The sequence below is a fragment of the Aedes albopictus genome, chromosome 2, assembly GCF_035046485.1.
Source record: "Aedes albopictus strain Foshan chromosome 2, AalbF5, whole genome shotgun sequence".
NCBI lineage: Eukaryota > Metazoa > Arthropoda > Insecta > Diptera > Culicidae > Aedes > Aedes albopictus.
Window position 1 is genome coordinate 281,615,569 of NC_085137.1, and position 288,358 is coordinate 281,903,926.

At 38.0% G+C, this 288,358-nt stretch overlaps 5 protein-coding genes and 1 long non-coding RNA gene across 16 annotated transcripts in view; 2 read left to right on the forward strand and 4 right to left on the reverse strand.

Annotated features, from left to right (window-relative positions):
• LOC109414985 (uncharacterized) overlaps positions 1 to 3,409 on the forward strand; it is a 27,001-nt gene extending 23,592 nt beyond the window's left edge. For both annotated transcript variants that reach the window (XM_062851926.1, XM_062851927.1), the window contains one exon: positions 2,149 to 3,409. In XM_062851926.1, the coding sequence (XP_062707910.1) occupies positions 2,149 to 3,120 (972 nt within the window). In that variant the 3' untranslated portion in view covers positions 3,121 to 3,409. The remainder of the gene's footprint in view (positions 1 to 2,148) is intronic.
• An 11,764-nt stretch (positions 3,410 to 15,173) lies between these two features.
• Positions 15,174 to 236,064, forward strand: LOC109414982 (coiled-coil domain-containing protein AGAP005037). Of its 10 annotated transcripts, XM_062851947.1 has the most exons (22): positions 15,174 to 15,498; positions 18,175 to 18,500; positions 38,264 to 38,314; positions 38,556 to 38,683; positions 38,745 to 38,916; positions 45,870 to 46,068; positions 46,134 to 46,281; positions 46,399 to 46,461; positions 91,458 to 91,536; positions 104,386 to 104,478; positions 114,231 to 114,348; positions 114,407 to 114,502; positions 134,027 to 134,181; positions 140,787 to 140,870; positions 166,970 to 167,032; positions 167,092 to 167,369; positions 171,974 to 172,146; positions 178,470 to 178,652; positions 179,486 to 179,582; positions 195,647 to 195,690; positions 218,418 to 218,540; positions 235,099 to 235,228. In XM_062851947.1, the coding sequence occupies exons 2-21, from the start codon at positions 18,413 to 18,415 to the stop codon at positions 218,494 to 218,496; spliced, it is 2,391 nt and encodes a 796-aa protein (XP_062707931.1). In that variant the 5' UTR covers positions 15,174 to 15,498; positions 18,175 to 18,412; the 3' UTR covers positions 218,497 to 218,540; positions 235,099 to 235,228. The 10 variants fall into 10 exon arrangements, with proteins under 10 accessions (XP_062707931.1, XP_062707924.1, XP_062707923.1 ...); XM_062851940.1 differs by lacking the exon at positions 195,647 to 195,690 and having other exon boundaries at positions 18,082 to 18,500; positions 167,077 to 167,369; positions 235,099 to 236,064; XM_062851939.1 differs by lacking the exon at positions 195,647 to 195,690 and having other exon boundaries at positions 18,136 to 18,500; positions 167,077 to 167,369; positions 235,099 to 236,064.
• On the reverse strand, positions 49,822 to 77,331 carry LOC109414983 (uncharacterized). The gene is made up of 6 exons (XM_062851949.1): positions 76,823 to 77,331; positions 66,616 to 66,763; positions 53,816 to 53,909; positions 53,350 to 53,470; positions 53,067 to 53,291; positions 49,822 to 50,800 (listed from the first exon to the last, which is right to left on the reverse strand). The coding sequence occupies exons 1-6, from the start codon at positions 77,111 to 77,113 to the stop codon at positions 50,033 to 50,035; spliced, it is 1,647 nt and encodes a 548-aa protein (XP_062707933.1). The 5' UTR covers positions 77,114 to 77,331; the 3' UTR covers positions 49,822 to 50,032.
• Positions 114,509 to 133,812, reverse strand: LOC115266619 (uncharacterized). The gene is made up of 3 exons (XR_003897340.2): positions 133,088 to 133,812; positions 114,811 to 114,947; positions 114,509 to 114,734 (listed from the first exon to the last, which is right to left on the reverse strand). It is a non-coding gene; the product is annotated as an uncharacterized LOC115266619 (long non-coding RNA).
• Positions 236,065 to 245,700: 9,636 nt separating the features above from the next.
• LOC109415140 (cilia- and flagella-associated protein 45) lies at positions 245,701 to 274,636 on the reverse strand. The gene is made up of 7 exons (XM_029873134.2): positions 274,299 to 274,636; positions 274,041 to 274,236; positions 260,102 to 260,626; positions 251,694 to 252,125; positions 251,380 to 251,515; positions 246,077 to 246,182; positions 245,701 to 246,013 (listed from the first exon to the last, which is right to left on the reverse strand). The coding sequence occupies exons 1-7, from the start codon at positions 274,406 to 274,408 to the stop codon at positions 245,899 to 245,901; spliced, it is 1,620 nt and encodes a 539-aa protein (XP_029728994.2). The 5' UTR covers positions 274,409 to 274,636; the 3' UTR covers positions 245,701 to 245,898.
• A 1,835-nt stretch (positions 274,637 to 276,471) lies between these two features.
• LOC109415142 (small nuclear ribonucleoprotein Sm D3) lies at positions 276,472 to 284,936 on the reverse strand. Its single transcript, XM_029873135.2, has 3 exons — positions 284,499 to 284,936; positions 277,436 to 277,474; positions 276,472 to 276,634 (listed from the first exon to the last, which is right to left on the reverse strand). The coding sequence occupies exons 1-3, from the start codon at positions 284,809 to 284,811 to the stop codon at positions 276,546 to 276,548; spliced, it is 441 nt and encodes a 146-aa protein (XP_029728995.1). The 5' UTR covers positions 284,812 to 284,936; the 3' UTR covers positions 276,472 to 276,545.
• Positions 284,937 to 288,358: the final 3,422 nt, after the last annotated feature.

Consider the following 288,358-nt stretch of genomic DNA (forward strand, 5'->3'; position numbering starts at 1 on the left):
GAACCGTTGGAGGCGCATTAAAGTGTTAAAGGTGATATTTTCATTACAAGAATTACAATTAACATCCTTCACTTTAATACCGTCAAACCCTGTGATCTTGGCCAGGGAAAGTCAAGTAAGGAAAATGCATTTGATTACTTAAATTGATAGACCCCCGTTAGTTAGAGCCACAACCATATTTTTGCAGACCCCTCGATTTTGGTCAAATGGTGACTCATTTAAACCGTTATAACTCGAAAGCTTCGCGAAAAACCACCTCAAAACGAAATGTTGTTGAAAAGAGGAAAGATACATCTACTATTTACAATTATAAAAAAGTTGGGTCGGCCCTGTCGGCCATATTGATTTTGGCCGCCATCTTGAATTTTTACACCAAAACTTTTTTTTTCACCATGATGGCAACCACCGATTTTCAAATTTTTTGCATCCATGGAAAGCTGAGACATTTATACATAACAAATCAAAAATTTATTTTTTGATATTATTTTTTTCTTTCAAAATTTATCTGCAGTTTTGTAAATCATGCCACTTTTGCGCACTGGGCAAATGCAGAGAAATTTCGCTGTGTTCACGTACATCCCTGCCCTTCGGTTCAGAAAGGGGTATGGGCGCGTTCTGCCAACTTGGTCGAGGCAGATTTCATGTGAGAACAAGTTGCATACGGACATTCAAAAGTGCCTGAACGAAAGATGCTGCTTGTGAGGATCACTTGAAGATCGCATGGAAGATCATTCTTTTTTTTTAGAATATTCGCGTTCGTCTATGTGTTGCTCTTCGTGTTCGTATATTTTAAGTTTCATCTTCAACTGAGTTTCATGAACGCTGCTAGTCAGCAGGGATGATCTTCGCATCTGCATCCGTTGAACCATTCTGAATGGCCGTCGTGAAAATATCACCAAAAGCGCTACTAACTTTTCTTTTATATTTTCATGTATCTGAGTATCATGAGTGATAGCAGTAAGCAGGGATAGCAGTGAAAAATGGAAATAATGCAGTACGACGGTGGTGCGATGCTGGTTAAAAATTTCGCTGGAGATGAGCATTGTTTGTACTCGGCCATGTCTAAGACGTGCTCCGAAGTCTCAGGAAAGGAAGCATGCATAAAGCACTAATCTACAAAATCCCGGGAAAAAGTTGAAAGACCTTATTTCACGTGGAAATCCAGCGGTAGACAAGAGGTAGATATGGACGGATGTTCGTTGGAATTGGAAGGACATTGGTAATGACAGCCGAATATAAGAAAGCGACGAAGCGATTGTAGCAGGAGATGGTGAAGTTGGACTACGAAGACGATTTGCTAGAAACCGCAGGCAGCAAATGACATAGGCTTATCGTATTTCGATGGAGATAGCGATGAGGACGAAGTAGCATTCCAAGAACATAACCAAAATTTAATCACAACTACCTACCATAAAAAACAACACGATCGAACGAAAATAGGAAAGAGCAACCCAGCAAAACCAGTATGTATGTTCAAAAGGCTTACCCCAAACAAGCGACCCAAAGGTAAATTACGTTGACCATTTAACTAACAACACATTCTCTTACAGCTCAATACACCACATCGATTTCCCACCTTTCCCAATCCTTAAGGCCACGCAAAACTTAAAAGCCGCAGAGCTAAAGAGGTTGCTAAGCCTACTCCCAAATTCAAAGGTGTATTATGGACAATGCAAGTTCTCGGACTTGCATTGGAGACTTGGCCCTATGACCCCCTTGTGCATCAATAAAATAAAAAAAAAAAAATAAAATAAAATAAAATAAAATTTCGCTGTGTTCACGTACACGTATTTAAAATCTGAACCAACTAATAGAAAGCTGAAGGTTTAAGCTTTTCAAAACACTAAAAAAGTTATAAAAACAATGCCCGCGTCATTGAGAAACAATAAAAAACGGAAACGAAGCTCCGGTTTACCCAAATTTTGTGCAGGTTGTCACTTATTGTTATGTAAAAAAGCCGTACGCCAAAAAACTGTATGCTAAGATTGAAAAATTAAAATGTAATTTGATTAACCATTTGCCTAAAATGACCAAATGATATTATGCCAAACAGAATAGTCCCAAACAAACCTATTAGTTTGTGGAGATTCCTTGTTTGCTATTATTGTGTTTCAGGAATTACAACATTTTTTTCTTTTTTTTTTACAGGGCTCGGATTATACCAATAATAGTTACATAGCTACCCAAGGTCCAATGGCGAATACCATCTACGAGTTTTGGCTGATGGTACAGCAAAATGTCGAGAAGACAGCGCCACTTAGAAATGGAAACTATCTCCACGTTGAACAGAAACTAATAATGTTGACTGACTTTGTTGAAAACAATAGACAGAAATGTTCTGTATATTTTCCCCAGGAGCTTAACGATTCAGTGGCGTTCTGCAATACACCAAACGTTAACCCACAAGTAGTTCTTGACAGTAGATGCAGCATTATAGCCGACATGCAGAACAGTATAAAAACGCACCAGGTCAAGGCAATCGAATCCAGCAATGATTTTAATTACTTTCTTATCACAAATATTGGTATATGTCGTAAAAATGGGTACACTATGCGTAAACTGTTGGTGGTTTATTCGTATCAAGATACAGCAGAAAAAGTCCAAAAACGCAGTTTTTATACAATCTATCATTATTGGTTCCCAGACTGGCCGGACCATCGCTCTCCGGAGGACATAGATGTATTACTCGATATGAGTCTCGATATACTTGATAATGATTGTTCCAAAGATTTTGACCTTAGTCCTGATGGAGCAGGAAGCGATGAACGGATTTGCTCATTGCCAATTATCCATTGTTCTGCAGGTATAGGAAGGACAGGCTGTTTATTAGCGATTATAAATGGTTTAAGTCAGATGCGTTCATCTTCTAATGCTAATAAAATAACAGAAAAGCCTGTAGAGAAAAATTCGGAAAGCTCAGAATCTGAACCAGCGGAAGCGCCGAATGCTGTTCAACAGCAGTGTTGCTCGTGGATTAGCTCCGGTGGCCATACTTGTGTAGATATACTCGGTATCGTTTGTAACCTTAGGCTACAGCGTGGCGGAATGGTACAGAATTCTGAACAGTACGAGTTAATTCATAGAGCATTGTGTTTGTACATGCAGAAGTTGAGCCTTTAAATAATAAGCATTTATAAACAAAACAACAATCGCTAGTTAATGGAATAGTTAATGTACATGGCTCACATTGTTAAATTATACAAAATGACAACTTACCAAAGAATATACGATTCCTAAGTTTAGGAAAATAAGAATACATTTTCATAATTTAAAATCCGTCATACAGAGAGTAAATTATGCATTGATGCTAAAAATATCAGTATAATTTGTAATTTTCTTCATGTTTCAGAGTATGTGGATTCGATACGATACACATTTGTTGTAATATAACCAGTATTGAGTATATTGATTATAACAGATTCGTTATTTTGAAAGAATACCTCCCAGTCTGTTCGGGGATTTGCACCGGGGATTTGTTGCGCATACCTGTCATAGAGATGGTGCTTCCATATGGACCAGTAGGTCTGTGCCAACAATGGGGAGATAAAAATAAGATGGTGCTTGATTTGTCGCGATAATTCAGAAATGCCGACTGGAAGTTGGCAGCGGGTTTTGTTGTGAAAGTAACATACAAGAGAGTAGTGCAAGAGAAAAAAGAAAAGAAGAAGAATTGTATAACAACTACTTGCAACAGAACGACAGATAAATAGACGATGGGGTCGGAACGTACATAAACGTATTTTTATTTCCTTTCATAGACAGACTTATTTCCAAGTTTACTTATTTGAATAAATTCCTAATCGGCTAAGTTATTATAACAAGTATTATAATCAGTTATCGAATATACTAAAACAGGACTGAAAGTGATCGCGATAAGTGCAGGTAGCTCAAACGGAAGGTACTTCCAGCGTGAGTCAGCGTAAGTAAGTACTTAAGCATTTTCGAGCCTAGCAACTCAAAAAGCTTGTAAAAATGGCATACAGGTTTTACTTGATAATTGTTTTGATAAAAAAAAAGCTGTTAGAGTATCTGTTAAGTTATTTAATAAGCAAAATAAGCTACGAATAATCCAGGTAAATTTGAAAAAAAGCCAGTTGCATTTTATTATAATGTCGTACTTGAATCACCAGTATACTTTTAATTTCTTCTATTTCACAGTGTTCTATTCGGGACAAAGCACTTTGGTCCACGGATCTTCTCTGTATTCCACAGAATCTCGGAGAAAATCAAATTCCGTGTGAGAGGCGAAAACTGCTTGAAAACCTACCAAGGGATAGCGGTGAGCTACTGCTGCTGCTATTGTTGTTGGAGTATTGGTTGCTTAGTTGCTGTTGGTTATGAGAAGAACCAGGCAAGAGGAGTGCAATTGCTGTAGGTCTCGCGGAGTGAAGACCAAACTCACTACTCACATTTCAACCTATCCGTTTTGAGAAGCATATCGCTGTGACTGTGAACCATTTGTGACCTTAGTTTTGGACTGTTCCGAAGTAGACGACTGTCGTGCCTGGTCGTTGAAGCTTTTGTAGAACGTGAGAAGTATTTACGAGCTAAAAGTGCATGCTGCCAGCAAAGTTGTGGAGACGAGCAACAAATTTTCATTATTATTAATTATGAATCTCTTTGTGTATATTTCTTATACCCATCTTTATAAGGAAATAATAATGAGGTACTACAAATGCATATTAAAATAGAACATATTGTAGTGGAACCTTACAAATGCGTAATAATATGGACATCACATTTGGACAAATACATACAACACAGAACAATTTCCGTACCCAGAATGACGAGATTTCATAAATGTTGTTGGTCCATCAGCCAATCCTGTAATCGAATTTTTCCTGGCTGTTTGCTTTTTGTTCGCAGCATTAGTAGCTTTCATAGCTTGAGTATTGTTTACGAATTTATAATCCTAAGGGGGGCATCTGAATCAAATTTTAATATAAGACGTCTACACTTTGATGTCTCTGTTAGGGAAGTCTTCTAGTTAATATCAGTACCGAAATATCAATATCCGAAATATCGAAACATCAATAAGAGACAGATGATATCTCAAGATGCTCTAATGCTCCAGAGCACTATAAATACGCATTTCACTTATATTAACTGGTTAAAATAGAACACGTAACACAAAAATAAAACTTGTAACATCTTTCGAGTATTTAATCAACATGCACTGTAAGGTTCGTCACTTCAAGTTCCGGCCCAAATTATTGGTTCATATTCATACTTTTTTATCAAAATTTCCTTTTTATTATTCTACAATCTGGTACTATGCAGTGCTGGCCACAGAATCTTGTTTTACAATATGTTCAATAATATTTTCCCTTAGCTTGTGCGGTCCGTCACTGTTGGTGTCGGCACAGAGCTTTGCCTAAATAATGATGAACTAGCTGTCCCGGCAAACGTCGCACTTCCTGCTTACTGTGTTTTTTGACATGCAGCTCTGAGGAAAAATGTTCCGCAAAACGGAATTTCAAACTTTCGAATTTCGGAATTTCGTTTTCGATGCGTTCCCGGTCAATTTTCTCAATTATTTTTTCGTACGAACACGTTGGAGCCCTGCATGAATGAAACACTGAAAGAATGGTGTAGATCCATTGGCCCGTTTTCGAGCCAATTCGTGACATACAAACACCATTCCATTTTTATTTATATAGATATCAATTGTCATTTTTCGTAGTCCGGTCACTAGTGGGAGAACTAGCTCAGCTGCTGTCGTTTCCAGTCGATTCAAGGACAGTTCCTGCAATAAGAATTCACGATATAGGTTTCATGACTTAGTTAACAGTTAATTTAATATGGCGAATTAAATATTAATAACTTACAATTACACAGTTAGGGGTAGGCGGGGCAATATGGACACCCTAAGGTTTTTGCCAACTTTACCTGGCAAGATGTCAAAAAAGTTAAGTTTTTTGATACATGTGTCCTTTTAAAGTCTATTTAGCATCTATTGCATAAGAATGCTCACGAAGAAAAATGATTTATCCACTTCAAAAAAATGTTATGAAAAATGTTAGTTTTTCATGACCGTCTTCAAGCATACGGGGTAGAATGGACACCCCCATGGGACAATATGGACACCATGAGACTTTTACGAATTTCGTACATTATTTACACCTATAAGTCTTCATTCATAATAGTTGAATGAATAATACGCCGAAGTAGTTTTTTGTACAGTTAATTCAAATTCAGGCTGTTTTGGATAAAGCTTCGTTTTTGACGGCATGTACAGCTGTGCCTAGAACAACTATTTTCCACTGCTGTCGTTTTTTGACCATTTGTTTCACCCTATGTCTACTATAGTAAACATTTAACCGAAAATATACTGAAATCGAAGAATTTGGTTGGTTTGTGATTTAGGTTATATTTTTCCCTTGCCGCTTCTTTCAAAAAAGTGAGTGTCCATTTTGCCCCGGCAGCAGAAGATATTTCCAAACTTGATTTTTGATATAATAAAGAAGAAAATATAAAGCATGTAGATACAGCAAAACTACTTGCATGTGTTCTAGAAATTTCAGGTTTTAATCGACCTGCAATAAATGAATCACTAAATCTTATTTTAGATGGTGTGAAAATTATAATTTCCAAGCACAAAAAACGGAGGACGCAACTTTTTCGTGTAAAATCAAGTATAATTTTGATTTCGAATGTTTCTTTCCTGAAACTACGTTTTAGATAAATGGACTATATTCTCCATTCATTAAAAGTTCGAAAAAGTTCGCATATTTCAAAATATTGAGGGTGTCCATTCTGCCCCGGGTGTCCATATTGCCCCGCCTACCCCTACTGCCCAAATTGTCCATTTCAATAGTTTACTTTTGAGCAGAACATGAAACACATCATAACGGTTTTCTCAATACAGCTGTGGTTTGACATTCGCATATATATCAATGCTAAGTTGATGAGAAATTAAAAAAATGCATTTCCATACATTGAATGCAAATTAAATGCACATTCAAAGAGCGATCTGCCCCTTGAGTCCGGTAGTCTGTGACATTTACCTTAAATATTCAAAAAACGGTTTCCGTGACTTTCTTGTAGAACAGAACTAGCCGCACAATTTTTCAGTGTACCATATTCTCAGGTTGAGCTTCTAAAAAATAGAAATACACTAGAGCGCCAATGGCGCTGTACTCAGCATTCCTATTTAATTATTTTAACAACTTCAGTCTAATAACACTAGTTTACAAAATACAACGAAAGTCGTGAACTTCTGTCAACGACCAAAATTTTTGAAGCACAATTTAGCACTGATTTCGAAACCGTGCTTCAAAAAAATTTAAGTAGAGCAGTTTTTGAGTTTTGGCTCAATATCGAGTTTTTCTACTTTTAAAAATATGGAATTTACTAAAATTCAAATATCTTGCGTTTTGTTCAATCAATTTCAAATATTTTTCCATAAATTAAAAGCTGAATACAATACCATTCGATCATCTGAATGCAGGGTTTGCGTCAGATTGATGAAATTCAAGATATTGGCGAGTTTTAGGGACGATCTCCTTAAATTTTAGCCAAATTTTTAAAAATATATGAAGAAATGTATTTTTTCGATAAGAAAAAAACAATCTAAAAATTCTTTCTCAACGTTTATTTGACATATCATATGTAGGCGAGTTACAGTAAAAAATTCAACTCAATCGTAGCATTGATTACGGAGAATGAGATGTGTGAAGTGAGCGACGTTGCTTAAAAATAGAACAAAAATCGATTTCAAATCATCAACCTTGTATAAATAGTCGAAAAAATTTCCGCTCCACTGTAATTTTTTTCCTTCGCGCTTTCGAACTCAGAGCATGATTCTACACCAAAAATGATCATCAGCTTACCGAGTTCAAAATGCTGTAAACTAGTGTAATTGATTATGTTTAAGTGCTTATCTTGTAGAGGACCTTTTGTTTTGGTAAACAAAATTATTTGACACTTACAGTACCGCTATTGACGCTGTAAGGGCGAGGCAAACTAGATGTTAGTCACACGAACAGTCGCGACATTGGATTTCTGTAGCTGGTTATTCTAATTTCTAAAATGAGCTGGATGATGTGGTTGAATCACAGAGAACAGACATCCAGGCTAGAACAAATTTCATTCGGGAAGTTGTGTAAGGATTTGAATCTTTACTTGAGTAAGGTTGCAAACCAATACACGATGACAACACTAACGCCACCAAACACCATATTGCCACAGTCAGTGGTGAATTGAAACATTTCAAGTGGTGATTTAAACTTGTATGGGAAATTAACCGATTGCAGCGCCACGCTATTGCCACTTGAGTTGCCGATTTCAAATGGCCGTTAAAATTCTTACACAGTTTCGGAACTGGACTTGGATGTCTGTTCTCTGTGGTTGAATTTAGATATGTCGAAATGCAGCATGCTTGCAAGCTGTGTGGTGTCACAATTCGTGGAGCGTACCTGGTGTGATGGTTAGAACACTTGACTATCACGCCGAGGACCTGGGATCGAATCTCACTCCCGACATACTCACAAAATGTGGGTTCTTCCTTCGGAAGAGAAGTACAGCGTGGGTCTCGAGATGAACTAGCTTCGAGTTAAAAATCTCGTTAATAGAGCCAAAGAAAGGTGTCACAATTATGTGTACCGTGTGTGCACCTAACTTTGCACATTTTTGCAAAGTATCGAAGAAAATCACTAAATGTCAATATTTGTACAGTTTAATCACCAGCACCAGCATTGTATAAACATAAACAATATTTGACGAGTATTTGATTGATATAACAACTTTGTTTAAGTTGATTAATAAACAAAAAACACACAAAAACGTCAAAATTTGCATCGCCTTAGGCTTAAATGAGAATCGCATATTATCCAAAACTAAAAAAAGTACTTTTCTCCAGAATGACGAAAAAGCGAACAAAACCAGCGTGTCAGATTGTCATAATTGACTAAATAAACAATCTGACATTCTTACTTACCTTACCGGTCAGGCTAAGGCCGGGGTGGCCTTTGCTGTACATAGCCGCCTCCATTCCACTCGGTCCATGGCTGTTTGTCTCCAGTTCCGCACTCTGCGTAGGATCCGCAGATCGTCCTCCACTTGGTCGACCCACCTAGCTCGCTGCGCTCCACGTCTTCTTGTACCGGTCGGATGACTCTCGAGAACCATTTTAGTCGGGTTGCTATCCGACATCCTGATGACGTGACCCGCCCACCGTAGCCTCCCGATTTTCGCGGTATGGACGATGGTTTGTTCTCCCAGCAGCTGATGCAGCTCGTGGTTCATTCGCCTTCTCCAAGTCCCGTCTTCCATCTGCACTCCGCCGTAGATGGTACGCAACACCTTCCGTTCGAAAACTCCAAGGGCGCGTTGGTCCTCTGCACGTAGGGTCCATGTTTTGTGCCCATAGAGGACGACCGGTCTAATCAACGTTTTGTAGATGGTTAACTTCGTGTTACGGCGAACTTTATTCGATCGTAGAGTTCTGCGGAGTCCAAAGTAGGCACGATTTCCTGTCACAATGCGCCTCTGAATTACTCTGTCGTGTCGTCGGTCACCAGTGAGCCCAAGTACACGAATTCTTCAACCGCCTCGATTTCATCACCGTCGATATGAATTCGGTTTGGCGGGCGCGGTGATTCCTCCCTGGAGCCCTTTGCCATCATGTACTTTGTCTTCGACACATTAATGACTAATCCGCACATTAATGACAGGCGCAAGTCGACCAACATGAAAATGGTTCAGGCAAACTTACAGCATTCAAGAGGGACATCAGGCGTACTTTTGCAGACGTTTGCCAAAGAAGACCTCGACCTGGCGCTAGTACAGGAACCGTGGGTCAACAATCATAGGGTGATGATGGGCCTTGCAACACCAAAATGTAAGTTACTCTATGATGATAGCCATATCCTTATCACAGGTCAGCTATCTTAGTAAATGGAAGGATTAATTTGACTCCCATTACAGAATTTATCAAACGAGACATTTTAGCCATCAGGATGAAGGTTCCAACAGCCAGGGGTGAGTTTATCGTTAAATACCACCAGCTTGCTTTCCTGGTGATGAAGAAGAAGCTCCGACGTCCTTAGTATGTGAATTTGTTACCAGCTGCAGACAACAAAACTTTATTATCTGCTGCAATGTCAACGCTCATCACACTGTATGGGGAAGCAGTTACATCAACAAACTAGGTGAGTCCCTTATAGAATATATTTCTGCTAATAACATTAATATATGTAACAGATGGAACAAACCAACATATTGTTACGTTTGTAAATTATTGTGATCGTTTCGTCAGTTTATTTTGTATGCTATACTCAGATTTGTACATCTGTCTCTGAAATTTAATGTGCATTTATAGCGCTTCAAACATTTCAGGAGCGATCCAGTACAAAACAAGCAAGCCGTCACCTAACACGGACATCAAATTGTAGACGGTCTTGTGTTGTTGCCCAAATCAGGATGCCCCTTAGGATTAGAAATTCCTAGACCAAAACAAGCTATGAATGCAGCAACAGATGCTGCGAACTAAAAGGCGAACTGCCAAACAAAATACAATTCTAGGATGACTGATGGACCAAGAACAATTATGAAACCTCGTCATCCTGTGTTCGGACTTCGTTATCCATATGGATGACTGGGTACAAATTAATGTTGTGTGTTGCATGTTTGTGTTTTGTGCATTTGTAATGTTCCATTTTATTGTTCGTATCTAGTTCCCAAACGTGGGCCCGATACGGAAAATAAAATAAGCATTCGTAAGGTTCCAATGTTAATCTATTCGTTACTCAAGGCGACATGAAGTACTTTGTAGCCAAATTCTAACAGGTAGACAGACATACCTTTTGGGAAGTATCTGACGAGGAATATCTCTCATATCAGATCATTAGCATATCACCTTCTCAATACACTGAAAGACGGCTTGCGGTTATGACAAGCACAAAGATGTTTTCAAATTTACTATGGCAAAACATAGGGTAAGGGAGGTATTTTGAACCCCTTTAGGAAGTGGATGAACAATTCAGCTAAAAAAGAAGGTTCCCACTTCAAAATATGGATAATTTCAGTAGGCATTACGTAGAGCAACAAGTTTTCTGTCGAAACAGGCCAAACAGAACTCAAAATTGGTGTAGTAAATACAAGAAATATCAAAACTCCTGAAGGTTCTCGGGCTTCTATTTTGGACCACCTGATTTTATTTTGGACCACCAAGTGCACATATTTTGGCCCACCAAATTAAACTTCAATTGATTCATGAAATGAAAGCCACCTCAGCAAAAATTTAAAAATAGTTAAAACTACGTGAAGTTTACATCTTTTCTATTCATTTTTTGAGGCAGGGAACGTTTAAAAATTACGTAACGGTAAAAAAAGATGAAATTTTGTTGCAATTGCCAGTTTTTACGCATTGTAGTATGATGTTTCATAAAAAAAATGTGACGTGAAACGTGTATTTATTAACTATTGCATGACGTCAGTCACTATGTATAAATTACGTAACGCTTAATAGGAAGTGTGGAAGTCTAGTGATTTTGCTAAGTATAAAGATGTTCCACACATATTTTAATGAGTGGAAAGGCCATCAAAAATAAAGTAATTTGAATGATACGTAATTTGTCAAACATACATTAGATAACACATTGTCGCAGTCATCAACTGATTGCCGAGAAGGACAACTTTTCTAAACTGGATGACTAAACACCTGGAAATTTCAACTTGTCGACAAGTTGTTAGGACACAAACCGAATCGAAGTTTTTAACTTGGCGAAAAGTTGTTAGAACAAATCGAACCCACAACAATCTCATTGTAAAATAAACGTATAATAACCCAGATCACGGGAGGTCCCAACTTATTCTATTTATATGTTTTTAGAGTACATTACATTGGCATGAATATTTTGTCCCTTAAGAAGGAACTGGAGAGATGGATCTGACAGGTGGTCCAAAATATGTCCACATCTGATTATGTTGAACATATTTTGGCCATACCTCAAACCACCATTTTAGTGAATATTATCACTCCACCGAGGTTAAGAACAGTTTATTTTGAGTTCTTACAAGGCCCTAACTACATTCACATGAAATAAATATTTACTTGTAAAATTTAATACCTCTTAGAAGCCGACTACAAATTTGTCACCTTCTTTGATTTTGGTGCTTTTCCGTGCGTTTCATTGGAAGTGAAAACATTTTCTCTATTTTTGATACTGAACAGCATATTTAACTGACATCCAAAATAAAGGTCGTCACATAATTGAATACTTTTCGTGTTCCAATAAAAAATTAGCAAGATTTAGTAGAGATTATGTGATAAATATCATAAAACTCCCTAGGTGGGCCAAAATACCTGCCCGGTCCAAAATACCTCCACTACCCTAATCATCAACCCATAAACGCTTCTTGTGTGCATTCTGTTTCCTCTGAATCAACCGGTTCGATAGCCGAGTGGTAGCGTGCGAGCCTGGTGATCTCAAGATTCTTGGTTCTAATCCGGTTGCCAACAGAAACTTTTATTATTTGTAAATCGGGTCTATGGTAAAATTGAAAACATTAATCTGTTGAATAGAAACGAAACTCAGTCTGCACAAATCAAGTGGCGTTGTGTATTTATGTTGACCCTCAGAATAGTAATTTCAACCGCAAACAGTCTCAGTGTAGAGAGGGGGAAACCGTGAGGGAATTCTATCGAGATCCCAGGAACACCAACTGGGATTTCTACAAGCAAATTCTTGTGACCCTGCAACCTCTGCTGGACGAAAAAATAAGAACGACAGAGCAACTAGAAGTAGCTTCTAGGACGATCACTAACAAAATTATACAATCATACCAGGGTTGAAAAAATCTAATTCAATTTAATGAAATTTTGTTGAACTGAATGCTGTTGGCATTCATTTTCAGCTCCGCAGTAAGATACTTGAAAGTGAACACAGAAAAACTCTACTACTTTGTTGTGGTAATGACTGGCACCACCCTATTGGATAACCTTAGAGTGGGTCATCGTTTATATAAAAAAATGAAAAATTCAATGATATCGCATCAGATCAAAGCTTTTTCGATCCCATTTCAGGGCCCAAATAAGTGTGCAAAATTTGGGCATGATCGGTTATGTCTACGTTTTGCGCATCGCGTTTGAAGTTTGTATGGGGTTTTACATGGGAAAACACACTTTTTTGCATTTCTCTCATAAGAAGCTCGAATTTTTCAAAAAAAAACCATGTAACCGATAAAGTGAAAACATAGCCTAGGTTGTCCTGAAAAACTTTGTCGAAGACCGCGAAGTGATCTGATGCTTATAAAAAAGTTATAGCGTTGGCATTGCTTGGCGAAACAGCATGATTTTGTTGCTATTGTTATTCCTTTACATGTTAAAACATAAACACATGCATGCGGTTCGTTGGTTATAACTATTTTCACAAGCATCGGATCGCTTTGCAGTCTTCAAAAAAGTTTTTCAGAACATCCTAGACTATCATTTTATAGTATCGGTTAAAAAGTTTCAGACAAACTTTTTCAACTTATGATAAAAATGCAAAAAAGTATTTCCCATACAAAATCCCATAGAAATTTCAATTGCAATGCGCAAAGTGTAGACGCAACCGATCGTGCTCAAATTTTGCGCAGATACTCATCAGGACCTGAAATGGAATCAAACAAGCTTTGATCTAAGAAAACGGTTCCGATAACCCACACTAATAACCATTTCCAATGACAAAATGACGAGGTTCAATACATGTTGTTGGTCCATCACTCAATCCTGTGATCGTATTTTCTCCGGCAGGTTGTCTTTAGTTCACAGCATTAGTTGCTTACATAGCTTGAGTTTTGTCTTGGATTTCTAATCCTAAGGGGGCATCCTAATTCAGGTTTTAATACGAGACGTTTACATTTTGGTGCCCTGTTAGGGAACAATTCACTTATCTGATAGTTGATTTTGCTCGGAATGACCTGAAAGTAGGCCATTAAGATTGCTGAAACCTCATGGTGCTCTTTTACTCCAGAGCACTATAAATGCGCATTAAATTTGGGAAAACGTTACAAGCTAAAATAGAACATTTAACACAAAAATTGGTCCCACTTTCCCCCTGAAATGGAGTAAATGAAGATCTGCTACACTTTTCATCGTATGGAATGTATCTTGTATTTACAGTCTACTTGTATTCCACCGGTTACTTAACTAGCCGTTACAAAGTAGCCGTTCTCATATTGTGGATTTAGTACCAAATTGGTGTCGGAAGTAACTTCATTGACTTTCACTGCCTTTCCTATGCGTTAAACATAACGTGATGATCTATTCAGTGCACTATTTCCGACGTTATGTTTAACGCATAGGAAAGGCAGCGGAAGTCAATGAAGTTACATCCGACACCAACTTGGTGCTAAATTCACAATATAAAAATCAACTTGATTGTCATAAAATGAATGTCGCTGAGTAGCTAGTGGCAACGAAGAATAGCGCATACAATAAAAATGTTTAAAATCATTTTTAAGTTACTCTTTTAAAAAAAACGGCTACTTTGGAGGCCATACTGAAGCGACCGGTAGAATACAAGTAGCCGGTAAATTCACAATAAATATTTTGAAGCAGTTTTAATGCACGGTAAGATGCAGAAATATATCAACAACAAAATTAATTAATTTAGCTAGACTTTACGAATACTGGCGTGAGTGATAAATGGAAACGTTTTGAGTCGTGAGTTCGAGTCTCACCGAGAAGACGAGTAACTTTTTCGCAAATTCCACTCCAATTTGTCCATTTCCATTTGTAAAGTTTAGCTTTTGGCTACTAACAACGTCTTTTAGAACCATTGGAATTATCAAATGATTTGTGCGACTATAATTCTTTTGGTTTTAATGAGAATGGAAACTTCTCGTAATGTAATATTGTTACATTTTTTTTCTGTAAACATTTTCAAAGCTTATTCGGTGGGTTAAAACATCTTTCTATGTTGTGCATCGACTGCAACTAGAAAAGCGGGGTTCTGAGGTTTCTGGAGTCTGTATGAGTAGCATAATATTCGATAAATAACGGATCATTCTTATTTGAATATTGAATTTTCCATAATATTGCTTTATCTGACAGTTATGTCTGTCATAGGATAGAAGTTTTTCTTCTGAGCGATGAAAATCGTTCGATTGAAATCTCCCCTCTTGTATATGCAATTCTACATTTACAAACAGGCACACCCATGTAGGAAGGGTAAATAGTGATGTATGCGCACGCATGGTTCTATCGACCGACGACAGTAACGGCGGATCTTTACCTAACACTATTAATTTCGCTCGATCTAAAAAGTGTCGAAAAAACGGAATATTCAATCAAATACAGAGTATTTCCAACATAAAAATCAATGGCGATGATTCAGAACGCGAATTTCGGTGAATGTTTCATAGTAGGCTGTGGCGCGCGCGAGTTATCAGCCAACTGAAAATATCGTACGCCATTAGAGGAGTGTTGAGTGCAGAAACGACACCAGACATCGAATTTGAAGTCTACTTTGAGGCAAATAACCGAACCGGAGAAAAGCCGAAAATAAAAACGTAATAAAAAACAGAACAAGTGCTTCTAATTGAAAACTAATCTCCAGAGCTAATGCAAGCATAAAATGGGTGTTGGTACGTCCCCTGGGACTGTTTTATTACAATATAGTGTTACCGAAGCTAGACCAAGTATGCTATTTTTTTCAAGTATTATCTTGCTTGTCTTAAGATGGATTACTATTCTAGTAATCGATAACTCAAGGTAATTGATTTTTAACATTAGAGTTTTCAAACTGTTAAGCAATGGCAACAAATTTATACACGACCTGCAAAATTTCGATTTTTTAGTCATTTTCGGATCCTTCACTCCCACTCACGCATACATGTGTACGATGCCAAGAAGGATAATATGAATTTCAACGAATAAAATTTTCATTTGCTAGTATGTATGTCCAAAGGCTTAGATAAACGTAGCTGGATCATAGGGTTTTGTGATGATAACAGGAAATTGGGAAAGAGGAAGCAATTTTCATATGTCTTCATTGACTTATTGGGTAATTACTTTTTTTTGAAAAGTTCAGACCTGTTTGAAACCTGTATCAAACCGATTTGCAGTGAAGTAGCGTTTTCATTGGCCTACCCTTAATCCTATTTTTAAGAACTTTGGGAACATTGTGTTTTATGTTCTGAAACTGCGTAAAAGCATATACATAATGGAAACTTTGTGTTATTTTTGTAGCTCCATTTTTGAAAGTATAGCTGAATAAGCCGTTGTTCAGCTATCATTATTTGGGTAAGTTTCAAAATAATAAAAAAAACATGACGAAGAGAACCAAGCCGTTCAAAGTACGTAAGTTCCCCCATTTTTTGGACCAATGAAATGTATTAATAACGTTTTCAAATATCTGTGAAATTGTTTTGTTGGAAAAAATATACTTTAAAAATCTGATAGAAGAGTGCGGCAAAATGAGCAACTGGTGAAAACATTATTAAAATGGTAAACATCTATCAGTTTCTTTGTATCTTATGCATACAGTAAGGTTATTATCGGCAGGTTTGTTCTTTTCGTCATGAGGATTTTTTGGCCAAATTGTCTGAAACTTAATCTAATAATTTCGCTTAATTGGGAAAGATTTAAGGCAAATTTTGAGTTCAATTGATTAAAAAAAAACACAACGAAGAAAATAAAACGGCCGAAAATACGTAAGTTCTCCTATACAAAACACAGCTTGCTCATTCTGCCCTAGCACCTTATCATTATACCCATCCTCTAAACGCAATACACGAAAACGTGTAAATTTAATGAACAAGAAATTTTCAATGTTTATTACATGTAACGAATAAGGATTACACGTTAAAGTTACACATTTATTTTGTTTCCTATTGAATTTAATAATTAAATGCTTAAGCTGCTCATTATGCCCTCAATTCCCTTACAGTTCCCTCGTGGTCATAGTCATATAGGTGTTATAGTTGATAAATGCATGTTTCTGTTTCTAATGCCATATTTTTCAAACAAAACTTATTATAATTTACTTTAAACTCGGTTTAATCTTATGTCAATGAATACCTACCTTCCTTTGAAACAACTGCCAAGTGTGGGTAAAACCACTTTTTCAAAGAAAAACCACCACAGGTTGCCCCTTAACCCCTAATAATAAATCGATGAATGATTTCAATTGGAAATTTTACAAGGAACCAAACCCTCCCAAGACCGCAAAGCGATATAAATCGTGTGGAAAAAGTTATTGACTCAAAACCGAATAGCATGGCAACGTTGTTTAATATGTAAAGAATAACAATAAATAATAAAATCTCGTCATATTAATCGATCTGGTAAGGCCTAATAACTTTTTTCATGAACGTCGCATCACTTTGCGGTCTTCGGAGGTCTGATTCCACGTGAAGTTTTTTTTTTACAAACATCATTCATCGACTTAATTTTAGGGATCGAGGGGTGACTGCAAGCGATTTTTCTTCGACGTGGTAAATATTCCCCATAGTTAATCGTATGAAAACCGTATAAGAATGGAAGGCGCTAAAATATAGTTTTCCCGATTGATCTGAAATTTTGCACAGTTGATATGGGACCAAAATGGAACTCAAAAAGTATACAGGAGCTAGAGTTTTTTTTTCATTTTCTATGTTTTCCCATATAAACCGTGTTCCAGGCAGATTGCCTTTGGAGTACAGACAGGCACGCTGAACGTACACTACACCATCGTGGTGCGCAACATCTTAAGAGGGTTAAGCATTTCTTTAATATGTAATTAATTAAACATGCATAAGCTTGAGACCTTACTTCAATATTAATCAGCGGTGCTCATCTTCCGTAATACATATTTAATGTGGGTTTACACGTTAAGCGAGCATGTATGCTGTCGATCTTTTCAGCTATAGCTATTAATTATAAATTTATTAGCTTTACATGGATACATTTTACAGAATTCGATAGTCGAAAGTCATAAGGTACTATTACTGAAATTCAACAGATTGTATATCTGAATACGCCCAGGGTCGACGTACATTCAAAAGATAGAGACACATCTTTGTATGAAGCTTGCATTTAGCTCTGGGGTGGGGAATAATACATACCTACCCGCTACGGTTTTGCGGTGCTGAAAAATGGTGTAATATCAACAGCACTGAAGTTTTATCTACCGCGCATGTGGTGCATACCGGTGTCCCTTCCGCCAGTGTTCAAAGTGTTTCAGGAATAAGGCAAATCTGTTTCAGGATACGAGTGATTGAGCCATCTCATAAGAAATCCTTTGTATGCATTGAGTGAATATTACAACAGCACGGAAAAAATAGTTAAATAGTGATTAAGTGCACAGAAATTCCGACTGTTCGTTCCGGTTATTAGTTATTATTTATCTAATCAAACAAGAAAAAAAAAAGAGAATCATAGAAGTGCAACAACAATAATCATCTCAATTGCAAGTGCAGGGAATTAGAGAGAAAAATTCCCAAAATGCTGATCCGGTGGAAGAGCAAAGATAAGAGCTCTTCTTCAAACTCGTCAGGCAGTACGAAAAAGAAAAGGAAAGGTCGGGAAGGAGGTGAGTATATAATCTAATCACTGAAGATCAACCAGATTATTGTTTGATTTCTGATGCTTGTCGTTCAGTAACTACTCGAACAGCTGAGCTTACACGAACATCCAACGAATACTAGGTACTAGGGTCTTGCACGTATCCAGTATTTTACGTTTGGAAAGTGGAATCCAGTTCGGTTCTGTACATAACTTCAGGGTATGGAGATGGAGCGAATTGGGAGTCGTGGGTACGATTCCCACCGGAGCACGTGGATTTCTTTTCATAATTCAAATCTCAATTTGTTCATCAAACACGTGTTTCTGTTGTGTGTATGAATGTCAGAGCAGTTTGTTCAAGACGTGAAATGAAAAGCCCATTTAAGGGCGGACGGGACGGTCGAGAAAATATCCGCCATTGCTCTGTTGCTACTAAGATGGTAATCTCAGATTCTACTTCATATTTTGCAACAAAAACCTATCATTGTGTATGCTCACTTGCAGTGCATATGCTGATTGGTTTTCAGCATCTTCAGTGCGATAGGTCTCGAGATTACCATCTTCAAAATCGCGAGGCAAATTGTTAGAAAGAGAGGCAAGATAGGAAAAATAACACAGCGTCCCGTTTCACCTTAAACAACGCGAAGCAAAATAAAACGAGTAGGTAACAGTTTCGAAAACACAGCCATTTGCTCGAACACCCTGCTACGATCCAAATAAAATCCACTTCTGACTTGTAGAATATTTGGGTTGTGTATACACTAGACTGGGTCAATAAAGTCGATTTTTCGGAACAAAGCTTTTTCGATTCCTTTTAGCGTCCAAAACAACTGTGCAAAAGTTGGGAGCGATTGGTTGCTTCCCCGTATTCCGCATTGCGATTGAAATTTGTATGGAAGTTAGTATGGGAAAACGTGCTTTTTGCATTTTTCTCATAAATGGAAATTTTTCGTCTAAAACGATCTAACAAATGATGTTGTAGTATAGCCTAGGATATGCCGAAAAACTTTTCCGAAGACCGCAGAGTGATTCGACCCTTGAGAAAAAAGTTATAACGTACAGATTGCCTAGTGGTGCTTAAAATTTAACATGTAAAGGAATAACATCAATAATAAAATCTTAATTTTTGGGCCAAGTTACCAAGCGAATAGCTTTTTTCACAAGCGTCGGATCCACGGGGGTGCTACGATGATCTGATTTGGTTGCCGCTTATCATGCGCAGCTAGAGCTCACTAATACCAACATTCACTCAATACAGCAGCGAGAGAAAATAAGGAAAAACGCACTTTGGCGAACAAAGTTTGCGAAAACAGGTGTTGTGTGTCTTCACAAATAATTTCCACATTCTGTTGGAACTTTACCTCAACATTGACACTCTCAAATTGAAAATGATCAAATAATGCCGCTTTTCCATGATCAACACTTTAATGAGATTTAATGTGATGCAAGCGTTTTGCACCAATATCCCTCGTGAAAAGGTAAACATTCAAATTTCATGAATGTGTTGGTGAATATTTTGGCTGGAGCATAAATTTATACTCCACGTAAGGAGGCACAATCCAACCTGTCAAACTCCATAGTGAAAAAATAAGTTGCCGTCCCCGTGGTCGGATCACTTTGCGGTCTTCGGCAAAGTATTTCGACATATCCTAGGCTATACTTTAACGTCATTAGTTACATGATATTAGATGCAAGAATTCAATTTATGAGTAAAATTCAAAAAAGTACGTTTTCCCATACTAAATTCCTTACAAATTTCAATCGCAATGCGGAATACGGGGACGCAACCAATCGCTTCTAAATTTTGCACAGTTGTTTTGGACGCTAATATACATTGAAAGAGCCTTGTTCCGGGTTGATGCGATGAAATTTAAATTGACGTTACATTGTTACAACGTGTTGACACCTTTTTGGTCAGATTTTTCACTATAACTCGTAAATTCGACCGTGAACCCTCAAATATTTTGCATATTTAGATTCCTTGTAAAATTTCCAATAAGTTTAATCTGTTGAACAGTTAGTTTTCATTGGAAAAGTATGTTCAAAACGGGAATTCGTAGCGTGACGTTACAATGTTGTAACGTCATGCTACTCATTCCCCTTTAAACATACTTTTCCGATGAAAACTAACTGTTGAACAGATAATACTTATTGGAAATTTGACAAGTAATCCGAAATTTGACAAGTAATCCGAATGCACAAGTGGAAAATCTGACCGAAAAGGCGTCAAAACGTTGTAACATCACGGTAGAATGTGTCATACCATTTCACGGATTTTTTTTCGCGGTACAGTCCGGATTCGCTGGTTGGGTCACGACTGTGCCCCGATTAGCGAATCGTGTTCGTTCGTTGGGGCAACTGACATCTGATCAAAACGCTCTAGCGGCTCTAGCACACACGCAACTGACGAGAAATACGTCACGAAACACTCACATACTTGCGCAAACGTTCTGTATACAGGAGCTGTGATGCGACGGCGGTCAGACGTCAAACTCGTTTTGACATCTATTTTGACATCGACAGTGCTTTTTAGTTGGGTTTTGCCCCAACCAGTGAGCATTCAACCACAGACAAACAGACGTAACACTTGCGAAATTTCCATCGACCACGCTTTTAACGATCATTTTAAATTTTCATAGTTGTGGCTTTCACAACTAGAGACGCGCGCATCGTTTTTCTATGCGTTTGACGTTTCACACCAGCGTCTTCTGTTGACGATATTGCACAACACAGTGATTCGTGCAACTTTTCCACCAGGTGATGCTAGTGTGAACTGGGCGATGGATTTCCATGAAAATCGTTCAAGGTGTTACGTCTGTTTGTCTGTGATTCAACCATCGAGACAGCCCATTTAACGAGCTCTCAACGAACGAATCGCCACTGTATAACATTTCGCAGAATTAACCATTTCGCCGAATACCATTTCGCGGAATTATCTTTCACTTTCTGAATAAAAATTTGCCTTTTTATTCGAAGGCTGTTCTCAAGAATTCTGAACGTCAGACCAAAGGCCATTAGGCCAAATGTTATTAGGTCGAATGGAAATAAGACCGATTGGACATTAGGCGTAATTATCAATAAGCAAAAGTCGTAACATAGATTGTACTTTCAAACGCTTATACTGCTAACTCTTGTGCCAAGGGAACTCAGTAAACTTATACTGGGTTCCAGGTCACTGTGGCATTGAAGGGAATGAAATGGCAGACGAGCTTGCTAAAAGTGGTTTTAATTTACAGTTTGCTGGTTTAGAACCATTCTGCGGTATATCAAACAATAAAAATGAACCTGAAATGCTGGGCTGAGCAGAGGGTGATATCCAATTGGATGGATTTCAAAAATTGCAATCAGTCAAAACGATTTATAACACCAAATGATGATACATTTAAAAAGCTCTTAGAGCTCAACAAGAGAGCTCTGTGTACATACACTGGCCTAGTAACTGGACACTGCCCGAGCAGGTATCACTTGAAAAATATTGGCCAGATTCAGAGTGATATCTGTCGTTTCTGCAATACGGAACATGAAACCTCGGAACATCTGCTTTGCAGTTGTGGTGCTTTATACACGCGTAGGCAAAGATTTCTAAATAGTGGTTGCTTTTCAACCCAGTGAGATCTGGTCTGCTGAACCTGGAAAGGTCTTGGGGTTTATTAATTCCATGGCACCTGACTGGGAGACGACGACGCGTCGCGGCGGCAGAAGCTGATTACTTGACACATGGTAATTATCTAGCTAGATGCGAATATCAAAACGGGACATGCCACAAAAGTTTAGCTTTATTGGACGCAGTGGCATAACTTCCCCAACAGGGGAGGAAAAATAATACTGCATCAGAGATTTTACCGTCTTTAAACTAAAGGCTGTTCTTTCCAGTAACATTATAGTTTGGCTACCGAATTGCTAAGTTTTCCACCATTTGCCTTTTTTTCATCAAAGGCCGTTTATGTGTTGTGCAGTTAATGGCGATCAAATTGAACTGTATAGAAAATTTTACTTTCTTTTGATAGTAGGCTGTTCTTTCAGGTCACACTGTTGAAAATTTTGGCTAGCGACCAAAATGTTAACCAAATGAAGATTTTCATTTATATGAGAATGGGCTGTTCTTTAGAGTAACGCTGTTAGGGCTTTTGTTTTGATTGTCAGGCTGCTGACTAGGTCGTCCCTTATTTTGCAAAAATTGGAAATGTTCGTCATTGGAAAATGATCGTTTTTGCTAAGAAATGATCGTGTCAAAATTTGAAGTCCGTATCTCAAGGCTAAGTGGTCCCTCAAGGGGCTTAAAATTATCAAAATTTGTTTGGGACCGTAAAAACATGAAATTTTTGTTGACGAAAAATACGCTATTCTAGTTAGTTAGTATTAAAAAGTATAGTAATTCACAAATTCATCTATAATCTTAGCTACAAATCCATCTTTCTTCACTTCTCGCAAATACGATAAAACTGTAGTATAGCTTAGTCGACGTAATAATAATGTAATACGCGGCGCAGCCGAACATTTTTTAAAGCAAGGTTTTTGAAGAAAATGTGTGCATCAATTTTGGCATTGTTGTTTTTTAAGCTAATTCAACCTACCTAACACAAACGCAGCCAGTATAAGAAAGCATCCTGGAAAATATTTGGGTTAGATTACGCCCAAATATTTTTCGGCAGCCTATTTAATGCACCCATAGATAACGAAAGTGCACCATAGAAAAACAAAAATGCACCATAAATAATTAAGTAATGTACCGATAAAATGCACAGCATTCTCCATAAATAAATATAAATGTTCCATAATAAATTAAAAATGTAGCGGTAAACCAAAAAAATTTCTAGTTAAAAATGAAACATTGTATCAATAAAAAATTAAATAAAACACCATAAACAAATAAGTTTGCTCCATAAAAAATAATAAAAATATCCATAAATAATGAACATTTGCTCCATAATTATACCATATTTGCTCCATAAAAAATTGAAATTGCACCATAAATATAATCAAATTGCACCATAAACAAATTGTAAATTTCACCACAAAGAATGTAAAAGCTACATAAATTTAATCTTATTGTACCATTGCTGCAGTGTCCAACGACATATAGTTTTAGGATGTGGATGGGATAATGTTAATATGAAAAGTAAGAAGAAAATAAACAGAAACCATGTACCGAAGCACGCATCTATGATAGAACGACTTAAAAGATGGAAACACTATGAATGCAATTTACCGAATAATCGCTTGCTGTTCGAACTCGCTAACGCTCACGGGATAACATCTCTGTTTGCATTATACCGGGCAAATTCATGGATTTGTGGATTACCTATAACCGAATCGACACAGTTACAACGCATCCACAGGCTACGCCGCATGTATTAAAAGAATCCGTATATATAACGCCTACAAGTTATGCAACCAAAGCGTGCTGTGCCGCTTGACCTTATTCACCTTATTCACCACACAATCTATCACGAACCCTATAAAAATAACCCCTATTCATGGATCGCATCCGTGCTGGTTGTGGGGATGCAGAGGTGATCCCGGTCTTTAGTAGCAACAACCAGCACACTAGAATGTTAGAACATTCCTTTCCCTTCCTAACTAACTATAAGGACGTGGCCGGCGCCGTTATTGATCAAGAATGTATGAGCTGCTTAAATTGCACTTTTAGAATAAGTGGAGTGTCCCAGCCCTTATTCATTTGGATCCTAGTGCAATTGGTACCAGCTCAGATCAATCACGGAGGAGCAACCATTGACATGTATAGTCAGATTTGATTTTTTTTAATTTAGGCAGAAGGTGCAGAATATAGCCTTTTATATTCCACATATTACTATATACTTACATATTTCCAGTGCTACTAGCCATTGAAATACTGCTAATGATGCAGAATTTGATTATTTTTTGTAGATTTTGCATTCTTTGAGGTAAAATCTATAGTTTGTTAATGGTGCAATTTGATGATATTTATGGTGCAATTTTAATTTTTTATGGAGCAAATATGGTATAGTTATGGAGCAAATGTTCATTATTTATGAATATTTTTATTATTTTTTATGGAGCAAACTTATTTGTTTATGGTGTTTTATTTAATTTTTTATTGATACAATGTTTCATTTTTAACTAGAAAATCTTTTGGTTTACCGCTACATTTTTAATTTATTATGGAACATTTCTATTTATTTATGGAGAAAGCTGTGCATTTTGTCGGTACATTGCTTAATTATTTATGGTGCATTTTGATTTTCCTATGGTGCATTTTGTTATTATTATGGCCGCAATAACCTTTAACCAATATTTTTCTTGTCAGTATTGATCTTGGTATTGATGCTTGTAGCATAACAAAAATATGATCCAAGCATCAAAGCGGCCAGGCCTACTACGTTGTGTTTACCTCGAAAATGATTTTTGTAAATAATCTTAAAAATCGAAGCAATTCTAGAATCAACAGGGATGGAAGGATGCGTGGACATACCGTACCAAACGCTCCGATTTGTTTAGTTTTATATGGTTGAGAAATATATGCGAAATATAGGAATATAGAATTGTACGCCAATATTAATTATGGAAATTTACCTGGAAACCAAAATGCCGTCTTACTTGAAAAGATTGATAAGAAATATTGAATAGATTAATTGGAACTAACTCACCAGTTTCTCAAGTTTTGATTCTGCTTAGTTTCCTCAATCCAATGATAGGAAGGAAAGTCCTTTTGTTTCTTGAAGCTGCGTGGAGAGGTCGTCTGCCGCTGGACATCGCACAAAAACAGATTTTCAGTCCTCAACTGGTCATGGCCTATCGTCTCAGCAGAGGGTGCCGGCCGGTCGCAATCGGAAAATTGGCATTGTGATCCTTGAACTAAAGCGTGGAATTTCCCAAATGGTCGAAAATCGTTTCCGTATCAGCAATGAATACCTTCCATAGATCAGTTTTAATCTTCACATACGGAAACAGCTTCTGGAACATTCCCTCGAAATGGCGTTCATTGGGATTCGGGCGTCCATCGCAAAATCGAGTTGCCGCCGTTGACACCGATCCGCACCAGAATTCCACGGGAGAAAGGGAATCCATTTTCTTCAAATTTAAATTGTTCACTTGCGGTCTTCTCTTCTTACCGCTTGAACTCACCGACGTCGAATCGTTTTTTCTTCGTTGAACAAACCTTAAATACAGGGGTTGGCCAAAATGTTTGGGATAGGCAATTTTTTTTCTCTCACAAAAAAAAAATCAACATTCTGTAACTTTTCATAGAGTGCATCAAAAAATCTCATACTTTGACTGTTTGTGCACATATAATAGCATCATTGGTACAAATTTGGGCTCGACTGAATAATTTTCCGCAAAGTTAGAACCGTTCGGGTAAAAACTAATTTTTGAACTGTCATATCTCGATAACCAGTGAACCGAATTGAATAAATTTTTAACGTCTATCAACAATAGATTGATACTTAATACAACGTTATAAAATGTAATATTTTCTCACGGCGAATTAAGTTATACCGGGTTGAAATTTTTACCCATATAGAGGAAAATAAGTCAAATTTACAATACCACTCAAAAATTACCTCATGTGTTCTTCCTTTAATCTAAATAGGCTCTAATATATCTGATTAAAGATAACTTGCGAACAGAAGTGAAAAATCTTTAGACATCAACACTAATATTTTTTGACATTGACGTAAAAAAATACATTTTTTCGAGAAAAATCCAAAAAGTGTCAATCCATGAGAACTTTTTTCAACATTCAAAAAGTATCTTTGTTTTAATAGTTTGTGAAGCATTTATATATTGTTAGTGTACGTTCAAAATTTCGTTCAATTCGGTTCACTGGTTTCCGCTATACGACAGCTCAAAAATGAGTTATCTAAAAAAAAGTGTTTTACCCGAACGGTTCTAACTTTGCGAAAGATTAATCAATCGAACCCAAATTGCACCAATGATGCACATACAGGGTGTTCCTTTCCTTAATGCTAATCCTTCGGGGGGTGATAGAGGACCATAATAGGAGAAAAAAATTGTTCTACGCATATGGTCAAATCTCAACCGTTCCGGAGTTATTGAACTTTTAATGTTTTTGACTATGCCCACCCTAAACTGGCTGTAACTTCAAAACGGTTCAACTTATCGAAGTTCTTTCGATTGCATTGGAAAGATAATTAAATTTTCTATCTAATAACGTCTTTGAACCTGTTGGTTTTTGTAATTTAGTAAGTTTTGTAGGGCAAAAAAGTTAAAAGTTAGCTTTTTTTGACAAGTTTTTGCTTATTAACTTTGAAAAATGCGTGGTAAATTAAATTTTTCTCTTAGAGAAACTTGTGCGCCTTGACTCGCTTAACATTTCGTTCTTTGACGTCAAACTCCTAAATCTTATCGTTTTCTTACAATTTCGATTTGAACACCCTATTTCGGATCAATAATTTGTCTCAGTAAATGCCACAGATGAAAGCTCACTTAACCCCACTGTGTCATTGGAGCTGGCGTCTTGTTTTGCATCGCGCCACCGCGCGCACAGCACACTTGATCAGTCGTCCAATAGCAACAGCGTAGCGCGTATGAATGACAAGAACGACGCTGTGCGCTGGTTCATGTTGATGTTGAATGATTTGGTGTGATTACCGTGATCCTGAGAGGCTCTTCGTGATGATTAGGGAAGTGGACTAGTGATTCTAGGTGCAGGTTGATTATTATCGGTGAAAAATAGAGGTTTTGATAGAACGGGAAGAGGCATAAACTGATGATTCCGAGAAAGGGGGAGGGGTAAAATTACAGAAGGAATCTTGAAGTCACTGAAGGGAGTCACGTAGTTTCGGGGGAAATTAAATAAATTCTGGTAGAGAATGAGGGTTCAAGAGATAGGGTTTCGGTAAAAAAAAATAAATAAAAAAAAATCTGGGACACGCTATTCTTAAAAGTGCAAAGTTGGAGCTTAGAACTAATGATTTGAGATAGAATCTGGTTTAAGAAACTTTTGCTCTGCAGAATGATAACAGTTTTTCAAATTCATCTAGAAATTTCGTCAACGATTCATCAAAATTCCTACAGAAAATCTATCAAGCATTCTTTTCACGATTCTTTCGGGAATTCCTCCATAGATTCCTCCACGAGCTCCTCCAAGAATTCGCCCAAGAATTTCTCCAGAAAACTACCCAAAACATTTTTAGGCGTTCCTCAAAAAAACATCCCAGAGATTCCTCATAGAATTTCTCCAGAAAGTTTACCATGAATTCCTCTCAAAAGATTTTCCCGGAGATTTCACCAGATTTTTTTTTCAATAAGTCTTTCCGGCATCGTTCTAAGGAATTTGTTTCAAGGATTCCTCCTAAGGAATCTTTCAGTAATTTATGAAAGGATTCCTGTATTAATTTCTCCAAGGATTACTCCACGAATTCTTTCGAGGGTCCCTACACAAAATCATCTAAAGATTTCTATCAGAAATTCTCCAAGGACTCCTCCAAACTTTCTTCCTAGAGTTCCTGCAACGATTCTTTCATGGATTCTGACAGTAATTTCTCCAAACATTTCTTTATGAAATTCTTCAACGATTATCCATGGGTTCCTCCAAAGAATTTTCCAGCAGAAGTTCCCCGGACAATTTATCCCACAATTTCTCTAAAGATTCTTTGATAATTTCTTCAAAAGATTTCTTATGGGAATTAAAACTGCAGGAATTCCAACCACCAGGAATTTCACCAGGAATTCTTCTAGAAATTCCTCCAGGAATTCCACAACGAATTCCACCAGGAACTGCATAAGAAATTTCTACAATAACTGTACCAGAAAATCACTAGTTTCTCTAGGTGAAGTTTCTCTGGGAATGCCTCTAGGAATGCCTCTAGGAATTCCTCCAAAAACTCCATCAGGAATTTACAAAATTGTCAGTCAGTAGTGTCTTCAGGTATGCCACTTGGAGTTTCTCGAGGAATTCCATCAGGAAGTCATCCGCGATATCCACTAGAATTTTTTTAAGGAGATCTACTAGGAATTTCACCAGAATTTGCTTCAGGAATTCCACCAAGAATTTCTCCAGAAATTCCACCAGAAGTTCCTCCAGGAATTCCACCTGGGATTTTACCTAACATTCCACTAAGAATTCCACCATGAATTCTTCCGTTAATTCTAGAAAAAGCTTCTCTAAGCATTCTCCCAGGAGTAACTCTATGAATTCCACTAGGATTTACAATAGAAATTCCTCTAGAAATTTCACCAGGTTTTCGTTAAGAATTACAACCACCAGATATTCACCAGGAATTCTTCCAGAAATTCCTCCAGGAATTCCAGCAGGAATTGCATAAGAAATTTTTCTATTAATGATACCAAAAGTTCCGCCAGGAAAACCACCAGTTTCTCTTGGTGAAATTTCTCTGGGAATACCTCCAGGAATGCTCCTATTAATTTCACCAGAAATTCCTCCAGGATTTTCATAAGGAGTTTTTCCAGGAATTCAATCAGGATTTCTTCCTCGATTCATTAAGCAATTCTACTAGAAATTTCACCAGGAGTTTCTCCAGCAGAAGATTTTCTTTAATTTCTTACAGAAATCACTTTATTAATACCTCCAGGAATTCCATTACGAATTCCTCCAGGCACTCTAATACGAATTTTTCCAGGAATTCTACCACGAATTCCTCCGAGAGTATCACCAGGATTTCCACCAGGTATTCCACATGGGATTCCTCAAGAAATTTTACCAGGATTTCCACCTGGGATTTGATCCGGAGTTCCTTTAGGAATTTCAGCAGGATTTCCACCAGGAATTACACCCGGAATTTCTCCGGGAATTTCATCAGGATTTCCACCGGGGACCCCCTTAGCAATTGCTCCAGTAATTCTACTACTAATTCTACTTGGAATTCTATCAGGAATTCGTTTAGAAATTCTACCAGAAATTCCTCTAGGAAATCTACCATGAAATCCACCAGGAACTAATCCACTCGAAATTCCTTCAGAAATTTCGACAGGAATCTCTCTAGTAATTCTACCAGGAATCCTTCTATTTATTTCTACGAAAATCTTGGATATGCACTAGAAGTTGATGAACTATCTCTTCAGGAAAATCCATAAGCATTTCCTTCAGGAATTCCACCAGGTTTTTTCTCCAGCAGTTCCAGCCAGAATTCCACCAGAAATTCCATCATGAATTCCACAAGGAACTCAGCCAGGAATTGTTCCACAAATTCTACCTAGAACTTCACCTGGAATTCAACCAGGAATTACACTAGGCATTCCACCAGGGTTTGGCCGGAAATTCCTCCAAGAATTCTTTCAGGATTTCCTCCAAGAATTTCACCAAGAATTCCTTCAGGAATTCCACCAAAAACTAAACCAGGAGTTCCACCAGGAATCCTTTTAAGAATTCCTAAAGAGAATCCATCAGGATTTTATCAAGGAAATCCACCATGACGTCTGCCTTAAATTCTACCAGAAATTCTTGCAGGGATTCCACTTGAAACTTTTTCCAAGAATTGCACCAGGAATTCCTGCAAGAATTCCAGAAGGAGTTTCTCCATGAATTCCACCAGAAATTCTTTCCGATTTTTCCCATTGAGTTCCTCCAGGAATTCCACCAGACGTCTATCTGAATTCCACCACGAACCCTTCTAGGAATTCCACCAGCAATTCCTCCATGCATTTTGCCAGATCTCTCAGGAATTCTCTTAAGCTTTTCACCAGAAATTCCTTCAAAAATTCAACCAGTAGTTCTTCCAAGAATTTCTCTTGGAATTTTTATTGGAATTCCACCAGAAATTTCACCGAGGACTTCATCAGGAATTCCTCCACAAATTTCAGCAGGATTTCCACGATGAATTCCAGCCAAAATTACATCATGAATTCCACCAGAAATGGTTCTTTACCTCCATTTATTCTACCAAAGATTCTTTGATTTGTTCTTCAAAGGATTTCTGGAGGGAATGAAAACTGCAGGAATTCCAACCACCAGAAGAGCTTTTTGGTGGATTTCAAAAAGGACTTCATTGAGGAACGCCTGGTAGAATTCCCAGATGAATTCCTGGTGGACACCCAACAAACATTGTTGCTGTATAACAGATGACCACTCTTAAGATTAATTTCAAAAATTTTGGCTGACTAAGCTGTTATTCAGCTATCATTATTTGTTGGGTATCCAGGTGGATTCCAAAGGGAAATTCCTTGAAAAAAATCCAAGTGGAGCTCGTGGAGTAACTTTAGGTGGAATATCTGGAGGAACTTCTGGCGGAATTCCTGGTAATATCTCTGGTGAGGTTTATGGTGCATTTCCAGATGGAAATGCTGGTAAAATATCCAGAGGAATTCCGAGTGGAATGCCTGGTAGAATTTCTGGAAAAATATCGTAGTAGAATACCTAGTGGAATACTTAGAGGGCTTCATGGTAGAATTGCTAGAGGAAACCTGGTGGAAATCCTGGTGAAATTCCTGGAGGAATTCCTATTAGAATACCTGGTGGAATTCCTGGATGAATTCCTTGAAGAATTCGTAGTGAAATACCTGGAGAAATTCCTTGTGGTGAAATTCTCGGAGGAATTTCTGGTAGAATTTATGCAGGAATTCCTGGTAGAATTGTTGAAATTACACGTAGAAGAATACACGGAGGAATTCCTAGAGGGATTTCTATTGGAGCCACTAAAGGTATTCCTGGTGGTATTCCTATAGAGGTTCCTTGTGGAAATCCTGGTAAAATTCCTGGAGGAATTCCGGGTGTAATTTCAGATGAAAATTCTGGTGAAATTTCTGGATGAATTCTGGCTGAAATTCTTGGTGGACACTATGAATTGACAATTTTTGAGGAATTCTAGGCGGAGTTCTTGGAGAAATTTCTAGAGGCATTCCCAGAGAATTTTCACCTAGAGAAACTAGTGGATTTCCTGTTCAACCTACTGGTATAGTTATTGTAGAAATTTCTTATGCAGTTCCTGGTGGAATTTGTTGTGGAATTCCTGGAGGAATTTCTGGAAGAATTCCTAGTGAAATATCTGGTGGTTGGAATTCCTGCAGTTTTCATTCCCTCCAGAAATCCTTTGAAGAACAAATCAAAGAATCTTTGGTAGAATAAATGGAGGTAAAGAACCATTTCTGGTGGAATTCATGATGTAATTTTGGCTGGAATTCATCGTGGAAATCCTGCTGAAATTTGTGGAGGAATTCCTGATGAAGTCCTCGGTGAAATTTCTGGTGGAATTCCAATAAAAATTCCAAGAGAAATTCTTGGAAGAACTACTGGTTGAATTTTTGAAGGAATTTCTGGTGAAAAGCTTAAGAGAATTCCTGAGAGATCTGGCAAAATGCATGGAGGAATTGCTGGTGGAATTCCTAGAAGGGTTCGTGGTGGAATTCAGATAGACGTCTGGTGGAATTCCTGGAGGAACTCAATGGGAAAAATCGGAAAGAATTTCTGGTGGAATTCATGGAGAAACTCCTTCTGGAATTCTTGCAGGAATTCCTGGTGCAATTCTTGGAAAAAGTTTCAAGTGGAATCCCTGCAAGAATTTCTGGTAGAATTTAAGGCAGACGTCATGGTGGATTTCCTTGATAAAATCCTGATGGATTCTCTTTAGGAATTCTTAAAAGGATTCCTGGTGGAACTCCTGGTTTAGTTTTTGGTGGAATTCCTGAAGGAATTCTTGGTGAAATTCTTGGAGGAAATCCTGAAAGAATTCTTGGAGGAATTTCCGGCCAAACCCTGGTGGAATGCCTAGTGTAATTCCTGGTTGAATTCCAGGTGAAGTTCTAGGTAGAATTTGTGGAACAATTCCTGGCTGAGTTCCTTGTGGAATTCATGATGGAATTTCTGGTGGAATTCTGGCTGGAACTGCTGGAGAAAAAACCTGGTGGAATTCCTGAAGGAAATGCTTATGGATTTTCCTGAAGAGATAGTTCATCAACTTCTAGTGCATATCCAAGATTTTCGTAGAAATAAATAGAAGGATTCCTGGTAGAATTACTAGAGAGATTCCTGTCGAAATTTCTGAAGGAATTTCGAGTGGATTAGTTCCTGGTGGATTTCATGGTAGATTTCCTAGAGGAATTTCTGGTAGAATTTCTAAACGAATTCCTGATAGAATTCCAAGTAGAATTAGTAGTAGAATTACTGGAGCAATTGCTAAGGGGGTCCCCGGTGGAAATCCTGATGAAATTCCCGGAGAAATTCCGGGTGTAATTCCTGGTGGAAATCCTGCTGAAATTCCTAAAGGAACTCCGGATCAAATCCCAGGTGGAAATCCTGGTAAAATTTCTTGAGGAATCCCATGTGGAATACCTGGTGGAAATCCTGGTGATACTCTCGGAGGAATTCGTGGTAGAATTCCTGGAAAAATTCGTATTAGAGTGCCTGGAGGAATTCGTAATGGAATTCCTGGAGGTATTAATAAAGTGATTTCTGTAAGAAATTAAAGAAAATCTTCTGCTGGAGAAACTCCTGGTGAAATTTCTAGTAGAATTGCTTAATGAATCGAGGAAGAAATCCTGATTGAATTCCTGGAAAAACTCCTTATGAAAATCCTGGAGGAATTTCTGGTGAAATTAATAGGAGCATTCCTGGAGGTATTCCCAGAGAAATTTCACCAAGAGAAACTGGTGGTTTTCCTGGCGGAACTTTTGGTATCATTAATAGAAAAATTTCTTATGCAATTCCTGCTGGAATTCCTGGAGGAATTTCTGGAAGAATTCCTGGTGAATATCTGGTGGTTGTAATTCTTAACGAAAACCTGGTGAAATTTCTAGAGGAATTTCTATTGTAAATCCTAGTGGAATTCATAGAGTTACTCCTGGGAGAATGCTTAGAGAAGCTTTTTCTAGAATTAACGGAAGAATTCATGGTGGAATTCTTAGTGGAATGTTAGGTAAAATCCCAGGTGGAATTCCTGGAGGAACTTCTGGTGGAATTTCTGGAGAAATTCTTGGTGGAATTCCTGAAGCAAATTCTGGTGAAATTCCTAGTAGATCTCCTTAAAAAAATTCTAGTGGATATCGCGGATGACTTCCTGATGGAATTCCTCGAGAAACTCCAAGTGGCATACCTGAAGACACTACTGACTGACAATTTTGTAAATTCCTGATGGAGTTTTTGGAGGAATTCCTAGAGGCATTCCTAGAGGCATTCCCAGAGAAACTTCACCTAGAGAAACTAGTGATTTTCTGGTACAGTTATTGTAGAAATTTCTTATGCAGTTCCTGGTGGAATTCGTTGTGGAATTCCTGGAGGAATTTCTAGAAGAATTCCTGGTGAAATTCCTGGTGGTTGGAATTCCTGCAGTTTTAATTCCCATAAGAAATCTTTTGAAGAAATTATCAAAGAATCTTTAGAGAAATTGTGGGATAAATTGTCCGGGGAACTTCTGCTGGAAAATTCTTTGGAGGAACCCATGGATAATCGTTGAAGAATTTCATAAAGAAATGTTTGGAGAAATTACTGTCAGAATCCATGAAAGAATCGTTGCAGGAACTCTAGGAAGAAAGTTTGGAGGAGTCCTTGGAGAATTTCTGATAGAAATCTTTAGATGATTTTGTGTAGGGACCCTCGAAAGAATTCGTGGAGTAATCCTTGGAGAAATTAATACAGGAATCCTTTCATAAATTACTGAAAGATTCCTTAGGAGGAATCCTTGAAACAAATTCCTTAGAACGATGCCGGAAAGACTTATTGAAAAAAAAATCTGGTGAAATCTCCGGGAAAATCTTTTGAGAGGAATTCATGGTAAACTTTCTGGAGAAATTCTATGAGGAATCTCTGGGATGTTTTTTTGAGGAACGCCTAAAAATGTTTTGGGTAGTTTTCTGGAGAAATTCTTGGGCGAATTCTTGGAGGAGCTCGTGGAGGAATCTATGGAGGAATTCCCGAAAGAATCGTGAAAAGAATGCTTGATAGATTTTCTGTAGGAATTTTGATGAATCGTTGACGAAATTTCTAGATGAATTTGAAAAACTGTTATCATTCTGCAGAGCAAAAGTTTCTTAAACCAGATTCTATCTCAAATCATTAGTTCTAAGCTCCAACTTTGCACTTTTAAGAATAGCGTGTCCCAGATTTTTTTTTATTTATTTTTTTTTACCGAAACCCTATCTCTTGAACCCTCATTCTCTACCAGAATTTATTTAATTTCCCCCGAAACTACGTGACTCCCTTCAGTGACTTCAAGATTCCTTCTGTAATTTTACCCCTCCCCCTTTCTCGGAATCATCAGTTTATGCCTCTTCCCGTTCTATCAAAACCTCTATTTTTCACCGATAATAATCAACCTGCACCTAGAATCACTAGTCCACTTCCCTAATCATCACGAAGAGCCTCTCAGGATCACGGTAATCACACCAAATCATTCAACATCAACATGAACCAGCGCACAGCGTCGTTCTTGTCATTCATACGCGCTACGCTGTTGCTATTGGACGACTGATCAAGTGTGCTGTGCGCGCGGTGGCGCGATGCAAAACAAGACGCCAGCTCCAATGACACAGTGGGGTTAAGTGAGCTTTCATCTGTGGCATTTACTGAGACAAATTATTGATCCGAAATAGGGTGTTCAAATCGAAATTGTAAGAAAACGATAAGATTTAGGAGTTTGACGTCAAAGAACGAAATGTTAAGCGAGTCAAGGCGCACAAGTTTCTCTAAGAGAAAAATTTAATTTACCACGCATTTTTCAAAGTTAATAAGCAAAAACTTGTCAAAAAAAGCTAACTTTTAACTTTTTTGCCCTACAAAACTTACTAAATTACAAAAACCAACAGGTTCAAAGACGTTATTAGATAGAAAATTTAATTATCTTTCCAATGCAATCGAAAGAACTTCGATAAGTTGAACCGTTTTGAAGTTACAGCCAGTTTAGGGTGGGCATAGTCAAAAACATTAAAAGTTCAATAACTCCGGAACGGTTGAGATTTGACCATATGCGTAGAACAATTTTTTTCTCCTATTATGGTCCTCTATCACCCCCCGAAGGATTAGCATTAAGGAAAGGAACACCCTGTATAATAGCACAGCGCAACATTTTTTTGTCTCAAGAGCAAACTTGTGTGTCTCTGACGGATTTTGGGCCGCTGAATCCGAATCTGGGCTCAGTTTTGCTACAGCACGTCACAATTTTGAGCTATACCTCAATTTATAGGGCAAAATCTGCGATTTTGGGCTTTTTTGACTGCAAACCATTAAGCGTGAAATTTTTTTTACGCAATCAAAAGATAAAGTGGTCAATTAGCATCTAAATTAACGGCTCATGCAAAATATTTCGTTTTACCAAATCAAAATTGATAGCTTTAAACATTTTTTGTTAGTATTTAAACTTGCGTGCAACTTTTGGAGGGAGACTTGTATGGAAAATATCGTACCTAACATAAATCGCTTAAAACTATCAAATTCGATTTGTTAAAACGAAATATTTTGCATGAGTCGTTAATTTATATGTGATTTAACCAATTTACCTTTTGATTGCTTAAAAAATATATTTCCATGCTTAATGACTTGCAATCAAAAATGCCCAAAATTGCATATTTTGCCCTATAAATGGAGGTATAGCTCGAAATTGTGACGTGCTGGAGCTAGACGTGTGCGCCGAATATTCGGCGTAAAATCGGCGTGCATCGGCGTGGGGCTTCTCAAACATTTATGAACAAAGTAAACTACTTTCTAATGATTGGATTGCAACAAACGGACATCTAGCTATGTGCTGCTGCAGAATTTTTTTGGTTTTGATGATGGTAGCCTTTCTGAGAAGGGATACGCCGATCGGCGTGCGGTTTTCACGCCGATGCTTCCTGAATCGGCTTTAAACAACATAACCATAAACTTTTTCCACCAGTGCATGGGTATAACCCCCCTTTACCTATCCCCGTTTAAAAAATATAGTATTTTTGATTCTTGTTGGCTTGGGGAGCCGCACGCCGATTCACGCCGATTTTTCATCGGCGCGGCGGCGCACACCTCTAGCTGGAGCAAATCTGAGCACGGTTTCGGATTCAGTGACCCAAGATCTGTCAAAGACACATAAGTTTGCTCTTGAGACAGACCATGAGTTAATTTTTGTTACGCTGTGTAGTTTGAAAAACAGTCAAAGTTTTAGATTAGATTGTTTGATGCATTCTATGAAAAGTTATAGCATGTTGAACTTTTTTGTGTAAGAAAAAAAAAATGCCTATCCCAAACATTTTGGCCACCCCTTGTAAATGCACTGTTTTGTGGCGAACTTTAAATGTCTTCCAAATGGCTTAGGCAGGATATTATGTAACAAACTGAACAAACTTAGCTAAATCTGGTATCCATAAGCCAACGAAGCAAAAAAACTCGCGTCAATTTTGGCATTTTTGTTATGCCAAAATTCTTACATGATCTTCTAAATGCTGTCAGATTTATGAAAATAGTGACTTTAGTGACCATTTTTCTGAAAAAAAAAACTACTACCCAGGCCTGCACTAGCCAACATGTTCAACAATGTAACTAGTAAGAACAGCCTATTATCAAAAGAAGGCCAAATAGACTTAATAATTTGATCGCCACAAACTGCACAACACATAACCAGCCTAGTAACCAGCCTTAAGCCCAGTTTCGTGTTCGAAAGGAATCGCTCAAGAAACTTCTTGAACGATTCCTGGCAGAAACTTTTCACGGTGACTGCCATTTGAACTGTCATTCCTTCGCAACTGCGTACTGCGATTGAAGAAAAAACGGTTTCTTGAGCGAATCAGGCAAGGAATTTCCCATGCTTCAAGATAGGCTGAGAAATTCCTTCTGAACTGCAAACAGCCCTTTAGATAAAAAAGGCAAATGATGAAAAATTTAGCAACACGGTAACCAAATCATAATGTTACTGGAATGAACAGCCTTAGTTTAAAGAAGGATAACTCGCTGATGGAGTTAGTAATATAAGCGCTTGAAAGTACAATCTGTTAGACAACGATTGATAATTACGCTTTATGTCCATTCGACCTAATGGCATTTGGCCGGACGTTCAGAATTCTTTAGAACAGCCTACGAATCAAAGAAGGAAAATTTTTATTCAGAAAAGCATAATACCCCGGACAGACATGTGATACGAGTGTGATTCCTGTACAATGGTACGCAGTGTCAAGAAAATTCTAACAAGACTGACTTGAACTGAGAGAATTTCCAGTATGGCACTCATTTCCAAAGCAATTGTACAGTGATTCTTGTATCACATGTGTGTCATAAGTATAAGACATCAATTAGTACAATCGCAGTGATGCTTTTGTGCAAAACATATGCAAATACCGTCTACCCCCGTTGGTTTGAACGACACCTCATGCGAACCAACTTTCTGGCCAAAGTCAACGCTCCATACAAATTTTAAAACGTCGACGAAAGTCTACGAGGGGGAAGGGGGGAGTCTGAGATGGGCAAAATTTGGTCTACGTCAAGTCTACGTGGTTTATAAACGTCCCCATAGTTTTCTGGGGATTTACGACATTAAAAGGTTCCAAATTGATTGCACTCATTCGGAGAGGGTATTCTGCTTAGAGGGCTCAAAAAGTTGGTACAAGAAGATATTTCTGTCTAGTGAAGACGTCGGGTTAGGAGGAAATTCCGATTTGCATCTATGAAGACAACAGATTGTCGAAGATGCACGTGGAGTGGAGATGTATTATTTCCTTCGGACTAAACCAAGTAGGTCACCCGAGAAAAAACGTATCCTAGCAATCATTGATGTTTATTCTATAAGATTTTACTGCAAGTGCCAGATGGGTTTGAAGTTTTCTGCGTGTTTCATGCTTCGAAGATCCTAGGGTAGAAGATCGAACAATATTTCAAGATTTTCATTTGTAGCCGAGCTGAGTGGAACTCATCGATTTTATTTCTGCTTGTTTCCCCAGATGAAGATTGGCAGAATGAAAAGGGCAACCGCAATCAACAAAATGAGCCGGGTAAGTATCCTTAGGGTGACCGAAGTCACATCTCAAGTTGTCAAAAGAGCACAAGTTTGAAGAACCAAACTTCGGTTCGAACTGAAAATTTCACATGATCAATCAAACAGTTTTTTAGCATGATGTGATGTTTGGTACTCATTTTTGCTCTTGAAATTTCAAATCCTCGCTTTCTTATGTATTCTCAAAGTCAGACCTGATCTATTACTTGATTTTTGTATTCCCCGCTTTTTTACGACAGCGACTGACGACAGAAGACGAGTTCCCAGAAGTAGAGAAGATCCCAGAAGACATACATTGGGTGGAGACATGCTACACTATCAAGGTCAAGGCGAACTCTCAGTTCTTCAGCGATCACTGGATTTGGATGTAAGTAATTAGTCCTTATTGAGGGTTTTGTCTTGTGGTTTTGATATTTCATCACTTGTAGACTCGTCAGATGAGGGCATACCCACCCGTTAACCAAGGGGCACTCTTCGATGATGACCCGGGGATTATGTCCGAGGTGGAAACCGCCAGCACCGGATTCAGACGAGGTGGAAAACAACGTTCCTCGTTACCGGTTGTTCGAACACCGTCTAAAACCCTCGAAAGGCCTCTAGGTATGTATATCAGTCTTAGATCAAAAGATAACAATCAATTTTATTTTTTTTTTGGCAATCAGTCGAAAATTTTGTACATAATTTGCGCACATGCTTGGCAATTACCAATACTGACAAAGGCTAGTGTTTGCATTTTTTCAAGACATGAAGACATTCTAGTTTCCTTAATTGTATTCTCGAAAGGCACTAGACTTCTAAGATTTGTCATAATTTTGCAAATCAATGCTTCAATTTTTTAGCGCAATAATGTAAGCGTGGCAAAAAATGAAATGAATTGAGCATCCTCTAAAAGGTTTCCAGGAACAATCCTCGCTGCAAAAATTTCTAGGGTTGATGTACACCGTGTCCAATAAGTTCTCATACAAAATCAAATTGAATTTGAAGGAAAAGGCCTAATTTCCCGCACGAAATAAACATTGCTGTAATGGTTCATTACAGCACTGATTTGCGTTACGTAATGAACCATTACAGCACTGTTTTCAGGTTTCATCAACTTCTTGATGCTTTCTGGACGCAGTTTTGAAAATTGTGACAACTACACAGTATAACCTGCCATGATCAGATTTTCTTAAACAAGGCTATGAAAATCAATGTGCAATTTTATGGGAATGTTTTGTTAAAACTAACCACAAGCGGTAATTTATGAAATTTTAAACTCTGGCTGGCATGCACGCCATACAGAGGTTTAATTTTGAGAAAAGCTGGTAGAAACTCAATTTTTGAACATGACTTATATGGGATACAGCATATTGAGCATTCATCCATAATACCAGGAGCACTAACTGGCATTTAAAAAAAATTGGAAATATTGATTTTGTATCTTGTTACAGCACTGAATAGCTGCTAATGGAAAAAGTACTGAATTTTTAAAAGAGAACACAAACAAGTTGAACCACTACAAAAGTCTATTGATATGAGTAATATAATTGCTTTCAAAAGTTTATTTGTAAGTTCTTGTGCATATCAGACATATGCAATGGAGCAAGAGATCAAAATAACACTTTCGGCTTCAAAATTGACATTACATGCCATTAGTACGAAAAAATCTTACAGATCGACTTCAAAGTGTCTTACAAATCGCTCCCCGCTACTCCCCGTGCGGAGATTCCGTTCAAATGCTCGTTTATGTATGCAGAATCGGTTAAAGAAAAATGCAACTGCCAAGAGCTGCCAAAACAATAGCGCCCTGATGATATATTCATACTAAATTTGTATGAAAAACATCAATTTTGTTCAGATTTTGTTCGAAGAAATCGACAAAAAATGAAACTGCCGTTAAAATGAAATTGAGCGCTAAATCATATTCCAATACACTCATATAGACTAAAGCTAGCTGGCTACTATGATTTGGGAATTTTTGCCAGGTATTTTCAAATCTGGACCACTGTGCGCCATTTCTTTGATATTTTATCTCATTTTAACAAGTCATGGTTTTAAGTTGAAACAAAATAGGTGCCTGTCCTCATTATTGCTAGTAGCAACTATGCCCACTAGAGAAAAAATATGAGACTATGTATTGGTGATGTACGAAGCCGTTTTATTTTGTACATAAATAAAACATAAATAAAGCAAAAATGTTCATTCACCTGTTTTAATGAGATTTGGTGTGTTAAGGGATTATATATGTTAAGGACGGTACGGTGTTTGGTAAAGTTAGGCTTGAATTGTCATGCGTGCCGGAGCAAACGGATTTCAGACAACGGAAGTGTACTGCTAGGCTTATAAAAACAAATAGAAAATAACGTTATTCTAAACCGTATGCTTTAATTATTCAGCATTATGTGGCTCTTCAATATTTGCATTAGTTTTGAAAATATGAATCACAGATGTGAAATAAAATTATACTTTCTTAATTTGTGTTTTGTATGAGAACTCAATGGACACCGTGTACAATAAAGAGGGTCAACGTTGTATGGGAAAATATAAATTTGATCGTATCAACTCGGCCTAATAGCTTTTAAGCGTCCAATTGGTTGTGCACAATTTGGGAGCGACTGATTTTTTTTTTTTATTTCGTCAACCGTTTGTAGACTACATACATACATAATTTGTTCTATATTCTACTAGCTGTCCCCGGCAAACTTTGTCTTGCCTACTGCGTTTTTTGACGTTTCAAGTCCATAGCCAAGCGCTCAAGCCCTAGTTCAAAATGGATGAAAACCCCATTTCCGGAAACTCTCAATTTTCCCATGTTTTTGGCCTCATAAACCTTCCTTGGGCGAAAACTAACAGAACAAAACTTAGACGACCCTAATCGGACCATCCGTTCGCAAGTTATGCGCGGTCTCACGTATGCCACTGCATTTTTATATATATATATGTATATATATATATATATATATATATATATATATATATATATATATATATATATATATATATATATATATATATATATATATATATATATATATATATATATATATATATATATATATATATATATATATATATATATATATATATATATATATATATATATATATATATATATATATATATAGATTGTATCGTACAGAGTTGAAATATTGTTTTAACTTTACGCATAATTTGTAGGATGATGACTGACCGCAAATATGTTTCGATTTCTTAATTGTCGAGTCGGAGTATAAAAATTTAAACAGAATAGCAGATTGCTGCAATCTACACGTTGCGAAACAATGTTGTTTATAAATGATTGCGTCCCCATATTCCGCATTGTGAATGAAATTTGTATTGGATTTAGTGTAGGAAAACTTTTTTTTTTCATTTTTCTCATAAGGGGCCCAAATCATTCTTCGACTGTATAACAGATGATGTTAAGGTATTACCTTGGATGTGCCGAAAAACTTTGTCGAAGCGCGGGTAGAGATCAAGTATTAATGATCAAAATATGATATTGGTTTGATTGAGATAAGACGTAAAAGTACTGAAAATAATAGCAAAAAAACAATAGCAAAATTTGATATATAAAGATCAATCAAATAGCTCACTGCTATTGGTTTGATCTTACCAAGAGCTAAATGTGCTATGATGACGATGTCCCAGGAGTTAATTTGAGATGTTATATTCAGTACTTTTACTTCTTATATCAAACAAACAAATATGACTTTTTGATCTCCGTATCAAAATATGCTATTATTGAGCTTTTTTCCTCTGCTCGGAAGAGCGCTAAGCAATCCCTTCTTCTTCTTCTTCTTTTTCTTCTTGCATGAAATTGTAAATTGTCAGGCGATACACTATGCCCAGGGAGTCGATAAAATTTTCCCGACCGGAACGGGAATCGAACCCGCCGTCTCCGGATTGGCGATCCGTTGCCACGTTACAACGTACCGGCTTTCCGGTGGTGTTCGACATGTAACATGTAAAGGAATAACATCAATGATAAAATCTCAATTTTTGGCCTATATTGCCAAGCGAATGACTTTTTGCACAAGCCTCTACAAATACCCATACCAATTTCAATCACAATGCGGATTACGGGGATGCAATTACTTTTTCTCAGGTAATTTAATTCAGATTTTTTGGATGTGGATGTAAGTCTGAAAAACTCAGTTAATAATTGTTATTATATGCGTTAGAGACGAATGCCCCTTCAGGGTAAAGTCTCTCTAAACAAAAAAAAAAATGTTAATCAATAAGTTATATCAAAATTTTCAGTTCTGTTTTTTGGTCTTTTACTATTAAAACGGAAGCAAAACAAAAACATGACGTGCTTTAGTACTTATTATTGCTTAATAATAATAATTGTTGCCAATCAGTCCGTAAAGTTATACAGTTACAAAACAAGTTTTTATAGCTAAGCTATTGCAAGGATTCAAGGACAAACGTCTTGAAATCCCGCTTCAACAGTGCATCAGAACTTCAAACGCACAAGCAAGAAGCAAGCGTCAAACAACAGTGCATTTTACTATTCTATTCTTGCTCACTTGTAATAAGCTTTAAATAAGAAAATCAGTTGCGCTGGTTTTGTTTACGAAGAGATTTGTGCGCTTGAAATCGTTAGTAGGTGCCAAAGTCGACCATTTTGGCGGCCATTTTGGGATTCTAACAAGTCTGTTCTTAAAAAAGAACAATGCAAATTAATACAAATACAGCTGTAATTTTGCAAAGTGACGTACCGTCAGAAGGGAAGTCATTGGGCCAAAATTTCATAGTCCATCCCTACGTAGGTCGTTACAACAATATTAACAATAGCTCTGAATCAATGTTGAACTTGGTAGACACGTTCATTTATATACTATGCAGGATTGTTCAAAGTGTAAATTCGGACAAATCAGTTTAATGTGAGAAAATATCACTTCCAAATCAAACCTGTTGAATGTATAGGTACTTGCGCTCAACCTATCATTGCCTAATCACTTAAAAATAACGTCACAGATAAAAAACGTGAAAGTTTGACCATATTCATTGTAAACGATCAATGATCCTATTCAATACATCCGCTATCCCTTGAATACAATTCCAACTAGCATTCTCAAAAGACGAAAGTAATATTTCTCTATCATTCACCTAGGAACTGATATGCGTACATTTTAAATTTTGCATGAATGTTACATTTTTTTCCAAGACATTCATATTATTTTATTATGCATAAAATTATGTGAATATTCTCAGTAGTTTTAGTTCACATTCGTAGGGCTTTCGAACTGATTGCATTGCTTTTATATGGCCCAAAGTCACCTCCAAAATTAATTATTTGTACTACAGCTTGAATAAATCATTGTTAATGCCAAATTCCATACAAAACCAAGAAAACTCATATACTTTACAAAACTATATATATACTTTACAAAACAACTGCTCAATACACATACAAAACAGTAATCCATTACATGTTCGGTGTTCAGTCGTTTTCAAGTGGACAACTGTATTGTACAGTACGCCTAACCATAAAATTTATAAAAGTTACCACAATAGATCAACATATTGGTCGCAGTGGTTATGTCCCGAACAAAGAAAAAAAAAACCATAAAATTCACATCACCTTTTCTTAATGGAAATCAACAAAATGTGACTTTTTCTACACTGGATGGTCAGCGCAATTTATATTTACGATATCCATTTTTTTATATTTATATTTATATAATATTTATATTTATATTTATATTATTATTTATTTTATATTTATTTTATTATACTAGCTGTCCCGGCAAACTTTGTCTTGCCAAAATGTGGTGGTTTGACAACTGTAGAGGTCGTCGCTGCTCCGCACTCTAGATTTATTTCATTTCGGTCGTGTTGATTTCTTTCCCAGCTCATGGAAAATCAGTACTCTATTATTTGTTTTACTTTTCTAGTTGATTTTCGTAACTTTTTGTAAATATAAACACAGCCACCACGAATACGAATCTAACCGTGAAAGAGTCCGTTCTTGAGTTTTGTTGCCTCTTTCAACTCATTTTTTTATATATTTTATATATATATATATATATATAGATTTACGATATCCATATTTTTATAATCACTTTAATAAATGTTACTATTTAGAGCGAAACATCTTTCTTGATTTATGGCCCAAAGTTACCCCTCAGGCCCAATGTCACCCCGACTGACGGTAAGCGACATTGACAATTTTAACTATATATATTATCTACGCCTGACTTACGTTTTACCCCGTTTTCCCTCATGTGGCACTTCTCGATGGTCGACTCATTGGGGCCCTTGCTGCACCGTGTAGTGGTGGCCGCTCTACTCCCGCACGCTGTGTGCGGAGCATCCTTTTTATTCTCGCCCTTCTTCGCTTCTTGGGCACTTTAAAACAAATTAAAACCACTAACAAATTAAAATTTTACAAAACACAGTGGTGTACACAAATTGAAGTCACCCCCAAGGATGGAAATCTAGTGATCATGATCAGATTTGAAATGTGTGGCGGTTGAACGGCATCGCGCGATCATAGCAACAACGATAACATTTTGTCGTCAAGGGGCTGTCCATAAACCACGTGGTCATTTTTTTGGGACTTTTCAAACCCCCCCCCCCCCCCCGCGTGGTCATTTGTCCATACAAAATTTTTAATTTGTCCATACAAAATGACCCCCCCCCCCCCCCGAGGTTTATCGACAGCCCCCAAGCGTCCTAACAAACTACGGTCCGAGAAGAATGATTCGCTCGGCATGTGCGGGCGTGATGCGATCATTATCATGAAGTCGAAATGATGAATTCATGATTTCCTTCACTTTTTGAGCATTCTTGCTGCTTTAACTTCCAGATATGCTTATGAGTGTACTATTTCGAATCATGAATGCGGTTTACGGGTGCATAAGTGGCATACATTGTGATGAATAAAATTTATCATTACTTGTAACATGATCCGATAACGGCTCATCACGCGATAAAGCATGCATCAGACGCTTTGATTATCTCAGGGATTCGAGCACGGGGTGAGGCGTCGACATCATGCTACTGTGAGAACAAGGCTATCTTGGATTATTCGTATCCTGTATCATTTTTCGCTTGAAGTGATTTTCTTCCATCCTTCCATCCTTGGTGACTCACCCCCTTGAATTTAATCTTCTTCGTGCATCAGCTTGCGCTCACCTCGCCTACCTAGTGCACGTATAGGGGTCATAATGACCCCAATGCACGATCAGGGTTAATACTATGAAATGTGTTTTTACCGATTCCACAGTCATTCTTTATGGTGTTTTTTTTTTTCGATTCGAATGATTGATTCTATTTTCAACTAGCTGTCCCGGCAAACGTCGTACTGCCTGCCTACTATGTTTCTTGACATTCAGTTCTGGAAGAAAATGGCCCACAAAATGGATTTTAAAATTTTCCCGTTTTTATTGCTTTCCCGGTCGATTTTGGCATTTTTTTCGTACGAACACGTCGGAGCCTTACACGAATGCAACAGTGAAAGAATTATGTTGATCTGTTGCCCCGTTCCCGAGCCTATTCGTGACATACAAACACCAATCCATTTTTACTCATATTTTCAATTAACATAATCTATCATATTTTTCTAGGACTAGTGTTTTTGCAATACAGATCTGAGACTAAAAGAGCGTTGCTTCCGAACGAAATTACTTCCATCGATACTGTACGAGCCTTGTTTGTGCGATCATTTCCCAGGCAACTAACCATGCAATATTTGGAAGGTCCTAATGTGAAAATATATATTCACGATTCCAGTAAGGATATGTTCTACGAGTTGGAGGATGTGCGGTAAGCAGAAGTTAAAATAATACAAATTATTATAAAACTGACTATAACCTCTTGTGTAACTTAAGATCGCATTTACGAGAAATTCGAGATCGCTCTGTGCTAAGATTATTCGAATCAAATGAAGTAAGCGCTCCTCAGGTTCTACCTGGAGGTCCCGGCATTCCACAACCGTTAGCGACGCCTGGTGCACCTGGACTATGGGATTCAGAACAAGTAAGAATCGAAAACTTTGTATTAGAATACGAAATCAAAACAAAATCTATGAGAAATTTCTAGGATTATTTTTTTAAATTAAATTGCGTTAAAACTGATATCATTATCATTTTACAGAGTTACTTCAGTGAACCGGAGTTCGATTCAGACTATAGGCATCAACATATTCATAAGAGTAAGGTAAGTGTGTTTGATACTACGGCACTGATTTCTTTTTTTTATATGTCATCACAACTCCATTGAGAGCAGACGATTCGCAGTGTTTGTATAATTTGTAACGGCTGTGTAAATCTCAGATAAAATGTATGTGTTGAAATATCAGCTGGACATTTGACGATTTATTTTCGATGTCAGCTATGCTCATGTGTCTCGTTTTTAATAAGAGATTATTTCCTTTGCCATTTTGGAACTGTACACTGGATAATGTACATTCCTGGCAGATTTGCACGAGGTAAAACAGCCTGTTACGATGAGAAATTGCAAAAAGTTGTTTTTATACTTTGTTGATCATTATCCCTAAAGTAATCTCACAGGTGTAATTATTTTTATCAACACGTGATAAAAACGCTCCGCTAGTTGTACATTAGCTGTATCGTGATGATGCTGATTGTGGTCGACCACGCAATAGTCGGTAGATTGTTTTTTTTTTCTTAGATAGTTCATCGTAATGTTTTGAACTTTTTTACAACTTTTCCGTAGACTTTACGAGAGTTATAATAATTGTATGTATTTTATTGTGCACTAAAATCGTGGAAGGGATCATCATTTTTTTCTCGTTAAAGTGAGCGAGTAATGGCGCTTAAGTCTAGACTTCTGAGCCTGGACATGAGGGTTGAATTCCTACGTCTCATCCCAGGAAGAAATACTTTAACGAAGTGACAATAACTTCCTTAGCAACGTCACTCCCAATGTATTTGTTTCGCATTTATACTGCATACTGTAAGGAACGGCTGACGAAATGTTGCGTTTCTTTGATTTATTTCAAATGTATTCAATGACGGTGCACAGTAGACCTGGCCGCTTTAATACTTGTAATGCATCTCCGATGTACATATTGCAATTATTGATAATAACAAAAAAAATGATAAAGTAGTCGATTTTACCATTTTCCAAGACTTTTCCAAGTGATAGCTATGCATGTGCAGACTAGACTAAGCACCGTTCGTGGAATAATCTGCAGTGCAATTCCAACGGCAAGATTTTATTTGATGAGTGCTCCTCAGGATATACAGTCGAGTATCCTATTAGACGCTGCCACCCACTTTACGCCCACCGCAATTTCTCAGCTGCCTTGCATCCAATCCATCTGATTTTTTGAGCGCAGTTAGTGTTAACTATAGACTCATCACTTACAAAAAATGAACTAAACTAGCTGTCCCCGGCAAACTTTGTCTTGCCTACTGCGTTTTTTTGAAGTTTCAAGTCCCTAGCCAAGCCAAAGTCTCCGTTCAAAATGTATGAAAACCCGTTTTTTTAAACTCTCAATTTTCCCATGTTTTTTGCCTCATAAACCTTCCTTGGGTGAAAACTAACAGAACAAAACTTAGACGACTCAAATCGGACCATCCGTTCGAAAGTTATGCGTTTTCCCACGTATGCCACTGCATCTTCTATATATATAAAAATGCAGTGGCATACGTGGGACCGCGCATAACTTGCGAACGGATGGTCCGATTTGGGTCGTCTAAGTTTTGTTCGGTTAGTTTTCACCCAAGGAAGGTTTATGAGGCCTAAAACATGGGAAAATTGAGAGTTTTTGAAAATCGGGTTTTCATACATTTTGAACGGGGACTTGGCCGCTTGGCTAGGGACTTGAAACGTCAAAAAACGCAGTAGGCAAGACAAAGTTTGCCGGGTACAGCTAGTTTTAATATAGATTGGTTGGAAGACAGCCTGGAAAACACGGTGGGCATAAAGTGAGTGGCAGCGTCTTATAGGAGACCCGACTGTATTTCTATTCAATATTCAGATAGCCCTACTAGTTTTTCGCACAGGACTGTGCGACATCCCTCAATATTTGATTTGGTCTTAACCGACTTAAGCCTGCATTGTAGTCAATTGATAACTCATGTTGACTTCGGTTCTGACCATCTCCCTTTAACATTTTAATTTTCCCATGAAGCGATTTTTAATCTCATCAGCTCCACTTTCAATTATCATAGAGCTGACTGGGATACATCTCTTCTTCTTCTTTATGGCTCTACCACTGGAACTTGGCCTACCTCTCTTCAACTTAGTGTTCTTTGAGCATTTCCACTGTTATTAATTAAAGGGCTTTCTTTGTCTGCCATTGCATGAATTTGTATACTGTGAGGCAAGGACAATGCCTACAGGAAATCGAGAAAACTTTCTCGACTGGAACGGGAATCGAACCCGCCGTCTCCGGATTGGCGATCCATAGCCCTAACCACTAGGGGTACATATAAAACATAAATCGAAAGCCATTTAGATGTCAATAAGACATTTTATGAGACGTTTCAAATCAGCTGTTTTTTCAATGTTTACCAGCTTTGAAGCCCAACCGGTGGGCCGATTTATTTACATTTTCTCTAGCATAACATGTGATACTGGCCCATCCAATAAACAGGGTCCATTCATCTGCAAAAATGCGTCAATCCACCCACTAGAACTAATATCCGTAGATCGTGGGGATGCTTTTCCATCTGCTAGTGACATCATGCAGCTCGGGGGTTTGATACATGCCACATTAGACACCGAAACATCTCTGCCAGCAAAAATCTGATTGGCGCTCATCACATGTTATGCTACTTTTCGCGAAAACAAATACATCAAATGTAAACAATAACAATGAGCGGCCCACCGGTAGAACGTCTCGTAAAATAGCTTATGTTGTTAGAAACACATTTTGATATTGACAATGCCCTCGAAACTTTGACTACACTGCAAATTGTGTTTGCTGGTACATATTCAGCAAACTATGTTGATTTTTTTTTTGTGCTGATTACATTCAGCAATATGAATTTACTGAGTATCAGCAATTTTTTTTCAACTTCCTGAATCATCCAGCAATTTTGACAGTTGTTCAGCAACGTTGTCTGAAATTCAGCAAAAATGTTGCTGAAATTCAGCAATTTATTTTGCTGATTTTTTTTTGTGCTGGAAGCATTTCAAAAAAATTGGTGTGTAAGTACTATATTCGAAGTTAGAGGAACGTAAATACCAACGTGATGAGTCAAATTCGACTCAGTTATTACTGACGACGATTTGAAACTTCAAATCCGCCTCAAAAATGTGAGAAGAAGACGGTTTCAACGAACTTAATCATAAGAACATTTTCGACAATTCATTGGGTGCTGATTTGGACGAAGTGAGATCTACTATTGGGAAGTTTAAGAACATGATAGCTCCGGGTGATAACGGTTTTTTATATTCTCATCAAAAAACTTCCAGTATGTTGCTTATTAGTTTTGGTTAATATATTCAACAAATGTTTTCAGTTAGAATACTTTCCTGAAAAATGAAGAAATGCTAAAGTGCTAACATGGATTTTGTGGAATTCTTTCAAAAATACATATAATATTCTTGTTTCTTGTTTTATTGTGTAACAGAAATGTCATTTACAACTAAAGCTTGTTATTCGTAATATATACACAACATGACAAAATTTGTGATTTGCCGCATATTAAGGGGAATCTTTTATCACGTAGGGTGTTTTATACATAAAAATGCATTGTTAGTACATATTGTTTAATGAGTATTCCTGTTTATCGTGATTATTACCTACATTAAATTAAAACTGTCCACACACCAAAGATGCCTTTGCTTTCAATGCGTGATCCAATTGCGCTCGTAGATTCTTCCATGCAAATACTATGGCTCCAGCAAACGGTTCTTCGTCGCATTTTGAACACATGTTCATCACGGCTTTCACTTCACCCTCTGCAGGTTCTCGATCATGCTCTCGAATTTCACTCTCAATGTCAGTTTCCTTTCCTAATTTATTTTTGAAGTCGGGTAAACCGAACTCGGCCAGTCCATCAAAGATGTATTCACTGCCTTTTCCTTCTTCGTCCACAATGGTACCATCCTTTAGTAATACTAATCCACGCTTTCGTAGCTTTTTCTCGTCACTGGTAGTGATTTCTCGTTTAAAAATATTCTTTGTACGACTTTCATCTATAATTTGCACATTTGCCGGGCTGTTAAGATCGATGTAGGAAGTGGAAGTTTGTTTACCTAAATCGTCGGGGAATACCACTGTGCTGTGGGTTGGTTGCGCACTGGCAATGTTAGTTTTCAGTTTGCCAAGAATGTTTCCGATTGCTAGTTGTTGTTGCAAATTTCGTCCTCCGATGTGGAATTGACCACTCTTGAATTGAGTTGTAATAGTTGCTGCATCTGATGGAACAAACCCGCCAATTAGTTGCGAAGGTAATCCTTTCACCGGGATGCCCAAATTTCCTGGAGTTTGTTGGTTTTGAGCATTTGCTAAATTTATCTTCACACTTGTCGGAATTTGGCCATTGGCCAGCAGTGGGTTCGCCGGCGGAGTTACGGGCTTAGTAGAGAGAGAGAGAGAGAGAGAGAAAAAAAGATTACTGGTTATTTTTTTTATCTAACATATCCCCTCAGTGTGCTGCCTATAATTAAGTTTGTAATAGGATTTGGGTAATAGATACCAAATTATTTTGTCTCATTGGGTAATTCTCGCTGAAACCAGGCCACCATTCACATAAAGTATGGGATTTCAAAGTTGTCTTGGCTTTTTCGTTAGAATATGATAAAAGAGGATAAAAACCACTTTGGTTGGGTTGAATTAATGAACCTCTCGCTTGCCAAGGTGACAAAAATGACGATTTTTTTTATCAATTCGTACTGCGCAATAATAATATCTCTAAAATTTATGGTGTAACAATTACAAATCTTCACATATCTATGATAGGAAAGTATATACTTTTCATTTTAAGCTGAGAAAATGGCAGCCTTGGATTTGGCCGCCATTTTGATTTTTATCATTGAATCGAGATTTTTGCGCTGTGTTTGCAATCACCGATTCCAAATCAAAACTGAACATTAGAAAGCTGGAAGTCTAAGTTTTTCAAAACATTAAAACATTTAGGTGAGCATTAGGCCGTCCCTTATTTTGCAAAATTTAGAAATGTTATAAGTTCGTTAGTGGAAAATGATCGTTTTAGCTAAAAAATGATCGTGTCAAAATTTGAAGTCCGTATCTCAAGGCTAAGTGGTCCCTCAAGGGGCCTAAAGTTGTCAAAAATTGTATGGGACCAAAAAAACATGAAATTTTTTTCGACAAAAAAATACGCTATTCTACTAAAACCGGTGATTTTAGGACCCTTAAGGGCCAAAAATGTACTTAGATTTGCGATATCTCTACTCGTTTCCAAGATATTGACAAAAATCAACTGAAAAATCAGCATTTTTGACCATTTTTTTAAATTCCGAAGCAAACTCACCTTATTTTGTTCAATAACTCTAAAACGAGCAGAGATATCGCAAATCTAAGCACATTTTTGGCCCTTAAGGGTCCTAAAATCACCGGTTTTAGTAGAATAGCGTATTTTTTTTGTCGAAAAAAATTTCATGTTTTTTTGGTCCCATACAATTTTTGACAACTTTAGGCCCCTTGAGGGACCACTTAGCCTTGAGATACGGACTTCAAATTTTGACACGATCATTTTTTAGCTAAAACGATCATTTTCCACTAACGAACTTATAGGGTGGGGCGGGGCAAGATGGGTCGCATAAGGATGGATCACCATAACTTTGTAAATACAAATCGTATTGGTTTGTATTCGTCCGCTACTCTTTAATACACTAGTTAGCTATGCTAAAAGTCGATAAAAAGTTCATTAAATACAAAATATGATGTTAAACAAGCAGTTTTAAAAAGTGATCGATTTTGCACCGTGAAAAAAGTACGGGGCAAGATGGGTCACCTTTTAAGTAATTCACATTTTCTCGACGAAAAACGTCAAAATATAAGATTTGTTCCGCATCCATATATGCTCCATATCCATACTGAATAAACAAGAGCTACTAGTAAACATTTTATAGATTTATTTGGAATATAAAAAACTTTACGATTTGAGTGGTCCTAAGGGGTCTTGAAAATCGATGTTTTCACTAAAAAATTATCATAATTTTATGTTATAATTTTGAGTGTTCATTCTGCTTGATTAAAGTCATTTATGAGATAGTCTTGTAATAAAAAATAAATAACTTTTGAATGCTCCAAAAATACGTTCAAAATTGGAGGTGACCCATCTTGCCCCGCGGCCGTTTATATGGAGATTATATGGAATGTGTCGCATAAGAAAAATGGCTAAAAACCATTTTATTTTTTATTTCCAATGAGAGTGAATAATTTTTCAATCAATGCCCCAAACTTATGTATATTCATGCTGGTCATCTAACAAAATTATTAATCTAAACAAAACATGAGTAATGCGCCCAAAAATGGCACTGACCCATCTTGCCCCGTGACCCATCTTGCCCCGCCCCACCCTAACATTTCTAAATTTTGCAAAATAAGGGACGGCCTAGTGAGCATTCACCGAAACACTGAGATATCGATGAAAACGTGATGCGACCTCCCATTTTAGAGAAAATAGGCTGGCTTTAAACCATAAATCGCAAGTAAAAATTACTTCAATTATTGTCTATTCGGTTAGAATCAAGACAGACATTCGATAAAAAATTGCACTTTGGGTCACGTCGCGACTCAGTTTTGCGACGCACGGCTTGGTGGCAAAGCGAAAATACTACTGATGGTAAAATCTGTATGGTATGTTCAAAATACTCACCGGTTGAGTTGCCACCGGTGGTGCTGGAGTAATTTCCCCGCCGTGGTGATCGAAGTGGTGAACGTGATGATGTTTGTGATCGCGATGTGCTTTTCCGGCACTCAAGGCGACCTTGTAAAGTTGGACCATTGTCAACTCGAAATGCAAGTCAGTATCAGTTGGACCGGTTATCGATTGGCCACCAGAATATAATTTTCCATTCGGTTTGATTTCATAGTCTACCAGCTAGAAATTAAAGATTTAGTCATAGGACAGTGTTGTATCACAAAATTTTCTTGCTTACCCTGTTATGGAAACCTCGTCCAACTCGCTCTGATTTAACCCAGAGTTGCCACTCGCCAGTTTTTCCGTTCCATGACGCACATGCGTGGTGCCACTGTCGCATTCGGAATGGATAATTGAGTCTGAAAATAGTTAATGTTGAAAATGGCTTAAACTCTGAATTGCACAGTCATAGAAAAGTTTTTCATTTAAGATACTAAACAAACACACAAATAGGGTCTGGGACCATTTGGGCAGGAGCACCTATTTTGAGCACTTACTGCTATAACTCAGTCAATTTCAAACCGATTGATTTGAATTTTTGTACATGGCTAGATACTGTGCCAAGCTGATCGTGTCTCAAAAATGAAGTCAATCGGTTGAAAATTGACTGAGTTATAGCAGCAAGTGCCCAAAATAGGTGCTCCTGCCCAAATGGTCCCAGACCCTATACAAACATAATAAGATTACAAATTTATTTTTCTTACCTGAAAAGTGATTGTCCATGAACTGCCAAACTGATGAAGCTCATACCACGAGCGTTGGCTATCCACAGTTGAATTTCTCGTGGCTCTTCTGGAACTGTAATGAATTCAAGTTTTCAGTATAGGTTGACTAAATTACTAAATACATGACAAATATTTGGCCAAACAAGCCCAACAAATAACCAATAACGTGAATCATAGGATGAATGTCGGGCTTCAATGGCAAATATTTGACATAATGTCAAAAAGTGTAATGATACCTTAATCCTTCAAGTACACAGGGCTAAATATTTGACTGAAGAAACAACATCTGTCTGACATTAACGAGAATTCGATCGAGTTAAACAAGATGTTTGAGCATTGGTTTCTTTTTGGACAAATATTTGATCCTGTGCACTAGGATCTTTAAGATAAATGTGATAATTACTTATGTTCCTTTAATATTATTGGCATACTTTGTTCGGAGAACAAATTTGTGTCGGAAGAATTAAGTTTTGACAAATCCTAGTGTAGTTATGATTTTTTGAGGTTCGAAAATAGATGGAAAACACAAAAATGGGCTTCTTTTCCACTTTTAAGACGGTGGAATTACAACCTCGCAGCATATTTTGTTTCAAAGTAAGATGGTACAGCTCTGGAGCTTCCTTGGAGTGTGCACAATTTTTTCACTCATTTTTACTTTGATCACTTCCATCTTGACCGCAACTAGCCACATGACTACAAGATGTAAACAAAATACTTCAAAGAGTAGCTGTATAAAATTTGATTAATTTTTGTACACAGTGAAAAAAGTTACAGCCAGTTGTAAATGTTGCAATATTTTCGTGTTCGCCCTTTATCACAACGATGGGCGGGCACACTTAGGGTAATTGTTCCCATCGTTGTGGTAGTACCTAATGTTGCGGTAACGGCAATTGAGCACTTTTTCGACTGAAATTTTACCAGAAGGTATTTTTAATAGATGTATGGTGCTTAAATTATGAGATTGCACCATTTGTTTACTTAAGATTTGCCCAAAACCCTATTTTTAAAAAATATTTTCCTTAATTTGTTTGCTGCTGTGTACCTATTGTTGCGGTAAGTGTTCCTAATGTTGCGGTATCCCATATGATTTCAATGGGATACCGCAACAATAGGAACAAATACTGCAACATTAGGAACACAATGTTCTTTCAGATAAAAACGAATAAAATGCTCATAACAATATCAAAGTGGCAATACATTTCGTTAATTTCCCGTAGATTAAGGATGGATTTTACCATTTTTAATTCAATCCATGTAAAAAGTTTGCTTGGGGCGATACAATTGTGGTTTCAACATGAACCCAGTGCTTAACTCCTCCATGATCGGAACAATTACCCTACCCTATTAATGAATTTAAACGATATTCGTTGTTGCATTACGCATGATTTAGTCTTATTCTATCATACAATTTTGAATTAGTTGATTAATGAATTAACTACATCGGCTGTTTTCCTACTCTCCGCATCGACCAATGTGGCGCTAGCTTCTATGCGCGAAAAATCGCTAAAAGTAAATCGCAAAAATATTGTATGGCGTATACCATCTAAAGGCATATTATTCAAGGTGGAACACATTATTCGAAAAAATATTTGGTAGTAGTTGTGCACAATGGTGACCACTATTAAGCCTACCAAATATTTTTTCGGGAAAAGCTTTGTATTTCAAGTAATTCAAGTTTAGATGCATTTCGCCATACAAAATTAAATTGATTTACTCCTGCTGATCAACTGTGGCTGCGCGCAAAGCGGGTAGTCCATTGATTAATCCTAAAAACATCGATGTAAATAATAAGAACACCATGAAATAAAGCAATGAATAAAATTACGAATCAACTCATGCATGATTTTTTTTTTGCTATAGTTTGGCGTTTGTTTCGTGAAGTTGTGAATGCAATAATCAAAGGTGCGATGTTTACGAGGGATAATATTTACAAAGCTATTCAATCTGCTTAGTGAATCCTCCTAATAATTCCACTATTTAAGCAATATATCAAATTTAAGGGATTCGAAATTGAAAATCACTAAAGAAACCCATTGGTACTATAAAGACACCAATGAGCAGACAGAAGGTTAAATGAAAGATCGAAAGCATGTATTGTTGTGGATTGTCTGCATGTATATCGGACCACGCGTAGAGGGAAAAAAATGCACAGTGCACAGCGATGTTGAAGTTCAGAGTGAACAGCTAATAAAAAAAACATCGATCCAAGATCAAAGCGAGAAAAGCGTTGAGATGCATACACGGTCAGGTATCTAGAATGATTGGAACGGTTTAGCAAATGTGAGGTAATATGATTTCTGACCATCAGCTATAGCTTCATTGAGAGTGAATGGAATGCCAACAAATTAATGGTTTCAATCGAAAATAGTAGGAGCAAAACCAGATTATATTATGTCCTACATTTTGCCTCAAACCACATCGATGTCCATTTCAGAAAACCTTGAAAAACTATAAATGCTACGAAGAAAAGTAAGTTGTCTGTGGGGGCTGTGATTGAACGTTGCTTTTAGGAGATTGATCGTACCTAAAAGATTTCAATGACGACTGTTCAGCAAACTGGTTATTATTCCTAATTTTCTTGTATGGACATGAACACGAATAGTTTAAACTATGGCGTTAAGTATACATATCTCTTCATTTGCTGACTTAGTTTTCTGTGGAGTGGTATGACGATATCGTGAGAATCGTTATCTGAATTTCATTGCATAACGTCGTGGTCACCAAAGTGCGATCCATGGGCCGCACGTGATATCCCGTTCTCTATGTGATATCACGTTCTCTATGTTACCGTTCAATTCCTTGCATGTTTCTTATTAAAATTGTTTCTACTCTCAAAATATTCAAGAATAACGTGTAGAATGTTTCACAAATCGCTCCAGGTGTTGCAATATCAGCAGTTAAAAAATGGGCCTGAGGATCTCTGGAACGCATATTTCATCCTTGCATGTTCGTGGCTATGATCAGAGCTTGAGATTAAACTTTAATCCAATTTTGATATTGTGATGTTGCAAATTATGACGTTTCAACAGTCAAAATTTATCTTAAAACATAAAAAACTACAGCAGAGAAATGCTCCTCTGAAAACAGGCGATGAAACTTTTCGCGAGAATATTTTCTTCTCCGTATCCACTGATGCATGATCCGTGTGTCCGTTGTCTAGTGTTAAGTTTCTTTCAGTCTGTTCCCTTCTAAGCATATCTGTCCCATGTTGTTTTGCATTCTTGCCGGGCTTTTCTCAGTAACAGACCCATTTGAAGTTAATTTGATATCCCCACCTCCCACACCTCCCCCCCCCCCGCCCCCTAAAAGCGTGACTTAATTTGTGCATGACCCCTTAGTAGCAATTTTCAAATATTTTCAAAAGAATTTATGCAAAATCAGTACCGGGTGAATCTACTATGTGACTGTGTGGCAGAATGTTGCTCAACAAATGTAAATCTAAACTTTCCTCAAAAAACAAATAAAAATGCCATTTTAGGGCGAAATTGATCAGTATACAATTAAATACTGGGAAGAGTAGAAAGTTTTTTTTATCTGTATTAACGAAATTTTTAGCCCTTGGCTAGTTCATCTCGAGACCCACGCTTTACTTCCCTTCCGAAGGAAGAACTCACATTTTCATTGTGAGTTTGTCGGGAGTGGGATTCACGTGCTTTAAACATCACACCAGGTCCGCTCCCCAGTAGAAAGTTGCCCTCTCCGCTTAATTGTGTTTTAAAGCCAAATAATCCGTCATAATTCTCACAAATAGCGAGTTCTACTGTTGACAGGCAAAATTCAATTTTGAAGTTGCCCATACACGCCTGAAAGTAGGCAATTTACTTTGAAATTATCGAGTTTTACCACGATAATATTTTTCCACTATTCTATTGGAAAAAAATGAAGTTTTTTTTAACTGGTTCATGATCAGAATAGCTACATTACTTTACAATCAAGGATCCAGAAAAATGTAAACACTGTAGGTTTACAGCAACTCCTAGTTGCAACCGATTGTTTAGTACCAGCGTTGTCAGTTATGTTAGAAAAAAATAGACTAACTTTTTTCTATAAACTACGGACTTTTAAGTTTATAGAAAAAAGTTTATTTTATTTTATTTCATCAATAAAATAAAATAAAATAAGTCCATACTCATTTTCAGACATCTATGAACTAGATCAGGTAAAATGCTCGGTAAAATGTTTATGCTCATACCGACGTTAGAATTTCCTAGTATTACAGTTAGTATTACAATTTATTACTTAAGTGATCAATTTGATCCCTCCAGTTTACGGAATACTAAGCCTCGAATTGTGGGTAAGGTTCTCGCTCTAGGAAACGTTCTAGTCTGGAACTTTTCGTCAAACGGGTAGTTCTTTACTAGACCACTTTTATGTATTGTCCATTGTCCAATATTGTGTAATATTCAGTAGGTGAATTGCCTTTCTTCGCATAGTTGTCCTATGTTAGCATAGCATAGCATAGCATAGCATAGCCGACCGTACACATCCTGGGGTGGCTGTCGATAGAGACGTTTAATACGCCAGAAAAGTTGCCTGGGATTTGACAACCCTTTCATTTAACGAACTCTCGACACCTGGCCAGGTCCTTACGATCAGCGGGGACGGGGAGGAAATGTTGATTAGATATCTACTCAGAATATGTCCAAGAACTTGGCCCACTTCATAAGGACTGTCCAATTTATAAAACGGACAACTTTACAAGACTGTAAAAATAAGACGCGTGGTTCAAATTTAACCACCCTTGTTTCGTTGTTCAGTACGTCCTCTTCCATTATGTTAATCATTTTTGAATCTAATAAAAATAGTTTTATTCTATAGAAAATCGGCCAAGTGTTAAATGAGGTGAATTTTTCGATTGCTGAAAATTGAAAATATATATAAAACTAGCTGACCCCGGCAAACTTTGTCTTGCCAAGATTATGGTGGTTTGACAGCTTTTGAGCTTATTTAAGCACCGCACTCTAGATTGGTTTCATTTCGATCATGTTGATTTCTTTCCCAACTCATAAAAATCAGAACTTTTTCAATTTTCTTACTTTTTAAATTTATTTTCGTTACTTTTTGTACATATAAACACAGCCACCACGAATACGAATCGAACCATGCAGGGGTCATGCTGATCGGTTCATCCGTTCGGAAGTTTTGTTGCCTCAAAAAGACTTCAAACTCATTTTTATATATATATAGATATAGATGTTCCATAACTATAGATCCAAACAATATTTTTGGATACTCGGATATGTAGAATGAATTCGAATTATATTGTTCTCCTGTTTAATCCATAATTTAGAGTATACATGAGAAAAATATTAATTTGATATTACATTTGTTCTCTGAATCTGATAATAGTTATTTATACAACGAGTTGCAAAATGATGATTTTTACAGCACGAGTCGTACATTTATCCAACGAGGCTTGCCGAGTTGGATAAATACGTCGAGTGCTGTAAAAATCGAGTTTTGCAACGAGTTGAATACAACATTTTTTGCAACGACCAAAATTATTCACTAGAATGTGATAATTTCTGATAGTACCATCCTGTTTCGCGGTAGTTCAATGGAAACGACCACGTGCTTCAGCGTACTTGACCTGAAGTTTGGATCAAGCAAGCTGTGCGATAATCATCTATAACCGTCACAGTTTTTCAAGCTCTTACCGTGGAAACGGTGGCAACCAAGGTGGAAACTTAGATTGTTGATCAAACAATTGCATTATGGTTCATAATGCAACCGAAATGAGTTGCATTATGAACCATAATGCAACTGTTTGATTTAGTGCAAAAAAGTAGGCCGTTTCGGTGCCAAAGCGGCAAGTGTAAAATGAGAATTTATAGTGCCGAGTTGCAAAAATAATCTTATATAAGTTCCCTTGTTTCATAACAATAGATCCAAGCGAGAATTCATTCTAGTTAATTTAAGCTATACAAAACATTCAACATATCAATAATGAGTAGTCTCTCTTTTGTTCTTAATAAGCTCAAACAGCCTATTCAGGATATTTTTAATTAACTTTTTTGCAATTTCTCATCGTAATAGGCTGTTTTACCTCACGCAAATCTGACAGGAAAAGGCCTATTTTCCCACATCAAATTAACAGTGCTGTAATGGTTCATTACAGCACTGATTTGCGTTGCGTAATGAACCATTACAGCACTGTTTTCAGTTTTGGTCGACTTCGTGATGCTTTCTGGAAGCAGTTTTGAAAAATGGTGACAACTGCACAGTATAACCTGTTATGATCAGATTTTCTTAGACATTGGTTATGAGCATCTGTGTGCAAGTTGATTAAAAACTTTTGTTAAAAACTATTCTCAAGGGTAATTTATGAAATTGCAAAAAACGTTGTACGCAACTCGGTGCAGAACTCGATTTTTCTAGCACTCGTCGTAATTATCCAACTCGGCAAGCCTCGTTGGATAAATGTACGACTCGTGCTGTAAAAATCGTCATTCTGCACCTTGTGGCGTAAACTACTATTAATGGATTTTATTCCACGTTCAAACAACTAAACGGTTTAGATTTGGAAAAAATCCGTACGGCTTATTTTATTTACACACTGCTTTTATAATCAACCCTACAAGTTCTCAATTGGGTTCTGATCAGGGTAAGAAGCTGACCATTCTTTAATTTGAATAGATCTGAATAAGCTTTTAACAAAACTAAGCCATATTTGCTTGAACCGCGTGGACAAGTGTATTCATGATCTTGATAAAACGTTGTCTATTTTGTTTGACGGCGTTGCTGCAAGAAACGATAGTATATATTTTTCAGGTTCAGAAGCTCGGCACATCCCTGAATGCCCGTCCATTCAAGTCGACAGAACCCTCTCCATACCATCATGCTGCCACCCTCGAGAGATTCCTTGAGAAGTAACTTGGTTATTTTCGTAAATCTCTCCAGTACGAAAAAAAAAACCATTCGGTTGATACAAGCTGAACTTCTTTTCGACCTAAAAGGTCTCCCAAAGTTTCAAATATGTCTTGAGAAACCTATCAAATAAATATTGAAACAATAACAGTTGATTCGCCGCATGCTGAAGAACCAACCTATATCGATATATCGAGATGAGCAGAATGAACTGTAATTTGTTGAACAATTTAGAGATCTTAATAAAGAACCATTTTTTAAACGTTCGTAACTAGGAAAAACCTTCACCAAACAGATATAATTTCATCTTCTCAGAATAATTTGCACCTTTGGAACCAGGTACAGTATTAACCTGTAAAAATAGTATATTGACAAATCGTGAGAAAATCTAGAACAAAAAACATCGTGATCGAATAAAGACAGGGAGATAAAGTGATATTTACCTTCAAAGAACTGTAATCAGTTTTGTACCTTTCAATGCCGCTCTCTATGCCGCCCTATAGAGGGCAGAATTAAAAAGTACAAAACTGAATACACTCATTCAAAGAGGGTATTTTGCAGAGGGTTCGAAAAGTCGGTACAAGATAATATTTACCTGTAGAACATCAAGATGTGGTATCAACTGTAGTATCTCCTTTACTCCAATCTCAACGCATGTTATTGAAATCAAATTTCAAACACGAATCCTTATGATGGCTCAAAAGTTGTGGAGCTCATTCCATTTTTTTTTTAACTTTGATCGAGTGGACATTCTTTCAGGACTCTATAAATTGCCAACCCAGACGTCTAGTGCTACCTAGTTCTTTCTTGAACTGGTTCAAACTTTTTAGCGAGTTGATTGCGATCCTTATTCCGTTTTGTACGATTAGACAGCTTCCTCGTGTTTTCTTTCTGCCGTGTTGAATTGGATCTTACAAGAAAATTACAACGGCACGATGAAATCTGCTTATACGACGAGAAATTTCACGAACTGTTAAACACCTGTCTTGATGTGTCAAAATCTTTCTTATTTCAACTTCAGATATATATTTTGCACACGGCATATTATAAATTGAAGTTAACACGTAACAATTCGTCCAACGCCGAAATAAACCTGAGCACAGAACCTAAAACAATGCGTTGATTAGGCACAACAAATGACTTACTACATGTATTGGCTCTATAGTCATGAAACAAAGGGATTTCAGTTTTTTTTATTTATCTGTATATACACATGTGCATGAATTTAATTACATGATAGTATGTGTAAGGCACATGAGTAATCATAATGGCGTAGTGCATAAAATAATCAGTTGCACTTTGAATAAATAGCAAATAAATATTAGTTGGATCTATAGTTATGGAACAGAGTGTATGTAGATTACTGTTCACATACGGTACATATATCGTTTTTAATTCCAGAAAAGTAAGTGCCATGCTGCAGCAGCATAAGTTATAAACATTATGGCAAAATTTAAACTTAATTGGAGAATTAAATGTTGAGATATTAAAGTCTCAAGTGAGATTCGATTTTTTGAATAAAATTCAATTGTAAAGCAAAAAGGGCATGAAATTATAAAATAATCCATTTTTTTATGCATCCAGTCGAAAGTGGGAATAATGCGGTTTTAAATGCAGAAAACTGCGTCTTAATAGCATTGCTGGTTTAATTACTGTGCGCCATTACAGACACAATAATCGAAACTGTTTCGTTCTCTGAAGGTTCTTCCAAATAACCGTGCAACCAAATGCAAATTTTGCATAACAATGCTGTTGGAAATAAAAACTTTGCACCCGATTATTATTAAATAAGGTGTACAATAACATAGGACCAACTTTGTTGAAAATAAATAATAAAAAGATTCGCTAGAGCCGAAAATCTGCATCAATGAAGCAAAAAGTATGGAATTTTTCAATATGACCATCTTTAAGAAATAAATTTTTGATGAAAAATGCAATAAAAAGTAAATTTCTCTTTTGTATCATTCAGAGAGCAATATTCTACTACTCTGGACAAATTTTTAGCCGAATCCGTGATGCTATTGCAACACAGGACCTAAATGAACATTTTTTAATAATTTCTATGAAAACAAGGCAACTCGCTATATCAAGCTGGATAATGCTTGGTGCATTATTACTGACCAACTATTGAACTTTACCTTTAGTAGAATAGTATAAGATTCCAATACATTAAACACTTCATGAAAATGTGCATGTTAAGTATGTGGAAAGTTATGTCGAATTTTGAGAAATGGGTTTTTATTGATGTTTTACGAAAATCGCTTTAGTTACACAATAAAGAACATTTTGCTTAATGTTATATTTTTCCTAAATTTGAGAATAGCTATAGAAAGTTATGCAAAAAACTGATAATGATTTTATTGAAAAATAAAAAAGATATCGCACAAGCAAGTTGTCCGTTTTATAAATTGAACAGTCCTTAGATATCTGGAGTTGGAAATTGGATAGGGTTTAATGGGGTGCTTTCCTTGGCGAGAAAGCGTACAAGAAATTGTCATGTTGACACATGTTAACCAAAAAATTTTACTTACAAGTGTGTAATATGAATCAAAGCAAATCAGAAAGATCTCACCGGTTTGTCTGATGATCGTCAAAAAGATGCTGCAACGGTTGCATGTCAATCTTGATCCCCAACAATCCATCGTCAACATCATGACGAGCCAGAGTTTCCAGAATCCACTTGATCTTCCACAATAAATCTTCAATCAATCCTACAGTCAACTCGCGCACTGTAACTGTAAGCTTCTTGCGGGGATACAGCTCAACAAAATAGGATTCCCAAACTCGCTTCTAATTTTCCGATATATTCTCCTTTAGAGTATTCAGCCGAATTGAAGTTTCGTCGTACAAAATAAATCTTCGCATAGTTGTCCTATGTTGTATAGAAATTCCTATGTATATGGGACAAGTATGCGTAGAATGGCAGAGTAGGCTTTGGTTGGTTTTTAGTTGTACATAATAAATTATATGACATGTTGTATGGATTTCGGCAAACTATTATGGACCGGTCACATATCACGATCGCCTAGAAACGTATAACATTTCAATATGAAGACAATTTCATATGTTTGCCAATAAGAGTTTTGAAATGTATTCTCAAGCTGATTTGTTAAACAGAAGTACATGTGTTCATCAGTTTTTGTGCAATACTACACTGCCCATAACTGCATAATTGTAACATTCCCATTTTTTGCTGGTTTTGAGTTAATATCGGAGATCATCATCAAATCACAAGTACTTTCGATTACCTGAATAAAAATTTCAAATTTGTTCTAGGATTTATGAAAAAAAATACCAAGTCATTTTGTCTCATTGACCAATGTAACCGCATAACAGTCACACTGAAAAAATAGACTGGCTTTGAAGCGTGTTATCAATAATAATCAGGTCCATTTTTTTTCGTCTAGCATATAAGATGTGCTGTAGAAAAATTTATTACAAAACGATTGATTACGAATTTATGAGAAATTTTTAAAATTTAGGTTCATTTTCATATTATTAAAATTTGAATCTTTGGGCACCATTTTCTCCAATGCCTACTTTTGTCGAATGTTACTCTTATGCGATTATGGGCAGTACATTACACCCGATTCTTTTTTTTGCACGGGTCGTTATTTTGATATAACTCAGCAAATTTTGAACCGCTTCTCATGAAATTTTGTACACCGATAGTACTAATCGTGCCTACACTGCCGTGAATCGCAAGTCAGTCCCATATGTAAAAAGTAGGCATTGAGAAAATGGACCCTGAAGTTTTCAAATTCGATTAATATGAAAAATTTCAAAAAATTTTCGTGACTTGAAAACTTCTGCGATCATCGTGAAACTTTCACAAATTGTTTCAAACGTAAAGAAGTAACTGTAGAAAATTTCAAAGTAACAAAAACATTGATCAATTTTGTATTGGAAGGTACAAAAGTTCGTGATGGGACTGACTTGCGATTACTTTTCATTATGGGACAATCTGACTTGGTGTTGTTTTTCGATTTTACTGAACAAATTATATATTTTTATTTACGTAGCTGATAGATCATTGGAAGATAGGTCGAAAACGGGTATTAACTCAATTTTGCCCAAAATGCAGATGGGACTGACTTGCGATTCACGGCAGTACATGTGCACAAAATTTCATAAGAATCGGTTGAAAATTGACTGAGTTATAGCAAAAACCAGACCCGTGTAAGAAAAGAATCGGGTGTACCGTAAAACGGGATATCATTGATCAGCGGGATAGCATTGATCGGCTTGACCGATCTCATGAAATGTTGAAACAAGCATTTTACATTGAATCACACTCAATCCTGAATTGCCTGTTCAGCACTTTTTTGACGAAAATAGAACAGCAGAACTATTTCGGTAGCTTCGGTAATCGATTTTACTGAGGCTCAGTACACCAACTGTCAAAACCGGGTGCAAAAGGTAAACAATGCAGTATAGCTGTATTCAGCTGTTCTATTTTCGTCAAAAATTTACCGAACACGGTATTCCAAATTAAGTGTGGCAGTTTCTGCTATCGAATGGTATATTGTAATCTGCTGTTATTTAGCTATTAAATGACATGTAATTCTTGAAAATTGAATTTCATAAACATAGTTATTAATTGATTTTTCCATAACTGTGTTTCGTAACGCAATGAGATACATTGTCAAACAATCATGCATGGCATGAATACTAGATACAATATGAGGTTCAAATTCACTGTACTGCCCATAATCGCATAAGAGTAACATTCGACAAAAGTAGGCATTGGAGAAAATGGTGCCCAAAGATTCAAATTTTAATAATATGAAAATGAACCTAAATTTTAAAAATTTCTCATAAATTCGTAATCAATCGTTTTGCAATAAATTTTTCTACAGCACATCTTATATGCTAGACGAAAAAAAAATGGACCTGATTATTATTGATAACACGCTTCAAAGCCAGTCTATTTTTTCAGTGTGACTGTTATGCGGTTACATTGGTCAATGAGACAAAATGACTTGGTATTTTTTTCATAAATCCTAGAACAAATTTGAAATTTTTATTCAGGTAATCGAAAGTACTTGTGATTTGATGATGATCTCCGATATTAACTCAAGACCAGCAATGGGAATGTTACAATTATGCAGTTATGGGCAGTGTATTACTTCAATATGATATCCTAGAGTTGGATTTTATAAACGAAACATTTATGAAAATGCTCTTTTTCAATAAAAAATACGGTTTATTAAAAGTAGGCTATCACTTCCTTAAGCCATTGCCTACCTTCCAACCGTTGGCCATATGCCATTCGCGTATTATACAGATATATCAATATCATTTTTAAAATAGCTCCCGTCTCCAGAGGAGGGAGAGTCTCACACAATCATAGAAACATGTCTTGCCTTTATGAACCTTAAGATAAATTTAAAACGTAAATGTAAAATTTATATTTACATGCCAAAATTAGCTTTATTTGCTTGATCAGTTATGGATGGAGTTATGCATAAATTTCTGATCCATTTGTATGGAAGCCTTTCTTTCCATATCATCCCCTATTTTAAAAACAGGCGAATTAGTCACCAATTGTTTTAGTTCCTTTTGTGTTTACCAATGTTGCGTTGAATCTTCCTAGCGAGCATTCATTTTTGTATCTTCGCGATTCATTATTTGCAATCATTCGTTTTTTTTTCGCAATGCGGAATACGGGGACGCAACCAATCGCTCTCAAATGTTGTCCAGTTGTTTTGAACGCTAAAAGGAGTCAAAAAGCTTTGCTCCAAAAAATAGACCTTGTTGACCCAGTCTAATACTTATGTTTCAACAGTACAGTATACACAGTATTTTTTTTAGATTTCAAACTCAACGTCGGATTGGGTATCAATATTTTTTTCAACTTCAATGTCTTACTAGATTGAATTTCAACAATATTTCAAAATTTACCTACTCACCTGCATATGTAATGATGGTATGGTCGCCGGTGTGATTTGTAAAACGCATCCATGCGCAAAGGGTGAACTGCTGCAACGCCGGTAAGTCGTGTTCATAGGTTACCCGGCCCTCATGGTTGAAGGCAAATTTATCAACGCTGCACTTACTCTGTACGGGAGGAAGAGAAAAGCGAAGACTTACAATGCGGCACAGTTTGCAATGTTCATTATTTCGAGACCATTATACAATTTGCACAAACAACAATCAGGCGGCAATAACATGGTTCCTCTTTGGATCATTTTCTCATTTATTTCGGTGGTGCTATGTCATAATTGGCAAATCGTTTAGGCACGCTTTTTATTTAGGTTTATAGACCGGGGGAATTGAGGGGTAGTGACGGAATGAGCGTATTAAATTCTTTTATACTTGAATCTCTACTGAATGACGGTTGATGATGCATGCATGCACTGAACGGCGGCTTGCGGTGAAAATTACTATTCTAAGGGTCAATTTAAATGCACAACGCCACTAAATTTGTGCAGACTGAGTTTCGTTTTAATTCAACAGAATTATGTTTTCAATTTTACCATGGACTCGATTTTCAATTAAAAAAAGTGTCTGTTGGCAACCGGATTCGAACCAAGAACCTTGACATCACCAGGCTCGCACGCTACCACTCAGCTATCGAACCAGTTGATGTGAGAAGAAACAAAACGCACACAAGAAGCGTTGGTGGGTCGATGATCATGTTTTGCCATGGTAAATTTAAAAACATTTGTATGCTTGTTATTACTGCAAGGCTCCTTTCAGTGTGGGCCGTGGGTTTCAAATAGGCACGAATGACGGTTGCTTATTTCGATGATCAACATGAGCTTCTGCAATATACCAAAAGACAGACATTGTTTCATTGTCCCAAAAACAGAAACATTGAACTTTTTTTGTCGGTTAAATATCAACTGCAATAACAAAATCTGAGAGGATTAGTGGTAGCATTTTGTATATGGGACATGATGTCAAGTTTTTTTTTTATTTGGAGCTGCTAGATATAACTGTTTTAGTTAGGCTCCAATTCAGTTGAAAATGTAACTGCAGACTTTTTCAAACTCTGTCAAGTAGTTTATGGTATAAGAATATTATTTATAAAAAACTAGCTGGCCTCAGTAAACTTTGTCTTGCCTACTGAAATGTTTACGCCTGAAACCAAGCCAAAATGTATGAAAAATTCGATTCCCAAAAAATCGCAATTTCTCTATGATTTTTTCCTTATAAACCATCTCTGGGTGACAAATAATAAAAGAAAACAAAGAGGACCCAAGTTGGACCCTCTGTTTGCAAGTTAAGCGTGCCACGTATGCCATTGAATTTTTATGTGATTTTATATGATATGATTAGGGTGGTACTAATTTCGAAAAATCTCTCGGATATATGATTTACCAAGTGGAAAGCGATCTACTAGTTGAAATAAGTGAGCTGTACAAAAATGAGCGATTTCGGTTGATATTTAGGGGTGGCGCAAAGGGTTCAAGTGAAATTTCTGCTAGAACAAACTTTCAAATTGAAATTTCAAACTTAATTTTTCTAGACTAACTCGGTGATTCTAGAACCCAAGTGGGCCAAATTTGTGCTCAAAATTGCGATATATTTACTGGTTTCTGAGATATTTGATAAAAAATGTCGTTTTTCAGTATTTTTGAGTTGGATACAAAAATATGACATTTTTTTCAAATATCTCGGAAACCTGTGGAGATATCGCAATTTTGAGCATAACTAGAATCACCGATTTAGTCTAGAAAAAATAAGTTTGAAAATTAAATTTGAAATGTTTTTTGAAAGATAGTTCTAGCAAAAATTTCACTTGAACCCTTTGTGCCACCCCTAAATATCAACCGAAATCGCTCATTTTTGTACAGCTCACTTATTTCGACTAGTAGATCGCTTTCCACTTGTGAAATCGTATATCAGAGAGATTTTTTGAAATTAGCCCCACCCTAATGCTATATCCCTTTCGTGACGAACCAACACAATTTTGCTGTTGATCAATTACCAGTTTTGCATATTTTTTTCATCTGCTTAGTCTTTGTTTTATGTGAAGTAAACTGTTTGTGCGCAAATTAGTTATTTATGTAACGAGTTGCAAAAAGTTGATTTTTTCAGGACGAGTCGTACATTTATCCAACGAGGCTTGCCGAGTTGGATAAATACGAAGAGTGCTGAAAAAACAAGTTCCATACAAAATTTTATGCAATGATTTTTTCCATTATACAACTCATTTGAGTTGCATAATAGTATTTTTCATTATGCAAATCATTTAAGTTGCATAATGAACCGGTACGGAAAAGTAGGCCATTATGATATTGAAATGAGTAGTATAATATTGAAATTATGATACTTTTATTTTTATTGCATTTGAGAATTACCACAGCAAGTTAAAAGTGAACAAAAATCGTTTAACATGAAAAAGTTTTATCTGTTTTATTTCCCATTTATCTAGGTAGTCAAAGATACAAAACGAAAGATAAAGAATAGTTCTTCCAAACAAGGGGCAACTAAGAGTTCTGGAAATTCAAAGTTGAACAAGTTGCATGGAGATTTCAGGCAGTATCGCTAAGTTGACCACCAATTGAAACTTAATGTTTCCCTTTTTGATTATCCTACCCATATTGCTGTTGGTCAACCGAAAATTTTGATCATTATAAAAAGGTGAATATGTATGTAGCAAAGGCCGACCTTAAATTTTCAAGAGCACAAATCTGAAGAACCAAATAATGCTTTCCACTGAAAAGTTGATCGGTTGCTAACCTGTTGGTCATAACAAATCGATAAACTTTTGAGTGGAAATCATCATTCGTTTATTTACATTTGTGCTCTTCAAAATTTGTATCAGTCGGTAACTCAAGTGAGTTGCATTATGAACATTATGCAACTTTTTTTCATTGTGCAACTTATTTCAGTTGCATAATGAAGCAGTTCGGAAAAATTGGTAATTATCATACGAAAATATACAAATGAATTTCTGTCTGTCTGTCTGTCTGTCCGCTATGGATTCGGAAATTACTGAACCGATCGGTGTGAAATTTTGTATGTGGGGATTTTTGGGGCCGGGAAGGTTCTTAGCTTGGTGCTTAACCTCTCCTGTCTCTGGAACAGGGGGCTCCCATACAAATGACTTTGCCGGGGACGTCCCTATGGAACTGCATGTCAAAAACACAGTAGGCAGGCAGTACGACGTTTGCCGGGGCAGCTAGTCTATATCTATCAATCTTCTTCTTCTTCTTCTTCTTATATAAAAAAATTAGTTTGAAGTTCCATTTAGGCAACAAAACTCACAAACGGATGAACCAATCGACATGACTCTTGCACGGTTTGATTTGTATTCATGGTGGCTGTGTTTATATGCAGAAAAAGTTACGAATGTCATTCAAAAAAGTATAAAAATTGTGAAAATACTGATTTTTAATGAGCCGGGAAGAAAATCAGCGTGATTGAAATGTAATCAACCTAGAGTGCGTTGCTGCGATTACTTTAACAGTTGTCAAATCACAACAGATTGGCAAGACAAAGTTTGCCGGGACAGCTAGTATAAATTAGAAATTATGATACTGGATTGCACAAAACAAGTTTTATAGTGCGGCAGACACCCATAAAATCATCTTAATCTTAGTCATGTGATTACGTTTACTTTAGGAGGGTGCATATTACCCCACCTTCCCTAATAGAAATCTAAGATGATAAGCAAGGTCTGTTGCAAGTTACGCTTCATTCAAGGAAAATTTACTCATAAATTAAGATTTTTCTGATGAAATGTGTCATCTTATAAAACTGGTTCCTAATCACGCGTTCAGCATGGTCCATGCATTGTAATGGTTGAAATTAATGGTGATCAGTATAACCAATCGGTTACGTAAAACAGTTTAAGTAAAAGCTGTCACCCGATGGCGATTCCAGACGCTATTATGCAATTTTTCTTTGGCAAGGCCACGTACAAGAAGCGGCAAGAGCAGACATCAGTCTCTAGCTGTATAGGAGAACAGCAACAGCAAACATAGTGCACTACGGTGCGTAATTGCAAGCGCTTGTTTTACTCTCTTAGCATCCTTGACTTCAATGTACGAACGCGAATTGCATACCTACCAAGAACAAGATTACATTTTTGGAGTTATTGTGTCATTACTTGTAATTATTTGAGTGGGTATAAAGCGCCCTAAAGGGGCAAAACACCCCTTGGCTCAGGCTTCATTGCTGTAGGTGCTCTTTTGCAATTTTCGTACAGTTAAACAATAGTGAAATCTTATTATACGTTGCAAGAAAATCAAGAGCGATAATGGTGAAACATCATTAAAAGACCTCCGCTCGTACGTTTAATCGTTCTGGTGTTTTCTGATGAGTTTTATCATTGAATCGAAATTCACCGAACCACTCATCAGCGGCCAAAGCGCACAAGGTCGGAGCTGCCCTGCTACTGCAGCTGAAAGGCCAAATGTAGTGAATACGCCTGGTGATGGTTCGACTTAAGTCATTCTTCAACCAAACCATCGAATAAACGACAGTTTGCTATATATGCTTATTACATTTCGCACCACACGGCAAAGTATCTAGGCAAGGTAAGAGATTCCCGCCAATATTCATGTAGTGAGAAAAGGAAAAAAGCAAAAAATAGTTATGAAGTTTGCGCTGATTTGTATGGGCGCATCACTATTTAGCTAACTTTCTTAAGAAATTAAGCACTCCCATCTTAGAAGCAATTATTTAATTGCATGATGCATTGCATTTGCATCTCACTGGATAAAAAGTGACTTCCATGCAATAAAACAGGAAATATCGCCATTTGAAAATCGGTGACATTTTTTTTTAAATGGTTCTAAACATGTTTTTTCAGCATTTAAAAACATCCAAACCAATAAACTTTACAAACTTTGCTGAAATAATGATATCCCAAGTAACAAAATTATTTTTTTGCAATTTTCATCGTAATAGGCTGTTTTACCTCACCCAAATCTGACAGGAAAAGGCCTACTTTTTCACACCAAATTAACAGTGCGGTAATGGTTCATTACAGCACTGATTTGCGTTACGTAATGAACCATTACAGCACGCTTTTCAGTTTAGATCAACTTCTTGATACTTTCTGGACACAGTTTTGAAAAATTGTGACAACTGCACAGCATAACCTGTTATGATCAGATTTTCTTGAACATCGCTATGAACATCAGTGTGCAGTTTGATGAAAAAGTTTTGTTTAAAACTATCCTCAAGGGTAATTTATGAAATTGCTAAAAACGTTGTACGCAACTCGGCGCAGAACTCGATTTTTACAGCACGAGTCGTACATTTATCCAACGAGGCTTGCCGAGTTTGCTTGTTGCGTAAACTACTATTATAATGCTTTTGAAGTATTCTTCAACACCTATTTTTTAAAACCATGCATAAACCAAATTACTCTTCCAAACGACATCAACTCAACCATAAACCCGCCATAAGACCAAAGGGGCCCATCCTAAGATGCTCTTGGAGAGTTGTTTTTAAATTTCTCTTAAAACTTGTTGTACTTCCCAAGTTGTCCTCATGGCGAATTGCTCTCTCCTTGTAGAATTCTTCAAGTGCAAGATAAAACTATAATAAATTTGTCAGTCATAAATCGAGTATGCCAAGTTGTAAACAAACGATAAATTATCGCACCGCGGTGGATTTTGGGGATTATGTGAACCGCCCGTTCAATTTTATCATCCCCGGTACCGTTTCTAACTAGGTAGACCTTCTCCGAGAACCGGCCTCATGGCGGCGCAGCGCCTCATTCCTCCGGTCAGCATTTCCAACAGGTAAGTAGTTTGTTGATTTTGCAGGTCGATAATTTGACCCCCGATTGCACGGGAATCAACGTCCTGGATGACCGAACAACCTCATTTCGGATGCTTCAAACGGAGGAATTTGGTACTGCACCGAGTCGAGGTTGGTTTTCCGGATAGGTGTTCTTGATTGATAATCGCTGCCAATGGAACGATGAAAAAAAAACGGATGTTTGAGTTTTTTTTAATATTTTTCATGCATCAAACTGTTCTTATGCGAGAACAGTTGCACTTGCTCAAGATTGGTTGATTGGAGATAATTATGAGAGCCTTATAAAACTGAAAATAACAAAATAACAAAATAACAGTTCTTGTAGTGTTTATGGTTTTATGGCTTGAATCTCAAGTATTCTTGGAGGTGTTCTTAAAACCACAAATTGATGAAGAATAGTTATGCTCAGCTGAAACTTCGATAAGATCAACTAGAATTTGTAATGATCCGATAAAACTGTCATAAAAACAAATAAAACCAAATAGAATCAAAATTGTTACTTGGGATGTTAGAGTAAAAACACCAACTTTGAACTATAGATGACGAAGATATCACCAAACCACTTTTCCATGCTTTACGAAAATGACCCCAAACTTTTGGCCGATACTTCATATTGAGGGGTGACCCCAAACTTTTGGTCGATGACATCAAGGATTAATTTACTTAATAACTTTTTTTTCTAGATTTTTTAGCTAAGTTCTGTAAAAAGCAGTTGAAAGCTAATAGAAAATGGGTAATATTACCGCTCTCATCTTAAAATTTGGTCGACCCAATTTCCAGCGACACTGCCGTAAGTTTATATTCATTTTTTAGAAAAATTGGCAACTTTGGGTTAAGTTTACATACAAATTTTTTTGAAAAAGTTTCTTTTAAATCATGTTCAAAGTTTCTTTGACTTATTATCTTTTGAATGAAACCTAGGGTTTCGAAATCGGACGCAAATTGGCGGAGATATGGGCCTAAAAAAATGACATGTTTTTGAGGGGGTGACCCCAAACTTTTGAAATGGAGTGTATAACGGTTCTGGGTCATTTGGCCGAATGCCATTTGGCTGAAAGCCGTTTGGCCGAAAGCCATTTGGCCGAACGCCGTTTGGCCGAACGCCGTTTGGCCGAACGCCGTTTGGCCGAACGCCGTTTGGCCGAATGCCGTTTGGCCGAAAAAGGAATGATTAACTTAAGTGACCATGCCACTGTTTCCTATATCAGTATAACTCGAAAGAACAGCCTACTATTCAAAGAAGGAAAAATCTCTGACAAAAATAGTCACAGTTTCAACGCCAACTAATCCTTTCATGGTATAAGTAGAAAGAATAGCATATGATTAAAAGAAGGAAATATATCTGATGATCATTTTGGCGGCTAGAATTATTTCGATCATAATTCGGCCAAACGGCATTAGGCCAAACGGCATTAGGCCAAACGACGCTTTCGGTCAAATGGCATTCGGCTAAACGACATTCGGTCAAATGGTCGGACACCATATATAACTATTTCCAAGAGTTTTTTTTTCTTTGGCACAAATTTCCCAAATGGAGGAGAACGTGCCTCTTGAGCCGACCTACTGATGCCTGAACATTTCAAAAGAGCGTAACTGCTTTTGCAACTAAAGCCTTCTCACAGAGCTGCGGATCGTATTTCATTCACTAATCACACCCATTAAACGAAAGATGTGGATTTTTTCTTTGCTAGTGGGTTGCTCGGGAGGAATAAGATACGATTCACAGATTTGTGAAAAGTAACGGTTTGCAAAAGCAGCTACGTGCTTTTGAAATTTTGGTACCGATATTATGCGTCTCATGAAAAATTAGATTATGGCGATTATCTGCCTCTGGCTTCTGATATAAGCGCGACAGTCACTAATCATAACAGCGTCACCAGATTTAAAAGTATTTAATTCTATTATATGGGGTTTGACAGCAAGCACACTCATTTTTTTTTATTCCTTGTTGGGTATATAAGTCACTGCGACCAGTTTTTAGATCTATTGTTCTCATTCCAGTGAGCCACTCTTACCGTTTATCACAAATACACTCATAAACATCTGTCACTTCGCGAAACCCACGTGCTTTTGTTTTTGGCGGGAACATATTTTGTTTTGTTTTGCCTTGCGACTGTCACTGCGGCGGTATGCCTTGCGAGCGTACGACCGCCGCCAAACTCTAATAAAAGATAAGCGCGACAATATGTAAAGTAGAAGGATGTCGGGCGCTAATAAAATTACAAATTATATTTTTTAGACCTGAAACAAACAAAATCTACATTCATATTTTTTCCGATTTACTAGGATGCAAGTAGGGGATCTTACGTATTTTTGGCAGTTTTGTTCTCTTCGTCATGGGGGTTTTCTGAAACCTGTTGGAAGAGACGAACCAGCCAAGGGCTGAAAGTCTCTCTAATAAAGACAAATCAATCAATCAATGAAACCTGTTGAATTCAGAGTTGGCCCTAAATTCCTCCCAACCAAGCTGAGTTATATGTCCAAATTTGGTTCACAAAAACCCCCTATGACGAAGAGAACAAACCTGCCGATAATACCCTTGGTCACCCTATCTCTTAAAATGCGTTTGCAATAATTTTTCATTTTCTATTTTCACAGTTTACATTAAGGACAAGGTATTTGGAGTACATTGCTCAAAATTTCTAGAGCACCGTTTTTTAGAACCGTTGAACGGATTTGGATTAAAATGCATCACGCTGTTGACAACCACTGAATAATTAGCGTGATGCATTTTCATCCAAATCCATTCAACGGTTCTAAAAAACGGTGCTCTAGAAATTTTGAGCTATGTACTCCAAATACCTTGTCCTTAAACCCATACTACATAGAATTGTTAACAAACCATTATTTTCTGGGATACCGTCAGTGGAGGTGTCATTGGGCCAAAATTGTATAGTCCAATCCCTCTGTAGGTCAATGTTGAACTCGGTAGACGCGTTCATTTTTATATAATTTAGAATTGTATAAAGTATAAATGCTTCAACTTTAATTTTAGCAATGTTATAGCTTAGGGGTGGTGGGGGTAAAGTGGACAGGTGGGGTAAAATGGACAAGGCACAGTTTCATGGCTTTTATTGTTTTTCAAAATGTTTCAACGATTGAAGCTTATGCCTAAGCATGAATCATTATACTTTTGCTGATCTTGAACATTAAAATCAAATAAACCTCTTCAAGATGACAAAAACTTTAAAAATCACGTGAAAAATCGGAAATGATGTAAAATCTGCTTATAATTGCTAAGGTTTTCACGTAAGCTATTTTCATATTATAACAAGTTTTATACCCTAAGCCAATAAAGTCCACGTAGAAGAATATATTTGACCGAAAAAAAATAAGTTTTGTAAAAAAAAAGTTTTGGAAATAATTTTAACAAAATCAGACCGTGAGGGTAAAATGGACAATCGGTTTAAATTTCACTAAAATTTTATATTTGTTTTTGCAAACTTCAGAATCATCAACCGTCATAGCTATCGTGAGATAGTTGAAGCAAAAAGTTATAAAAAAATATTTTATATCCACAAAATATAATTTTCATCCAAAACAGTGCTTGTTTTTTACACTATTTTTACAATAATTATTTAAGTGTGTTTCAAAGTTTGTATTAAAAGTTTGAATACAACAAAATAATGGTATCGTATGAAATTTGATAGTTTGTATTTAAAACCATAGAAACAATATGCTGTAATATAACTTTTAACGACTTGTTCAACTTACCCCATCGATTGTCCATTTTACCCCCACCAATTTTTTTCACGCTATTTTGATGCTCGATTTGGTGAGGAAAATAATCAAAGAAAACAATATTTTTTAAAGGCATCCCCTTACAAGATTTTTAGAGTATATCATTACCTTCCATGTTAATCGGAAAAGCAGATGGATTTTGCCGCATTTCCTCGGGAACCGACCAAAATGCTTAGGTTGTCCACTTTACCCCCACCACCCCTAATAGAAATTGGCCTAATTTCACCCCTTCTAAGTGATTTTCAAAACAACTGCTCAATACACCTAGTAAACAGCACTTCATTACATGTCCGGTGTTCAGCTGTTTCCTACTGGGCATTTCAAAACAACGTTATTATACAGTACGCCTATACCATAAAATTTACATCACTTTTTCTCAATTAATAATCAACGAATTGTAACTTTTTTCTACACCAGTTGGCCAACGCAAGTTATATTTTCCATATACTATCCACTTTTTGATATTTTCTTGTATAAATGTTATTGTTTATGCTAAACATCTTTCTTGATTTTTGGGCCAAAGATACCCCCAGGTCCAATGTCACCCCTACTGATGGTAGCACGTATGTTCATGACATGTTTTTAAGTATCCTTTGCGATTCACTTATTTAGTTAGTAAGCACCGCGTGGTTCGTTACCATACACACTTACATCTGTATCGTGAATGTCGGTGTAGTATTGCGAATTCAACAAATCGCCGGTATCCAAAAACTTATCTTCACCGAGAGCGGGAAAATCATCATCACTCGATGACACACCTAAGGATGCTGATTTCGCATTCGATGAGAATAGATTCCCATGAAACACTGATGATCTTTTGTTAGCAGCATGCTCCTTCAGATCAGATTGCGCCAATTCTAGCGCTGCATGTGACCGCCATACGAGTGCACTTTGTAGCACAACAACAAGCGCGATTACTGTTTTCCGATGGTACGACGACATTATGTAAATCGCGGCTGTTATTATTTCATCAAAAAGAGAACTGGTTTCACTCACTGAGCACACGCGGTGCACTTTTGACTACACTTTTGTTGTATTTCGATAGCCTATCCGCGGGCGCATAATACTCGCGATCCGTTGTCCGCGCTGAGCGGTTTTAAGTATGTCTGTAAGGAGCGAAACGTCGTGTGAGACTGATTCACCAAACGGAGTCGAGTTTATTTCAACAGCGTTAAAGAAATGGTAAAAGGTATTTTATGCCCAGGTCTCAAAGAGTAGTGGAACATTAAAGCCGACCACACATCGCATCGGTTCGGTAACGATGAGATGAAATAAAACAGTGGTCCTCAATTTTCATCCGATATTCTAAAGACTGTTATTGATCCCTAACAGTGAGTGCAATCATAAGGTTGAAACTAAAATGTCTCAGGATGCTTTCGATACATCCACTATGTAATATGTATTTATTTATTTAATTTCGGCAACCGATGTAGATTAGTATATTTACATATACATGTTTGTCCTTAATGCTAATGTAAATCTATCTATCTACAGGGGATAGACAAAATGATCGGGACAAGCAAAATTTTCAGTTTTCAATAAATGTTCAGCTAGCTGTAACTTTTCGAAAAGTGCATCAAATATTCTCAAATTTTTACTGTAAGTTCATCAACTAGTTGCATCAGTGGTCCAAATTTGGAAAAGATCGGGCCATTCTGCACGAAGTTATAAAGATTTTTGGGAAAGGTAAAATTATCCGATAGCCAACTTTCAGCTGTTATATCTCCGGATTCAATGAACCGAATGAAATGGAATTTTGACCATTTATGACTTACATTATAACCTATGAAAAACCGTTGACTTAACTTAAAATTCTTAACACGGAAGAAAATTATAACGATTAGATTATTTTTCTAATAAAAGACCAAATTATCCAAAACTTCAACATCGTTTCAAAATTCAAGATGCAAATTATAGTTCATTTATTTCCCTCTAATTGACACAAATAGGGCCCATATAGCCGAGGCGGTAAACGCACGGGTATTCAGCATGACCATGCTGAGGGTGACGGGTTCGATTCCCGGTCGGTCCAGGATCTTTTCGTAAAGGAAATTTCCTTGACTTCCTTGGGCATAGAGTATCTTCGTGCCTGCCACACGATATACACATGCAAAATGGTCATTGGCAGAGGAAAGCTCTCAGTTAATAACTGTGGAAGTGCTCATAGAACACTAAGCTGAGAAGCAGGCTTTGTCCCAATGAGGACGTAACGCCAAGAAGAGAGAGAATTGACACAAATATAAATGTGTTTTGAAGGAAAAATCATCTAACCCGGTGTGAAATTTTGTAAGTGGGTGCTGTTGGGGCCGGGGAAGGTTCTTAATTTGGTGTGAGACCTCTCCGGTCTCTGGAACGGGGGGCTCCCATAGGGGAACTGCGGGCATAACGCCTCCCGGGGCCAAAACGCCTTCTCGCGATTTCATCATATTATGGAGGTTTTCGTTAGATGCAAGCAAACTTGAACTAAAACTGAGCAGGTTAAGCCGAAGAACTGCTGCTATTGTCGAATGAAAAGCTTGAAAAACGATGATTTTCCACATTTGGAAAGATTCCCTAATTTGCAGCGCACAGAATTTAAGACATTGTACGCTGATTATATGGAATCAACCCATTCTACTACCACGCACCTCCTACTCCTTCATTTTCTGCTGGGAAGAGTTCGATGGAGCCCCTTGGTATTTCACAACAAGTCAAAGCGGAAAATTCCAGCGGGCGTTTTGCCTCACCCAAAAAGGCGTTTTGCCTCCTGTAGTTTTCCGGCACCTAAAAAGTAACACTTTTTTGAATTGTTTATTTGAATGGGAAAATTTGTGGGCACGTGGGCCAAAAGTTGAAGTCTCTAGGTAAGGGAGGAAACCTCTCTCCAAGGCAGAATACGATCTTAAAATAAGCACCATTTGAGGTTTATGACCACATATGCTTAGCCGGGGCGTTATGCCCTTCTTTCCCCTACAGTTGATTTTGCGGGGGACGTCCCTTTGGAACTGTATGTCAAAAAACACAGTAGGCAGGTAGTACTACGTTTGTCGGGACAGCTAGTCTATCTATCTATTTATCTATCTATCTATAGGGCACTGCACTGTTTTGATATTGTATGGGATTTTGACGTTTCTTGGCCTTGTTGTTTACAAAATTTCTGTAAGAGGGAAAGAGAGGGAGAGAATTTCGTGCAGTGCGCTATATCTATAGATAATATAAATCAATTTCTGTCTGTCTGACCCTTATGGATTCGAAAACTACTGAACCTATTGGTGCTGGACTGATACTGGACTGATTGCGATGGCGGGTGGATATCACTGATAGGTCATCTTCAAAATTCGCTTGAAAATCAAAATAAACACTTAAAGTGGTGAAATTTGAGTATGTGGAACAACAAGTTTTGTATGTTGGTCATTAAACATTTTGAGTTTTGGCTAAAATCGCCAAAATATCAGTTCAGTTGCTATGATAGTGCTCTGGAGTGCGGGTCAGCATCAAGTCGTTGCCGGTCACTATCGTTTTCATATTGATCGGCCTACAGTGATAGTGACGGTGATGCAAAATCAGTAGTCAACTGACTTGACTGACATTTCGCAGCTCTGCTCAGAATTGGCCTCAAACCCTTCTTAACCAAGCTGAGTTATATGCCCAAATTTCAGGCAATTCGGTCCACAAAAACCCCCCATGACGAGGAGAACAAACCTGCCGATAATACCCTTGGTCACCCTATATAAAAATGAATTTCTGTCTGTCTGTCTGTCGTACTTTCTATTATTATTTCTTGATATGCAGGTCTTTAGAGAAAAAGCCCACTTAACTAAATTTCGAATGTTCCCGTTTTTTGGTACTTTTTGGTCGATTTCCCAATTATCCATATTTATTCACTGGATTGCCATATTTTTCTGTGTATGTTGGAACCCAATTTACAATATGATAATATGACAGCTATAAGTGGCAAGTTTTCATCTAATCCCTGAGTAATTCTCGCTGAGAGCGCCGCATTATTTACACCTCGTCTTTAAAAATGTTTTAGGTAGAGGTCTCCAGTTAGCCTTATGGATAAGGCTCTTAGCGATTTTCTGAAAGTCTGCGCCAATAATCTATGGAATATACATTCGGTTATTCAAATTGATGGGCCCCTCGTTATTTAGAGTCATACTTATTTTTGCGAGCCCCTCGATTTTGATCAAATGTTGGCTCGTTTAAAGTTTTTTTAAATCCCCTCAAGACTTGTTGAAAAGAGGAAAGATAGAACTACTATTAAAAGTTATAAAAAATTGGGCTGGTTATACGGCTTTCGTGCGGCATCTTGAGTTTATATGTTATGCTTTTGATTGAAATCCAAAGTGACCAGCGGTGCGAAAATAGATTACAAAAAATTGAATACAAAAAATCAAGCCAATTGGTTTAAAATTGACAGTTACAGCAGCAAGTTTCCAAAATAGGTCTCCCTGTCCAATGCTCAATTTTGGTTCAATAGCAAATTCGAATGGCCCATACAGACACAGATGTAAGGGCGGGATCTAGGGCGGTATTGTTCAGCATGACCATGCTGAGGGTGATGGGTTCGATTCCCGGTCTGTCCAGGAACTTTTCGTCATGGAAATTTCCTTGACTTCCTTGGGCATAGTGTATCTTCTCGCCTGCCACATGATATACACATGCAAAAATGGTCATTGGCAGAGGAAGCACTCAATTAATAACTGTGGATGTGCTCCTAGAACACTAAACGAAAAGCATGCTTTGTCCTATTCGAAACTACGCCAAGAAAAAGATGAAGTACATTGGAAAATCAAAACAAAAACAAAATAGATCTCCCAAACTAATGCGCAAGGTAGTGCACGGGAACCAGTCGATTTAAAACCTTAACCCGGAATTTCGACAACAGTGTTTGTCGTATGACCAGGGTATCCCTAGTAGCACATATGTTTTATAAAAGTCAATATAACTCCTATATGACCAAATTTGGTCATATAAGAGTCACACAAACTGATGTACAACAAGTGTGCTACTGGGGATGGCGGTAGCACAGTTCGTAATGGACTACCCGCTTTGCGCGCAGCCACAGTTGATCAGCAGGAGTAAATCAATTTAATTTTGTATGGCGAAATGCATCTAATTTCGAATTACTTGATATAGAAAGCTTTTCCCGAAAAAATATTTGGTAGCCTTAATAGTGGTCAACGTTGTGCACAACCACTACCAAAATTTTTTCGAATAATGTGTTCCACTTCGAGAAATTTGCCTTTAGATTGTATTCGCCATACAATATTTTTGCGATTTACTTTTAGCGATTTTTCGCGCATAGAAGCTACCCAAGTAACCACAAGCATTATATCATTGCACGAATTAGACTGAATATCAACCTTTGCAATGCGAAATTCAGTAATTCCACACTTCTCATGCAATATACCTTTAGATTGGCATTATCAATGTATTGATGCATTACATTTTTTCTTTACATTAGGGTGCATTAAAAGGTGATATACGATAATTCAATAATTCAACACTGCAAAAACTGTATAAATGCAATGTACAAACTAGCAAAGGTTGCTCTAACAATACAATTATAAAAGCTTGACTCTAATGGTAAACAAATGAAATCAATAAAAGTTAACAACTTCATGGTCAACTATAGCGGTCTTCAACACTTCTGGTTCGACTCCCGACAAACAACTTAATCCTCGTTTGAATCACCGATCGACGACTTTCTTCAGAAAACCCTTTTTAGAGATGACCTTTTCTCTTTTCTGTTGACTGCTATCGCATGCCAATTATGATGGAAACCACAATTAGCATAATATTATGAGCATTGTACGAAAGGTGTTTTAATTTTCTTAAATTGATTAAATATCTTCTAGAATGCATTATGTATTTATCAGCGATTTATTAGAATGTGATTACGAATCCCTGTAATTACATATGCCATAGTCGTTTTGACCTCTACTGAAATGGTTGAGGCAGAAGAACAGTTTCCTTTTAGTTAATGAAATATCGGCTGTTATCACTGCAGCAGAAACGGTCCACAGCACCAGCGCGTATGGAACTCATCAAGCGGTCTTCAACACTTCTAGTTCGACTCCCGACCTGGCAACAAAAAAAAATGGTTAAAACATTCATGTGGGGGGCATTAGTACCGTCGATAACGAAACGGTGCTAAAATAGTAGTTTACGCAACAAGGTGCAGAATGACGATTTTTACAGCACGAGTCGTACATTTATCCAACGAGGCTTGCCGAGTTGGATAATTACGACGAGTGCTGGAAAAATCGAGTTCTGCACCGAGTTGCGTACAACGTTTTTTGCAATTTCATAAATTACCCTTGAGGATAGTTTTTAACAAAACTTTTTCATCAAACTGCACTACTGATGTTCATAGCCATGTTTAAGAAAATCTGAACATAACAGGTTATACTGTGCAGTTGTCACAATTTTTCATAACTGCGTCCAGAAAGCATCAAGAAGTTGACCAAAACTAAAAACAGTGCTGTAATGGTTCATTACACAACGCAAATCAGTGCTGTAATGAACCATTACAGCACTGTTAATTTGGTGTGGGAAAGTAGGCCTTTTCCTGTCAGATTTGCGTAAGGTAAAACAGCCTATTACGATGAGAAATTGCAAAAATAGATTTTTGTTTTGGTTTTTCGTGTTGCACGTATTAAGCATGTGCAAATGCAAATGTACAGCACATGCATTTATGTCACTTTAGCAATGGCTGTCAACGTGCAGCAATATGTGGCACTAATTTAATTTTAGTGGGGCCCTTTTCGACTTTAATATTGCTTCAATGAGGTATTTAAAGTAATGCAGCATTATTTACACAATTTTAAATATAAATATATGGCAAAATTGATGCACTTATATACGGCTTCGTGGTTACTTGGGTAGCGCCACATTGGTCGATGCGGAGAGTAGGAAAACAGCCGATGCAGTTAATTCATTGAATGAGGCTTGTATCTTTCTTGCTTGATGCCAAATCCCTATGTTTTAGGCATGGTTGGCACATCATTACTACTATCGATAGGTGATCTGGCTACATGCTTATGACGACTGAGGATGGACAAGGATGATAAGTTGAACATTCAACTTCAACAGTGATACAAACAGCTCTACATCAAAGGCTTCGCGATCGAGAAAAATGATCTTGTTAGAAAGAAATGTATATCGCCCATTTTTCACAAATTGAGAAACGCTGTAGCAGGTGATGGCGGGAATTCAAAGCATGATTTAAGCCAGTATCAAATGCACAGAGTGACATGGCATGAATTTTATACAATCTATTAACAAGGACTATTTATTATTTCTTCTGTTATGCCCGTTTTGTTCAATTTGTTATATTAAGTGTTAACCGTGATATACAAGATTTAGGATATGATAAATCTATTGCAATTGTTTATATATAGAAAAAAAGGTTCCATATTGACGCTAAAGAAAAATCTCATGGTTGACTTAAGTAATATTATAATATATGCGTTGTATGTTTGTTATTTTTCGGCATCAACAGCCATCATGATTTACGAATTCAACTAATATGACGGAATACTGTCAATGAATAACTTTTGAAAACCTCGCAGATCATTAAGCTGTGTCGCAGCACCTGTCTCAGGAGAGACGTAATACAAATAAAAGATTGCAACAGATCTGTTGCTTCAATAGCTCCTACATGATGGAAGCATGATTTTGATTGTCTGGAAAACGAAAGAGGTCATTTTTTGCGCGTGTGCACTTCACTCTGCGAATAGAAGTTTGCCTTAAATAATCGTCATATTGCTACCAATTCTGAAGCGTGAATGTCGCGGTAGCTGTCTTTCAGACGAACAGAAAAAATAAACCGGATAAAAAGTGGATGGCCGTCACTAATCCAAGAAGTTTGAAGGATAAAGAATGCCTACAGGATTATTATTGATTTTTTTGTTGATTCACGTAAAATAACAGTAGGATACAAACTGATATAACATTTTTGTTATCTATCTATCTATTGAGTGGACCTTTTTTTTTGGAAACGAATGTAAAAAAAAACTCAGTATGCAGGCAGTACGACGTTTTCCGGGAAAGCTATCCGACGGTTTTTGGGGCTGGGGAAGGTTCCTAACATAGAAATTATTTTTTTTTTGCTTTTCAATTAGGGGATCCACTAAACAGCGAACTGAACGTCGACATCACCAAGGCAAACTTCGATTTTTTCTTTCGCGATTTCATTAAACATTTCAATAATCAGGGCTTAGGTACGCAGTTATTTAATCTGTTTAGTGAATACCCCTAATGATTTTTTTACCTAGGCAATAAAACATTAGGGGGATTCACTTAACAGCGTAAACTGATTAAACTGATTAAACGTCGTGATCACCAAGGCAATCTTTGATTATTTCATTCGCAAAATTATGAAACATTTCAAATAAGCAGAAATCATGGCTTACGCAGCAATTTAATCTATTTAGTGAGTACCCCTATTGCCTAATAATTCTGCAGCCACACAGCTGAAAAAGTATCATCAATCACATTTGAGCATACATATTGATATTTTTCATACCAATGTTAGTTTTGGTGGCTGATATTAATCACTTTAAAATTTTGAGCGACATATCCACGACATGGCGACATGGCTGCAGATACTTATGATAGACTACTTAGCATTAACGGATGCCGGAATTTATAAGCAACGCAATTTTTTCCGATATTATCCGCTTTTAACGATTATTTAAAATCTTCATAGTTGTGCCACAGACAAATAGTCGTCTCACTTTTGTCACTCTCCACCGTCCACATTTTTAACGATCGATTCACATCAGGTATCAGAAGGCCGGCTCCAGAGGCACGTTATCCTCCATTTGGGACATTTGTGCCATCGCCATACATATGAGCCTATTTCATCATTTACCTGAGGGAGAATGGGACAAGGGATGGGAATTGGGAAAGGGAAAGGTGATGAAATAGGAAGGGGTGCCCTAGAAGAGGGAATGAACGCATAAGCGCAACGAGAGCTCATAGCTCATACCACAACGGGGTTAATCAGTGCCCTAAAAAGGACACTGTAAAACGCATAAGCGTAAAAAGAGCCTATAGCTCATTGGAGGTAGCTTGTGACGTCATGCGATTTTCAATATGACATAGAAAGGCACGTCATCAAAAGCATCCTCAATATTCAAGAAATCACCCAAGCAAAAACTACGTTTGAGCGAGTGCTTTCTTGAAAACGTATACAACTTTGTGTAAAAGAGTCACTGTGGACATCCCAAAATTGGGAGACATGTGAGTTCACATGAACAGGCATGTTAGCCAGACGAACATCACAGATGTGATAATCGACAATGCGTTTCGAGCATTTCAGAAAGAACGACGTAACCAGATAAATCTGGAATTTATTCCTTCTTTTTACAACGCACGCACCCTTTCGGGATAAAACTACAGAGCAATTTCACGCCATGAAAATACCCAATAGAAAACTACAAGAGTTCAAAACATGTTTGAAAAACTCAAATCCCTCTGGAGAAAAATAGGACAGAGCCCCATTTGTTCCAGGAGATTTGAAGTAAGCAGAGCTTTTAAGTGCCCACTAAATCGATTCTATAGCTACAATCCTCGGGGTAGAAACTAAAGATTCATAGCTATACAAAAGACTGGTTTATCCGAAGATATTTAGAACTTGAACAAGTCCGAGTTCCATTCAGGAATACCTCTTTCGGTCCGCACAGACCGCAGAGGACAAGCTGCTTTCAAAGCAGTAGCTATGGTATACCACAATGAAAGGCGTTGTAATAACAAAACCATAATGAAACTCTCTTGGAGTAGCAATGGAAGCGAGTTATCCATAAAATGTGTTCGCAACCAATTATTACAGGTTACCTAGCTTGTTGAGCAGGGACACCTGAATACGCAAAGTTTGCGAAGGAACACTCCAAAGTCCAAAAAGGTCAAATGGAGAGTCCTCATCTGACACATGCCAATCAGTCAACTCATGACAAATTCTGCTCATGCAGATTTGGGTTAGGTGCAATTCTATGTTAAGTTAACCATGAACTGTACTACCTAAGTATTCCATCAAAGTAAAGCATCTCAAACCAATGTTTGAGCTACTTCAGATGCCAATATCAGCGAAAAAATGCTGAAAACAAGAGCTTGCTTGAAGGCATCCATAAGGAAAGGTTGAAACATACTGTTAACGTTATTCTAAAATATAGCATGCTCAAGGCACGACAGTTCATCTATAATGAAAAAAGCAAAGCTGGGTTCACAAGGTAACCTATACAGAAGTTACCCTACGAAATTGAACTTTTTGAAGTAGATCCACTTGGGCTACATACGCTTTTTACGCTGAAAATTGATCTGAGGTTTCCTTGTCGTAGCCACTACCCAAACTAGACAGGATTACACTCTTCACAATCACAGCACAAAAAGGAAACATCAACGACGAACCAAATCGGTGTCAATTGAAAAACGCCAATGGCGAAAACGCATTAAGCGAAACCATATAGGCAGTAATGTAAGCTAATTAACAACATTTGAATAACCCCGCCCTTATTTAGCCTCAAATTCGAGACTTAAGAAGGGCAACTGATTATCTCGGAGAAACGCAAGGTCCACTGCACCATTGCTCCGGTTAGCGCAGTAAGGGCGTAATACTGTGGAGGACGCCCTAATTCTCCACAGGCTCCGTTTGTGGTTAGGTTTTTATTAGACCCCCCTAACCATTCATTCTTTGGCACGGTAAGCATAAAGCCGCATAACACCATGAATTAGGGGTCACCTGTTTAGTGGACTCTTACCACTGGATCAGGCGGTCCGTAGTGTTATTCTTAGCCAATTGAGACAACCGCTACCGACACTACACAGCTATCTAGGCTGATCGGGAAAAGAAGTTAACATTGATGGTCAACTTCCAAACGAACCCGAACAGCCGGTAATTATAAGCAACGCAATTTTTTCCGATATTATCCGCTTTTAACGATTATTTAAAATCTTCATAGTTGTGCCACAGACAAATAGTCGTCTCACTTTTGTCACTCTCCACCGTCCACATTTTTAACGATCGATTCACATAATCGTAGTACACAAATTCAGCACCGGCGGCGATCACATCGTTCACCGACGAAGGGAACGTTCAAAAATTACGTCCAACATTTGGGGGAGGGGGGGGGTCTAGAAAAGTGTGACAGTACGTGTATTGGGTATAGGAAAAGTGCGTGACAGAGGGGGGAGGGGGGGTCTAGAAATCCAGAAAAACGATGGACGTAATATTTGAATCTTCCCGAACCGACGTGTTTCAAAACTGTCCCCCCTCAATTTAACGGTCGACCAGCCAAGCTAGCGAACCCTTCTGTCAAATCAGCGCAGACGCGAACCTCTTCCTATATGAACACATGGGGGTTTGGATTCAAGCTAGCAAATCAACGCGAACCGTTATAGAGGTGGCGGTAGTGTTCGGCTATTTTTCATCATGGCGTCGCGGACAATGAATTTGAATTTGTTTGTTCTAGCTGTCACGTAAGTTCGTCGGCGATCTAAGGCCATGCTTTTGGCACAGAGAAACAGACGTCACACTCTGATCGCTTCCTATCGATCACCTTTTCAACGGTTGATTTAAATATTCAATAGTCGGTCGAATGACCACTCGCGGCGCTGACATCGTTTTCGATCTTGTTTGACGTTTGCTCACTACCGGCACCTAGTGGTGGCCCGGCCAAATACAATACGTTTTGCATTGGGCGATTAGGTTTTCGTGACGATGTCTTTTAATGCAATTAGTTGTAAGTGTTACGTGTGTTTCTCTGTGTTTTAAGCATTGGGTGATAAGGTGTTAATGCATCCGTGACTACGATTTCGATCGTAATAGGAGAAAATCAAAGCTTGTTTTTTTTTCAGAGATGGCGCCACCACATTTGAAGTAAAATCATTTTTCTTGTATGAACAAATCGCTGGCTTTCACTCGTATCGCAGCGATTTGTACCCTGGGGCAAAAAGTTGCAAATTAGAAACAAAATCATTATCCCTATGTGCAGTAATAGAGAACTTATTGCACCACCATACAAATTTCAAGTTGTTTACTTCATTTTTCCTGACTGGCATTTTCCACCCTTGTTGCGCATGATATTTCGGGTGGAAAGGTGGCAGGCGGTGCCGCTGTATATGTAAAAAGCACGTGGAATACGAGCGCCGTCTACGATCGCATAGCGTAACCTTCGCTGTTACTTTGCACTTATCACGTTTACCGCATTTATCAGAAAAGCGCCTCTATCGGCACTCTAGCATAAACGCGGCTGATTGCCCATTGATTCTAAGTGCTACGTCTGTTTGTCTATGGTTCCTTTCACAACCAGAGGCGCGCGCATCGTTTTTCTTTGCATTTGACGTTTCACACTAGCGCCTTGTGTTGACGATATTGCACAACGTACTGTTTCGTGTAACATTTCCACCAGGTGAAGGTAGTGTGAAGTGGGCGATGGATTTTCACGAAAATTATTCTAGATGACTGTTAACCCTCTAATACCCAATCCCGCCTTTAGACGGGGTATAGTTTGAGCATTTTTGTAATTTTTGTTTCGTGGAAAATCATTTTTTTTATATTTTTGGCTGAAATTTAGGACTGTTTTGTATGTCTCAAAATATTTTTTGGTGTATTTTAAAGCGTATTTACAGTTCATAAAAATCATTGAAAAAATGATGTTTTAGTCACCTTTTAGAAGTCATTGTTTATTTAATATTGAATCGCTACAATTAACATATTTTAAAATTTTCCCAAATCATTCTATCCTTGTTTAATGGTTTAAACGAATTGAATACACTCTAAAATTATTTTCCTTAAAATTACACGGAAAACAAAATTTTCTGTGAAAAAAAATTAAAATAATAATATTTCAACAATAATCATAAAATCTCAAAATGTTTTCATCTCAAAAAATCCGTACTCCAAATTGGCTTCCAGGAAAAATATAAAAGTGAGAGGATGTTCAACAATAAAAATTAGAAAAATCAAAAACTGAAATTCACGAAATCGAGAATTAAAAAGAATCATCTTCCAAAACATGTTTAAATCGATTTTAGATGGCGAAAAATGATATTTAGATCAAAATCAAAAATTTGGGTATTAGAGGGTTAAGGTCCTGGTATCGAATCTGGGTGTGGGTATACTTTTTTTTTAATTCTTGTTTTGAAATCAAAACATTCTTAACAACGAATTCAAGTGAAGTTCCATTTATATTGACGAGGCAATGGATGTTCTTTACCAACTGATATTCAATGAATTAAATGCTTTGGCTGTTTTCCTACTCTCCGCATCGACCAATGTGGCGCCAGCTTCTATGCGCGAAAAATCGCTAAAAGTAAATCGCAAAAATATTGTATGGCGAATAGCATCTAAAGGCGTATTTCTCGAAGTGGAACACAATATTTGAAAAAATATTTGGTAGCGGGGTTGTGCACAATGATGACCGGTTCGTTGCCTACCAAATATTTTTTCGGTAAAAGCTTTTCATTTCGCTTGACCTTTCATATTCACTACACAATCTATCAACTTACGAATACTATCAATGGATCGCATGAACGGTGACTCCCAGATCTTCCATGCTTTTCAAACACAGAGAACATACATCCAATTCTAGTTTCAAAACTGTGAAATGGCAACACAAGTGGCAACATCATGGTGGCGCTGCAATCGCAAAGTTCCCACGCTGTTGTCGGTGGTGAATATAAAACTTATCTAGATATGCGAACTCACCACTGACTGTAGCAATTTGCCGCATAGGTGACGGTAGTGTTGTCAACGCTAAAACAATTGAGCTGATTGTTGCAAGAGTGAAATACAATTTCAAATGTACGATCTTGTTCGACTACTGCGATTGTTGTCTTCTGTTTCCATGGCAACATGTAGGCTGAAAAACAAGAGAATGACATAAAAGCGAAAATTTAAGTCGTTCGTTTATAAAATTCAATGTAACTTTGTTAGTTTAAGAGCTACAGTTTTAGTGTCTTCGATAACTTTTCATATTTTTGCCTGTTCTACAACTTTGCCGAAGACGCCAAAGCTCTAGGATATGAAATAAAAAAGTTAGCACCGCAGCGCCACCTATACGGCGGTTTTACGAACTAAATTCCAAGCACAATTTGAGGCGCAGATAAAACCCAACAACTTTGCCGAAGACACCAACTTGATAGGACATAACCCCAATGTTCTAGAGGTTTTGTCTTGCTAATCTCTGTTTCTGGCCCAGTGATTGACAATGGTGGTTACGTCAACTATGCGATTATGGGCAGATTAACGAAAGAGAGGGAAACCAAAGAGAGCTTCTCTTCTGCAGATAGGACCTTTAGACATGTTTGGCCTGAACTAACTGAATCAGTCTCGCTTGGCTGATAGCTGGTGAACAGAAGCTTAGAGCTCTGAAACCATAAACCAGGATCGGTTCAGATCTGAGATTTCGGATAAGTGGATGAAAAGTACTAGAGGAATAATTTCTCTTGACTATTCCATTTATTGCGATCGTTAGCCGGATCGATTTACACTTGCTGGATCGATCCGATGGTATAGTACTTTCAAAAGTACAATCGAAACAAAAAAGGTTGCTGACTAATTGCTGTCTAAAAGGGGCTAAAATCACGTTCAGTCCCAATACATGTTTCGACTATGAAATTTTAGATTTCATTTTAGATTTTAGATTTTTAGAAATTTTGCCTATGCAACAAATGTAGATTGAGAGATTTCAAAATTTCAGCTATTTCTTTTACCAAATTCAAAATTTTCAGCTGGGTAGAAGTTGTTGAGAGTCGACCCCGCTGTGGTGTCAAAATTCGCTGACCGAGTGAACTTTCAGCGGGCGGTGCACTCGTCTATAGGCAATTCCCATGTCTCCAGTAGTAATGTATGTCTTACTAACAACATTCCTTAACTTGAAAGATGATCGTAACGACGTGACCGACACTGTTATTATATAACTTACTAGCTGTACCCGGCAAACTTTGTCTTGCCTACTGCGTTTTTTGACGTTCCAAGTTTCTAGCCAAGCCCAAGCCCCCGGTCAAAATGTATGAAAGATCGATTTTCAAAAACTCTCATTTTTTCCATTTGTTTTCGCCTCATAAACCTTCCTTGGGTGAAAAATAACAGAACAAAACTTAGACGACCAAAATAAGACCTTCCGTTCGCAAGTTATGCGCGGTCCCACGTATGCCACTGCATTTATATATATATATATATATATATATATATATATATATAGATTATTATTACTTTCGAAATGTTCTGCTCTTCAGTTGTGCATATTGTAATGATTGATTGATTATCTAATTCTCTTTTTTTTGCATTGTTTTGCAGACTGGAAAAGCGCCGTACTACTTAGGAGCACAGACGCTACCTAGAGGAATGTATTCAGATAGAAGCAAAAGCACAACCGGTAAGCAATTCAATTAATAACTAATAGAAAGCAATTTAACCATCTAGCTAAAATTTGACACAGATTGCGTAATACTAAATTCTGTTTTCACGCGATATATCCGCGCAAAAAAAGATTGTGTGAAAAAGTTCGCGTTATTTTCGAGAAATCAAAAAAATCCGCATAACTTCGAGAAAAAAGCGTAAAAAATCGTGAAAAATAATATCGCGTATAAAAGTTGTATAAAAAAAATTTAGTGTATGGTGTATAGTAAACTCCTCATAACCCAATACACTAGGGATCATCGAGTTAAAGAACACTACAGTCGACTCTCCACATGTCGATGTTCTACATATAGAAATCTCTCCCTATCTCGATGATACACGGAGAAAAATAATTAGTAAATACAAACAAATTTCAGTTTGATTCAACCGGATTCTTATGTTGAATTAGGCACAAACAAAACATTGGTTTGATTTCACTACCTTGGGCAATTGTTTCTAACTAACATTTTGGGTTGTTTATCTGGAAATCCAGCCGTTAAATTCTACAAACATCCGTTTGAAAATACCATTCCGTCGGTTGTTTCATTTTGACAGTCGAAAAAACAAACGTTTTGTTTGTTGTTTTCAACTGCCACTTACAGTTTGTTTTGAATAAACTTTGGTTTGATTTAACTCGTCATGTCCGTTTAGAACAACCCAAATACTAAGTTGAAATTACAATCATTCACCCCCTCCCTCTTCACCTCTCCCCCTTTCCTCTTTGGTGTTCCTGAAATTTTCCTTAAAACAATTATTGCGAAATATTAATAAACTAATTTGCAACTTTTTGAAACATCTTTTATTTTTGCAAGTCACACAACTGCGCTGCGGTGTCGTTCAGGAAGGCTAATCAAATGAATCATGTGGTCTTTGATTTGCCGGCGAACTTTTTCGAGGTTCTTCTAGCGCTGCTGGTGTCGTGGTGGCGGTGGGTTCCTGGGCAGCGCTGTTATTGGTCGTGAGCTTCCCATGACGATGAACAAGTAGGCCCTTTCATCGTCACAAGACAAAACGAATATTCACGCACTTCGTCATGTCATTTTGCAATGATCAAGCGTCATGACGGAAACTTTCATATTGTTTTGAAATTAAATTTTTCACCTGGTCCAAGCAAATTTAGGCTAGGCGTTGAATTTAGCAGATAGAGAGGACATACATTCATGCTTTGACGGATTTAAACAATGACAAAGTCCATGAATGTTGTAGTAATTGCCTTGTTTACAACCATGTCACGCTTCGTCATGACCGAAAAATGAGCGAATATTGTTAGACTCTCTTGGTCATTGTCTCCCGATTCGATGACATTGAGAGAGGCACTTCTGTAAAATTCGCGTGACGACCCGTGTTGACGCTGACGCTTTCCAAGCCTGTTCCTGGGTTTAGTGGTATGGAGGACCGCAAAAAAAAATCATGGCCCTTTAGTTTCGTGTGCACAGCACCAGTTCTTCTGTGAAGAGCAGCGTCGTTGGTGATTTTTCATTCGGCTCTGTGGGTGAATCCTGAAATCCTCCAAGACAGTGAGTCCGCCGAAAATAGGTGTTTACGGGATAGCAATGAATATCTGAAAAATATATAGGAATAATCATCTTTGACCCTTGTAGCATGATCTATAGCATGCAAAATATATTCCACTTACCTTGATTTAATAGTTTAGGCACATTTTGAACTTTTAAGTTACTGAAAGTACTTCCAACACACGGAGCAAATCTGTTCCGTCCCACCAGAAATGTTTTGAATACCGGAGAATGGTAGACTTTGTGATGGTGAAGCATAAAATGGAACAAACTAAAATAGCAGTTTGTTTTCAAACCAATTTGGTTGTAGTTTTTTCTCCAAATAATATATTAGTTTTAATCTACTACCGAGTTTGTTGAATCAAACTAGTATTTTGATTTGTTTTCGACATCGAAACAACCCGAACTTTAGTAGATGTATACTGAAGTGTTAGTGCAAAATAACAAGTTTTGGGTTGAAATCAACCGGCTAAGTTTGTTGTTTTGTGGTAGTTTCTGAACTCGCCTATTTGTTACAAATGACATTTTCTGGTTTATTGCAACAAAATTTCATTTCAAAACAACTAATTATTTAGTTTGAAATTCAACAGGCGTGTTTGTTGTTTCAAACTACACCAATTCTTCTCCGTTCTATATGATCAATCCCTTCAATCTGCATACATTTTAACCCTGTGGTAGTCGATAACACAGACAAACAGACGTAACACTTGCGAAATTTCCATCGACCACGTTTTTAACGATCATTTAAAATTTTCATAGTTGTGGCTTTCACAACCAGAGGCGCGCGCATCGTTTTTCTATGCGTTTGACGTTTTGTTTCACACTAGCGCCTTTAGTCGACGATATTGCACCACACAGTGATTCATGCAACTTTTCCACCAGGTGATGGTAGTATAGACTGAGCGATGGATTTCCATGAAAATCGTTCAAGCTGTTACGTCTGTTTGTCTGTGTCGATACCTTCTTATCTCGATATTTCCCTATCTCGATGCGATTTAGTTCGCTTTTGGTCGAGATTATCTCTCCATATGTCGATATGGCTATTTTCCCAGGTTGCTAGACCAAGTTTTCCAGGTGCAAAACATCATGTATAGGCAGGGTGACATCTGTTTGTTGACGGTTTTGCCTAGTAACGGAGGATTTTTTAATCTAGTGTGCATTGCAAATAGATCCTTCAATTCGATCTCTCCCTATCCCTATGGTCCCTTCAATATCGAGATGTAGAGAGTCAACTGTAGCTTCAACTGTAGAACCTTCAACACCACATACAATGTTTCCACCGATCGGTTCAGTAGTTTCCGACTGCATAAGGGTGATATAGACAGACAGGAATTCATTTAGAGTGCTGAAAAAATCGAGTTTTGCAACGAGTTCCATACTAGTTATTTATGTGACGAGTTGAAAAAAGTTGATATTTTCAGCACGAGTCGTACATTGCCGAGTTGGATATATACGAAGAGTACTCAAATAATCGAATTTTGCTACGAATTACACACACAATTCGGCACCAACATTTCAAAAGGGCATAACTGCATTTACAACCAATGCCTTCTCACAAAGCTGTGGAGCGTATCCCATCCCTCTCGAGCAATCCACTAGCACAAATAGAAAAATAAAATCCTCCTCTTTCGATTAATGGATGTGAATTGCGTGAGATGAATGAAATACGACCCACAGCTCTGTGAGAAGGCATTGGTTGCAAAAGCAGTTACGCCCTTTTGAAATGTTGGTGCCGAATTAAGAACGGACGAAAACTATAACGGAGTCCCAAGTAACCATGACGCTGTATATAGAGCATTAATTTCGCTTCATAGTGTATTATATGACATGCGATATAAAGTTGTTTTGTCATATAGGCACCATTAAAGTAGGTTTAAAGTCAAAAGTGACGCTACTATTGTTGATTTAAAGCAAGCTTTACTGTGGTGATTGCTAAAGCATATAAAATGCTTGTACCTTATAGCTAATGCAATCAAATCGTATGGAATGCATACTTGATGCATCATGTCAAAAAAGAAAAAAAAAGTATGTTTTTCATTTTTCTATATATTTTTGTCTTCCGATACTTTCACTTTGATGTTTTTTATTGTATTTCGGGAATTGAACCTAGACTGCTGAAATGGACCACGATGAAACTCGGACGCGCTAACGCTGTGTGCTACGATACCGTGTATTTTGCACCTGGAAAAATGTGCAACATAAAGTAACGTATACTTATAGCTCGTGCCTTATTGAGTTGTGTTTTCAGCAACTCTAAAAAATGTGCTGGGGTCTGAATGCCATCATTTATGTTACTCTCGAATATAAATTCGTCTGTGTTGATTCTGCTTTTTTTGTTTTCATACTTGCTCACTTCTACCTAAAATACAATAAATAAGAAACAATACAAACAGCGCTTCAATCCTTCCTTTTATGAATTCGGAGCGTTATGTTAAATAAGGGAACCGATACCCCACATAATTTTTGTTCCCTCAGCATCTGATTGTTTTCATGTCCCAACCAGAAACCCAAAAAACCATACATAATATAAATTTTCAAACAGCAACATCTGAGCATGATAAGTGATCCGCAGAAATCCATGAAAATTTTGGTTTGTTTTTCTTTTGTTTTGAATGATTCTGTTTCTAAGAGTGTTTTACAGTTTTTTTTTCGAGCAGAGCGATATTTTTCTGTTTACAACGATGGAAGCTTTAGTAAAGGCATATATAAAGTAATAAATGCTTGCATTATAGTTTGCTATAAAGCTTTTAAAATGGTAATACATAGAACTATACAGAACTGTCAAAATCTCGTAATGCTTCAATGCTTTCATAATGTAGATTAAACGCTTCATTACTTGACAGATGCAAAATAAAAGTTATGTTGCATTAGCTAAACTATAATACGATTGAATTAATGTTATGATATAATGCTTGTGGTTATTTGGGGTGTGCATTAACCTTCTTAGAGCAGCACCACCCAACGATTTTATATTCAAACATCATTCCCCTTAACCGAAACGGTTGGTACGGTTGTCCCCGTTTCTTCTTTCAATCAATTCAAAAAGGTTTCCACCTTTTCCGTACTGGTTCATAATGCAACTGAAATGAGTTGCATAATGAAAAAAAGTTAAATAATGTTCATAATGCAACTCATTTGAGTTGCATAACCTAAATGAGATGCATTATGAAAACAGTCTTCATATTTATCCAACTCGGCAAGTCTCGTTAGATAAATGTACGACTCGTGCTAAAAAAATGAACTTTTTGCAACTCGTCACATAAATAACTAGGGTAAAAAATCAAAATTTGAACTAGTCAAAATGTAATCTTAATTTGAACTATTTTGAAATTCATTGAAATGACGTACTTTTTGGGCAAATATTGTCCCGAAAAAGATGTTAAACAGCTTTCCGTAATATAATCTGATAACATAAGCTTTAAGAGCATTGTAAAAAGCGTTTTTGCCATCGAAAATGAGGAGTTGAAAAATCACTGTGATTTTCAGCTATTTCCCCCAAGAGAAAGCACATTTTCGGTGCTCCCATACAGGTACAGCAATAAGTTAACACGTCAAATGAAAGCTTATTTATCGTAGAATCGTCCAACCGAATAATATTCCGTATTATTTGTCATAAAATTATCAAATTTAAGTGATTCTTATTCGGAGAATGTTATCTTAAGTTTAATCATTTATAATTTAAATTTGAAGTAGTAAACGGGGACGAGCTTCCAGTGCAGACTGCGCTACTGGTTGCTTTGTTTACTCCTGGGGGATGAAAAATTCCATATTTAGTTTCCAAATTATTAGTAAATTATTTCCATGTAGGAGAAAAAATCACCTTAAATTTGCACTGCTTCAGAAAGCCGCAAAGGGGCTGTCCATTAATTACGTAAGGGTTTTCGGGGGGAGGGGGGGTTTGAGAAATCTTACGCGCCATACAAAAATATTTGAGCTCTCATACAAAAAATCTTACAAGGGGGGGAGGGGGTGTCGAAAAATCGTGAAAATCCCCTTACGTAATAAATGGACAGCCCCAAATTGGTTCAAATTTTGATTACCTACCCTATTATGCAATGATTTTTTCATAATGCAACTTATTTGAGTTGCATAATATTCATAGTGTAACTGAACATTATATAACCTGCAAACGTTATTTTGCAATGCAGTAGCCCGGTTGTTATTGCTGAGATTTTCCCGTTTAAGGTGAAACTGGAAGCATTTTCTCATTTTTCGGTTTTTGATTTTTTATTAAATAACGAAGCAATATTTTCAAAATCGGTTTACGTACACATGTAGAGTATGGATCAAGGTATCTCCTGAATTTTTTTTGAGGTTGAAAATGTTTTCCATTTTTGCAGAAACCATTTTTTTGTGAAATTTTGTTCAAAAATGGTTTCCGCAAAAACGAATGGGTGTGGCCGACAATGTTCATGTCTTCTTTACTTCAACCTCTGATTGGATAGCTGTTCCTTCCCAAATAGCATTCCATAAGCAATTAGAATAGGAGTATTAAAGTTTTAACATGACAACTTTCAGTTGCAATCTACGAATTACTCCGTTACCACGCAACGCAACGCAATGCAAAATGGTTTCCGCAAAAACGAAAAACATTTTCCACTAGAAAAAAAAAGGAGCCACCTTGATCCATACGCTACATGTGCACGAAAACCGATTTTGAAAATATTGCTTCGTTATTTAATAAAAAATCAAAAACCAAAAAGTGAGGAATTGCTTCCAGTTTCGCCTTAAGTGACTTTTCGGGGTCTCACAATCTACCGGCCTTACGGGTAGATTTCTTGAAGCTTTTCACCGTACGAACACGTTGGACCCCTGGGCGAGTGCAGTAGTGAAGAAACCAGATTAATCCAGTTGTCCGTTTTTTATGCCAAATCGTGACATACAAACACAATTCCATTTTTATTTATACAGGGTGTAAGGTTCGTGAGTGAATACTTTTTAAAGGGTGTTAGACGACCATAAATGGTGAAAAAAATTGTTCTACGCATATGGTAAAATCTCAATCGTTACGTAGTTATTGACCTTCCCATGTTTTTGATTACTATTACCTTAACTGGTTAGACCTTTAAAACGGTCAAACATATCGCTGTTTTTTTTACCCTTATTTGAAAGATTATTGAATTTTCTATCAAATGACTTCTCTGAATCGATTGGTTTAGTTAAATAAGTAAGTTTTCTAGAGCAAATAGCTCAACAGTAGTGTGTTTTAATTTGTTTTTGTCAATTATCTTTGAAACATGCGTAATAAATTAAAATTCTTTCTTCGGAAAAGTTGTGGCCCCTGTTCCACTCTACAATTCGTTTTTTGACACTAAACTTCTAGCTCTTATCGTTTTCTGGCTCCTTCTCATAAAAAGAAACTATCTGATGGATATCTTCCAGTGTTACAGATTTATAAAATGCTGAATATTCTTAAAACTAAAATTTCAGCCTAAAGACGGCTAAACAAATGGCTAGGCAATTTTCCCATTTTTCCTCTTTTTTACAAAAAAAAAAAAATAAATTTTAAATTGTTTAATTCCACTATTTCATTCAAATTTATTTGAGGATTTTATCAAAGCTAAAAAACAACACAAAAATATTACGTGTGTGAAAAAATCAGAATAAGCAGGGCTCGGTCATACGAATGTCTACCATTGTAGAGGCGTGAGTAAACAAGCATTTTGTCGATCATTTTTATTGTTGGCAATTGTCTTAACTATCAGAAAGATAACAAAAAAATGCGTTGACTTTTTTCTCATCGAATATAATTTGCGCAGCGAAACACGTGTGCGCATCTTTATACACGACGCATATACCTAACAAGATTGACTAATAGCTTTTAATGTGTGTAGGCAGACAGTTGTCGAAGTCTTTCCGAGGCGTGCATTCGAGCTCTGCATCCAATTGGTTGGATGCTAATCGCATGCTGGTCAGCAAAGTGAAAAAACGAGCATTTTGAAATAACCCACCTATACCTACTAGCTACTAATGATCGTAGATGGTTGATCTGATTTTGTTATTAAAAGTTATCGAGCTTATTGAGCTTAGAGGGAACACATAACGTAGTGCAGTGCACACTTTTCCATCATCTGCGTCGATTGCAAATTGTTTGCTCTAAAAAACATTGATGAAATCAATCTTCAATTGGACACGTGCCAGTATAACGAGACAACAGGCAGCCCAGGTGTAATGATGTTGCTAAGGTTCAAACACAGACAATGTATGTGGTTCAAACATAGCGTTCCTTCTCTAATGGATCATTTTGGATACCTACCTAGCTTTGTTGGATCGACACGAATAATTTTTAATTGAGTTGTGCTCTTGACTATGCGACATGTGGCGTGGTTATATTTTAACCTTAAGAAGGGCGAACGAGCTTTTATAAACAAAGCCTTCTGTTGGTGATTTCTAGTAATCTAGCATCAGTTAGGGTAGTGGACGTATTTTGGCCCAGGCAGGTATTTTGGTCCACCTTAGGAGTTTTATTACATCTGTATATAATTGAAAATGGAATAGTGTTTGTATGTCACGAATAGGCTCGGGATCGGACCAACGGATCTACACTATTCTTTCAGTGTTTCATTCGTGCAGGGCTCCGACGTGTTCGTACGAAACCATAATTGGGAAAATTGACCGGGAAAGCATCATGAGAAAGTTTGAAATTCCATTTTACAGAGCATTTTTTTACTGATCAACATGCCAAAAACGTTTGCCGGGACAGCTAGTTTATCATATGGTCGGCGTTAAGTCAGAGTGGACTACGCGATTTTTTGGGCAGGTTTAAGCGAAGGAATTCAATAACTCTGAACAATAGAGGTAATAAACTATAGAGGGAGAATGTCGCTGGCGTCGCCCCCGCAACATCTCTTGCTGGCGAAGATAGGGAGGGATATAAGTGTCAAAGCGAAAAAGTATGCAGTTTGACAGATAGATACCCGGGATGTTTGCGAACGAGAACAAAGAGAACAGCAGCGACATTCGTCCTCTATAGTTTATTAACTCTATTCTCTGAACTTATCGATATTATTTTGATGCAGCTGCTTCATTGATTAACAGTTGGTTGTCTGGTTTCTTCTACCTCTATTTCACATGCGACACATTCGACATCCACAACGACATCACTTTTTTCTGTATTGTTCTTATGGTTCTCATCTTTTACTAGAACTAAATTACCCTTGACTATCACGCTGAGGACCTGAGATCGAATCCCACTCCCGACAAACTCACAAAATGTGAATTCTTCCTTCGTAAGGGAAGTAAAGCGTGGGTCCCGAGATGAACTAGCCTAGGGCTAAAAATCTCGTTAATACAGATAAAAAAAATAATTCAAAGTGCTCTTGTGTGTACAGCTGTTATTGGGAATATAGCGATGATCAATTCACAAATCCAACATGTATGTATTATTCCTCAAAACGCATAATTGTTGCAAGAGTGAAATACCTATAATTTCAAATGTACGATCTTGCTAGACTATTGCGATTATTGGTTTTTGTTGCTATGACAACTTGTAGGGTGATAAACAAGAGAATGACATAAAAGCGCAAATTTAAGTCGTTCGTTTATAATATTCGATGTAACTTTGTTATTTTAAGAGCAAGATTTATGGTGTCTTCGATAACTTTTCAAATTTTTGTCTGCTCTACAACTTTGCCGAAGATGCCAAAGCTCTAGGATGTGAAATAAAGAAGTTAGCACCACAGCGCCACCTATGAGGCGGTTTTACGAACTAAATTCCAAGCGCAATTTGAGGCGCAGAAAAAAAACCCATCAACTTTGCCGAAGACACCAACTTAATAGGACGTAACCCCAATGCGCTAGAGGTTTTGTCTTGCTAATTTCTGTTCCTGGCCCAGTGTGCAATAAAACGCACAATTGTGTTTCAATAGCTTATTATCATTTTCTTTATTATTTTTCTTTATTAATTAGGCTCATTATTATTTTTCTTCATTAATTAGACTTGTTTTGTACTTATCCATTTAGAGTTCATCTAATTGTTCTAATTGTGAAATTTCTAAAGTGACTAATTTCCTGAGAAAAACACTATAGACTCAACTGAACTTGTTTACTACCTACTTCAACAGTCCAAATCACGCTGTCTGTAGCTGGAAAACCAGACTGGTTGGTGCGATTAAAAGACGAAGGTCAATGTTGATTGATTGATTAGGTGGTGGAGAGCTAATGAAAGGGCTGAGTTCCTCAAATGTTACGCCGTCTTTTGTCGCGCTTTTCGTGTCTGCTATTTGGGTAAATATATACGTCTTCTATAAGATAGCTGAGAAACACGGTGGGCGTAAGTTGTAGCCTTTTTAGTAGACTCGTGTGTTGAATGTACATTTAAAATAGTTACGCATAGCTGCGTCAACAAGAATCATAAAACGGGAAGTTTTCTCTAAATTCGCAAATGCCAAAAAACGACTCGTGCAAAAAAAGAATCGGGTAGGATATTGGGATGCTTCGTGGTCGTTGGCATAGTCCTTTCGCTCTGCCTGTTCAAAATACAATCAAATACGCATAACTGGAGAAAAATTTTAACATTTCATTTCTATATTAGCACTAGTTTTCACGAGTACGAGAACGTAAATAAAAGTTGATTGCATCAAATCAACTCGGTGTCTTCAGAGCACTTATTCAGCATAAATCAAAGAAATAGTGCGCTAGACACCAAATCAATTTGATGCCATCGCGCACTTAGATTTTCGCACTTATGGAGACTGAGTGCGCAGTCAAGTGGTGAACTAAATGAGAAATAAATCGCTTGCGCAAACTTTAGGCACACTGTTTCTATTATGGAGGTAAAAATTAATTTTGTTTCCTATTGTTGCGGTATCCCATTGACTTCATATGAGATTTTGGCTGAACACAGCAGCAAAATATTAAGTATTTTTTTTAAATAGATTTTTAAACAAATCTTAAGCATAATCTCATGATTGAAGCACAGATAAACATACGTAACATTGGCAAAATTTCCATCTACCACGAAATGTAGGCCTTTTCCTGTCAGATTTGCGTGAGGTAAAACAGCCTATGACGATTAGAAATTGCAAAAAATATAGTGTGCAGTTTGTTGCAAAAGTTTTGTTAAAAACTATCCCCAAACGGTAATTTATGAACTTGCAAAAAACGTTGTACGCAACTCGGTGCAGAACTCGATTTTTACAGCACTCGTCGTAATTATCCAACTCGGCAAGCCTCGTTGGATAAATGTACGACTCGTGCTGTAAAAATCGTCATTCTGCACCTTGTTGCGTAAACTACTATTTTCACACACACATTCTTAAGGTCCCATTAGACGTGATAAATCGACAATGATTTTTCATAAGGGCCTAACTGATTTGATCGATTTCTCTTCGTCGACTCTCTCTTTCGCTAATAACTTGATCAAAACAAACAATATCATTATTCTTTTTGTTTCTATAGCATCATGTAGTCGTGTTCTTCGCATTTTAACCAAAAAATCTTTGGAAAACTCAAAACACATTCTGTGATAACACAAAGAGAGGATCGATGAAGAGAACTCAAAAATGTCAGTTGTGCCCAAATGAAAAATCAGTGTCGAAATATTTGGCCAAACAATCCCAACAAATGACCAACACAGCCTGAATCATAGCAACCTTGAAAAAATGTCAGACATCAATGGCAAATATTTGTCATAATGACAAACAGCCTAATGGCACCTTTACAGTTCCTTACGAGGGTTTTCATTAGAGCGACAAAGAGTTGGAATCTCGAATCTCTTTCAACTTCGAAGTCGCGAATTATCGCAAATTAGTTAGTTATTATTTTTTACACATTATTTTTATTTTTATTTAGGTTCATAGTCCTTCTTAATCTCTGTGACCGAACTGTCTGCCTGTCCGCAATAGTGTTTTAGATATAAGTTTGACTGTTAAAGTAAAAAGTAGTTTAAGTTGCCTAGTGTCGTGCTTCCTTCAAAAAGCGAAAATCAAAACTGAATTACTTTGTTAAGCTTTTTATTCTTGGTTCTTTGCGTGAGCGAGTTTTTGCAAACGTAATGCATTAGAAAGTTTAACTGAGAACGTCCTCTACCAACGGCCATTTTGCACGCGTATTAGTTAGTGTGTGGGAATGAAAGTTTGTAATATTCTCCGAGGCTTTCGGGACAGGGCGCGTCCCCAGGTTGCGGATAGGGGGAGAAGGGAGATTTTTCGCATTTGTACTGTAATCAACCAATGTGATATTATCTCCTACTAGCTGTCCCGGCAAACTTTGTCTTGCCAAGTATTTGTGGTGGTTTGACAATTGTTAAGCACGGCACTCTAGATTGGTTTCATTCCGATCGTGTTGAATTTCTTCCCAGTCCATGAAAAATCAGGTTTTTATCTGTTTTTATCAATTTTCTTACTTTTTTAAATGATTTTCACAGCTTTTACTACTTATAAACACAGCCACCGTGAATACGAATCGTACCGTGCAAGAGTCATCCTGATCGGTTCAGCCGTTCGTGAGTTTTGTTGCCTCGAATAGATAGTGTTGTAGTGCGAATGAATGATCTCATTCTATGGAAACTCGATCCTTGTGATGTATTGTTTATAAACTTTAATTTTGTAAGATTGACAAGGTTTTGAAGACAAACATGAGATGAGAGATTTGCCTAATAGGAAAGTCACATCAGCAAAACTTTTAAATATGCAAATGCTATCCATGGGGTCATGTCTAGCATTTAATATGTATGGTAATGACTATCTCTTACTTAGTAGGGGTACTACAAGACCACGCGGACAATTCGATTAGGGGCCTAATTGGGAATAATATATTTTCCAGAACTGAAAAGACTTTTTTTTCCAGGGTTACTGGCTAGTCGTAGAGGGTAGGAGTGTCCGTTTGTTATAATTGGCAAAATAAACAATCGGGCGCTTTTGATTTCTGTGACTTGCTTGGCATTTTGTGAATTATTGTTTTTTTTTTTTGGTTTTGGAAGGTATGCGATTCCCTATTGAGCCTTCAAATTATTTTGCATCTGAATAGCATTGACATCGTCAAGTCTGTACCAACACCCTAATCCCACACCAAAATACACTTTTCCTATCCCATGGCGTTTATGTGGTCAGCAAACACTATTCGCCATTACCCCTCCTTATTATCGACTTTGGACTGGTATCAGTAGGTCGGCTCCAAAGGCACGTTCTCCTCCATTTGGGAAGTTTGTGCCATGCTTTGAATTAACTTGCTCTCTCATTGCCCCACCAAATGCTGCAAAATGAAAATGAAAAATGGAATAATCATTACGAAAATGATCTAATAACAAATAAATATATGTAAATGTGAAAGTTAATTGAATTTTTAAGATCTTACACTGTTTTACATTCTAGGACTACCCTCAAAGCCAATAAGATCGTATGGATCAAAAGGCAGTATTGGACCGTCGTTTCCTTACTCTCCAGATCAGCTGTATAGCATTCCAGGTAAAGTTATGATTTTTTTTTTCTAAATAAGTATTTTTTTTTGGAAAACTGATTTCTCGCAATGCAAAACATTAAGGTGAAACATTAAGAAATCCAATTTCAAATTTGCATTATGAACTTTTGACGAATGAAACATCAAACCAAACTGCTGGCTTTGCTCACTTGCAAAAAGAGGCAGATAAAATCAAAATCATGCGCATTTGTTGGTGAATTTTCTAGACCATTTTGGCAACCATACCTGTATTTTCTGATGTTTCACCTAAATTCATTTTTATTGTATCCTTCTCAAAGTTCTGACATATTTACGCGACTATATTTTTGCGGGCTTTATTGATTAAAGTCCTTTTTTGGCTATGAATGACAAGCCGACCAACAGCAAGTTGAGAGGGCTTCTCCTCATCCGGGAGCATTAATTCAAGCCAGGACCCAGAGAGGACAACTCAACACGGTCAGAAAATTCACTCATTTTGGAGCTAAAGTGGGACAACTCAAAAATGAGTAAATTTTATTTCCAGCGATAGCGCTGGCCCAAGTGCGAAAATCTCATCAGTTTAAGTTGTATAATATTCTTGCTGATGTGAAGAATATTATACGGCTTAAACTGTTTGGGTTTTTGCACTTGGGCCAGCGCTATCGCTGGAAATGCAATTTACTCATTTTTTGAGCTGTTCCAGTTTAGCTCAGTTTTGTGTGAATCTTACTCATTTTAGGGTAACTTTTTCTTAGCGTGAAGGCGATAGCTGGTGGAAGGCTTACCGAATAGAGAGTACATATATTTACAAATTTTTGGACGATAACTTTTTTTTTATTTCTTTGTATTCATAAATTTTAACTTAGAGCTAATTCCTCACGCTGGACGCATAACCATAAACAAACAAACGACCCAGCCAACACACGATCTCATATGATGTTGTATAGGATGCTAAAGTGGAGGCGATATGCGTACACTTTAAACGCGGTTTTTCGCCAAGTGTTACTTCTGTTTGTCTATGTTTGTCTAACTTTGTCTACAAAAGAATTGAAATTCATCACGCAGGGTAAAAACACTCCTAGAAATCGGCTCTAATCTTCGCCACTTCATACATAAAAAATGGAATTTGTACACAGGGGGCGAAGACTAGAGCAGTGGCGAAGTCTAGTGCTTTTACCCCATTTATCAAACACTAGCTGTCCCGGCAAACTTTGTCTTGCCAAGCTGTAGTGGTTCGACAACTGTAGGGGTCATTGCATCATGGCAATCTAGATTGATTACGTTTCGATCGTGTTGATTTTCTTTCCGCACCATAAAAAACAGCATTTTGTCTATTTTCTTACATTTTTAGTTCATCTTTCTAACTTTTTTTTACATATAAACACAGCCACCATGAATACGAATCTAACCATGCAAGAGTCATCCTGATCGGATCAGCCGCTCGTGAGTTTTGTTGCCTCAAAGGGATTTCATACTCATTTTTATAGTCGAACCACCATGAGTCGATGTTCCATGAGTCGATATTTTACACGAGCCAATGGATTATAATTAACAAACACAAGTAAAAAGAAACTACTTTTAAGCTTCATCGTACCAGAAACCTAAGTAGCTTAACTAAACAAAAAGGATTCAAAGATCTTATTTGATAGAAAATTTAATAATCTTCTAAATGGGGTAAAAAACTGCGATAAGTTAGACCATTTTCAAATTTCATTTTATTTATTTTTTTTGCGCATTAAAATGTGAAGGAAAGTGTTGATTTTTAAAATGGTTATTTACCTTTGCATATTTTCATAAAAATGGACATGTTCGACAATATGATGCCTGATTTCCAGTGAACCGTTCATGCTAGTGCTTCTTGTGATTCTTGTTCTTGTGTCTTCAATACTAGGAAACTTGGTTAATGATGAAGTCAAAAAAAATCAAGGGAAAATTGTGCATCAACTTCTTTCCTGCAAATAGAAATCAAATAAATCAAAACAACAAAAAGGACCGGACTTCTTCGTTTGATCACGGTTCTTGGTGGCACCACGAGTATCTATCTCTAGCCCCGAGGTTTGACAGGAATCAAGCTGATAACAAGGTTGTGGCTTTTAAGCTTCAGCCAGTTTAAGGTCAACATAGTAAAAAAAACATGGAAAGTTCAATAACTTCGAAACGGTTGAAAAATTTTTCAAATATTAATGATTCTCTTTCATCGGTAAAAAAGTTTGCACTCACAAACCTAACAGCGTAAACCACTGATTAAATATTATCCTGATTAAACGTCGCTTTCACCAAGGCTATCTTTGATTCTGTCATTAACAAATTGATGATACAGTTCAATAGGGCACTGCACTGTTTTGATTTTGTATGGGATTTTGACGTTTCGTGGCCTTGTTGTTTACAAAATTTCTGTAAGAGTGAAAGAGAAAGAGATAATTTCATGCACTGCCCTATATCCTAGATTTCAATAATCAGATAATCATGGCATACGCAGTTATTTGATACTGTTACTTGGCGGGTCGGAAGGACCACGCCTAGCGAGCGAGACTCTTAGGGTCGGCACGTTTCGCTGGTCAAGAACCCAAGTAAAACACTTTTTTTGATTTTTAACTATTTCTTTAATTTTTTCAAACTTACTGTGTGTGTGGAGTGTCGGTGTGTGGTGTGGAACGTTGCGGCCGGCCGGAAGTGGAGCACTGGGGGGGGGGGGGGTTTCCTGCTGGTTTCCTGGGCGTTCGGTGGACCACCGGGACTTGGACGGGGTGCGCGGCACAACCTTCGCGCTTGATCTGACCACCGGGGTGGCGTGGTGGCTGATGTCCAGGGGTCTCAACGGGGAATGCCGAGGACTTCGGGCGTTCACGGGGCTTTCTGGGCGTCGGAGGGTCCTCAACGCCAGACGGAACTTCGGGCTGTCCGGGAGGGCCACTAACCGAACGGAAGGGCGTTGTTCGGGCCTCCTAGATGGCGGACGGGATGCCTCACAGGCGGTCACGGACCACGGGTGGCCACTACTAGGCTGAATAGGCCTATAATAATGGGTCCTATGGAAAGTAGGGTTATAGGCGAGGTTTTAACAGGACTACTGGGCGTATCGTTGATGGCACTCGTTGGATCATACCTGATTCCAGAATAACTCCTCACGGATCAAACTTAAACTTTCCGATTCACTGGATAGCTTCCAACGGTTAATTTAACTTTTACCGAATTTTGGCTCTTAGACGAACTACTTGCCTCGAGAGGTCAGAACGGAAAGAGTTTGCTCTTAGCTCAATTCGACCCAGTAGCCTGTCCCTCTTGCCTTTTCCCCCTTTCCCCTTTATATTTCTCTTTTTGGCATGGATGTTGTCATGGCAACCCTTTTCCCCTTTTTGGCTCATTTGGTGTATGTGTTGTGTTAGGTCTGTTCAGTGTAAGGTGATTGTGTGTTAACAAATTTTGTTCTGATTTTATTCATTATCCTTCTATAACATTTACTAACATACAATATAATTTACTAACAAAAAGCACATAATAGAATATGAATTTACTAACAATCTACACTAACTATACCAACAAATACTAACAAATTTATTCTTAAGAACTAATAAACAAAGTTAGCGTTTCTCAACGGTAACAATACTTTAGTGAATCTACTTTAGCCAGAGTTGCTCTCTGTCACTATCAATGGTAGGCAAACTGGCAATTTTGAAAGGCTGACTGCGATCCAAGTCAGCGTGTGCTCTGTCGAGTCACCGCGTCACCGTCACTTTTCTTTTCCCATCACAACTGAACTGATTGCGATGGCGGGTAGATATCACTGATAGACCATCTTTAAAATTCGTTTAAAAATCAAAATAAACACTCAAAGTGATGAAATTTAAATATGTGGTACAGAATAAAAATTTTCGTATGATGGTCACAAAACATTTTGAGTTTTGGCTAATATCGCAAAAATCGGCACCAACATTTCAAAAGGGCGTAACTGCGTTTTGAAACAAACCACTCTTTCACATCTGTGGGTCATATTTTAAGTTTCCCACGAAATTCACAAACATTACTAGACAGAGAAATTGCTCTTCTTTCCTATACTGGCGGTGATTTGCATGGCGGCATTGAAATACGATCCACAGATGTGAAAGAGGGGTTTGTTTCAAAATGCAGTTACGCCCTTTTGAAATGTTGGTGCCGAAATATCATTTCAGTTGCTATGATAGTGCTCTGGAGTATGGGTCAGTATCAAGTCGTTGCCGGTCACTATCGTTTTGATATTGATCGGCCTACAGTGATAGTGACGATGGTACAAAATCAGTAGTCAACTGACATGACTGATATTTGGCAGCTCTGACTTTAGCACACAGTATTTGCATTTCATAGTTCTTTTATTTTAGAACGCAATTTTAAAGAATCGTTCAACGAATATGGCTGAGGCTGAGAATAATGGTTGATCGGTAAGTGTCAGAATCGGGATGCATTTTCAGTTAAATCCGTTTAACGATTCCTTAAAACGGTGCTCCAAATGATTTGTCCTAATGTCAACATCCACCTCTATGCAGAAGAAAAGGCACATGTTTAAATGACGAAAAATGCAGTTATTCTTATGTATTGTCGGCATACGTAATTACAATCTTGACTGCTTTGCTGCAAACGTTTGGTGTCTTGAAAATAATTTCGGGAATGTTTAATTATTTTACAGTAAAAGGATTTATTTTTAGGTTTCAGCCTAAGGGAGCGTTCATAAATTACGTCACTCAAAAATTGCTCATTTTCAACTCCTCACCCACCCCCTTTCCCACAATGTGACACTTTTGGTATGAGACCTCCTGAATGCCTGACGTAATTTATGGACGTTCCCTAATGCTAGCATCCCAATTGGGTTGTAGTGAATAAAATATTGCTATTTTCTATAGCCTAATCGGACGAGCAAATTTCTCTGAGTACATATAATGTAATTTTATTGCGTTCCAATACCTTTGTTTTGGTTAAATAAACAAAACAGTTATTACTTATGTGGATAGAATGACAGTTCATTCGATAAAATGACAGTTCGCCCCGAACAAAAAAAAACATAAAAACTTTAAATGTACACGGAGAGACCAAATTACCCAAAAGTGAGTTCTTTCCACCCAACTTCGGGGTTGCGTGCGTCAAGCCAATTTTGAGTTGATGGAATCGATGTTTTTGTTGGGTTGTTCCCGCTTACTTCCATGTGAAAAAAATACCTAATTTTAAGTTTTTTTCACCCAACCGAAATTTTGACTAGGTTGTATTCACTCAAATTTGAGTACTGTGCTAGAAACTCAGTGTTGGCTTGACGCACGGAACTGCAAAAGTTGGGTTGTTTCTCTCTTCACTCTCTGACAACAATAGAAAGAGCGCATGAAAAGGGAGATGAACAAGAACTCAAAATTGAGTTTGAGTACCTAATTTTGAGTTTTTCAGTTTCTCCGTGTAGTTTAACAATAGTTCCCGCGTACTAAAATTTTGGATTTCGACTTATTTGAGGGTGGAAATTCCAATCAGAGTGTAAAAAATCCGAAGATCCAAAGTGAAGATTGACATGCTCATTTTTTCATTCGTGCTTGATCATATTCATTGTCAGCTGAATGCCTCTTTTTCATCCAATTCTCTGTTATGAATATTTTCTTGCGCGTCGCACGCTATGTCTGAACCAGCAGATTATAAAAATTGAATGTACATCGGGTTTCTTTCCATAAAACATCAGTATTCAAGCTATATTTTCATTTGCAGAAGGTTTCAAAATATTCTATTGGGGAAATTTTGATTTTCCCATCTTTTTGACCGTTTTTCATACATTTAGTAATTTTTGTTTGGTATTGTAAATTTGACTTATTTTCCTCTATATGGGTAAAAATTTCAACCCGGTATAACTTAATTCGCCGTGAGAAAATATTTCATTTTATAACGGTGTATTAAGTATCAATATATTGTTGATAAACGTTAAAAAATTCATTCAATTCGGTTCACTGGTTTCCGAGATATGACAGCTCAAAAATGAGTTGCCTAAAAAATAGTGTTTTACCCGAACGTTTCTAACTTCGCAAAAAATTATTCAATCGAGCCCAAATTTATACCAATGATGCACATATAACAGGTTGATAAACAGTCAAAATTTGAGATTTTTTATGCACTCTATGAAAAGTTACAGCATGTTGAAATAGTTATTTATGTAACGAGTTGCAAAATGATGATTTTTACAGCACGAGTCGTACATTTATCCAACGAGGCTTGCCGATGCCCCCTTAGGATTAAAAATTCCTAGACCAAAACTAGCTATGAATGCAACAACAGATGCTGCGAACTAAAAGGCGAACTGCCAAACAAAATATAATTCTAGGATGACTGATAGACCAAGAATAATTATGAAACCTCGTCATCCTGACATTGGACTTCGTTATCTGTTTAGATAACTGGGCACAATTTATGTTATGTGTTGCGTGTTTGTGTTTTGTTCATTTGTAATCTTCTATTTTATTTTTCGTATCTAGCTTCCAAACGTGGGGCCCGATATGAAAAATTAAATATGCATTTGTAGGGTTCTGTTAGCAGTTGTCTACATTGTGGAACCCATCGGGAGCACAATGCATTAAATGTTTGTTAAATTTTGTAGTGTTGCGCACATTTTTTTTTCTGTTACATTGGCAACATCCCAGCGACATTTCACACTTATCAAACTTATTTTGTTTACCTGTTGTGCATCCGACGACCCTGAAATGAACTCAAGCAAACTTGCCTAACGTACAGGCGCTGCGAAGTCGTGTGCGAAATTCGACTGTGATAATAATGAATTTGGGCCGAGTCTAAATGGGTGCAAATGTCGCAATACATAGTGCCAAATTGCAAAAAAAAAAATTAACAAAAAAAAGTTGCCTACCCCAAACATTTTGGCCACCCCCTGTATCTTTACTCTACAGAGAAAGATGCACACTCGTGGTGCCAACAAGAACCGATACTTTTCGTGATCAAATCAAGAAGCGTTACGGTCCTTTTTTGTTGTTTTTGATATATTTGATTTCTATTTGGTTGGCGTTAAGTCAGACCGGACCATCTGTTTTTCAATGATTTAGGGCAAATGTCCTGCAAGCACTTGGGATATCAAATTTATCGGATTATTTTCTGAAATACTGTAGTTCTTTTGTAATGAGACATTTGCATAAAAAAAACGTCGAAAAGTTCAGAGTTGCCCTGGGCTTGGATTATATCTTCCAGGAAGCTTTGAATTCAGGCATGTGGCCGATGTGCTTCGCAGTAATGATTGGAATAACTGAATGTATACTTAACCCTCTAATACCCAAATTTTTGATTTTGATCTAAATATCATTTTTCGTCATCTAAAATCGATTTAAACATGTTTCTTTTTAATTCTCGATTTCGTGAATTTCAGTTTTTGATTTTTCTAATTTTTATTTTTGAACATCCTCACACTTTTATATTTTTCCTGGAAGCCCATTTGGGGTACGGATTTTTTTAGATGAAAACATTTTGAGATTTTATGATTATTGTTGAAATATTATTATTTTAAATTTTTTTCATAGAAAATTTTATTTTCCGTGTAATTTTAAGGAAAATAATTTCAGAGTGTATTCGATTCCCTTAAACTATTAAACAAGGATAGAATGATTTGGGAAAAATTTGAAACATGTTAATTGTAGCGATTCAATACAAAATAAATAATGACTTTTAAGAGGTGACTAAAACATCAATTTTTCAATGATTTTTAAAAAATATAAATACGCTTTAAAATACACCTAAAACCATTTTGAGATATACAGGACAGTCCTAAATATCAGCCAAAAATATAAAAATTTTGATTTTCCACGAAACAAAAATTACAAAAATGCTCAAACTATACCCCGTCTAAAGGCGGGGTTGGGTATTAGAGGGTTAATCAATGGCAAACAATTCTGTAAAAATCAGATCTTCAAGTCATCTGATATAGTTATACTGATCATGCTGCTGCATAGTATATCGAACATTTGTCGAAGTCATTTATGTGCCGGGAAAATATAATTCCAAGTTGGTGAGAATATTACAAACTGAGGGAGGGTAATAGGCCCAGTCAGACCCCTGAATGGGCAATGTGGGTTAGTGTATGGGAATGCCATTGAAGGTTTGTAATATTATCCGAGGCTTTCAAAATCCAACAGGGCGCGTCCCCGGGTTGCGGATAGGGGGAAAAGGGAGATTTTTCGCAGTTGTACTTTAATCAGCAATGTGATATTATCTCCTATGGTGTTGTAGTGCGAATAAATGATCTCATTCTACGGGAATTCGAACCTTGTAATGTATTGTTTATTAATTTTTATTTTCCATGCTTGACAAGGTTTTGAAGACAATCATGAGATGAGAGAATTGCCTAATAGGAAAGTCACATCAGGAAAGCTTTTACATATGCAAATGCTATCCATGGGGTCATGTCTAGCATGATGTAATATGTATGGCAATGACTGGTTCTTACCTAGTAGGGGTACTACAAGACCACGCGGACAATTCGATTAAAGGCTTAACAGGGGATAATATTTTAATAATAATATTTTCCAGAACTGAAGGGACATTTTTTCCGGGGTGACTGGCGAGTCGGAGAGGGTAGAAGTTTCCGTTTGTTACAATTGACAAAATAAATAATCGGGCGCTTTTTCTTTCTATGACTTGCTTGGCATTTTGTGGATTATTGTTTTTTTGGTTTTGGAAGGTATGCGATTCACTATTGAGCCTTAACATTATTTTGCATCTGAATAGCATTGATATTGTCAAGTCTTTACCAACACCCTAACCCCACACCAAAATACCCTTTTCCTATCCCATGGCGTTTATGTGGTCAGCAAAGAGTCTTTGCCAAAGACTATTCAGCCATTACCCCTCCTTATCTTCGGCTTTGGTCTGACTTGCGCTCTCATTGCCCCACCAAATGCTGCAAAATGAAAATGAAAAGTTCAGAGCTGCCGAGTTTGTACGCTTATCTTCACCTGCTCAAAAAATCACGTAGTCCACTCTGATTTAACGCCGACCATTTGCAGGAAGGAAGTTTATACACAATATGTTCTTCTATTTTGTGACATTGTTAACCAAGCTCCCTAGCTTTGAGGGCACAAGAACAAGAAGAACTAGCATAAACGGTTCACTGAAAATCAAGCACCGTATCGTCAAACTTGTTCATTTTTGTGAGAATACGCAAAGGTAAATAACGTTGACCATTTAATTAACAATACATTCTTTCACAGCTCAACACGCAAAATCAATCTCTCACCTTTCCTCATTCTTAAGGCCACGCAAAACTTAAAAGCCGCATGGCTAAAGAGGTTGCAATGCTTTTTCCCAAATTCCACGGTGTATTATGGACGATGTGAGTCCTTGGACTTGGTTGCAATAGTCTCTTCTAGTCTATTTGATCAAAAAATATTACTTGAGATGCAATTCTTATACGTCGGCGTTAGTAAATCGACGCCGGTAATTTAAATGTTATTTTTGCATTACGTTGTGAGAACGTGAACCTTTCACCTAGCAAAAGAAGGATAAAACAGAAGTTCCGTAAGTGCTAAAAAGTTGAACTTTGGTAGCATAAATATTGCTTCTTGTTTATTTTCATATGTGTTAACAAGTACAGGATGAACTACAACTACATCGGCAAGCCTCGTTGGATAAATGTACCATTCGTGCTAAAAAATCATTTTTTTTGCAACTCGTTCCATAAATAAAAATTTTGAACATGAAATTGTGTTCTATATTGTTAGATACATTACCGTAGTTGTACTTTCCTCTTGTATTAACCAGCAGTCATATATTTTTGTTTCCATAGACGGATACATGAGTTCTCCAGAACGAAGTGGTGCCAGCAGAGCATATGAGGAGCCCTATTACAGCCAGTATAGTGGGCGTGGTAATGCAGTTACGTCAATTATAGATGAGGAACAAGGGTACGGTATAATTGAATGTAAGCGAACTACGATAATTAACATTTTTTTTTCTTGGTAGTGATGCCAGTTTAGCCGACGATCAATATGCAATGTATGGTGTTAAAGGACTTGGAAGGATTCCACATGCTGCAAATCAAATGTATGATCCGACAAGGTAAAAAATTACTACTATTTATCAATTGCATTAAATTTTACATAAGCATTAGACATTATTAATAGATATGAATAGATTTCCTCCGGGTCCGGTCCAGCATGTAGGTTGCCCTCGATTGTTGTTATATTTCCATTTGCTACATTACGTCTTTTCCTGCCTAATGGTCTTCGTTTTTTTACAGCATTTGATAACGTTGCACTTGATGTTATTGTTGGATGAAAATAAGTAGTCCCTAAAATGAACATCATTATTATTATTATAGAGCTCGTTGAAAATGCTATGCAATACTTTATACTATTTATACTCACCTTTACTTTTGATTGCTTGAACAATCATACATAATAGATAACTAGCAAAAGCCAAAAATGCCAAGGCGGTAACACTAATTTGAAATATAGATTGAATTTTACTTGGCCTCGAGTCCCATGGTTCTATAGAGCTTCTCCTGAAATAGAAAAAAAATACACATTTTTATTATATTACCTATAACCAGGGAAGTCAGATCTTTGCGACTCTTTAAACAAATTTGTATCCCACACAAAATAGAACTCCGCTAGCCAAAAAACTGTCTATCCAATATCTAGGAAAAAGTTGTTCACGTATGGACGTAGACTTCAGCTAAACCTCCAAGAAACCAGGAAGCCTCTTGAAAATCTTACGTGGTTTAGGGACGATTTCTTCACCCCCACTCAGGTGTTAAACCAGGTTAAACCTTGTGAAGAATTTGGTCCTCTCAGGATCCCTAATGGTTATGGAAACGGTAGTCCACCAACTTTCTAAGTTTCGTTGTGCAACTACTATTTTTGAATATGCATCAATTTGATTTGCTCAAAACATCAAGAAATCCCATTGCAATTTCGCATACAAACTTTAGAGGCACAAATCTGACGAACAAAGCATCGAACCAAGTCGCACTTGTTTATCCTGGCTTTGCTCACTTGCAAAAAGAAGCAGCTTTTCCAAATCGAGAGCATTTGTTAACGAATTTTCAAGATTGGTGCTCTTGAAAACGTGAGTAGGGGACCAAGTCGGCCATTGTGGCAGCCATGTTTGTAGTCTCTGAAGTTTCTCCTTAAGCAGTACCTACCGCTACCAGTTTTGTTTCCCCAAGAATGTGAAAATTAAAACTATTCAATTGCATCCACTGATTGTGCATGTTGATGTTGGTCACATTCATTGATCATTGTTCTGCAGAATAGAACCGGAAAATCAACTAGAAAGCGCCGGTACAACGTCCCAATGAGCTTGAAATTCACTGTTTCGTGCTGAAGGACCTACAGTACCTACGTACTTGATCAAACATCTTTCGATGGTAGGCTTGGACGTCCGAATATTCTTCCTCCTGGAAGGTTCTTGTGTAACAAGAAAATATCGAACTTAACGATAGTTTTCAGTAATGGGGCACGTTCGGTGTAGTAAGTACTAGATTTGTAGTAATGAGCTGAATGTTTGTATGATGAGATAGTTATTTATGTAACGAGTTGCAAAAAGTTGATTTTTTCAGCACGAGTCGTACATTTATCCAACGAGGCTTGCCGAGTTGGATAAATACGAAGAGTGCTGAAAAAACGAATTTTGAAACGAGTTCCATACAAAGTTTTATGCAATGATTTTTTCATAATGCAACTCATTTGGGTTGCATAATGTTCATAATGCAACTCAAATGAGTTGCATTATGAACATTATACAACTATTTTTCATTATGCAACTCATTTCAGTTGCATAATGAACCAGTTCGGAAAAATTGGCCATTATGAGACCAAAATGAGTTAGATTAAATATAAATTATGATACTGAATTGCATAATAGTTATTCATGCAACAAGTTGCAAAATTATGATTTTTTCAGCACGAGTCGTACATTTATCCAACGAGGCTTGTCGTACATTTAATCGATTTGGTTGACGGTCGACACCACCATCATATAAACCAATTCTCTTCTGCGGCCGAGTACGAACATCGTACGACAGCGTAACCAGTCGGACATTGTCCCGAAGATGGGCAACATCACGCCCGAAACCGGTCGACAGAAAATTAAAAGACAGAAATAACCTTAAGGTATTTTTTTAAATCCTTGACGATTGTAAGAACGATAAGTGTTATGTCTTGTCTCGCATCGCGTCTTGTGAAGGAATTATGATACCCACGCTTATTTCATTGCAGAAACGTAAAATTTACCTTTATGCAATTCAGTATCATAATTTATATTTAATCTAACTCATTTTGGTCTCATAATGGCCAATTTTTCCGAACTGGTTCATTATGCAACTGAAATGAGTTGCATAATGAAAAATAGTTGTATAATGTTCATAATGCAACTCATTTGAGTTGCATTATGAACATTATGCAACCCAAATGAGTTGCATTATGAAAAAATCATTGCATAAAACTTTGTATGGAACTCGTTTCAAAATTCGTTTTTTCAGCACTCTTCGTATTTATCCAACTCGGCAAACCTCGTTGGATACATGTACGACTCGTGCTGAAAAAATCAACTTTTTGCAACTCGTTACATAAATAACCATTTTAAGTTACTCTTTTTATAAAACGGCTGCTTTGGAGGCCATGCTGAAGCAACCGGTTGAATACAAGTAGCCGGATAATCCACAATGTAAAGGAAAGTGAGTTTCTCCATTTATTATTGTGGATTTACCGGCTATTTGTTTTCACCGGTTACTTAAGTAGCTGTTTTCATATTGAAGTCTATTTTATTGTCAAAAAAGAATGTCATTGAGTAGCTGGTGGCAACGATGAATCACGCATTTACTAAAAATGTTAAAGCTCATTTTCATGTTCCCCTTTTTATAAAACGGCTACTTTGGAAGACTACTTGAGTGAGCGGTGGTATACAAGTAGCCGGTAAATCCACAATATATTTCTTATATAACCGCATCCCATGCTTATACACAACAGTGACGCTTTTATACAACTTTAATGGTTTATACTGCCGTGTGCAGTAAAGTTGTCCCTTGTTAATATGGATTCTCATAGAACATGGAACAACTAGGGGTAGGCGGGGCATAATGAGCAGCCTAAGCATTTTGCCACTAAATCCAGTAAATTAAGTGCAACCAATGTGTAATTTTAACGTTCAATCCTCATTTGTACCTTAACTGACAAAAGCTAATCGTTGAAATTCCGAATAAAGTTATATATGTTGTAAAATTTTACGTTTTTAAAAACGTATAAAATCGCGAGTTGCGTTTTGAGGGTGGGGCATAATGAGCACCCTAGGTGGGGCAGGATGATCAATACCAGTTCTGCACACAATCAAATGCTTATTGACTATTCTTGCTAATGATAAAGCATACCGTCAACAATCAATCAAATTTTGAAGGGATTACGGGGTTTAATTTGTAGGGAACTGTGGGGCTTCAAGGAGTCTTCTATTGAAGAATTTTTAAACGGTGATAATATACAGATACTGAAATTTTCAAGCTAATAAATTGAAAGTTACAGACAAAACCTTACTATATGCATCAAAACAGAGAAAACCATAATTAAAATTCGTTTGTTGAAGATGTTTACCATTTTCATTATTTTTTCACCAGTTGCTCATTTTGCCCCACCCTACTACCAACTCTTTGAAGCATATTTTTACAACAAAATAATTATACAAATAGTTGAAAAGTGTTACAAATACATTTCATTGGCGTATGGAATATCAAGAAAATCGATAGATGCACAGTAAGTTGTGATTTCGATTCCCAAAACCTTATTTTAGGTCACCTGATTCTTATAATTATTTCCCAGTACATGACCACTTTACGCATTTTGATTAATTTTTCTAGGTAAACAGATTTTTTGACTAATATTTTGTCATCAACTCATTGGATTTTAGATAATTGGGCTACAATCAAGCAATTTGTTTTGTTAATTTGAAGATTTACAGTGAAAATACAAGGTGCTCATTATGCCCCACCTGCTCATTATGTCCCGCCTACCCCTATGCAGACACGGCAATACATAAGACAATGAATGTCAATACTTGTACTATATACGTGCAATACATACAGCTTCAATAGAGCACCTATGATTTAAAAAGAACGAAATCAATATTAAAAATAAACTTTTTCTCTGCTAGCTCTGAAGTGCAACCAGCTCTCAAAGAAAAAACCTTGACCTAATTTCATTACGCGAATACCAAATGAACCGTTGTTGCTTAGATTATGAATGGTTGTGCGCACCAAAAAGAGTTCGAGTAAAACTTTACAGCCAACGCAATTAGCACAACCATGACTTGATTTCAATCCATTTGCTCTGAATATGTGAACAAGTTTAATACCCAAGACGGTACGCCAGCTGTGCTGCAAAGTTGTGATGTCAACGTGCGGTCCTGTCTGTAAGCTATGTGAGGTGGTGCCGTGAATATTTAATATAATTACATAGCATTCACGCTATTTTACAAAAAGAGCTTCCGCATATAAAATACTATTATATACTATATCGATATAGTGCAACTCTGAATATTGTGATACTTGATGGTCTTGTACTGCCGTGAATCGCACGATATTTCCATCTGTAAAAAGTAGGCATTGAGAAAATGAAATCTGAGATTTACAAATTCGATTCCTACGTAAAACTATGATAATTTTCTATGACTTGAAAACTTCTGCGATCATTATGAAACTTTCACATGTTTTTTTATTCTCAACGTGAAAACACAGACAAACAGGCGTAACACTCTTCAAAACAGCTAGGCACATGCATTTAACGATCAATTCAAACTCCATTTGATTTTCGCGATCCTTCCACCAGAGGCGCTAGTGTTCGATAGCTTTGACGTTTGCCAGTGTACACGTTGCTGAATGATGCAAACGAGCTGATATAGCTGAAATAGTTGACCGATTTTAAACTTTGTTTTTTTTTGAAGTGAGGTGACACAGAGCTGATCAAACATATTTATCCAAATTAAGTTGTTATAATAATTATAAATGCAACAACTTGCAAAATAATGATTTTCCAGCACGAGTCGTACATTTATCCTACGAGGCTTGCCAATTCGGATAAATACGACGAGTGATGAAAAAATCGAGTTTTGCTACGAGTTGCATGTACATTTTTTGCAATTATAAAAATACACGAGAATGATATTTTCTAGCTGCACAAGTACATGCTTCAAGGGAACCCACGTGTGAGCATGCACTCGTATAAACCAACTTTGTTGTTTGATCAGGTAGGTATGGCACAGCGTAAATACGAAACTGACACAAGTTCTCGGGCTATCGTCGCGTAAGCAGAAGTAATTTCTGCCGCTGCTTCAAAACCTATTTTCACATCAAATCAGAATTGAGCTTTAAAGCCAGGGCACATTGAGAAATACCTGTGCCCCATCCCAGGAGAACGGACGCCAACTATAACGGAGTGTGCATTAACCTTCTTAGCAGCACCACTCCCAACGATTTTATGTTCATACACCATTCCCCTAAAACAAAACGATTGTTACAATTGCCCCCGTTTCTTCCTTGATTCTATTCAAAAAGGGTTGTCAATCGTGTTATTCATTAGTGAATAACCTGATTGCCTTAAGTTTTTTGAATTATCTTCCAACCCATTAGTCAGGCCTGGCCGTTCTAATATTTGTGGCAATTGGGAGTTGGCAATGGCAAAAAATATTCACCAAAATGTGACAATTTTCATCAGTATCATCTTGCTTCCGGTTAAGAATTCCCAGGTGTTTTAGATACGTAATTTGGACCAAGCAAACCGTACAGTTTTTCAAGTTCTTAACGTAGAAGCTCGAGTTGTTGATCAAGTTAAATTCGGTATCGCCGCCCTAACCATCATCGTTTTTGGTACGTCGAGTTTTGGTACCAACTTTCTGGTCAGTTTACCCTAGCTTGCTCCTGATTTTCTGGTGTGTGGCTTGTGTGTTGCTACCCAAGTAACCACAAGCATTATATCATTGCACGAATTAGACTGAATATCAACCTTTGCAATGCGATATGCAGTAATTCCACACTTGTCATGCAATAATCCTTTAGATTGGCATTATCAATGTAATGATGCATTGCATTTTTCTTTACATTAGGGTTCATTAAATGGTGATATAAGATACTTCAATAATTCAACACTGCAAAAACTGAACAAATGCAATGCACAAACTAGCAAAGTTTGCTCTAACAATACAATTATAAAAGCTTGACTCTAATGGTAAACAAATGAAATCAAGAAGATTGAACAACTTTACGATCAACTCAAGCGGTCTTCAACGTTTCTGGTTCGACTCTCGGCCAACTGATTCCCCGTTTGAGCCACCGATCGACGACAGTAAAACCTTTTTAGAGATGACCTTTTCTCTTTTCTGTAGGCTGCTATCACATGCCAATAATGATGGAAACCACAATTAGCATATGAGCAGTATGCGAAGCGAAGGGTGTTTTAATCGTGCTTTTAATTTAATTTTAATTGATTAAATGTCTTCGAAAATGCATTATGTATTTATCAGTAACTAGCTGTCCCAGCAAACTTTGTCTTGCCATTTTGTGGTGGTTGGACAACTGTTGAGCTCAAAATATCACCGCACTCTAGATCGGTTTCATCTCGATCGTGTTGATTTCCTTCCCAGCTCATGAAAAATCAGTACCTTTTCAATTTTCTTACTTTTCTAGTTGATTTTCGTAACTTTTTCTGTATATAAACACAACCGCCATGAATACGAATCGAACCATGCAAGGGTCATTCTGATCGGTTGATCCATTCTTGAGTTTTGTTGCCTCAAAGGGACTTCAAACTCATTTTTATACATATAGATTTATCAGATTGTGATAAATTACTGTATTCTATAACATATGACATAGTCGTTTTGCCCTCTACTGCAATGATTGAGACAGAAGAACAGTTTCCTTTAACCCTTTGGAGCCGAAGGGGTAAATATGACCCCAGCGATGAAACCGAGCATAAAAAACGTGTTCCATACCAGCGCGGTTGCGGCAGCACTGGCAAAAAAATCCGGATCCAAAGGGTTAAGTTAATGAAATATCTGTTGTTATCACTGCAGCAGAAACGGTCCAAAGCACCAGCGCGTATGGAACTCATCTAGCGGTCTTCAACACTTCTGGTTCGACTCCCGACCCGGCGACAAAAAAATGATGGTCAAAACATTCATGTGGGCATCAGTACCGTTGATAACGAAACCGGTGCTAAAAATAGATTTTTGTTTTGGTTTTTCTAGTTGCACGTATCAAGCATGTGCAAATGCAAATGTACAGCACATGCATTTATGTTACTTTAGCAATGGCTGTCAGCGTGCTGCAATATGTGGCACTAATTGGATTTTAGTGGGGCCCTTTTCGACTTTAATATTGCTTCAATGAGGTGTTTAAAGTAATGCAGCATTATATTCACAATTTTAATTATCAATATATGGCAAAATTGGTGCACTTATATACGGCTTCGTGGTTACTTGGGTAGTGTCTACCCAAGTAACAATTTCATTGCTGATTGGTTTTGTTTGATTTTTATTAGGGTTTTATTACAGAAATAATTAAAACTCGCAGTTTTATGACTAATTTTATGAAAACCATTGATAAAATGTTTTATAGTATACTTGAAGATATCATTAAAGACAGATTTAAAGAGTAAACAAAACTTTCCGATTTGTAAACCTTCTGGTATTACCACAATAAAACTGTTAAAACTCTCAACAGATGGCGATCCGTTCGATTAGTAACGACATCTGTTGGTGGAAAAGCAGAACTACGACATTTCTGGGTTTATTGCGGTCATCATAAAAGTAAACTTGCTTTCGTTTTATTTTTGCTGATTATGGTTGTCGCCATATTGAAGAATTAGCTAACGTGAATGGAAAATAGTTAATTTTGCTCAAAATAGCAATGAATTGATAGTTTGCCACCATTTCCATAACATGCTCACATAAATAAACTCTCTCTGCTGAGTTTTCTTGTGATTCGCGATAGTTTTACTAAATAAACAAATTGATTTATTTCATTCTAAGATGATAATATTCACTATTTTTAAAGCGCATTAATTTTATGCTTCTGCAACCCCAATATTCACGGTAAAATTGAATGCGCATAACCCTACCAACACAATAACAACTAAAATATTACTTTGAAATGACCGCTTCTACTTACGAATGATGTATCGTCCTGAACTTTACGTGCCATCGAAGAAGCTACTCTGCATCTTGAGCTGTCATACTTTTTGTTGAAAAAAAAAAACAACAATCGAGAATGGGAAATTTTTCTACTAGGTTTTAAAACGGTTTTATTGCTACTCTTAAGGTGAATATATAACGAAGCCACACTTCGAATTTTCAAAAGCACAAATCTAAAGAACCGAGGGTTGGTTTGCGCTGAAAAGTTGATCGATTGGTCACCACCAGTGGGTCACCAATCGATCAACTTTTCAGCGCAATCCGTCTTTTGGTTCCTCAGATGTGTGCTCTTGAAAATTCAAGGTGTGGCTTCGTTGTGGTTTGCAAAACCTCTCCGAGAGTGGTCCACTTAGCCGGAAGATGCTCTTAAAGAGGTTATCAAGAGGTTTTGATGTATAAATCAGTTTTATTGCGAGTTTTATAAAATTGGTCATGAAGATCTCTTGTAGAGCCGAACAAAACTTAAAATGTTACTTGGGTATAGACCAGTTTCGTGTTCGAAAGGAATCGCTCAAGAAATTTCTTGAGCGATAAGGCAATCCATGACGACTTTTCGCGATGGGGTGACAGCCAAAAATGTAATCACAGTGTGAGTAGTACTTAACAAAGTTTCGTCAAGTGTCGTCGGTGCTTAACAAATTCCTTTGTGTTCAACCGTCACCACGATCATCGGATGTCAAAAATACATGGCAAACAAAAAAAATCCACTGATCGCATCTGTCTCATGGATTGCCTTATTCCTGGTAGAAACTTTCTACGCAGAGTTGATGTACACGTGCTGTAGTCCCATGTGCGGGAGCCACATTGCAAGCGAGCTCCCAGGAGCACTGTACATTTTGAGACTGAAAGTTGTGCGCCTCATTTTTCTCAAGATGTGTCTCATGAGCTTCGTCTCATGCGCTGATTAAATTAGAAAATTTCATGACAAAAACTTCCTAAACGAACGAGAATTGAAGCCTTAACCTTTGCATTGGGAGTCCCTAGTCGTATCGCATAGACCAACCAGACATAGACACTTGTGTTGTGTACGGAAAAAAGTTGTTGAGGTTCTTCGTTACCAAGAAGTTGTTTTTCACCTTAGATACCAACAGCTCACGCAGCGCATGAGACGAGCTCCCCGGGAGCTATGTGCCTAGCTCGCACCCACCCAGCCACTTGTCATCCGAATACTACCCCACAGTAAAAAAGCGAGCCAACATCTCTGAACCCCATTGTGCGTTGAACCCCATTTTGACAGCAAAAGTTTGTAAACAGTACACTTTTCTGGACCAACTCTTGAAAAGCGCGTAATATTTTCCACAACAAAAAAGAAATTTTTCGAAAATACTAGGAGAATCATGAAAAAATCTAATTCTCTTAGCTGAAATATGTTACAATAAATAAAAACGTGTTCAAATTAGGCCGCAATTGGGGATGCAAAGAACTTTTTTGTTAAAGAAAAAATATCATTCGTAAACTACGCCTAAATCAAATGTTTGACCTAAAACAGATGATGACTTCAAAAACATGGCCGCATCGCAGCCGGTTGCACCCACCAGATTTTCGTGTGCCTCCTAGCAGCGCTGCACACTGCGATTTTGAAGAGCTGGGAGACAATTTGGTGGGAGGCTCGCTGTCACATTTATGTACACATGAGCAACAGGAAACTCTGTTTCTACGATGACTGCAATTTGAATTGTCATTTCTTCGCAACTGCATACTGCGATTGAAAAAAAAACACGGTTTCTTGGGCGATTCAGGCAAGGAATTTCCCATTCATCAAGATAGGCTGAAAATTCCTTCTGAACTGCACTGCCCATAACTGCATAACAGTCACATTCGACAAAAGTAGGCATTGTACAAAATGGAGTTCAAAGTTTGCAACATGCGCTAGTATGGAGACGATACGAAATTTCAAAAATTTGTCAATAATTTAAAATTCATCCTTTTGCAATGAAATTTTGTACAGCTCTTCTTGTATGCTGGACGAATAGTTAAAAAAATAATCAGACCAAAATATGATTGATATTACGCTTTGACACCAGTTTGTATTTCCAGTGTGACTGTTATGCGGTTACATTCATAAATTTTAGCCAAAGAGACAAAACGACAAACGGTATTTGTTTCACATTTTGCAGAACAAACATAAAAAGTTCATTTGGGTGGATGAAAGTACTGATTTTTTTTTTATCTGTATTAACGAGATTTTTAGCCCTAGGCTAGTTCATCTCGGGACCCACGCTTTACTTCCCTTCCGAAGGAAGAACTCACATTTTGCGAGTTTGTCGGGAGTGGGATTCGATCCCAGGTCCTCGGCATGATAGTCAAGTGTTCTAACCACCACACCAGGTCCGCTCCACTACTGATGATTGGGAGATGATCCCCGGTATTAACTCAATATTGGCAAAAAATGCAAATGTTACAATCACAGACGAACAGACGTAACACTCTGATAATTCACATCGTACACCGATTTAACGGTCTTTTTCAAAATTTGATAGTTGGCCAACTGCCCAACCGTGGCACTCGCATCGTTTTTGTTCGAGTTTGACGTTTGCTCACTACCGCCACCTAGTTGGTGGTCGACCAAACATAGGCCTTTTAGCATTGGGCGAATATGTTTCCGTGACTATGATTTGAATCTAAAAATGTTCGAAGTGTTACGTCTGTTTGTCTGTGGATGTAGCATCGGAGAAGCCGTTTAAGGCCATCGTTCGCGGTCTGCCGCAAATGGAAACGGATTTTATCCTGCGCGAGTTGAAGGACGACTACAAACTGCAGCCGCTGGCAGTCTTCAACATCAAACGGAGAAATCCAAACCGTATGTACCATGACTCTCTCTACCTGGTACATTTTGCGAAGGGTAGTGCCACTTCAACAGTGCATCAAAACTTCAGACGCATAAATCTCAAGAAGCAAGCTTCAAACAATAGTGCATTACATTAGTCTGTTCTTGCTCACTTGTAATAAGCTTAAAAAAAACTCAGGTGCGCTGGTTTTGTTTACGAAGAGATTTGTGCGCTCGAAATCGTGAGTAGGTGCCGAAGTCTGCAATTGTGGCGGCCATTTTGGGATTCCAACAAGTCTGTCCTTAACGACTGCATCGTCCACTGGGAGCGGGACCCAACCGTAGTGTCACGCAGTGCATGAGGTGCCTAAACTTTGGTCATGGCCAGGGCCGGATTTACAACTGTGGGGGCCCGGGCCACTGAGTTGTGGGGGCCCTTTATATAAAAAATATATTTTTGCCGATTTAACATGTATATAATTTAAAAAAAAATGTTCATTTTACAAATTTATTAATGAAGCTATTAATGTGTATGTATATAAGCTAGGAATATTGTTGAAATTTACTAAATTTATGGATTTTATATTCTGACGTAAAAACAATGATAAATGAAGTTTATATATATAAAGCAAAAAAAAATGCATTTCACGAGCTTATTCACGGCATTAGATCCTAAATTTAGTAGAAATTCGTGTTAGACTTCATAGCAAAACCACAAGAGTTTATAGCTGAAATTAAAAAAAAAATGTCGCTTTTGTGAAATTCAATGAAAATTCCCTGGATCCCTGCTGCAATCTCTGAAGAAGATGCTGGACGATCACCATATAGAATAAACACTTAACAAAAAATGTTTTTGCGCGATTTCTAGGGGAGGTTCACAAAACTCTAAAATCAAAAATTCAGAGATAGAATTTTGGAGTTCATCTAGAATTCAGTCAAAGATTTACTTCTGGATTTCCGGTAATTTTTCTTTTGAGTTTTGGAGACAAAATTTAAAATTTCATAAATAGCTGGACAGACTTCCTCAGAATAATCACACCACGTCGCACACATCTTGCCAGTAGACAGTAATTTGAAATCAACTCAAAAAATTTCTTCGTACTACTTTTTCTTTTTCTTGCTTCACTTTTTTTTCTAAAGTTTGAAGTGAGAGTTTTTTGTGAAGTGAAGTGAGAGTTTTTGTGGGGGCCCGGGGCCCTGGCCCCCCCTTAAATCCGGCACTGGCCATGGCACCCGCAATTGCAACATGAAGCCAAGATGCAACTACTGTTCACTAAACCACCGAACAGAAAACTGCGTCCTAGAGGGCGCCTGTGAGTTCCGATGTGCCAACTTCACATGTCGACGGACAAGCGGTGCCCCAAGCTTGAAGAGTACCAGCGAATCCGAAAGCAGGCAACAGCAAGGAATCAGCTAAACCAGCAGAAGAAAAAGAAGGAGAACATCATCGACCTCGACGAATTTCCAGAGCTGCCACTATCAGCATCTGGAATGAAACCGGCTCATGCGCAGCCTCCATCCGCGGGTTAGCATCGAACGAATTCCCCACCAAGGGCTCCGTCTGTTGATATTCCGCCCGGTTTCCGGTGGAATAACCCGAAAGACGGCCCAGAATCAACCAACCACGGCTACCACCACAATCCGGAGGCTTTTCCAGCATCAATTTCCAGTACGATCGCGCACCTGGCTGCTCTCGTTGCTGAAATGCAAAAGATGATGATGCAGATGATGTAAATGTTCCTCGGCAGCAGCATTCACCGTCAACATCCTTAACTGGAATGCCCGCTCTCTGGCGGCCAAAAAGTTAGAACTTATCGATTTTCTACAAACAAACCGAATAGATGTCACAATCCTAACGGAAACCCAACTAAAGCCTTCCGTGAATTTCTACTTGTCGGAACATTCCATCTGCAAGCTGGATCGTCCTGGAGATCAAAAAGGTGGTGGTGTAGCAATGAATTAACCACAGAGAACAGACATCCAAGTCCAGTTCCGAAACTGTGTAAGGAATTTAACGGCCATTTGAAATCGGCAACACAAGTGGCAATAGCGTGGCGCTGCAATTGGTTAATTTCCCATACTAATTCAATTCACCACTTGAAATGTTTCAATTCACCACTGACTGTGGCAATATGGTGTTTGGTGGCGTTAGTGTTGTCATCGTGTATTGGTTTGCAACCTTACTCAAGTAAAGATTCAAATCCTTACACAACTTTCCGAATGAAATTTGTTCTAGCCTGGATGTCTGTTCTCTGTGAATTAACTACATCGTCTGTTTTCCTACTCTCCGCATCGACCAATGTGGCGCAAGCTTCTATGCGCGAAAAATCGCTAAAAGTAAATCGCAAAAATATTGTATGGCGAATACCATCTAAAGGCAAATTCTTCAAAGTGGAACACATTATTCAAAAAAATAGTTGGTAGTGGTTGTGCACAATGGTGACCACTATTAAGCCTACCAAATATTTTTTCGGTAAAAGCTTTGTATTTTAAGTAATTCAAGTTTAGATGCATTTCGCCATACAAAATTAAGTTGATTTACTTCTGCTGATCAACTGTGGCTGCGCGCAAAGCGGGTAGTCCATTGCTATACGTAGGGGACTCGAATTTCGTGCGCTGCCGCATTACCACCTGACTGTCATCGAGGCGATAGGCATCGAACTGCAAACACCTGACGGACCCATCGAAGTTATCGCTGCCTACTGTCCACTACAAACAAAGTACTCGGATGGCTCAACAAATCGATTGAAGAACGAACTCCAAAAACTAACCCGTCGTCAAGGTAGGTTCATCCTGGCTGGCGACTTGAATGCCCGGCACTCGCTGTGGGACAACGCGAGGAACAATAGGTACGGTGTGGTTCTGGCCGAGGATCTACCGGCAGGACACTACGTCGTTCTCCATCCGGATTCTCCCACCTACTACTCACCTGCTGGGGTGGGTTCCACTTTGGACATCGTCATCACCAATATGGCAGACAACCTCTCCAATCCAAACGCCATCACCGATCTGTCGTCTGACCACATCCCGGTGGTTCTCACGGTGGAACAAGAAATCAACCGAAGACCAGTGCACCGTAGGAAGAACTATCATCGTGCGAAATGGAATCAACTGCAACGTTTCGTTGAGAATCGGACTTGCGAAAATCCGGTTCTGGAGACAACGGACGATGTCGACAGCGTTCTACGAGAGCTCACCAACGTCATCGGGGAGGCGGAATCCCGGTTCATCCCGAAAGCAGCAGTAGCAAGTAAGTTCACGAATATTGATAGCATGACAAAACGTATCATATCCTTGAGAAACTGCATAAGAAGGCAATTCCAGAGAACGCAAAATCCATCTCGCAAAATACTGTACAAAAAACTTAACAAAATCATAGCCAATAGACTAGATAAACATAAAAACAAACAGTTCAATCAAGATATCTAAAACTTGCCAAATTACTCCAGACCCTTCTGGCGACTTGCTAAAGTACTTAAAACTAAACCAAAACCAATGCCTCCACTTAGGGAACCAAAGAGAAAGCAAATACTATTGCAAAACAGTTTCTAGCGTCTCATAATCTGGGTCGGGACATGGCTAGTCCGATGGAACCGTCAGTAACGGCCAGCGTCAACCACCTCTCCAACCAGCCCATCAATCTGCCGGAGGACAAGAAGGTTACTGAAGCGGAATTGAAGAATCACATCAAGTTCACGCGAAACATGAAGCCCCAGGCTTCGATGGATTGTTCAACATTGTTCTCAAGAATCTCGGGCCCAAGGTGTTCGACGTTCTGGCACCAATCTTCAACCGGTGTCTGGAACTAGGATATTTCCCAAGCGCATGGAAGCTATCGAAGGTGGTACCCATCCTGAAGCCGGGGAAGGATCCCACGAGCCCGGCTAGTTACCGGTCATCAGCCTACTCTCGTCAATCAGTAAGCTGTTTGAGAGGGTCATATACCGTAGACACCTGGACCATGCTGAGGAGAACAACGTGTTTCTGGACGTTCAGTTCGGTTTCCGGCGTGGTCATTCAACGGTCCACCAGCTGCAAAGAGTGACAAAACAGGTCAAACGATCGAAAGCACTATCAAAAACAACGGTCATGGCGCTGCTAGACATCGAAAAAGCTTTCGATAATGTCTGGCATGACGGGTTGACGCACAAACTCCTGCAACAAAACTGCCCAATCTACCTCGCCAAGATTATCTCCAACTATCTTTGCGGTAGAACGTCCCAAGTCAGCGTTTCCGGAACTCTTTCGGACTCCTATCCAATCCCTGCCGGAGTGCCTCAGGGTAGCATACTGGGCCCAATCTTATACAATTTGTATACCTCGGATATACCACTGCTTCCTTTCGAAGGCACGCTATCTCTATTTGCTGATGATTCGGCGTTAAGCTACGCCAGACTGGTTATACGAACACTATTAAACAAACTCCAGATAGGACTTGATGCCTACGTAAACTACCTCAGCACATGGAAGATCCGAGTAAATCCCGCTAAAACACAAGTTATCGTCTTCCCGCATAGGAACACTGATCGCCTCAAGCCGACCACGAACATCAAAGTGCTTGGCAACGAAGTGGACTGGGTCGAAGATGTTCGCTACCATGGTCTACTGATGGACAAGAAGCTCCTATACCGTTCGCACATCGATGACCGGGTCATAAAAAGCACCATCATGCTAAAGAAGCTTACCATGAGCTGTACCCAATACTCAATCGTCGCTCGAAGGTCTCCGTAACGAACAAGCTCACCGTATACAAACAGGTGGTATTCCCGATGCTGATATATGGTTCACCAGTGTGGATGGGCTGTGCCAGAACACACATCAAGAAGCTACAGGTGATACAAAATAAGTAGGGGAGACTGAGGAGACTTGATCCCTGGGGAGACTTGTTCCCCCCATATTTTCTCGGAATCAAAAACAGTTTTCTTCTAGCATATTTTTTTCCAAAACTACATCTTGACAGACGACAATGTTTTGGTAACAATTGATTTTGATTGTGAATTGCATTATTTTTTAATGACTGATGGTTTGTTTTTAGTCCTTCAGAAATCTTTTAGGCGATTCCGAAAAATCTCAATAACTTTGTAAAAATTGAACCAAATCGTGTCAAAATTTTACAACACATAGTGTAAATAAAATACTATCAAACGTATTTATTCAAATAAGTCTGTTATATAAATATTTTAAATAATGCAGCTTGGTATATACAACAGTAACATGGGGAGACTTGATCCCTCGAGGATTACACGCACATTATACATGTGAAAAATAAAATTCTTTTTGGAAGCCTCTATTTACTCGGAATTCTAGTATATTCAATGATAAAACGTGTTAGATAATTATTATTTTAGTACACACCATAAAAATAGGGATCAAGTCTCCCCATTTTCAAAATACAGCATAACCTTAACAATTTAAGGAAATCTTATAATTTCAAATTCATCATATTCATCAAAAATACAAGAAAACTTAAAATGAAAATGAATAGGAAGCTTCTGGAGTTATTTTACTTTTAAATTAACCATGTGCTCAAAAGGGGATCAATTGGGTTCTTTAGGGGTATCCAGATTATTTCATAATCGGAATCTTCGTCCAAAAATTAGTCGAAATCCAAAATTTCATTATTTTTGGTGCCTGGGAACTATTTTTAAAATGCATTTAAAGTTTGTATGGGAATTTTTTTTTTGTTCGGGATGAACTGTCATTTTATCGATTGAACTGTCATTCTATCCACAAAAATAAAAACTGTTTTGTTTGTTTAACCATCAAAACAAAGGTATTGGAATGCAATAAAATCACGTTATACTCAGAAAAATGAGCGCTTTCTATTAGGATATAGATAGTAGCAATATTTTGTTCATTAAACAACCCAATTGTGACCCATTTTTGAAAAATACATTATTAGACATGCCTCCACAAAACACAGTTTTGAATACTTTAACAATAAAGTCTTTCTGTTGTGTATAAACTTGCAATAGATGTTTACTTTCCATTCTGTAAGAAAAACGGATCAAGTTTTGTGTTTTTCTTGAAGTTACAGGCAAATTAAGAAAAAGGGATCAAGTCTCCCCAGTCTCCCCTACCTAAAAATGATCCTCAGGCTCCCAACACACACAAGAACAACTGAGGTCCATCGGCTGGCTGGTCTCGATCCAATTACTAGTAGGCTAGAAAACATAGCATCAAAACATCAAGTCAGGTCTATTCATTCAGAATGTGGGCTTCGTGGCCGTGCGGTTAGCGGCGTCAGTCGTCTAGGCGTTTCGTAAGCCTCAGAGTGCGGGTTCGATTCCCGCTCCAGTCGGGGAAAACTTTTCGTCAAACGGAAAATTCTCCATTGGGCCACTGGGTGTTAAGTGTGTTGTCCGTTGTCTCGTGTATGTAATGTTCAGTCTGTGAAGCCTCTGGCTGAAGACGGTGTAGTGTCTTTTTTTAGAATGGCAAATCATTAGAAACATCTACCAGTAAGATGGGATTCCTTTGTAAATAATGTATATTGTTTGATAAGGTTTAGGATAGATTAGGTTAAGGCAACAAATTAAAACATTATATTGTTCACACAGCACAAACATTTCTTAAAAATAATCGAAACAAACAAGTTAGCAATAACTAAGATAAAAGTACTAAAGTCTGAATAGCTTCTACAGCGGTATCACTTACAATGTATATATAAAATGATTGTTAAACCAAATGAACAAATAAACATAAATAAGTTGATTGAAAAAAAAAACGGTTGTTTCGTTGTGAATTTAGATAATGCACAATTTTGTTTACCTGGAGTGCCGAGAATGGGGTCAAAAACCCTATCTATACAATGCTCAAGAGGTGTTTATTTAGAATTGTAAAAAAAATTTGTTTCCACCTCGTTGCAAATCATGATTTTTTCTGCTCTCGTGAATCTCGTGAATACAAAGAGTGTTAGAAAAATAGAGTATTGCAACGAGTTCCATACTAGTTATTTATGTAACGAGTTGCAAAAAGTTGATTTTTTCAGCACGAGTCGTACATTTATCCAACGAGGCTTGCCGAGTTGGATAAATACGAAGAGTGCTGAAAAAATCGAGTTTTGCAACGAGTTCCATACAAAATTTTATGCGATGATTTTTTTTCATAATACAACCCATTTGAGTTGCATAATATTCATAATGCAACTCAAATGAGTTGCATTATGAACATTATACAACTATTTTTCATTATGCAACTCATTTCAGTTGCATAATGAACCAGTTCGGAAAAAATGGCCATTATTACACCAAAATGAATTATATAAAATTTAAATTATGACACTGAATTGCATAAAAAATTTTATTTTCATCATGAATGTCATTTGGGTTGCATAATGCCCATAATGCAACTCAAATGAGTTGAATAATGAACATTATGCAATTGTTTTTCAATCTGCAATTTATTGTTAAGCCCAGTTTCGTGTTCAAAAGGAATAGTTCAAGAAACTTATTGACCGATTCCTGGCAGAAACTTTCTACAGTGACTGTCATTTGAATTGTCATGCCTTCGCAACTGCGTACCTCGATCGAAGTAAAACGGTTTCTTGAGCGATTCAGGCAAGGAATTTCCAATGCATCAAGATAGGCCAAAGAATTCCTTCTGAACTACAAACAGCCCTTCAAGCATTATAATCCAAGAAATGTGTGTAATTAATCTAAAAAAGTGACGTTTTAGGTTGTTTAATTTAAATAAATTACCTGCTAAATCTTTCCGTAAGTGGTAGTGCTGTTATCGTTTCGTAACTCTCGTGGTTTAATGTTCCTGCGATCTCATTTCGTTTTTCTAATGATAACAAAGTAGTGTTCCGTGAACTGCACTGAGATAAGTCACAAACTGATTTTTGTAGTTTTAACAATTGGGACAGGGGTAGATCTCTCAAATATGTATATCCATTGTTTGCTGTCAATTGTGACTCACTGGCTTGACCACTTTTAGCAAAGTTGAAATGCGCTATAATAACGATAGTTGTAAACAAACCCAATCGGTAGATATTACGTTTCATTTTAAATGCTCAAACAATAGATACATGATTTTTCGACTCGACAGCTGAACACGTTATGATAAACTGAGTAAGATGGGCACTAGGAGCAAATGTGGCTCTCAGCTTCGAGTATCAAACAGGCATATATGAAGCCACAACAAGAGTTTTAGTTGCTGTGGTGCTTTATCGTACGCGTAATATATGGATATACCCATTGAGAAAACGTATGATGAGGAATGTCGAAGAATAGATGACAAACTTAGTAGAACATGACGCTTTTCATGGGAGGGTGTGCACATAAACCTAAGTCATCTCAGTTTGTCTGGCAAACCCACCATCACTACCTTGCGTGAAATGCAGTTGATGTTAAGCTTTGCATTAACTCTCCACTGTTTCTAATTAAAAGGCTATTAAGACATAAACAGTGTGATTTAAAATAGAAAGTGTATATGAGTAAAACTTTTAATTTCCAGAGCAGGTACCTACCTACGATGATTTATGTGTTTGCAGCTGAAACTTTCGCTTTCAAGAACAAAATAATAGCAATCGCAGGTGTATACTGAGTGCATACCTCCACGTTTTATTTCGATATGCTTTGGTTAATGGATGTGTTTACAATGATACGATCTGGATATGTGTGGTTCTTATTTTCCAGGCCCGAGGATCTACACCGCATTCGAGTTGAGCACATGGAAAGACAGTTAGCCAATCTGACCGGCTTGGTACAGAAAGCATTGACACAGAAACCAGCACAGCCAGTAGTTAGTAATAATCAAAGCACCCTTGGGTTGCCAGCACAATATCGTTCAGGTTAGTTTCAATATTTGTCATAAATAAGTTTTAAATTCAATTTGCCATATAAGTTACAGGAGATAGACAAAATGATCGGGACAGTCAAAATTTTCACTTTCTAAAAAATGTTCAACTAGCTGTAACTTTTCGAAAGAAGCATCAAATATTCTCAAATATTCACTGTAAGTAGATCAACTAGTTGTGTATCAGTGGTCAAAATTTGGAAAAGATCGTATTCTGCATGAAGTTATAAAGAGTCTAGAAAAAGGTATAATTAGCCGATAGCATACTTTGAGCTGTTATATCTCTGGATTCAATGAACCGAATGCAATGAAATTTTCACCATTTATGACTTATAAAATAAGCTATGGAAAACTTTTGACTTAGCTTAAAATTCTTAACACGGAAGATAATTATAACGATTAGATAATTTTTCTGATATAACACCAAGTTATTTAAAACTTCAACATCGCTTCAAAATTCAAGATGCTAATTATAGTTCATATTAATACCCTCTAATGGACTACCCGCTTGGCGCGCAGCCACAGTTGATCAGCAGGAGTAAATCAATTTAATTTTGTATGGCGAAATGCATCTAAACTTGAATTACTATAAATACAAAGCTTTTCCCGAAAAAATATTTGGTAGGCTTAATAGTGGTCACCATTGTGCACAACCACTACCAAATATTTTTTCGAATAATGTATTCCACTTCGATAAATTTGCCTTTAGATGCTATTCGCCATACAATATTTTTGCGATTTACTTTTAGCGATTTTTCGCGCATAGAAGCTAGCGCCACATTGGTCGATGCGGAGAGTAGGAAAACAGCCGATGTAGTTAATTCATTGACTTGAATATAAATCAAGCCTAACTTTACCAAACACCGTATCAAAAATAATCCACGAACGGAGAAACTCTAAGGGGAAGTTCGCTGTTCCAATAGCAACTCATACATTGAGCATTTCAGAAACGTGAAAAAGCCGGGTATTTTTCACAAATCATCCCCAAAGGTAAGTGATACAAGTAGTCCTTAACAAAATTCAGCGCTCCATGTGAAAATAGGGTAACGGTTGAATTATGGACCCCTAGAGGACATTGGTTTGAATTTAATTCAAAATGAAACAGATGCAGAGGGTATTCACACATAATGGTGATGTTAGTATGTTCGTAAAAGCCTCCACTGTCCGTTAAAAATACCCACAAGGTCATTTATGGCTGAAAATTTGATGAAAATAACAGATTTTTGAAGCATCAGTTTTCACTGTTTTGGACACCCCAATATATGTTGGACCCTCTTCAGTATATATTTTGGACATCCGGTGTTTAAACTCGTTTGAAACTGTTTTGGAAGAATTTGCCGCTTGAATATGTTGGATCACATCCTAATTACTTGATTAACAAAGGCTGATTAGACGAACTTTGCGAAATTAATGCGCTAGAATGATAAACGTTTTTGTTTACATCTGCAAGTTTCCTCAGCACCGCAATTTCTTTTTGTAAACATGATGCGACACTCCTACGGATGACGAGATTGGCAAAAATAATTTCAAGGCAAATAAGGATATTTCCAGTGAGGAAATGATTGCCAAGATGATTGCTGCCCGTGCAGAGCGATCTTATTTAGCGAATGATTCTAAAAATTTCCGTCATCTCATCATTAAACCTGTGTAAGTTGTGATAATAGGACAAAGGGGGTCCAATATATATGAGGGTCCAAATTATATTGGTTACCCTATCTTTTTTGTTTTTAAATGTTACATACGGTGTTTGGTAAAGTTAGGCTTGAAATATGTTTTGAAGGAAAGTTACTAAATTGTCGTCAATAAATTGAAAAAGTAATGGGATGCATATTAAAAATAGACCAATTTCCTTAAAAATAATAAAATAAATGAAATCGCTATATTGCGCGCAAACCCCAAAATTTTATTCCCACCTTTGGGGTTCCGCGCCGAAGACCCAGCGCCAGATTCGGCGACACAGAGACATGACAGCAGTCGCCGGACAGTTGGTAATACTGATATTTGACGACGGTCATCCGTTAGTTGTGAGAGTGGATTGTTTTCATGCAAATAGAGCATTTCGCTAAAAACTCACGTGTATGAGGTGAATATTGACAGATTTCTTGCTGTGTTAGTGTGGTACTTAGCGGTTTGCTGTATCGCGGAAGCCATCGCTGGAAGAAAACGTCATGAAATTCAACGAAGCATCGAAAATTTTAAGTGAAAAAAGCAATAACTTTTTCTCTTGTTAATAATTTCAAGTTAAGTCCAACGTTTTTCAGAGCTCGTTATATAAGTCATAAATGATCAAAATTTCATTGCATTCGGTGCAGGGAATCCGAAGATATAACAGCTCAAATTTGGCTATCGGATAATTAAAGCCTTTTCTGGACATGCACAATAGCCTGATATTTTCCAAATTTTGACCACTGATACACAACTAGTTGATCTACTTACAGTGTAAATTTGAGAATATTTGATGCTTCTCGTTTATGAAATTCAAATGTGAGATTTCATATTGAGTGTTAATATTGTGCCTATTATTCATGCCAAGTTGAGGAAAAATGGATTAATTTATATAATTATAAACCTCAATTTCCATGACCTTCATGTCACTTAGTAGCTAAACAATATATATTGCTAAATACTTATTATGAACAAAACTGATCCAATGAAAAAAGTTTGTGTTTGTTTCAATAATAGATACCCCGGTTTACGGTACTTGTTTCAAATGATTGATTCATAATGATGTGATGCCTACACCAGGCATTTGTTTCGTTTAAATTAACATCTTTGAATATCAAATGCTAAAATCAAACATGCAAGCTGTGTTCATACAAATAGCAGTGACATCCAATTTTCATACAAAACTAGCTTACCCCGGCAAACTTTGTCTTGCCTACTGCGTTTTTTGACGTTTCAAGTCTTAAGCCAAGTCGAAGTCCCCGTTCAAAATGTAGGTATGAGGAATGGATTTTCAAAAACTCTCGATTTGTCCATATTTTGTGGCTCATAAACCTTCCTTGGGTGAAAACTAACAGAACATAACTAAGACGACTCAAATCGGACCTTCCGTTTATTATTTTTTCATAGCATTCTTATTTATAACCTTGACGGATGCTGTTCGAATAGCGTGCGAAATTTTTTTTTTCTTATTCATGGCAGAGCAAAAATTCAATTTGTTCACACTGCTATTATTTTGAACAATTTCCCATAGTGTTTAACTTTTTTGTAGGGAGAGGCCAGAGTCCTCGGGTTTCTATAGACCATCGCATGTGTCGGTTCTTCTCTTTTCGTTTTTGACAACATTCGTGTGGGGCGAGGGGGAAAACAATCCAATGCTGAGTAAAAACTAAAAGACTGTTTAGCTAAATTTGAGTTTTTTAAACTTCTTCCCTGGGTTAAAATATTTTTCAGTGTACGTATTTAGAGCAATCATTACTTTGCATGGACACCTAAGGTTGATTTAAAGTGGAAATGGTCGATTATGCGACTTCACCAAGATTATACCAGTATAATCTTTATTTAATTCTATAATTGCCCATTTCTACTTTAAATCAACATTAAATTTGCATGTAATGTAATGATTGCTCTACACCGTATATCTGCATGCCATAAGGCTTCACAACCGTGGTTACTTGGGTTTTGCACTTAATGGCACTTTTTTCTTTCTCGGAACAAATCAAACACATGAGTTAACTCGTGCAGCCTTGTGCCTTATGGTCTTTGCCGTCGCATCGCCTGCACAGCTTTCTCCTATCAGGGCCTTTTCAGTCCCATTACTTGTGTCCTGGTTCAAGACAACGGTACTACAACGGACTTATTTGCGTTCGCCACAGGTAGCTGTACCAAGGCTATATGTGTCCCTGCCGAGCCCTTTCGTAGCCGAACGGCTGCGGTGGTCACTTAAATCTCGCACTGTTGCCGCAGTGCCGTGACGAGCTCTTCCGCTTCGGTGTTCTCGTCTAGATTAGAGCCCTCACCTGGACCCCTTCGTCAAGAACCTCTTCCCCCTGACTTTTGTAGGGTGCGCCCTGGCACTCCTTGTCGTGCTTGAGCTCCTTGCCGCGCTTGAGGTCGAAGATCATTTCTCCCGTACAAGTGCAGTGCCGATTCGTTCGCAGGAGGGTCGTTAGATGGACTGTCTCGCTGATTGGATGTTCACTGATTGGGGCAAAACCCAACAAAAAGCACTGTCAGTGTCAAAATCGATGTCAGAATGAATTTGGCGTCTGACCACCGTTGCTTCGCAGCTCCTATATACATAACGTTTATGCAAGTATGTTAGTGTTCCGTGACGTATTTCTCATCACTTTCGTGTGTCTAGAGCATCAGTTGTCAGTTGCTCCAACCAGCGAACACGGTTCGGTAATTGGGGCGCAGTCGTGACCCAACCAGCGAATCCAGGCTGTACGTCTAATGCTGCACACGTCGGCTCCCAGATGCACGAGCTTGACTTCGCTTCGCATCGCCTTCAAGATGTCCGAGTACTTAGACTGTTTGGTCTTGATAACGAGCGCGTCCTTCTTCTCGCGATTGGCACCTCTCCTACGTCTCCTTGGCTTCGTGTCCATACGCTCCTGCCCATCTAGCGGTTTTTTCTTCTTTCTCTTCCGCTCTGTAGTCCAAGGGGGTCATCCCCTTGGTCCGTCCTACTTTGTGGTTGCAAAGGGCCTAACAATGGTCGCAACTCCCTGTTTCATTCCCGCATCCTTCCCAGCTTTCCGGACACCTGGCTGGGATCCGACTAACCGGCATTAATGCCGGTCTCCGGGGTTAGTCACCACTTAGCCTTGTAGGCACCGCCTGGCAGCTCCTCACTAGGCCGTCCCTTATTTTGCAAAATTTAGAAATGTTATAAGTTCGTTAGTGGAAAATGATCGTTTTAGCTAAAAAATGATCGTGTCAAAATTTGAAGTCCGTATCTCAAGGCTAAGTGGTCCCTCAAGGGACCTAAAGTTGTCAAAAATTGTATGGGACCAAAAAAACATGAAATTTTTTTCGACAAAACAAATACGCTATTCCACTAAAACCGGTGATTTTAAGACCCTATAGGGCCAAAAATGTGCTTAGATTTGCGATATCTTCACTCGTTTCCAAGATATTGACAAAAAACGACTGAAAAATCAGCATTTTTGACCATTTTTTTCAGATTCCGAAGGAAACTTACCCTATTTTGTTCAACAACTCAAAAACGAGTAGAGATATCGCAAATCTAAGCACATTTTTGGCCCTTTAGGGTCTTAAATCACCGGTTTTAGTAGAATAGCGTATTTTTTTTGTCGAAAAAAATTTCATGTTTTTTTGGTCCCATACAATTTTTGACAACTTTAGGCCCCTTGAGGGACCACTTAGCCTTGAGATACGGACTTCAAATTTTGACACGATCATTTCTTAGCTAAAACGATCATTTTCCACTTACGAACTTATAACATTTCCAATTTTTGCAAAATAAGGGACGGCCTACTCCTCACCTGAAGTGGCTGTCTCACCCACTTATGCGAGTGCTTATCAAAAACAGGTGCATCCACCGCACCCTTTGGGCTACCTGCGAAAGCGAAGGCATCCGTCTGGGTAGACGTCGTAACCTTTGCTTTCGCAGGTTCTGCCGCTACTGCAGTTCCCACGAGTTTCTCATGGTCTTGCTTGGCTTCGTTCATTGACTTTCGATGTCCCAAAAGGGCCTGCTTGAGGTCCTTTCCTTACTTATGTTGAACTTCGAGGACGCAGTGTCAATGATGGAGCCAATCTGCTGCATAGTCATCTCCATCGCAGAGAGCCCATCTCGCTTTTGGATGTGGGCCCTCACCAATCACGCTCCATCCACTATCTTCCCCGAAAGGCTAGCCGGAGAGAAGATCGGACCTCCGATGCTTTCTCTAAGGACTCACGGGAATTCTTATTGCAGAACACATTCTCTTATTTGACAGAGTTTTGCATCTAGCCTAAAGCCGTGGGTTTTTTCTTGGTTGTTCTGAAATTAAACTAGAAGCAGTACATGGATATGGGGATAGAGTTACGATGCATGGACAAATATTAGAACTACTGTTTTGTTTTCTGAGATATCAAATCGGTTATGTTTGATTAGGGGCGCAATTTCGTTGGGATTTAAATGCCTCTGAAAACGGGACCTTTTCATTGCATTCGATTTCATAAATCTTTGAAGTAGCAAAACAAGAACTGTACAGAAATTTATTCTTCTTTGCCTCTGAATGCCAAATGGAGGAGAACGACATGCACTAAATACTAAGGGTACGGGTATTGCCACAAAAATGCAGGTCGCCGTGGCTCATCCGAACAGAAAAATAAATTTAAAAAATCAGCTTAATAGAAAGTGTAGAATTAGCGTGATGTTAAAATACACATAAATAAAAGCAAAAAAAGCCTAGTAAAAATGCAAATGTTATTTACATAACAGAAATAATTGAAAGGGTCACTGATTGAAAGTTACTCGTGCATTAGTATAAAGGTGAACTATGTTATGGTTTATCTATCAACAATTCATTATCACATCATTTCATCTAACATTAACAGAAGCAAAAGCAAATTGGATTTAAAACTTTGAAATATCTTATAATATAATTAAATATAATTCGTATTATAATTTCTCATTGCCAACAGACAAATCAGTGTCGTTTGAAAAATCCGTGTCGTTTAGTGATGATGTTCAGGGAACCCCCAAGCCTTATTCTCCACATCACCTAGGTAAGTAATTTTCAGCATTATATATATGTAAATTCTAGCATCAACATGATTGTGAGTCGATGTTCAGCAAAGAACACAAGAAATTAAGGCAGAATCACTGGACTTCATGTTGGCTATGGCACGGTAGAAAGAGAACGAGAATAGTCCATTTTACGAGTCGATTTTATGAATGTAAATTTGATAGGAGATGGCGTCCTAACCCGTGAAAATCAAATCATCAACATCATTGTTGTCACTTCGTAAAATGGGTCATTTCCGACCGGGAGGGTTAAGGACAAACGTTTTTAAATTCCGCTGCAACAGTGCATCAAAACTTCAGGCGCACAAATCGCAAGAAGCAAGCTTCAAACAACAGTGTATTTTTATTTCGTTCTTGCTCACTTGTAATATATTACACAGCTTATATAAGCTTAAAATAAAAAGATCATCTAGCGTGGTTTTGTTTATGAAGAGATTTGTGCTCTAAAAATTGTGAGTACATATGTTTCAAACGCACATGTTGTGATGTTGTGATGGCACAAACTTCCCAAATGGAGGAGAACGTGCCTCTGGAGCCGACCTACTGATGCGTCAAAGATGGCCATTGTGGTGACCATTTTGGAATTCTAACAAGTGTGTCCTTAACCCTTCAGCGCGCGCGCTGTTGTAAAAAGTACAACACTACCAAATGAAATGCATCTAAACTTGAATTACTTGAAATACAAAGCTTTTCCCGAAAAAATGTTTGGTAGGCTTAATAGTGGTCACCATTGTGCACAACCACTATTAAATATTTTTTTCGAATAATGTGTTCCATTTTGAATAAATAATATGCCTTTAGATGGTATTCGCCATACAATATTTTCGCGATTTACTTTTAGCGATTTTTCGCGCATAGAAGCTAGCGCCACATTGGTCGATGCGGAGAGTAGGAAAACAGCCGATGTAGTTAATTCATTCATTGGTAGGCTTAATAGTGGTCACCATTGTGCACAACCACTACCAAATATTTTTTCGAATAATGTATTCCACTTCGATAAATTTGCCTTTAGATGCTATTCGCCATACAATATTTTTGCGATTTACTTTTAGCGATTTTTCGCGCATAGAAGCTAGCGCCACATTGAATGAATTAACTACATCGGCTGTTTTCCTACTCTCCGCATCGACCAATGTGGCGCTAGCTTCTATGCGCGAAAAATCGCTAAAAGTAAATCGCAAAAATATTGTATGGCGAATACAATCTAAAGGTAAATTCTTCAAAGTGGAACACATTATTCGAAAAAATATTTGGTAGTGGTTGTGCACAATGGTGACCACTATTAAGCCTACAAATTATTTTTTCGGGAAAAGCTTTGTATTTCAAGTAATTCAAGTTTAGATGCATTTCGCCATACAAAATTAAATTGATTTACTCCTGCTGATCAACTGTGGCTGCGCGCAAAGCGGGTAGTCCATTCAAAATTTATCGAGGTGGAACACATTATTCGAAAAAATATTTGGTAGTGGTTGTGCACAATGGTGACTACTATTAAGCCTACCAAATATTTTTTCAGTTAAAGCTTTCTATTTCAAGTAATTCAAGTTTAGATGCTTTTCACCATACAAAATAAAATGGATTTACTCCTGCTGATCAACTGTGGGTGTGCGCCAAGCGGGTAGTCCATTGACTGAGTTACAGCGATGAGTGCCCAAAATACCGGCCGCTGCCCAAGTGGTTCGCTACCCTATGTAGCTTCACTCAAGGTGGTTGACTGTGCAAGCACTCATACATACATGTTGAACAAAGTTTCCATAGAATGTAAAAAAAACTGAGTAGGCAGGAAAGTTTTCCAGAAAGCAAAGAAATACTGCTTATTGGATTTTTTTCATTTATCGATATGCCTAGTAACGACATCTATTGAGAATTATTCGTGAAAGTTTTTTCTCTAATCAATGTTCATTTTTCCTATCATTAATTATGTGTACTAAAAATCTAGACTTTCCACGCAAATATACATGTATAAATGCGTGATCAAAAAGTATAGTTAAAAAGAAGCTATCTGACGCTTGATCACCTTTCTCTTTTCCCCTCCTCGGATAGGTTTGTTTTCATACGGAAACGTTTCTGTATGAAAATTTTAAACAAAAAATTGCTATCTTCTGTGACTGCCTGAGAGAGAAGGGTGATGAGCGCCAGATAGCCTTTATATATCCTTGGAATGTAAAAAAAACTGAGTAGGCGGGACAAAGTTTTCCAGAAAGCAAAGAAACACTGCTTATTGGATTTATTTTCGTTCATCGATATACCCAGTAACGACATCTATTTAGTTCATTTTTTTTCCAACAATTAATTTTGTGTACTAAAACATCTAGTTAGACATCGCGCAAATAATTGCATCTTAATTTTGCACAGTGTATGAGGATAACGGAGTATCCAATTTACAATAGTCCATTTTACGAGCCGATTTTATGAATGAAAATTTGACAGGAGCTCGCGTCGAAACACGTGAAAATCAATATCATCATCAACAATGTTGTCACTTCGTAAAATGGCTCATAATGCATGTAGCTTCACCAAAGGATGATTTACAATGCAAGTTGAACAAAGAATCCTTGGAATGTCAAAAAAAAATCTGAGTAGGCGCTACAAAGTTTTCCAGAAAGCTAGGAAACACTATTGCCGTTTTTCTTTTTTAACCTGGGTTGGAACTGGATTGGCGGAAAATGTGTAAACAAACAACGTCAAACAAACTTTAGTTCGAGCGAAACCAAAATCGGGTTGGGGAACTGTGATCTCATCCAGTTCCAACCCAGGTTGGAACTGGATCAAAAAGAAAAACGGCATATGCTTATTGGATTGTTTTCATTCTTCGATATACCTAGTAACGACATCTATTGAGAATTAATCATGAAAGTTTTATCTCTCATCAATGTTTATTTTTCCTATCATTAATTCTGTGTACTAAAAATCTAGATTTTCCACACAAATATACATGTATAAATGCGTGATCAAAAAATATAGTTAAAAAGAAGCTATATGACGCTTGATCACCTTTCTATTCGTGACTACGAAGGTAAAACAGATTCCAACTCTTTGTCGCTCTAATGTAAAACCTCGTAAGGAACTGTCATAATGTGCGTGAAAAAACATTTTCCTCTCGTTTTTTCTCACGTAAACCTTCACGCACATTCGACAACTTCGTAGTCGCGAATTTTCCTCTCCCGAGGAGTATCATATCTGTTTGTTTTCATACGGAAACGTTTCCGTAATGAAAATTGCTATCTTCTGTGACTGCCTGATGGGGTGATGCGCGCCAGATGGCCTATATATATCCTTGGAATGTAAAAAAAAAACTGAGTAGGCGGGACAAAGTTTTCCAGAAGGCAAAGAAAAACTGTGCTTATTGATTTTTTTTCGTTCATCGATATACCTAGTAACGACATCTATTGAGAATTAATCGTGAAAGTTGTTTTTTTCTCTCATTAATTTTATTTTTTTTCAAACCATTAATTTGTGTACTAAAACATCTATGTAAGACCTGAGACGAGACTCGCGAAGACGGTCTTCTTTTTCTTCATCCTATCTGTGTTAACATTATGTTTTGAACTGGTGGTTCAAACACGTACATGACCGCATCACCTCACATGTAGTGTGACTGAATCCCATTCACCCACAAAATCATGTTGAGGTGAAATTTTGCATCGCCAACAATCGCCAAGCAAAGTAATCATTAGAATATTTTGTTTTCAATTTATTTTTGACAGTACAGGAGAAGAAAATGCTGCTCGGAGTGAATTTTGGCTTCAGAATTTATCTCGGATAGCAATACTTTACTCGTTTTAGGTAACGTAATCAAACGGGCTACAACTGACAGCTCAGTTGGGCTGCACTTGACGTTGCTTTTTTTCCTCTTCGCGAGTCTCGTCTCAGTGTAAGACTTATCGCGCAAATAATTGCATCTTAATTTTGCACAGATTTAGGAGGAGTACGGAGCATCGAACTTACGATAATGTATTCTCCGTGCAGTTGAAACCCGGAATTTTCGACTAGCGAAGTTGGATTTTTCTCCAAATTCGTGCGTCGGACCTAACTTCGGAAGTGGTGCGCTGTATAGCGGACCAGGTTTACTATACAGCGCACCACTTCCGAAGGTAGGTCCGACGCATGGATTTGGAGAAAAGTCCAACTTCGCTAGTCAAAAACTCCGATTTTCAACTAAATTGAGAATATGTAGCTTCACTAAAGGTGGCTGACTCAAGGAATTGGCATCCCTATCCCACCAATGCAATGTTTTCGTAGCCAACATAACTGCGGCTCAAGCGTGAGGCTCAAGCTGACAACCTGTCGTTTAACACAGGAGCATAGTTTTAATGCTGGGTAAGAAAACAAGAAGACCATAACAGTCCCCTGGTGGTTGACTGTGCAAGCACTCATACATACATGTTGAACAAAAAATCCTTGGAATGTAAAAAAAACGAAGTAGGCAGGATTTCCCAGAAAGCAAAGTAGCACTGTGCTTATCAAATATTTGCATTTTAATTTTGTACAGTATAAGATGGATAACGGAGCATCCAATTTACGATAATGTATTGTGCATCCTAGCTTAATCACTCAGATGCTGCTGATCTGAGTCAGCCGCCATAAGATTGCGCCCGTTTGATTTGTACACGGCGGCTGACAGCTCCACCCGGCGGCTGAAAAACAGTTTTAGCCAAGGTGCACACCGTGTACAAATCATACGTGCGCGGTCTGGCGCGATCTGAGGCTGCGCGTTTCGAACGCAGCTTGCTGAGAATCTAAGATAAGCGCGGCAATATGTAGCTTCACTAAAGGTAGTTGACTGTGCAAGCACTAATACATACATGTAGAATAAAGAATCCACAGAATGTAAAAAAAATACTGAGTTGGCAGGAAAGTTTTCCAGAAAGCAAAGAAATACTGTGCTTATTGGATTTTTTTTTCGTTCATCGATATACCTAGTAACGACATCTATTGAGAATTAATCGTGAAAGTTTTTTTTTCTCTCATCAAATTTCATTTTTTCAACCATTAATTTTGTGTACTAGAACATCTATGCGTAAGACTTATCGTGCAAATAATAATTATTGCATCTTAATTTTGCATTAGGAGGATAACGGAGCATCCAATTTACTATAATGTCTGTAGCTTCACCAAAGCGTGGTTTACTATGCAAGCGCTCATTCATACATGTTGAACAAAGAATCCTTGGAATGTTGAAAAACTGAGTAGGCACTACAAAGTTTTCTAGAAAGCTAGGAAACACTGTGCTTATTGGATTTTTTCATTCATCGATATACCTAGTAACGACATCTATTGAGAATTATTCGTGAAAGTTTTTTCTCTCATCAATGTTCATTTTTTCCAATCATTATTTTTGTGTACTAAAAATCTAGTCTTTTCATGCAAATATACATGTATAAATGCATACATAAGTGTGACCAAAAATATAGTTAAAAAAGAAGCTATCTGACGCTTGAACACCTTTTCCTCTCCCGAGGAGGATAGGTTTGTTTTCATACGGAAACTTTTCCGTATGCAAATTTTAAACAAAAAAAAAAATGCTATCTTCTGCGACTGCCTGAGAGAGAAGGGTGATGAGCGTCAGATAACCTTATAGAGAATTTACTACAATCCTAGCCTCATGAATCCTCATACAAAATGGGAACATTCACCTCATTTTTTGAGGACACGGGCGGCTGTAAAACAATTTATTTATTTATTTATTTATTTCGTCAACCGACGTAGACTAGTACATTTACATATACATATTTTTTGTTTCTTAATGCTATAGTTTAGTCTAAGAAATACATAAAAAATATTAAAAAATTAAATTAGGATAGGTAGTGTATTTATAATAGGGGTACTCACTAAACAGATTATATTGCTGCGTAAGCCATGATTTTCTGCTTATCTGAAATGTTTCATGATTTTGCGAATGAAATAATCAAAGATTGCCTTGGTGATCGCGACGTTTAATCAGTTTAATCAGTTTACGCTGTTAAGTTAATCCCCCTAATGTTTTTAGGTGTTGGGACTTCGCAGACTGTAAAAGTATTTTCTAAGGTTATGCCGAGACATTGTAAAGTCAATGGTTTCGCAGTGTTGATTATAAATGTCCATCATTCGATTAAGAGGCCCAAATTTGGCGTAGTTTGTTCTACGGTGGTTTGTTATGAATATGTTTCGATTTCGTAGTTGCCGAGAAGGTATGTAAAAATTTAATGAGGATAAGATTTTTGTTGAATCAATACGTTGTGAAACGATATCGTTAACAAAAGAAACCATTGCAATTTCACGCCGCTCTTTCATTGTTTGTATGTCGATAAGTTTGCAGCGTGCTTCATATGCTGGAAGTGGAAATGAAGTCCAACCTAATTTACAAAGAGCATATAATAGAAATTGCTTTTGTACTGATTCTAATCTTTCTTCGTGCGTGATTGAAAAAGCTGCAATGCTGCAATATTCCAGTATTGATCTTACATATGCAATATACAGAGTTTTGATTGTGTATGGGTCATTAAAGTTGTAGCAGAAACGCTTAATAAACCCTAGCATGTTATTAGCCCTGTGAGTTATTGTGTTGTAGTGGTCTACGAAAGTAAGCTTAGAGTCTAAGATTACTCCTAAGTCTCTTACTCTTTCACATTTTTCCACATTTAGATTTCCTAATGCAACTGAAATGTTTGGTGTTGTTCTTTTTCTGCTAATTGATATTAAGTTGCATTTTTTTTACATTTAATTCTAAAAGCCTTTTTTTGCACCATACGTAGAATATGTGAATTTTATTGTGGAATACATTGATGTCTTCTTCATTTCGTATTTCCAGAAAGAGCTTCATGTCATCGGCATAAATTAGAACTTTTAGTTTGTTTAAAATGAAGGAAATGTCGTTTACATACATAATCAAGAGAAGAGGTCCTAAATGAAAGCCTTGGGGGACACCTGAAGTGACTTGAATTGGGTTTGACTTGTTTCCATTGAATTTAATTATTTGTTGACGGTCAGTTAGGTATGATTCAAGCCATTTCAGGAGAATTGGCTCAATTGGGTTTTTAAATTAAGAAAAATATATTGATTTTTCGATTTTATACGAAAGAGCACCTTTTTCTGAGCCACTATGATTTTTTTCAGATTTTTAGAACCTTATTTTGGTACCTAAAATCAATTTCAAAGATTTTTTTTTGAATTCACCTTTTGACAGCTGGGCAACTGTTTGACAGCTCTGCCCAGTACAAACTGCGACGAGGGGTGATTCGACAAATCGCTCCCATACAAACTTCAAATTGATTTTTAAATAGGTTCCCGGGCTCCGAAATTCATGAAAATTTGGATTTCGGCTCAGTTTGACATGCAGTTTCAGAATATCGAATTATCTCAACACCGTTAAAGAAGCCAAGTCCGATTTTTTGTAGTTTGAAAAGTAGCATTGGTATGTCAATGCGATCAAATGCCTTACTAAAGTCCGTGTAGAGAGCTTCCACGTGGTTTCCATTATCCATTGCGTTTAATGAATAGTCTATGAATTGCAATAAATTTGTTGAGGTCGACCGACCTTTGAAGAAGCCGTGTTGCATATCAGTAATTCTGTTTTTGGTTTGGAGAAATAGCTTTTCGTTGACAATTGCCTCGAAAAGTTTCGGAATGCAAGAGATAATGGCTATACCACGATAATTACGTACGTCTGATTTTCGGCCAGATTTGAAAATAGGTTCTAGAAAAGAGCTTTTCCATAGTTTTGGGAAATTACCAGATTCCAGCGACATATTAAAAAGCCAAAACAAAGGAGCAGTCAGTTCCTGTGCTAAAGTTTTCATGAATACTGGGGGGATCCCGTCAGTACCAGGACCTTTTGAGGCGTCTAGATTCTTAAGAGCATGTAAAATATCCTGCACTTGGAGTTGGTTTACGCCAATGTCCCTAGGGAATTCTGGGTAAAATGCAAAATAATCGCGGTCACGATCTTCTTCAGAAAATGTTGTATAGATTTCTTGGAAGAAATTTGCAAAAAGATTGCAAATTTTTTTCCGAGTTATCACCAACAGATTCATTAAGATGCATAACGGATGGAAAATTGTCAGATTTTAATTTGGATTTTACGTAGTTGAAGAAGTTCTTTGGACAGGACTTTATTTCGCTTTCAGTTTCTGAATTATATTCTTCAAATGCATTACTGATGGCTAAGTTCAGTTGCTCGCATATATCCAAATAATTTGCTAGATTTTCATTGGTATTGTGTGTCTTGTATTTTTTATGGGCTTTTTGTTTGCGGTTCTTCAAATTTTTTATCTGTCTATTATACCAGATTGGGTTTTTTAAATTTCTGCTACGACGTTTTTTCCTTGAAGGAATTTCTTGGATAATTATTCCAGATAAAATTTTGTAAAATTTGTCTACAGCAGTATCGACATTTCCTTCGTTTCTTAAAACTACTTGCCAATTCACACTACTTAACCTACGTTTAATATTTTTATAGTTCGCCAATTGGTATTCAAAGATTACCTCGTATTCACAGTCATTGGGTCTTTGGTTTTAATGTATGAATAAAGATGACGTCACTGTGTAAGCTCCCATGTCCATGTCGTTTTCAACAATGTGCATCATGTGTTGCAAGCTTACTGACCAAACCTGTGCACAGGGTAAAATATGTGTCCAAAAAGAAACCAATGCTCTAATATCTTGTTAAATTTGATGTGTTGTTTCTTGAGTTTTTTCCTTGTCAAATATTTGACCCTGTATACTTCAGGCCTTAAGCTGTTAGTACACAGGGTCAAATATTTGTCCGAAAAGAAACCAATGCTCAAATATCTTGTTTGACTCGATCGAATTTTCATTAGTGTCAAACTGATGTTGTTTCTTGAGTGCTTTCCTTGTTAAATATTGGACCCTGTGTATTAACAGCTTTAAGTTGTTAGTACACAGGGTAAAATATTTGTCCAAAAAGAAACCAATGCTCAAGCATCCTGTTTGACTCGATCGAATTTTCATTAGTGTCAAACTGATGTTGTTTCTTGAGTTCTTTCCTTGTCAAATAAATAATTACGTATCAGGGGTCGACACAATATTGCTAATTTAGAGAAAACTTTCCGTTTTACGGTAGAACGAAAAGCTACCGCAGCTGTCAGACTACTGATTTTCACTGAGGTATCATCGATCTACCTTAGCGAGCCCTAGCGATGCCTTGGATAGCCTTGGATACGACGCCGATGATCATTGTTTGTTGTTGGTTTTCAGTTCAATTCACCTTGCAAGCATGCTTTGATTTGGCCTTCAGTTTCAATGATAGGATGATTTTCAAGCCTGCGGTAGGACTTTGACAGCTGCGGTAGAACTCGGCGGCTACCGCAGAGTGGAATTTTTTCTAAAAATCCGCAATACCATGGCTTGAAGATTTTGAATTGATGATTTCCAAACTTTTCACCATCACCAACATTAACCGTCCAGTCCAACCGTCACTAACACCAAATTCGTTGTACTAAACGTTATATTTATTTAAATTTTACCTGCGGAATTTATATTTCACGGGAGCTGCGTGGCATTAAAAATGCACTTCCTAAATTTGATTACTAGAAAAAAAATTGAATTCAATTCAATCGTCCGAATTTATTATTATCAAAGCCGAGCGAAAAGGTGTCAGAAATTTGAACCAAAACTCATTTTACAGATGCTTTCTATCATAAAAACAATAGGGGGATTCACTAAACAGTGTAAACTGATTAAACTGATTAAATGTCGCGATCACCAAGGCAATCTTTGATTATTTCATTCGCAATATCATGAAACATTTCAAATAAACAGAAAATCATGGCTTGCGCAGCAATTTAATCTGTTTTATGAGTACCCCTAATATGTTTTAATGCTCAGGTTTTAATCATTTGTATTAAAGTTTCTAGAACTGAGAACGACGAAGATGCTAGGACGAGCCAGCGCCTATCCCTAAAAAATCTTGGTTGGTTCTGATGATGATGATGATTTTGTTCTGCCTATAGCACTGGAATAATGTGAAAAGCGATTTGATCAAAACTGTGCTGTTTGGCATCGTACACAAATTACGTAACGCTATAGGGGGAGGGGGAAGTCTAGCTTAGCGCTACGAGCCATACAAAATATTTTTAGTTTTCATACAAAAAGCGTTACAAGGGGGGAGTTCGAAATCGCCGATTTTAGCGTTGCGTAATTTGTGTACCATGCCTTAGTGATCAGTCATTCTCCTGTATGAAGAGACAAAAAGGATTAATCACAAATGTGCGGCCCGCAAGCAGCGACACTTGCGCGAAACCCGCGTCAGGGGAAAATAATCTCCTTCCAAAAGAAAGTTGTCATGATCAACTGCGAAATCAAGCCCTCGATTGACAGAATACTCCCAATAGATGGGGTCGAAGAGCCCGCCCTCAATCCACGAAATGTTAACAACAAGGAGGAAGCAGTTCCAGGCTCCTGTCCAAATCGTTTCAAACCTTCCTTCCCCAATATATGATATAATATGTGGGATTGTTTTTTATATGATACATTGATACATAGAACATTCTTACCTTTTTGTTGTCTGAAAATTATGATTTTACATATTTGGTTAGCATTTGTTTTCCTTCTCAGTTTAACTAAAATTGGGAAAACTCATTTCCAATTAGTTGTCTCACTTTTAACGAAAACTGAGTAGAAAACAAGTTTTTCGATTGCTGAGTACAACTAACATAATGACTGAGTAGCATTTTTTCTCGGTGGCAGCTCTTAAACATGTTTCGCCACGACATCTATTGAGAAAACAAACTTTAACCGTTAGTACCAGGGTCAAATCGATCGAATTTTCATTAGCGTCAAACACACACATTGGTCAAACAGATGCACCGAGAAAAAAATCTACTCATTGGGGACTTCGAAGGTGATGGTTTTGTTTGCGGTTTTCTGTGGGAAAGTGAAGAAGGGAAGATTTTTTGCTTTTTTTCACTCATACTCCCATAAGAAACATCGTAGGAAGAAAGAGCGTTTCCCGGCTCATCAACCGAAATCGCGAATAGAGGTTGCTGATGATTAAAATCTGTCTCTTTCTAGCTCATCAGGAAACTGTTTCCGAATCGGCACCTAGAAAATTTTCTACTCATTGACTGAGTTGGTCTTACTCAAGAAATCGAAAAATCCTTTGTATTCTTACTCAGTTTCCGTTAAAAGTGGGACAACTCATTGGCAATGGGTTGTTAGCTGTAAGACACCAAAGGATTTTACGTTTTCTGAGTAAGACCAACTCAGTCAATGAGTAGAAAATTTTCTCTGTGTGGTTACTTGAGGAAGATTTACAAGACCGCCGCGACTGTCTATCGTATATTCTGATAATAATCTTTGACGTCAGTGCTTCAGCGTACCCGTGAAAAAGTGGTTCGATTGCAAAACTTATTTCACCGAGAAAAATTTCTACTCAGTGACTGAGTTGGTCTTACTCAGAAATTGAAAAATCCTTTGGTTTCTTTCTCATGCCGTGTTTCTTTTTTAACCTGGGTTGGAACTTGATTGGCGGAAAATGTGTAAACAAACAACGTCAAACAAACTTTAGTACAAGCGAAATCGAAGTCGGGTTGGGGTTTAAACTGTGATCTCATCCAGTTTCAACCCAAGTTGGAACTGGATCAAAAACAAACGGCATTAGTTTCAGCTAAAAGTAGGACAATGAGTTGTCCCACTTTTATTTATTGAGCTTTGCAAGGATTTCGCGACGATCGTGCAAATGTTCAATCTTTGACAGCACAATGTTCACACATCCAACAACAAAGCATAAACAAACCGATTAGTCGAAACACCACCCAAAAATAACGCTCCGTTACTGGAAAACTGTAGCGGTGACATCAACCAATGTATGCTGAAACCGGTGTGCATATTTTGTGGTGCACCACGGTCAGAAAATTTACTCATTTTGGAGCTAAAGTGGGACAACTCAAAATTGAGTAAATTTTTTTTCCAGCGATAGCGCTGGCCCAAGTGCGAAAATCTCAAATCTCTTGCTGATGTGAAGAATATTATACGGCTTAAACTGTTTGGATTTTTGCACTTGGGCCAGCGCTATCGCTGGAAATGCAATTTACTCATTTTTTGAGCTGTCCCAGTTTAGCTCAGTTTTGTGTGAATCTTACTCATTTTAGAGTAACATTTTCTTAGCGTGTGAGACAATTTTGTTTGCCTGTGCATCGTATTTGGCGCAAGATCGTCAATAACGGAAATTTCTGAAGTAGAAATTTTTCTCGGTGTACACCGAGAAAAATTTCTACTCAATGACTGAGTTGGCCTTACTCAGAAATCTAGAAATCCTTTGTTTTCTTACTCAGTTTCGGCTAAAAGTGGGACAACCCATTGGCAATGGGTTGTCCCACTTTTAACGAAAACTGAGTAAGAAAACAAAGGATTTTTCGATTTCTGAGTAAGACCAACTCAGCCACTGAGTAGAAATTTTTCCCTGTGTAACGATGACCAGTCACTGAGTAGAAATTTTTCTCGGTGTTATAATTTTCTTGTTGGAATTTTCATACACCCTATGAACGCTATGAACGTGTTTCGAAATGTTGCAACCAATTCTGACAGCATAAGACTAGCTCCATCTGTTTTCTATTTGTTTTACAGACGACCCAACACTGACATCTATTGAGGAAATGAAGACACAGCATTTTTTGTATTTTGCATCAGAGACATCTGGATGAGTTATATGTTATGTTGGTTATGAATGTGTGGGAAAGTTTAAGGGGAATTATTTTGATTGTGTGGAATCTGGATTTTGATCGTGATGGTGTGCGGGCTTGGAACGCCGTAAATCGTACATAAAAAAAAATATGCATTCAGCTTCCACCCCTTCCACCAGGTTTATTTACAAATGACTGTTATCCATTGGTAATTTCGAAAGATATTACACTGAAATAAATTTTGTTGTGGAAACTACCGATTCCATAGTAAAATTATGTACTAACCGTATCTATGATTTTCAACCGACAACAAATATGTTTGAAATATGTTTGAAATTACAATGCATTGTAGTAAATTTAACTAAACGCGTAGTCGTCTCAACAACAAAACATTGTTATTTTTTCCTGGACACGCATTTTACAACACAGTATGGTCAAAAATACAATGCTCATCTGTTAAATTAAGATTATTTTTAGTAATGTTAACTGCACTGCTAGTTGAGTTGACAGTGTTTTAGTGGAATTAACTGGAAATCGTTGTCGGTTGAGAATCATAGGTACGGCTAATAATTTTACTATGGAATCGGTAGTTTCCACAACAAAATTTATTTCAGTGATTTCAAAAACAAGCGTTTTGAAATCCCGCTTCAGTAGTGCATTACAACTTCAGACGCACAAATCTCAAGAAGCAAGCTTCAAACAACAGTGCATTTTATTATTCTGTTCTTGCTCACTTGTAAAAAGCTTAAAATAAGAAGCTCAGGTGCGCTGGTTTTATTTACGAAGAGATTTGTGCTTTCGAAATCGTGAGTAGGTGCCAAAGTCGGTCATTGTGGCGGCCATTTTGGGATTCTAACAAGTCTGTCCTGCACTGAAATAAATTTTGTTGTGAAAACTACCGATTCCATAGTAAAATTACTAACCGTACCTATGATTCTCAACCGACAACAAAATCTGTTAAGGTAACTGAAATATGCTTGAAAATACAATGCATTGTAGTAAATTCAACTAAAAGCGTAGTCGTCTCAACAACAAAACATTGTTAATTTTTCCCGGACACGCATTTTACAACACAGTGTGGTTAAAAATACAATGCTCATTTGTTAAATTAAGATTATTTTTAGTAATGTTAACTGCACTGCTAGTTAAGTTGACAGTGTTTTAGTAGAATTAACTGGAAATTGTTGTCGGTTGAGAATCATAGGTACGGTTAGTAATTTTACTATGGAATCGGTAGTTTCCACAACAAAATTTATTTCAGTGTGTAAACGTAACAGATATGTTCATAATTTTTTATGTAGTTTTTGAGGAGTTTTCATCAGAAAATTCAATAGCACAATAGCCTATTATGGGTATTTGCTGCATGACGTTTCATGGTGTTTGAGAATAGACCACCACACGACGAAATTCTATCTCTTTCGCTCGTGAGAATTTTTTTTGGACACTCAATGGACTTCGGTCAGCAGTATTTTGTTTGTGGACCTATGCACTTATAGCCTTGTCACATCGAAGTCTCGCGCTTACTATCATATAGGCGTATCTGCAATGATCGATTTCTCTTCATCGATTTTCTCTTTTCTCAATAACTATTGGCACTGAAATAAATTTTGTTGTGGAAACTACCGATTCCACAGTAAAATTACTAATCGTACCTATGATTCTCAACCGACAACAATTTTCAGTTAATAGGGTCCTAAAATTAAAGACGAAATCTCGCTTATATTGGCTAATACGATCAAGCATGGTATTCTAATCGGAATTGTACTTTACTCGAACTTGAAAAACAAAGGAATAATGAGAAAATTCGTAATAAGTAAAATGGTAAGGGCTTGTTCACAAATGTCATAACGCTGGAGGGGGTGGGTGGGTGTCCTTCATGGTGTTACAGCTCGAACAAAATAAAATTCTCCCCATATAAACAGTGTTACGAAGGGGTGGGTGGGTGTTGAAAACGACCAATTTTAGCGTTATGACATTTGTGAATGAACCCTTAAATAATTCTACTTTGACATTTGAGGTCAACCTTGTGTGACTGAGCTCGACATTTTTCGCACTGGGATTTCAAAAATGTTATCCTATCTGACATACACGGTGAAAAAAAAATCACTCAAACTATGTGTTATAAGCTAGGGACGAGACAAAAGGCTAAAAAAATAAAAATTATATATTTTCAACTATGGTTAATAAAAACGTCAAAAAATGAGTAAATATGTACTCTTGAACCATATATTGTGGTTTAAAACAAGAATCCCGATAGGACTTTAGGAGCCTATTCTACTAAAACACTGTCAACTTAACTAGCAGTGCAGTTAACATTACTAAACATAATTTTAATTTAACAAATGAGCATTGTATTTTTAACCACACTTTGTTGTAAAATGTGTGTCCTGGAAAAATTAACAATGTTTTGTTGTTGAGACGACTATGCTTTTAGTTGCATTTACTACAATGCATTGTAATTTCAAGCATATTTCAGTTACCTTAACAGATTTTGTTGTCGGTTGAGAATGAATTAACCACCAGGGTGCGAGGCCGCCATGTTTAAGAATCCAACATCTTGTATGTAAACATTTGTGTATCCACAAAGGATTCTATTGTGGATACACGATAGATGTTGGCTCCTGTCAGATGCATTAGGTGGGATCAGGGTTGCCACATACGTGGAATTAACTACATCGGCTGTTTTCCTACTCTCCGCATCGACCAATGTGGCGCTAGCTTCTATGCGCGAAAAATCGCTAAAAGTAAATCGCAAAAATATTGTATGGCGAATAGCATCTAAAGGCAAATTCTTCAAAGTGGTACACATTATTCGAAAAAAATATTTGGTAGTGGTTGTGCACAATGGTGACCACTATTAAGCCTACCAAATATTTTTTCGGGAAAAGCTTTGTATTTCAAGTAATTCAAGTTTAGATGCATTTCGCCATACAAAATTAAATTGATTTACTCTTGATGATCAACTGTGGCTGCGCGCAAAGCGGGTAGTCCATTATAGGTACGGTTAGTAATTTTACTATGGAATCGGTAGTTTCCACAACAAAATTTATTTCAGTGGGTGATTAATTTCCACACTGAAAATAATCGGCACGGCTCATTTATGTACTTTTACACGTTAATTTATCGTTTTAAACGGCAAGCTATATTAACGTGTAATTCTTTTGAATCAGATGTTAAATAGTTTAGGTTCTAAACCACTGTCTTTTACACATGATTTGATCGTGTTTGGCGGTGTGTTTATGTATCGATAATGGAAATGGTTCGCCTATGACTATAAGCGATTCGCCCGCGTAAAGTGTGTTTTAACATACTTTATTTTTTGAAGAACAGGGACCCGTAACTGGGTGCCTGGTACTGATATATCAAGAAAATTTACATTTATGATGCCAAACTAACGTGTTTTACACATGATTTCGAAAAGTATGTCTATGACTGGTTTGACACGTTAAATTCAGATGTTTTCCAAGTAGTGAAAATTTATGTTTGAAATATGCACACTAAGATTCAGATGTTCCAGCTCAGTAATTTTTTCACTGAGTTCAGTGAGTTTTTTCCATCTTTTTACTGAGTTTTCAACAGCAGATTTATCTCGGTACACTCGGTTATCGTATTTACCGTTCACCAGTAACGATGTTTACAGTGTATCAGTAACTTCTGACAGTTTATTATCTGAGCTCGGTAACTCAATTTACAGAATATTCGCAAAAGAAACAACCGAGCGTACCGAGTTAAATCTGCTGTTGAGAACTCAGTAAAAAGATGGGAAAAATACCGAGCTGATCTTAGTGTGTGTGGCTCGAACGTGTAGAATATTTTCAGTGCAGTGGTTTTTGTTGTTCTAGCCCTAGTCGTCCTTTATCGAAACAAACCAAGAGATCATCCTAGCAGTGAACATATTGAATTATTGTAAAAGATTGAAGCTGACGACATTTTTTATGTTAATGGACTAAAATATATCCACCAAATTCTCACAATCACATCTTTAGTTTCATTTAATCCTTAGAAAAAAGGGAAAATTTATATTTGCCCGACAGTACCATTTGCCAGATGGTACATTCTGGCAAATGGTACTTTCGGGCAAATAGTATTCTGGCAAATGGTACATTCAGGCAAATGGTTTTCTGGCGTTTGTCATTCTGGCGAATGGTTTTCTGGCAAATATCGCACAATCATACCACCCGATCGGCGAGCTCATACTGCAAACAACGCCACAGAAACAGTCGAACAACTTACCGGGTTTCTCTCAAAGGCACAAAAAAGTTACACTTATGTTATGGCGTTATGCACGCACTTCCCCTAATAACGAATCACTGATAAAAAAAAAGTTTTTTTTTAATTTTTTTTAGGCTCATGCGCCAACAGGCATAACGGAGCCGAATTCAATTAAAAACTTTTTACAATTTCATGTTTTGAATTATATACTACGTTAGTTTTGGGGAACCGAAAAACTCGCGGTTTGGTCGAGGTTAGGGGGAACAAAAATATTTGTGGAAAGGATAGGGTGATGGGGCTTTTCGTTGACACGTAACAGCATGGTGTGGCGTACTGCTGCTGGTCAAACGTAGAGTGGCAAACAACCTGTAACGATACATACAGACGATTTTCGAAGGGACACAAGGTGGACAAGTGGAGTAACACGACTGGGATATCAAACAAAGACACGAGGTGGACAAGTGGAACAACAAGACGGGGATATCAAACGAAGACTCCAGCTTGCTTCAAGAAAAGGTACACAAGCTTCATATACTCAAGTTCAACTTTACACACTCAGTTGAGCTCGGCTAATTTTCATTCTTTTGCCGAGATCTGCAATCGCAATTTAACTGAGATATCAGCAAAAAGTCAAGTTTGTTCATAGCAGTACCCATGGGTGCCGCTATCATCAAACATTAAACGTCAAGCGTTTAACCGAGATCTCAGCAAATGAACTTTAACCGAGATCCGCACAGCCGATCTCGGCATTCTGTTTTAAGTGTGTACCCAACATATCTCTAATGTCTTCCTTTTCTGGTTTCCCTCGGGCCCTGAGGGATGCACATAAATCGGATCTGGCAATACCGTATTCGGGGCATTCCCACACAACATGGTTGATATCTTGATAGCCTGCACCACAGCTACAACGATTGCTATCTGTGAGCCCTATTCGATAGAAAGGCGAGCCCAGAGAGTAGTGATTGGACATAAGTCGACACACTATCTTGATAAAATCTCGACCCATATCCAAACCCTTGAACCACGTCGTCTTCTATACCTGTGGGAGAATTGAATGTAACCACCTGCCCAACTCTCCTGCATCCCATTTTTGTTGTCAACTGACCCAGGCATGCAGACGAGCAATCGAAAAAAAAAAAATCATTGAAGACGATATGACGGTCATAAATATCGCTTTCCATAGCGCCCACCTTGGCGAGTGAGTCCGCTTTCTCATTGCCCGGAATCAAGCAATGCGAAGGGACTCAAACCAAGGTAATGCTATATGCTTGATTCGATAGAGCACTCAAAAATGATCGTATTTCGCTTAGGAAATACGTGGAGTGCTTTACCGGCCTCATTGAGCGAATAGATTCAATGGACTACCCGCTTTGCGCGCAGCCACAGTTGATCAGCAGGAGTAAATCAATTTAATTTTGTATGGCGAAATGCATCTAAACTTGAATTACTTGAAATACAAAGCTTTTCCCAAAAAAATATTTGGTAGGCTTAATAGTGGTCACCATTGTGCACAACCACTACCAAATATTTTTTCGAATAATGTGTTCCACTTTGAAGAATTTGCCTTTAGATTGTATTCGCCATACAATATTTTTGCGATTTACTTTTAGCGATTTTTCGCACATAGAAGCTAGCGCCACATTGGTCGATGCGGAGAGTAGGAAAACAGCCGATGTAGTTAATTCATTGAACTGAGGCTATCCGTGAAAATGAAATATTGATCAGGGGGAAGAGAGGTGATTCGCTCTAATGTGTAGTGTATAGACGCCAATTCTGCGACATATGTATACTGAGCAAGGGCTTTGGGCAGCGCTATGAAGCTCATTAAATACGCCAAATCCAGTTGGAATCATTTGTTTTTGACCCGTCAGTGAAAAACCTTCTGTCGCTATTGATATGACCAAACTTGCTTGCAAAAATTTTTGAAATGTACTCCGATCGGAGCGGATCTAGGATTCCACGGATTTCTTGCATCATGGTCAGATCAAAACCTATAGTGGAATTGGAGAAGTCTGGGAAGCGATCGCGGTTGGGAACATTCAATGAAGGGTGAACCTCCAGACTTGCCTCCAGAGTCATATACGAGTAATACACTGTCATAAGTTTTTTTTTATGAATTCGTTCGATCAGCTTCTCAAAGTTTTCAATTACCAATTTATTTAGCACTTCACAGCGGATGAGGAACCTTAACGGCAGTTCCACGAAACGATCTGATAAAGGGAGTACTGCTGCTGGTACCTCCAAACTCATTGTGTGCGTCGAGTTCATGGAGCCTAACGCGATCCAAAGACAACGATACTGGATACGCTCTAGCTTCAGGATGTGTGTTTTCGCGGCGGACTGGAAGCAAAAGCTACCGTATTCGAGAACCGACAGTATAGTTGTACGATAAAGCTTTATCAGATCTTCCGGGTGAGTGTACGAGTTGTGATCCGATGCGGGCTTCCCGGGCTTTTGAATGGCGATAACCCTCACTCGTCTCCAGTCATCCGGAACAGTATTGCTTTCCAAGAATAGATTGAACAAATTCAATAAGCGCCTCTTCGCGACGTCTGGGAGGCTAGCATCGAAAAGGGTGAATCTATCGCATTTCTTTCGGGTGGCTAACGACGAATATTCGCTTGTACTTGGACCGAATCCGGACAGACTTTCTTTGCGAAATCGAAAATGCATCGAGGCGAGCTTTCTCGATCCTCATTTACCGATACCGCGTTGCGCATTCTCCTTCCCACCGTCCAGAGAGTCCGCATTGACGTCTCCCTCGATAAACCGTTGACGAAATTCCTCCAACAACCACGTTTCTTCGCCTTCACGAGATTCGTGAATTTGTTGTGAAGAGAGGAATACCACTCGTAATTCTCCCATGAACCGCGCTTCCGGTAGGTTTTAAACGCGGCGGATCTTTCGCGATAGGCGCTCCGGTACCTTTTTCATCCCACCACAGTGTGGGGGGTCTTCGCCGTATCGAAGTTCCCGGAACCGGCCTACGCTACGCTATAGAAGAGCACTTTCGACGATTAACCCGGACAAGAATTGGTATTCTTCCTGCGGTGGAAGAACGTCAACCGACTGCTCGCCCTCTGAGCCCAATTCAGCATATTTACCCCAGTCGATATGCTTCGTGAGGTCATACGCGACGTCGACCTGGCCGGCCTGACACGAATCATTGGTAACTGAAATTTTGATTGGCAGATGATCACTATCATGGGGATCCTGAATTGAATTCCACGAGTAATCCAATGATCACAACGTGTTCTGTGAACTAAAAATTTAAAAGCATCCATGTTTTTAATTAAGCTTCTACAATTCCACTATAGGACTTCTATCATATCTCCGACCTCTCTGGACAAATTAGCCATCGAAAGATATGAAAGATTCAAGAATCGGCCATTTTGAAGACAGTTGCTTCAAAAGAGGTTTCACAAAAGGAAGTGCCAAGTTAATTAAGCTTCTTATAGCGGGTGAGATATTCAAAGTTTCAAAGATGATATTCACTATCCCAGAAAGAGTCAATTTTCCGGAAAGGTCGACTGGATTCTGTCGGCGTTCCTGTTGACTAGCTGTTTTGATTATCGGCAACGCAGTCTTTTTAACTGTAAAACGAGTTTATTATTTAACCCGACGTTTCAGCGCAGGTATGGCGCCTTCTTCCGGGGAAAAATAAAGTTTTCGTTTTTGGTTTGGGGTTATGGCGAACTGTAACTGTCGGGGTATTATAGTGTTGGTACATGACTAACTGCGGTGAGAAACTAAAATTTAAAATTGGTTTCTTTACTGAGGTCCAGCCAACAGAAGACTAAAAGCGCGCAAAAATACGCGGGAAAGTTGAAAAACCCGTGTTAATTCGCGAATCCGTGTAAAAAACGGTGTTAATTCGAGAAACCGTGTAAAAAAAGTGTAAAAAAACGTGTAAAAAAGACCTTAGTGTATGGGTACCCAAGTAACCACGAAGCCGTATATAAGTGCATCAATTTTGCCATATATTGATAATTAAAATTGTGAATATAATGCTGCATTGCTTTAAACCCCTCATTGAAGCAATATTAAAGTCGAAAAGGGCCCCATTAAAATCAAATTAGTGCCACATATTGCAGCACGCTGACAGCCATTACTAAAGTAACATAAATGCATGTGCTGTACATTTGCATTTGCAGATGCTTAATACGTGCAACACGAAAAACCAAAACAAAAATCTATTTTTAGCACCGTTTCGTTATCGACGGTATGATGCCCCCCCCCCCCCACACATGACTGTTTTAACTATTATTTTTTTGTCGCCGGGTCGCGAGTCGAACCACAAGTGTTGAAGACCGCTAGATGAGTTCCATCGCGCTGGCGCCTTGGACCGTTCCTGCTGCAGTGATAACAACAGATTTTTCATTAACTAAAAGGAAACTGATCTTTGATTGATTGAGACATCATTGCAGTAGAAGCCAAAACGACTATGTCATATGTAATAGAATACAGAAATTTATCACATTCTGATAAATTACTGATAAATACATAATGCATTTTAAAAGATATTCAATCAGTAAGAAAATTAAAACACCCTTCGCACACTGCTCATATGCTAATTGTGATTTCCATCATTAATGGCATGTGATAGCAGCCTACAGAAAAGAGAAAAGGTCATCTACAGAATGGTTTTGCTGTTGTCGATCGGTGGCTCAAATGGGGATTAAGTTGGTCGGGAGTCGAACCAGAAATGTTGAATACTGATGGAGTTGACCGTAAAGTTGTTGAATCTTCTTGATTTGATTTGTTTATTATTAGATTCAAGCTTTTATAATTGTATTGTTAGAGCAAACTTTGCTAGTTTGTGCATTTCATTTATTCAGTTTTTGCAGTGTTGAATTATTGAATTATCTTATATCACCTTTTAATGAACCCTAATGTAAAGAAAAATGCAATGCATCATTACATTGATAATGCCAATCTAAAGGATTATTGCATGAGAAGTGTGGAATTACTGCATTTCGCATTGCAGATGTTGATATTCAGTCTAATTCGTGCAATGATATAATGCTTGTGGTTACTTGGGTAGCGAGTGAAAAATCTCGTTCAGTCCACCAACGCACTGCAGGGGCAATGTGGGTTAGTGTGTGCACTGGAATAAATTTTGTTGTCGTTTCCACCGAATCCATGGTAGAATTAAGAACTGTACCAACAATTTTCAACCGAATGCAAAATTCTGTTAATGGATTACCTGCAGAGAGTGCGTTCAATGTTGCTCAACAGGAGTGAAATCATTTTATTTTGTATGGCGAAAAGCATCTAAACTCGAATTTCTCGAAATGAAAAGCTTTTACCGAAAAAATATTTGGTAAGCACCAAACCGGTCATCATTGTGCACAACCGCTACCAAATATTTTTTCGAATAATGTGTTTCACTTCGAGAAATACGCCATTAGGTGCTATTCGCCATACAATATTTTTGCGATTTACTTTTAGCGATCTTTCGCGCATAGAAGCTAGCGCCACATTGGTCGATGCGGAGAGTAGGAAAACAGTCAAAGCATTTAATTCATTGTACTGAAACATTGTCAATATTACCATGCGTGTATTACTGATGACTAAAACATTCTTGGTTCTACTATTTGGGCATTGTAATTTCGACCATGTAGACTTGAATGTTGCGCGTCTTAGATAAACATGGTCAAAAATACAATGTCAAAATAGTAACATCAAGAATGTTTTTAGTCAATGGTACTTCACGCATGGTGACAATGTTTCAGTACAATTAACAGAATTTTGCATTCGGTTGAAAATTGTTGGAACAGTTCCTAATTTTACCATGGATTCGGTGGAAACAACAACAAAATTTATTTCAGTGTGGGAATGCCATTGAAGGTTTGTAATATTCTCCCAGGCTTTCGTAATCTAACAGGGCTCGTCCCGGGTTGCGGGAAGGGGGGGAAATGGAGGTTTCTTGCATTTGTACTGTAATCAGCCAATATGATATTATCTCCTATGGTGTTTTAGTGCGATCAAATGATCTCCTCTAGCGGGAATTCGAGCTTTCTAATGCATTAATTAACTTTAAAATTAAAGAGATGCGAGAATTACCTAATAGAAAGGTCACATCAGCAAAGCTTTTACATATGCAAATGTTATCCATGGCGTCATGTCTAGCATTCGGTATGTATGGCAAAATTGGCAATGACTGAGTCTTACCTATTAGGGCTACTACAAGACCACGTGGACAATTCGATTTAAGGCTTATTTAGGAATGATCTATTTACCGGAACCGAAGGGACATTTTTCCGGGATGGCTGGCGACCATTTTTCGAATGTTGAGTACAGGTACCTTTTTCGCGGTGTTGCTTCACCGTAAACAACACCGCGAGGAAGGTGCCTACACCCTCCACTATTCGTAAGATGTTGGCGCGTCGATCGTTGCAGTTTGAGCGCTTGCACGCTGACGTCATCACTGTCTCCTTCTCTTTCTTTCCTTCGGCGTCGGTCCATAAAGCCGTCCTTGCCCTCAAAAAAAAAAAATTGAGGGCAATGTTTACAAATCGTATGGGATTTCTTTTAGGTTAGGTTTTCGCTGCAAGCCTCTTCATCGTTTGACAGTCAATCCATTACCGTGTATTTTTTTTCCGTGTAAATTATATTTAACCTGTTATCAACGGCGTCATGGTTGCGATTTTTTCCGCAGTCAAGTTCGCAGATTGTGAACAGTCCTCGGGTGACCACTTTACTTAATTTATGTTTAGTCCCTTACTGTCAGAGCTGTCAGATCAGTGTAACACGCTAAATATAATTTACACAAAAGGCAATTTACACAGAAAAAAATACACGGTTATGAATATTATTGGGTACCGGACTGGACACACAAAATTTGATCGTTTTCTTTGGTATATCGAGGTCTTGAAATTAGTCTATGCTGTTATACCGATCTGACAGTAAAGGACTAAAAATAAATTACGTAATTGGGTACCGAGGATTATTCACAATCTGCGAACTTGACTGCGGAAAAAATCGCGACCATGACACCGCAGGTAGGAGTGTCCGTTTGTAATATCTGACAAATTAAATAATCTTTTTTTTTCTATGACTTGCTTATCATTTTGTGGATTATTGTGTTTTTTTTTTGGTTTTGGGAGGTATGCGATTTATTTACTACTAGCTGTCCCGGCAAACTTTGTCTTGCCAAGATGTTGTGATTTGACAACTGTTGAGGTCATTGTTGCACCGCACTCTAGATTGATTTTATTTCGATCGTGTTGATTTTCTTCCCAGCTCATGAAAAATCCGCATTTTATCAATTTTTTTACTTTATCAGTTGATTTTCGTAACTTTTTGTACATATAAACACAGCCACCATGAATACGAATCGAACCATGCAAGAGTCATCCAGATCGGTTCAGCCGTTCGTGAGTTTTGTTGCCTCAAAGGGACTTCAAACTCATTTTTATATATATAGATTGAGCCTTACGCTTGCTTAAGCCTAGGCTTGAGAGCCAAGGCATATGGGGGAAATACCGTTGCCCCATCCCAGGATTCCAGAGGATATAGAGTGGCATTAACATTCTTAGCAAAATCACTCCCAACGAAGCGATATATTGAGGTCTTGTACCATTTGGGCAGGTGTACCTATTTTGAGCACTTGCCGCGATAACTAAGTCAATTTCAAACCGATTGATTTGAATTTTTGTACAGAGTTAGATGCTGTACGTGACTAACTCTGGACAAAATTTCAAATCAATCGGTTTGAAATTGACTTAGTTATAGCGGCAAGTGCCCAAAATAGGTACGCCTGCGCAAATGGTACAACACTCTATTTTCCCTTTTACAGAACGGTTGGTAAGAGATGTCCCCGTTTACTGATTCTAAAACAATAAAAAAGCTGCACAGTAGGCCTGGCCGCTTTGATGCTTGTAATGCATCTCTGATGCACTGCAACCATTAATAATGACTAGAAAAATAATAGGAGTAGTCGATCCTATCATTTTCCAGAAATCTTTCAATGAATGGCTGTGTATGTGTAGACTAGACTAGACTACTGCGATTCACTATTGAACCTTAAAATTATCTTGCATCCGAATAGCACTGAAATTGCCAAGTCTCTACCAACACCCTACTCCCACACCAAACTACCCTTTTCCTATGCCATGGCGTTTGCGTGGTCAGTAAAGACTATTCAGCCATCACCCCTCCTTATCATCCGCTTTGACCGGACTTGCACTCTCATTGCCCCACCAAATGCTGCAAAATAAAAAAAAAGGCACTTGAATACTTTCTGATTACATCAAAGCATTTTAAATCACTTAAATACTTATTGAGCTTCTCAGAAATTATTAGACTTTTGTGCAATTAATTTTTGTACAGTGATTATTAGCACACCTCACTGAACACCTACACTTTCTCACGGTTACCCCGACAACAACTTTTTTTTCTCATTGTTATTATTTTGATAGAGAATTTGATTAGCAATATCAACACAGTTTAGTGAAAAAATCAGAAATGCAGAATAAGCCTCATGTTTTCAGGCATACCTAAGAGGAGATTTATGGAGTCGGAACTAATCTGGGTGTATTATGAGTGTTAAGTTGTGATACGGAGGATAGTGTGTACCGAGGTGTGTACTGCATGTCGCACTTCTTAAACCCCGGCCACAGTCAGATAGCTGGCAAATCATCGATAAAGGTGGGGAATCACTCAGTCCGTACGGACAGGGCAAGTCAGGGATGAAACAGGGACTCCACGTTTACAAGATGACTCGAAGAACTAGAACTAGAAACTATCCCTAAAGCACTTTCAAATACCCGCCTTACATCGATCAGGCTCGATGCCAAATCAAAATCCCAGTCCACACCAACCACGAACCTAGCAGCCCCCAACGACTATCCACCCGCTGCGACCGGAGGCCATAAAAACCCAACAAACAACACACTATCCATTACTGTATCTTATAACCCGGTCTAAAACGAATTATCAGCGCATATCAATATTCCTTAGAGTTTTTCAACCATCCCTTAACACCTGTTGTGGCCGAACCGTTCTCGTAAATTGCGGAACACGAAACCTGCCCGGAAAAAATCTAGTTCGGTGAAGGTCATATTATGCTAGATATTTGATGAGTTCGTCTCCCTTGTTTTGGTAAAATGTCAAACATTTTTGTGCAAACGCCTACTAATATTAGTGAGTGTGCAAATTGTATCTCACTAAATCAAAATTGCACTAGAGTCTAGAAATTCATGAAATCATCAATATACTGTTTTTTTTATCATTTTTCTTTCAAGCTGATTCTAAACCATCAAAACCTGCAATTAAATCATCAACGTTGCCACGGACGTCATCCCAAGGTAACTTTCTGAAAACAAACTTTACAATGTTATATTCCTTAAAGAAAATTCCGTTCCAGAGCGTGATCGCTTGAAGCCTGCCCCGCCACCAAAACCATTGGTGTTAGCGGCGAATCAATACAATGCTGACCTCTCGCTCGCACCGGAAGTGTACAACAATTTACGGGGATTGCAAAAGAAGGCCAAAGATCTGAGAACGGAAGTACGGGCGATGAGACGCCTAACCCAAACACAAGCAGTTGCCATACGAGAGGATATTAAGGATACTTTTATGCGAATACGGGCAACACTGCTGTCCAGTAGTGGAGCCCTCTGGGGACAATCGGATCAAGAGCGAGTAAGACATTACTGTTTCTCTTTTTTGTTTGGTTTTGCAATGAATTAACTACATCGGCTGTTTTCCTACTCTCCGCATCGACCAATGTGGCGCTAGCTTCTATGCGCGAAAAATCGCTAAAAGTAAATCGCGAAAATATTGTATGGCGAATACCATCTAAAGGCAAATTCTTCAAAGCGGAACACATTATTCGAAAAAATATTTGGTAGTGGTTGTGCACAATGGTGACCACTATTAAGCCTACCAAATATTTTTTCGGGAAAAGCTTTGTATTTCAAGTAATTCAAGTTTAGATGCATTTCGCCATACAAAATTAAATTGATTTACTCCTGCTGATCAACTGTGGCTGCCCGCAAAGCGGGTAATCCATTGCCAAATGGTAATAGGGTAATTGATCCGATCATGGAGGAGTTAAGCACTGGGTTCATATTTAAACCACAATGAATTAACTACATCGGCTGTTTTCCTACTCTCCGCATCGACCAATGTGGCGCTAGATTCTATGCGCGAAAAATCGCTAAAAGTAAATCGCAAAAATATTGTATGGCGAATACCATCTAAAGGCAAATTCTTCAAAGTGGAACACATTATTCGAAAAAATATTTGGTAGTGGTTGTGCACAATGGTGACCACTATTAAGGACAGACTTGTTAGAAGCCCAATATGGCCGCCACAATGGCCGACTTTGGGACCTACTCACGATTTCGAGGGCACAAATCTCTTCGTAAATGAAACCAACGCACCTGATCTTCTTATTTCAAGCTTATTACAAGTGAGCAAGAACAGAATAATAAAATGCACTGTTGTTTTAAGCTTGCTTCTTGAGATTTGTGCGTCTGAAGTTCTGATGCACTGTTGATGCGGGATTTCAAGACGTTTGTCCTTAAGCCTACCAAATATTTTTTCAGTAAAAGCTTTCTATTTCAAGTAATTCAAGTTTAGATGCATTTCGCCATACAAGATTAAATTGATTTACTTCTGCTGATCAACTGTGGCTGCGCGCAAAGCGGGTAGTCCATTGTATTGCCCCAAGCAAACTTTTTACATGGATTGAATCTATTTATATATAAATAAAAATGGAATGGTTTTTGTATGTCACGAATAGGCTCGGGAACGGGTCATCAGATCGACATGATTCTTTCACTGTTACACTCCGCCAGGGCTCCGACGTGTTCGTACGATAAAATAATTGGGAAAATCGACCGGGAACGCACCGAAAACGGGAAAGTTTTAAATTTCATTTTGCGGGGCATTTTTCTACAGAGCTGCATGTCAAAAAACACAGTAGGCATGCAGAACAACGTTTGCCGGGACAACTAGTTGAAAATAATAACACAGCGTAACAAAAATTAATTTTTTGTCTGTCTCAAGAGCAAACTTATGTGTCTCCGAAGGATTTTGGGCCGCTGAATCCGAATCCGGGCTCAGATTTGCTCTAACACGTCACAATTTTGAGCTATACCTAAATTTATAGGGCAAAATATGCGATTTTGGGCTGTTTTGACTGGAAGCCATTAAGCAAGGAAATATTTTTTTAAGCAATCAAAAGGTTAATTGGTCAATTAACATCTAAATTAACGACCCATGCAAAATATTTCGTTTTACCAAATCGAATTTGATAGTTTTAAGCGATTTATGTTAGGTACGATATTTCCCATACAAGTCATCCTCCAAAAGTTGCATGCAAGTTTTCATTCTTACATAAAATGCTTAAATCTATCAAATTTGATATTTATAAACTCACCGGCATACAGATAATTATTTCGCTGAAGGCTTCTCACTATTTTTCTGTAATTATTTTATTGCAATTAATAATTTAGAACATAAATATTACCACCGGCGGCAGAACACTTGATACACTTTTATCAAAATGGCAATCGTCGAAGAGAAACCACAAAATTACCATAGCTGTGGTAAAATCGAACGCAAAACATAGTCAGCTGAAAATTGTCGGTGCAACACGCTTGAGTTAACCACGGACATGGTAAAATATTTCCCAATCCTTCAACGGTACTATTAATCACACATGGTAAACGTTACTGCAAAACCAGTACATTTGGTTGACAAGATGTATGGTATATTTAACTATAATATGCAGTCTTCATAACTATTAGGATTTATCTAAGGGCATAGTATTTCTAACCATAATTCAATTCAGTTGACGGATTTGTTGGTTATTCTCAACATAAAGAGTCATAAAAAATTTAAAAACAGCTTTGTTGTATTATTTACCGTACATTTTTTTTCCGTGTACACCCCAAAAATCGATTGAGGGTTTCAGCAAAATTTTGCTGAATTTTGCAGAGCTGAAGGTTTCAGCAAAACATTTGCTGAAATTCAGCAAAATTTGTTAATTTGTTCAGTAAACTCTGCTGATCACCAGTAACGATTTGCTGAAATTCAGCAAACTTTGCTAAAAGTTCAGCACAAATTTTTGCTGGAACCTTCAGCTCGACAAAATTCGACAAATTATTGCTGGAAGCGTTTGGCGTGTAGGGTCTGAGTGCCATAAGTAATCTCACGATCCCTAATTCATCATATTCGAGAACCAGCGATTACGGCACCGATTGATTTCGTTCTTTTTGTTTACATGCGTGCTCCTTTTACCTCTAACAATAAATGCAAAAATTAAGCTGCTAGTACACAGGGTCAAATATTTGTCCGAAAAGAAACCAATGCTCAAACATCTTGTTTGACTCGATCAAATTTTCATTAGTGTCAAACTGATGTTGTTTCTTGAGTTCTTTCCTTGTCAAATATTTGACCCTGTGTACTACTGGCCTTAGGAGCAAAATAAACCGCGCTTCAATTCTTTGTTTTTCGTAGGATGAAAATGGTAGCCACATGCTTAATAAGGGAACCAATATCCTAGAAGAGAAATTAAATGTTTGAGGTTGTCGTCCATTAACCTTCACATACCCGACCTCCGACAACTCATTTTCAAAATGCTGACATTTCGTCAATTTTCATCCATTTTTTTTTAAGTCGCCCTCAATCGATCATAAATTGGTGTAAGTTTATTACACCCAAATGATCAGGTAATATCCGGAACCATTCCGGAGATATTTCGGATTGTACTGGGGTCAGAGGGTGGGGGAGGGTTTCTGTTTTGCCAAATGGCTAAAAGTGATTATTTCGTGTGTTATTGTGTTTGCGAGGCTCCGCGGAACCTGTTTCTGGTGTTCCGGAGCGGCCGTATCAGTTGCTACAAACTACATTTTTTCTGCCCCATTTTCTCAAAATCAATAAGTTTGATACGTCGCACGGCATGTTTTGGTTGCAAACCAGAAATGTCCCCGATGTCAGCCCCGTGGAACCTATGCTAGATATTCCGGGTTAACCATATTAGTTGGTACATACTTCAGGGGGTGTCCGGCCATTTGGCCGAATGCCGTTTGGCCGAATGTCGTTTGGCCGAACGCCATTTGGCCGAATGCCATCTGGCCGAAAGGGTCGTTTGGCCGAATGCCGTTTGGCCGAATCATGATCAAAAGAATTCAGAGGAAGTTTAGAGCCAATATAGTCATCAGAAGTATTTCCTTCTTTTAATCATAGGCTATTCTTTCTAGTTTTGATATGTAGGGATTAGTTGGCGTTGACATTGCCAATACTTTGTTAAAGATTTTTCCTTCTTTGAATCATATGCTGTTCTTTCGAGTAATATACTGAGACGGGGAACAGTGGTATGGTCACTTAAGTTAATCATTCATGTTTCGGCCAAACGGCATTCGGCCAAATGGCATTCGGCCAAACGACCCTTTCGGCCAAATGGCATTCGGCCAAACGGCATTCGGCCAAATGGCGTTCGGCCAAATGACCCGGAACCACTTCAGGGTATCGTTTCCGACTCAGTCATTCGAAATCATGAAGTTTGATATGTCACACGAAATGTTTTGGATGAAACCAGAAGTGTCCCAAATAAGGCCCCCACGGAAATGAACCTGTCACAGTGATCCGAATAGGTCAACTTATTCAAATCTGATTATCGCAGTTGTGTTTTATTGTTCGCGATGAAAATTCCGCTGAAAATCGATGGTTCAAACACAATAACACACGAAATAATCATTTTTAGTCATTTCGGCACCCTCCTTGACCCCAGTACAATCCGGAATATCTCCGGGATGGTCCCGCATATTACATGGCCACTTCGCTGTAATAAACTTGCACTAATTTATGATCGATAAAGGGCGACTTAAAAAAAAATGGATGAAAATTGACGAAATGTCAGCATTTTGAAAATGAGATGTTGGGGGTCGGATACGTGAAGGTTAATCATGTGTAACCATTTCCATTGGGTTTAAACTCTTTCAAGATTTTTTTTTATTTGCATGAAACTGAATATTTTTATGCAATGCAGTAACACAATTAAAAAATAATAATTCAAAATGTGATTTGTTTTAATATTCGAATAGCTCTGAATCGGATTCCCTGGGCTTAGATTATATCTTCTAGGAAGCGTTGATTTTAGGCATGTGACCGATTTGCTGAGAGAGAGAGAAATGCATGTATTTCGGCTTGCTCAGCGTGGTCACTGGAAAATTGCTGTGTAAATTTACAATTGTTATCATTTCTATTCTAACCAAAGTAACATTCTCTATTTGCAGGCCAAAATGACTAGAGAGGAGGAAATTTACAAACAAGAAGTCATACGATTAGAGAAAGATTTAAGTGACTTAGAATCATCGGTTGAAGGTCTACGGGGAGAAGTCATTAATCGCCGGACGCGAGTTAACATGACTGCAGTAGAAGACATGGCCCTTGTTCTAAGTCGAGCGAGGTGAGCTTAAGATACTAATACACAGGATCAAATATTAAATTTTGACCAAAAACAAATCAATACTCAAACATCTGGTTTGACTCGATTGAAATTTAGTTTGTCAAATAGGGTGTGGGTGCTAGTAAAGGAGCCTCTAAGTTATCGCTAAATTATCCTTCCTTTTGCACCACTTTGGGAGCAGCTCGCTGCGTAGTGTATGGTTTGGGTAAAAAATGACCCTAATGCCAAAAGAGGGTTAACTGCTGCGGCTTACTATCAATGTTACCTCAATGGATTGTCCCAAAGTGAAATTTTATAACAAGTTTCATTTCACCTCTTTAAGATCGGTTAACATACAACATCAATGAATTATTTCAGTGCACAATGAGTCCAGAGCCGTATTTACCAAGACAAAAATGTTTGTGCCTAAACCTTAAGTTTTAGATACATGATGTCTTTAGGAAAGTTTCTTCGTATTTTTTGACCTTTTTTCTCATCATTGTGAAATTAGGGTGGCCCCTTTAGTTTAGCTGATCCAAACATCTGCTTTTGAATAGTTTTATGTACGCTTACAAAATGTTCTACAAAGTTGTAAAAGAACTTATGTGGAGCAAGTTTGCCGGAGAAATCATTATTCTCTCTCTTATGGTTCCTAACTTATTTTTTTAAAAGAATCATGTTAAGGTGATCCATGAAGTTCAATTTTCTTGCAATAACTTTTAATCCATTCGTTTCTCGTAAAAACTTTGTTCGGAGCACTTTTAGAACTATCAATGACGCATATTTTTTCCAAAGAGCTCAATGTTCTATCTCTTATAGTTAAAAAGATATTGGCTTTTTTCTTCAAAAAATCACTTTTTTTAAGAAAGTCATATCTCAAAAAGGAGCAAATGAATTTTCAATCGCTGAATTGCATTGGAAAGATCGTTCTATTGATGATTAAAAAATTGTGAGTACCTTTTTGTTTGAAGCTTTTTATTGAATTTTAAAAATACGGTTTTTTGGTGGTATCACATTTCCCGGAATGCTACTTCCCGGTATGCCATTTCCCGGAGTGACATTTCCCGGAATGACATTTGCCGGAATCACTAATTTTGCGAAATTGGGTTTTAAGTCATTAGGGAGCTAAGGTGCTAGATCATTTAATTGAATGACTTAAATTCTAAGGACTGACATTGGGCAGCCTAGTCGAATAGTTTGATTTCGATATGTGCTCGAGGTATGTGCACCTTGGAAGAACAGCCTATTTTCAAAAGAAGGAAAAATCTCTGATGGGAGAGTTTGTGATATGGTCAATATTACAGCATAATAGCATCCTAATTAAATGAATTGCTAATGTTGTATACATATACCTCGAAAGAACAGCCTATCTTTAAAAGAAGGAAAAATTCTGATGAGAGAGTTAGTAGTATGTATATGCATTTATGATAATCAAACAATTCAACTCGGCTGCTATACTGTACTATTGGCGGCCACTCTACTAACTCTCCCATCAGAGATTTTTCCTTCTTATGAAAAATATGCTGTTCTTTCGAGGTGTATACAGTTTCATAATAATACCATTCCATTAGGCTGCCCAGTGGCCGTCCTTGTAAAGCTGTGGTAGTTTGCTTCAAAATGAAGTACATGATGATGGGATAGTTGCATTTATTGTTTTTTGTATGTACTTGCCATGGTGGATGAGGAGGTCTAAGGGCTTTCGACTAAAACATCTTCGATTTATCACGGACAACCGGCTGGTTGGTCCGATGAGGACATGCCAATCAAATTCCCTCACGGACAACCATGACGGCACGATAGAATTAAAATCCACCATTTTATATATTAAAAGCTTGATTAAAAGCTCTTTTCAATTATAAAGAAAAGGATAGGTATGTGGTATTTTTGTGCTAATCAAGTTGGATGAGAATAGAACAGATCGGTGAAGTACTAGATTCGTAGTAATGAGCTGAATTTGTATATGGTGAGAAGGCCAATTCTCCGTTTCTGCAATGAAATGGTGCAAAAAGCATGGTTATTATGAAGTACTAGGGGTAATGAGCTGAATTTTAGTATGGTGAAAAGGTCAATTCTCCGTTTCTGCAATAAAATGGTGCAAAAAGCGTGGGTATTATGATTCCTTGTCTAATTTGATGCTGTTTGAGCAGAACTTTGGGCAACAGTATTGTTGTTTTATACATTTCTTGCAACATAAACAACATAGTTATCATAATACCTACGCTTTTTGCACCATTTCATTGCAGAAACGGAGAACTGACCTCCTCACCATACTAAAATTCAGCTCATTACTACAAATCTAGTACTACTCCGAACGTCCCCCATTATGATTGAATTCATTACCAGTTCAACTGCCAAGAAGATAACACGGAACTCACCACAAAAGTCATAAGACCTATTATTATTTATTTATTTAGTTAACATCAAATTCATGATAATACTGAATCAACAATTTGCCGCCATACTCGATTTGCAGCTGCAGCTCTCCAACGTCGGTCACGCCCAACGCTCGCCTGATCACGCTCCACCTGGTCCGCCCATCGTGCTCTCTGCGCTCCACGCCTTCTTGTACCAACCGGATGGTTAGCAAACACCAACTTTGCAGGGTTCTTGTCCGGCATTCTTGCAACATGCCCTGCCCACCGTATCCGTCCAGCTTTAGCCACTTTCTGGATGCTGGGTTCGCCGTAGAGTGCAGAGAGCTCGTGGTTCATCCTTCTCCGCCACACACCGTTCTCCTGCACGCCGCCGAAGATCGTCCTTAGCACCCGTCGCTCGAAAACTCCGACTGCTTGCAGGTCCTCCTCGAGCATCGTCCATGTCTCGTGTCCGTAGAGAACCACCGGTCTTATTAACGTCTTGTACATGGTACATTTGGTGCGGGGGTGAATCTTTTTTGACCGCAGTTTCTTCTGGAGCCCATAGTAGGCACGACTTCCACTGATGATGCGCCTTCGTATTTCACGGCTCACGTTATTGTCAGCCGTTAGCAAGGATCCGAGGTAGACGAATTCTTCTACCACCTCGAAAATATCCCCGTCTATCGTAACATTGCTGCCAAGGCTTGTCCTGTCTCGCTCAGTCCCACCTACCAGCATGTACTTTGTCTTAGCCGCATTCACCACCAGTCCGACCTTTGCTGCTTCACGTTTCAGGCGGGTGTACTGTTCTGCCACCGTTCCAAATGTTCTAGCAATAATATCCATGTCATCCGCAAAACAGACAAATTGGCTGGATTTCGTGAAGATCGTACCCCGGCTGTTGAACCTGGCTCGTCGCATAACACCTTCCAGGGCGATGTTGAATAGTAGGCAGGAAAGACCATCGATTGTATAACATTTCGCCGAAAACCATTCCGCGGAATTCCTTTTCGCGGTGTAACATTTCGCGGAATGACATTTGGCGGAATGAACTATTTCGCGGAATGCACCGTTTCGCCGAAAACCATTTGGCGGAATGTAACATTTCGCGGAAAATCGTTAATAAGAGAGAGAAAAATAACTGAACGGGAAAAAAATAACTGAATGTTTCATATAAATTTTTCTGTTTTGTTTTGTAACAGTAAACTTTGAAAGAACAGCCTATTAATAAAAGAAGGGGTATTCTCTGATATTAATCATTTAGTAGTTGTTATACCAAAAAAAATCATAACATGTATTAAAGAGCAGTATTTGATCAGAAGAATGAAAAGTTTTTGATTCAAAATAACAGCATATTTGTAAAAAACAGCGAATGTTTGAAAGATGGATAAACCTGTGATACAAAAATGTGCGTTGTTCTTATATTTATTATATAAGTATAAGTTAGTTAGATATACCAAAATATAGGAAGCTAGTAAAGCTATCGCTAAGGAGTGTTACTTGGCTTAAGAGTTACGCGGTTACCCGGTTTATAAATAGCAACATTTTGATATATAATGCTTTCTATCAATCAATCTACCCTTATTGAATGTGTGAATCAAATCCAGAATTATGATGCTGGTAATGACCCAATGATATTAGGCTAAATGGACATTAGGTCGAATAATCATTTTGACGAATAGATGTTAGACCAATTGGATAATAGGCCTTGAAAGATCTGCCTATTATTAGAAGGTGGATCAGTTAGTAACTGAGTCACCAAACATTGGGCACTACAACTTAAAAATAAACAACCTATTCTTAAAAGAAGGAAAAATTTCAGTTGTAGGTATCAGTTTGATCACCAACAAGTTTTATTAGAATGAACAGCCTATTAAAAGACGAAGAATAAATCTCCTACGGAGTTAGCAGTAAGACCGCCAATGAACAACATAACATTGCAACTCGAAAGAACAGTCCTTGATTTAAAGAAGGATAAATTTCTAACAGTAGGGTCAGCTCAGCAGCCTAGCTACCAAAAAACTCACTCACAGAAGATAGCTACGAAGAAAATTTCTAAGAAGAAGTTAGCAGATTGATCGCCAGCCAAAATTTTCAACAGTGTAACTTGAAAGAACAGCCTATAATCAAAAGAAGGTCAGATATTATAAAATGTTATCAATTTGATCGCCTTAAACTGTACAACACATTAACAGCCTTTGATAAAAGGAGGTAAATGATAAAAATAGCAATCCGATCGCCAAACAACAATGATACTGGAAGGAACAGTTCTATTTTAAAGAAGGAAATATCTCTGATGTTGCTAGTGCTTGAAGGTACGATCTATGTGACAACGATGGCTTGTTGATCATTACGCCCACTATCCATTCGCTCTTATTTCTAGTTAATCTTATGACATTTGTCCTAATGTCTTTGGGCATGACGTTCAGAATTATTAAAATTAACCTATGAATTAAAGAAGATAAACATTTCTTCAGAAAGATATCAGATTTAGCAACATTTAATACAATCGCAGAGCTATGGCGATTATGATTGCGCATGAATCGGTGATGGGGCTAGTAAAGTTTAGCAGAGAAAATAATGTGTTGTTCTATAATTATATGCAAAATATTAAATTCCGCGAAATGATATTCCGCGAAACAGTACATTCCGCGAAAAGTCATTCCGCGAAATGGTATTCGGCGAAATGGTTCATTCCGCGAAATGTTACACCGCGAAAAAAAATTCCGCGAAATGGTTTTCGGTGAAATGGTATACAACCAAGACCATCACCTTGTCGTAGTCCCCGTCGAGATTCAAATGAACTGGATAGTTCACCCGAAATCCTTACGCTGTTCTGCACACCGTCCATCGTTGCTCTTATCAGTCTAGTCAGCTTCCCGGGAAAGCTGTTCTCGTCCATAATTTTCCATAGCTCTGTGCGGCCGATACTGCCGTATGCCGCTTTGAAGTCGATGAACAGGTGATGCGTTGGGACCTGGTATTCACGGCATTTCTGGAGGATTTGCCGTACGGTGAAGATCTGGTCCGTTGTCGACCGACCGTCGATGAAACCGGCTTGGTAATTTCCCACGAACTTATTTACTATAGGTGAAAGACGACGGAAGATGATCTGGGATAGCACTTTGTAGGCGGCATTCAAAATGGTGATCGCTCGAAAGTTCTCACACATTAACTTGTCGCCTTTCTTGTGGATGGGACAGATAATCCCTTCCTTCCACTCCTCCGGTAGCTGTTCGGTTTCCCAGATCTTGACTACTAACTGGTGCAGACAGGTGGCCAACTTTTCCGGGCCCATCTTGATGAGTTCTGCTGCGATATCGTCCTTACCAGCCGCTTTATTGGTTTTGAGCTGGTGGATGGCATCCTTTACTTCCCTCAGCGTGGAAGTCATAAGACCTATAATGACCTATTCGGCCTATTGACACTTTCGTTCTGATGTACCTCGGCTTAACATACTTCAGCCCTAATGATCGAGCATCATCCCGGGAAATGTCACTCCGGGAAATGGCATTCCGCGAAATGTGTCATTCCGGTAAATGGCATTCCGGGAAATGTGTCATTCCGGGAAATGTGTCATTCCGGGAAATGTCACTCCGGAAAATGGCATTCCGGGAAATGCGTTATTCCGGCAAATGTCACTCCGGGAAACGACATTCCGGGAGATGGTATTCCAGGAAATGAGATACCACACGGTTTTTTACATAGAAAATCAGTTGTAACTCTTAAAATCTATGAGATACAAGCTTGGTGTCTTCGACAATATTGTGAGTTTTTGGATGCTCTGAAAATGCTCAGAACAAAGTATAGCGAAAAATTCAACGCATAAAATTATATTGAATAAAAACGGATTTTCATATGGAATAAGAAACAATTTATGCAAATTTAGCTCTATATTAGGTTTTATAAGAGTGAAGAGGTGTATGAATTGATTTATTGATTGATATCAATAGAACTAATCGTGTTTACATTTCTGTTCCATTTTAGTAAAACTGTTGCAGAATTAAAGTTACGGTTTCCCAGGTTGCAGCAAGATTTACGTACATTCCTTTCAATCGACATGGAAAGAATTTGTCGAGAAGAAAATTTTCTCAAGGAAGAACCGGAAAGACTGGAATCTGCCTTGCGGAGATGTAAGAAGTTAACAGGAACGTTAGTTACCCTAAAAAGGTTTGTATTGTTGATTGTTTATGATCATTGTTGTGTTTTTATTTGTGATCGTTCTTTAATCGACATTATTGCTAGACAGTAAAACACGAAATCTTTCATTCACGTTTTCTTTATAATAAACATACAAAAAAAAACATCGCAACCCTGATTGCAACAGTAAAACTGATGGTATTGATTGATAAACCAGCGAAAAAAAAAGAAGTTTTGACATCCAAGCGGTGTGCCGACCAATGAGCGACGAGGATCTCATCGACGGCACACCGCTTGGATGGCAAAACTTCTTTTTCTTTTCGTTTGGTGCATCAATCAACTCTGACGAACTAGTATCGAATCATAGGTGGATTATTTAAAAATAATTCGTGATTTGTAACATATAGTCAAATAGTTGAGTGTTAACTATAGGATAATTTGGGCGAGATTTCAAAGAGTGTGAGGAATTAGCTTTAGTAAAAATTCACGAATAAAAAGAAACAAAAAAAATATTTCAAAGGATTCTTTTATGTGAAGTAAAGTGTGTGATAATGTGAATTATATGTGAAACTAAAAACATACATCTTATTGTAAAACAGGCCAATTGGTTCAAATGCTAAGACTCTTTTGAAATTTTTTTGAAAAAAGAATTCCGCAATTTTGATTTTTAGTAAATACTCTAGAACCAGCAGCGTCATGGTCGCGATTTTTTCAGCAGTCTAGTTCACAGATTGCGAACGGTCCTCCGTATGCGATAGTCATGTTTATTATTATTCAAGTAGTCTTGAGCAACGTTCTTATTGGTTTTCTTTGCATTATTATGCTTTGTGTTGTTTTCGTAATAATTTATTTAAATTTTACAGACTTGCTAGTGTGCAAGAACAACGATTACCTATTCCTGAGCCATCCTTATTAGAAGAACCAGTGAGGTCATCAGAAGGGCCACCGAATCCTAATAAGGTAAGTTTGTTTAATTTTTCCTCCTCCTGTTCTGCTATGGATGTTTTTTTTTAATTTTATAAATTAGTGCTCTTGGAAAATTTTGAGTAAACTTTAAGGACAGACTTATTAGAATCCCAAAATGGCCGACTTTGGCACCTACTCACGATTTTGAGCGCACAAATCTCTTCGTAAACAAAACCAGCGCACTTGAGCTTATTATTTTAATCTTATTACAAGTGCACTCGGAAATAAAAGTATACACGGAATTACTATTATTTATGCATTTTGTATCCGCATCTCTCTCATTCTCTTTCTGTTTTCATGCTATCTGCCGTTAAGCCTGGGTTGAAGCGAAGTGATTTGTCAACCCAGACGAAGCAGCGGATAGCATGAAAACAGAAAGAGAGTGAGAGAGATGCGGATACAAAATGCATAAATAATAGTAATTCCGTGTATACTTTTATTACTGAGTGTGAGCAAGAACAGAATAATGATATGCACTATTGTTTGAAGCTTGCTTATTGAGATTTGTGCGTCTGAAGTTTTGATGCACTGTTGAAGCGGGATTTCAAGACGTTTGTCCTTAATGATTCACATTTGAATTCGTTAGTAATAACAAAATTTTCCAGACGAGATAACACATTTCTTAAAGCTGTAATTAAACTGCTGTTTTTGAAAAAAAATAAAAATAAACACCAAAGGGCTATTCCTATTATCATTAGAAATTCACTGTTTTTGTTTAACTAGCATTTAACTGCATACCGTCAATTTTCAATTAAGAGAACAATAGTTTTCAACGGACAAGATGACATTTGTCAAATAAAAATTAACAAGCTTGCAGCTAGACACTCATGAGTTGAAAGCGGGAAATGTTTCATCTTGTGTCAAATAGTAAAACGATATTTCACGGACACAAGCTTTACCCACACTGGTTGAAGAAAACATTCATCGGGAGACATGTGCAGAATATCAAAACATTTATTCGGAAACAAAAGTGTATTTTTTTCGACAAAATAGTTCAAATCACATTTTCTGAAACAACAGATCAAAAAGTTGGATTGTACGGAATAATTTTTTGCAACTCGGTACAATGAAATCCACTTTATTCTTGTCGTTACAGTATAACTATGGCCTATTTTAAGCACTATAACAAACAGTAGTAATATGATTTAAAGCCAATTTATTTCAGTTGCATTATGAATCATAATGCAATGTATTATCGTCGCACCACCAAATCGAAGTCATCGCTTGAGGCACATGCGAAGTTGCAGCTTCGAAGTAAATTTGAATCATTTTTTCTGTTGCGCATCATTAAGCTAATTAAGAGCCACAATATGCACTAATCCAAATTGAGTTGCGACATTTCTGAGTAGGTTTTCGTGGCTGCATGGCCTGCATGGCCTTGCGTCTAGTGCAGGGATCCGCAAGCAGCAAAGTAGTCCTACTGCTAGGGTAACCTGGGGTAATATGCACACCCGGGGCAAAACGCCCTCACACTATTTCATTACATAGATGAAGTTCCGTCAGATGCAATAAAACTAGACGTGAAACTGAGCTGGACAAGCCCAAGAATGCCAAGAATATTGGAAAGAATAGCGTGGAAAACGATGATTTTCCACATTTGGAAAGACACATTTTAAGCGATTGCGCGCTGATTATATGGAATCAACCTATCAACAATTCTATCCGCCTCCTACACATTCCATTTGCTGCCGTAAGTAGTAAGATGGAGCCGCCTGGTATTTCATTAGAATTCAAAGCGGGAGATGCCAGAGTTTTTCAGCACCCAAAGGGTAAAACTTTCTTAAATTGTTAATTTAATTCGGTAATAGTAGTTTACGCAACAAGGTGCAGAATGAAGATTTTTACAGCACGAGCCGTACATTTATCCAACGAGGCTTGCCGAGTTGGATAATTGCGATGAGTGCTGTAAAAATCGAGTTCTGCACCGAGTTGCGTACAACGTTTTTTGCAACTTCATAAATTACCACTTGGGGATAGTTTTTAACAAAACTTTTTCATCAGACTGCACACTGATGTTCATAGTCATGATTAAGGAAGTCTGATCATAGCAGGTTACACTGTGCAGTTGTGACAATTTTTAAACCTGCGTCCAGAAAGCATCAATAAGTTGATCAAAACTGAAAACAGTGCTGTAATGGTTCATTACGCAACGCAAATCAGTGCTGTAATGAACCATTACAGCACTGTTAATTTGGTGTGGGAAAGTAGGCCTTTTCCTGTCAGATTTGCTTGAGGTAAAATGGCCTATTACGATGAGAAGTTGCAAAAAATTGATATTACGCAGACCAAAAGTTGGAGTCTCTTAGTAAATAAGTAAATTAACTTTCAAAACGCAAGACACCCATAAAATCATCTTAAACTTGGCTGTAGGGCCACGTATGCTTGGGAGGTGCATGTTACCTCACATTCCCCTAATATTTTGCGAGTGTGTTAGTGTCGACTGGCATCGCGACCTGGACCTGGTTGAATCCTGCTTGGAAATTGGTTTGTGTTGCCGATGGGACTGGCCCGCGAAATCGCATGTTTGGACATACTTTTTTAAAAAATCCGTATTTCAGTGAAAAATTTAAGTAGCTTCATGAAAACTTCACTGCAGTGTCAGAAAATATAGGGAATTTTGTGGTCAAAATTTGAAACGTTATCACCCAGTGGTTTGGGCCACAGAAATCTTCAAAGTTGAAGTACCAATGTGGGTGCTTACAGTTATCACTCCATATTGACCATGCATAAAAAAGCCATTTTCTACCTTAAGAGTGTAACTTAGTCAAGAAATTAATTTATAAACATTCCATAACGATTTATGTGTCTTGCCTTCCTACTACCAAGGGAAGAAATTGGAGTTGTACAAAAAAATGACGATTTGAATAAAAATCCGACTCAGATTTTATTTGGAAGGTGACCCCAAACTTTTGCACGATGCAGCATCCTAAGGGGCGACCCCAAACTTTTGCACGGTGACGTGTAAGCCTAACTCCTTAATTTAAATTATGTTTTGAAATTTTCCACTAAAATCTAATGAATGTCTCTTAAAGAGGATAGAAATAGGGTTCTAATGCAACTTTCATTTTAAAATTTGGTCGACCCAATTATGAGTTACGCGGAAAACCATTTTTCGTACAGAATTAGGAAAAACATGCAAGTTTAGGTAAAGTTTTTATACTAAAAATTTCATATAAAATTTGTGAAAAGTACCTACGAATCAAATCTAACTCTTTATCTTTCGAGAGAGTCTAATCAAGAGTGGATTAAGTGAAAGATGACTGAGATATGTTCGAAAAACATTTTCATGTTTTTGAGGGGGTGACACCAAACTTTTGCACGGGAGTGTATAGTACATTAAAATGCACGGATCTATGAAACATTTCACAAAAAATTGATGGTATGCAGCTTTTGTTCATAAATATTATTTAGCCACTTTATGTTTTCCTTGTAATTATATTAGCATCCCATAAAATCATGAAATAATTATTTACATCCTGTTAGTATCATTCATTGAATTGTAGTTGATTGAATATTACTTATTGAACTGCACTATTATTAACAAAATTCGATGACTTTGATGATTTTGATTAATTGTTACATGAGTTTAGTTCCAAACAACTTACAGCGTGTTGATTTCTTCTGCAGTAGTGTATTATACTTTTTGCTAGTTTTGTTGTGTTATAATGTATTACCTTCCTGTTTTGTTTGTTTGGTTGTTCACGTGGTTCTGATGACTATTGTTTCATTACCCATTCTATTGCGTTTGGGTACACTGATGAGTAGAATAAATATTCGATTGATTTGACGATTTTGGATTCAACCTGTAACTTGTATTAAAAGCAATGTATTATGTAAAGTTTGTGTAACCCTCAAACCATCGTCCAACGTTGTTAAACTCATCAGGATGCCCCATTCGTTGATATCGTTGAACTTGTTAATGTCATGCATAATTAAGTCTAGTCGTCAAAATATTTCATCAAACAGTTATAACTTTGAGCACACCACTGAATAAACATTATTGTACAAAAATATTGCTTATTTTGAGCATTTTACAACTTGTTTATTAGTATGTATGGTGGAAAATGTAATGTAAATATACGCTATGTACATTAGTAATTATGTTAAATATAATTAAGTAAAACATGATTCTATACTTAGCCTTAAACCTAAGTATAGCATCATGTAAATTGCTTTTTTTAACAAAAATTCCTGTGGTCTCTTTGCTGATTAGAAAAAAATATATTGTATCGGTAAACGGGAATTACTTCGGTAGCTATGAGCCAATTTACGAAGAGACAACAATATTGATGATTATATTGATTTTCACGGGTTAGGACGCTACACTGAACGACGGCTTGCGGTAATGACCAGCATAAAAATATTTAAATTTTCCATGGCAATACATTAACATCGACCAACAAACGCTTCTTGTGCGCGTTTTGTTTCCCCTCATATCAACTGGTTCGATAGCCGAGTGGTGCCGTGCGAGCTAAGTGATCTCAAGGTTCTTGGTTCGAATCTGCTTGCCAACAAAAACTTTTTTAAATTATATTTAAATTTAAATGTATTATGTATTTAAATTGACCCTCAGAAAAGTAATTTCAACCGCTAGCCGACTTTCAGTGTACTTCCTGTCAAATTTTTATTCAGAAAAGCAGCCGGTAAAATAGACTATTCTGTCTCTATTGATTTGACATCCAAGCGGTGTGCTGTTTACATAAACTGGTATAGTATTTTTCATCGTCAATATGACCGACGATGAAAAATAACATACCTTTTTGTAAACGGCACACCACTCAATCAATAAGGCAATCTAGCGCTCATCACCCTTCTCTCTCAAGCAGACACAGAAGATAGCAATTTTTTGTTTAATATTTTCATACGGAAACGTTTCCGTATGAAAACAAACCTATCCTCCTCGGGAGCGAAACAGAGAAAGGAGATCAAACGTCAGTCAGCCTTATAGGATGCTGCAAGATGACGTCACGAAGCTGTGAACTTATTATTGTGATGATGCACATGTACAATAAAATTGGTTTGACGCTGCTCAGGTCAATATATTCCATGTGAATGTAAATAACATTTCAATAGCATGTTTTGTTGTAGCACAAGTTCAGTTATTATTGTGTTATTAAGACTGTACACATATTTGATCATTAATAGCACAACAATAACATGTTTTGCAATCAAAACTACACCATTCGAGATTTACGTTGTTCACAGCATTCCGTGAATAACTGATGAGAAAACAGTATTTTCTCATTAGTTTCTATTTCTCTTCTTTCTGACATTACATTTTAACTGCGACAGAATCAACATATCAGCTTTTCGGTTATACTTATGTAGGGAATCGCGCCACTTGGGCGGTGGCTTCTATATTCGTCTGTTTTCCACTATAACTCAGTCAAATTGGAATCAATTGACACAACTTTTGGAATGTGATGAGATAGGTATAGTATCTACCCGTGTACAACATTTCAAGTCAATTGGTTCAAAATTGACTGAGTTATAGTGGAAAACAGACGAATATAGAAGCCACCGCCCAAGTGGCGCGATACCCTATCAGCCGACCAGAAATTTTCTGCTGCTTGATTGACCGCCCGCAGTTGCTACTCCAGTATCGCCAGATCAGCTACACTCACACAAGGAACCAATGAGATAGCTGCTCGGGACTAACAGGCATCTTCAGTGTGTGAGCGTTGGTGGTCTTGTATTTTTAGGCGATATTGGCGCCTGCTGCGTCAGGTTGTAGGTCAATGGGGAAGGGGAGGGAAGTGATGATTACAATCGCTTGCCCGCATCAGGCCGTTGAATCCTCTGCGCCTGCACAAGGTCATGCGGATGTTGGTGTGTTGGTGGGAAATGTTTATTTTTGGCACATGGATCATGCATTGGTGCAAGGGTGCCAGGCGTAAAGCGATAGATTGTGTGAAGAGTACTGTGAAGCGGCACAGTCCGCTTGGTTGCATAACATGTAGGCGTTATATGATAGATTGACACTGTGCTGTGATGAAAGTTGGAAGGAAGGGAAACGGCTTTTTTTCAATCCGTTTCTGGTTCTAGCGATCGCTACGAACATACGAATATACATGAGATGTATACTGCGGTAAAATAGAAAAAATCCAACGGGGTTGCGGTGGTTTCGACCGCCGCAGTCGTTCCGCAAACGTCAAAAGTGCTCGGTTCACGCTAAAAAGCTCTCACTCACTTGGTTGCCATAAAATTCAAAAATAATGAAAATTGTTTCATTTATGGTTTATGTAATCGCAATTACTGCCACAACATGTTACTTATTTCTAAACTATATTATGTGTAGTTTTAGCACTTTAGTATGCAGCTGTACGCCATTAAACATAATTTAGATTCTCAACTATTTATTTTTGTTTCAAGGTTGTGTGCATACTTTTTGAAGTGTGCAGCAGTTTGACGTTTGCGGAACAGGTCTTCTTTGTCTTCTTCACTCCGCCAGGTTGGAAGATTTCTCTGGATAAGCAATATGAAGGAGAGAGAGTGAGAGAGAAAGCAGATAGAAAGATACAAAGTAGGAGGAAAGGGACGAGCCAGGGATTGAACCCAGGACCTTCTGCATATTAATCAGAAGCGGTAGCCACTAGACCACCAAGCTCGTCGTATCAGCCGACCAGAAATTTTCTGGCGTCAAAGTGATTGTATTAACTTGGTTATATTTTCTGGAACATTCGTATCCAGTGAAATTGTCTTGCGATGAAGGAATTTTTTTTTGAAATCGTTTGTTGAATTCTGGTTGAACAGCAATTTGGTTAGGAGGGGCAATATTTCCCCTTTGCCGCTTCTTATCTCCGCCAATATATATCAGCCTATTGGTTAAACTCGAAATAAAAATCATTAAGCATGAGCATTGGTGACCGTACACTTCGTAGTTGCTACTCCGTGATTGACCTGAGCTAGCGAAATTGCACAGAGAACCAATAGGCTTGGGGCTTGGGATTTGGCACCATTCTCAATGAACACGTTTCGAAAGCTCAAACTTGATTGGGTCAATAACGGCGCTGGCCACGTCCTTACGGTCTACCGGAGAAGAGACCCAAGTAACACAAAAAAAATATTTGAAAATAATATTTGAAAAAGATGTTGTAGAACAGTACTATAATCGTACCATTGCACATCTTATGTTGAAACCGTGTTTTATCTATGTTATGCAATAAAAAGCCACTGAAAAATCCTATCATCCTCACCACTTGTTATAGTAACGTAAATTTAACGTTGATTACACAAGAAAGTTGAGTGATTGTCTTTTCTTCATTAAAGATGGTTTAAAAACATCAGCAGCACATAGTTATAACATATGGATTCAAGTATGTTACAACTATGTTATTCTTACGTATTAAATACGTCGGCGCGTAGATACTGTCTCTCCTCACTCACTTGAACATTATTTATGAAATATAGCACTTAAAAGTATCAACTAATCACTGAACACTATCCAACACTAATATTGAATGTTTTTCGATTGTTATAACATACATGGTCAGAAGTTGATATCCAGAAGTTGATCGGATGGTGGATAAGCATGAGCAAATGCACAAATGGTATTGAATGTTCTCAAAAATGATTGACGACTGCGAAAGCAATTTCAGGCTTAATAGCCCGGAAGAAGAAATCCACCATTGAACTCCACTTAAATTTTAGGCCTCCTGTCATCGAAATATCAGTTTGGGTACTTACTTGTCGGCTAAATTCCACAGAGAAACACTATTTTTGATTCAACGAATTATCAGAAATCACTTTTTTTCAGGATATCAGAAACTGCAGTGCTCTTTGTTATTGTTATACTAATGTTCAAACTAGGTATCCAAAACCAACAACCACATCGTTGAAAAAAAGATGTTCTAAAAAAGTTATTATGATGTTACTCCAACGTATTTCTATCGATTCAAGTAGAAGTCGACAAACATGTTATTGAGATGTACAACCAATGTTATTTAAACGTAAATCTCATATCCTGGATTCTTTCCTTTCCGGTTCGATAAATTACAGTGCCTGCTAAAAAGTTTCAAACTATTACTTGTATGTATATAACCATTTGTTCATCTGTCGATTTTTTTTTCGAAATCATTATTTATCCGGAACAGTTTAAATATTTAATGAAATAATAATGTCCTTATTATCCAACGGACACACATTCTACAGTAGTGGAAATGTATATCATTAGTGCAACATAATTGAAAATGGCATTCCAAAACTTCCTGACGGTGCTGTTTCAAGGAGCCACCATGTTGAATGCCTGAAAATATGTTCCAAATTCTCTCAAAAACCAGAGAGATGACCAAAACCTCCCTTGTTGTTTTCAACCTGATGGAAAGCGAATAAATTATTGAAGAGTGAATGTGTTTATTTCACCATAAATTTTGAATGGCATAAGAAATTAGGCCATAGTGACCTAACACTGAGATCGTAAATTACAAATGAAATGTAAGGCTTGAACATTATTTTCTGCCATTTCCAATAGCACATAAAAAGTCTCACATTTATTTGCACATCGTTCCTCTGATAAATCATGTTTTTTTTTTCTGTTGGCAACAACAAAGTATTGATAATGTTACAGAGAACATATTCGATACGAAATATTATGTTATAAGAATGTATTGAAAATAGTTATTTATGCAACGAGTTGCAAAATGATGATTTTTACAGCACGAGTCGTACATTTATCCAACGAGGCTTGCCGAGTTGGATAAATACGAAGAGTGCAGTAAAAATCGAGTTTTGCAACGAGTTGTATACAACATTTTTTGCAATGACCAAAACTATTCACTTGAATATGATCATTTTCGTCAGTACCATCATGTTTCGCGGTAGTTCAATGGGAACGACCACGTGCTCCTACATACTGGACCCGAAGTATGGGTCAAGCAAGCTGTGCTATAACCGTCACAGTTTTGCAAGCTCTTACCGTGGAAACGGTGGCAACCAAGGTGGAAAGTCAGATTGTTGATCAAACAATTGCATTATGATTCATAATGCAACCGAAATGAGTTGCATTATGAACCATAATGCAACTGCTTGATATAGTGTGAAAAGATAGGCCGTTTCGGTGCCAAAACGGCAAGTGCAAAATAAGAATTTATAGTGCCGAGTTGCAAAACATCTTCAGTAACATCAAAGATGTTCTATAAGCCGCCATTTTTTGCGCTTTTTCGGTGATATAAGCGTACAAAAATATGTTTTTACAATTTCTCATCGTAATAGGCTGTTTTACCTCATGCAAAACTGTCAGGAAAAGGCCTACTTTCCCACACCAAATTATCAGTGCTGTAATGGTTCATTACAGCACTGATTTGCGTTGCGTAATGAACCATTACAGCACTGTTTTCAGTTTTGATCAACTTGTTGATGCTTTCTGGATGCAGGTTTGGAAAATTGTGACAACTGCATAGTATAACCTGCTATGATCAGACTTTCTTAAACATGGCTATGAACATCAGTGTGCAGTTTGATGAAAAAGTTTTGATAAAAACTATCCTAAAATGGTAATATATGAAATTGCAAAAAACGTTGTACGCATCTCGGTGCAGAACTCAATTTTTACAGCACTCGTCGTACTTATCCAACGAGGCTTGCCGAGGGGTACTCACGAAACAAATTAAATTGCTGCGTAAGCCATGATTTTCGGCTTATTTGAAATGTTTCACGATTTTGCGAATGAAATAATCAAAGATTGCCTTGGTGATCGCGACGTTTAATCAGTTTAATCAGTTTATGCTGTTTAGTGAATCCCCCTAATCTGTTTAGTGAGTACCCCTATTGAAAGTGTCGCTATAAAGTATTCCATGCGTTTATGACGTAAAATGAGATTGAGATGTATATTGCTGACTGCACCCCAAATTGGACTGACACAATAGTGTGCACACACCTTCAAAGTGTGATTGCAGCGCAGGGCCACGTCGGATCGAGTTGAGGTCTTCGGTGCACTTACTTACCTTACCGATCAGACTAAGGCCTGGGTGGCCTCTGCAGTACATAGTAGCCGTCTCTATTCCACTCGGTCCATGGCAGTTTGTCTCCAGTCCGCACTTGGTCGACCCACCTAGCTCGCTGCGCACCACATCTTCTTGTACCGGTCGGATGACTCTCGAGAACCATTTTAGTCGGGTTGCTATCCGACATCCTGATGACGTGACCCGTCCAACGTAGCCTCCTGATTTTCGCGGTGTGGACGAAGGTTGGTTCCCTCAGCAGCTGATGCAGCTCGTGGTTCATTCACCTTCTCCAAGTTCTGTCTTCCATCTGCCGCCGTAGATGGTACGCAACACCTTCCGTTCTAAGACCCCAAGAGCTCGTTGGTCCTCTGCACGTGGGGTCCATGTTTCGTGCCCATAGAGAACTACCGGTCTTATCAGCGTTTTGTAGATAGTTAACTTCGTGTGACGGCGAACTTTGTTCGATCGTAGAGTTCTGCGGAGTTCAAAGTAAGCTCGATTTCCTGCCACAATGCGTCTCTGAATTTCTCTGCTGGTGTCGTTGTCGGCGGTCACCAGTGAGCCCAAGTACACGAATTCTTCAACCGCCTCGATTTCATCACCGTCGACAGAAATTCGGGGTGGCGGCCGCGGTGATTCCTCTCTGGAGCCCTTTGACGTCATGTACTTTGTCTTCGACACATTAGTGACTAATCCGATTCGCCTGGCTGCACTCTTTAGTCGGATGTACGTTTCCGCCATCGTCTCCAATTTACGAGTTATAATATCAATATCATCAGCGAAACCAAGCAGCTGAACGGACTTCGTGAAAATCGTCCCACTCCACTCGTGTTTATCCCCGCTCTCCTTATTACACCCCTTAACGCAATGTTGAACAGCAAGTACGAAAGACCATCACCTTGCCGTAACCCTCTGCGGGATTCGAAGTGACTCAGAGTGTCCCTGATACTCGAACTACGCACATCACATCACTCGATCCATCGACGCCTTGATCAATCGTATCAGTTTATCCGGGAGTCCGTATTCGTGCTTAATCTTTTCGTGTCATCACGTCATTTTTATCACTTCTTTTTCGCTTCACTAATCAAGAAGTACGTACTACTTTTTCTATATTGGAGAACGCGTGCGGTCCTGTCACAGTCGCTAACTCGTGTTATCACGTTGTGTAGACTCGCGTTCGTGCCGTCATCAGAGAAAAAGTGGCCTCAAACAGTGGGCTCACAATGTTTGGAATAACCATAGTTGAAAGTGGAGCGGACCTGGTGTGGTGGTTAGAACACTTGACTATCACGCTGAGGACCTGGGATCGAATCCCACTCCCGACATACTCACAAAATGTGGGTTCTTCCTTCGGAAGGGAAGTAAAACGTGGGTCCCGAGATGAACTAGCCTAGGGTTAAAAATCTCGTTAATACAGACAAAAAAAAAACATAGTTGAAACAAAACGAGCGACACCTATCTAGGGACCACCAGGTAAACAACGTGGACCATCGTGTAGTGAATGACATCCTCACATCGTAACGGTCTCCGTAACTCTGCGTGCAGGTAAAGGTCATAAACAAATAACATCTTTATTATCGGTTTTATGACCGTGGGAACGGTTTGCATAGCTTACGTAATTATCACCAATTTAGACAATCTTGAGAAGGATGAATTATGGGGAATTACCGTTGGGTAGTGCGTAGTCTTGAGCCACTTCTACGTTACGCAGCTGCTCGAAGTTGAGCCGCGGCGTTCGACTTCGACTCTTCAAATGTGCACTTTTATCACATTTTTTAGGCGTACCAAAAAAAGTGTGATAGTCCAATTTGGGATGCAGTCTGCAATATCGTCTTACCCAGCTAATTGAGCTAATTCGACACGTTTTATTGTCCATTGCGATTTCCCGGATAAAAAAATAGTAGGGGGATTCACTAAACAGATTAAATTGCTGCGTAAGCCATGATTTTCTGCTTATTTGAAATGTTTCAAGATTTTGCAAATGAAATAATCAAAGATTGCCTTGGTGATCGCGACGTTTAATCAGTTTAATCAGTTTACACTGTTTAGTGAATCCCCTTATTATACATGGCAAATATTATTAACAAATGATAAGTTTCATTGTTCAGAATAAACACACAGTTGAAATATTGTAAATTTTTACAATAGAAATCAAGCCCACATAGTTCGTACGATAAGCGAACATTAGGGGGATTCACTAAACAGCGTAAACCGATTAAACTGATTAAACGTCGCGATCACCAAGGCAGTCTTTGATTATTTCATTCGCAAAATCATGAAACATTTCCAATAAGCAGAAAATCATGGCTTACGCAGCAATTTAATCTGTTTAGTGAGTACCCTTATTAGCTTTATTAGTGACTAATTGATTCAATTGTTTTTCAGTAGTTTTTTTTTAATAATTTAAAGTTATGTACTTTAAGTAAAAATCAGTTTGATTTTTTTATACAGTTGGAAAAGTGCCTGTAAAATTCTCATGGACTTTCAACTAAAAAAAGTTTATTTCTCAATTACACTTTAAAACAGAGAAGTCATTGTAAGAATAATAAAAAAAAAACATTAAGATGTATTGTTTAATACAATCTATTGTTTTTCGCGAAAAAATGTATGAAAATTTTCTCTAAATTTTGTGGTTAAGATACATAACGACCACCATTTTTTATTGTGAAAGTGCCGTTTAATGATGAATAATTTTCGTAAAAATGGTGTTGTAACAATAAAATTTATCGTAATTTTTATAATATTTTTTATCAGGATTGGCTTGTTTAGGGCGTATACGCTTTGATGCACTATAAACATTTGTTTACAATGCCAGATTATCACCAAAATAGTAGGGGGATTCACTAAACAGCGTAAACCAATTAAACTGATTTTACGTCGCGATCAGCAAGGCAATCTTTGATTATTTCATTCGCAAAATCATGAAACATTTCAAATAAGCAGAAAATCATGGCTTACGCAGCAATTTAATCTGTTTAGTGAGTACCCCTAGTATTAAGGATGTTTAATTCCATTTCGGGTCCTGAATGGCTGGGCAAAGTTTAAGCACGATTCAGTCATGCCTACAATTTGCGCATCGCGTGTGAAGTTTGTATAGTATTTTAAATAGAAAAACTTACTTTTTTACATTTTCCTTATGAAAAATATTTTTTTTCTGGAAGTATGTAACCGATGATGTAAAAATATAGCCTAGGATGTCCTGTAAAACTTTGTGGAAAACTGGGGTACTATCGGACACTAGTTTTCCCAAGCCGAAATAAAAAAAGGCCAGAAAGGAAAAAAAAAAAAACCTGTAAACCCCGCTAAACGTTTTACCATTTTTTTCGTTTTTTTCTGCCTTTTTTTGGAATATTTCGGCTTGGGAAAACTAGTGTCGCTCCCCTGACTTTCAAGTTCATTCCTTGTCAATGGACTACCCGCTTGGCATTCACCCACAGTTGATCAGCAGGAGTAAATCAATTTTATTTTGTATGGTGAAAAGCATCTAAACTTGAATTACTTGAAATATAAAGCTTTTACTGAAAAAATATTTGGTAGGCTTAATAGTAATCACCATTGTGCACAACCACTACCAAATATTTTTTCGAATAATATATTCCACTTCGATAAATTTGCCTTTAGATGCTATTCGCCATACAATATTTTTTGATTTACTTTTAGCGATTTTTCGCGCATAGAAGCTAGCGCCACATTGGCCGATGCGGAGAGTAGGAAAACAGCCGATGTAGTTAATTCATTATTTGACACTGTGTACTCGAGGCCTAAGGCACACAGAGTCGAATATTTGACAAGGAATGAACTAAAGAGCAAACATTTGTTTGAAACCAATGGAAATTCGATCTAGTAAACCCAGCCCAGTCAACACACGATCGCATATGCGCACATTTTATACGCGGTTAAATGGCAGCAGGTACGCATATGGCCTTCACTTTAGCATCCTATTCAACATCATATGAGGGGGTTAGAAGCAAAGGGGTATAAGTAACAAAAACCCACTTTCGAGTAAATGAGGTTTAAAGTTTTTCACCAATTTTTCATCCCATACAAAATGTATGGAGTTTCAAAATCGACACAATTTTCTACGATTTATTGTAATTTTTCTAATCATCGTAAAAATAATCTTAAAAAAATTCCTGAAAGCTTGAAACCTGAAGAATGTTTTGATATGCTCAACTCAAAATCGACAAAATGGTCACTTACACCTTTTTGATTCTGGGCCTCTCATATAAGACTTTGTGTTTGCTGGGAGATGTTTAAGCATTGGTTTGTTTTTGGTGCTCGTGTGTACTAGTGGCTCAAGAATTGAAACATCTTTTTGACATTAATAAAAATCTGATCGAGTCAAACTACATGTTTGAGCATTAATTTGTGTTTGGACAAATATCTAAACCTGTATATGTACCAGATTTTTAGTGAAAGTGAAGACCATAATACAGGTACACTTCGATATAACGTACAATTTTTTTCTCTTTGCACGTTATATCGAAATGTACGTTATATCGAAGCAGAGAAAATTTTATTATTTTTTATGCTAGTGTTGATGAACTCGACGTAGAATTAACCCTAAATAATGATTCCGATGAAATTTACAAAACCAATAATGAAAATCATGAGTTTTCACAAAAAAAAAGTCATTTCGTTTTTTGTACATCGATATAACGTACATTTTGCTTCGATATAACGTAATTTTTTTCCCAAGTTGCATTAATTCTGGGTAACAAGGCTGATGCTGCAAAAAACATTGATTTGAGTGATTTCGTAGTTTATGTGAGGGTTATTCCTGGGAAATATTAAAATTATCAAAGTTGTACGGTATATCGAAGCAAAATGTACGTTAGGGTAGAAGCTTCAGTTTTGGCCAGTCCGGAGTTTTGGCCATAGTGCGGTATTGAGCCTGTTACGATCTAAATCGGCGTAAATTTATTTTTTACTAGTAGATCCTAATACAATATGATGATTACAGCTGTGAAAACCACACATTTTGATTAAAAACTGGAAGAAAAAAATATATTCCCTTAAAAAATCTGCTCCCATATATCTATTTTGGCCAGGGTGCTTCTAATTTGGCCACTCCCATAAGAAATACACGTGATTGGCCAAAATAGAAACCAAACTTAAGAATATGGCCAAAACTGCGGCAGAGCTTCTATTTTGGCCAGTGCCACTTTTAATACAAAAATCAAGTATTGGCATGATTTCTGCATTTTTCCTTCAAAATATAGATTGAAACCTTTCTTTTGACGCATTGATTGTTTTCATAGGATTATTGGCTATTTTTATAAAAATGATTTCCCTTAGACTGGCCAAAACCGGTGCCCGCACCCTATATCGAATTTGTTATTTTGAAAATACGCTATATCGAGGGTACGTTATATCGAATATTTGAGATTTTTTATCACATACTCTACTACTGGGAGACATGCGGTATAAGCATTGCGCGTTAGTGCTTAAATTGTCAGGATTAATGCCTATCACGCCGATAGCGAGTTTCTTGCTTAACCAATGCGTGATGTTAATCCCTTAAATTATTTTTAAAGGTAATATTCAACTTTTTTTTTTTAACCTATATTATATTGAGTTAATCAATCTGATTTGTTTGTTCAGTTCATGTCTGTTTTGTTTCGATATAATTTTATTGTACTAATCGCATGAATAAAATTAAAAGAACTGGAAGTGTTTTTTTTTTTTAAATTTATATTGTGTTCAATATTCCTATAGATGAAAATTCAGTCCGAATGCAAAAAAAAACATCAAAGTCAGAACTGTGGAAAATCTGATTGAAAATATGAAGTATATGTATTTAATGTATTTTCTGGGATGTTACTTTAGGATCAAAATCGGTTTAAATCCTATTCCAATATATACATAATTCCCAATGTTGTCCTTTCCCTAAAATGTTATTTTATGTTCGTTGTTTGAAAAAAAAAACAATGAGTTGAAAAAATAACGAGCCTACCATATCCAGAAAATATAGCTCCTTAAAACTGCAGCCCAATAAATTAAATTATTAAAATATAATAAACTGAAGATATAATTAACTTCCGTATAATAGCTAAAGAAGTCCTGCATTATTGAATTCAATCACAAAATAGCTGTTTATTATTGTTTCCTTCATAGTTCAACTGGCGGTGGAGCTCAAACTTCAAAGAGGCTATCAATGAGTAATTTGTTTGTCAATTTGTTGTTTAATTGCTATATTTATGAATTTGCACTAGGAACTTATTATAACATTCTCCTATTATTTATATTTATTTTATGTTTTTGTTTCAAAAAGGCAAATAGTATACTAACTGTAAGCAAAAGCACGAAAAATATATTTTTAGATACGAACTACATACCTTGAGTGATTTAATGAATCTTTGGATATGCACTTTTATTCACATTGAGAACATGTTAAAAACGCAATATTCAAAATATGAACACAAATGATGCTCTGACATACACTCAATAGTTGCATTTTCATTCATATTTTTTTATAATAACTTCGATTTGAGAATTAAATTCGAAAAGAATTTGACAACTCATACTTTTCTGAGGAAAGTGCATTGGAGATTTATTGTTTATAAGCAACTAAGGCAACTGTCATAAAGCTGGGCAAATCTGTTGAATGCATCTAGCCAGAGCAGTGATTTCAAATATGCTTCGTATACATTTATAATATTGTATCAGCACATGCTACATAAAGGTAAACCACTTTTTGATGATTTTTTATGAATTTCAATTATAATGTTAAAAAAATATTTTGGTACTCTTAATATTTAAATCATAACTAACTCCGTCAACTTTTTGCACAATTCAAAGCATGATGGTTTGGCACAAACTTTTGCACAAAAAATCTGACTTCTTATTTATGTTTTATTGTCAGAGCACAATTTTCTCATTTGAAATCTGCATATTTAATCACATTCTGTGATGCTGAAAACAATGACTAATGTTTTTTTTTTCTGTATTTAAAATCCTCAAATTGTGTCCACATGAAAACTATCTGTGTTTAGAATTAAAATTTAAGAATTTTTGTGCACTTACGTGAGCCATTTATCTATGTTGTAAATTTCAATTTAACGATTAAGCTTAAATCATTAAAAAAATCTATTCATTTACTTATCGGTGATTTTCCTGGTCTTGTGATTTCAAAATAAAATGATGATTCCGGAAAAATCGAGCCAATTCATCAAATCGTTTATTAAATTCTCGAACAGGATTACGCCAATCTTGTCTTAGAGTCAATAATCAGCCCAAAATCTGTGTGCTTTGGTAAGGGAACGTCCATTAATTACGTCACGCAAAAATTGGCTATTTTATTCTATTCGACTCCCTTAAACTATTTAATAGGCCTGTCCATTTTTCCAAAAATATTCTCTGATACACCCGTACATTTTAAATGGCGTCATAAAAGAAGGAACTGGTCATAATTTCAGCCAAATCTATTGAAATTAAGGACAAGGTATTTGGAGTACGTTGCTCAAAATTTCTAGAGCACCGTTTTTTAGAACCGTTGAACGGATTTGGATTAAAATGCATCACGCTATTGACAACCAGTGAACAATTAGCGTGATGCATTTTCATCCAAATCCGTTCAACGGTTCTAAAAAACGGTGCTCTAGAAATTTTGAGCTATGTACTCCAAATACCTTGTCCTTAAAAGGTGCATCATACCAATTTTGTGTGTTTCGACTGTTTTTGAACTTCAAAAATCACTTAAACTTAACAAAAAATAATTCTTTTGGCAGAAATTGGAAGATATACTTGTTTGCTACAAGTTCTTCAAACAACGTATCTCAAAAACATCAAAGGAAATATGTGTAATTATTACATATGTAATCAGAAAAACCTTAAAAAGTTGATTTCTTGATAGATTTTGCTCCAGAACATCCTAATATACGTGATAAATTGAAAATTTTAAAAGGGCATCATATTCTCCAATGTTTTGTGGTTATTTGTTTCTTTGACAGTAATGTTGTAGGAATCAAGCAAAAACTACTAAAATTCGCGAAGGCTAAAACGTCCCAAAAACTAGATTTTCGGGAGCAACCAAGCTTTGGCGCGCAGAAAGTTGAATCGCGTCTGCACTGATATTGATGGCCAACACGCTTGTTTGTTTACACCCGAGAGCCAAGGCAAACTACAAGGAAGCAAAGCTACTACGTTCAGTATAATTTCGCGCCACAGCGTGATTGTCCCCGAAAGGCCAGTTTTTGGGACGTTTTTGGCTTTCCCAAATTATAATCATTGTTACAGGTAAGGCCCTTTACCCTATAAGAGAGGCTCTAGCTGATAGAGAAAGTAAGCGCGCCATCTCAATACAGCGACACGACAAAATCCTGCAAACTGCTGTTCATTATAAACAGACAGACAAGCATGAGCAATAGGTCCAATAAGATTACATCCTGTTGTTATTAATCTATGAAAAACTATGTTTTCATAGATTCATTCATAAAAATGTATTTCAAGGACAGTCATAAGGATTCCATTAGAACGTTAAAGGATAATGACCTTTGAATGAACCAATACTCCAGATCATGAAACGGTCATATTGAATGCAATAAAAATGAGCGGTAGGGGAGATCGGGGCATAACGCGCACCCTAAGGTGTGACTCGATTTTAGCCATGAAACGCACAATAATGTCCATTCTAGTTCTGGCATCCTAAAGTTCAATGTGTTGTCTTCCAATTATTGAAAACGTTAAATCAAATAACGTTGTAGAAGCTTAACTAAGATTTTTTGAAAAAATGTTGGTCTAATATGTGTTTTTCATTTTTTCGGGGTAAATCGCGCCGCCCGTACGGGAAAAATGCGCCGTTGAATGTAACACACCAAGAAATAACGTGATTTCAATGTTGCATGCATCACGGTGTTTACTCGACGTTAGTGCGGCAGCTAATAACGCAATCAATGCACATTTGAAAAGTTCTGATTTTCATCTCTGTGGTACTGCAGCCATACGGTGGCCATACTTCAAACGCCAACAGCTGTTTTGGAGTTACAGCGAATGCCGGCGCATTTTGCCCTAAGAGTACTCGCGATTGTGGACCTTAAAATACGCGTTTTTACACTTAAAATGGCACTTTTTTCGCGCAAATCATAAATTATGCGAGTGAGCAAAGAGAGTCTCATATCAAGTTTTGCAACTTTGCTTCATTTTGACCTCCAAATCTGCGAAAAAAGTTTTCGCATGTTTACAACAGAAATGGCTAAATTTGTTTTTTTTTCAATTTTAATATTTTATTAGTTTGGTAAACTCCAAGTTTTAATGATTGAGAAGATAGAAAATTAAAAATGCTATCGATGAGTGTAAACATGTCATATGAAAAATTATATTATCAGGGAGATGTCGTTTTACCCAGTCGAAAAAAATAGCCACAGAATGTGAATGTCGCGAGTGTTTGTGTGACCAACATCTAGTTTGCCACGCCCGGCACCGGTCCTACAAGTGTCAAACCAATTTTTATAACTAAAACAAAACATCCACAACAACATGTGTATTTAAAAATAATGGATAAATACATCTTAGGTATGAAATAAAATAAATTAATTTATTGGCTACAGCGCCATTAGCGATTTAATTTCTCATACATCTACTTTTTACCCCGGTGGTGCGTATTAAACCGATTCCCCCTACACCCACTTCACATACAATTCAGCTACACTGCACACACATTCTGGATCGGGTAATAAACGGAAAATAGGATATTCTGGAATAAAAAGGGAAATGAATAGTTATTTATGTAACGAGTTGCAGAAAGTTGATTTTTTCAGCACGAGTCGTACATTTATCCAAAGAGGCTTGCCGAGTTGAATAAATACGAAGAGTGCTGAAAAAATCGTGTTTTGCAACGAGTTCCATACAAAATTTTATAGAAAATGTAAATTATAATACTGAAATTTGTATAAAATGTAAATTATAATACTGAAGTGCATAAAATGATGTTTTGGGAAGAATGGGAAGAGATGAGGTTTGCTACCGGTCTGAGGCCAACAGAGCGGCCTTTTCCACACAAACCGCCAAGGAGAACACATCGGTTCGAAAGTGTTATACCATACACTACAGTGGTTTTAAAATAGTTTCAAGTGCCTAGTAAAGTCAAGTAGGCCATAGTTCTAAAAGTGGCCAGTGTCCATTATAAGGAGCCCGAAAGACATTTTAGAATCAGGTATGGACATAATTTCCCGGACCCGGTAGCCAATAACCCACCACGGACCTCTTCCTGACTCCCACGTTTAGGACCCATTGGGATTTTTTCTGAACTCCCCACCAGCCACGCTTGGGGATCGCTTGGTTTGGCAACTGAGACCCCTCCCCGCTCAGCCCCGTAGCACGTGGTGGCCGCGTGCGTCCCAGGAGGACAGGACAGCAGCATGAGTGATCGAGGGACCATCCGACCACATCGCGCTTAACTGCTTGTGAGTGATCCGAGCTCATCTCGCAGCCTCGTTCTTGCGAAGCTCTGCGTCCGTCGTCCGACCGGTACCTCGAGTACCTCGAGAGAGAGTCTGAAGGATAACATACAGGGGATACTCAAAATAACTGGGACAGGTAAAATTTATAATTTTCAAAAAAATGTTCAACCAGCTGTAACTTTTCGAAAAGGTCATCAAATATTTTCAAATTTTTACTGTAAGTTCATCAACTAGTTGTGTATCAGTGGTCCAATTTTGGAAAAGATTGGGCTATTCTACACGAAGTTAGAAATATTCTAGGAAAAGGTATAATTATGCGATAGCCAACTTTGAGATGTTATATCTCCGGATTCAACAAACCGAATGCAATGAAATTTTGATCATTTATGACTAATATAATAAGCTATTAAAAACTTTTGACTAAACTTAAAATTCTCTACACGAAAGAATATTATAGCGATTAGATTATGTTTCTAATATAACACCAATTAATCCAAAATTCCATCATTCTTTCAAAATTCGAAATAGTAATTATAGTACATTTAAATTCCCTCTAATTGACTTGAATATATTTATGTTTCGAAGTAAAGCAACCAAATGGCCGACTTTAAATTGGATTGTTAATGGGATGCATATGAAAAATAGATAAATTTACTAAAAAGCATAGAATAAGTGAAATCGCTATGCATAACTTTTTTTCCTAATAATAATTTGAAATTAAGTCAAATGTTTTTCAAAGTTCATTATAATCGTCAGAAATGATCATAATTTCATTGCATTCGGTTCATTGAATCCGGAGATATAACAGTTCAAAGTTGGATATCGGATAATTACACCCTTTTTCTAGAATCTTTCTAACTTCGCGTAAAATAGCCCAATCTTTTCCAAAATTTGACCACTGATACACAACTAATTGATGAACTTACAGTAAAAAATTGAGAATATTTGATGCCTTTTCGAAAAGTTACAGCTAGGGTAATTGTTCCCATCGTTGTGGTAGTACCTAATGTTGCGGTAATGGCAATTGAGCACTTTTTCGACTGAAATGTTACCAAAAGGTATTTTTAATAGATGTATGGTGCTTAAGTTATAAAATTGCACCATTTGATTGCTTAAGATTTGCCCAAAAACCTATTTAAAAAAATATTTTCCTTAATGCGTTTGCTGCTGTGTTCCTATTGTTGTGGTAGGGTAACGGTCGAATTTTGGACCCCTAGAGGACATTAGTTTGAATTTAAACTAAAATCAAACAGATTCAGAGGGTGTTACACATAATGATGATGTTGGTATGACCGTAAAAGCCTCTACTGTCCGTCAAAAATACCCACAAGTTCATTTCTGGCTGAAAATTTGATGAAAATAACTGATTTTTGAAGCATCAGTTTTCACTATTTTGGGCACTTCAATTTATGTTGGACCCTCTTAAGTATATATTTTGGACACCCGTTGTTTAAACCCACTTGAAACTGTTTTCGAAGAATCTGCCACTTGGATATGCTGGAGCACATCCTATTTACTTGATTGACAAAGGATGATTAGACGAACTTTGTGAATTTAATGCGCTAGAATGATAAAAGTTTTTGTTTACATCTGCAAGTTTCCCCAGCACCACTTTCTCTTTTCGTAAACATGCCGCGACACTCGCACGGATGGCGAAATTAACAAAAATAATTTCAAGGCAAAGAATGATATTTCCAGTGAGGAAATGATTGCTGCTCTTGCAGAACAATCTTATTAAGCGAATGATTCTAAAAACTTTTGTCATCTTCTCATTAAAGCTGTGAAAATTATGATAATACGATCCAGGGGGTCCAAAATACATGGGGGTCCAAATAATATTGGATACCCTAGTGTTCCTAATGTTGGCGTAGCCCATATGATTTCAATGGGATACCGCAATAATAGGAACAAATACCGCAACATTAGGAACAAATGCCGCAACATTAGGAACACAATGTTCTTTCAGATAAAAACGAATAAAATGCTCATTCGTTATTTTCCCGTAGATTAAGGATGGATTTTATTATTTTCAATTCAACCCATGTAAAAAGTTTGCTTGGGGCGATACATTAGTGGTTTACACATGAACCCAGTGCTTAACTCCCCCATAATCGGATCAATTACTCTAGTTGAACATTTTTTGAAAAGTGAAAATTTTACCTGTCCTAGTTATTTTGAGTATCCCCTGTAACTGTTGCTCATTTCCTACAACATTGATATCAAAGAAGCAAATAACCACAAAACATTGGAGAATATGATATCGTTTTAGAATTTTCAACTTATTACATATATTAGGCATTAGCGTGTTCCAGAACAAAATCTATCAAAAAATCCACTTTTGAAGGTATTTCTGATTACAAATGTGGTAATTACATATATTTCATTTAAATTTAGTGAGATACGTTGTTTGAAGAACCTGTAGCAAACAAGTATAACTTCCAATTTCTGCCGAAAGAATTAATGTTTGACAAGTTTTAGTGTAGTTACGATTTTTTGAAGTTCAAAAATAGTCGAAAAACACAAAATTGATTAGATGCACTCCTTAATTTCAATGGATTAAACTGAAGTTTTGACCAGTTACTTCTTTCAGGATGCCAATTAAAATATGCGGGTGGACTTGCGAATCAGAGAACATTTATGAAAAAGTGGACAGGCGTACTATTATTTTTTCAATGATTTAAAAAATGTAAATACGCTTCAGAAGACACCAAAAACCATTTTGACCTATACAGAACAATACTAAAAATCAGCCAAAAATATAAAAATCTGGATTGTCCACGAAACAAAAATTACAAAAATGCTAAAACTATACCCCAAGCAGATCGGAGTTTTTTTGACGTAGGACTACGTCTCTGTTTTCTATACCTGGTGTCATTTCAAAATTTATGAAACCGACAGCGTTACGTTTTAGTGAAAGATTTTAAACGCTCACAGTGTCTTTCCTACTAAACGAATTGATATAAAAATCCCGTTATCCAAGAAATGAAACTCACACGCTTCATTTGTAACATTCAGTGAACCTGAAAATCATTGATAAATAGTTGAAAAATTGTTTTAAAGTTAAACATTGAAATCGCTGAAATCTATAAATATGGGTTGCGAACAAAATTTCTCGTTCAGTCTACCAACGCTCTCTGATTGGTGCGCATCGTGCGCAGTCTTTACGACGCAGGATGCGCAGCAATGCGATCATGCGAGAGCTGTTTGTCAGTTCCATTTCGACCACCGTCGAGGAGTGAGCAGTTCTCTCTCGTCAATTTCGGAGGATCAGTCAAGAAAGGTGGATGGCAGCTTCAGCTCTCGTGCTGATAGCACCAGAAATCGCATCCAGGGCAGTAAGCGGCAAACTAGTTCTCGACACGGAGTGTGATAAATTCATTGCATTTCCTTCCTAAAATCGTCCATTATTCAAACGGTTCTTTTCAGAACCACCGACAATGATTCTTAGAGAGTTAATTAGAAAAATTTCCTCCATTGATCGAGGAAAGTGTAGTGAAAGCAAATAGTGATAGATTGAATGCCTGGTGGTTGTTCAGAAACAGTGAAGCCGATAATTAATCTCATCCACGGCAGCAAGCGGCGAGCCAATTTTCGACGGTGTCCAGCATTCAGCACGGACAAATCCGACAAGAATTGCGTGGCGGGGTGAAATAATGCAAATTAATTGCCCAACTTTCGTCCCGGTCCTTTTCAGGACCATCGAAATTAGTTCCACAAGAGTTATGTATCGGATAATTTTCCTCCATCGATCAAGAAAAGTGTGGTGCAACAAAAAAGTGAAAGATTGAAAGCCAAAAAGTGCAACCAAAACGTGAAAGTTTGAAATTTACTCATTTTTGAGTTGATTAATCGTTTGGAGCGTCAGGGTGCGTGGGGGCGGGGCATGGCATCGAAATAAACTGGAGAGCCCGCCAAATGGGAGGAGCTTCATTTGCTAATCTAAGGGTATAAAAGCATTGTCCTCTGTTTTCTTTCGTCATTTTCGTTGGATCAGTCAAGGAGGTTGGTGTCACCTCCAGCTCCAGCCCGGCAACAACACACAAACCAACCCAGCGACGACTCTTGGAACGGCTAGAATTCTCATCCAAGGCAGCAAGCGGCGGGCCAGTTTATGATAGCGTCCAGTATTCAGCGTGGAGAGAACCAACAAGCATTGGTGGAATGGTGAATTCATCGAAATCGTCCGTAAATTAAACGGTCCTTTTCAGGACCACAGAAAATTTTTCTTTGAGAGTTATGAATAATTGGACTTTCTTCGATCGAGAATCGCGATGCAACCAACAAGTGAAAGGCAGCTCCGTTTATCAGCAAGAGTGAAGTCGACTATTAATTTTATCCACGGCAGTAAGCAGCAGGTCAGATTTCGGTTACCCAACATTAAGCGCGGAGAAAACCAACAAGCATTGCGTGGCATGGTGAATTTTCATAAGCAAACGATCCTTATCAGGGCCACCGCAAATGATGCCCCAAGAGCTATCGGATAACTTTCATCACTCGATCGAGAAAAGTGTAGTGGAACGAAATAGTAAAAGATTGAATACTCGTGGCCAGCAACAGTGAAACCGGTCACTAAATCTTATCCACTGTAGCAAGCGACGGGGCAATTTTCGACGGTATCCGGTATTCAGCGAAAACCCACACGCATTGCGTGAAATTATGAATTCTTGTAATTTTCTTTCTTGAATCGTCAAGATCCCTTAAGCGTTTCATTCCATCATCGGTCGGGAAAAGAGTGGGGCAACCAAAAACTGATAGATTGAATGCTTGGTGCTCTGTTCAATGAAAATTTACTCATTGCTGGGTTGGTTCATCGTTTGAAGCGTTTGGGTGCTTGCGGGCGGGGCATGCAAACGAAATAAACTGGAAGCCAGCCGAATGGGAGGAGCTTCATCTGCTAATCTAGGGGTATAAAAGCTGTGCCCTCTGTTTTCTTTCGGCATTTTCGTTGGATCAATCAAGGATGATGGAGGTGGGTGTCACAGCAGCACATTAACTGCTTCGACTCTCGGCTGATAGTAATATGAATTTCATGCACTGACCATGGAAGCAAGCGGCGGAGCAGTTTTCGACGGTGCCTAGCATTGAGCGCGGAGAAAACCAACATGCATTGCGTGACATGGAGAAATCATTAAAATCGTCCAATATTCAAACGGTCCTTTTCAGGACCACAGAAAATGTTTCCGCAACAGTTATGAATCGGATAATTTTAATTGGATGGAATAGATCAGAAAAAGTGTAGTGCAAACGCAAAGTGAAATATTGAATGCTTGGTGGCGAAGCTACAGCTACATTAAGCGTTCTACTCAGAATTTAACAACGCATTATTTTATCGGTACAGTTTTGTGAGAAACATTGATTCATTCTAACACGTATCAATTTAAACTAATTGTCACCATTACCATACTTCTATTACTTTCTTCGACTGATAAAATTTTCTTAATAAATGGTTGATTAGTCGTATGACGCATCTGAAACATACGGACGGGTCATGCAAACGAAATAAAGAGGAAAGCCTGCCAAATGGGAGGAGCTTCACCAGCTATTTTAGGGGCACAAAATCTGTATCTTCTGTTCTCTTTCGTCATTTTAGTTGGATCAGTCAAGGGGAGTTGATGTCACCTCCTCAGCTGTGCACCAATCCAGCGACGACTCTCGTCTATCTATCTGATGGAACAAGGAATCTCATCCACACCAGCACGCGGCGGGCCAGTTAACGGTGGCATTCTGCATTTAGCGCGAAGAAAATCAACACGTCAACGGTCCTTTTTCAGGACCACCGAAAATTATTCTTAAAGAGTTATGAGTCGGATAATTTTCGGATAATGAAATACGACAGACTGAAAGCTTAGAAACAGTAAAGCCGGCCTGGCCACTAATTGTTCTTCCCAGAAGCATACAACGTATTGCCGAATCCAGAACATTTCACGAGAAACTTCAAAATGATCTAACGTTTCATTTTCCAAACATTTCTTTTGCGACTCCTCAGTCTGCCGTCACCCGACTTCGCGTGGAACAATTGACGTGTGCCTGCAAGCAGTTGGGGTTACAGCGCAAAACGTATTTAGGAAGCTATGATCTATAATGCCATTCAATATTGTAATAGTTTAATCTGTTCTATAAAAAGCTTTCGAAGAACGGTTGAATGAAGATTTACCTTTAAAATTAAAAAATTCTTGAACTTGTCTGCAGATACTTATGAATGCGTCCATCGAAAGTGATTACATAACTTTACTCAACATCAACACATTAATCCGCCCATTTGAATTTGCCAGCGTCTGTAACAAAATAAATTGTATAATTAAGATCTATTAATGTGACAGGTCCGTTGATTGATGACCCGAAAGATCAGCTGGTTTAAGACGTTAAATAAAAAGGCCCATTTTGAAATCAGAATTTCGTTCCAGCCTTTGTCCTACGACAACTTTGCGGTTATGTCCTAGACATTACCCACCCCTAGTTTTTTTTTCTCACAACACCGTTCAACACACAATTTGGTTATGGGATGAGAAAAAAAAACAGGGGTTTAGGACCCTAGAAGTGTCATAGTGAAAGAATTTTTGAAAAATATTGGACCGGGCCTTCACAGTTTATGACCGAAGTTTGTATGGAGATCTTAGGGTGTCCGATAGAATGATTGCTGATTACTTTTCTACTGAATGCTCTCAGTTGGTACCAGCAGCGAAAAGTGTAGACAAGAACCTTTATAGCATCTAGTTTCCAGCACTGACAGCCCGACGGCGACACCATCACTTGTATACAATCCATCGTCCGTGCTACTCTTGGTTGTCAACCAGAGTTGATGTACACGTGCTGTAGTGTCATGTACGGGAGCCACATGGCAAGCGAGCTCCCAGGAGCTCTGTACATTTTGAGACTGAAAGTTGTGTGCCTTATTTTTCTCAGGATGTGTCTCATGAGCTTCGTCTCATGCGCTGATTAAATTAGAAAATTTCACGACAAAAACTTCCTAAACGAACGAGAATTGATACCTTAACCTTTGCATTGAGAGTCCCTAGTCGTATCGTATAGACCAACCAGACACTTGAGTTGTGTACGGAAAAAAGTTGTTGAGGTTCGAAGTTGTTTTTCACCTTAGATACCAACAGCTCACGCAGCGCATGAGACGAGCTCCCCGGAAGCTAGGCGCTTAGCTCGCACCCACCAGATTTTCGTGAGCCTCCTAGCAGCGCAGCACACTGCGATTTTGAAGAGCTGGGAGACAATTTGGTAGGAGGCTCGCTGTCACATTTATGTACACATGAGCAATGGGAAACTCTGTTGTCAACTTTCTCAAATTCTCACCTCAAGCTCACGGAAGAATGGTAGTTAAAGCACAGACAAACAGACGTAACACTTGCGAAATTTCCATCGACTACGCTTTCAACGAACATTTTAAATTTTCATAGTTGTGGCTTTCACAACCAGAGGCGCGCGCATAGTTTTTCTATGCGTTTGACGTTTCACACTAGCGCCTTCTATTGGCGATATTGCACAACACAGTGATTCGTGCAACTTTTCCACCAGGTGGTGGTAGTGTGAACTGGGCGATGGATTTCCATGAAAATCGTTCAAGGTGTTACGTCTGTTTGTCTGTGGTTAAAGGTAGTTAAGAACTGACAAATCGTATGGGAAAATCGCTAAAAACGTTAATTTGTGGAAAACGGGTAAATTTTGTGAACAATTAGTGAACTGAAATCAAGAATGGTTTGGATTGGCAACTGTGTGTTTTAGAGGGTCTTGTTTCCCGGACCGAAAAAATCCCGGGATTCGGGATTTTTTTTTCTAATCACGGGATTTCCCGGGATCCCGGGAAAAAATGAAATTTTCCCAAAACTGTTAGAAAATGAATGGAACAAATTCCAAAACATGCTTAATTAAATTCGAACAACTAATGGAAATGTTCAATTCACTGATATTCGTAACTACACCATCAAATAGCACCAGTGTAAAACAAATTTGACAAAATTTGGTTTTATTATTACGTAAAGAAATTCATAAAGAAAAGGACAATCAGTATTTTGGCGTTTAGAGATAATTATCGAAAAAATCAATTCATATAAAATTACTGAATTTTAGATAAGATTAGATTAGAAACACATTAAGGAATTTACAAGGCAGATGACATGAAAATTCAGGGTTATTCTAGGGGTTATTTAAGGTGAGTCCTGTGAAATTGCTTGGAACATCTTTAAAAAATAGTTTAAATAATCTTACAGGAGTTCTTTAGAATTTTTTCATGGAATTCATAAGAGATTCTTTTAAAACTTCTATAGTTTCATCTTGCTAAAGGCGATGTCGAGAAACCCAACTCGAAATTTCACTTTTTTACATATATGGTAAAATTACATCGTTCAGCAATCTCCTTCAAATGTTTTCTTGTTTTTAGATTTTTTTTAGAAAAAACCTATTCGGCTGGGAAAAAAAATCAAAAAATCTCTTGAAAATTCCACTTTAATATTATCCGATGATCCTTGCCCAAACTATTTCCATGAGTTCCGCAAAATATTTCACCTCGACTTTTAAAATAAAAAAGCTTCACGACATCGTCAAAAATATTCCAGAGATCCTGCATATCTCCATAAGGAACGATTAACATTTTTCCTCTATTATATGCCTCTTAAAAATTCTGCGAATGATTTCACCACGATTTAGATGAGTGAATTTTCGCCATAGTTTTGCTGGAAATGCGTCAAGCAAATGCTCTGATCATGAAAATATCAAACCAACATTATTCTTAACCTTTCAGCACGCACGCCATCAAGCAACCGAAACTGCACTGCGCTCGCGTTGTATTTGTATATGACGAGTGAGGTTTTTTGATAGTGTTGTACTTTTTACAACACTGAAGGGTTAAGGAATTTCTTCAGAAACATATGAAAAGATACAAATATTCCAGGATCTGGCTGCCATTATTAATAGATTTTCTAAAGAAGTCTGTCAGAAAATGCTACAAGGATTTCAGATATTCCCAGAAAATTCTGTAGAAGTTCCACCTGAAAATATTTTACATGTTTCTAAAACAAATTCTCAGATAATTCTGCTGCCATTTTCTCTCTCAAGGAATATGCTCATAACGTTCCAGGATAATGTCGTAACGAAGGATGATTTCAAAAACACATCCGATCGGTACAACATTGGTTACTAGAATGTCTTTCATCTGTATTCCTTGCAACACGCGAACCTCTTTGTCTATACCACTACATTCACAGTCCGTGCCTCGATCTTGACTCGTTCCATTGTCTCGTTTCAGGCCGAAGCGAACTTTCGTTAAGTTTTGCGTGTTCACCACGTTTCCACGCTGATTCGCTAGGGATGTCCAAATCAGCACGCTATTTTCAATACACACATAATTAAATCACAATGTTTAATTTACAATTCTAACTGCATCCACCACATTATCCCTCTTCTCTACTCTCCTAACGTGTACGTTTTATTTGTTTTGTAATTTTCAACTGATGATGTTGTCAAATTATATCAAAATCCTTGTGTCATGCAAATTCCATTCGATTATTTTATTTTTACACGTATTTTTAATATCATTTTAGTATTATGCGTTGCGCGAAAATTTGTACGCGCAAGCGCCCATACATCTCCGCCTGTAAGAAAAATCATTTCGGTGTTTTCGGCGCAGTATTCCTTGGCCAATTCGCGCACTTATTGTAGAAGACACCATAACGATTAAACATACCAGCGGAGGTCTATTAGCGATTTTGCACCTTTTTCGCTCTCTATTTTCTTGCAACGGGTAATATAAATTTATGCAAAAAATATCCTAATTCAATCAAAATTCAATTGAAATACAATTCAAAACCAATTAATATCAAATCTAAGTCCCATCAAAATTCAATACAAATTAGCCCAAAGATCCTATCCATCCTAAATTATTTACTTCGCCAATCCCACTGCAATCCAAATCTCACTTCAAATTGAATCCAAATCCACTCAAAAATCAATTTGAAAACCTCATCCTAATCCAGTACAATCCATCCAAATACAATCCAGATCCAATCCCAATCTCAATCAAAATCCAATTCAAATCCAATCAAAATTCGATTCACTCCTATTCTAATCCAAATGTAAGTCCAAAAAGGATTACAAATCCTATTCATATTAAGTCCAAATCCAACCAAGATCCGATCCATATCTAATCCAGGTTCAATCCAAATCGGATTCAAATCCAATCCCAAATCCTTCAAAATCCAGTAAAAATTGAATTCCATATCTAATCAAATTTAAATTCAATCCAGATGTCATCCAAAAAAAAAATCCAAATCCAAATTCAATCAAATATAAACCCAATCCAAATCTAATCAAAATCCAATCTAAGTTTAGCCCAAATCCAATCAAAATCCATTCCAAATCTAATCAAAATTCAATCCGAATCCAACCAAAATTCAATTCAAAAGCAATCCAAATCCAATCCGTATTCAATCTATATCTAATTCAAATCCAAATCTGATTCAACTCCAATCCGAAATCAATCCAAATCAAATCAAAATCCATTCCAAATTCAATTCATATCCCACCCAAATCCAATTTAAAGACATTTGAAATCCAATTCAAATCCAATGAAAATCCAAATTCAATTCAGTCTAAATCACATCCAAATGTGATTCCAAACGCCATTCCAAATCCTATCCATACTGAGTCCATATTAAACCAAAATCCAATCCATATCCAAGCCAGATCCAATCCGAATCAGATTCAAATCCAATCCAATTTCAAATCAAATCAAAATCCTTTCCAAATCCAATCAAAATCTAATTCACATCCCATCCAAATCCAATGCTAATCCTATCCAAATCCAATCCAAATCCAATGGAAACTCTATCCAAATTAAATTCAGTCTAAATCACATCCAAATGTAATTCCAAACACAATTCCAAATCCTATCCATATTCAGTCCAAATCCAACCAAAATTTAGTCCATATCCAAGCCAGGTCCAATCCAAATCAGATGTCATCCAAATCCATTCAATTCCCAATTCCATTCAAATCAAATCTAAATCCAATTCAAATCCAATGCATATCCACTCTAAATTCCATTTAAATCCAATCCGAATCCATTTCAAATCCAATCCATATCCATTTCACATCTAATTCCAACCCAAATCTGATCCAAAACCATCCGAAATCTAATTCATATTAAACACGAATTCAATTTTTGTTACATGCAAATCGAAACCATTTCAAACCCTAATGCAATCCAAATCCGAATCAGTTTAAATCCTGTTTTCGTATCAAAACTCGTTTCTCACTTCCCGTTCATTCGTTTGCTTCTTCTAGGCGTTTCCAACATTTCTCTCATGTTTCGTTTGTTTTTTCATTTCTTTCCAGTCTTTTTTTTTCGCTTTCCCCCTTTTTGTTTGTTTGTTTTTTTAGCAAGCACCGTCTTCGTTTAACATCTTTCTATTTTTTTCCAACGCATCTCAATACCCTTCTCTTTCCTTTGGCTCATCTATTTTTTTGCCTTATCTTTTTGGCTTATCTATTTTTTGCCAATCTATCTCAATACTCTTCATTACTTTTCTTAGGCTTATCTATTTTTTTTGCCTCATCTTTTTGGCTTATCTATTTTTTTGCCAATCCATCTCACTGCTCTTCTTTATTTATTATCGGCTCATCTATTTTTTTGCCTCATCTTTTTGGCTTATCTTTTTTTTTGCCAGTGGATCTCGTTACTCTTTTCTTGTTTTCCGTTCATCGTTCTTTCCATTTCTCCATACCCTTTTTTTTGCTTTTTTTTACCAAGCAGCGACTCGCCTTCCGTTCATCTGTTTTTCGGTTCCACTTTTCAAAGCATTTTCCTCGCTCAAACTCAAACCTATTCACCGGAGCCTCCATCCTGCCATCAGTTCACCATTCCTTTCTTCTGAATCCTGCACTACAACTTTTTACAACTCCACATTAACCAAACTTTCACTCTGAACACCGATACAAATTACTCCTTTTCTTATTTGCCTGCTCACAATTGCCACTAAATTGGACAATCTGTAGGAAATCGCCTACCGGCTGCACCATTGTCGTAACGAAGGATGATTTCAAAAACACATCCGATCGGTACAACATTTGTTACTAGAATGTCTTTCATCTGTATTCCTTGCAACACGCGAACCTCTTTGTCTATACCACTACATTCACAGTCCGTGCCTCGATCTTGACTCGTTCCATTGTCTCGTTTCAGGCCGAAGCGAACTTTCGTTAAGTTTTGCGTGTTCACCACGTTTCCACGCTGATTCGCTAGGGATGTCCAAATCAGCACGCTATTTTCAATACACACATAATTAAATCACAATGTTTAATTTACAATTCTAACTGCATCCACCACAGATAACAACAGGAATAATCAAAATAAATTCTCAAAATGCACATTCTGATGTTCTCCAAAAATTTACAGGCAGTTTGCAGGGATTTTCATCAAAAACTTGATAACCATAAAAAAGGCTCCGGACCTTCCAATTAGTGTGCAATCGAATGCAAAAAATATTAAAAGTGAATACAGTAAGGACCCGATATTGTCAGCTCCATTCTGCGACAAACTTTTCGCTCTCATTATCTTACGGTAAAATTTTAACCATTTTTTATGGTTGTTCGTCAAACTGAGATACAGAACATAGACGAATGAAAAAAGTTTGAAAAACTGCTTGAGTTTTTGAAGAGAGCAACAAATGTGTTCCGAGAAAGGTCTGACAAAATCGGGTCACTTGTGTAGTTAGTCATGTTCTAAAATAACACACATTTTGGAAATTTTCGGGAAATCCCGGGAATTTCGGAAAAATATCCCGGGATTCGGGATTTTCTGGATCCCGGGATTTCCCGGGATTTTTGTCCCGGAAAATCCCGGGCAAGACCCCTCTAGTGTGTTTACTTCATGTCCCGAAATAGCTTCTTCACCGAGACAGCGTTACCAGATCTACGGAAATTTCCGTAGATCTACGGAATTGCGCTTATTTTACGGAACTACGGATCCGTAGAATAAATCTACAGAAAACCCGGTTTTTATACGGAAACCTACGGAAAGCTACGGGAAATCTACGGATTTTCAACCTGAATCTACGGAATAAAAATTCTGAAATTCTCCCCCCGCTCATCAATTTTCATCTACGGAAGCACTTGTGAAAAAATCTGACATCACTGCACCGAGAAAGTTCGATTCTACTACCACACAAAAAAAGAGCCATCTGTTTTATTTTGAGTTTGGAATATCGATCTATTGATATGTGCATTAGAACACACTGTACATATGTTTAGGCCTTAGACAATATTGAGCATTGCAAGGATTTCGCGACAAATCTGCAAAAATGTTCAATCTTTGAAAGCACAATGTCCACACATCCAACCGATTAGTCGAAACACCACCCCAAAATTCGCACCCGCTGCTAAAAACTGTAGCGGCGACTTCAACCAACATTGCAATGTACACGCTAAGAAAATGTTACTCTAAAATGAGTAAGATTCACACAAAACTGAGCTAAACTGGAACAGCTCAAAAAATGAGTAAATTGCATTTCCAGCGATAGCGCTGGACCAAGTGCAAAAATCCAACTGGTGTAAGCCGTATAATATTCTTCACATCATCAAGAATATTATACGGCTTAAACTGATGAGATTTTCGCACTTGGGCCAGCGCTAGCGCTGGACAAAAAATTTACTCAATTTTGAGTTGTCCCACTTTAGCTCAGTTTTGTGTGAATTTCCTGACCGTGTACACGCTAAGAAAATGTTACTCTAAAATGAGTAAGATTCACACAAAACTGAGCTAAACTGGAACAGCTCAAAAAATAAGTAAATTGCATTTCCAGCGATAGCGCTGGACCAAGTGCAAAAATCCAACTGGTGTAAGCCGTATAATATTCTTCACATCATCAAGAATATTATACGGCTTAAACTGATGAGATTTTCGCACTTGGGCCAGCGCTAGCGCTGGACAAAAAATTTACTCAATTTTGAGTTGTCCCACTTTAGCTCAGTTTTGTGTGAATTTCCTGACCGTGTGTGAATATTTGTGGTGGGACAATTTTATTTGCCTGCACGGTAAAAATTCTGCACGCTCGAAGTAAGGGAAAAATCCATTAACTCTTCAACATCCCAATCAACATGATCAGCAATGTTTTTCCTTTGGATTCACAATGCTGTCAGCAGTGCTGAAAATTTCATTTCGTCATATCTAAATTCAACCACCTACAGATCATTATAGAAGCTGAATCTGTGAATATGGTATAGGAAAAACTTGTGCGGCTAGACCAGTTCTGCAAGAAAGTCACGGAAAAATCGCTATATTTCGAATATTTAAAGTAAATGTCACGGACTACCTTTTAAAAATGCCAAATGATATTCACCGTGAATATCATTGGCATTTCTCGAAGGAAGTCCGTGACATTTACCTTAAATATTCAAAAAATAGCGGTTTTTTCGTGACTTTCTTGCAGAACTGGTCTAGCCACACAAGTTCTTCATATACCATACTCTCAGGTTCAGCTTCTAAAATGAGCTGTAGGTGGTTTAATTTAGATATGACGGGATGAAATTTCCAGCACTGGCTGTCAGTGTTGATTTCAGAACCAAAACAAACCCACCGGAGAAATTAACTGAAAATCACTTCGATTTGCACTACTGTATAAAGCAGTACGATCCAAAGTGAAAAACTATTGGTTTGGTAATGACTGTTTTGGACATGAAGGTAAATATAGATGCCAGGTGGTAGAAAGTGTTTCGCTTCGATACGCACCTCTCTAACAGAAGAGATGTAGTGTACACGCTAAGAAAAAGTTACTCTAAAATGAGTAAGATTCACACAAAACTGAGCTAAACTGGAACAGCTCAAAAATTGAGTAAATTGCATTTCCAGCGATAGCGATGGCCCAAGTGCAAAAATTCAACTGGTTTAAGCCGTATAATATTCTTCACATCTTCAAGAATATTATACGGCTTAAACTGATGAGATTTTCGCACTTGGGCCAGCGCTATCGCTGGAAAAAAATTTACTCATTTTTTGAGCTGTTCCAGTTTAGCTCAATTTTGTGTGAATTTTCTGACCGTGTAGTGGGAAAACTGATGACCATGAATCTCAAGGTCCTGGTATCGAATCTGGGTGTGGTGAACACTTTTTTTTAATTCTAGTTTTGAAATCAAAACATTGTCAACAACGAATTGAAGTGAATTTCCATTTATATTGAAGAGGCATGGAATGTTCTTTTTCGAATGTTATTGAATTGATAACAAACTGATTAGACAGTAGTGCGAATTCAAGTGCCAATCAGTTCATATCAGAGTGTAGATTTTTTACCGTGAAGGTAAATATAGATGCCAGGTGGTAGAAAGTGTTTCGCTTCGATACGCACCTCTCTAACAGAAGAGATGTAGTGTAGTGGGAAAACTGATGACCATGAATCTCAAGGTCCTGGTATCGAATCTGGGTGTGGTGAACACTTTTTTTTAATTCTAGTTTTGAAATCAAAACATTGTCAACAACGAATTGAAGTGAATTTCCATTTATATTGAAGAGGCATGGAATGTTCTTTTTCGAATGTTATTGAATTGATAACAAACTGATTAGACAGTAGTGCGAATTCAAGTGCCAATCAGTTCATATCAGAGTGCAGATTTTTTACCGTGTGCGCGTCGCATTTGGCGCAAGATCGTCAATAATGAAACAAATTACAATGAGCCATTTTACGAAGTGACAACAATGTTGATGATGATATTGGTTTTCACGGGTTATTGGACGCAACCTCCTGTCAAAATTCATTCATAAAATCGGCTCGTAAAATGGACTATAGGCCTTTTCAGTTGACAGGTTCACGTATGCCACTGTTTACAACTGCCGAACAAAGGCGCAAACGCTGAACCACAGACAAACAGACGTAACACTTGTGAAATTTTCATCGACCACGCTTTTAACGATCATTTTAAATTTTCATAGTTGTGGCTTTCACAACCAGAGGCGCGCGCATCCTTCTTCTATGCGTTTGACGTTTCACACTAGCGCCTTCTGTTGACGATATTGCACAACACAGCGATTCGTGTAACTTTTCCATCAGATGATGGTAGTGTGAACAGGGCGATGGATTTCCATGAAAATCGTTGAAGGTGTTACGTCTATGTCTGTGGCTGAACTGTCAGTTTCATAGAAGAACTGTCAACGGTCCCCAAAATCATCTAATTTTAGATGTCAAATGAAAAGTCCCATTCGTCTCCAAACGTCATCACCTCACTGCAAAATCGCTAGCGTAGAACGATCGACGCTAGAAATTTCTATGTTATTCAACTTTGAAAAATTGAAAATTGACCCATTCTCACCCCTTCGGGGGGTGATAATAGATCGAGGGAACCGAATTTGTTCCGCATTGACAACAAAGCAAGTTACAATTTCTGGCCAAGGTTGATACTTATCAATAATACATTAGGGGTACTCACTAAACAGTTTAAATTGCTGCGTAAGCCATGATTTTCTACTTATTTGAAATGTTTCATGATTTTGCGAATGAAATAATCAAAGATTGCCTTGGTGATCGCAACGTTTAATCAGTTTAATCAGTTTACGCTGTTAAGTGAATCCCCCTATTATATGATGGATAAGAGTTTGAGATTCTAAAAACTATCAGTCCACCTAAAAGTGTGATGTTTCATCGAGCCTTAAAAGTGCATTCTAAAAAGGCCTCATTTTCAAGCTTTTATTCGATTATTTATCAAAAATTAACTGATTACTCTAGAAGCCTAATTTATCGACAAAAACTGCTGACAACTAAGAGGATGACGCCATAAAATTTTTGATTTAATATTCGAGTATGTTTTCTTTTGTTTTGCCTTGCGACTGTCACTGCGGCCGTATGCCTTGCTGGCGAACGACCGCCGCTGGACTCTAATAAAATATAAGCACGACAATAAAATACTCTGAAATTTTTGTTTGGAGGTGATACGAACCAGGAAACGGCTGAAAGTCTCATAAATAAAGTGAATTGAATTGTTAGGAAATACGGAATACGACATTTTGTGTTTGGTATTTGAGAGGCTTATATGCAAATAAGTGTAAATGACAATTTTGTCGATGTTGAGCTGAGCATATCAACATTCTTCAGATTTCAAGCTTTCAGGATTCTTTTCAAGTTTATTTTTAAGGTGGTTAGAAAAACTAAAATACATCTGAGAAAAATGGGTCGTTTTTAAACTCCATACATTTTGAATGGGATGAAAAATTGGTGAACAAATTTTAAACCCCATTTACTCGAATGTGGGTTTTCGTCACTTGCACCCCTTTCCTTTGAACGCCCTCATTTGTTTTAAACATTTTGCTTATAAAAAACATTTATTTAGCAGACCTAACTTAGGCGATCATTATTGTATGCATAATGATTAAGGTGCCTTCTGTTATTAAAAGGCAATTTGAATGATGACGTTTTACTATAAAAACATAAGAACACATGTTTGGCCTAATGTTTACTCAAAATTTACAATTAAAGCTGATATATACATTACCCCGTGTAACGTAACGTGTAATAGTAACGGTGGCAAAAAATAGTCGTTTATTACGCATTTAGTTTAGGACTATCGCACGAGTTTTCAAAAGTGCGAAAACGTAAATATAAGTACACGATTGCATCAAATACTCTCGATGTCTTCAGAGTATACTTATAAGTATACTTATTCAGCATAGATCAAAGAGCACTATTTCTGCTGCAGATACCAATTTCATTTGATGCGATCGCGCACTTTTATATAGATTTTCGTACTTATGAAAACTGAGTGAGCAGTCCAATACCGTCTACCCCCGTTGGTTTGAACGACACCTCATGCAAACCAACGAGGTTCATTTTATAATTTGAACTTCTAGTAACCCTGTGGCCATCGAAAAACACACTGATGGTAACCCTTTTTGCTGTTTTGTGTCGATTCTGCGTTCCGTTTCACCCCGTTCCATGAGCAGATTGGCGTTTGAACCATTTTTAGTTTGAACGAGGTGCACACTAAAAAGTGTTCAGATTAGATGAAGTCAAACCAACGGGGGTAGACGGTAGTGAACTAAATGCGCAATATTAAAATGTGTTTTTTAACAAACTGCATAGGGCACTGCATGAAATTCTCTCTTTCTCTTTCACTGTTACAGAAATTTTGTGAACAACAAGGCTACGAAACGTCAAAATCAAAATCCCATACACAATCAAAATAATGCAGTGCCCTATTGCTTCACTTGAACTAATCATCGATTGTTTCTGGTTTTATACTCACAAACATATAAGAAATTTTCTACACATTTTGTTATTCAGTGTTGCATGCTCATAACAGATCATATACTTCTTTTATTATATTTGAATTTTTTTGCCAACAACTGCCAAGATTATGCAACCATAGATCCGGTGTAATCAATAAACAAATTGGCCAAGAAAGATCACGTTGGTTGTGTGTATTTTGGTTAAAATATTATGTGTGTAGCAAATATTATGAAAGAGTAGCTTTAAGTGTTAATTGTGTTTGACGTTTCATTCTTACAGCCAGTCCCAAGTCCCAGGTTGGGGTCGGTCTCTGTCAACGGGGGAATTGCGCCAGAAAACGCCCTCGACGCTCTACTAGACGAATTGCAAACATTTGCCAAACCACCAAACGGATCAAATGAGGTAACTTGATTATGCATATTGGAATTCGAGATACATTTTGGAAACACTTTTGGGGAAAATATCATGTGTTCAATCAAATAATTACTCTGTTTTTTTTTGGGTAGCACTATATTTTGCCGTTTGGGGTCAATAGGGCTATTATTCGACCAATAAAAAGCATTTCAACATCAACCAGCATTATATTAGGGGTACTCACTAAACAGATTAAATTGCTGCGTAAGCCATGATTTTCTGCTTTTTTGAAATGTTTCATGATTTTGCGAATGAAATAATCAAAGATTGCCTTGGTGATCGCGACGTTTAATCAGTTTAATCAGTTTACGCTGTTAAGTGAATCCCCCTATTAGCACGTAAGGCAAATAATACTGCCAACTAATTTATTATTAATTGGCTATATCAAGTAAAAGAGATTGATTAGTTTGAATATCATCTGAGGTAGCGCAATGACAATGATACATAAAACGCATTGATTTAATTTAAAACAATAAAACATTAAAGGAAAGGCCAAAAATTACGTAACGCAAAAAAAAAATCACTCCTCTGGCCCTATAGGAGATGGCCAAAATGTTTGGGATAGGCAACTTTTTTTTCTCTCGCAAAAAAGTTCAACGTGCTATAACTTTTCATAGAGTGCATCAAAAAATCTCAAATTGTGACTGTTTGACAATCTATTATATGTGCATCATTGGTACAAATTTGGGCTCAATTGAATCATTTTTCGCAAAGTTAGAACCGTTCGGATAAAACACTAGTTTTTAGACAACTCATTTTTGAGTTGTCATATCTCGGAAACCAGTGAACCGAATTGAATTCAATTTTAAACGTACATTAACAATATACAAATGCTTCACAAACTATTAAAACATCAATACTTTTTGAACGTTGACAAAATTTATCATGGATTGACACTTTTTGGATTTTTCTCGAAAAATGTATTTTTTTTTTACGTCAATGTCAATAAATTTCAGTGTTGATGCCCAAAGATTTTCCACTTCTGTTCTCAAGTTATCTCCAATCAAATATATTAGAGCCAATTTAGATTAAAGGAAGAACACATGTAGTAATTTTTGTGTGGTATTGTAATTTTCCTCTATATGGGTAAAAATTTCAACCCCGTATAACTTAATTCGCCGTGAGAAAATATTACATTTTATAACGTTGTATTAAGTATCAATATATTGTTGATAAACGTTAAAAAAATCATTCAATTCGGTTCACTGGTTTCCGAGATATGACAGCTCAAAAATGAGTTGTCTAAAAAATAGTGTTTTACCCGAACGGTTCTAACTTCGCACATATAATAGGTTGATAAACAGTCAAAATTTGAGATTTTTCGATGCACTCTATGAAAAGTTACAGCATGTAGATTTTTTTATGGGAGAAAAAAAAGTTGCCTATCCCAAACATTTTGGCCACCCCCTGTATGTATGAGAGCTTGGAAAGTATGGGCACAGACAAACAGACGTAACAACTTGAACGATTTTCATGGAAATCCATCGCCCAGTGCACACTACCATCACCTGGTGGAAAAGTTGCGCGAATCACTGTGTTGTGCAATATCGTCAACAGAAGGTGCTAGTGTGAAACGTCAAACGCAAAGAAAAACGATGCGCGCGCCTCTGTGAAAGCCACAACTATGAAAATTTAAAATGATCGTTAAAAGCATGGTCGATGGAAATTTCGCAAGTGTTACGTCTGTTTGTCTGCGGTATGGGTTGTCACGTCAATTGCTGGGAGGATAGTCACTGCTCTATAGTGATGAATTCTCTAAGTAAGGCAAAAACAAAGAGGATAACAGCAAAAAAACAATAATATCAAGAATGCCTACTCCACTGACGCTTGGGAGGACACTACCGTAGCGCTATCTACGGATGAAAGTTAAACCTGCTTGTGGTTAGTGTGTATTACTGATTGTATGCGGATACCAAAACATACGCACACCTCCTTCTCTCATGACAAATCACGAGCACTGATACAGAGAGCTTCCACCTAGATAGCGCCACTTGTCTTGTCACTTGACGTTTGCATAGAAAAAGACAAGAGAGGGCATTCTTCATATTTTTATCCTTTGATAACAGTCACAGTATAAAAAAATCCGTGTAAATTTACGCTTGATCTAATGCACATAACGGGGATGCTAGAACTGGCACAAAATTCTGCGAGCATTTCAATTTACATGTCCTTTTTGAATTGCAGCCGTTAATTTTAATCATCGTGTAATTTTCCTTTATAGCGTTTTTGGTTTGGTGGCTTGTTTTCAACTGGAGAATTATCAACCAGAAAATGAACTGAGGCGGAAGTGCCGATGAGTTCGCCAGTTAGCCTAGTGATTAAGGCTATGGATTGCCGATTCGGAGACGGCGGGTTCGATTCCCGTTCAGTCGGGAAACTTTTCTCGATTCTCTGGGCATAGTGTATCATTGTACTTGCCTCACAATATACAAATTCATGCAATGACTGACAAAGAAAGCCCTTCAATTAATAACTGTGTTAGCGTTCAATGAACACTAAGTTGAAGTGAGGCAGGCCAAGTCCCAGTGGGGACGTAGAGCCATAAAGAAGAAGAAGAAAAAGAAGGAAGTGTCGAAATTACTGAAACCTTAAAGACCATCATGGGGCAAATTCATTCACCGTTTAAAGAAGTAAACACAAATCGTATTTAACCTTTTTATTTATCTCATTTTATGCAAATTGCAAAATTCACTTCAATCGTCCCGTCCTGAAACATGTTGCTGCTGCTGTCAAGAAATCCGCACCGTCGAAACTCTTGCACACTTTTTCTTTACTATCTCAGACAATCGAATCACTACCCAGGTAACCACTAAGCACTGTTCTTTTTTTTTTCTAATAGATTTATTTGGGTGGCTCAAATGTTTAATAAAAAACTCTACAGAGCCGAGATTCTTGATGAACAATTTTAAAATTCTTCTAAGTATAACTAAAACAAGATCAATAATTTGTCCTCCGGGCACACAACTTCTTCGGACGGGAATGCTCCCTGGAACCTGATCCTTGTCCTGATCCTGTAGATGCGAACTGGGCTCGCCGCTGACTTGCATTATGTTTGTTCAATGCTTCCCCAAACGCTTTCGCTACTTCGGTCAGTTTTTCGATTGCTACTTTCCGTCGTACTTCCTTTTCTGTTTCCGTACTGGCCTCGCGTGTAGCAAGCTGCAATTCTTCTCCTTCACTTACTATTTCCGTTGATGTTTCCAGTATGTCTTCTTCCAGGACCTCGATTACTTCTTCCGCCACTTCCGCCGATTCCTGGGCATCGAAACGGCTTCCTGTCCGGAAACGAGCGTCGCATATGTAACTGACTGTTTGCCTTCCTTATTTCCTCCAGTTTTGCTCCGGTTCGTACGTTGAGGACAGCAGTTCTTTCGATGCCCCACACCGTGGCACAAAAAGCACACATCTTTCAACCCATCGTAGAACACTCTACCCTTCCGATTGCCGACATTGATTGTCGGGGGGATTTCTTTATCGATGTCCACATATACACCTCTCACTCCTGTGTACACATGGTCTAGTCCAAGATTTGCAGGAAATTTTTCTCGGATCATCCATTCCACAGTGCCGTAATCTTTGAGAACCAAGGACAGGCATTCGTCGCTCGATTCCGGTGGCAGATCGAAGATGCGAACGTAGTGAACATTTCTGCCTGCCATTGTCATTCGCACTTCTACTGAAGCTCCAGAGACATACTCGAACATTTTTGGTTCCACATTTTTCTGCAGTGCCGCTATCATCGCATCCCGAGAAGTAAACTTCACGAACAGCGAACGATCGTTGGATGTTTTGTAAGCTGTTTCCATTGTTCGCAAATCCACGTCCAGCCGCTTTAGAAACGTAGCGATTTCAGTCCACGAGGGCCGTGGACTAGACGCCGCGAATCGGAATTGAACGGTATTGACTACCGTATCGTCCATACCGACAATTGAATAAGTTTCAATTATAATCTCCAATATGCCACCGGCAACGGCGCGGTGTCGTCGATCAGGCAAACAAAGCACACTTTTGGCTACCTACACAGCGGGGGCTGATAGGAACGCTTTATCTATGACGGAGAGCACATTTGCACTCGACTGCGCTTGTCGGTGGCAGAAGCAAAACGCTAAGCACTGTTCTAAGCATTATAATGGTCATTTAACTGATTTTCAGAGCTAAAATGCTCTGTATAAGCATTCCTAATGCTTATAAGCACTATAACCAGTAAGAACTAAAATAAGCGCTGTATGCTTATATAGAGCCTATCTACAAGCTGTAAAGAAGTTTGTCAGTGCTGTCACAGGGCTTGGAGTACATCATTGGCGAATCTAGCTTTTTCTTTTTTCTTGCTCACTCTCCTAAACAAACATGAGAAAGAGCGGGATGCAAAGGGGTGCCGCGGCGGAGGAAGGAGCGGCGGAGGAAGGAGCGGCGGAAGAGGAGCTGCAACGTTTTCCGACCATACATGTTGCTTCTCCTGCATCTCTTCTCTTCCTGCATTCGTCACCACCAAATTGACCACTAAATCATCACCCTTCGTTATCATTTTGAGCCGTCGAGATACCCAAACTATTATGTTTTGCATGGTTCAAATAGGAGAACTTACGTATTTTCGGCAGTTTTGTTGTTGGGTTTTTTGAAACCTGTTAAACTCAGAGTTGGCCTCAAATCCTTCCCAACTAAGCTGAGTTATATGCCCAAGTTTCAGGCAATGTGGCCAGAAAGACGAAGAGAACAAACCTGCCGATAATACCCTTTGTCACCCTACTATAGTTTGATCACACTGATTCCATGGTGCATCGGTGGAACAGATGGAAAACGCAAATGGAATTGGACTTTCGATCAGGAACCCGGAGGACAACAGCTGGAATATGGGTCAAGCAGCAAAAAGCAACTTCAGTGGAAGCAAAGAAACTGAGAGAAGAACAGGAGAAAACTTATTTTTTCTTTGTCTCACTTTTGACAATTCTCGCTCCAGACACTTGGTACGGAATTTTGAAGTTGGCCGTATATCAGCCGAATAGTGCGCCAAAAGTGGCTTTTGAGCAGTTCTATTAGAGAATATAGAACCAATTAGCTCTGTTCGACTATAGAACCGATTTAAGGCTCAAGCATTCGTCATCATTTTTCGGTAATAGAAAAGCAGTTTTTTCGCAAAATCAAAACAATGACCACGAAAATGTATTCACTGTATTACATTCCTCATGTAGAATGCAATGAATCTATTTTCGTTGCAAAAATGTTTGATTTGTACGAAAAAACTGCTTCCAAATGTTTGATGATGACGATGATTTCAATGACGAATGGTTCAACGTTAATGTCATTTTTACGGCCTAAAGGTTACTTCGGTATCTCATCATCAGAAATAAAAGCTTCTTCTAAATGCTAACAACTTGATGAAATTTGAGAAAATAAATCGAAACTTACATCCCCAACACGAAAAAATGGGCTGTCAAAAGTTGCAAAAAGTTGATTTTTTCAGCACGAGTCGTACATTTATTCAACGAGGCTTGCCGAGTTTGGAGAATATAATAATAATAGAATAGTTGCTATGCATTCAAATGCGTTTTGAAAAATAGAAAACGTTTGGCACATATAATTGGTGTTAATTCAGACAGGATCCTATTTTTCAATGATTTTAGGAAAATGTCGTGCAAGCACTTGGAATATTAAATCAAGCGCACTATTTTATGAAATATTATAATTATTTTATGTAATAAAATATCTGCATCAAAATAACGTTGAGTTCAGAGTTATTGAATTCCTTCGTTTATCTTTAGGTGCCCAAAAAATCACTTAGTCCACTCTGACTTCACGCCGACCATATAATCTGTGCAAAATATGGTAAACTTATGAAAATTGTCAATTACATATGCAGATAATTCATATTTTGTTGTAGTGAAAACAAAAAATATTCAAACAAGATCGCATTTTAAATGTTCAATTATTAGTCTTCCCTTTTTCAAAAATCTGTATTCACAAGATGTTTAGCCCTAGGCTAGTTCATCTCGGGGCCCACGCTTTACTTCCCTTCCGAAAGAAGAACTCACATTTCTTGGGAATTTGTCGGGATTCGATCCCAAGTCCTCAGCGTGATAGCCACGTGTTTTAACCATCACACCAGGTCCGCTCCACTTTAGTCTTCCCTCTAAAAAGTTTGAAGATGCTTCACTTACTATTCTTTAAAATAGGGAGTATTGTTTTTTATAATAAATGGCCAAGTTTTACTAAAAGTTCTATAACTTTTAGAATAATTATTCGATCTCACTAAAAATTTCGTCTTTAGTATATTGTTCATTATTAATCAAAATTTCACTTTTGATTCACGTATTAAAAAGTTGAACATGAACATTTGAATGAAAAATGTTGAAAAAAAAAATCGCTGTGCGTACAATTTTTTGATACACACTGTAGATAAAAGTGAACTAATTTTCAATAGCGACTTTGTGATTTTGAATCTAATCTATCTAATCTCAAACTAACGCAGCCATCACTTGAGTGCATCCTGGAAAATGAAGACTTTTTAATTCTATCATTTTTCTTGTCTAAAGGCCAAGCTAACTGCGCAGCATTGCGACTCATGCTTCAAGATTTCAAGGGATAGAACGTTTTTAACATAGTCATTATTTTAAAACATTCTACCTACACCTTGAAATTTAGGAGAAAGGTGGAAACGCTTCCAGATATTTTAACATGTTCGCATATACAGGGGGTGGCCAAAATGTTTGGGATAGACAACTTTTTTTCTCTCACAAAAATATTCAACATGCTGTAACTTTTCATACAGTGCATAAAAGAATTTCAAATTTTGACTGTTTGCCAACCTATTATATGCGCATTATTGGTACAAATTAGAGCTCGATTGATTAATTTATCGCCAAGTTAGAACAGTTCGGGCAAAACACTATTATTTAGACAACTAATTTTTGAACTGTCATATCTCGGAAACCAGTGAACCGAATTGAATGAAATTTTTAACGTTTATCAACAATATATAGATACTCAATACGACGTTATAAAATGTAATATTTTCTCACGGTGAATTAGGTTATACCGGGTTGATATTTTTACCCACATAGACGAAAATAAGTAAAATTTACAATACCACACAAAAATTACTAAATGTGTGCTCCCTCTAATCTAAATAGGCTCTAATATATCTGATTAGAGATAACTTGAGAACAGAAGTGGACAATCTTTGGATATCAACACAAAATTATTTTGCCATTGATGTAAAAAAATTACATTTTTTTCGAGAAAGATTCAAAAAGTGTCAATCCATGATAACTTTTTTCAACGTTCAAAAAATACCTATGTTTTAAAAATTTGTGAAGCATTTATATACTGTTAGTGTGCGTTCAAAATTTCATTCAATTCGGTATGACAGCTCAAAAATAAGTTGTCTAAAAATAGTGTTTTACCCGAACGATTCTAACTTTGAGAAGAATTAATCAATCGAGCCCAAATTTGTACCAATGATGCACAGCACATACTATAGGTTGACAAATAGTCAAAATTCGAGATTTTTTTTATGCACTCTGAAAAGTTATAGCATGTTGAACTTTTTTTGTGAGAGAAAAAAAGTTGCCTATCCCAAGCATTTTGGCCACCCCCTGTATGTTAACTTCCAGGAAACTCCCCAAGTAACCACGAAGCCGTATATAAGTGCACCAATTTTACCATATATTGATAATTAAAATTGTGAATATAATGCTGCATTACTTTATACACCTCATTAAAGTAATATTAAAGTCGAAAAGGGCCCCACTAAAATCCAATTAGTGCCACATATTGCAGCACGCTGACAGCCATTGCTAAAGTAACATAAATGCATGTGCTGTACATTTGCATTTGCACATGCTTGATACGTGCGAATGGCAGCAGGGACGAAAGTCCTGGGGCCTGACGCACCCCCCCGCTTGCGAGTCAGCCGCGTAGTCGCCGGCTAAGAATAGGACTACTAACCCCAATTCAAGGTGTCAAGCGACCCGTGCTGAGGAATGAGTGATCGAGGGGGTGAAAAAGATGCTCGATCTTTAACGGAGCCTGTGGGGTACCTGGGCACCCCCCACAGTAAGCTGTCCCTTACCGCGTTAATGCAGGGCTCTGGCGTGGTGGACATTCTTTCCCGTGCGACTCGTGGGATTAATCATGAAATCAAACAAATCAAGCAATCAAAATTCAGGTGGAAGTAGTGGTGGGATCAACCCCTTCGCAAGAAGCGGGTTGATGAGATCTCCGACAAGGAGAAGTGAGGAGATAGGCGCTGGGAGTTGCGTACGCAGCTCAAGCGTGGGTGCTCCAGTCCACTTCCCGGCAAGCCAGCCGGTGGAGGTTATGGACGGAGCGTGGTTGTTGAGGGTCGTCAACCGAGGATCCAAAGGACGGTCCGCAATAGAGGTGGCTGAGCAGCAGCTTGGCAAAATCATCGACTTTGCGTCCACTAAGTCGAACATAAGCAAGGACCTGAAAACGGCCTTGCTTCGACTTAGGGCGTCGATCGACGATGCTAAGCAGGAGCACGCGGCACTCGCGTTGCTGACTGCTGCAGCAGCGGAGCCTGCAAATGAGAAAGTGCCGAAGTTTACCCAAACGGAGGCCTTCTCCTTCGCAGGAAGTCCAAATAAGGCGGAAGCGACTGCTCGCGACAAACGGGGCAAGCAATCGCAGAAGCGGGCGAGGCAACCGTCAGGCGAGGAGCTGTCTGGCGGTGCCCGCAAGGCCAGGCGAATCATTACCCCGAAAGTCGGTAATAATGCCGGAAGGTCGGACCCCAGCCAGGGTTCCCGGAAAGCTGGGAAGGGTGGGCCTGAAAAGGCTGGCCCGTCCCGGAACGATGGGAACAAGGGGTTGCGACCGCTAGTGGGCCCTCAACAGCCACAGAGTAGGGCGATCCAAGGGGAGGACCCCCCTTGGACGAAGGTAGAGCGGAAGAAGAAGAAGGCGAATCCGCAGGTAGTAGCGCAGGACGCCAAGCCAAGGCGTAGGAGGGCAGGTGCCAAGCGCGAGAAAGGCGACGCTATCGTCATCAAGACGGAACAGTCCAAGTACTCGGACGTCTTGAAGATGATGCGAAGCGACGCCAAGCTTGAGGGTCTTGGAGCCGACGTACGCAGTATTAGACGTACTCGTACGGGCGAGATGATCCTGGAGCTGAAGCGCCAGAAGGAGCACAAGGGCGCCGCCTATAAGAGGCTGGCAGAAGAGGTCCTTGGTGAGGGTGTGCAGGTGAGGGCTTTGACATATGAGGCGACTCTGAAGGTCAAGGACATCGATGAGATCACCGAAGTGGAAGAGCTCGTCACGGCACTGCGGCAACAGTGCGATGTGCAGGTGGCCGCCGCAGCCGTTAAGCTACGGAAAGGGCCAGCAGGGACACAGGTAGCTTTGGTTCAGCTACCTGTGGCGGACGTCAAAAAGTCCGTTAAAGTAGGGAGCATAAAGGTGGGTTGGTGTGTATGTCACCTGACATTCCACGAGCCACCAGAGGTTTGCTTCAGGTGTCTGGAACCAGGACACAAGTCGTGGGACTGCAAAGGCCCCGACAGGCGCAAACTGTGCAGGCGATGCGGCGCTGAAGGTCATAAGGCCCAAAGCTGCACGAGTCCGCCCATCTGCATGATCTGTACCGGGAAATCCTCGAACAACAGACATCCGATGGGTGGTCCAAGGTGCCCGGCCTTCAAGAAAGCCGCAGTGAACAACAAATCACAGTGCAGGTAACGCAGCTGAACCTGAACCACTGTGATGCGGCTCAGCAACTGCTTTGTCAGGCAGTTTCTGAGTGGGAGACGGATATCGCCATCATATCGGACCCATACCGAGTACCCGCCGGCAACGGCAACTGGGTCGCGGATGGGACCAGAAAAATGGCGGCGATATGGACGACGGGTAAATACCCCGTTCAGGAGTTGGTGTCTACTACCTATGAGGGCTTCGTGGTCGCCAAAGTAAACGGGGTCTTCTTCTGTAGCTGTTATGCGCCTCCGCGGTGGCCGATCGAGCAGTTCACGCAAATGCTGGACCGCTTAACGACCGTGCTAACAGGGCGAAGGCCGGTGGTAATAGCGGGCGACTTTAATGCCTGGGCCGTGGAATGGGGAAGCCGTTTCACGAACCAGCGGGGTCAGATCCTGCTAGAAACACTGGCCATCTTAGATGTCGACTTGGCTAATGTCGGTACCAAGAGTACCTTTAGTCGGAATGGAGCGGAGTCAATTATTGACGTGACCTTTTGCAGTCCTGGCCTAACAAGTAGTTCGAACTGGAGAGTAGATGATGGCTACACTCACAGCGACCACCTGGCGGTTCGCTACAGTATCGACTACAATAACAGCAGACAGCGGATAGAAGAAGAGGCGGCTAGGTCAAGGCCAAGCCCTCGCAGGTGGAAGACATCATACTTCGACGAAGGGGTATTTAGGGAGGCGCTCCGCCGTGAGCGAAACTTAATCGGTTTAGACGGCGACGAGCTGGTAGCGGTGCTCTCACGTGCGTGTGATGCGACCATGCCTAGGCGAGTCCACCCTAGAAATGGGAGGCCACCGGCTTACTGGTGGACCGACGCGATTGCGGACCTGCGCCGCGCCTGCCTAAGGGCTAGGCGGCGGATGCAGCGAGCACGATCAGAGGAAGAGCGAAACGAACGGCGGGTGGTGTTCGCCGCTGCAAAAGCCGCGCTTAAGACCGAGATAAGAGCAAGCAAAAAGGCCTGCTTTGAGGGTCTCTGTCAGAGTGCCAATACGAACCCGTGGGGTGACGCCTACAGGATCGTTATGGCCAAGACGAGAGGTGTGATGGCTCCTACAGAGCAATCTCCAGAGATGTTGGAGGGGATCATTGGAGGACTTTTTCCGCGTCATGATCCTAGTCCTTGGCCTCCTTTCGTAGGACAGCCGGGGACTGGGGCTGGCGATGAGGAGAGGGTCACCGATGTGGAACTTGCGGGGATAGCTAAGTCCCTTAGCGTAGGTAAGGCCCCAGGTCCGGACGGAGTTCCGAACCTGGCCTTAAAAGTAGCTATTGCAGAGGCTCCCGAGATGTTCAGGTCTGCTATGCAGAAATGCCTGGACGAGGGAGTTTTCCCAGAAGCTTGGAAGAGGCAGAGCCTGGTACTATTGCCAAAGGCGGGGAAACCACCCGGAGACCCGTCGGCATATAGACCAATATGCTTGATTGACACGGCGGGGAAGGTGCTCGAAAAGATCATCCTCAATAGAATGTTGCGGTTCACCGAGGGCGAAAATGGTCTTTCGAGTAACCAGTACGGCTTCCGGAAGGGGAGGTCCACCGTAGACGCTATCTTGTCGGTTACAAAAACCGCCGAGAAAGCACTCGAGCCTAAGAGGAGGGGAATTCGCTTTTGCGCGGTAGTGACTCTGGATGTAAGGAATGCGTTTAATAGCGCCAGCTGGTCTGCTATTGCCGATGCGCTCTTGCGTCTGGGGATACCGGAGTACCTGTACAAGATTCTCGGAAGTTACTTTCAGAATCGTGTACTAGTCTACGACACGGAGGTGGGTCGGAAGTGCTTTCACATAACCTCAGGAGTCCCGCAAGGTTCCATCCTGGGTCCGGTGTTATGGAATGTCATGTACGACGAGGTGTTGAGGTTAGAGTATCCAGTGGGAGTGGTGATTGTCGGATTCGCCGACGACATTACGCTCGAAGTCTACGGTGAAACGATCGAGGAGGTAAAGTTGACTACCAACCACTCGATCAAGGTTGTGGAGGCGTGGATGCGGTCCAGGAAACTGGAGCTGGCTCACCACAAGACAGAGGTGACGGTTGTTAACAACCTGAAGTCGGAGCAGCAGACGGAGATCAGTGTAGGAGACTGTACTATCCTGTCAAAGCGCTCCGTCAAACACTTGGGCGTGATAATAGACGATAAGCTTACTTTCGGTAGCCACGTCGATTATGCCTGTAAAAGAGCCTCCACAGCTATTGCGGCACTGTCCCGGATGATGTCCAATAGCTCTGCGGTGTACGCCAGTAAGCGCAAGCTTCTGGCTAGTGTTGCTACATCCATACTTAGGTATGGCGGCCCGGCGTGGGGCACCGCGCTAAGTACTAAATGCTACCGACGGAAGCTGGAAAGTACTTACAGGCTTATGTGCCTGAGGGTTGCGAGCGCGTACCGTACCGTGTCACACGACGCTCTCTGCGTCATTACTGGTATGGTGCCTATCAGCATTCTTATCAGTGAGGACATGGAGTGCTTCGAAATGCGCGGCACAAGAGGCATACGCAGGACTGTCAGGATGGCCTCTATGGTCAAATGGCAGCGCGCGTGGGACAGCTCCACCAAAGGAAGGTGGACCTATAGGTTGATACCGAGGGTAGATAGTTGGATTAATAGGCGCCATGGGGAAGTCACATTCCACCTGACACAGGTCCTTACAGGTCATGGTTGCTTCCGACAGTATCTACATCGTTTCGGGCATGCGGATTCTCCCGAATGCCCAGTGTGCAATGGTTTAGAGGAAACGGCGGAACACGTTTTGTTCGTGTGCCCGCGTTTTTGCACAATGCGTGACCGCATGCTTGCCACATGCGGGGAAGACACAACTCCGGACAACTTGGTCCAGAGGATGTGTAGGGATGAGTTTGGCTGGAACGCCGTTTCAACGGCTATTACCCACATCGTCTGGGAGCTACAGAGGAGGTGGCGCGTGGACTCGGAGAATGGCTAGTCCAGATGCAGTACAAGAGGTGGTCCAGGGGTTCGGAGTCGGCTTCGTAGGTCATACCGGTGCCCTGCGGTCGAGATCGACCCTTACAACGATTAAGTGGCCGCGGAGAGGAAGTCCCGGTAGCGGTGCTGTCGTGGCGTCGGTCTACTGGGTTGGATCCGAGCCCGCGGTTGGAAAGGGGTCCCCGGCAAGGGTCGGGGTAGGTGAGATCCTGCTGTCTGCAACCTACGGGTGCATCTGATAGGGCCTGAAGGGTAGTGATACCCTTCCTTGCGGGCAGGTCAGATCGGGTTGCACGTGGGCATCAGTTCTTGATGTCCGCTCAGCAGTAGGGCGCGGGCGGGGTTGACCCTGCCCGCCTTCCGAGGACAAAGGGAGTGGCGAGGACCACTCGGGAAACTGGCTAAGCGCCAGCATGCTACCGTGATGGACTCTCCAAAGCGAGTCATCGATGTTCGTTGCTGCAGGCTACGCAGCTAACCTTGTGGGTGCGATGTGCACTAGCCCCTCTCTGAAGCAATACCTTCTTGGTGGTTCCGGAGAGACGTAGGGTTTGGCGACCATAGGAATGGTTTAGTGGGTACGAGGAGAGAGTAGTCCTGGATTTTACTTTTGTTGTAGAAGACAGCCTGTCAGACCTACACTACCCTAACCTTCTGTTAGGGTGTCTGTTGAGCAGATTATCCCCCTATGGTTTAGAAGAAAAAAAAAAAATGCTTGATACGTGCAACTAGAAAAACCAAAACAAAAATCTATTTTTAGCACCGGTTTCGTTATCGACGGTACTGATGCCCACGTGAATGTTTTGACCATTATTTTTTTGTCGCCGGGTCGGGAGTCGAACCAGAAGTGTTGAAGACCGCTAGATGAGTTCCATACGCGCTGGTGCCTTGGACCGTTTCTGCTGCAGTGATAACAACAGATATTTCATTAACTTAAAGGAAACTGTTCTTCTGTCTCAATCATTGCAGTAGAGGGCAAAACGACTATGTCATATGTAATAGAATACAGTAATTTATCACAATCTGATAAATTACTGATAAATACATAATGCATTTTCGAAGATATTTAATCAATATAAGAAAATGAAAAGCACGATTAAAACACCCTTCGCTTCGCATACTGCTCATATGCTAATTGTGGTTTCCATCATTATCAGGGTTGCCATTATGCCAGATTTATCTGGCACTGCCAGATTTTCAGGTGGCAAAAAGACAAAAAGAGAAACCATCAATTTTGCCAGATTTTTTATTTCAAGCCAGATTATTGATCAACAAAATTCCTTCTTGATGTTTTGAAAATATTTCTTATTGACCTAGCATTTTTTAGACAACTCAAAAGTCTGCGTCTTTTATCTGAATCTGTTTGTTGGCAACTCGTTTACTTTCTTACACATCCAAATCGATTGCCATTGCTCGTTTTTTCCAATGAATAGAATTTAGTTATATGTACATTTTGCACATTGAACACAATACTAACATTGAAGATAATTTTGATAAACAACTGTAAATGTTTTTTGTCATACTATATATGAAAATAGCTGATCCCGGAAAACTTTGTCTTGCCTACTGCGTTTTTTGACGTTTCAAGTCCCAAGCCAAGTCCAAGTCCCTGTTCAAAATGTATGAAAACGCGATTTTCAAAAACTCTCAATTTTTGCTTGTTTTTTGTCTTATAAACCTTCCTTGGGTGAAAACAAACAGAACAAAACTCAGACGACCCGAATCGGACCATCCGTTCGCAAGTTGTGCGCGGTCCCATGTATACCACTGCATTTTTATTATAGTATTATTTATTATAGTATAGATTGTTTTAAAGACTTTCCAATCTAATAAAACAAATACTATTGAAAAACGACACTGTTTTATTAGTAAAATTATAAATTCAGTAAAAATTTGATCAATTTTGAGGATTTTCAAATCTATGTATAGTGCCAGATTTTGCCAGATTTTTAATTACGGACTTGCCAGATAAGTTCTAAAATATAGTGGCAACCCTGATCATTATTGGCATGTGATAGCAGCCTACAGAAAAGAGAAAAGGTCATCTTTAAAAAGGTTTTGCTGTCGTCGATCGGTGGCTCAAACGGGGATTAAGTTGGCCGGGAGTCGAACCAGGAACGTTGAAGACCGCTTGAGTTGACCGTAAAGTTGTTCAATCTTCTTGATTTCATTTGTTTACCATTAGAGTCAAGCTTTTATAATTGTATTGTTAGAGCAAACTTTGCTAGTTTGTGCATTGCATTTGTTCAGTTTTTGCAGTGTTGAATTATTGAAGTATCTTATATCATCATTTAATGAACCCTAATGCAAAGAAAAATGCAATGCATCATTACATTGATAATGCCAATCTAAAGGATTATTGCATGACAAGTGTGGAATTACTGCATTTCGCATTGCAAAGGTTGATATTCAGTCTAATTCGTGCAATGATATAATGCTTGTGGTTAGGGGCTGTCCATAAACCACGTGGTCATTTTTTTGGGACTTTTCAACCCCCCCCCCCCCCCCCGCGTGGTCATTTGTCCATACAAATTTTTTTATTTGTCCATACAAAATGGCCATTGGCCGAACCCCCCCCCCTCATGACCACGTGGTTTATGGACAGCCCCTTACTTGGGTCAAGCCAAAACTGCCACGATTTTATAGCTTTTTCACACCACATTGCAAAAAAGAACAATTTACTGCTAAACTTTATTAGATAAATTGATAAATTTGTACTGCATTTGAGGCTGCATATTCGGTTTTCCCTTTCTCATCCGAAAGCTCTGGAATCATGGCCATCGAAAAATTATCACTTTTCATTTCGTCCAGGATTTCGTAGAAAAATATGTGGCGAATCGGTGGATGCTTTGGCGGATCATTAAATTATTGAGAAGTGCGAATCATATGGTAAATCGAAGAGGTAATGAAAATGCTTTGTACGGAATATCTCTTTGAAAACAAGCTTTAAACTGAAACTGCTTTCCACTCACCTCTAAAAAAAATCAGTAAAATCAGCGCACGCCATCGGAACGGCTGTAGCGTCGCCTGGAGCGTGTACCACAAAAAATTGAGCACCATAATTTATTCAGTAATCACCGGATCGTTAGTTCAAACACCAACAACATGCAAAAGAGTATCACCCAAATCAGCAAACTGTGAAGGAAGCGGCAAGTCTCGTTGGATACATGTACGGACTCAAATGTAGGGCTTTCAGAAAATCACCACTTTAAGCATTTTAAAAGACAAGGTGTAAATAGTGGGCCGGTTTCAGCGAGAACTACTCAGCTTGTAAAAAAAATAATAATGAACTAGGTGGTGCGAATAGAAACGGTTTTATTTTTCAAGCTAGCTAACACACACCTACACACTCCCGGCACACAGCTTGTGAACACGCACGGGCGTTCAATTTTCTTGCAACCACCTCTCTCAGCGCGGTTGTCAAACACGCCGTCGCGACGCTGTTCGGAAATGGTAAACATGATCAATCCACCATCATTCCGATTTTTCTCTCGTGTTCAAAGTTTATTATTTTGCATTCGCGATAGAAATTTTGATGGATAATTGTGACAAAATTAGCTAAAATAGGCTCAAAACAATGTTTATCCTTCTCCTCGCTTTCCAACGGCTTGGCAGCGGCAAATGAGGATAACGTGACAACAGTTTTGATTATATCCACAGCATCTAGATAACAATACTCTTCAATCAATCACACTGGTTCAGCAAGGTTTAACATAACCTCCATCTTCAATGTTTGGCTCCCAATGTTTGGCTCCCGCTGAGAGAGCATATTGAGTCAGTCCGCGACACTCAGATAATGAATTATTCTTTTACATCATGAGATAATATTAGTTTCATCATGAGATTATATTTATTTTTCTACAATTTCAGATCCGTCCTGATGATTCTACTTCAGATGATAGCTCACAAGCTATACAAAGCACAGTAACTACGAAAATGGCTCAAGCACAACTCTATCCAGATACAATTTCGACTAACGTAGGACTTAGACGTTTGCATTCGTACCCAAGTGGTTCGGATACAGATACCAGTCCCCCACAACCCATTCGCCCGGTTGGAAAGCCACCAGTTCCAGAGCGTAACGCCGAATTACTATCGAAAGTCAACAGTAAGCGAGTACCTCCACCTCCACCACCGCGCACTAGCTCTCGTAGCCCATTGGCTAGTCCAACCAGTCCTAATTTGCCCCATCAAATGCAACAAATATCAGACATCGATCAACAGAACATCATTAACTCAGAAAACATGACAAAAGATTCTGGGATGGATTCCAGCAGCGAATCGGTTAGCTCAGACAACTCACAACGACAGCAAGCCCTAGAAATGCGCCATCAAGAATTGTTGAAGAAACAGAAACAGCTACAAGAACAATATCAACGCTTACAACAGATGAGCAAAAATAGTATCCCGTTAGTTACTCCAGATGATAAAAAGAAAATGAGGTCAGGAATGAGCGGATCGATGAAGAATTTAAATGAAGAAAATTTTCCTGATGGTATTGATGCTTCAAACTGCAGCAACGTCGATAAAAATGGTGAGCTCAGCAGCACTGGCACTGTGAGCAATCTCACGAAGACTACCAATAAGGTCTATGAAACTGATATACTATAACAGCAAGCCAAAGGATGGCATGAAACAGATGTAGATTTTCTATGATCTAATTTAGACGCAAAACATATTTTTAGATCCTTTGGCAAATGATGCTAAAGTTTTGTTATGTTTTATAATTTTCGATCTATATGTCGAAGATATACAGACAAAAAATCGAGAGGTGTTACGATTATGTTATACTTCTTACTTGTGATGTTTTCAATAAATGAGCGTTAACTGCATTAACATGTGCAAAGTTTCAACTTATTCGAACATATTGTGAAAGCTTCGAGTTCGAGTCTGAGACTATGTACAGTGGTAAACCTGATGGTAAACTCGACCCGGAACGACACCTAAGAGGGTGGCTATAGGACGAAATCAGTGAAGTACTAGTTTTGTAGTATTTAATGAGCTGAATTTTTGTATGGTGAGAAGGTAAATTCTCCGTTTCTGCAAGGAAATGGTACAAAATTTGATGTTGTTTGAGAAAAACTTTGGAACATTTGGAATTTTTGCACGATTTCCTTGCAGAAACGGAGAATTTGATTTCTACCCATATAAAAATTCAGCTCACCGATCGTGCCCTATTGAATAATTGGAATGATTTTTTCAGCCGCATGATTAAACTCAAGCGTTCATAAAGAAATAGTTATTTATGCAATTCAGTTACATAATTTCTATTTTATATAACTCGTTGTGGTATCATAATGGCCAATATTTCCGAACAGGTGAATTCTGCAAATGAAATGAGTTGCATAATAAAAAATAGTTGAATAAAGTTCTGAGAAAAAGCCGCATGATTAAACTCAAGCGTTTATAAAGAAATAGTTATTTATGCAATTCAGTATTATAATTTCCATTTTATATAACTCGTTGTGGTATCATAATGGTCAATATTTCCGAACAGGTGAATTCTGCAAATGAAATGAGTTGCATAATGAAAAATAGTTGAATAAAATTCTAAGAAAATAGAGTTCTGCAACAAGTTCCATACCAAATTTTATGCAATGATTTTTTCTTTATACAACTCGTTTGAGTTTCATAATGTTCATAATGCAACTCAAATGGGTTGCATCATGAACTTTATGCAACTATGTTTCATTATGCAACTCTTTTCAGTTGCATAACTAACTAGTTCGGAAAGGTTTGCCACTATGATACCAAAATGAGTTCCATACAAAGTTTTATGCAATGATTTTTTCATAATACAACTCATTTGAGTTGCATATTTTTCATTATACAACTCATTTCAGTTCCGTGATGAACCAGTTTGAAAAAAAATTGGCTATTATGATGCACGCTAACCCTCAGCTACCCAGATTGATGTCAAAGTGACCCAGATCGAGCAAAACTGCAGTTACTCTAAAGTGGGTAAAGGTGCCTTTACTCAAATCTGGGTTACCGATGTTGGCTGCAGAATCTGGGTAAAGGTTACCCTGATTTAGACGTTTCTCATCCGGGTATTTTCTACCCATTTTTACATAAATGAGTAAGCGTTCACATTTGCATACACAATACGAATCTCCCCTAGTTTAGCCGGAAAAGAAAATCTCAAAAGAAACTACAACTGATTTATTGATGTCTCAAGTTTTCTACAAGTATTAATAAATTTATCGTAAAACGGCTCCTTTGACGATGGTAATGATTCATATTTGAGTGTTGCAGCCTTCTTTCCCATGTACTGTTTAAATCTTTGCTAAGATTTTCGCACCAAGCTGACCGTCGAGCTGGGACAGATCCTAAATATATGGGAAAATCTAATCAGCACAAAATCAGCAATTAAATTAATCGATTGGCTCGAGAAAAAACATACCTGTGACCATTACAGATGGTGACCGTTGAATATTCGTTCCGCCTGCATCGGAATCGAGATCGGGATACTGCTTCTAACCTGACCAACTTTATTCCGGCCTCCGGCCTGATAAACGGCGCAGAATGCCTGAAAATTTAAATAATTTTAATGAAGAACATTTCTAGAACAACATGTTCATGCATGAATTACTTACCAGTCAGAAGTTTTCGCCATCCAAAGATCCTTCGTGCCTTTTTTCGGATTAAATGCCTCCACGGCGCAAAATTTCTCCAAGTCCAATTTACCCAGATATTGACGTCTACACACAACAAGCAAAAATGGGTATCGGAATTCCCGTGAAGACCCGTTTACCCATAATCAGGGTAAACGTTACTCTTCTGATGCGAGATCGATTACCCGGATTTTGACAGCTTCTAATGACATAAAAATCCGGGTAGAATCGACCCAATCGATGGGTAGTTTCAGGTTAGCGTGTGCCGAAATGAGTTGAATAAAAAAGATATTATGATACTGAATTTTATAATAGTTATTTATGCAATTCAGTATCATAATTTCTATTGTATGGAACTCGTTGCAAAACTCGATTTTCTCAGAATTTTATTCAACTATTTTTCATTATGCAAGTGGCGAGACACCTTCTTCTTGCTCCGCTACTACACCTTCTCTGCCGTCTCTCTTTCGGTGTCCTCTGCTTCTGGCCTTCCAGTGAGTTGGACAGCCGTTCGATGTCCGAGTCGCGGTTTCTGCCGTGTTGCGTGAACTCCAGAACACGTCTTCAATATGGCCGCGCCTCTATTGTTCGAACAAAAGGCGGCTAACTTGCCGACTTGCGATCTATCCGGTCGACGAAGTGGCGTTCTTGATGGTTTGGCCAAACTCCAGACCTTGGCTGGTTCGCACAGCGTTAAGGCGTACTTTCGGCAATGGACTACCCGCTTTGCGCGCAGCCACAGTTGATCAGCAGGAGTAAATCAATTTAATTTTGTATGGCGAAATGCATCTAAACTTGAATTACTTGAAATACAAAGCTTTTCCCGAAAAAATATTTGGTAGGCTTAATAATGGTCACCATTGTGCACTACCACTACCACTTCCACTTTGGAGAATTTGCCTTTAGATGGTATTCGCCATACAATATTTTTGCGATTTACTTTTAGCGATTTTTCGTGCATAGAAGCTAGCGCCACATTGGTCGATGCGGAGAGTAGGAACACAGCCGATGTAGTTAATTCATTCTCCGGCCAGGTAAGTACTAGGCTATTTTAACTATAGCACAGGTAAGTACTAGCTTTCAACACAGGGGTCCTGGATGCTTTTTCCTATTCGCTTTTTCCACTATCTGCTTCCACTTGACTTCTATGGTAAAGTCATTGTTACAAACTTATTTTTAGAACAGTTTCAATTTCTAGCTTTTGCTTGGTTAGCTCACGTCTTGCTTTAGATTGCTGATGTAATCTCGGTGGTTTCATACGGCCAACGAAATATCTAAAATACCTACCACATGAGTTTCTGCTTATGTTGGTGCCCTGAGAAGCAATTCAGCGAACTGCGGCCTAATCCGGACCTTGGCATCATTTTTGCGCTCGGAGAAATCCAACGAGAAACCGTCTTGGTCAGGGGGCCAGCAAAAGGCAAAATCCCCATAGCTCACAACAAAAACACGTTCAAAATTGTTTGTGCTGAAAACTGATGCGTTACACAATTTCTTACTGATTTATTTGCTATCTTCGCGTTGTCGTGTAATTTCGAACGATTGCACGCCAAAATTTTCGTAACCTTTTGCTAGTTTTACACGTTTTACTTAAGTAATAACTTATGATAATGACTAATTCGCAGATGTCGTGCACTTCCCAGATCTGTCAGAGTGCCCAAAAGTGTCAATTTCCCAAACATGTCAAATTCATGTGGGCTACGGCACATCTATTCGTGGTTGACGTCCGCGCCAAGGTCCGCGCTACCCCGCTGGTCTTGGTTTAATCAGGATTTATTTTTTTTTTTCTAATTCAAGGCAAAACCAAAACATTGCTCCTGTCATATGAGATATCAGAACTCAGATCAGAACACCTTTACTCATGTCGTTTTTTCTTTTTTAACCTGGGTTGGAACTGGATTGGCGGAAAATGTGTAAACAAACAACGTCAAACAAACTTGAGTAAATACAAGCGAAACCGACGTCGGGTTGGGGTTGAAACTGTGATCTCATCAAGTTCCAAACCAGGTTGGAACTGGATAATAAAGAAAAACGGCATCAGCTTCATCCAACGATACCGAAAATAACTATGAAGAAAAACAAAGTTTCATCGACAACATGGAATTTAACGAAATTAAGCTACGTTTCAGTAAAGATTTATATCTTATTGTGGATTTAGCACCAAATTGGTGTCGAAAGTGACTTCATTGACTTCCGCTGCCTTTCCTATGAGTTAAACATAATGTCGGAAGTAGTGCACTGAATAGAGCATCAGATTTACTATACTTCCGACACTATAGTATACTTCCGACGTTATGTTTACCGCATATGAAAGGCAGCGGAAGTCAATAAAGTTACTTCCGACACCAATTTGGTGCTAAATCCACAATATCACCGATAAAGGACATAATTCAAGCTTGGTTATCGATCGATCAAGTTGTTTGAATATATGTAACGTGATAATCAGTAAAGAACAGTCGACATTAATCTTTATATTATACTAGCTGTCCCGGCAAACGTCGTACTGCCTGCCTACTGTGTTTTTTGACATGCAGCTCCATAGGGACGTCCCCGGCGAAGTCATCTGTATGGAAGCCCCCGTTCCAGAGACCAAGGAGGTCCCGCGCCAAGCTAAGAACCTTCCCCGGCCCCAAAAATACCCACATACAAAATTTCACACAAATCGGTGCATTAGTTTTCGAATCCATAGCGGTCAGACAGACAGACATACAGAAATTGGCTTCTTTAGCGGTGTTGAGATAATTCCATATTCAGAATCTGCATGCAAAACTAAGCCGAAATCCAAATTTTCATGAATTTCTGTGCCCGGGAACCTATTTAAAAATCAGTTTGTAGTTTGTAAGGGAGCGATTTGTCGAATCACCCCTCGTCGTATTTTATACTGGGCGGAGCTGTCAAGCAGTTGGCCAGCTGTCAAAAGGTGATTTCGAAAATTCTCTTAGAAATCAATTTTAGGTGCCAAAATGAAGTTCAAAAAATCTGAAAAAATCATGGTGGTTCAGAAAAAGGTGCTCTTGCGTATAAAATCAAAAAATCAATACATTTTTCTTAATTTAAAAACCCAATTCATTTTTATATATAGATAGCTATATATATAGATATATATATAGATATTGATAAAGATTGATAATAGTTATTTATGTAACGAGTTGCAAAAAGTTGATTTTTTCAGCACGAGTCGTACATTTATCCAACGAGGCATGCCGAGTTGGATAAATACGAAGAGTGCTGAAAATATCGAGTTTTGCAACGAGTTCCATACAAAATTTTATGCAATGATTTTTTTCATAATGCAACCCATTTGAGTTGCATAATGTTCATAATGCAACTCAAATGAGTTGCATTATGAACATTATACAGCTATTTTTCATTATGCAACTCATTTCAGTTGCATAATGAGCCCGTTCGAAAAAATTGGTCATTATGATACCAGAATGAGTTATATAAAATGTAAATTATGATACTGAATTGCATAAAAATCAACTTTTTGCAACTCGTTACATAAATAACTATTAACTTAGTTTGTGAAATGGTTGACCGGGTAGCTTTATTATTCGATCTTATTGGATAGAACACGAGTGCCTGAAACTTTTACCAGTCTTGGTAAGGTGGTATGAACTATAGACACTATAGATTCCATAGACTCGCGAAGGCGAAGACAACTGTAGCCAAACGAACTGTCAGTTCGTGTAGCCAAACGAGCATGACGTCACGATTTCAATAGCGACAATGGATTGCGTGACGTCATATTCGCTTGGTACACTCTAAATTCACGGTAAAACACACTAAAATCGTATTGCTCAACCATGTCTCCGCGAGTCTATGGAATCTATAGTGTCTATAGTATGGACTATGTACCAACCAAGAAGTTTCGCGCATTTTGTTTGACAGATTTCACGGGAAGCAAGTTGGATTGAAAGTTTCTCCTGTTATCATCTCTGGAGAATATTTGAAATATGTATGCTTTTTTTTCTTTTTTTTATCTGTATTAACGAGATTTTTAGCCCTGGGCTAGTTCATCTCGGCGGGACCCACGCTTTACTAGGAAGAACTCACATTTTGCTAGTTTATCGATCCCCGGTCCTCGGCGTGATATTCAAGTGTTTCAACAATCATACCAGGTCCACTCCACAAGTAATATGCTTGAATCTAAGTCCCAAAAGGTAAAATGTCCAGACAATCCAGAGGAGTCGCTTTGAGACGAGAGAAAGTTCGAGGCACACATTGACAGCATTCTTTATTAGGTTTCAACATTTACTTTTACATACATTTTCTTTAGTTAACCGTTAATCTTTGCCGGAGGTAGTGATTTTAAGGCTCAAGCATCCGTCATCATTTTTCGGAAAACGAAAAGCAGTTTTTTCACTGTAAATCAAAACAATGACCATGAAAATATATTCACTGTATTCCATTCCTCATGTGGAATGCAGTGAATACATTTTCATGGCAAAATCTTTTGTTTTGAACGAGAAAAATGTTTTTAAATTCTTCATGATGGCTATGATTTCAATGACAAATGGTTCAACGTTAAAAGGCATCCAGGAGGATTTTCCTGATCTAACACTCCTATTTCCTCCTTGAATTGAAAAGACAAATGCATTTAGCCAACGGCGGCTAAGAACGATGATTCCACTAAGCATGTCTCACGCAAATTAAAAAGCGATCAAAGTTCATATTGCATTCCTCAACGGACTTTTAGGTTTCTAGTCGGTGAAGGTAGTGCTGACATTTTTTGTATCACCCCGTTACGGTGTATTAAATGGAAAGACACCTGAAGACGCATTTTTTTTTTAACAAACGATGCCAAGAATCCTTTACTCCCAACCCAACCTGTTCAGTGTACTTGAACGCAGGGATTCAATCTTGGGATTGAATCCCATGCACAAATTTCACACGCAACGATTGGGAAACATCATGATCCATGGCATTAGGGTCACTTTTGACCCAAACCGTGCACTACGTCAGCGAGCTGCTGCCAACGTGATGCAAAAGGAAGGTTAAATTAGCATATCTGTTTAAAACTATAAGAATTCACATATTTTCAAAAGAATTTCAATAGGGGGATTCACAGCGTAAACAACTTTGCCGAAGATCGCATCTTCCTATCTGGCTTCAATCTCGTGCTATATCCCGCTAAGGTCGTACCGGAAGTCACTATGTACACTAGCGCCACGTAGTGGGGAAATTTTGAACTATGCTCTTCATAACCTGGAAGTACTCGTAGTACTGAACAACTTTGCCGAAGATCGCATCTTCCTATCTGGCTTCAATCTCGTGCTATATCCCACCAAAGTCGTACCGGAAGTCACTATGTACACTAGCGCCACGTAGTGGTGAAATTTAAAACTATGCTCTTCATGACCTGGAAGTACTCGTAGTACTGACCATTTTTGTCGAAGATCGCATCTTCCTATCTGGCTTCAATCTCGTGCTATATCCCACAAAAGTCGTACCGGAAGTCACTATGTACACTAGCGCCACGTGGTGGTAAAATTTTGAACTATGCTCTTCATGACCTGGAAGTACTCGTAGTCCTGAACAAATTTGCCGAAGATCGCATTTTTCTATCTGGCTTCAACCCCGTGCTATATCCCTCCAAAGTCATACCGGAAGTAGCTATGTACACTAGCGCCACGTGGTGGTGAAATTCCGAACTATGCTCTTCATGATCTGGAAGTACTCGTAGTCCTGAACAACTTTGCCGAAGATCCCAGCTTTCTATCTGGCTCCAATCTCGTGCTATATCCCACCAAAGTCGTACCGGAAGTCACTATGTACACTAGCGCCACGTGGTGGGGAAATTCGGAACTATGAAATCCATCACCAGGAAGTGGTTGTTGTTCTGAACAACTTTGACGAAGACAGAATGTTGCTATCTTATCGAGGTTCCGAAAGAACTCGCTACAAAGACATGGTACTCACAACCAATCCGGGAACAAAACGGAACCGGAAGAAGTTAAAAATGTGGAACTAATGTTTTCGCCTGGTTCTCACCGGAAGCTGCATGAAATTCCAATCGGCTTTCACTACACCTCTCTAGGATAGTGTAGGATTAAGTTAATGCAAAAAGATTGAAATTTGGTTCACTAACTGCTGAGATATGGATGTGCAAAAAAATTAGTTCCACGTTTTTTTTGCCTGTCGGTACTTTACGTTACAAAAACCCTGTTGGTATAAGCAGTGTTAAACTGATTAAACGTCGTCGATCACCAAGGCAACCTTATCAACCGGCGTACTACGATCGAAGAAAAACGGTTTCTTGGGCGATTCAGGCAAGGGATTTCCCATGCATCAAAATAGGCCATAGAATTCCTTCTGAACTGCAAACAGCGCTTAAGCCATGATCATCTGAAGGAATTATATGGCCTATTTTGATGCATGGGAAATCCCTTGCCTGAATCGCCCAAGAAACCGTTTTTCTTCGATCGTAGTACGCAGTTGCGAAGGAATGACAATTCAAATGGCAGTCACTGTGACAAGTTTCTGCCAGGAATCGGTCAAGAACTTCCTTGAGCGATTCCTTTTGAACACGAAATTGGGCTTTACGCAGATAGGGTCTTGTACCATTTGGGCAAGTGTACCTATTTTGGGCGCTTGCCGCTATAACTAAGTCAACTTCAAACCGATTGATTTGAATTTTTGTATTGTTCGTGCAGTTGAAAATCGGAATTTTTGACACGCGAAAATCGATTTTTCTCCCAAACCGTGCGTCGGGCAAAGTGCGCTGGATAGAGGGACAGATCCGCTGTCCAGCGCACTACGTCCGACGTTAGGTTTTACGTATGGATTTAGAGAAAACTCGATTGTCGCGTGTGGGGAAACTTCGGGTTTCAACCGCGACAAAAATATAGAGTTAGATACTGTACGTGCCTAACTCTATACAAAAATTAAAATCAATCGGTTTGAAATTGACTTAGTTATAGCGGCAAGAGCCCAAAATAGGTACACCTGCCCAAATGGTACAAGACCCTATATTTGATCAGTTAAGTGAATACCGTTAATGTGTAAATTCAACAAACTTTATTTTAGTTTCAATGTCGCCGCTTTTCTGTCCGTGTATAGTACATCTGAAATAGATCTGAGATCTGAATAGTGATACTATCTCAACAGTTATATATGTTTTTGATTTTTTTTAACATAGCTAAAAATTACCTGAATCCTCTAGAAATAAATGGTGTACTAGCAGTATAACAAAAAAAATAATTTAATTTTAATCCTGGAATTTAACTGCGTTTAAATAAATCAAACTGGAAAATTACAAGATCAAAATTCGTTATAGTAGATCTAACGACGTAACGCACCATTGTAAGGTGATCTACCCACGTTACAGGATACGTTTCAGTTGCATAATGAACCAGTGCGGGAAAAATTGCTATCCTAATACCGAAATGGGTCAAATAAAATAGAAATTATTAAATTGCATTAAATTTTGTATGGAACTCGTACAGAAAGGTATCATTTTTGTAAGTTTGGATTAGAAGCTGTAACCACTGCAACTACACGGGGGTGAATCTTCGTCACGAAAAGTACTGCTCGTTTGATTGCTGAACACTAGCGAACCTGGTGGTGGAAGGCAAGCTTTTGTGTACAGCGAGCAAAGGGCGGCAGCGCAGCACGTTTCGGTGATTTTTTATTTCTTCATGGAAATTCATTCCCATCTAGTAGATCAGAAGGCCGGCTCCAGAGACACGTTATCCTCCATTTGGGACATTTGTGCCATAAACCCAATAACGCAAATTTTACGGCTTCCACCTCGAAACTTCAAGTTCATTCAAAGATGCATATCTTGCTGACCTTATCTTATTTTCTTTGTTTAGTAAATCCCCTTTTCGTATATGTTATAATAATTACGACATGGTTTTTTTTCTGTGTCTTTTTGATACACCATTTATTTATGACATCTTCTACGCACAACTATGCGTTCTGTAAAATAATTCAAACATTTTGTGAAAAGCGAAAGTTTTTTTTAATATTTAAAATGAAATAAAAATAAATAAAATCACTTCAATTTATGCGCAATGTATCTATAAAGTAACTTTATACTAGATAGTCAGGATTACGACTCTGTTTTAATGGAATTAAGTTGCCTTTCAACATCCTTTATGAAGCGATCAGGAACTCTGCTCTCTTTCATCATTTTAATTTTATTGGATATGGTAGATTTGATGGCTCTATAGAACAAAATCAAACATTCGTTAATAATATAATTTAAACTTTAGTTTTGTATTACTTACAATTCACGCTTTTTCGTTGCTTCTTGCATTGCAGCATGTTCTTTTTTAGAGCATCGTTCCAGCTCACGCCGTTCTTGCTCTTTAAGATTTATTTGCTGGATTATTTCTGTAACATAAAAGTAAAAAGAAAAACAGTATGTAGGATGTAGGTGGCTGTTTTTCAAAACAGGTTAAGGATTTCTAGGATACAATTTAGCGTAGGTCATAGAAGTCGTTTTTTCAAATCAAGGTTTTTTTTACTCCATTTCGGGTCCTGAACTACTGTACAAAATTTGAGCGCGATCAGTCACACTTTGCGCATCGCGATTGAAATTTGTATGGGATTTTATATGGGAAAACTCACTTTTTTGCATTTTCCTTATAAAAGAATAAAATTATTCTGAAAGTATTAAACCGATTATGTAAAAGTATAGCCTCAGATGTCCTGAAAAACTTTGCCGAAGATCTCAAAGCGATCCAAGTCTTGTAACAATAGTATACACATGCAAAATGGTCATTGGCAGAGGAAGCTCTCAGTTAATAACTGTGGAAGTGCTCATAGAACACTAAGCTGAGAAGCAGGCTTTGTCCCAGTGAGGACGTTACGCCAAGAAGAGGAGAGCAACCTACTGATCGCCTGAGTGTGCTTATCTTTTAACATGTAAAGGAATAACATGAATAATAAAATCTCAATTTTTGGCCTGACTTTCGAAGAGTGTATCTTTTTCCACATACATCGGATCGCTTTGCGGTCTTTGACAAAGTTTTTGTCAATGGTATAGGATAATGAGCAACTTTCAAGAAAAATACGAAAAAGTATGATTTCACATGTAAAACCCCATACAAACTTCAACCGCGATACACAAAATGTAGGCTAAAACAATCATGCCCAAATTTCGCACAATTATTTGGGACCTCAAAGGGCATCTTCAAAACTTTGATCTGATTGAATCTGATCAATTTTAAATTTTCCCATACAACGTTGACCCACCCTAATACAAGTATGTACAATAATGGAAACGCTCATAAACTACATCATGCATCGTAGGCAGCGAGCGCTGCACAGTGGTCCAGAAGGGTGTCATTTTGATACAAAATCACAGGGTGTCTTTATTCTTTACTTATTTTTGCGAAATTTTAAACATGATTTTTTTCCGACGCATTTTTTGAGGACTAAATATTCCACAAAAATACTCAGGGGATAGACAAAATGATCGGGACAGCCAAAATTTTTACTTTTCAAAATATGGTCAACAAGCTGTAACTTTTCGAAAAGTGTATCAAAAAATCTCATTTTTACTGTAAATTGGTCAAACGCTTGTCTATTAATAGTCCACGTTTGGGAAAGATCGGGCTATTCTACATAAGAGTCATAATTATACGATAGCCCACTTTGAACTGTAACATCTCCAGATTCCATGAACCGAATACAATGAAATTTTGAATGTTTATTGTTTATATAATGAGCTTTGAAAAATGACTTGACTTAAAATTATTTGTAAGAGAAAAAGTTACAGCGATAAAATTTAATATATGAATTCTCAGTAAACTGGTCTATTTTTTTCAATTTAGGCTGATACAAATTTAATTTTTACTTCTTGTCTAAACCCCCTCCCCCTTCAAAATTTTTTGGCTGGATTTTGCATTTTGAGGGGGCAGATAAAAAATGTTTATAAAAATATCGGTTTTGCTAAAAATCCTTTAACAAATCCAATGAGTTTTTAATATTTTTCAGATTAAATGCTTTATTATTTTTAACCCCCCCCCCCCCTTGACCAGCCAAAGAGTGGTGGGACAAAAAGTGAAATAGGGTAAAAAATATAATTTGGACATGTATGTAATTTGGGCATGCACGGCGATATATGTCTTGTTCCGGAGAGCTAAGTTGATACTTCTCAATATCGATTATTGAGTCAAACAGACCCTATTCTGATGACTTACGTTGAAAATACGCTTAACAATTAAGAATTTACTTCAAAATTATCGAAAATGTAAATTGTTTCACTAAAACCGCTCAAATGCACAGGTATGCAAGACGACACAGTCACATAAAGCCTGTGTGGCCAAATAATTGACTGAGAACTCTTTGATTATGTTTATTATTAGTGCCAAATTTCATAAAAATCGACGCATTACTTTTAACTGTGAATGAAAAACAAACAGACGTGGTTTTAAGCATTTTGTACACTGCCCATAACCGCATAACAGTAACATTCGACAAAAGTAGGCATTGGAGAAAATGGAAACCAAAGTTGCAACTTTGAATAGTATAGGAATAAATCGAAATTTTGAAAATTTCTCATAAATTTGTCATCAGTCGTATAGCAATCAAATTTTGTACAGCAGTTCCTGTATGCTGGGGGAATTGTCAAAAAATAAATCGAACCTCAGTATGATTGATGTCACGATTTAAAGCCAATCTATTTTCCTAGTGTGACTGTTATGCGGTCACATTGCTCAATGAGACAAAATGACTTGGTATTTTTTTCATAAATCCTAGAACAAACTTGATTTTTTTATTCAGGTGGTCGAAAGCACTTGTGATTTGATGATGATCCCCGATATTAACTCAATACCAGCAAAATATGCAAATGTTACAAATATGCAGTTATGGGCAGTACAATCATGACCAATTTTCATTCGCATAATAGATGGTTCATTCACGCTACAGTTCAAAATTCTGTAATGATAATTATGAAATTTCGTTAGCAGTTATGATACTTATAGAGACAGAGGTTTGTGTTCAAAATTTCAGCCATTTCCTCTGCCAAATTCAAAAGTTACAGCGCTGATAAGCAAAACTGATGTACAAAATTCAATGGCACACATTCTACTCATACATTGCTACAACAAAAAGTACTGCACCGATTCACATGAAATTTTGTAGGTGAAATAAACACATCTTGAGATGTTATTAGGCTAAATAAGAGCAATTTCAAAGTATATATTGCAGAGTTGCAGCTGTATTTCTGTGTCCCGATTATTGCGGATACAGGCTTCACAATATTCACCCCAAAATTAATGAAATAATAATTGTAAGAACTTTAAAAGCCTTATTGCAATGAAAAATGTTCAATAAGAACGCTTAAAATAGGTGGTGTCCAAAATACATTACAAGTTTTCTACTGTAGATATATTTTGGTCATCTGACGAACTACATGGGGATGCTGTGCGACTGCATACTTGGAGGCGTATTCGGTGGGTCTGGCGATATTTTTTCGATTTTAACAAAAACTGCAATAGTTATCGAAATAGATGCCTGTTAAGCGGAGAAATTTGATTATTTGCAAGAAAATATTTGTTAATTTATGCTACTTCCATGATTTAGCAGTATTCATGGCTAAACATTGAGATAATTGCCCTGTCCAAATTATACATACCTGAGGGTATCCAAAATATATATTCGGTGTCCAAAATGTAATTCTTACAGGCGATTGGAAATTGTGATTTTCTCAGCTTAAGGACAAGCGTCTTAAAATCCCGCTTAAACAATGCATGAGAACTTCAGACACAAAAATCTCAAGAAGCAAGCTTTAAACAACAGTGTATTTTATTATTCTGTTCTTACTCACAATAAGCTTAAAATATGAAGATCAGGTGCGCTGGTTTTGTTTACGAAGAGATTTGTGCGCTCGAAATCGTGAGTAGGTGCCAAAGTCTAAATGGCGGCTAAATGAGATTCTAACAAGTCTGTCCTTATAATGCTTTCGTTAAAGTTTTTGTCATCAGGAACGCAAAGTACAATCATATTATAAGCGTATTAGTAACTTTGCAAAATATTCAATTGCTTTCTAAGGAAGCTAGGAGACGATTTTTCCAACGTTGTCCTCAGCCTGTGAAAAATACATGAATTACCCTAAATATTTGTAACGGCCTTATTGCCAAATATTTTGTTACTCTTTTTCAAAACATATTTATATTCAAGTTAATTAGAGGGAATTTAAATGAACTAAAATTACCATCTTAAATTTTGAAGCTATGTTGAAAATTTGGCGTTTTATTAGAGAAATAATCTAATCGCTATAATTGCTTTCCCGTGTTAACAATTTTAAATTAAGTCAAACGTTTTTCGAAGCTGATTATGTAAGTCATAAACGCTCAAAATTTCATTGTTCATTGACTCCGGAGATATAAAAGTACAAGGTTGGCTATCGGATAGTTATGCCTTTTTCTAAAATATTTCTATCTTTATGTTGAATAGCCTGATCTTTCCCGAAATTCGATCATATATACACAACTAGTTGATCAACTTTTAGTTGTGGAGCGGACCTGGTGTGATGGTTAGAACACTTGACTATCACGCCGAGAAAAAAATAAAAAAAACTTAAAAAAAAAACTTTTAGTTAAATTTTGAGAATATTTACAGCTAGTTGACCATTTTTTAAAAATGAAAATTTTACCTGTCCCGATCATTTTGTCTATCCCCTGTATAGTTCAAAGTGTGATAAGAGCTGTTTACGCAACAAGGTGCAGAATAAAGATTTTTACAGTCGGAGTCATTCATTTAATTATTGTAATTAGGACGAGTGCTGCAAAAATCGAGTTCTGCATCGAGTTGCGTACCAATGCAATTTCATATTGTCGTCGCACCACCAAATCGAAGTCGTTGCTTGAAGCACATGCAAAGTTGCAGCCGCGACGATGTTGATATAATTCCATATTCTGAATCTGCATGCCAAACTGGGCCGAAATTTAAATTTTCATGAATTTTGGTGCCCGGGAACCTATTTAAAAATCAGTTTGAAGTTTGTATGGGAGCGATTTGTCGAATTACCCCTCGTCGCATTTTGTACTGGGCGGAGCTGTCAAGGAGTTGCCCAGCTGTCAGAGGGTGATTTGAAAAAATCTCTTTGTAATTGATTTTAGGTATCAAAACAAGGATCTAAAAATCTGGCTCAGGAAAAGGTGCTCTTTCGTGTAAAATCAAAAAATCAATACATTTTTCTAAATTCAAAAACCCAATTAAGTTGCGACATTTCTAAGTTGGTTAACAACCAATTTTCGCACCGCCGGTCACTTCGTATTTTAATCAAAAGCAAAATAAATTGCCGCTTGAGGATAGTGTTCATAGGCGCCAACTTCGGGGGGGGCAAGCATGGTTTTGCCCCCCCAATAATTGACGATTTTTAGATTTTCCCATACAAAAAATCAGAAAAATCAGGATTTGCCCCCCCAATAATTTGGCCAAGTTGGCGCGTCTGATAGTGTTAAACAAAATTTTTTCATTGAGTTTCGGAGTGGAAAAAACATACTAATTTCATTAGCATTCAGAAATTCATATTGGGATTCATTTCTTAGGTGGCCTTTGTTATCCCCCCAATTACCTTCACGATAATTTTCTCGGAGACGAAGTTGCTTTTTCCTGGTTTCGGTTTCTTTTGTTTCTTCTTGTTTAAGTTTTTCGACAGCTTTTTTGTGATCTAGCTCATCTCGTGCTATCTGCATCGCTCGTTCTGTTTTCTGGAAGATTGTCAAAATGGGAAAATAACAAACTTTAATAATAAACTTTAGTGTGCTGAAAACTTTTCAGTAAATTTACCACTATACACTTTATATGCTAATTTTCATTCAAGTAAGCTTTGACAAGAATTTAATTTTGTCCTAAATATCATAAATATATGCTAAAATTAACACATACCACAGCCTCCAATTGGGCCGCCCGAGCTATTGCAATTTGTTGTTCCAATTCACGTTTCCGTATGGCAGCTTCTTTCTCTCTTCGCCGAAACTCGCGTTCAACATGTTCTTGTCCTCGACGTAGATCCATGTCGTTTTTGGATGATTTCGTAGTGAGTAACTTCTGCTGTATTTTCAACATTCTATCTTGTTCACGTTCTTTGGCTTCCGCTGCAATTTTCTTTTCGAACTCCAATTTTGCTTGACGTTCATTTCGAAGTCTCGTATACTCTTGTACCTTAAGTTCTGCTAGGCGCTGTTCTTCAAATTCTAACTGCTTGTAGTACGCGGAAAGTTCGTAGGCTTTCTTTAGATCATTTCGTACAACATTGATGCGGTCAATACGTTCCTTTTCTCTGCGCTTTTCATCTTCGACAATCGCTTGTTGTGCTTGCTGTAACATAAAAGTGATGGATTATGTAGTTATGTATCAGACACGTACGTCAAGAATTTCGTAACTCTACTCCTCTAGTTTACGAAAAGTCCGGAGAATTCCTAAATTAGTCAAAAAATAATTAAATAATTCGATTTTTTTTAGCAAAGAATTTTGATCTTGGTTGGACCAACGCAGATTTTGGTTGGACCAATAAAATGATCATGGTTGAACCATGATGCCTGAATATCCAAATATCGGACGAAAGAGTTGCGAAAACAATGGGTAGGGTGGGGCGGGGCAAGATGGGTCGCGGGGCAAGATGGGTCAGTGCCATTTTTGGGCGCATTACTCATGTTTTGATTATGTTAATAATTTTGTTAGATGACCGGCAAGAATATACAAAAGTTTGGAGCAATAATTGAAAAATTATTCACTCTCCTTGGAAATAAAAAATAAAATGGTTTTTAGCTATTTTTCTTATGCGATACATCTATATATATAAAAATGAGTTTGAAGTTCCTTTGAGGCAACAAAACTCAAGAACGGATGAACCGATCAGCATGATTCTTGCACGGCTCAGTTCGTATTCGTGGTGGCTGTGTTTATATGTACAAAAAGTTACGAAAATCAACTACAAAAGTAAGAAAATTGATAAAGTACTGATTTTTCATGAGCTGGGAAGGAAAAAAACACGATCGAAATGAAACCAATCTAGAGTGCGGTGTAATTTTGAACTCAACAGTTGTCAAACCACTGCAAGACGGCAAGACAAAGTTTGCCGGGACAGCTAGTTCCATATAATCTCCATATAAACGGCCGCGGGGCAAGATGGGTCACCTTCAATTTTGAACGTATTTTTGGAGCATTCAAAAGCTATTTATTTTTTATTACAAGACTATCTCATAAACTACTTCTATCAAGCGGAATGAACGCTCAAAGTTATAACATAAAATTATGATAATTTTTTAGTGAAAACATCGATTTTCAAGTCGTCTTAGGACCACTCAAATCGTAAAGTTTTTTATATTCCAAATAAATTTATAAAATATTTACTAGTACCTCTTGTTTACTCAGTATGGATATGGAGCATATATGAATGCGGAACAAATCTTGTATTTTGACGTTTTTCGTTGAGAAAATGTGAATTACATAAAAGGTGACCCATCTTGCCCCGCACTTTTTTCACGGCGCAAAATCGATCACTTTTCAAAACTGCTTGTTTAACATCATATTTTGTATTTAATGAACTTTTTATCTACTTTTAGCATAGCTAACTAGTGTATTAAAGAGTAGCGGACGGATACAAACCAATACGATTTGTATTTACAAAGTTATGGTGATCCATCCTTAGGTGACCCATCTTGCCCCGCTCCACCCTATTCATCAGGAAACCAGGTAGACGCCGGCGACTTCGTGACTGCACGCAGTTCAAGAAAACCTCGGAACTCTGGGAAGATTCAAAAATTACGTCCATCGTTTTTCGGGATTTCTAGACCCCCCCTCCCCCCTCTGTCACGCAATTTTCGTATACTCAATACACGTACTGTCACAATTTTCTAGACCCCCCCCCTCCCCCAAATGTTGGACGTAATTTTTGAACGTTCCCTCTGAAAGTTCGAGAAAACTGGAGATGCACCCCACAGGCCGAAGAAAATGAAGGAGGCATGCAGAATTAAGATTTCAGATAGGTTTTAATAGGTCTTATAAGTGAACTACAATAAACATTAGAATTATTAAGATATGTAAAGGTTTAATCTCGGATTTAATAATCACCACCAGCGTGTACTACATACTTAGGTAGAAAAATAGGGATTAATGTTCCACTTGCCGTAGGGTATTTTTGCCACACAGACGCAGCCTAGGACGCAGCTCTTGGTGGGTGAGCGAGCATTCACTACCATATCTCGATGTAGGGCAGAGATTCATTGTGGATTCAGGGTGATGACAATATTAGCTGCGAAAATCCCAAATGTATATACGATGGGCTTCAGTGGGAGACTGGTGAGGTGCAGTTTGCCAACCAACCGGGGACACTGTTCTGGCCAACTTAATCTTGGTGGACGCGCTAAGGGGAAAGCAGGGGAATCTTGATAAGCTCAGCTGTTCGGATCTACGGGACAAGGTGAAGACTTCTTCGGCAAACCGATTCTAGTTTAGGTATCCGGCGGCGAGCAGTACGAGTAGCAGCTCTTCGGTACACTTTTTTGGGAACGCGAAAATCTTGTTCAATGTCACCGCGCGCGAAGAAAACAGTAAATAAACTGCATTAGTCCTAGCAACCAACATGGTAGGTCCAACCACAAAAAAAAATCGGTGGTCCAACCATCATCATATTCATTTAGTCCAAATTTACTAATTTATTGAATTTTGAATGAAAAATAATTAATTTCAAATATGTCATCTTGACGTTCATATATTTTCACAGAAGTATAACGCAAAAAATATATGAATTCAAAACTAAATATCTCTACTGAAAGTGTTACAAATTGAGTAATTTTGTTGTCAAACTTGCGCTTCTAGTCAGCCATATCTAAATCATTAATTAATTAAATGATTTAGAGACTACATAAAGTCCATTTGATTTCAATACAGATGAGGCTAGGTTTTGATGATAGTAAGACTTCGACTCATGTTTTAAAAAAAAGTTTATCTAATCTGTAATATCCAAAAGTGGTCCAACCATGATTAGTTTTTCAGTTGGTCCAACCGTCATCATTTACCACGGGGCTGATCACTCTAAATTTATTAGGAATTTTAAATATTTTTACTCGGGTGCTAAATATATTTATCTGAGTGGTGCGAATAGAAACGGTTTTATTTTTCAAGCTAGCTAACACACTCCCGGCACACAGCTTGTAAACACAGGTAAACACCTGAGTGGTGCGAATAGAAACGGTTTTATTTTTCAAGCTAGCTAACACACTCCCGGCACACAGCTTGTAAACACAGGTAAACACGCACGAGCGTTCAATTTTCTTGCAACCACCTCTCTCAGCGCGGTTGTCAAACACGCCGTCGCGACGCTGTTCGGAAATGGTAAACATGATCAATCCACCATTATTCCAATTTTGTTCTCGTGTTAAAAGTTTATTATTTTCCATTCGCGATGGAAATTTTGATGGATAGTTGTTAAATAATTAGCTGAACTAGGCTCTAAACAGTGTTTATCCTTCTCCTAGTTTCCAACGGCTTGACAGCGGCAAATGGAGATATCCTGACAACAGTTTTGATAACATCCGCAGCGCCTAGATAACAATACTCTTCAATCAATCACACAGGTTCAACAAGGTTTAACATAACCTCAATCTTCAATGTTTGGCTCCCGATGTTTGGCTCCCGCTGAGAGAGCATATTGAGTCAGTCCGCGACACTCAGGTAAACACGCACGAGCGTTCAATTTTCTTGCAACCACCTCTCTCAGCGCGGTTGTCAAACACGCCGTCGCGACGCTGTTCGGAAATGGTAAACATGATCAATCCACCATTATTCCAATTTTGTTCTCGTGTTAAAAGTTTATTATTTTCCATTCGCGATGGAAATTTTGATGGATAGTTGTTAAATAATTAGCTGAACTAGGCTCTAAACAGTGTTTATCCTTCTCCTAGTTTCCAACGGCTTGACAGCGGCAAATGGAGATATCCTGACAACAGTTTTGATAACATCCGCAGCGCCTAGATAACAATACTCTTCAATCAATCACACAGGTTCAACAAGGTTTAACATAACCTCAATCTTCAATGTTTGGCTCCCGATGTTTGGCTCCCGCTGAGAGAGCATATTGAGTCAGTCCGCGACACTCAGATATTTATGCATGAGCTCGTGAGTTCCCTCTGATTTGACATAAGCGAAAGCAAAACATTAGAACTCATCAAAGTCAGCCGCGATTGAAAGTAGACATTAACAAATCAGCTCAAATGTCAGACATTTTCAGAAAATGGAAATTACATTTGAACATTGTTTTTCTTCTTTGTGCAGTTATAGTAAAATTAATGTTCGTTTCAGATTTGGATTCGCCCATAGTTTTGCCACTGTCTACTGGAAATTCTAAACTGCTTGCCGAAACCCGGAACCCGGTGGATTACTTCGGCTATCGAATTATGCAATGGATAATGGATTTGCTTCCTGCAACTCAAATAAGAGCAGGGGCAATATCAAAAAGATGCTATGATCTCAAGGTTCTATTGAAGAAAGACCTCTACCAGACAAGACTTCAGCTCGCGAATGGAGGCCGATTAGTTTCCAGAACGGAAAATGTCGATTATGTGTTTCTTCATTCTACTTGCAAGTTTCAAGGTTTTTTTTTATTTAGATTAGAAAAAGAAATTTTTTTATTTAGATTAGAAGAAGAAAAATTTATTAATAAAATCCAGCTTGAAAACTTGCGTTTCTTTAGACATATCTGCTGACAAGTAAACTATGGCTATTAATATTTTGTGAGCAAGTAAGCAAATGGCGATGGTAAAGTTTCCCTGAATAGTTCTACCGCTGTAATTTTTGAAGCATCTGAATTTTTGGTTACAGTTGGTCAACGGTTATTCACTTATACGCTAGCCGTAATGGAGGTGGCGGGTACGCAATAGCTGCTTCATTCCCGATTGCGTTGCGGTCTTCGAAAATCCTCAAAATCCCATTTGCCTAGATGCAATCATCACCGCCCTTACCGCACGCGAATAAGTGGATACATGCAGATAAGTGGATGGTATGCAGATCATGAATAGCTTCAGTTGAACCTCATTTATTTTGCTTTGTTCCTTGATTTCATGGAAATACATCTAAAACTTTATAAAAAGGTTAATCTCTAGAAACAGATTTCAATTTAAAATTTCAAAAGTAAGTTATTTACCTACTCAGTTGCTGAATCATGTTTGACGTTCTTTTCAAAACAATACTTTTTCATGGCAGGCTTCGATGAGTTCCCTCCCGAGGGGCAATTCACTCTGCTAAATTACTGAATTGAAAATACACGATTCAATAAAATGCACAAAAATACTTCAATGCACGAAAAATACAAAAATGCATCAAAAATACACTAAATTCGATAAAAATACCTCAATTCGAAATAAAAGTGCATAAATGCGTCAATACCTAGAAAATGCAAAAATATTGCAAATTCTTCTTAAATGCACAAACTTGATAAAATACATAGTAAAATGCAAAAAAAATGCATGTAATTGTAATGTTTTTGATTAATTCCAAGAATATATTTATATTTTCAAACATCGAGGAGCACCAGCCACTTTGAAGCTGTTTATTATGGCATTCTTATCTGGAAGGAAATTAATTCCGTTGGAACCCATTCTATCGTTCTGCTGAGTCAGGAATCCGGCATCAAACTACATTCTGGATTCAGACTCTGGAGTTTATGAGTTTATTCGAGAGTTTATTATCATTGTGCACATACTCTTACTAGATCAAAAATACTATTTCTCTTTCGGAAGTTGACCCAATTTTGGAAGATGCAGATGCCAAAAATGAGATACTGGAAAAACGGCCGATTATTTTTGTTTTACCGGATACCATGAAGTAGCAGGAATTTGAGATCAGCAAAGGAACTTGAATTGAATGTATGTAATTTCTTGATTTGTGTTAGGTTTCACGGAATAGTGAATTTATTTTATTTAGTTTTAAACATACCCTGGAACATACTGACTTTTGCTCAAGGATGTTGAATTGAAACCAAAATTGAAACATAAAAGAGCCTATAGTGCATTTAATAAATATTTGATCAAATTATGGATACATTATAGCTAACTTGTAGCGTTGAAGAATTGCATTGATTGCTGCTGGTTCGCAGCCATGGCCATAGATCCGGGCTTCCAGTTTGGCGGGTTGATCCCCCATGTTCGTCAGAAACGGAATGCTTGCACTAGGAGGCTTGTTCCGTACTGCAGCACTCCGCAGGAAGGGGGAGTCTTAATCGCCTTGTCAACAAACCGAGCGCTATCCAGCTGGCCAAGTCCTGCACCTGCATGCTTGCACGGTAGATTGACTCATACCCCTGCTCATACCCGATGATCGAAATGGCATGGTCACTTCGCAGTCGATTCTTCTTAAACTCCTTTACACAGTCCAATCCAAATTGGAAATGATTTCGGTCGGATAGACAAAAAAGTATTCAATCTTTCCAGTTCCTTGACAGATTTCTCCACAAATTTTGAGGCAGGCTTCTGAATCTGGAGTTCCGGAGCGGCGATGGTTGATGGGGATTGGAGTTCTGGAGCGAGGATTCGCTGAGCTCTTATTGTCGTCGCAGTTGAAACCCGAAGTTTCCCCACACCCGACAATCGAATTTTCTCGAAATTCATACGTGAAACCTAACGTCGGACGTAGTGCGCTGGACAGCGGATCTGGCCCTCTATCCAGCGCACTGTGCCCGATGTACGTCCGACACACGGTTTAGGAGAAACATCGATTTTCGCGTGTCAAAAATTCCGATTTTCAACTGCACGAACAATATTTTGAACAAACTTTCTCGGTCAGAGAAGGATTTTTGTGAGATTTATAATGCCGGACTGAAGTCTCACACAGATTACCAATAATATTATTAATAATCTCTACAGACAGGCTAAATACAAAAAGAAAAACATCACACGAAAATGTTTGTGCGAGTACTGCGGGGGATTTTTTTTTTTCGTTTACAAACAATGAATCACAACAAAACATGCGGAATTGGAAAAATATGAAAAAATGCGTTTTTTCGAAAAATGCATTTTAAATCGGTTTGAAATCACAAAATGCACATCAATACAAAATAATTCAAAAAGTGCAAAATATTACACTATTACAAAAAATGGATAAAAATTCACAAAAAATACACAAATTCGCTTTTCAATACATCAGCTTGCGTCGAAAATACATAAGTGAATCGCCCCTCGTTCCCTCCAATGTCAATTCAACGGGAACTCACAATAAAATATTAAATATATTTATGCGTATTCATACGCGTATTAAATATTGCGCGCAAACCCCAAAATTTTATTCCCACCTTTGGGTTTCCGCGCCGAGGACCCAGCGCCAGATTCGGCGACAAAGAAAACTGACAACAGTCGCCGGACAGTTGGCAATCCTGATATTTGACGGCGGCCGCCCGGTAGTCATGGGAGTGGATTGTTGTCACGCAAATAGATCTTTTCGCTGAAAATACATGTGTATTGAGTTATTGTTGACAGATTTTCTGCAGTGTTAGTGTGAAATTCAGCGATTTTCTGTATCACGTAAGCCTTCGCTGGAGGAAAACGTCATGTTGTTCAGCGAAGCAAGGAAAATTTTCAGTGAAAAAAGCAATAATATTATTGAAGTGAGCAGCCCCGTGTCATTTACCCTACTTAATTATAATTTATCAAGAGTTTATCTTCAGCCCGGTGAGGCCATAACACTTTTAAAATAAACATCTCTAAATGTATAAAAAATGCGTTCCTTCTGAAATGGTCATTTGCGTCAAACATTGCAATTGAAGTCTTCAAAGCACTCTGGGGTCTAACCCATACGCGCCAACTTGTGACGTAGTTGGGGGGGGGGGGGGGGCGGGGACTCTCAAAATCAACCAAATTCGTAAAATTTCGACGCAGTTCATCTAGTTTAGGCATATTTACGTGAAAACTAGTGCATTGAGCTAAAAAAAGTTGAATTTTGTCCAATTTTGGAGAGCTTCGCCCCCCCAACTACGTCACAAGTTGGCGCCTATGGTCTAACCCGTTATATCAGGCCAAACATGTCTAAAGGTCCTATCTGCAATCGTTAATATCTCAGCTGTTTATTTGTATTATGATTGTCTCCTTGCATTGAACGATGGTCAAAACAATCGTCTTTTGATTTGTGCTGCAAAAATAATTGAAAAGAGTAGCATTACATTACAATAATTGAAAGAGAAAGTGAACAAAAGAGAGTGTCTCAAATGCAGATAGGACCTATTGAAATGTTTGGCCTTATATGTTAAAGTAAACACAAACAAATCGGCCTTCAATTGATTGAAGAGTAATGAATTACTACCATACCTTCAGAACACGTGCTTCCTCCTCAATTCTTTCAGCTTCTTTGAGGCGCATTTTTTCTTTCTGCAAAAGCTGATTGCGAATTTCTTCTGAATGCTGGGTTGTTAGTATTTTATTAAGGTCACGTTTTTTTTCTTCTTCTTGGAGTGCTTTTTCATTTTCACTTAGCATCATTTTTTCCAATCTTAATTCTTCTGAACGTAATTCACGTTCTATTTCTTGCTTTTCCGCTATTTGCGCATCTCGAATGATATGGCATTTGGCAGCCAGAATAATTCGATTTGCTCTTTTGACTTCCTCTTCTTGCTCTTGTTTAGCGTTGAATGCTCTGTCTATTATCTTTCTGGCAGCCGTGCCAGTATCTTCGTCCTTATTTTCATCCAAAATATTTCCTACGGTGCCTCTTGCTTGACGCTCTCGATCAATTTCCTGTAAATGCTTCTTGCGTTTCTCGGACTCCTCAAGCATGTTTTTCTTTTCTATCTCATTAAGCTTAAACTCGTTGAGCTTATCATCCATTGTTTTCAACTGAAATTGAAGAAAAAAATACAGTAACCATTCATTGCTACGGTACTTAAAATTGAAAAATTATTTCAAAATTTTATGTTGGCTATGGAGACGGCGGGTTCGTTTCCCGTTCTGGTCGGGAAAATTTTCTTGACTCCCTGGGCATAGAGTATCATTGTACTCGCCTCACAATATACAAATTCATGCAATGGCAAGCAAAGAAAGCCCTTCAATTAATAACTGTGGAAGTGCTGAAAGAAGTGGATCAAGTACAATCAATCACTTATAGTAGTCGCTCGGTTTTAAGCTTTACTTTCACGTTTTTTCGTGACCAATACAGAGTCATGGGAGATTTATGGGAAAAAATAAAGATTTTTTTTTTTAAACTCCAAATTTACAGCGTTGTGAACATTAAAGTCGTTTTTCTCGAAATCAGTAAAAAGACACATCCCAACTAACATTTTTTCTGGGTAAGAGCTTAAAAGAGCTTTCTTCCGAATGCCTTTGCTCCATAAGCTCTTATGCAGCTACTTTTGTTAGTAGGGATGGCCCTCTCTGACTTAAGGTGAAATGGGAGTGCGTCCAGGTGCATTTTTGACTCGCATTTTCGAGAGCACCGATCTCGTCATCTATAAAATGCCCGAAAACAGAAAAGCTATTCAAAGCTAATCGCGAGTAAGCAAGGCTACTCATTGCTTCTTGAGCTCTGTTTGTTGTTTGGATGACGAGATCCGTGCTTTCGGTATTTGCAAGGCAGCCATTGTGACGGCCATCTTTGGATTCGCTCATATATGTCCTTAACGCCGACCAAATATAAAGGTATAAAGCCTGTATCCGCAATAATTGGGACACAGAAATACAGCTGTAACTCTGCAATAGATACATCAATATTGTTCAAATTTGGCCTAATAACAACTTAAGATGTGTTCATTTCACCTACAAAATTTCATGTGAATCGGTGCAGTACTTTTTGTTGTAGCCATGAAAGAGTAGAATGTGCGCCATTGAATTTTGTACAGCCCCTAGTTTTGCTTGTCAGTGCTGTTACTTTTGAATTTGGCAAAGGAAATGGCTGAAATTTTGAACACAAACCTCTTAATCTACATTTGTTGCATAGGCAAAATTTCAAAAAAAAAATCGATGCACTATCAACAATTTTATAGTCGAAACATGTATTGGGACTGAACGTGATTTTAGCCCCTCAGACAGCAAATAGTCAGCAAACTTTATTGTTTCGATTGTACTATATAAAGTATTATACCAATAGTCATACAATTTTGCCGACATAATATCCACATAATCAACTATCTTCTGTGAAAATTTCATGAAAATTGGCAGAGAAATTCATAAGTTATGAACAGTGTTGCTACAGGTACAGATTTATCTGGAAAAGTATTGATTTTTTCAAACTTTCTGGTACAGATTCTGTACGGTACGGATTACAGATTTTTAGGAAAAGATACACAGATTTTGGCTACAGATTTTCCGAATTTCTAGTACAGATGAAAAAGATTTTTGAGCCTTCGATACAGATAAAAATGTGGCAACACTGGTTATGAATAGGCAAACATCGCACATGAAAAACACGAAAAATTTTCACTAACACTCACCCATATCTACAACAGTAGCTTTCAAACCAATTGATCAAAGTTGATGAAATTTTGCAAAAAAAATGTACACTCAGGAAAATTGCCTCATACATTTGGCTTTCCATACAAAAAATCTTACAAGGGGGGGAGGGGGTGTCGAAAAATCGCAAAAATTCCCTTACGTAATTAATGGACAACCCCTTAGTGGGTAGACTACCCATACTATAGACTATCACATGATCATAAATGGCATGATTCTGGGACATTTCGAATTGATTTTTCGATAACTGAACATTTGATGCAATGGTCAAAAACGCTATTTTGAACTAGTATATTTGTCTTCAACGAATACTAACTATTTTACAAATTAAATGTGGGCCGAATATTGAGGACATTTTTTTTACTATGTACCCAAATCTTAGCTCATTAGTAAAGTGACGTAAAAAACATCGATAAAGTGACTTCAACAACATTGTTTGCGTATAAACCAGAAAGAACGAACAGGAAGAAAGATTTTGTGTGCTGTGACTGTAAAAATATAACACAATAATTTTGTTGCTTTGATTTCTGTAATTCTGTAATCTCAACGCATCTTCTGGCTCCGTTGCCTATCTGCGTTTTTCCTCCGCTGAGCGGTACGTCTACCTGACGGAGTACGACGATGTTACAAATTCTGGACTTAATGAAAAGTGAGTTTCTAATACCGTTGGTCTAGCCTTCCAAAATCTACAGCTTCAGCCGAAATGTCCGATCTAAAGACACTATATGCAAAGACACGAAAGTTGCAATTGGAATTCCAAATTTGCTGTCAATGTCATTCCAATCGAGGAGACCTGTCCAACTCGCTTTAAAACAGGGGGATGGTGAAGGGCCAGAATCATCAACCCAGCATTCGATTCAACATGGCGTCCAATGTTGTTGTTTTGATTGTTAATTCATGGACAAAATGCTTCGCTGCTATCTGCAAAATGTAGTGTACACCATTTGTTTTTCACTCGATTCCGCGTTTTATTTCTATGTACATGTGATATATTTCAATGGAAATTGCACATAAGCCTTTGTTTGGATTGGGGCTGTTAGATAGAAATGTCTTATGTCCTTTTACAGCTGTAACATAGATCTCCAGGTTATCCAAAACGTCCAGAAGTTTTGAACTTTGTCTACTAAATACAAATAGTTGTGTATACTTTTTAAATCACTTGAACTTGACGAATTACATTCAAATATACATTTTGAAACATGAAACATGGTAGTCATGACCCGGTGATGTTCTAGGCAACTTAACATAGCTCTGGAGTTCTGATTGTAAGGCCTTTACCTGTAATAGTATATCAAACTAATGTATGAATGTCAGAACTGATTTCATTAGATCCATACCTGTAAATCAGAGTATAAAAGACTAACTGCTCATCAATGGCGATACCTTAGGCCATCCAAATCATTCTGAAGGTAAGGTCTCGTAACAAAGCATCCTGCACGTTCAAAACTTGGTGTAGTGTGTTTTAGTAGACATAGATGATAAGTTCGGCCATATATCATATAACATAAAACTTTTATAGATCATCCAAACCATTCTTATATTTGTAATGACCTATCAAGTGCACTAATATCAGCATTTATCTCATTTGATTCAAACATATAATACAAGATGTGGGAGACAAATTTCCAGTACATCAGCGATATCTGAATCATCATTTTTTTTTTTTTTGAATATTATATGCAGTGCTGAAAAATTCATTTCGTCACATCTAAATTCAATCACCTATAGCTCATTTTAGAAGCTGAACCTGAGAATATGGTATATGAAAAACTTGTGCGGTTAGACCAGTTCTGCAAGAAAGTCACGGAAAAATCGCAACTTTTTGAATATTTACGGTAAATGTCACAGACTACCTTCGAAAAATCCCAATGATATTCACGGTGAATGTGCAATGGTCTATCAATAGAAGTGCACACATGTCAGAATTTGCTCATTTGATTTATACATGTAATGCTGTAACAAGAGACAAATTTCTAGTGCGTCAGGGATATCTGGGGTCACTTGTAATAGAATATGGTTAAGGCCTTTGATGTTTGGGTTCCAATATCTACATACTGCAGCATGCTTTAAATGTGAAAAATATTCGTGGAATGTTGTATATACTGCTGATGGAGCCTCAGTGTATAACTATAATGCTTTTGGTACATTCATGAGATATTCCAGGCTTTCCAAACTATTCTCGTATTAGGACCTGCAAGGTCTACAGGCTTTACTCTTGTTTCACTTCAATCTATCGGCATAATTCTTTCACGATTGTGTCTGTTGCACCTCATAATATTACGAGTATGTCTATGTCTTGCTTGTAGTCAATGTTGGCTAAACGGGCTCGTTTAGAAGTTAACCATCAATGTTAACTTCTTTTCCAGATCAGCCTAGATAGCAGTGTAGTGTCGGTAGCGGTTGTCTCAATGGACTACCCGCTTGGCGCACACCCACAGTTGATCAGCAGGAGTAAATCAATTTTATTTTGTATGGTGAAAAGCATCTAAACTTGAATTACTTGAAATAGAAAGCTTTTACTGAAAAAATATTTGGTAGGCTTAAGTAGTCACCATTGTGCACAACCACTACCAAATATTTTTTTTCGAATAATGTATTCCACTTCGATAAATTTGCCTTTAGATGCTATTCGCCATACAATATTTTTGCGATTTACTTTTAGCGATTTTTCGCGCATAGAAGCTAGCGCCACATTGATCGATGCGGAGAGTAGGAAAACAGCCGATGTAGTCAATGAATGAATTAACTACATCGGCTGTTTTCCTACTCTCCGCATCGACCAATGTGGCGCTAGCTTCTATGCGCGGAAAATCGCTAAAAGTAAATCGCAAAAATATTGTATGACAAAAAACCATCTAAAGGAAAACTCTTCAAAGTGCAACACATTATTCGAAAAAATATTTGGTAGTGGTTGTGCACAATGGTGACTACTATTAAGCCTACCAAATATTTTTCCAGTTAAAGCTTTCTATTTCAAGTACCTAATCCAAGTTTAGATGCTTTTCATCACAAAATAAAATGGATTTACTCCTGCTGATCAACTGTGGGTGTGCGCCAAGCGGGTAGTCCATTGCGCTGTGCGTGAAAATTATTTTTTTAACATGGGAAAAGATAGGACCTGCATTTTCAAATGCTTCTAATTCTTTATAGAATTTTTTTAAGCAAAACGTTCTTAATGTTATCGAATGAAATTTTGATACGCTTTATTATAGACATAACATTGTGATTTAAAAACTTTTTTGTCTAAAACCAGTTATAGTGTAGCTAATAGATCACTAAAATAACTAAAACGGCCGCTATGAAATGAACAGATAGCGCCACCCTAGTCTTGTGTGTTTGACGTAACTTGATTGCTGTTACTGTGTTACAGTCCATATACGGTGGCTCTTTTGTTTTGATACGGTGAATAGCGGAAAAGTTGGCTTCAATGATCCATTGAAAGTATATTGCAAAATATTAACACTTTTTTCAATCTGAAGTCCCTAAAATATTTTAGAAGCATTTGAAAATGCAGCTCCTATCCGTTCCCATGTTAAAAAAAATGTTTTCACGCACAGCGCAATGAATTAACTACATCGGCTGTTTTACTATTCTCCGCATCGACCAATGTGGCTCTAGCTTCTATGCGCGAAAAATCGCTAAAAGTAAATCGCAAAAATATTGTATGGCGAATACCATCTAAAGGCAAATTCTTCAAAGTGGAACACATTATTCGAAAAAATATTTGGTAGTTGTTGTGCATAATGGTGACCACTATTAAGCCTACCAAATTTTTTTTTCGGGAAAAGCTTTGTATTTCAAGTAATTCAAGTTTAGATGCATTTCGCCATACAAAATTAAATTGATTTACTCCTGCTGATCAACTGTGCACTGAAATAAATTTTGTTGTCGTTTCCACCGAATCCATGGTGGAATTAAGAACTGTACCAACAATTTTCAACCGAATGCAAAATTCTGTTAATTGTACTGAAATATTGTCAATATTACCATACGTGTATTACTGTTGACTAAAAACATTCATGGTTCTACTATTTGGGCATTGTAATTTCGACCATGTAGACTTGAATGTAGCGCGTCTTAGATAAACATGGTCAAAATTACAATGTCAAAATAGTAACATCAAGAATGTTTTTAGTCAATGGTACTTCACGCATGGTAATATTGACAATGTTTCAGTACAATGAATTAACTACATCGGCTGTTTTGCTACTCTCCGCATCGACCAATGTGGTGCTAGCTTCTATGCGCGAAAAATCGCTAAAAGTAAATCGCAAAAATATTGTATGGCGAATAGCATCTAAATCTAAATTTATCGAAGTGGAATACTTTATTCGAAAAAATATTTGGTAGTGGTTGTGCACAATGGTGACTACTATTAAGCCTACCAAATATTTTTTCAGTAAAAGCTTTCTATTTCAAGTAATTCAAGTTTAGATGCTTTTCACCATACAAAATCAAATTGATTTACTCCTGCTGATCAACTGTGGGTGTGCGCCAAGCGGGTAGTCCATTAACAGAATTTTGCATTCGGTTGAAAATTGTTGGTACAGTTCTTAATTTTACCATGGATTCGGTGGAAACAACAACAAAATTTATTTCAGTGTGGCTGCGCGCAAAGCGGGTAGTCCATTCTCTCAGAGAGCCTTCGTCAAGGCTAATAATAAATATCTCAGCCGTCTGTCAACCGATTTAATAGAGTTAATAAACTATAGAGGACGAATGTCGCTGCTGTTCCCTTTGTTCTCATTCGCAAACATGTCGGGTATCTATCTGTCAAACTGCATACTTTTTCGCTTTGACACTTATAGCCCGGCCTATCTCCGCCAGCAAGAGATGTTTCGGCAGTGACGCCAGCGACATTCTTCCTCTATTGTTTATTACCTCTATTACCGATTTGGGTTCTCTTAGCACCAAATGAAAGTTACAGTGACCTCACAGAGAAACAGACGTAGCACTTAGAACAAACTTCATCAAAAATCATCGTCACGAAAACATAATCGCGCAATGCTAAATGTACTGTGCTTGGACGGGCCGCCACTAGATGGCGGTAGTGAGCAAACGTCAAACAGGAGCAAAAACGATGCCAGCGCCGCGAGTGGTCAATCGACCAACTACTGAATATTTGAATTACACGTTAAAAAGGTGATCGATGGGAAGCGGTGAGAGTGTGACGTCTGTTTCTCTGTGGTATCCTTGTAAAAGGCCCTGAAATTTTATTTTGATTGAACATTTGGTTACTGAGATATCTTTCGAAGTGTGTGTGTGTGTGTGTGTGTGTGTTTTTTTTTTTTTTTTTTTTTTTTTTTTTTTTTTTTTTTTTTTTTTTTTTTTTTTTTTTCCTCCCAACCTCCCAAGCAGAGAAAACCGATTGGAAAAACTCTGCTACACCTTGACGCCTCGATCCCCCTGGTACCACTGATATGCGACTGCTTCAGGGGGGGCAATGCGCTCATGCGCTCTTCTGCTATTGTGCTCATGCACTTTTTGTCGCTTCTAAATTTGTTATTCTAGTCATTCTCGTTTTCGTACCTAACCTATCGCCATTCAGCGACATAGTTAGTACAAACATACACCAAATTTGTTATTCTAAAATTAAATTTGTTATTCTAGTCGTTCTCGTGTTCGTACCTAACCTATCGCCATTCAGCGACACAGTTAGCACAAACACACACCAAATTTGTTATTCTAATACCACCAGCAAGTACTTCGGATCATACTGAGTTTCTCCGAGGAACGGTGCCGTTTTAGCACTCCAGTTTTTCGCGCACGACTCGGATAGTCCCCGACGGTGGATCTACCCTACGCCGACAAAGACTTCCCCGGCAGTGGAACATCTTCCGAAACCGTTTCTTCCCGGACAGGTGCCGAGGTCTCTCCTGCGATTCCGGTTGGAGACTGGCTTCCGGTTCACAGGCGCCCCGACGACTGTGTGTGTGTGTGTGTGTGTGTGTGTGTGTGTGTGTGTGTGTGTGTGTGTGTGTGTGTGTGTGTGTGTGTGTGTGTGTGTGTGTGTGTGTGTGTGTGTGTGTGTGTGTGTGTGTGTGTGTGTGTGTGTGTGTGTGTGTGTGTGTGTGTGTGTGTGTGTGTGTGTGTGTGTGTGTGTGTGTGTGTGTGTGTGTGTGTGTGTGTGTGTGTGTGTGTGTGTGTGTGTGTGTGTGTGTGTGTGTGTGTGTGTGTGTGTGTGTGTGTGTGTGTGTGTGTGTGTGTGTGTGTGTGTGTATGTGCGTTACAAAAAAGTCACGCGCGTTTCTCAGCCGTTTGTCAACCGATTTGAGTTCTCTTGGAAGCAAATGAAAGCTACAGCATCCTAGTAGATCCCTTAGAAATTTTATTTCGATTGGACATTTGGTTACAGAGATATCTTTCGAAGAGTACTTAGGATTTATACAATGGACTACCCGCTTTGCGCGCAGCCACAGTTGATCAGCAGGAGTAAATCAATTTAATTTTGTATGGCGAAATGCATCTAAACTTGAATTACTTGAAATACAAAGCTTTTCCCGAAAAAAAAAATGGTAGGCTTAATAGTGGTCACCATTATGCACAACAACTACCAAATATTTTTTCGAATAATGTGTTCCACTTTGAAGAATTTGCCATCTAAAGTATTCGCCAGACAATATTTTTGCGATTTACTTTTAGCGATTTTTCGCGCATAGAAGCTAGCGCCACATTGGTCGATGCGGAGAGTAGGACAACAGCCGATGTAGATGATTCATTAAACTTTTTGAGATTTTTGACCAAGTGTACACACTAAGATTCAGATGTTCCAGCTCAGTAATTTTTTCACTGAGTTCAGTATTTTTTCCATCTTTTTACTGAGTTTTCAACAGCAGATTTATTTCGGTACACTCGGTAATCGTATTTACCGTTCACCAGTAACGATATTTACCGTGCTTCAGTAACTTTTGACAGTTTGTGAGCTGAGCTCGGTAACTCATTTACAGAATATCCGCAAAATAAATAACCGAGCGTACCGAGTTAAATCTGCTGTTGAGAACTCAGTAAAAAGATGGGGAAAATACCGAGCTGATCTTAGTGTGTATCATAATGAATATCTCAGCCGTCTGTCAACCGATTTCGGTTCTTTCGGCACCCAATGAAAGCTACACTGAAATAAATTTTGTTGTCGTTTCCACCGAATCCATGGTAGAATTAAGAACTGTACCAACAATTTTCAACCGAATGCAAAATTCTGTTAATTGTACTGCAACATTGTCAATATTACCATGCGTGTATTACTGTTGACTAAAAACATTCTTGGTTCTACTATTTGGGCATTGTAATTTCGACCATGTAGACTTAAATGTTGCGCGTCTTAGATAAACATGGTCAAAAATACAATGTCAAAATAGTAACATCAAGAATATTTTTAGTCAATGGTACTACACACATGGTAATATTGACAATGTTTCAGTACAATTAACAGAATTTTGCATTCGGTTGAAAATTGTTGGTACAGTTCTTAATTTTACCATAGATTCGGTGGAAACAACAACAAAATTTATTTCAGTGTACAACATTCTAGTAGAACGGTAGAACCCTATACAATTTCATTAGGATTGGACATTTGGTTACCGAGATATCTTTCAAAGAGTACTTGGGAGTAATACAGATCAACTTCTTGAGAGATTTTTGACCAAGGGTACCATAATAAATAACTCAACCGTCTGTCAACCGGTTTGGGTTCTCTTAGCACCAAATGAAAGCTACAATATCCTTGTAAAAGGCCCTGAAATTTTATTTCGTTTCAACATTTGATTACTGAGATATCTAGCGAAGACTATTTCAATAAATTCTTTTTTTATTATTATATTCACTTGTTATCTTGCATGAGTTTTTGACCAGTATATGGGAAATTGTTCAATAAATAATGCTTACCTCATATAAAGTGTATACTAGCAGGTTATTGTTTTCAACAAAATTATAAATAACAAATTACAAATAAACAGGAATTCCATGAAAACTAACCATATGTTAAATGAAAGCTTTGAATTTATATATTGTGGAAAAAAGGCAAGACCGGACAGCCAAAATAACTAGCTAATGCCAAAACGTATTGACTTAGTAGATATATCATTTTTGTCCTTTCTACACCATAACCATGAATACCAACGGGGATGAACCAGCCTCGGGCTGAAAATCCCCATAATAAAGAGCCAATAATAATAATAATGAATACCAAGTACAGCTTCCGCTCGATAACTGGGCTTTGTCGACAGTCCAGTATGCGAGCGCCGCTCGATAACTGGACTGAGCTTCCGGAGCCGGAGGCTATTGTTATATTTTGTTTACCAATAGGGGCTGTCCATAAACCACGTGGTCATTTTTTTGGGACTTTTGAACCCCCCCCCCTCCGCGTGGTCATTAGTCCATACAATTTTTTTTATTTGTCCATACAAAATGGTCATTGGCCGAACCCCCCCCCCCCCCCCCCACATGACCACGTGGTTTATGGACAGCCCCTATTTACCGATGTGTAAAATGTGAGGTTATATTTCGCTTATTTTTGACAGATAACTGCTTTTTAACTCGACTTTGCTCCAGTTATCGAGCGCCCAGTTAAAAAGCAGTCCAGTTAAAGAGCAGTACGTTATCGAGCGGATGCTGTACTTCGGAGCTAATTTAATCGACTGATTAAGAGATATTAGACAAAGTGTATCTCGCTGATTTTCTTATCCATTTGTTATTCGATTCAAGATCTTTTGGCAGTTAACAAAAGATACAATATTCCACAATATGTAAACTATTTTTTTAACATTCCATACAAGATTCTAGGAGGTGTCTGGCATTTCTGGTAGTTAAGTCCATGGTCCATGATGCTATTTTGGAAACCAATCCACTAGATGCCAAATCCACAATATTTTCTAGAACTTTTGCTCAATTACATAAAATAAATATGTTAAACACAGAAAATACAACAATAATTTTAATAAGTGTAAGAAGGGTTCTGTTCACCATAGGTGGATTGAATCGGGTTTTTTATTATTATATTCGTTTGTTATCTTGCATGAGCTTTTGACCAGTCTATGGGAAATTATTGTTCAATCAATAATGCTGACCTCATATACAGTGTAGGGTGGGGCGGGGCAAGATGAATCGCGGGGCAAGATGGGTCAGTGCCATTTTTGGGCGCATTACTCATGTTTTGTTTATTATGTTTCCAGTTCAAAACCGAATTAGCGACATTTTTTCTTTGACTTCCGCTGCGTTTGCCTTGCGTTAAACACAATGTCGGAAGTGGGGCGCTGTATTGTACACCTGGTGCTCTATACAGCGCCCCACTTCCGACATTGTGTTTAACGCAAGGCAAACGCAGCGGAAGTCAAAGAAAAAATGTCGCTAATTCGGTTTTGAACTGGAAACATAATATATTAATAATTTTGTTAGATGACCAGCATGAACATTCAAACGTTTGGGACATTGATTGAAAAATTATTCACTCTCATTGGAAATAAAAAATAAAATGGTTTTTAGCCATTTTTCTTATGCGATACATTCCATATAATCTCCAAATAAACGACCGCGGGGCAAGATGGGTCACCTTCAATTTTGAACGTATTTTTGGAGCATTCAAAAGTTATTTATTTTTTATTACAAGACTATCTCATAAATGACTTCAATCAAGCGGAATGAACACTCAAAATTAGAACATAAAATTATGATAATTTTTTAGTGAAAACATCGATCTTCAAGTCGGCTTAGGACCACTGAAATCGTAAAGTTTTTTATATTCCAAATAAATCTATAAAATGTTTACTAGTACCTCTTGTTTATTCTGTATGGATATGAAGCGTATATGAATGCGGAACAAATCTTATATTTTGACGTTTTTCGTTGAGAAAATGTGAATTACTTAAAAGGTGACCCATCGTGCCCCGCACTTTTTTCACGGTGCAAAATCGATCACTTTTTAAAACTGCTCGTTTAACATCATATTTTGTATTTAATGAACTTTTTATCGACTTTTAGCATAGTTAACTAGTGTATTAAAGAGTAGCGGACGAATACAAACCAATACGATTTGTATTTACAAAGTTATGGTGATCCATCCTTATGCGACCCATCTTGCCCCGCCCCACCCTATACTAGCAGGTTATTGTTTTCAATAAAATTATATACAACAAATTACAAATAAGCAGGAATTCTATGAAAACTAACAATATGTTAAATGAAAGCTTTGAATTTATATATTGTAGGAAAATGCAAGAACTGGACAGCCAAAATAACTAGCTAATTCCAAAACAGATTAGCATAGTAGATATGGTGGGGCGGGGCAAGATGGGTCACCTAATGATGGATCACCATAACTTTGTAAATACAAATCGTATTGGTTTGTATTCGTCCGCTACTCTTTAATACACTTTAATAGTCAGCTATGCTAAAAGTCGATAACAAGTTCATTTAATACAAAATATGATGTAAAACAAGCAGTTTTGAAAAGTGATCGATTTTGCGCCGTGAAAAAAGTGCGGGGCAAAATGGGTCACCTTTAAAGTAATTCACATTTTCTCAACGAAAAACGTCAAAATATAAGATTTGTTCCGCCTTCATATATGCTCCATATCCATACTAAGTAAACAAGAGCTACTAGTAAACATTTTATAAATTTATTTGGAATATATAAACATTACGATTTGAGTGGTCCTAAGGCGACTTGAAAATCGACGTTTTCACTAAAAAATTATCATAATTTTATGTTATAATTTTGAGCGTTAATTCCGCTTGATTGAAGTCATTTATAAGATAGTCTTGTAATAAAAAATAAATAACTTTTGAATGCTCCAAAAATACGTTCAAAATTGAAGGTGACCCATCTTGCCCCGCGGCCGTTTACATGGAGATTATATGGAATGTATCGCATAAGAAAAATGGCTAAACACCATTTTATTTTTAATTTCCAATGAGAGTGAATAATTTTTCAATCAATGCCCCAAACTTTTGTATATTCATGCTGGTCATCTAACAAAATTATTAACATAATTTGTTAATAACCCATCTGCCCCGCGACCCATCTTGCCCCGCGACCCATCTTGCCCCGCCCCACCCTATATTATTTTTGTCCTTTTTACACCATAACCATGAATACCAAGTACTTCGGAGATAATTTATTGGACTGATTAAGATATATTAGACAAAGGGTTTCTCGCTGATTTTCTTATCCATTTGTTAATCGATTCAAGATCTTTTGGCATCTTCGAATGAGTGTAATCAGTTTTGTACCTTTTAATTCCGCCTTATGTTGCTTATCCTTTGACAGATACGCGGATAACTGACACTGAGGAAGATTACAAGTGGTAGTCGAAATACGCGTATCTGTCAAAGGATAAGCAACATAGGGCGGAATTAAAAGGTACGAAACTGATTACACTCATTCGAAGAGGGTATTCTGCTTAGAGGGTTCGAAAAGTCGGTACAAGATCTTTTGGCAGTTAACAAAAGATACAATATTCCAGAATATGTAAGCTATTTTTTAAAAATTTCACACAAGATTCTAGAAGGTGTCTGGCATTTCTGGTAGTTTAGTCCATGGTCCATGATGCTATTTTGGAAACCAATCCACTAGATGCCAAATCCACAATATTGTCTAGAACTTTTCTGCCGCCACTCGCATAACAGTCCCATCTGTGCTGGGTTTCCTATTCATATCATAGGGACTGTTTTGCGAATGGGGGCAGTTTTGGTCCATCACACAAAATAAATATGTTAAATACAAATAATACAACAATAGTATTAATAAGTGTAAGAAGGGTTCTGTTCACCATAGGTGGATTAAATCGATTTGATTATGTTAAATTCCACAAACCTTGGCTTTGTTCTGCAACTTGAAGTAATCGTTTTTATGCCAAATCACCGGATAAACGGACATGCTCTGACTAGGGATTAGTAGATTGCGTATGTTGTCCTTTGAAATAAGCTGCTCCATTTCTTTTCCTTCGTAAGGATTATCGTGTCGCATATGAATAGGTCGGAAACGCAGCAAATGGCTACATTCCCTAGGGCTGAAAAAACATAGGACCGAGTCACTAACGTCGGCTACCTCATTGCAGGTAGTTCTACTTACTGATGTCTGGTGTATATTCCTGGCATAAGAGGACGTGGATCTATGCTATTTTGATAAGTTAATTTAGACTGATCTTTCACAAAGTTTTTTCTCGTGTTTTGTAAAGCCATCTTCAATTACTCGATATAAAATGACAAAAAATATTCAAATTGCGCCTGTTACCGGTAAAAGTAGTTTGTTTAATATACAAAAGTAGTAACTATGACGGATGGGTAACGGTTGCTATGGTCTTACAGTAGCTCACCTTGATCAAAAGGCAAGCCAAATGGGGTGCGACGCAAATTCTGGAATAAACAAAACAACGTGGTTTCCATAGTTCTTCTTATGATTAAACACAGCAACTACCGTGTATGCACCAAACTTTGCGCAGTTAAGAAAAATCAAATTTCTAGTCGTTATAAAAATACAAACAAACAAAATATATCATGAACAACATGCTCATACGATAGACTAATGATCCTTCTTTGAGTCCGCAATATAAAAAAAATCATAATATTAACCAAAAAATACTCAAAATAGAAAACTATTTCATTGCCTTGTTCCTAACTTTGCGCACAAAATCTTCGATTGTTCCTAACTTTGCGCATAGTGTGCCTAACTTTGCGCATGCTATGAATTGCTCAAAAAAGTAATCAAAAATGCTATTATTTAATGTTTGCCCATTAAACTAAAGTTATTCAGATCAGGTAGTGTGCCCTTAATTGATCTTTGTTGAAATATTTTGTCCTACGAGGGAGGGGGAACGGAGGCCTCCGGAGTTCTTGATTTCGTCTGCGGTTCGTACTAGGCAGCTACCGTGTGAACAATACAAACTTCATGAGGGGTTGTTTCCTGTGGCTAAAGATCAAAGGTAAAAGCTTCCTGATAAATGAAGTGACCGTTACGGATAGGAACAATAAGGGGTCATTTAAATATGACGTCCATTTTTGGGGGGAGGGGCTGCGGTTGTCTGAGAAAGTGTGATATGCCATGTATTAGGTATACTATGAAGCGTGACGGGGTGGCCCAGGGGAAGAGGGGGTTCTAAAAGTCTTAAAAATGGTGGACGTCATAATTGAATCGTCCCTAACATTGACCGCTGGAAAATCCAAATGAAGGACTGTTCACAAATCACGTCTCATTGTAGACAGATGGAGAGTGCCTGCCATAGTGCTACGGTTCATACAATTTTCTACTAATTTCTATACAAAATTTCCTACATGGCGGAGAGGCAGGCCTGAAATTATCAGTACTGGTGTTACATAATATTTAAATGGTTCATAAGGCATGTATTCACGTTCAACAAGCATTTACTGCAAGTGCGCAAAAATTAGGAACACAGTGCAAATAATGGTTCCAAACATTGCGCACCACTATTTACTAATTAAATTGAAAAATTTCTTACGAACTGTGATTGATATTACTAGAATATCACCTTTTTGTCAATTAACTGTAAAATTAATCATCGTTGCACAGTTTTATCGAGGAAAATGTTGATTTTTAGTAGAGTTACTTCTTGGCAACCGTGTTAAGGCGAGGCAAATTTTGACATTTTTGTGTATTTTTTGTTTATTATTCAACATAAACAAAGATTTTATGGACATTAAATATTTGTCAAATAATGTTTATGTTTACACAATGCTAGTGCAATGGTTAAACTGGTGAATATGTTAACATTTAGTTATTTGTTTCGTTATTTTACAAGAATGCGCAAAGTTTGGACCTGCGCAAAGTTAGGTGCGCACACGGTAGCTCACCACCTGCCGTATGTTACCCGACGTCTTCGCTAGACAAATGGCTTGCCTTTGTGCCAAGACAGAAACTCTTCCAGTTTGCAAGACAAGCAACGATGTTGAACATGACGTGCCCCTTTACTTCACCACCAGGAATTTCTCAATGGAATCCACCCGTTTTTTCCGGAGCCCTCCAGATATTGCAGGATATTTATCGAAAGTGGTGCCACTAACATTCTTTGTCATCATTTTCCAGGTATTAATTTCAGCTTATCTTCACACTTTTCTTCAGAAAATCGCTCCTGAGATTCAACTCGACTAGACAATTCTGCCAAGGAATCCAACAATTCTACAAGAAATTTACCCAGCGATTTCAAATGGCATTTGACCATAGTAATATTCATAAGCAATTTCTGAAGTCTTGAGTTCATTCATAAGTTATCTTCCATAGTAAAAGAAGGTTTAATGTGTATTTTTCAATTTTACTTCTCCTTTTACACATTTCAAATATCTTAAATAATACAGTGTCTTAAAACTACAATCCTCCTCGGCCTCTTCCTCCAGAAGGTCCTTGCCCCTGCCAGTTACCCTTGCCTTGCTGACGATTGCCTGCACCACCGCCACCTGCAAAAGCAAAGTAAACACATTGTAAAGCATATATAATTAATTGTCCACTATCTGGCCCGGCATACGTTGCAAATAGTAATTGCCATTTTGAATATGACAACTTTCGGGCTCATTGAAGCACCGCACTCTAGATTGGTTCTATAGCGATCGTGTTGAAGACGCGAGGCTACGCACCGACAATATGTGCGGCCTACTCATTTTTAACATCCATGCAGCACATAGAATGTGTAACATTCGCACATTTTTTAAATCAGCTCGTGCACTCACATGAGCAGAGCATGTATTTTGCAATAATTTCGATACGGCAATCTCACTGGGTTTATAAACTACATTCAATTACCGAAAAATATTGACAATTTGCAAAAACGTGAGCGTACGAGCAAGTTTTTAAAAATATGCGAATGTTACATATTCTATGTGCTGCATATGGATGTTTACTAAAAATTATAGACACTATAGATTCCGTAGACTCGCAGAGACGAAGACAACTGTAGCCAAACGGACTGTCAATTCGTGTAGCCAAACGAGCATGACGTCACGATTTCAATAGCGACAATGGATTGCGTGATGAAAATTATATTGCTCAACCATGTCTCTGCGAATCTATAGTGTTTTTACTAAAAATGAGTGCATACTTTTGTTTTAGAGAGAACCTTTTTTTATGGGAGCCCGCTTTCCAAAAACCCCCCGCATACAAAATTTCACGTCGATCGGTTCAGTGGTTTCCAAATCAGGAAGCGTCAGTCAGTCAGACAGAAATCCATTTTTAAATATACAGAAAGATTGAGAATACACTACCTCCACCACCGCCGCCTCCTCTACCACGACCTCTCGCAGCTGGAAAGAAAAGAAAAACGAATTGTTTATTAGTAGCTGGATCCGTTTTTAAAAATGATGAATGGTTTTCAATTCCACACCTATATCCTACTACTTGTCCTACTAAAAAGAAGTCACTGGGTCAAATTTTAATCAAGTCGATTAGAGTTATGCATTGAATCAAATAAATGTTGGACAATTTTGGCGTGATCCCTTTAGCTTTTACAGCTCCATCAAAACATAATGCTCTCTCAGGAATACAGGTATAAATTAGATTTTTTTTTTTGAGAATTATTAAACTCACGTTTAAGAAAAAGTTTCCCTAAAATTTCATTTTCATTTTCATTTTGCAGCATTTGGTGCGGCAATGAGAGCGCAAGTCAGTCCAAAGCCGATGATAAGGAGGGGTAATGGCTGAATAGTCTTTGCTGACCACATAAACGCCATGGGATAGACTTGACAATATCAATGCTATTTAGATGCAAAAGAATTTTAAGGTTCAATAGTGAATCGCATACCTTCCAAAGCTAAAAAATAATAATCCACAAAATGCCAGGCAAGTCATAGAAAGAAAAAAAGCGTCCGATTGTTTATTTTTTCAATTATATCAAACGGAAACTTCTACCCTTTCCGACTCGCCAGTCACCGTGGAAAAATGTCCCTTCAGTTCTGGAAAATATATTATCCCCAATTAAATCGAATTGTCCACGTGGTCTTGTAATACCCCTACTAGGTAAGAACCAGTCATTGCCATACATATTAAATGCTAGACATGACCTCATGGATAGCATTTGGACATGTAAAAACTTTGCTGATGTGACTTTCCTATTAGGCAATTCTCTCATCTCATGTTTGTCTTCAAAACCTTGCCAAGCTTAGAAAATTGAAGTTAATAAACAATACATTACAAGGTTCGAATTCCCATAGAATGAGATCATTCATTCGCACTACAACACCATAGGAGATAATATCACATTGGCTGATTACAGTACAAATGCGAAAAATCTCCCTTTTCCCCTCTCCGCAAAACCCGGGGACTCGCCCTGTTGGATTTCGAAAGCCTCGGAGAATATTACAAACCTTCAATGGCATTCCCATACACTAACCCACATTGCCCATTCAGGGGTCTGACTGGGCCTATTGCCCTCCTTCAGTTTGTAATATTCTCACCAACTTGGAATTATATTTTCCCGGCATATAAATGACTTCGACAAATGTTCGATATACTATGCAGCAGCATGATCAGTATAACTATATCAGATGACTTGAAGATCTGATTTTTACAGAATTGTTTGCCATTGATTACATTCAGCTATTCCAATCATTACTGCAAAGTACATCGGCTGCATGCCTGAAATCAAAGCTTCCTGGAAGATATAATCCAAGCCCAGGGAAGAAAAAAATTCTCTAAAATTAAAGTAAAAATAAATATTTTGCTCTTAAGCGGGACACAGTTTTATATAACTCAAATTGTAAGTTTTTCAGTGAATCAGCGGAAATTAAAAATAATTGTGTACATATTTTTCAAAAAAAACTGCAATTTGTATTAATTTTATTGACTTGATGAAGATAATGCAAAACAAAAAGCCCCAAAAATTGAAAACAAAATAAAAATAAGTAATGCAAGATAATGACGATATTAAGGATCTCTTCACTAGTAATGGTTTCCATCTTTTTTTGTGTTCATCTCTAATTTCTTAGGAGAATTTTATTGAAATTCCTGAGTATTTTTTAAATTTTTTTGGTAAAATATCAAAAAGAAATTGCTAGAGAAATTGCTGGAAAGAGTTTATGACAATACTTTTTCAAGGTTCCTAGCGGCACATCGAGTGTCGTAGAAACCTCTCCCAACATTGTCTTGCGTCTATATGGAGGAGCACGAAGCGTTTTCGCGGACGACAGTTAACTAGACCTTTGGATAGGATAGGAAACGTAATCCTTCAGAAGCAGTTCACCAGCCGTGCACGGAAAATGTCGTCCAGGTCCAGTAAGACACTGTTGCGTACGTTGTCAGAAGCAGAGTTGTTAATAGTCATCGGAGCTAAAGCATAATCACTGACGAAAACGGGTAATAAAAAGTTTGCGTCACTGAGTCAGCAGCTCTTGAATATTTTTCTTCAAACACCGTCAGTCAGTTTGCTGGTCGCGACGAACAAGTTTTACCGTTTCTCTTGGCATTTTCGTTGAGTGGCTTGCACCGAACAGGACAGGCAAACGAATAATCAGCCTCACGGGAATGGCTGATCAGAAAAAAAAAATGTAAAAATGAAACACGCCTTCATTCGGAACAGAACCAAAAACCTTCAGATTGGCAGCACAACAAGCATACCATCAGCGCTAATACAACAGATTTTTTTTGACTGTATTAACGAGAGTTTTACCCCTAAGCTAGTTAATCTCGGGACCCACACTTTACTTCCCTTCCGAAGGAAGAACCCACATTTTTTGGAGTGGGACTCGATCCCAGGTCCTCGGCGTGATAGTCTTGTGTTCTAACCACCACACCAGGTCCGCTCCACATAGAACAGATCTGAAAGGGCGAGGCCAAATAGTCAATAAAAGCTTGATTGGTTCGCCTTTCGTCTGCAATCGGATACCATGTGACGAAAACATGTTCGTTTTTCGTCGTTGCAAAAGGCGGTCAAAGAGCGATCGACAAAACGAAGTGATGGTGTGTCGGCAATTGGCCTTTGCTGCCACGATCCTATTCAATCGGATTTCTGCACACACAATTATTGCCACCGTACTAATCACGCTATAGACTGTTGCGGTTTACTTTGTTTTACTATGGGGAAAGAACATCAAATTTAGCAAACACTTTAAGGCTTTCATGTAACAATATCCACCTTTTAAAACACACCACGGCACGGAAACACTACTAGACCACTCTCGCCTCTTCCACGTACCGTTACAGTGGACGAGTTGAGCCTGGGAATGTCCTCAGATAGGCTCATTGTGGTTAACCCTTATGTGGCCGGCAGGGTACCCGGGTACCCAACACCCATTTAAAATACACGGTGTAGAAAAAAGCAAAAAGTTTGTCGGCCACATAACGGTTAAAGTTCCCGAAGATCGCGAAATAGACGAAGTCCATTTCGCGAAACGATTCTCATATTTGATCATGCTAAATCTTTATAGAAATAGTGGCATCTCATTTAGACAGCCGATCCCAATACTTCAGCCAGATCCTCTGCGAGATTCGGGAATAAAAATGCCGAATGGGTTGAGGTCAACGTATCCTTTTTGATTCTGAACCTCTGGTCGATGTCCGCTATTTAACGCGGTTGAAAATAGCATCATGACGCGCTGCCGATTTAAGGCCATGTGCTTGATCTTTGCAGTTCAGCGTGATGGGGACTCATAGCGCTCATTGTAGCTTGGGTAACTCTTATACGCATTTTGTGTTGGATTTGAAGTGCGGTGATTAATTTTAGGATTTATTGACAAAACAAACTGACTTACACATAACCGGGATTTGATAAATACTTGACGAAAATAAATATACTAACTATCCATATATACATAACAAATTGAATTAACTAACTAAATACATTAGGAGAATTCACTTAACAGCGTTAAATGATTAAACTGATTAAATGTCGCGATAACCAAGGCAATCTTTCAATATATCACTTGTTTTTCCTGGCTTTGCTCACTTCCAAAAAGAGGCAGCTTTTACAAACCGAGAGCATTTGTTTACAAATTTTCAAGATTGGTGCTCTTGAAAACGTGAGCAAGGTACCAAGTCGGCCATTGTGGCAGCCATGTTTGTATTCTCTGAGGTTTCTCCTTAACGTACTTACTCGTGATTTCCGTTACAAATAAGTCAAATATATTCCTTGAAGGATTTCCTAAATAAATGCTTAAAAAAATTCTGCGTGTTTTATTTTTTCAAAGTCTGGAATTTTCGTCTAGAAATTTTCTATGATTCACCAGTTACCAAAAAAATCTCGAAGCGTTTCAGCTTGATTTCAAATAAAGCCATTAAGATGCCTTAACAAACTTTCCCAAACTTTCAGGCGCGACCCTTATTTGCCAGCTGACGTACTTTTCGCGACACATCATAGAAGTTCCCTCATTTGTTGTATGTTACAGTAGAATAATCGACTGTCCCTCGCGACCCCTTGAATAAGGGCCGCCGGCGACCCCCCTGGGGTGTCGCGACCCACAGTTTGGGAAACCATGCATTAAGGATTTCGGTCACCAATTCCCCTCGAAGATCTATCAAAATCAACTACATGAGTTCTGAATAAACATTTTCAATAATGCAATGGTTCTATATATTTTGACAGAATTTCTTTAAGAAGTTTATGTTGGTCCAGTTCAAACTAGGTTTCATAAAAATTCTCTACCACCAAAATTTCCCTGATTGACTCCAGAATACCCTGATAATTCCTGGTTTTTTTTTTTCAGGGTGAATGAAATTCCCTGATAATTCCAGGTTTTTTTCCAGGTAGACACCCTGATCTCACTAGATAGCAAATCATGCTTGTATTACATGCCTCCTTCAGTGTAATATTTTTCGTTTGTATAAAATTTCACAGTAACCTGATTAATGAGTAGGTACACCGCCAGGCTTACGTTTATAATAATAAAATACAATAATAAAGGAGTATCCATTAAGCCACGTGAGAAATAGGATATCTTCAACACCAAACACCTACCCTCCGTATGAAGTTTTTTCCATGGAATACATTAGTCCTGTTCAGCGACGTAGGTTGAACTTAATCGAAGTTGCTGCATCCCGCGCTCACCCGTTTGATGACAAAAAGGGTAAGAGCAAGATTCAGCAGCTTCGAGCAAATTCAACCAGCGTCGTTGAACAGGACTATTGATTGTCACCCAATTGAGAAATTTCCCTCCCCACCACTATTCGCGTGACGTACTTTGTGGATGGCCCCTAATTAATAATTGCAAATAGAATACAATAAGGTAGGTATGTAGCTAAATGAGTTACTTATATATAAAAAAATCACAATCTTGGTGTAAGCATGTAAAATTACTTATCGTATATCATCTAGGTAGGGTGGGGCGGGGCAAGATGGGTCAGTGCCATTTTCGAGCGCATTACTCATGTTTTGATTATGTTAATAATTTTGTTAGATGACCAGCATGAATATACAAAAGTTTGGGGCATTGATTGAAAAATTATTCACTCTGATTAGAAATAAAAAATAAAATGGTTTTTAGCCATTTTTCTTATGCGATACATTCCATATAATCTCCATATAAACGGCCGCGGGGCAAGATGGGTCACCTTCAATTTTGAACGTATTTTTGGAGCATTCAAAAATTATTTTTTATTACAAGACTATCTCATAAATGACTTCAATTTGTATTAACCTATAATGTATGTTTCCTTGACCTAATAAAAAGTTTATAACTATAGGCTAACGTTAAACTGAATAAATACTGAATACTTCAATCAAGCGGAATGAACGCTCAAAATTATAACATAAAATTATGATATTTTTTAGTGAAAACATCGATTTTCAAGTCGCCTTAGGACCACTCAAATCGTAAAGTTTTTCATAGTCCAAATAAATTTATAAAATGTTTACTAGTAGCTCTTGTTTACTCAGTATGGATATGGAGCATTAGACCGGCCCACATTTGTATGACGTGAAAAAAAAGTTTCCGAATCTCACGGGTCACCCTCTAGAATCGTACCTTTGGATGAGAAGAACAATCTGTGAAAGATACAGCTCAATCGGTTGAAAACTAAGCTGACGCAAATGAGTTGTAGGTTTGTATGGGATATTCAGCCCAAGTTTATGGGAAATTGGATGACCTCTAGTCTCTCGTACAGTACACCGGTTTGGCGAGTTCGATTTGGCTCAGAATTAAAAGAATAGTAGTTGATACCCTAGTGAACAACTTTGTAGATCATGATATGATCATGAAAAAACTTAATTTAGTTGTGGTTTCAGTCAATGCAAACAGGATGAGGACATATTGCCCCGTTTACTCTCGGTTGTTACATGCAACACGTGCTTGCCGTTCGAAACTTGCATACTACATCATAGGCAGCTATGTTGTCCTTAATGTCCATTGCCCACGCACGTGGATGGGTATCGAGATAATGAAGAATGACATAGCTGCCTATGATGTAGCGCTCTAGCTATGATCGACAAACACGTGTGGAATATATCAATTGAGAGTTAACGGGGGAAGATGTCTCCATCCGGCTTTCCACAACTAAATTAAGGGGCTGTCCATAAACCACGTGGTCATGAGGGGGGGGGGGGGGGGGGGGGTGTTGGTCAATGACCGTTTTGTATGGACGAATAAAAAATTTTGTATGGACTAATGACCATGGGGGGGGGGGTTGAGAAGTCCCAAAAAAATGACCACGTGGTTTATGGACAGCCCCTAAGTTTTATCATGATATGGTCTTCTACAAAGTTGTCCATTAGGGGATCAACTACTATTCTTTTAATTTTGAGCTAAATCGAACTCGCCAAACCGGTGTACTGTATGAGAGACTAGAGGTCATACAATGTCCCATATATTTGGACTGAATATCCCATACGAACCTTCAACTCATTTGCGCCAGCTCAGTTTTCAACCGATTGAGCTGAATCTTTCACAGATTGTTCTTCTCATCCAGAGGCACGATTCTAGAGGGTGCCCCGAGGAATTTTTCGACATTTTTGTATTTGGGCCAGTCTAATGGAGCATATATGAATGTGGAACAAATCTTTATTTTGACGTTTTTCGTTAAGAAAATGTGAATTACTTAAAAGATTACCCATCTTGCCCCGCACTTTTTTCACGGCGCAAAATCGCTCACTTTTTAAAACTGCTTGTTTAACATCATATTTTGTATTTGATGAACATTTTATCAACTTTTAGCATAGCTAACTAGTGTATTAGAGTAGCGGACGAATACAAACCAATACGATTTATATTTACAAAGTTATGGTGATCCATCCTTAGGCGACCCATCTTGCCCCACCCCACCCTACAACGCCAGCACATTACCCTTCACCGTTTTGTATTAGAAAATCTGCTAGGCTCGAGCCACTCTTTCAAGAAAGCTTACCTTGCGCTCGAAGAATTGCCGATTTGCCTCTGCCAGCCGTGCCGGTTTTTGTTCCTTGTTTCTTAAACATCGGGGCATTTTTCAGCATGTCCGGCAAAATCATGAACCGAATCTTTGATCCCCGGATGTAGACATTTTCCAGATTGGAAGTTCGCCCGTCGCGATAGGTTACGGTCAGCTGCGTCATCTGGCAGTTCATGTTGTCCTCGGCTTCAATCAGTTTTCCTCTATACACTTCGCCGGTAATTGTCTCGCAGGTCACAATATGTCCCTCTGCCTCGTGCAGGACCTTGATCGGAACTCCGATAGACATTTTTTAATGAAATTTAAAAGAATTTCGAGGAAAACGTTTCAAACAACTATGGACGCTTGGTTTCGGCAAAATAAACTTGACTGACACTGCACGTCAAAATCCGGCGCGGCTGCCACTTTTCCAAGATAACTAAATTAAACAGGTATTTCAGTTGGCATTATGCACATGTGTTCAACATAAATTAATAAGCAGACGGCCAAGCCAAAACGGACGGACACGATGCCACGACGTAGCTTTGAAAAAAAAAAAAAATATCTAATGGGTTATTGCGGAGATTCCACCTGTTTAGACTCCTGCGCGAAAATTAGTTGCGTGGATTTTTCTTGCGTGGGCCCATAGATATAAAACCAGACCGCGTCCTGGAGAATATTTTACGCAGTGTTGTTAGGTACACATTTGGTGATAGTTTTACATTGTAAACAAACATTTATAACGCACCTACGCTGAAAATTAGCATAATCATTTATTTGCGTCGGAATCTATAAATCTTCACAACGGGCAATAATTTTGAAAACTTTTTGCGTATAAATTTTAAATTTTGATGAGTCAATTATTTGAGGACATGCAAAGCAACATTATTTACCATCATATAGGCCTTTTCATGTGACAGATCCGTGCATGCATTTGTTTACAAAGCTTGAACAACAGCTGCTAACAAGAACGTGTCATCTTCATAGAAGAACTGTCAAACGCCCGAACAATCAGCTGATTTAAGACGTCAAATGAAAAGGCCCATTGTTTTCAGCATTTTTCATTGACGTCACAATATAATTGATTGGAAAGGGTAAACCTTTCCCATGGAATTTCTTGAAAATAGTACCATGCCAAGATAGTTACATAAATGGGGAAACCATCAGACTGACTCAATGAAACATTTCAGCGAAGACTTCAACCGCTTCACCTTCAAAGAACACGCTAAGAAAATGTTACTCTAAAATGAGTAAGATTCACACAAAACTGAGCTAAACTGGAACAGCTCAAAAAATGAGTAAATTGCATTTCCAGCGATAGCACTGGCCCAAGTGCAAAAATCCAACTGGTTTAAGCCGTATAATATTCTACGCATCATCAAGAATATTATACGGCTTAAACTGATGAGATTTTCGCACTTGGGCCAGCGCTATCGCTGGAAAAAAAATTTACTCAATTTTGAGTTGTCCCACTTTAGCTCGAAAATGAGTGAATTTTCTGACCGTGAATGGTTAACCCTGAAAAACTTCTACTGAGTGATTAAAAATTTCAATAGGTAAGGGAGCGTCAATAAATTAGGTAATGCTTTAAGGGGGGTGTGGGGTTCAGTAAAGTGTGACGACCCATACGAAAATTTCAGAGGTCCCATACAAAAAGTGTGAAAAAGAGGGGAGGGGGGAGGGGTTGGTTTGGGTTGAAAATGGTCGATTTTCGCGTGACGTAATTTGTGAACATTCCCTAAAGTATATAATAATTCAGGCGTTCGATTTGAATAGGTTGTGCTTGCTGTGAAATCTACTCGGAAATCTATATGCAGATTCGACCTATTGACCTTGCAGCACCAAATCGGAGTTCGCCAGTTGGGGAACGTTCAAAAATTACGTCCAACATTTGGGGGAGGGGGGGTCTAAAAAAGTGTGACAGTACGTGTATTGGGTATAGGGAAATTGCGTGACAGAGGGGGGAGGGGGGGTCTAGAAATCCCGAAAAACGATGGACGTAATTTTTGAATCTTCCCTTGCACTAGCGAAGCGAAGTTTTCAGCGAACTTTCTGTCATTCCTCATCCGACCCGACATGCATCCCTGATGTTTTCGTTTTCAGTCCGACGCCGTGTCGACAATCACGACTTTATCCTACCTGGGCGTCTGTCAGTGCGAACGCGCCAAATAATTATTTTTCGTGAGTGAGCATGTGTAGAGTGACTGGAAGGGAGAGTGGCGTCATGTTCCCATTTTGACAGGTCTCCTGCTCGTTTGGATCAGGAATTTGTATGGATTTGACAGATGACCGCTGTTCCAATTTTGACATTGACGCCACTCTAAGTTAAAGCCACTCTAAGCATGTGGTGTTGGTGGTTAAGGTGAAACGGTACGCTAGCCGCTATTAATTAGAAAAATTGTTTCGCAAATGTCGATCGCTTGGTCGATCGGCTTTTTTTTTGCGAAAACGCAAACTGAAAAGTATTAATTTATTAAAAATAGTAAGCGCACGGGTACAATAGTTTAGCAAGTTCGGAATTTTGTGTGAAATTAGTTTTTGTTTTCACCATGGAAAAATGCTTCTGACTACCATGGTGAGTTCGTCTCATTTTCCCTTAAGCCTTCAGTACACGCTTTGCCAAGTGCGCAAATATTTGGCAAAATTTGACAAATTTATTTGTCATGCGTGTACTGACCAAATAAATTTGCAATAACATTGTTGTGCAAATATTTGCCTAACTTTGTCACGGTGAATATTTGCTAATATTACAAATTGAGCACCTTTCAAGTAAAGCAATCTAGCAAATATTTGGTCATGTTTGCAACTCCGATCAGTACTCGAGTGGCAAACATGTGCAAATGTGAGTTTGCCAATTGTTTGTCATACATGTACTGACCATTGACAAATAATAGCCAAACGGCAAACGTCTGCTAACGTCTGATACGTCAAATAGCCAAATATTTGCGCATATTGGCAAAGCGTGTACTGAATGCTTTAAGTTCGCTAGTAATGCAGTGAAGTTTGAGCGATGCTCATTCTTCGGTTTTCTTCCAAATCCACAATATTTACTCAAAAAAAATTACGCGCCTGAGTAATGTGTTTTACTAGATTGAGTTTAAATAAGGGCGAAAGTAACATGATCGATTTCTCTTCATCGTCTCTTTCTTCTGCGAATTAAAGTGACAAGATACAAATTCAATCGAACTTTTTTACACTTGACGCTAGGTTGCATCGCAACCTAGCGTTTTATGACCAAGAAGTGCAATAAGGCAATCCATGACGACTTTTCGCGATGGGGGTGACAGCCAAAACTGTAAAAACAGTGTGAGTACAACTTAACAAAGTTTCGTCAAGTGTCGTCGGTGCTTGACAAATTCCTTTGTGTTCAACTGTCACCCCGATCATCGATTGTCAAAAATACATGGTAAACAAAAAAAAATCAGCTGATCGTATAGAGATAAGTGACATTTCAACACACGAACACTAGCGCAAATTTTTCCTCACACAAAAGTGCACGCCGATTGAAAGGCTATTCAGATTGCATATGCAAATATTACCCAATCAAATTGGGTAAAACGGGTAAATAATGATAAAACTAATGTCTGGGGTAAGAGTGCAAATTTTTTCCTCGCAGTTTCACAACTACATCTACAAAAAAGGCACGCATACATTTGAACGTGATTACCTCTATATCTGTCTCATGGATTGCCTTATTATAAGAATATGTTAGAATGTACACAGCAAAAAATAAATGCAACCCGCCCGATGTAACTCATTCCGATGTACTAAATCTGGAGCTCGATTTGAATAGGTCGTATGTGCTTTTGTCGAAATAAAATCGATCAGTTTATTTTAGTCATTGTAGCAATATGGCA

Bases quoted from the DNA above. Each gene is read 5' to 3' on its own strand.
- LOC109414982 (XM_062851940.1), top strand. From the start codon at position 18,413: ATGCTGATCCGGTGGAAGAGCAAAGATAAGAGCTCTTCTTCAAACTCG. The intron at 18,501-38,263 runs GTGAGTATATAA...TTGTTTCCCCAG, and splicing joins AAGGAAAGGTCGGGAAGGAG to ATGAAGATTGGCAGAATGAA. The intron at 114,349-114,406 runs GTACGGTATAAT...TTTTCTTGGTAG, and splicing joins ATTATAGATGAGGAACAAGG to TGATGCCAGTTTAGCCGACG.
- LOC109414983 (XM_062851949.1), bottom strand. From the start codon at position 77,113: ATGTCGTCGTACCATCGGAAAACAGTAATCGCGCTTGTTGTTGTGCTA. The intron at 66,764-76,822 runs GTAAGTGTGTAT...CCTCCCGTACAG, and splicing joins CCGACATTCACGATACAGAT to AGTAAGTGCAGCGTTGATAA. The intron at 53,471-53,815 runs GTAAGAAAAATA...AACTATTTTCAG, and splicing joins CATGGACAATCACTTTTCAG to ACTCAATTATCCATTCCGAA.
- LOC109415140 (XM_029873134.2), bottom strand. From the start codon at position 274,408: ATGGCTTTACAAAACACGAGAAAAAACTTTGTGAAAGATCAGTCTAAA. The intron at 274,237-274,298 runs GTAAGTAGAACT...ATGTTTTTTCAG, and splicing joins GGAATATACACCAGACATCA to CCCTAGGGAATGTAGCCATT. The intron at 260,627-274,040 runs GTTTGTGGAATT...CTTCAATTTCAG, and splicing joins AGTTGCAGAACAAAGCCAAG to TTGAAAACAATGGATGATAA.
- LOC109415142 (XM_029873135.2), bottom strand. From the start codon at position 284,811: ATGTCTATCGGAGTTCCGATCAAGGTCCTGCACGAGGCAGAGGGACAT. The intron at 277,475-284,498 runs GTAAGCTTTCTT...TTTTCTTTCCAG, and splicing joins GGCAATTCTTCGAGCGCAAG to CTGCGAGAGGTCGTGGTAGA. The intron at 276,635-277,435 runs GTAGTGTATTCT...TTGCTTTTGCAG, and splicing joins AGGAGGCGGCGGTGGTGGAG to GTGGCGGTGGTGCAGGCAAT.